The sequence below is a fragment of the Panthera leo genome, chromosome E3 (genome assembly GCF_018350215.1).
Source record: "Panthera leo isolate Ple1 chromosome E3, P.leo_Ple1_pat1.1, whole genome shotgun sequence".
Classification (NCBI taxonomy): domain Eukaryota; kingdom Metazoa; phylum Chordata; class Mammalia; order Carnivora; family Felidae; genus Panthera; species Panthera leo.
Window position 1 is genome coordinate 25,753,580 of NC_056694.1, and position 226,970 is coordinate 25,980,549.

Below are 226,970 nucleotides of genomic sequence, written 5' to 3' on the forward strand. Positions count from 1 at the left end.
CAATCCCACCTGGCCTCAACATGTATTTTCATACATACAGGTGCCACATGCCTATGATCCATGACTTATTTATATGCTTAAGGTCCTTGAACCTCCTCTGCTCCGAGAACTCTCTCCCTACGTTCCCCATCTCCCCTCTTTTAGGAGGGCCATTAGCAAGAAGCAGCCAAGCGGTTTCTAATAAAGCAAATATGCATGCAGCAATTCCACTTCTAGGTTTACAGCCAACAGAAATGAATGCACATGCCCACAAAAAGACTTATACAAGAACATTCATATAACTTTATGAACAATAGCCAAAACTGGAAACAACCCAAATAACCATCAACAAAAGAAAGGATAAACAAGCTGTGGTACATCCATTCAATGGAACACATTTTGGCAATAAAAGGGAACAAACTATTGGTTCATGCATAACATGGATTAATCTCAAAAACCCTATGGTGAAGAAAGAAGCCAAACACAGAAGTGTACATGCTGTATATGATTTCATTTATATGAAATTCTCTTAAAATGCAAAACAGGGCTCCTGGGTGGCTCAGTCCATTAAGTGTCCAACCCTTGATTTTGACTCACATCATGATCCCAGGGTCCTGGGATTGAGCCTCACATTGGGCTCTGCGCTGAGCATGGAGCCTGCTTAAGCTTCTCTCTCTCCCTCTGCTCCTATCTCCCACCTGCACTCTCTCTCTCTCTAAAAAATAAAAAATTTAAATTAAAAAAAATTTTAATGAATAAAATGAACAGGTGTAGCTGATGCCATCTTTCCCTCTCCCCCTTTTTTGCTTTGAAAACAGATATGATGCCTGGAGCAGGGAAGCTTTCTTTTGAACATGAGGCAATACACAGTTAGAAAAAGCCAAGGGAACTCTGAGAAACCAGTCCTGACATTGCTGAGGTGCTAAGTCAAGGTCAACAGCTAGCTGCCTACATCCAGGCTTCTTCTTCCATGACATAAACAACCCCCTGTTTATTTAGACCACTGTAAGTCAGGTTCTAAATTCCTTGTAGCCAAAAGCATCCCTAACTACCCATCACCAATGACTTCCAGGAGAAGTAAGTGAAATAATCTTTATGAAATAAAAAAACCATGTATCAGACAACATTCATGTTCAGTACATACAAGCTCTCTCCTCCCAAACCTCCTTGCAGAAATCTGGACTGCTTAAAGTGAAAATAGTATAATGAGTTAAGGTGGATTTGTTTTTTTCCCTAATTAGTGAACAGGTTAATATAGGCATGTGTGATAGCCAGAATAATGGGGTCCGGGCCATGATGTCCACATCCTACTCCCCAGAATCTGCAAATACATTTCATGGCAAGGGAGGATTAAAACTGCAATTGTGGGGGGATACCTGGGTGGCTCAGTCAGTTAAGCATCCAATTCTTGATTTCAGCTCAAGTAATGTTCTCTCAGTGTTCCTGAAATCAAGCCCTGTGACAGGCTCTGCACTGACAGAGAGGAGCCTGCTTGGGATTCTCTCTCTCCCTCTATCTCTGTTCCTCCCCTGCTCATGTTTTCTCTCTCTCAAAATAAACAAACACTAAAAAAAAAAAAAAAAAAAGAAGACTGCAGGGATGCCTGGGTGGCTCAGTCGGTTGGGCATCTGATTTTGGTTCAGGTCATGATTTCACAGTGGGTGAGTTCAAGCCCTGTGTCGGATTCTGTGCTGACAGCTCAGAGCCTATAGCCTGCTTCAGATTCTCTGTCTCCCTCTCTGCCCCTCCTCTGCTTGTGCTCTCTCTCAAAAATAAATAAATAAACATTAAAAAAAAAAAAAAAAAAAAGACTGCAGATGGGATTAAGTTTGCTAAACAGCTGACCCTGAAATGGGGAGATTATCCTGGATTATCTGGGTGGGCCAACCTTAATCACAATGGTCTTTAAGCATAAAAGAGGGAGGCAAAAAGCATGAGTGTCAGAGGGATGCAATGTAACCGAGTCAACTGGCACCAATTGTCTGAAGATGCAGGAGCCATGAGCTAAGGAATGGCTCTAGAATCTCTAGACACTGAAAAAGCAAAGGAAACAAATTCTCTCCTAGAGTCTCCACAAGGAACACAGCCCGGCTGCCACCTTAATTTTAGCTCAGTGAGACCCACTTCATACTTCTGACCTCCAGAACTGTAAGATAATAACTTTGTGTTGTTTTTTTTATTTTTTTAATGTTTATTTATTTTTGAGAGAGACAGAGCATGAGCAGGGGAAGGGCAGAGAGAGAGGGAGACACAGAATCAGAAGCAGGCTCCAGCCTCTGAGCTGTCAGCACAGAGCCCGAAGTGGGGCTTGAACCCAGGAACCATGAGATCATAAGCTAACCCGAAGTCGGACCCTTAACCCACTGAGCCAACCTAGGCGGCCCCTAACTTTGCATTGTTTTATGCCACTACATTTGTTCTCATGTGTTACAGCAGCCATAGGAAACTAAGGCAGTGAGATTTGGAGGCTGAAGTAAGCAAAACAACCAAGGTCTTCTCTCAGGAGGATGAAAGAAATTCAAACGTTCTAGCCAGATAAACATGCCAAATCTCGATTTGGCTGGTGGTGTACACACATGTAAACATATGTAAATTTTGTTTACCATGTATTATACATCAACTAAAAACTCAAAAAGACAGTGAATGACATAAGCATACTTTTCCAGAAAAATCCCCCTAAATCCAGCAACTGAGTCAGCAGGCTGGAAGGGGGCAGAGTACAATTTACAGAGGAATGGCCAAGTCCCACGATCAGGTGGTAGGGACTTGAGGCAGAAGCCAGCTCAATCAAGAATTTTCCACCCTCTGACTGCCCTCTCTTGCCTGACACACCTGTCAGTCTTGCTTTCATACCACCTTTGACATCATCTTTCCACAAGCATGTTGCCACCCTTACCTAGGAGGATCCTCCAACTCTGTTTGCCCAGTAAAATCTTTATTGGCAACTGTTGTCCTAGTGCAATTAACAGTGTGACCAGGTTAGGATGATAAATCGTACAGCCACCTACCTTAAACAAATTGTTGAAAAAGTGTCATCTGGGGAGAACAAACCCAGGGGAAGAAATCACTGCCCCTATTATACCCCGTCGCAATGCTTCTGAGTTATGGCAAAATAAAGAGGAACAAGAAACCTCACTCACTGTTTGGGTCTGACCATGCTTATACCTTCTGTCCTACTGACCACACCAGCCTCAACATCACAAGGATGAGCTCAGAAGAGGCGAAGATATGGATCTATAAAACCTCACTCACGTCCTGCCCCTGGCCCAAACCAAAATGCCCACTCCATCCTCCCTGGGCAAAAGCCATGTGCTTAAAAGCATCACGTGGGACCCATTCAAGGTAATTAACAACCTGTTAGATGTCATAAACCAGTCCCACTCCCCGGATCTTTCTCCAACCTTGGGACTTAGATGAAAGGCAGACAAATTTGGTTTCCACTTATCTTTGGGCTGAACTTTTTTTTCTTGAACTGACTAAATGACATCCTGCCTTCTCAGGATCAGAAAACACAGTCTATTTTGTGTTCAATGACTCTGGAGTCCCTGTGAAAGTCACCTTGCAGGAGTGGTCTGGCAAATTCAGCCCAGTGAGGGCTGGCTTCCTAGTAGTGTGAGGATGATTACACTCTGGTCTGTGCCTCAGACACTTCCTGAGGCTAGAGACACACAACAGTGCCATTAAGCTCACCTGACAGCCAGCATCAACAACCAAACATGTGGGTGGATGAGTCTTCAGATGATTCTAGTCCCCAGCTGTGAAGTCTTCCAGCTGATAACACAGTCATCCTAGAACAGGGACAATCCATCCCACTGTGCCTGTCTGAAGTTCTGACCTGCAGAAACTGTAAGAGATAATAAGTAACATTATTATTTAAACCACCATATTCTACAGTAATTTGTTACATAGCCATTTATAACAAACACAGAAAGAACCTGAATCTTGCCATCTCGTGTAGCGTGCAGACATAAAATCCTATGGAAGGACAGGGATTGGTACTTTTTGAGGCATATAACCACCTCTGGACCAATCACTGAGTCCAGGAGAAAGCTACACTCTGACTGGCCCACCTGGCCAAAATGGGACACCATGATAGACAACTCCACTTGCAAAGCAAGTAGGAGGAGAGGGGTCCTCTCAAGGAAATGATGCTGACAGACAAAAGCAATGTCAAATCCAATGACCTCATTGCTTATCTCTTTTCCACTCCTGCCTTTTCTGCTCCTGTTAACTATAGTGATGTCTTCTGCTGATCACAAAACTGTTAGCCCATTCTTATTAAAGATATCTCTACTGATGATTCCCATAGATAACTGTGCTAGGGCCATGGATGCCAATGCCATTGTCAAGGTCAGTCTCTCATTGAAGCTGGAACTCTCAACCCACTGATGCCTTGAGCTGTATTTTTACCTTTTTATGGTCATATTATTGTATTCTTTGTCTTAGGAATCAAGTGTTATTCTGAACTGAACTATACCATCAAACCACTAAATTTCGGTTCCAGTTACTGTGTTGGAATCCAGCACATGCTCCTCAGTGATCCTTTTACTTAAAGAAGTGATTCTCAACCTTGGATGCATATTAAAATTACCTGAGGAGCTTTTCAAAATAATACAAATGTCCAGGCCTCACTCCAAGCCAATTATATTAGATTCCTAAGGGGAGAGACTGAGCATTTGTATTTATTAATGCTCCTACAGAAGATTCCAGAGTTACAGCCATGGCTAAGACCACTGACTTAGAGTGAATCAATCATATTCCCCAAAGGTTGGCAGCCCCACTCTCACGGCCACCACAGCTCCCTCCCTGTCCTCACCAATAGTAAGTTTTATCAGTTCTACCTTCTAAACCTCTCTAGTACCTGTCCTTTTCAGTCCAGGTTCATCAGCACAAGCCACCATCATCACTTGCCTGGACCACTCTGAAAACTTACTTAGCTTTCCCCCTTTTCTGCCTCTTCCAATTCTGCCTCTTTGCCATGCTTCTCCACACAACAGCCAGAGTGACCCTTTTAAAACATAAATCCGGCAATGTCATTCCCTTGCTTAGAAACCATCAACGACTTTCAACTAGACTTAAAATGCAAACTCTTTATCATGACCTTCATGGGTATAGTCCCTGCTCCCCTCTCTAGCCTCACCTCCTGACATTCCCCCTGATCACTAACTTCCAATCATCTTAGAACAGCCCCACCCAATAGAACTTTCTGTGATAAAGTAAATTTTCTATATTTGCACTATCCAACATGGGACCCCATAGCCACGTGTGGCCATTAAGCACTTCAAAAGTGGATAGTGTAAGTAAAGAACCAAATGTTTTAGTAATTTTCATTCATTTAAATTTAAATAGCCACATGTGGTTAGCAGGTACCATACTGGACAGTGCAGTACCTGGATTTCAAGCAGGGCAAATTCTTTACCTCATCAGGGTTTTAAACAACAATTCTCTCTGCTTGGAGCTGGACATGAGAGAGGAGTGATTCTCCAAAGGAAAACCTGAGAGAGATATTCCCACACTAAGGGATGGTGTAGAGGTAAAAGCAACAGGTGTCCACCTCAATGAGGGAGAAATCAGGGCTGACTCTAAAAAAAAAATAGGGAATGGTAAGGGGACAGCCCAAAATGCTGTGTTCAAGTTATAGCAGTGCTCAAATGTGAATGTGCTACAACATACTGTGGAAAAGAAAGTTGCAGACAAATATATACAGTGAGCCCACTGACATAAATTCAGAAATCCACCAATTAAACAATACATTTACAGCTACAAACATATTAGGCAAAACCAAAGAAAAGCAACAGAATGATAAACACAAAATTCACAATAGTGGTGACTTCTGAGGGAAGAGAGGAGACAGAATCAGGGGAAAAACAGGGCATTCCACCCTGGGCACAGGTATGGTGTTCGTTGCTGCAGGGAATTTTAAAATAAAACAAGTAAAAAATCAATTGGTCTGTTTTTTACTTTCACCAAGCTCCAGAAATTCTAAACAATTTCAGTGATAAAATACTCTTCCCCTAACTAAAAAAGCTTTTGTTGGTTTAAGTGCTAAAAATTGCTGCAATGACTCGATATACAGATATGTGCACATATATACATAGGTAAACTTCAAATTTTCACATTTTATTGCTTATCCTTTGTGCCAGTTATCAATTTTTTGTCTATGAACTCCAAATTTATCCTTCTCTTACCTGCTATGAGATACTGAAGCTGGACCCTGTGAATATTTTTCCTTTGCCAGCTGGCATAATATTAGGTTATGCCAGTAGAGGACACTAGAGGGATACTGCAAAGGGGAGGTGCTTCTGTTACTGGTTCCAAAGTTTTCCTTGCTCCTAGTGCATGGCAGCCAGCAGGTGGCTTCCCAGGGAGTTTCAGGAGCACCCCAGTGAGAGGATTCGGTGAGTTTTGCCAACATCCCAATGGACTGTTTTCTACTCACCAGCCCTGGCCTTCAGAACTTCAGTGAACTTTGTCACTGTCCCACAAGGTCCAAATCCCTGCCTTGGGGAGTCAGCATGTTACAATTTGTTCCTTCCTTTGTGTGGTAAGCAAAATCCTAAAGTGGCCTCCAGGCAGCCCCCGCCCCGCACCTCCCTGCGATCCCCAGTATACGTGCCCTATGTAATTCCTAACATTGCGAATATGATGAATGCTAATCCTGTGATTAGATTATGTTTTATGGCATAGTTGACTTTAAGGGAGATTATCTGGGTGAAACTGACCTAATCACGTAAGTCCTTTAAGTCTGGGTCTAGAGGTGAGAGGAAAAAATAAGGAGTCAAAGCACAGAAGGATTTGACTTGCCGCTGCTGGCTAGAAGATGGAGGGGACCCCATGGTAAGGAATGTGGGTGGCAGGCAGGCAGGCAGATTAGGGTGGCCCCCAGATGACAGCTAGCAGGAAACGAAGACCTCAGTCCTACAACTGCGAGGAAATTAACTCTGACAAAAACAAGTATGATCTTGGAAGTGAACATTCCTCTACAGCCTGCATTCAAGAACTCAGTCTGGCTGACACCTTGATTTCAGTCTTGAATTTCCCTTACCTTGCCATACCTATAGAACTGTGAGCTAAGAAATAAGTGGGTTTTTTTTTTAATTCTTTAATGTGGTAAAATACCATAATATGAAATTTACCATTTTAATTAAGTGTACAGTTCAGTGGCATTAAGTACATTCACATTGTTGGACAACCATTACATCCCAAACTGAAACTCCATCCCCATTAAATAATAAATCCCCATGCCTACCCCTTCAAAGCTGCTGGCAACCAGTATTCTACTTTCTTGTCTCTATGAATTTGACTACTCTAGGTACCATACAAGCGTGGGCACACGGTATTTGTCCTGTGACTGGCTTATTTCATTCAACACGTTTTCAAGGTTTATCTACATTGTACGATGTGTCAGAATTTTCTTCCTTCTTAAGGCTGAAGAACAGTCCATTACATAGATACACCACATTTTGTTTATTCCTTCATCCACTGATGTATACTTGATTTGTATCCACCTTTTGGTTATTGTGTATGCTACTGCTGTGAACCCAGGTGTACAAATAACTCTTCAAGTCCCTATTTTCAATTATTTTGGGTGTATACTCAGAATTTCTGGATCATACGTAACTCTACATTTAATTTTTTGAGGAACCACCATGCTGTCTTCCATAACAGCTAAATAGGTATTGTTTTAAACTGCTAACTTTGTGCTAACGTGTTACTCAGCAATTGAAAACCGATATACTTGAGTACTCTCTTTCAACCCTAGAGATAATAACTGCTTCCTACACGTGCTAGTCCCATACTTTCTTTACCTCTCTTTGTAGCTAATCCCCTCTACTAGTTAATAATTCTTTATAAAATTTTCCCTATTCAAATTACTAGTGTGGTGTGTGTCTCCTGAGTGGCCCCTGACAGACTCTTTAAGAAACAGTGTGTTCCATACGGAAGGTAATTTGGAGAACCAGTTTCACAACAGCCTCTGACAGTCACAGCAGATTCAGCGATATCCTTTCATTTTCAGGTGTAAGTTATGAATCTGAATTTGTTTGGGTTTGTTTGGGGTGCAATTCATACCTCTAACCTCCATGATATTGTGTATTCCTGTTTTTAAATAACATATTGGAAATAAATGATAGCACAGTGATCTAAAGAAAAAGACAGAGAGGGATGCCTATGTGGCTCAGTGGGTTAAGCATCTGACTTTGGCTCAGGTCATGATCTCGTTCGGGAGTTTGAGCCCTGTGTCAGGCTCTGTGCTGACAGCTCAGCTTGGAATCTGTCTTGGATTCTGTGTCTCCCTCTCTCTTTGCCCATCCCCTGTTTGTACTCTCTGTCTCTGTCTCTCTCTCTGTCTCTCTCTCTCTCTCAAAAATAAATAAACATTAAAAAAAAAGTTAAAGAAAAAGAGAGAAAATTTGAGTCTCATCAACTCTGTCCTTCAATTTGACCACTTGGGAGTTTTTGTGTTTAAAATCTAAAACACCAAAAAGGTATGAACTATAGATGTAATTTTTTTTTGGTGGTTCCGAATTTTGATTCATATATTGTTAAATTTGAATACTATGTTTAAAATAGAATTTCACATTTCCCTTAAATTATTTATTTTAAATCTAAGTATGGATCAAGAAAATAGTGATTATTACTGAATATTAAATCTTTACTGAAAACAGTTTTGTTCTATAAAGAAAGAGGGTATATTAAAAAACAAATCTAGCCAGGGCACACGGGTGGCTCAGTCGGTTAAGTGTACAACTTCAGCTCAGGGCATGATTGCATGGTTTGTGAGTTCAAGCTCTGTGTCAGGCTCTAGGCTGACAGCTCAGAGTCTGGCACCTGCTTCAGATTCTGTGTGTGTGTGTGTGTGTGTGTGTGTGTGTGTGTGTGTGTCTGACTGCTCATGTTCTGTCTCTCAAAAATAAACAAATATTTTTAAATGTTTTTAATTTAAAAAATAAATAAATAAAAATAATCTAGCCCAATTATGAAACACTAGGTATACCACTGGGGGACTATCCCCAGTAATGGTAGCATTAGATTTGTATTCACTGTATAGTTACAAATATTACTTTGTCTTTATTCAATATATTAAAATAATTTAAAGTCAAATAGCAGAAAGAACTACAGGATAGGTCTAATTCAACTTTCTAAATTCCTTTCCCTAATCTTGTGCTCCCTAAATTTATTTCCTTCAACCTTTCTGTACAGACTCTTCGTTTCAAGCTTTGCTCTTAAGACAAAATAGCAATATTAAGGTTTTAAGTTTCCCAAACTTTCCTCTTCTTGGCTGCTTATGTTTTTTTTTTTTACATATTATTACTTTGTTGAATATGTTTGCCTGTATATCCATAACTTTTTCCTTCTTCAAACTGGCTCTAAGTCATTTACTACTCACTCCTACCCAATTCTTAAGTAGCTATGTCATATGAATGAAAACCCCTCTTCAGTAAGCAATCACCATATGAGATCTCTCCAGTATCTGCCCTTGGAATCCTTACTTTGTCTTGCTTAAGTGTTGAGCCTTCCTGTTGGAGTTTGATGTTGTACTTGATGTTTCAGACTATTCCTTGTTTTCTAGCAGCCTCACTTATTAAGACTGGCTTCAGCTTATATTCTCCTAGGTCTGCAGCAAACAGCCTATTTCATGTACCCCTATTTCTTTTTTTTTTAATATGAAATTTATTGTCAAATTGGTTTCCATACAACACCCAATGCTCATCCCAACAGGTACCCTCCTCAATACCCACCCCCCAGCCCCCATCAACCCTCAGTTTGTTCTCAGTTTTTAAGAGTCTCTTACGGTTTGGCTCCCTCCCTCTCTAACTTTTTTTTTTTTTCTCCTTCCCCTCCCCCATGGTCTTCTGTTAAGTTTCTCAGGATCCACATAAGAGTGAAAACATATGGTATCTGTCTTTCTCTGTATGACTTATTTCACTTAGCATAACACTCTCCAGTTCCATCCACGTTGCTACAAAAGTTGGCTGCTTATTTTAAAATAAAATGATGGCAGGGGCGTCTGGGTGGCTCAGTCGGTTGAGCGTCTGACTCCAGCACAGGTCATGATCTCGCACTCTGTGAGTTCTAGCCCCGTACTGGGCTCTGTGCTGACAGCTCAGAGCCTGGAACCTGCTTCGGATTCTGTGTCTCCCTCTCTCTCTGCCCCTCCCCGGCTCATGCTCTGTCTCTCTCTCTCTCTGTCAAAAATAAATAAACATTAAAAAAATTTTTTCTAAATAAAATAAAATGATGGAAGGGCACCTGGGTGACTCAGTTAAGTGGCAACTCTTGATTTCAGCTCCGGTCATGACCTCATGGCTCTTGGGATCAAGCCCCATAGTGGACTGTGTGCTGTCAGCATGGATCCTACTGGAGATTCTCTCTCTCCCTCTCTCCCTCTCTCTCTCTCTCTCTCTCTCTCTCTCTCTCCCCCTCCCCTGCTCACATACTCACACTCTCTCTCTCAAAATAAATGGATAAACTTTTTTTAAAAAGGCAGATTATCCTTAAAAAATAATAAATAGTAAAAAAATAAAATAAATGGAAGCACTGAATTCCTCCAAAGAGAAAGAGATGAGGAAAGTAGGCACCTTTTTTTTTAAAGTAATCTCTACACCCAAGGTGGGGATCAAACTTACAACCCCGAGATCAAGAGTTGCATGCTCTACCAACTGAGCCATCCAGGTGGCTTTATACAGTTTCTGGCCTTTATACAGTTTGCCTTTATACAGTTTCTGGCCATGGTCCCTTTGAGCCAGGGGCTTGATCCTCCCAGATCTGTCCTCCAGGAACTCTTTTGGTCTCTGAAGACCCAGCTGTCTGTCAACCTCATGTCCTATCAGGCCATGAAGCCCAGAGCAAACACACAGAGGCACCAATTCCCAAACCAAGTGCCCACATATTGACTGGCTACCATAGCAACGAGAGCTGAGCCACATTAGCCCCTGAGCCACCTCGTCTGCAAGTCCCATTGAACCCCACAGCAAGGAGGGTTATCGATTCTCTCCCTGCATAACTCTCTCCTTCCTGCCACTGCTGAATACTTACTCACAGCAATACTGAGCAGAAAAAGGCCCCCAGATCACCCATGCCCCCCATTCATAACTAAGGGAACACATCAGAATCAGCCTGGAGGCTCTTTAGAAGTGCCTGACACACTGTACCAGAATCCCCAGGGCTGAGGGCTGCATTCATGTATCTCAAAGATGGTGATCCTCATGCACAACCTCAGTTAAGAACCACTGCTGTACAGAGCATGCACAGAGTTTACAGAAGGAAATACCAATGGATTTCAGACACAAGATGTTAACCTCACCCAGAGACAAAGACCTCACAAAGTGAACCTATATTTTTTACCCATCAGATTAAGATCTATCCAAATATCAAAAGTTTGATCATCTTAAGACAAAGAGCTAATCCCCCTAGTTTATAAAGTGTTTCTACAAATGAATAATGAAAAGACCAATAATCTAATCTAGTAATAAAAAGACAAAGAAGATGAACAGATAATTGACAGAAAGGAAAATATTTCATTCATAATAAAAAAATCTAATGAAATAACCCATCCAAAGGTACCAAAAGTGTGGTAATGCACTGATAAAGTCATAGATGAATAGGTGGTAAGAAGGCAAATTGGTACACCCCATGTAGGCAGTACCTATGAAAATTACAAGCACTTTTCATCTTTGAGTCATTAATTCTACTCCTATGAATTTAACCAACTGATATAATTGCATACGTGTGAAAAGATTTAAGTACAGGGTTACTCACATGCAGCATTGTCTGTAGCAGCAAAAGATCAGGAGACCAGTTAAATCAATTATAGTACAGCCATACAGTGAAATACTCTGCTAGACAACCATTTAAATAAAAGAAGTGAGATCAATGAAACAATCCCAAGACACCTTATTAAATGAAAACAAATTGGGGCACCTGGGTGGCTCAGTCAGTTAAGCGTCCGACTTCAGCTCAGGTCATGATCTCACAGTCCATGAGTTCGAGCCCCACGTCGGGCTCTGTGCTGACAGCTCAGAGCCTGGAGCCTGTTTCAGATTCTGTGTCTCCCTCTCTCTCTGCCCCTCCCCTGTTCATGCTCTGTCTCTCTCTGTCTCAAAAATAAATAAACGTTAAAAAATAAATAAATAAATAAATGAAAACAAATTATAAGGTTAAAACAGTATGTGATTAATAACAAAATTATTTTCAGTAATGGTCACTTAATAATCACTAATAATCATTATTTCCTTATAGTTTAGATTTAAAACAATTAACTATTTTTAAAGAATAAATTTCTATTTTAAAAATATTCAAATTCCATACATACACATATAGCATATGTATACTTGTATAATACAGATAACCCTGAAAGATAACTTGTATTATACAGACAACACACACACATACACAAACTGATTCCAGGGCAGAGGATCTGAATAGACATTTTCCTAAAGATACACAGATGGCCAACAGGTACATGAAAAGGTATTCAGCATCATTTATCATCAGGGAGTGCAGATCAAAACCATAGTGACTTATCACCCCACACCTGTTAGATCGCTATCACCAAAAAAAAGTAAAATAAAATAACAAGTGTTGGCAAGAATGTGGAGGAAAGGGAACCCTGGTGCACTATTGGTGGGAATGTAAATTGGTGCAGCCACTATGGAAACAGTATAGAATTTCCTCAAAAAATTAAAAATAGAACAACCATATGATGCAGCAATTCCATTTCTGGGCATTTATTGAACAGAAACAAAAACAATAATTTGAAGATATCTGCACCCTATGTTCATTGCACCATTATTTACAATAGCCAGGATATGGAAACCACCTAAGTGTTCATCAACAGATGAATGAAAAAAGAAAATGGGGTGTGTGTATATACAATGGAATGTTATTTGCCCATAAAAAAAGGAGGAAGTCTTGCCGTTTGTAATGACCTGAATGGAACTTGAAGGCATTGTGCTAAAGAAATAAATCAGAGAAAGACAAATATCCTATGATCTCACTTATATGTGGAATCTACAAATCCAAGATCATAGATACAGAGAACAGATTGGTGGTTGCTGGTGGGGGCAAAATGGGCAAAGGGAGTTAAAAGGTACAAACTTACAGTTACAAAATAAGTAAGTCATGGGGATGTCATGTACAACATGGTGACTATAGTTAATAACACTGTATTGCATATTTAAACTTTTTTTTTTTTAACGTTTATTTATTTTTGAGACAGAGAGACAGAGCATGAATGGGGGAGGGTCAGAGAGAGGGAGACACAGAATCTGAAACAGGCTCAGAGCCCGATGCAGGGCTTGAACTCACGGGACACGAGATCATGACCTGAGCCAAAGTTGGCCACTTAACCGACTGAGCCACCCAGGCACCCCTGTATTGCATATCTAAAAGTTGCTAAGAGACTAGATCTTAAAAGTTCTCATCACAAGAATAATGATTTTTTTTTTACTATGTATGGTGACAGATGTTAACTATACTTATGGTAGTGATAATCTCACAATATATACAAATACGTAATTATTATATTTGTACACCTGAAACTGATACAATGCTATATGTCAATTATAAGTAAATTTAAAAAAGAAAACAGAAGAATTACAAGCAAACCAGGAAAAAAACATAAGTGCTTACCTCCAAGCAAGATGATTAGTTTGCAGATTGTAAAGTAAGTGGTGTGGCTGTAACAAAGAAATCTATTTCCCCAAGCAAGGATACAAAGAGGATGGAGATGCTGGGGATCGAACCCAGGACCTCATGCATGCTAAGCATGCGCTCTACCACTGAGCTACATCCCCACCTGCTGCCAGCACTGCTTTGCTACACTGCTTTCATGAAAGAAAACAGAAATTTGCTCCCTTAAAAGAAAACTACTGGTTACAGTGATAGCCAGGAGAGTTTCTTTTTTTTTTTTTTTTTTGGGGGGGGGGGGAGTGGGGAGTGGGTAATGCAGAGAGTGTATATGGGAGGTAGGAGTTAGAAATGAAAGTAATTTACTTTTCTTTCTATGCTTTTTGTATACTTGAGTATTTTATCATGCAGGCATTACCTACTTAAAGCAAAAAAAGATGTAAAATAAAATAAAAAAGAAAATAAAGGTTACACAAAACCACTTTTCTGCAAAAATGCCCTCACTTTATAGATGGAAAACTGAGGCCAAATAAGAGAAGGGTCTCTCCTATCCACAAATCCTCCAGCTCCCCCAAAAGTGGGACCACCTCCCTCTGAGCCCCAGAATCCTTTGTTCTTTTCAGGGTTAGAGACTCCATGCCTTGTTGCCATCATTTCCAAGCTTCATCCAACCCTCTACCCTCAGTACCCACCTCAGGGCATCCATAATTTTTGTTAATCCTTTCATCCTGCAAACAAAGTTTGTTGAGGATTGACCATGGCCCAGACATGATAAGCTTCAAGGTCAAGGTCCCTCCTGACCTTGTAGATAGGACTGTGCTGTACAGGCTATGCATTAACACAATTTCAGGAAATGTCATCCACATAAACTGTTATTTAACTGGTACCCCTTAGATTTGTGTCATGCAAATCTAACTATACCCAGTGGCCTTGCCCATATGTCCAATAGTCCAGTGGAGAAAATAAATTAATAAAAATAATATGTATATATATTTCTTTTCATTGGAATCAGGGCAATGAAAGAAAAGAACCAGGAGTTACAAGAAAGAACAAAAGGAAGGACCTATTTTGAGTTTCACATCAGCCATTATGAGAAAGTGATATTTAAGCCAAGAAATTGTATTAGTTAGGAATTTCTTTAGTTGCTAGTAATAGAGACACAACTTAGTAGCTTTAACAAAAGTTTCCAATTTGTCTTATTCCATGAGAAGCCAGAAGGCTAACAGCCTAAAACTAATTTGGCAGCTCCATCAGTTCAGGGGCCCAGCCTCCTTCTGTCTTTCTGCTTTACATTCCTTAATATGCGGCTTCCATTCTCCTCCGGGTCCAAATGGTTGCCAGACCTCCAGCCACCACATTGGCATCATAAACAACAGGACAGGGCAAGGACATTAGACAAATAAGGGAACACACCCCCACCCATTTAAGGAGATGAATCTTCTACTTCCATCTCATTGGCCAGAAGCTGGTCCCATGAACACACCATGCTGCAAGAAAGGCTGGAAACTGGAGTCTCTAAAGCATCACCCAGAGTTGTTATTAAAAAGGGCAAATTGTTTTGGGGAGGCAATAAGCAGTTTCTCCCATGGACTGGGAGAATAACAGGAGTTAACTATGTGAAAGAGTTGGTGAGGGGGTGCCCGGGTAGCTCAGTCGGCTGAGTGACTGACTTTGGCTCAGGTCATGACCTTGCAGTTTGTGAGTTCAAGCCCCGAGTTGGGCTCTGTGCTGACAGCTCAGAGCCTGGAGCCTGCTTCAGATTGTGTCTCCCTCTCTCTCTGCCCCTCCCCCACACATGTGTGGGTGTGTTCTCTCTCTGTCTCAGAAATAAATAAACATTAGAAAAAAATTTTTTTAATAAAAGAGTTGGTGAGGGCAAGTTACAGGCATAGGAAACACAAGTACAAAGTCTCCAAAAAGAAAAGGAAGTTGGTGTTCTCAGAACTGAAAGGAGGCCAGGATAGCCAGAGCACACTGAGTAGGAGGAGGAGATGAGGAACCAAAATAAGGCGTAGGAAAAGGACTCAGCCCCTTATGCAGAGCAGCAAACCCAGGTGTCTACCACCAACAGTGGGCAAAGCCTTGGAATCACACACCCACGTTCATATTCTAACTTCACTTCTTCCTCACTGAGAGCCCTCGGGTAAGTCCTTTAACTTGTCTGGGCCTGTTTCCTTACTTGTAAAACAAGAATTATACGAAAACAATCTATAGATGTAGTGTGTGGATTAAATGAGATAATTATGTAAGGAAGCTAGCACAGCACCTAACACATATTTAGCACACATTATTATTTATTAATTATGTCTTTGACCAAAAAGACTCACATAATTGTGACATAGTTAATAGTCAGGGTTGTATCCCCAGCTTTGAACAAATCACCTGGCATATAGTTACTGCTCAAAAAATGGTAGCTTTTCCTATTGTGACCATTGCCAAGAACGGTCACAAGGATAGCTCGTCAGAATTTCTTCCAGGCTCTTTCTTGACTCCTCATCCCATGCCAGCCAACTACAGACCTATCCAATCTTCAGATTACCTACCTTAATGACAAACTAGAAATAAGGGGATGGGGATGGGGGAATGCCATCCCAGGGAGCTAACAGACCCCATAGGTGACTGGTTCGAGTCCCAATCTCTCTGCTTTGCTCAGGTTCTAAGAGTAAATAAGCTCAGCCTCAATGCAGAAATGCTTACTGCATTGAACTTTAATAAAACCCACACTTGGACTCCAGGAAATACTGCCATTTATATCCCCATTGATTTTCTAAGCCTATTTTATTATTCTCCTTCCCGGTGAGGGTGGTATATATTTTTGGGCTATATTCCTTTCATAAATAAGTAAATATGTAGGTAAATACTAATAAGAGCTAACAGTTATTAAGTGCTTGGTCCCATGCCAGGGATGGTGCTGCAGGGCTCTGCCTTTGTTATTTTATTCCCCCATCACAACAACCCAATGAGGCTGGCACTCCAATGGCTCCCATTCTATGGAGGAGCAGACTGAGATTCCAGAGCTGAAGCCACTTCCCCCCAAAAGGAGCAGGGAGATGCTATAGAAACAGTCTGGAAGTTCCTCAAAAAGTTACCCATGGAGTTGCCATATGACCCACCAATGCCACTCATAGGTATATACCCAAGAGAAATGAAGACATGTCTATCTAAATAAAAGATGCACAAATGTTCATTGCAGCACTAGTCATGATAGTCCAAAAAAGTGGGATAAATCCAAATGTCCATCAATGGACGAATGGACAGACAGAAGGTTATTTATGCACTCAAGGAAATATTTTTCGGCCATAAAAAGTAACGAGAGACTAAAACACGCTACAACATGGATGAATCCTAAAAACATTAAGTGATAGAAGCCAGACACAAAACGTCACATATTGTATGATTCCACTGATATATCCAGATTGGTCAAATCCACAGAGACAGAAGCAGACTGGCAGTTGCCAGAGGCTGGTGGACAGAAGGAAATCAGGAGTGGAAATGGAAAATGGAAACAGGGTTTCTTTGGAGGATGATAAAAACATTCAGGAATAAGATAGTGATGATAGTTATACAAATACACTTAAACCCACTGAATTGTACACTTTTATGCTGTGAATTTTATGGTAAATGAATTATACCTCAATTTTTACTGAAAAAGAGGCAGAGCAGAGATTTAACCTTATCTGATCCAAAACCTGGATTACTGCATTCTGAGCAGCCCACGTGGACATGAACCCAAACTCCACTTCGGTTTCTAAGAGCCCTCCTTCCTTCAGTCCCCACAGGCCAAGCTTCTCAGGTCAATGCCAGGCCGGACAGGGAAACGCTAAGTGCCTAAACTAAGGCAAAGGTTTGAAAACGCCAATAGTCTTTCATTTCTGCTAAACCCCCCCCTCTGCGCATGGGGCTGGCCTCCTCCCAGGCCTGGGACCCAGAGCACGGGGTAGAGGAGCTGCATTAATCGAAGCTTTATGGCATGTGGGAGCCAGTGGGGCTGAGGTAATCTCAGTGGTCAGCGTTAATCACAATTGCCCAAGTGAGGCCCATTTACCCATTAATACCAACGAGCCAGTTCCAGAAGGAAGGGGCAAGATGGCTGACATAAATGAATCTTCTGTTTATTCAACAACTACAGTGGCCCGAACACCCAGACTACATCTTCACTGATATAAAATATTTTGTATTTCTGCAAGTGTTCCCAATACTCTCACACACACACACACACACACACACACACACACACACACACACACACGTCTGAAGGAGACCCCAAGCAAAGAACATAGCCTGGCACAAAGGGCAGGGATTTTAAAGTTTGAGAACCCTGGGTTCAGATCTTGATTCTGACACTTAGGGGCAGAGTGACCTTAAGTGAGTCATGTCATGTCCCTAAGCCTTAGTTCCCTATCTGTCAAATGTAGCTAATACTTCTACCTCGTTCATGGTTATACCGAGAACTAGGAGATGCTAAATCTAAATGTTCCAGCTTGCAATGGGCTCAGCTCATGGTAGGACTTGGTCATTTTACACATCATTTCCCCCAAGACAAAGAAGTTTGGGGAGGGGACAGTGGCCATGTGACCAGATTCTCTAATTTCAGTGCATCTAAGATGCTTGTTTAAAATGCAAGCATCGGTGCGCCTGGGTGGCTCAGTCAGTTGAGCGTCTGACTTTGGCTCAGGTCACGATCTCACAGTCTGTGAGTTTGAGCCCTGCGACGGGCTCTGTGCTGACAGCTTAGAGCGTGGAGCCTGCTTCGGATTCTGCATCTCCCTCTCTCTCTGCCCCTCCCCCACTCGTGCTCTGTCTCTCTGTCAAAACTAAATAAAACATTTAAAAAAAAATTTTTTTTTAATGCAAGAAACCCCAGGGGTGCCTGGGTGGCTCAACTGGTTAAGTGTCCGACTTCAGCTCAGGTCATGATCTTGCCATTCGTGAGTTCAAGCCCCACATTGGGCTCTGTGCTGACAGCTCAGATCCTGGAGCTTGCTTCAGATTCTGTGTCTCCAACTCTCTCTGCCCCTCCCCTGCTTACACTCTGTCTCTCTCTCAAAAAATAAAAATAAAACATTAAAAAAAGGTTTTAACAGGGGCGTCTGGGTGGCTCAGTCAGTTGAGCGTCCGACTTCGGCTCAGGTCATGATCTCACAGTTGGTGACTTTGAGCCTCACATCAGGCTCTGTGCTAACAGCTCAGAGCCTGGAACTTGCTTTGGATTCTGTGTCTCCCTCTCTCTCTGCCCCTCCCCTGCTCACACCCTGTGTGTGTGTGTCTCTCTCTCTCAAAAATAAATATTTAAAAAAAGGACAAAAAGAAAAAAATGTTTTAACAAAATGCAAGTATCCCCAGCCCCAGGGTTTCTGACTAGGGAGCGGTGGGGCTGAAGGTGTTGCATCTTTTAATAACCAACTCAAGGTTATTAAAGGTTATAACTTTCAGATAATGGAGGTATCTGGCTGGCTCAGTTGAAAGAACAGGCAAACAACTCTTGATCTCAGGGTCAGGAGTTCAAGTCCCACCCACACTGGGCGTAAAGATGACTTAAATAAATAACCTTTTTTAAAAAGAGAAATAAGGGTGCCTGGCTGGCTCAGTTGAAAGCGTGTTTGACTCTTGATCTTGGGGTCATGAGTTCGAGCCCACACTGAATGTAGAGATTATTATAAATAAATAAATTTTAAAAAAGAAATCAGGGGCGCCTGGGTGGCTCAGTCGGTTAAGCGTCCGACTTCGGCTCAGGTCACGATCTCGCGGTCCGCGAGTTCGAGCCCCGTGTCGGGCTCTGGGCTGATGGCTCAGAGCCTGGAGCCTGTTTCCGATTCTGTGTCTCCCTCTCTCTCTGACCCTCCCCCGTTCATGCTCTGTCTCTCTCTGTCTCAAAAATAAATAAACTTAAAAAAAAAAAAAAAAGAAATCAGATGCCATTTTGTTTTCTAAAAAAAAAAAAACTTTCAGATAATGGTTCTCATCCCTGGTTACACACTGGAAAGGTTGGGCTTCTTTGTTTCAATGCCTGGATCCCACCCCTACAGATTTTGACATGTTGGAACCCTTGTGTTACAGGGACATTGGTATTTTTTAAAGTTTCCAGATGATTCTAATATGCAGCCAGGGCTGAGAACCCCTGCCAGAAGCCAATGCTTCTCAGAGTGTGGTCCAGGGACGCATAGCATCAGCAGCACTGGAAACTTTTTAAAAATGCAAATTCTCTATCTTTCCCCAGGCTACTGATTATGAAACTCTGGAAGTGGGACCCAGCACGCAGTGGTTTGATAGCCCTGGGGGGGGGGGGGGGGGGGGGGGGGGGGGGGGGGCGAGGGGGAGATTCTGATGCACACTCAGGTATAAGAACCCCCACTACAAGGCATGCTATCCCTTAAACTGCATGATGATAAGAATCACTTGAGGTGTGCTTATCACTCACACAGATTCCGAGAGGCTGGAATGGGGCCTGGGTATGTGCATTTTTTAACAAATACGCCCTTACTCTCCTGCTCAAACTACCAGAGGCTCTCAGGGAAATCCAAAATCCTCTCCTCACGCCGCCCCTTCTGAGCCTCAGGCAAGTCAGGGCAACTCTGGTTTAAAGAAACAGCCACTTAGGTAACTAAAATCCCCCCACCCTCGCCCTCACGCCTATCAGCACCATGTCTTCAGTCTCGTGGTTTTCTTTAAACTGTTACAGAGGCTGCACCCAGTTTCTCTGAAGGGCTTCTCTGGCAAATGCCACAGCCCTCCCATCCCGGGGGGCACATTCGGGACCCCCAGCACACACCTGACCCCGAAGACAGCCCTGAGCACTATAAATACTACGTCTTCTCCATATACACACCTATGAGAAAGTTTACTTTATAAATTGGGCACACTGAGAGATTAACAAAACTATAATAAAATGGAACAATTATAATAATACCCTGTAACAAAAGTTGTGGGAATGAGGCCTCTCTCTCAATCCTCTACTCACCCTTCTCGTGACGACGTGAAGTGATGAAATGCTCGCGCGATGAGGCGAAGTGAGGTGAGTGACGCAGGCGCTGTGACGTAGGTGCCCTGACGTAAGTGCCGTGACGTAGCGCTAGGCGCCTATTGACCTTCTGCGGATTCGTCATAAGGAGGATCATCTGCTTCCCGACTGCCTTTGATCCCCGGGGAACTGAAACTGTGGAAAGCGAAGCCGCAGATAAGGGAAGAGGACTACAATAATTACTACTGCACCCAAACCACTATTATCTCTGCCTCCTGTTTATTTACAAATAACCTCAATCAGGGTATATTAAAATATATCTACATACTGCATCTACATATACACACCGCATGCACATACATACACATATACAAATACCCGACCACTTCCTGGAAACCAGCTCTGCCCCTGTCCTACACACATTCACACCTCTGTCTACCCATCTGCATACTCAATTATCAGAAGCTTTGCTCTTTCCAGCCACCCTAGAGCTTGAGATCTTTGCTGAGATGCTGGAAGCCACCATCAGTGGGGAACAGACATCTACGGTCTTCTACCCAACAGCAACCCCCTTTTTCCCTGCCAACAACTCCTCACTTTTGCACAGGGATCAAGTGGCCAAACACTCAAGAAAGGTGCCCCATCTCCAGGAGATACTTCTAAGCTAAGGGGTCACACTTTCAGTCCCAGTAGCTCCCTTTTTTTTTTTTTTTTTTTTAGTTTTAGTTTTAGTTTTTTTGAGAGAGAAAGCACAAGTGCGAGCAGGGGAGAGGCAGAGTGAGAGGGAGAGAGAATCCCAAGCAGGGATTCTCAGGGTTCAAACTCACGAACCCACCGTGAGTTCATGACCTGAGCTGAAATCAAGAGATGGACACTTAAGTGACTCAGCCAGCCAGGGACTCCAGCTCCTTTTTTTTTTTTTTTTTTTTAACGTTTTTATTTTTGAGACAGAGAGAGACAAAGCATGAACGGGGGAGGGTCAGAGAGAGGGAGACACAGAATCCGAAACAGGCTCCAGGCTCCGAGCTGTCAGCACAGAGCCCGACGCGGGGCCTGAACCCACGGACCGCGAGATCATGACCCCAGCCGAAGTCGGCCGCTTAACCGACTAAGCCACCCAGGCGCCCCTCCAGCTCCTTTTTTATAATAAAAATGTTTGTAATCCCCCCATTACTCTTCCTAAAGGGAAATTCAACACATTGGTTTTTTTGTACATATTTTTTTTTTGTTAAATCAATGTAATGACCTGATTGTAATATAAAGAAAAAATAATAAAAGAATATGTATAATAGAAATAATAGGCATTTTAATATATAAATGTTTAGACACCATGACACAAAAAACATAAGAATGAAGCAGCCAGATACTTACAGCTAGACTTAACTAGAAAAGCAACAGCCATGTAAACACGCACAGGCATTGGACCCTGTTGATGGTCCCTTAAACACCACTAGCAGGTTGCCACCAGTGATGTGTGTCCCTGAAATAGACAAGGAGCAACTCTTGTCAACATTCTCAACAAAACAAAGTACAGACTTCCTTTGTTACAGTCTATAGCTGCATCCCTGGAAAAGTTGGTCTATATTAAAATCCTCAAAGCAAGTTGTGTTTATATGAAAGTGGAATTCGGTTCTTGGCTCAGATGATTATAATGAATGTCTAGTAGAGATAATCATCACTGGAGGAACTGAGCTGTACATTGCAGGATATGTAACATTGACCGCCAACACTCTAAATGCCCCTGGCACCCTTTGATCGTTGTGACAACAAAAATGTCCTCATATATTTCCAAAGTCACCCTCTGTGATCGGTTCCATTCCTGTGGAAAACTGCAGGTTCAGACAAGGAGATGACCCTCTTGCTCCCTTCCTCCCACCCTTTCTGTTTTGAAAGCTGTTGTATTAGGACATGATGCTTGGAGCTTTGGCAGTCATTTTGAGACTATGCAGTAAAGACTGAGACTTCACAGAGGTACCACCCTAGTGCCTAGCAATCATTGAGTCACTTCCCCAACTCTCTGCCTACCCACAGACTTCAATTATATAAATTAATCAAATGCCCTTATTGTTTAAGCCTTATTATTTTAATCTTTTTTCACTTGCAGTGGAACTTATGTTTACTGAGAGAGGTAGGACCAAAGGCACCAGTGTGGGTGGGTAGAACAAATTTAAAAGATCCAGGCCTCAGGGCGCCTGGGTGGCTCAGTCAGTTGAGCATCGACTTTGGCTCAGGTCATGATCTTGCAATCTGTGAGTTCAAGCCCCAAGCTGGGCTCTGCGCTGACAGCTCAGGGCCTGGAGCCTGCTTCAGATTCTTCAGATTCTGTCTCCCTCTCTCTCTGCCCCTCCCCAGCTTGCACTCTGTCTCTCTGTCTCTCAAAAATAATGATGATAATAATATTAATAATAATAATAATAATAATAATAATAATAAAGATCCAGGCCATAATATGATTTGATTCTTAGAGATTTAAATACTCTCAGCAAAAACAAACACATAAACAAACAAACAAAACTGATTCCTATTTATAAGATGAATAAGTTCCAGGGATGTAATGTACAGCATGGTGGCTATAATTACCTATATTGTATATTTGAAAGTTGCTAAGAAAGTAGATTTTCAAACTTCTCACCACACCAAAAAAAACTGTAACTATGTGAGGTGATTGACCTCATTATGGTCCAACCTTATTATATTATATGGACCAACCTTATTATGTAATCATTTTGTAATATATACATATAGCAAATCATTACATTGTATATCTTAAACTTGCAAAATGTTATATGTCAATTGTGTCTCAATAAATTTGTGGGTTGTAGGGGAATGTGTGGAGGGAGGAGTGTGGTGAGTTCCCCAAAATTTTTTTTAAAAGTTAAATCTTGAGAAATTCCTCTTGAGAAAAAAATTTGAATTTTGCTTTTTCTTTTTTTAATGTTTATTTATTTTTGAGAGAGAGAGACAGAGTGTGAGCGAGCAGGGGAGGGGCAGAGAGAGAGGGAGACACAGAATCCAAAGTAGGTCCAGGCTCTGAGCTGTCAGCACAGAGCCCAACTCAGGACTTGAACTCACGAGCTCACATAACCTGAGCTGAAGTCAGATGCTTAACTGACTGAGCCACCCAGGTAAACCTAGATTTTGGCTGTGGGAATAGATTCAACAAGACAGCAAATGTTGATAACCCTTGAAGCTGGGCAGTGAATATACTACCTACATATAGACTTTATATAATTGTGAAAATTATACTTTAAAAGTGGAAATAAATAAAAATTTTAAAGATTCATTGTTTATTTTTTTTATTTTATCTTATTTTTAATGTTTATCTATTGGGGGGGGGGGGGGGCAGGGAGAGAGGGAGACATAGAATCTGAAGCAGGCTCCAGGCTCTTAGTTGTCAGCACAGAGCCTGATGCAGGGCCCAAACCCATGAATCAAGAGATCATGACCTCAGCCAAAGTCAGACACTTAACTGACTGAGCCACTCAGGCGACCCAGTTCATTGTGTTTTTTGTTTTTTTTAATAAAAAATTTGGTTCACTTCTCTCCTGAAGCCAGGCTATAGTCTTATTTTGTTTTTTTTAGAAGAATTGGAGACTATCTAAGAGGGTGAATGGTCAGAATCTGTATTCCACAATGGGTCCCTGTAGTTTTTATCATCCCAGGGGTACAAATTAGGAAAGCTGAGAGACATTATAGCGCAGTGGCTGAGCCCAGTGTCTTTAACATCCTAAAGTTCAGGCTCTGCTATTTATCACTTGTGCCACCTTAAGCAAGTTACTAACCTCTCTCAGCCTTGACCCCTGCTGTAAAGTGGGTTTAGCAAGAATGCCCACCCCTTGGATGGTTGTGAGACACGAATGAAATAACAGACATACTTGAGAAACAGTAGCTGCTGGGGTTATTATTTTATCTTTATTTCTAGTCTAAAGCCTGGATTTTCAGCCTTCCCTTGCCCAACTAGGGAAATGACCAGGTGTTCCCAAACTTTTTATTTTTTTTTACATTTATTCATTTTTGAGAGAGAGAGACAGAGCACAAGCAGGGGAGGGGCAGAGAGAGAGGGAGACACAGAATCTGAAGCAGGCTCCAGGCTCTGAGCTGTCAGCACAGAGCCCTACGCGGGGCTCAAACTCAAAAACCACAAGATCATGACCTGAGCCAAAGTCGGCACTTAACCGACTGAGCCACCCAGATGCCCCTAAGGGTTTGCAAACTTTTACCTTGAGTATATTTCTGAGCCCCACCCTACCTCTATTCTGACCTTAGCTACTCTCCCCTCCCCATTCCAACCCAGTATTAATATATAATGCACAGTTTTAACATGCCAAGGACTGAGCTTGCTCTTTACTGAATTTAATCCATGATTTTATTAGACCCGTTTCACTGAGGAGGAAATTGATCCTTAGAGAGGTTAAGATCATACAGCTAGGAAATGGGCTCTGAGGCCAGGTGTACCTGATTCCCCAAAGGTACAGTCATTTTACAAGTTCTCATGGTGGCTCAGTCAGTTAAGAATTTAACTCTTGATTTTGGCTCAGGTCTTAACAGTTGGTGAGATCAAGTCCCACACAGGGCTCTGTGCTGACAGCATGGAGCCTCCTTGGGATTCTCTCTCTCCCTCTTTCTCTGCCCTCCCCTTGCTTGCTCAAGTTCTACATCTCAAAATAAATAATTTTTTAAAGTGCACCCCGGGGTCCGTGGGTGGCTCAGTCAGTTAAGTGTCCAACTTGGGCTCAGGTCATGATCTCCCAGTTCATGGGTTCAAGTCCTGCATCAGGCTCTGTGCTGACAGCTGGGAGCCTGGAGTCTCCTTCAGATTCTGTGTGTGTGTGTGTATGTGTGTGTGTGTCTGCCCCTCCCCTGCTCACACTCTCTCTCTATCAAAAATAAATAAACATTATAAAAAGTTTTCCCAACACAGGTATTGAAGGGTCAAAATAAGATATCACCCCCAAGACTAGTCCACATTTGATCTCTACACACAGGTACCGCCTCATTATTTATTCCCATTTTACAGATAGGAAAACTAAGTCCCAAGGTCTACCCCAGCAGCAAAGACCACCTTTCTGACTCCACCACTAACTCAATCTGTGTCCCAAGCCTGGGGAAGAAGGTGGGGTGGCACAGTGGGCCAGAACTGGTCCAGAGATCAGAAAGTACAGTTCTGGCATGACTCAGCTGTGTGATGTTGAATTGCTCACTTCCCCTCTCTGAGCCCCTAGTTCCTCATCCCAGTCGCAAACTCTCCATCTGTGATCATCTCATCAGCCCCTGGTGGTAAACCCCCACTCTAACAGTCTGAGTCCCGGTTCCCCATTCCTCACCCTCACCTTCAGAGAGTGGAGACACAAAGGGCTATAAAACACAAAGAAGTCTGCTCTTTGGAGCCAAAAGTTGCTGTCCTTTCAAGGACAAAGAGAAACGGACCTGCCATTAACCGCTTACTGAACTCGCCCGAGCTGGGTGAGGAGCCATGACTGCGGGAGGCACTGCCACCCTGTGGCCACTGGGCTCCACAGCAGGCCACCTCCAGGGGCTTGCAAGGGTAAGTCCGCCATCAGCTCAGAGGCTGTGACGTTCAAAAGGAGGGGAGGAAGGCACAGTTGGGCTTTGGTGGGTGTCAAAAACCAAGGAGCCCTAGGGGAGAGAGAGGGCAACATGGCAACTGGGAAGCACAAAGGCTGTTCCCTCACTTGGAATGCTTTTCCCCAGATACAGACATTGCTCCCTGTCTCAAGCTCTCCAAGTCTGGCTCACATGTGCCCTTCTCTTACCTCCCTATTTAAAATACAATCTTGGAGCGCCTGGGTGGCTCAGTCCGTTAAGCGTCCAACTTCAGCTCAGGTCATGATCTCATGGTTCATGAGTTCAAGCCCCACATAGGGCTCTGTGCTGATGGCTCAGAGCCTCGGGCCTGCTTCAGATTCTGTGGCTCCCCCTTTCTCCACCCCTTCCCTGCTCACAGTCGTGCTCTCTCTCTTTCTCTCTCTCTCAAAAATAAATAAACATTTTAAAAAAAATTTTTTAAATACAATGCAGGGGCACCAGAGTGGCTCAGTCAAACACCTGACTCTTGATTTCCACTCAGGTCATGATCTCATTATTCATGAGATCAAGCCCCATGTGAGGCTTTGCACTGACAGCAGATCCTGCTTGGGATTCTCTCTCTCCCTCTCTCTCAAAATAAATAAACAAAATGTAATACCTGCAACTCCATCCCCTTGTACTCCATATTTTCCCCAAAGTACTCTTCTCTATCTGAAGGTCTACATGTCTTACTACCTTAGTATCTTAGACCATTGCCTCTCCCCTGACTACAATGTTAGTCTTTTTTTTTTTTTTAATGTTTATTTATTATTGAGAGAGAGAGAGAAGGAGAGAGAGACAGAGCATGAGTGGGGAAGGAGCAGAGAGAGAGGGAGACACAGAATCCGAAGCAGGCTCCAGGCTCTGAGCTGTCAACACAGAGCCCGATGAAGGCTCGAACCCACAAACAGTGAGATCATGACCTGAGCCAAAGTTGGATGCTTAACGAACTGAGCCACCCAGGTGCCCCTACAATGTCAGTCTTAACAGGACAGTAATTTTTGTCTGTCCTACTCACTGCTATATCCCCAGCACCTAGGATATTGCCTGGCCCATATCCCATTTATGTATTAAGTGAATGGGTGAATGAATGGACTGGTTCATTGCCTTGGGCATGTGCTTAAGGGTCTCTGAGCCTCAGTTTCTTCAACTGTAAAAAAAGGGTAAGAAACAACCCCTTCGTGGGGCGGCTGGGTGGCTCAGTCGGTTAAGTGTCTGACTTCACCTCAGGTCATGATCTCACACTCCATGAGTTCAAGCCCCGCGTTGGGCTCTGTGCTGACAGCTCAGAGCCTGGAGCCTGCTTCAGATTCTGTGTCTCCCCCTCACTCTGCCCCTCCCCTGCTCATGTTCTGTCTCTCTCTGTCTCAAAAATAAAAAAATTTTTAAAAATTAAAAAAAAAAGAAAAGAAACAACCCTTTCGTTATCTTCCTCTCAGGGCTGCAGTGAAGAACAAATTAGTTCTTATTCGGTGGCTTCTGCAGTAGGGTGAATAGTGTCCCTCAAAAATTCACATCCACTTAGAACCTCAGAATGAGATCTTCTTTGGAAATATGGCCTTTGTAGATGCAATTAGTTATATGAGGTCACAGTGGATTAGGACGGGCTCTAAATTCAATAAGTGGTGTCCTGGGGCGCCTGGGTGGCTCAGTCGGTTGGGCGGCCGACTTCGGCTCAGGTCATGATCTCACAGTTCGTGAGTTCAAGCCCTGCATCAGGCTCTGTGCTGACAGCTCAGAGCCTGGAGCCTGCTTCAGAGTCTGTGTCTCCCTCTCTCTCTGCCCCTCCCCTGCTCATGCTCTGTCTCTCTCTGTCTCAAAAATAAATAAAAACATTAAAAATAATAATAAGTGGTGTCCTTACATGATGAGGAAAGGACACAGAGAGACACACAGGCACAGAGAAGAAGGCCATGTGAAAACGGAGCAGAGGTTGGAATTACAACACCAAGAGCTAAGGAGCACCTTGGGGCCACCAGAAACTGGAAGAGACGAGGAAGAATTGTTCCCTTTATTTTTTTTTTTTGTTTTATTTAAAAGGCTTTAAGTTTATTCATTTATTTTGAGAGAGAGAGCATGCGCAGAGAAGGGGCAGAGAGAGATGGAGAGAGAATCCCAAGCAGGCTCTGCACTGTCAGTGCAGAGCCCAACACAGGGCTCGATTTCACAAACTGTGAAATCATGACCTAAGCCGAAACCAAAAGTCAGATGCTCTACCGACTGAGCCACCCAGGAGCCCCAGGACCCTTCCCTTTAGAGGGAGCACAGCTTTGCTGACACCTTGATTTTGGATCTCTAACCTCCAGAACTGTGAGACAATAAATTTCTGCTGTTTTAAATTTTTTTTTAACGTTTATTTATTTTTGAGACAGAGAGAGACACAGCATGAACGGGGGAGGGTCAGAGAGAGACGGAGACACAGAATCTGAAACAGGCTCCAGGCTCTGAGCTGTCAGCACAGAGCCCGACGCGGGGCTCGAACTCACGGACCGCAAGATCATGACCTGAGCCGAAGTCGGCCGCCCAACCGACTGAGCCACCCAGGCACCCCAAATTTTTGCTGTTTTAAGCCACCTAGTTCATGACACTTTGTTACAGCAGTCACAGGAAATTTGTACAGGTTACTATTTAAAACACCAGAATTACACACATATCCTGTTCACAGCACTGGTCAGCATAGACCCCCTATGACAGTATTTCTCACCACACTCCAGCCACCCTTTCCTGCTTTCTGTTTCCCAAACACATGAAAATCATGCCCACCTCAGGCCCTTTGCACTTGCTGTTTCTACTATGTGAACCTCACTTCCTTCTCATCTTCCACCTGTGGCTCCTTGTCATGTTTCAGGTCTCTGCTCACAGAGACCTTCTCTGACCACTTTATCCATTCCTATCATCTCATTTTACTTTATTTTCTTCATAGCACTGATCAATCTCAAGTCATCTCAATTATTTTATTTGCTTGCTTATTTTTTGTCTGTAAAGAAGGTAAGCTCCCTGGGATCAAGAACCCCTCCCATCTATGCTGCTGCATCTCCAATGCCTAGAATAGTGGCTGGCAAGTAAGAAGTGCCTGTTGTATCAGTGAGTCTTACAGGTAATAATATTTATAAGCATTATTATTACCCCTATTTTAGAGATGAGAAAACTGAGACACAGAGAAGTTCTGTAACTTGTCCGAGGTCACAGACCTATGTATTAGCTTCCTAGGGCTGCCATAACAGAGCATCACAAACTGGGTGATTTAAACAACAGAAGTTCATTGTCTCACTGTTCTGGGGCCTGGAAATCCAAGATCAAAGTGTCGTCAGGAATTATGTCTTCTAAAGGCTGTGAGAGACCAGTATGTTCCAGGGCTCTCTCCTTTGCTTATAGATGGCTCTCTTTTCTCAGTATCTCTTCATATTGTCTTCCCTCTGTGCTTGTCTGTGTACAAATTTCTCCTTTTATAAGGACACCAGTCATATTGGATTAGGGCCCACCCTAATGACCTCACTCAATTTGATTACCTCTATAAAGACCTTATCTTCAAATAGGTCACATTCTGAGCTCCTGGGGGTTAGGACTTCAACATAGGAATTTGGGGGGAGGGGAGGACACATTTCAACCCCCAAGAAGCTAGTATGTAGCAGAGGCAGGATTCAAACCCACATCCATCTGACATGACATCACTGAAACAGAGATTGAGGTGACCATAGTGCACTATGACATTGGTGACCTCTATTGGGCTTCTCCTCCTGATATCACACCCTTGTGCAGTGTCCTCCCACTCTGAATTGACCTGACCACATGACTTGCTTCAGCCAATGGGACATTAGCAAGTATGAAGCTCCTAGAGGCTTACATTAAGACTTGTTCTTGGGGCGCCTGGGTGGATCAGTCACTTAAGCCTCTGATTCTCGTGAGATCGAGCCCTGCATCAAGCCTGCTTAAGATTCTGTCTCTCTCTCTCTCTCTCTCTCAAAAAAAAATACATGTTAAAAAAAAAAGTGTGTTTTTGTTGTGTCTCAGACCCCAGAGATCCATGGGTCTCGGGGGAGCCCTGAGTAGTGCAGGGCTGTCAATCCATAAAGCTGTTACGGGTACTCTGACTTCTCCCACTCGATCTACCTACTCATTTATAACAAAGCCCAAAGCCTGGGACATGCCAAAGATACTGTCAAAATAAAATTAAAGAAAAAAAGAGATGTCAGGCCAAAGCCAAATGCAACAGGACAAAGAGAGACATCTCCCCAAGTGGGGATTGCAGGAAATGCCTCCCGAGAGAAAGGAGTTCTCTGAATGAGAACCTGAGAGGTAGACAACAGTCCGGATCTAGACCAGGGTTGCAAACTCAGTGCCTCCTGGGGCAGGCAGGGGATGGACATGGGGAGGCACGCTGCATGGGGACCAGGACAGCCACCGCTCAGCTACAACTCCGGGCTCTGCAGAAGGTGGGGTCTTGGCTCCCAGAGGGGAAACATCCCCACCAGGGGACACAGCAAATATCCCATTAAATTTCAAACTGCAGCTGCCATCTGGTCTCTCTGGGCTCCTCCTGGCTCAAGATGAGCAGGCAAAGAAAGAAGCCACTGTCCTGGCAGGAAGAATGGCCTTGATCAGTGGGAGAAGACAGGGCTGCCTTCCCACAAAGGGGTCAGAAAGACGATTCACTCTCAGATGATTCCACCTGGGCATCTCTTGCCTGCTTCTGGCAGTGTCTTAGCTTGACTGTACCAAAGTACCATAGAGTGGGTGGCTGATAAGCAACAGAAATATATTTCTCACAGTTCTGGAGCCTGGAAGTCCAAGATTCGGGCGCCAGCGAGATCAGGTTCTAGGTGAAGGTCCTCTTCCATATTGCAAACTGCCAACTTCTCCTTGTGTCCTCACTTGGTGTAAAGAGGGAGCTCTCTGGGATCCCCTTTAGAAGGACATCAAGACTGCTTAACTTTAATGATCTAATCAACTCCCAAAGACCCCCCCCCCCCCACACACACACACACCTCCAAATACTATCACTGTGGGGGTTAGGATTTCAACGTACGAATTGGAGTGGGGGTAGGGGACACAAACATTCAGCCCATTGCACTTGGGAAGGGTCAACTGCATTAGCCACAGCCTTGAGTAGTGCAAGGAGACCAGGTGTTCAAGAGTCTTGAGGATGAAGATCTTGGTCAGTCCCAGGTAAACCACTGAGGCAGGCAGGCAATAAAACCAAGGGCAAGGGGTCAGAGCCAATGGCCAAGAAAGAATTTTTAAAGACAGCTTTGGTGCAAAAAGGTGATTTTATGAAAGCACGAGGACAGAACCCATGGGCAGAAAGTGGTGCCCGGGCACCATGAGGACAGACTGGTTGTATACTATGGAGCTGGGGAGCAGTAAAGTCCAGGGGAAGTTTCCAGTGAGATTTTCATATGCTAAAGAAGACTCCCAGGGTACTGGAGGCCTAGCTCTTGTCAAGCTAGGGTTGTTTGCCCTCTAGCAAAGCATTAGCATTAAGACACTAGGAAGTTCCTGGAGAAACATTTTACTCTGCTGGCCTCAAGTATCTATCAGTGGGCTGCAGGTTGTAAGGAAATTTAATTTTATCTGCCATTTCCTTCTGCCTTTGTTTCCCACATCAAATGGTATCAGAATTGAGTTGAATTGTAAGATGCCCAGCTGATGTCAGAGAGTTGCTTGGTCTGGGGAGAAAACATACACTATAAACGCACTCGTAATTGTTAAAGCAGATGTGATATACTCTCTTACCCTTTTCACCTATTTCACCTAAGAACATATTCCTTCTCCTAACATGGGAGGTTCTCCCATGTATTAGGGCACTCTTCCATGAAACTGGAGTCTGGGTTGTATCCTGGTTTCCTTATCAGGGCTGGGATTTGGGAGTAGGGACTCTTTTGACACAGTGGGTGGTTGAGGCTAAGAGTCCCTCTAGCTGCTGTGGTGCCTGAGTAGGTGCACGTGTGCGTGGGATCCAAGGAATTTAACAAAAATCCCCTACCCCTGGACAAGCAGAGCAAGACTAACTCCATTTTGTGCTACAGCCACCATCTCATGTATAACCCCCCCATGACCTGCTTATTGCTTAAGACACTCCCCCACCCTAGTCAAGCCGCTGAGTACACCCTTATTGGAAACCGGCTCAAATAGGAATGCGGAACCCCTAACCGCCAAAGAATGTAAACCCCGCCTTTTGCCCGCCAAACTTGCGCCAATTCTGACCAGAATGATAGGCTAGTTCAAACAGTTACTATAGGGTAAATTGTAATTCAATTGGCCACCTGCGTGTGGACTGACATGACTATGCAACTTTCTGTGTGTGTTACAATCTCATTGGCCACTGGCCCCTATAAAACTGCTACCCCTCTTAACCTAGGGGTCCAAGTCCCTGCTCCACTGTGTCGGGTATACTTGGGCCCAAGCTCGAGCTTGCAAATAAACCCTCGTGCGTTTGCATAGGTATGGGCTGCGTGGTGGTCTCTCGGATGGATTCGAAATCGGGGGCATTACAGTGTGGGGCACTCCCCAGCCCTGGGGGAATATGGCAAGGAAGGGCAGTCCCCTGTACGGTGCTGGGGGGGTAGGGTGCAAAAGCACCTTTTCAGGTCTCCTGGTGTATTCGTGGAGATTTCTCTCTTGGCTAAAGAAAAGTGATCTCCACTTTCTTTTTTTTTTACGTTTATTTATTCTTGACAGACAGAGCATGAGGGGGGGAGGGGCAGAGAGAGGTAGACACAGAATCTGTCATGCTGTTGGCACAGAGCCTGACTCAGGGCTCAAACCCACGAACCATGAGATCAGGACCTGACCCAAAGTCAGACACTTAGCTGACTGAGCCATCTAGGCGCCCTCCTCTCACTTTCCTTTCTATCGGCCATAAACTTTGTTCTTGCTAAATCAATCCCACCTTCCTTATTCGTTGGCCTTTGGTAAAAAGAAGTGCTGGGTGAAGGGAACTGGTGTCCGAACTGCCTTTCTACCCCACATTGAAGCTGGCTGACTGCGTGGACACTGGGTGCATCTATCCACCTTCTTCCAGAAGGGAGGAGGCTGGGAGTGATGTGGGAAACAAAGAAGGAAATGGCAGATAGAATTAAATTTCCTTATAACCTGCAGCCCACTGACAGATACTTGAGGTCGGCAGAGTAAAATGTTTCTCCAGGAACTTCCTAGTGTCTTAATGCTAATGCTTTGCTAGAGGGCAAACATCCCTAGCTTGACAAGAGCTAGGCCTCCAGTACCCTGGGAGTCTTCTTTAGCATATGAAAATCTCACTGGAAACTTCCCCTGGACTTTACTGCCCCCCAGCTCCATAGTATACAGCCAGTCTCTCCTCACGGTGCCCGGGCAGCCCTTCCTGCCCACGGGTCCTATCCCTGTGCTTTAACAAGATCACCTTTTTGCACCAAAGACATCTTCAAGAATTCTTTCTTGGCCATCCCCGCGAACCCCACCCCCAAAAACTTCATCACCATTTACCTGGAGACAGTTCAGATTCCACAGATTAAGGTCTCAGTCCCACGAGACTGCCCCTCCACCCACCTCCACTTCAGACGCCAAGTCTGCTTATAACCTGAGCTTCTGACCTACCAGCAACGGATGGGAGATTCCAGTGACTCTCTCCTTGTGCTCAGTTAATTTGCTACAGCAGCTCGTAGAACTCAGAGAAACATTGTACTTACTAAATCACCACTTTATTATAAAAGGGTATAGCTCAGGAATAGCCAGATGGAAGAGATTCATAGAGCAAGGTGTGGGGAAGGGGTGCAGAGCTCTCTTGCCCTTTCCAGGCGTACCACTCTCCCCACACCTGCACATCTTCACCAACTTGGAAGTTCTCCAAAGCCTCTCTTTTTGGGTTTACAAAGGCTTTGTTACACAGTCACGATCAATTCAATCATTGGCCCTCCGTGATTAATTCAACCTCCAGCCCCTCCCCACTCCCCGGCCTCCAGGCAACCAGCCCCCATCCTTAGGTGCGGTCCAAAGGCACCTCATTAACATAACAAAAGACACCTGGCTGCTTTCATCACAGGAAATTCCAAGAGTTTTAGGAGCTCTGTGCCAGGAACAGGGATGAAGTCCAAATATATATTTTTATTGTAAGTCATAATACCACAGCTTGTACTTGAATAAAAAAAATAATAACCTCTGGAAGCAAACGGAAAAAAGGAAGAGCAGTGTTTACTTGTGAAGGAGATTACCTGAATTGATGGCAGCAGGGACAGAGGACAGAGCCGCCACAGACAGGGAGACTGAGCTCAAAACGAGATGAGGTTGTGAGAGGGGCTCGGGTGATGCCTGCAGGGCCCCCACCAAGCTTGGTCACCAGTGCAGAGTAAGGTCTCCCAGAAGAAAGAGATGCATTTTCCTCTCCCAAAGCACCTGGCTGCATCCACCAGGGGGAATACCTGTCTTCACCCATGCAAAAATTCTGCAGCCCCTGAAGGCAGAGACTTTACACTGGGTATCTCTTTACATGGCTGTTTTTGAACCAGGTGAATATTTATCCACCAAAAGTAAATAAATAAATCTAAAATACAACAGTAACTGGGGTGCCTCAGTGGTTCAGTCGGTTAAGCATCTGATTCTTGATTTCAGTTTGTGAGTTCGAGCCCCGAGTTGGGTTCTGTGCTGACAGCTCAGACCCTGGAACCTGCTTCAGATTCTGTGTCTCCCCCTCTCTCTGCCCCTCCCCCACTATTTCTCTCTCTCTCTCTCTCTCTCTCTCTCTCTCTCTCTCCTCTCTTTCTTTCTCTCTCTCTCTCAAAAATAAACATTTAAAAAATTCCACACTTTTAAACTACTTCTCATAAAATTTAATTTGCAAAACTCGTTTTATGAAAATGTTGTCAAGAGATAACAAGTATCGGCGAGGATGTGGACAAAATAGAACACTTGTGCATTGTTGGTAGTGATGTACATTGGTGCAGCCACTATTAAAAAAAAAAAAAAACAATAAGGAAGAGGTTCCTCAAAAAGTTAAACATAGAACTAAATATGATCCAGCAATCCCACTTCTGAGTATACAAATGAAGGAAATGAAAACAGAATCTTTGAGAGATATCTACCTTCCCATATTCACTGCAGCATTATTTGCAATCACCAAGACAAGGAAACACTCCTAAGTGTCTGCTGACAGAAGAATGGATAAAGAAAACGTGGAATGCATATACAATAGAATATTATTTAGCCGCCAAAATAGGAAATCCTGCCTTTTGCAACAACATGGATGACATTGGAGGGCATTATGCAAAGTAAAATAAGACATACACAGAAAGACAAATACTGTTTGATCTCACACGATATATGTGGAATCTAAAAAAACCCAAACCCCTAGAATCAGAGTAGAGTAGCAGTTGCCAGGGCCTGGAAGAAGGGGGAAATGGGGAGACGTTGATCAAAAGGCACAAACTTCCAGTTATAAGATGAATGCATTCTGAAGATCTAAGGTATAGCACGGTGACTATCATTAATAATATAATATTGTATACTTCAAAGTTAAGAGAGTAGATCTTAAATGTTCTCACCATAACAACCACGACAAAAATGGTAATTATGTGAGATAAAGGATGTGGTAAACATTTTGCAGTATATACATGTATGAAATCATCACTTTGTACACCTTAAACATGCACAGTGTTACATTTTAATGCTATCTCAATAAAGGGGAAAAAACACATTGTCAAGTTAATTGTCTGTCTAGGCTGGTAATTGAATATGGTGCAGTCACTGAAGTGTTTTCAAATAACATTCAACCATGTGCCATGATGTTCAGAACATAGTGTAAATTTTTAAGACTAGAACTCAAAACCATTCATAAATTATTTCAAGTATAGACATATAATATAGATAAAATAGTGTGTGTATAATAGAAAAAAATATTGAGCCTTTCTGAGTGGCAGGATGGTGTTGAATTTGCTTCATTTAAAATTTATAATATTTTCTGGATTTTCTATAAAAAGCATATAGTTGTTTTGAAATAGAGGAGCTGTTGTACTATAAGCTATATTAAAAATAAAATAAATGGAAGGAAGTGAAGGGGTCAGGGGTCTTGGTCTTCCCAGGACCTCCTCGGTCCCTGTGCAGCCATGTTGGTCTTCCCTGTCAGGCGAGATAGACTGTTGACCAGGTGAGATTTGCTAAAATCTAGACACATCAGCTCCCTGTTCTCTCTCTAACTGCAGAGGAGTCAGTCCCCAGTCCATCTGTGCCATGGACTGAATGTTTGTGTCCCCCCCAAATCCATGTGTTGAAGCCCTACCCCAAAACGTGATGGTATTAGAAGGTGGGTCCTTTGGGAGGTGATTAGATGAACTCATGAGGGTGGGGTGCCAAGATGAGATTAGAGCCCTTATAAGAAGAGGGTGACACACCAGAGATCCCTCTCTCTGCCAGGTGAGGACACAGCAGGAAGGCAGCTGTCTACAAGCCAGGAAGAGACACCTCACCAGGAACCTCACAGAACCCATCCTGATCTTGGACCTGCAACCTCAGAACTATGAGAAATAAATGTCTGTGGTTCATAAGCTACTCAGTCTGTGGCATTTTGTTATAGGAGCCCATGTGGACTAAGACAACCTCCCTCCTAACAGCCAGAGTAGAAATTGCAGAACATGAATTAGATGGTGTCACTCAGCTGAAACCACTAGGGGGCCCCACTGCCCTCAGCACAGACCTATACCCCTCCCATAGTGTCCAGCCCTTTCTACCCTTCTGGCATCCTCTAGGGTCACCACCTTATCTGTTCCAGCCACCTTGGGCTTCTTTCGGCTCCTCAAATGCTATCTAGGCCTTTGTCCATGTGGTTCCCTACACCCACAATGCCATTTTCCTGATCTTTCACCCAGCTAGATGCTGACCCCAGTTAGCCTCCAGGGATCAGCTTCGGTGTCACTGCCTCTGTAAACTTGCTCTGACTTCCCAAGTCAGAGAGAAGAATCTTCCTCTGAGCACCTGGGCCCATGCTACCTCTCTGAGCAGGTACTAAATCTCTTATAATTATCTATTCATGGTAGAATGAGCCAGAATCCCCAAAAAAGAGATAACACTCTCAAAATAGGGCAATGTGGAAAATGTAGCTGAGCTGGGCTGGCTGTCCAGGTGGCTCACTGACACAGCTGTTGGCTACAAGCTCATCAGGGGCTGTCAACCACAGCACCTCAATTCTCCAACATGTGGCCTCTCCATGTGATTTGTGGCTCTCAAAGCATGATGGTGGGGTTCCAAACGAGTGTCCCAAGCACATGAAAGCGGAAGTTTCATGTCCCTAAAAGTCCAGCCTTAAAAGTTACACAGCATTATTTCCACCACATTCCACTGGTCAAACAAAATTCAAGGCTGGCCCTGATTCAAGGGGTGGGGAAATAGATTTCACCTCTTGATGGGTGGAATAGCTGGAATTTAGAGCTTATCTTTTTTTAAATTTTAATTGAAATGCATCTGACATACAACATTGTGTAAATACAAGGTGTACAACATGTTAATCTGACATGTTAATATATTGTAATATGATTGCCATTGTGATGATAATTAGCGCTTCCCTCATATGGTGTAATTATCATTTTTTTCAGTGTTGGCATAACTGAGTTCTAGTCTCTTTGCAAGTTTGCTGATTATAATGCAATACTGTTTTCTTTTTTTTTTTTTTCTTTTTAAATGTTTTTATTTATTTTTGAGACAGAGAGAGACAGAGCATGAGCAGGGAAGGGGCAGAGAGAGAGGGAGACACAGAATCGGAAGCAGGCTCCAGGCTCTGAGCCATCAGCACAGAGCCCGATGCGGGGCTTGAACTCACAGACTGTGAGATCATGACCTGAGCCGAAGTCGGACACTCAACCGACTGAGCCACCCAGGTGCCCCAATGCAATACTGTTTTCTATGTTCACTATATTGTATGTTAGATTTCTAGGAAGGGGGTGCCTGGGTGGCGCAGACGTTTGAGTGTCCAACTTTGGCTCACGTCACGCTCTCACGGTCTGTGGGTTTGAGCCCCTTGCCAGGCCCTGTACTGAGAGCTCGGAGCGTGGAGCCTCCTTCAAATTCTGTGTCTCCCTCTCTCTCTGACCCTCCCCCACTCGTGTTCTGTCTCTCTCTCTCTCTCTCAAAAATAAATTAACATTAAAAAAATAAAATAGGGGCACCTGGGTGGCTCAGTCGGTTAAGCGTCGGACTTCGGCTCAGGTCACCATCTTGCGGTATGTGAGTTCGAGCCCCGCGTCGGGCTCTGTGCTGACTGCTCAGAGCCTGGAGCCTGTTTCAGCTTCTGTGCCTCCCTCTCTCTCTGACCCTCCCCCGTTCATGCTCTATCTCTCTCTGTCTCAAAAATAAATAAACGTTAAAAAAAAAAAAACTTAAAAAAAAAAATAAAATAAAGGTTCTAGGACTTATATACTACTCATTGTAAGTCTGTACCTTTACACATCACCTGTCCTATCCTGCCCATGGTAACCACCTGGTAATGACTATTTTACTCTTTGTTTTTTGTGAGTTTGGCTTTTTAGATTCCACATATAAATGATAGCATACAGTATTGTCTTTCTCTGTCTGACTTACCTAGCTTAGCATAATATCCTTAAGGTCTTTAATTCACTGCAGGGGTTTGTTTACAGAAGGGTTAGTAACAAAGACATAGTTTAGGGGAGCCATCTATATAGGACAGTGTAGTCACCGGGGGTTAGTGGCACCTGAGGTGTCACCACCCCAGGTCTGAAGGGTCACGAGGAAGAAGCAGTTACCAGAACCCAAAAAAATAAAGATTTGTGTAGAAATGACTGCCTCACAAAAAGATTGACTTTCAGCGGAGGACCACAGCCAGCCCAAGGCACAGCAAGGGAGCCAAATGAATAAACACTTTGATCTCAGTCTCCTCTCTCTCTCTCCAGTTTTCTGCCAGGGCTTCCCTTGGCCAAACCCAACTAGAAGCCAGAAGACAAGGAGCCCACTGAGGCAATCCACACAGCTCAGCTTCCTGGCTCAAAGAGCAGGGAGGAGAGTGGATCTGGGAGGACAGACAGAAAAAAGCACATATGGGGTGCCTGCATGGCTCAGTGTGTTAAGTATCCAACTTCAGCTCAGGTCATGATCTCATGGTTTGTGAGTTCAAGTCCTGCATCGGGCTCTATGCTGACAGCCCAGAAGCTGGATCCTGCTTCGGATTCTGTGTCTCCATCTCTCTCTGCCGCTCCCACACTCACATTCTGTGTCCCCCTGTCTCTCTCTCTCAAAAATGAATAAACATAAAAAAAAAGAAGAAGAAGAAAAAGAAGAAGCAAGAAGCACATATGTCCACCTTCTCTACCAGACTGGAAACTCCTGGAAGACTGGCACCATTTGATCAGTTAGGAGGGACCAGACTATGCTGTGGAAACAAGCCTCAATACTCAGTTGAATAAAAGAGCAAAGTTTATTTCTTGTTCATACAAATGTACCTCCTGGGTGTCTGCTCACTGTGGTTACCAAAGCACACAGAACCTCAGAAGGGTCCCGAGGCTGGCAGAGCAACCACCCTCTGCATGATGTCGAGAAAAGAAACCACTGGAAAGTCTTGAACCAGCCATGAAATCTTTTTCCTGGAAGTGACACCAATCATTCCCTCCACAACTCACTGATCAGTAGAGGTCACTGGACCTTCCTACCCACAAAGAGCCTGATGGTGCAACCCTACCACATGTCCAGAAGGCAACAAGCTGGGAATTTGGGGTCAAAAGCACTAACATCCTGTTTTCAGTTACATTCCTGGCACTTAGCACAGTGCTTTGGTAAGGTTTGTTGACTGACTAAATGACTATGGTAGCAGGTGCATTCTCCTGTTGGCCACAGAGAATAGAAGGGTGAGAGTAACCCACAAGTTTACTTGCCCACCAAAGTGATCTTCAGATAGAGAAAGTATAACAGTAAAACTATTACAAGAAAATGGGTAAATATCCATTGTTTACTTTTTCACTCAACATGCATATAATGAGTACCTACCATATGCCTGGAAGTTTCCAGACTCCCATATATTCTAGGATTTGAGTAGGAAAGATCTCTGTATCACTCAAGATTCTTGTTTGTAAGCAAGATCTGATTAATTAAGTAGTAAAGGTGTTTGGCTAAAAGATATTGGGGAACTTCTGGAATCATCTATACCCAATGAGGCCACAAAAGGAGAAGCTGGAGTCTCCCAGGGCAGAGCTACTGGGGAGGTGACAGGACACAGGAAGCCCCACCCTTGGCCTTTTCTAGTTGTCTCCTACAAGGCAGTTGCCCTGGCTGGTGACGGACACATTTCCTCTGCCCAGTCCTTTTCTGTCTCCTCCCCCAGCTCCTGGTTTCTTCCCTTGCCCTGACTCGCTTTGCCATCTCTGCCTGCTTCCCCCATTACATAACTGTCCCCTGTCCGAGGGGCCCTTATGTAACCCATGTCACCTCAGGCTTCCATCCCCACCTCAGCCTCGCCTGTCTGGTACAATCTTTCACAGTTGGCTGAACCAAGCCCTCAGCAAGCATGTGGGGCTGGGGAAAAGAAGGAGGGAGGAGGAGGAGAAGGAATTCCTCATCCCCACAGTGGGACTAGACGAAACTTGACTGGCAGGAATGAGCTCTGGAGGAAACTCTTTCTGCACACAAAGCCTTGGTGCCTGGACTGTTGTCAGAGGACTCAGCCTGGTTTCTATGCTTCATCTTCCACTTTGGCAAAATGTCTGCACCCCCAAGTTTACTGCAGCACCATCCACAATAGCCAAGACATAAAAACAACATAAGTGTCCACTGACAGATGAATGGACAAAGAAAATGTGGTGTATATATACAACGGAATATTATTCAGCCTGAAAAAAGAGGAATCCTGCCATTCCCGACAATGTGGATGAACCTGGAGGACATTATGCTAAGTGAAATAAACCAGACACAGAAGGACAAAAACTGTATGATCTCACTTACAGGATGAATCTAAAAATACCGAACTCCCTAGGAGTGGAGAGTAGATTGGTGGTTGCCAGGGGCTGGAGGGTGGGGGGCAATGGGGAGATGTTGGTCAAAGGGAAACTTTCGGTTACAAGAGTAATAAATTCTGAGCATGGCCAGGTCATGCTGACTATAGTTAATGATACTGTATTGTGTGCTTGAAATTTGCTAAGAGAATAGGTCTCAAGTGTTTTGACCACCGAAAAATAAAAAACAAAACAAAACTATGCAAAGTAATGGATATGCTAATTATATTGATTGTGGTAATCACTTCATAATGCAGACATATGTCAAATGATCATGTTGTACACCTTGAACATTACAATTTTATTTGCCAATTATACCTCAATAAAGCTAGAAGAATAATTTTAAAATAAAATGGGGATATTGTCACAAGGATCAGAAAAGTTTCTATATAGAGATATATAGTGTTTAGAATAGGGTCTGGCTATAGAGCTGTTTGCTATTCTTTTTGGAGAGATGGTTCTAGATAAGTGGGCCTTGATTGGTGGTTCTCAGACTTAATGGCCTCAGAACCCCTTTACCCTCTTAAAATTGACAGAAGACTTCAAAGAGCTTTTTTAAGGTGGGTTATACCTACCAGTATTTACTGTATTTTAAATTAAAACTTATATTTTTAAAACAGTTATTCATTCATCTAAAAATAAGCTCATTACATGTTAACATAAAATCTTTTTATGAAAAGTAACTGTATTTTCCAAAATAAGAAACTCTTAGTAAGCAGCATAGTGATATTTTACATTTTTGAAAATCTCTGTAATGTCTGACTTAATAAAAGGCAGCTGGGTGCCACATCTATGACTGCATTTAAGCCAGTCGAGGTATCACATGTCTTGAAGCCACTGGAAAATTCCACTGGATGCTTGTGAGAGAATGACAGTGAAAAAGACAAATAAGATGTTAGTACTATTATGGAAACAGTTTTGATCTTGTAGATCCCCTGAGAGCTTCCCTGGGCCACACCTTGAGAACTACCTGGTAGGTGGAGGAGATGGAGAGAGCAGAGACAAATGGGAATATTTTCATGTTTTCACCCAATTTGTATTCACCAAGGAATACTGAGGAAAAGTCACTAGAGATCAGATTTGCTCTCTTGACCCAAATCTCCTTCAGTCTTTTAAACTAAAACAGCACCACCAGACCAGTACTGGGCACTGCCTCTGTCCAGGCAGGATTCAAAGCCATTGACACACATTGTTACTGCTCACTCAACTCTAATGGGTGCAGGCTGTTATGATCACCGCCCCCCACCCCCGCACAGATGTGGAAACCAACCAAGGCACACAGACTGAGTGACTTTTTCCAAGGTTGCACAGCATTCCAGAGATTCCATGTCCAGTATTTCTGATTCAGGAATTCCTGCTCTTAGATACAGGGTTCAAGAGTCTCCCTCCACCTGGCTTAACAATTGTTCAAGTGGACGCCGAAGTCTTCATACAGATCCCTGGGCGTCATCCCCGGTGGTTCTAGCTTAATTGGGAAGGTCCCAGGCACCCATTTTGCTTAAGGACTCAGATGATTCTAAAGGGTAGCCAGGATCGAGAACAATTGCGCTAAGGCCTTGCTACCCAAACCACCAGGGAGGGTTTTAGAATGAAGAATCCTCCCACACACCAGCCTCCAGCAAGACTCTCTGAAGAGAAATTTGCTTTTGACAAGAGCCCCAGGTGATTTGCATTCACGTCACAACATGCATTTAGCCTGGGCTAAAGGAACGTGAGCTGAGATTTCTGCCAGAGATGAGAAGGCAGGATGGGGTAGTGGTTAGAGCCCAGGCTCTGTGACAGGTGCAGCTGTCCTTCTGTCCACAACCCACCCCCACCTCCCATGGCTTCTTTCTTAACCTAGGAACCCACACTACTCCGAGCTTGATAGCTGAGTAAGGACAAATGCTCCTAAAGTTTCTGAGACCTTCACTGCGAAGGTTCATAGAAGCCTGTAAAGAAATAATCTAGGGGCACCCAGGTGGTTCAATCGATTGAGCATCCAACTTCAATCAGGGCATAATCTCGCAGTTTATGAGTTCAAGTCCCATATCGGGTTCATCACTGTCAGCACAGAACCTGCCTGGGATCCTCTGTCCCCCATTCTCTCTGCCCCTCTGCCGCTTTCACTCTCTCAAAAATAAACATTAAAAAAAGAAAGAAAGAAAGAACCTAGGACTGCAACAATTCAAACAATTCTTTGTTGTATTTTAATTCCTTGCATTTTATTATTATATTTTTGTTCCAGTTTTATTGCAATATAATTGACATGCAGCACTGTGTATGTTTAAGTTGTACAGCATAATGACTTAGCTTACATACCTTTTGAAATGATGACCACAATAAGTTTAGTTAAGATCTTATATAAGACCATCTTATACAAATACAAGGGGAAAAAAGAAAAAAATTTTTTCTTTGTGATGAGGATTCTTAGGATCTCCTCTCTTAGCAACTTTCAAATATACCGTTCAGCTGTGTTTAGTGTAGTCATCATGTTGTACATTGCCTCTCCAATTCTTATTTATAACTGGAAATTTGTACCTTTTGACCACTTTTAGCCTATTACTCCTCCCCCACTCCCTGCCTCTCATAACCACAAATTTGATCTCTTTTTCTATGTGGTTTTGTTTTGTTTTGGTTTTGGCTTTTGGTTTGTTTTGTTTTCCTTTTTCTTTAAGTTTATTTATTTTTGAGAGAGAGAGAGAGAGAGAGAGAGAGAGCACCTGTGAGCAGGGGAGGAGCAGAAAGAGAGGGAAAGAGAGAATCCCAAGCAGACTCCATGCTGAAACCACTGAGATCATGACCTGGGCTGAAACTGAGTGGGACACTGAAAGACTGAGCCACCCAGGCACCCCTCTTTGTTTGTTTAAGATTCCACATATAAGTGAGATCATACAGCAACTTTCGGTTCTTTGTTTTATACAGATGTGGGAACTTGAGTTTGCCTTTAGGAGCAAACAATTCCTTTGTTTTGGGTACATGGCAAGGCACCTTCTAGCAGTGAAATGGTGAAGCAGAAATCTTTTCTTGACAGAAGAGAGCTGCTTTTGTGGAAATGAAGTTGCTTCAGGAGAAACTAAAGGGTGGGGGGCACCTGTATCCCATCCAGCCCTGGGATTGGGGTTTGATCCCTCTGAGGCACAGTGGTGACATTCAGAAGCTTGGAAGCCCCTTTCCTGGGTAGCTAGCTGAGACTCTCAACATGCACGGCTCCCTACCTGGAAGAGACACACCTGAGACAGACATTGAAGTTCCGGTCTCAACCACCTTTCCCTCACCATCCTTCTTTACTGAGTCTCCATGTGCCTGGTGCTTGGTTCCCAAGTCTCCCTTGCATCAGGAGAGGCTAGGTAACCTGTTCTGGCCAATGAAATGTAAAAGGAAGTCTACAGCTGGGAAGAGAGGGGGAGAGGAGATAGTTCTGGTAATGATTTCCCTCCTGGGTAACAGGGAGGTCATGAGGGGAGCTCTCTTCCCTGAACACCTTCTGTCCTCCATTTGGGGACCATCAAATGAAGACCTGATGCTTGATGCTGTGGCAACCATCTTGTGACCATGAGGTGCCAAGTTCAGAATGGTAGAGTAGACGGCAGGAAAGAGCTGGGCCTTTGCTGACATTGTTGAACCATGAATCAACAGTGAGATCACCCACATCTCAACTTATCATGTGATAACAAAAATCTCTATTGTTTAGGCCATCTTTTGTCCTGTTACTTGAATATTTCCTAACTGACAGCTTTGGGGGCATTGGGATATTATCACCATGGCAGCCTCACAGGGGACTACAGGGGTTATCATGAGACTACTCTAAGCTGTCTTATGGACCACAGACAAGGAAAGACCTGGGGGAGCCAATACAGGAAAAGAAGAAAAGGTGGCTACCACATGGTGATTGCAGCTAGCACTCTGATTTGTGAACTTCTCTGATGTACCCTGTTGGGGACTCTGGAAGTAACTGATGTGCCCTTTGCAAGAGTGACTGAATCTTCCAGTAATGAGTGGCATAAGTTATAGACCAAAGACATTAAAAGCAGTGTGGTGATCAACTAGTGATGTATGTCACAGGCACAAAATAATAGAATGATAGCAATGGTGTGTCCACATTTGTTTTTTCCTAGCCACTCACTCCAAAGATGTCAATGCCCAGAGATGTCGATGGCCTGAGTGTCCCCCATTCCCACTCCAGAGGGAAAGTCAAGTGCTGGAGTCTCTGAGCCCTTTCCTGAGCTTCCTTTCAACCTTGCCCAGCAAGGACTCCCGTGACTCCATTAATTAGGAAGCCTTCCCACAACACTATGTGCTAACCACCTCTCTCCCACTCTGCTGATAGCAGGACCCACCTCATGTCTATCTATGAACCATAACAGAATGAGGCACAGTGCCTGGCACTTAGAAGGCACCCAAGGAAAGTGTTAGTGACACCATCAGTGTTCAATATTTAGGCAGTCACTTGCCTGAGGCTATTATAGAAGTATTGAAATTTCATCCTACCAGGCACCTGAATCCCCATCATTTAAATTCATTCATCCTTAGACTTGCACTGATATTTCTGGAAACTTCATCTGCAAGACAGTGGGGTAGAGTGGAAAGAGCATGGGTGGCTAGGCTTTCATCCTGCCTCTGCCACTTACCAGCTGTGAGAACTTGGAGAAGTCACTCAACTTTTCAAGCCTCGGTTTTGTCACAGCAAGATACAGACACCCACCTCAGAAGGTACCGTGGTTAAAGCAACATGACCTGTGGAAGTGGGCTTTGGCAACTCCAGAGCCCTGAGCAGCACATTCATCTGGGAGTTGATCTACTTTGCAGAGAAAAGAGGATCCTGACAGGATTGAATACAGAATAGACATACTCTAACAGGAGAAACAAGGCTGGAATTTACCTATTCATGTAGTCAACAAATACCTGATGAGCCATGCCCTGTACTGGGCAAGGAAAACAAGGATGAACAGCAGACATGGCTCCTATTCTCGTTAAGCTTAGAGCTACACTGTCCTTACAATAGCCACTACCCACCTGAGGCTACTTAAATTTAATTTTTTAAATTTAATTTTAAATTTAATTTAATTAAAAACTGCCATTTCATTTCCACAGCCATACTAATAAAATATAAAATGCTCAACAGACACATGTGGCTAGTGGCTACCATAGCTGACAGTGCAGATATAGGACACTTCCATCCTTGTAGAAAGTTCTTATTGGGACAGCACTGAGATATAATCTAGCTGGGGAGACAGACACTAAACAAAGAGCCACACAGACACCTAATGACACACTGTGACATTTGTCAGTGGGAATCCAGGGGCAATGCTCTTGTCACTTTTCAGTTGAGGAATAGAGCCAAGGAAGCCTCTGTTCTTCGTTTGCCCGAAGGGGACTGAACATTTGAGAACCTGACACAGCTCCCTATACCTCCTAGAGCTGTTCTCTTCAAGGCTAGAGACTGAAGGAGCCTTCAGGGACATGAAGCTCATCTCTGAAGATGTCTGACCTTGCAGCAAATTACACCAGTTTAGCCAATGGATAAAAGAAACAACCCGGGTTGAACTCCCAGCTCTAACAACTGTATGACCGTGAACTGGTAATTAACCCTGCTGGGCCTCAGTGTCTACATCTGTTACACAGGGTGAATAATAATATCTGGTCTAGAGGGTTACTGGGAAGCTTAAATATTTTAAAGAACGTTAAGTACTTAGAACAGCGCCTGGTGCACAGTAGCACTCATACCTTATCATAATGATGATGATGATTATCCATGACTCTTTGAACAAGGGGTGGGGGTGGGAGGAAGTATGCACCTGCCACTCAAAAGCTTCCGTTATTTTCACTCTTTGCTTCCCAAAGTATCATCACCCAAAGCTAAACTAATCATCCCAGTGAAACTCCATCTGTAAAATAAGTCAGAAAAGGAAATATAACCATATATATATCAAGATGCCAAACTCTACATGGATCACTTTACATGTATTATGTGTTTAATCTTCACAACAACCCCATTAGGCATGTACTGCTAAAGTTATCTCCATTTTGCATTTTGCAAGAAATTGGGGCTTAGAAAGGTGAACTTGCCCACGTTTACACCGGAAAAGATCTCGGTGTCAGTTCCACTAATAACCACCAGGTGGCGGTGCCTATCCACTTTCCAATTACGCAGTCCGGCTGGAACGCAGAAGAGGGGTCTTCCCGTAAGTATTTAAAGATCGCCTGCTGTGTGCCAGGCATTGTTCTAGGTGCTGAGGATACGTAGGCAAATAAAACAAGAAAATTGTTTTGCCGTTCCCTTCCATTTTTCCTTAAAAATAATAAAAGGTATTCGCGGAGATGTGTAGTTGTCCTGACCAGGAGAAAATAGGCTTGTCTGTGCAAGAAGTGAGAGACCACAGGCTCTTGGGAAAGTGATGAAAATATCTGAAAGGTCTGTGGTCTTCAAAGATCAGAGCATACACCTACCCCCAGAAGGGAGTGTTATTCTACAACCCACCTTCCTGCCTCTCTATCCCCACCCCACTGCAGAGAGGTAGGGAGCAGGGGTCATCTCCCTGCAGTGTCTTGTAGGACCCGGATGGGGTGGAGGAAGGTGGTCTCATTCTCAGAAACAAGAATGGACCGTTCTCAAAGTCTGGGTTGGGAGAGGGGGTGCTTGAAAGTCTGTAAGTCACCCAGGGAACCAACCCCTTGGGTGTGCTGGACTGCAGCTCCCCAGGCCCCATCTGAGCAATTCTGATCTCCCTACAGCCAGGTGGACTAGGAGCCAGACTCAAGTGCCCAGGGACGCTGCTGCCTAGGACCCCTCCTTCAAGCTGGTGCTGGGGCCGTCCTGTGGGCGTGCATCCCGGCTGTGCCCTGAGAGTCTGCGGAGAGCAAGGCCAGTGGCCCCAGGCGGTTGAGTGTGTGCCGTGGGTGTACATGGATGTGTGCAGCGTTCATGGTGGGGATCCGGCGTAAGGACCTACGTGAGGGGTGCGCAGTGTGAACGTGTATGTTTGGGGTAGCCAAGGACACAAGGGTTGAGCAGTGTGTGCATAGGGACAAAGACACTTTGGGGCGGTTGGGAGGGCGGGGGAGGCAGTGGAGAGAGCCCAGGCGGGAGAAGGCTGCGTTTCGACCAGCTAGAGGAGACCAAGCCGCGCCTGTGTGCCTAGTTGTATACTTGGGGACGTGCGCGCGAGGATCCTCTCTTGCGTCCAGGACCGGGTGTTTGTATACTGTGGGGAAGTTACTGTTTGTGAACCCACGTTGGAGAGTGTCCTGAGCGGAGGAAATCCCCCGCACTAGGACACTCGTGGGATTACCCCTCTGTGTATGTGTTCCTGCAAATGAATCAACTTGGGTATAGGTCCGGTGCGTCTGGACTGCCTATGTGCTTATGGGCGTGGATGTGGGGGACGTGTCCCCAAATTTGGGACCTTGGAAGGGGGTCGTCTCAGCGCTCCGGGCAAGGAGCTAGGGGCTTGCAACGGGTGGAGAGGATGGAGAGGCGCCGCGCAATTGGCGCGGGGTTCCGTGAGGAAGAGCCTGTGGAGCAGGGGCAAGGGGCGGAGCAGGGTGCCCCGGGGGCGGGGCCGGCCAGGGGGCGGGGCCGCCGCGGCTGCAGCGGCAAGCGCGGGGCCAGGGGGCGCCTCGCGAGGCATCGGCTCGCGAGGGCTATGCAGTGAGACAGGACCGGCGGGCGGGCGGGCGCGCGCGGGGCGGGGGCCGCAGCCGCGCTGCAGAGATGTGACTTGAGGCCAAGAACCAGCAGGAGCGTCGGCGCTGCGTGGCCGCGGGGGTCGGTGAGTGCAAGCCGCGCCGATGGGGTGGAGGGAGCTTGGACGACCCCAGAAACTTTTCCCGCCGTGGGCTTGGGAGGATTGGGAGTCTGCTTCTTGTGCCCTTCTGAGCGGCCCTGGGGGTTAGTCTGCTGGGGGAGATGGGGGTCGACATTGGGGGGGTACCACAGTGCCGCGGGAGAAGAGCCGTAGAGGGCGGGGCGGGGGGAGGGGAGGCCTGGAAACCTTTATGTGGGGGGGGGGGGGGAGGGTGCTGTGTACCCGGACCAGGTGGAGATCCAAGTCTCTGAGGAGGGTCTGGGGGCGACCACAGGTAAAGGGCAGCTGGGAGTAGTGTAAAGGAGTCCAGCCGTACCCGAGTAACTCGTCGTGTGAGGGGAGCCGCGGGCAGGTCCGGGGGCCGCGTGGTCAGCGTGGGGGCTGACCACAGACAGGGCAGACGAAGCTGGGGGCATAAGGACCCGGCTTTGGGGGTGAGCTGCCGCACCTGCTGCAGGGGTTGGGGGCCAGGCTCGCAGCCGACAGTGCCTGCGCACTACGGGACAAGGGGGGAACACTGCGGGGGAAGAGAGGCAGAGCCGAGACCTGGGGCCGAGGGACAAATGAGGGGCGGCTGCATACAATGGCGAGGGGTTGGCGTTTCTGTTCAGACCCGGCTGGGGCTTAGGACGAGCCCTGTGCTGTGGTGCGTTCGCTGTCCTAGGGGATGTGCCCAGCCCCGCACATCCCGGGATCCCTACCGCTCGCACCCGCCTGGGCCCGGGGGAGCGAGTTAAGGCAGGCTGGGAGCGGAGCGCCGACCTTGCCACCGAGGACGGCCCAGCGCAGCTCGCGAGTTCGTTCCGTGGCCCTTGCTCTGTCACACACAGGCCTGGCCAATCTCCCCCTCCCAACTCGTCCCCGGTTCGCTAAGGGGGCGGCTCCTTGGAGCGCGGACAAAGGCCCCTGGAGTGTGGCGGGCAGCGGCGTCCCTGTCTGGGGCCCCGGCCCACGCGCCACACTGGCTGCCCAACTGCGCCAGGATTGGGGGGGGAGGGGGGCACTTGAGCAGCGCCCAGGAGGAACTGGGGGTCCTCGAAAAGACAAGAGAAGTGAGGGAAAAGTGAAGGAAGGGACCTGGCACAAAAGCCACGGAACTTCAGCCAAGGAACCTTGATTCAGAAGTTTCTTCGGTGGGGTGGGGGGCTTGCGGAGCATTCAGACTTCGAGTTAAGCTGCATGCAAATAGCATGTAAATAGAATGCAAATCATCATCTGTTGGTTGGGAGCACTCCACGAGGCCAGTTTTGTAACTAGGCTGTGGAGTGAAGGGTTTTCTATCTGTTCCTGCTCTAAGTCTGAAAAGGGGTCAGCTGAGTTGAGAAAGAGAAAAATGGAAGGGGAAAGAAGTCGCCATTTGGGGCAGGCAAGCAGCCTTGTTATTGTTAGAAAGGGCTCAAAATCTTTATTGCTTAATTTGTTCTTTTAGTAAATGTACCACCTACAGAACTGGGTCTGGGGCAGTACAGTGTAGAAAATGGACAAGCCCCCGCTCTCCGGGCACCGGCCAGGTGGGTGAACAAACACTAAATAAGTAAATGAATAGCAAGTAGATATAACTTCTAATTGGGATAAGAGCTGCCAGGAAAATAAAACAGGAGGATGTCAAATAAAGTGACTAGTGTTGATGTATGTATGGAAGACCATTCTTGGAAGTGATATTTTTGTGGAGCCTGGCAAGATCTCCCACAGTGGGAGATCTTGGGGGACCACTGTGCAGGCAGAGGGCACTGCAAGTGCAAAGGCTTGGAGGTGGGAATGAGCTTAGAACTGAACAAAGGCCATTGTGGCTGGAGCTCGGAAGCAGATGTGGAGGGGGTGGGTGGGAGAAGGAATGGTACAGACCAGCCAGACCGCAATCTTTTGGGCCATGGAAAGGAGTTTAGGTTTTATTCTCCTTGGGCCAGTGAACCCTTGGAGGGTTTTGAGTGGGAACCAAGGGATGTTAATTTTTAAAACTCCCCTGACCTCAACATGGAAGTGGAAAGCAACTCCCCTTTCGTTCTGCCTCTGGGGATGTTGAGGTGCGGGGAGCCTCTGAGGGTCTCCATACAGCCTGTGGGGACTGCCTTGATCCTGGCCTGCCCTGTGAGCCCACTTGAGGAGCTGCTCAGGTTTTAAAATTCACTCCCCACTTTGAGGTAGTTCTTGCCCATCCCCACCCAGAGCCCTTGGCCCCATAAGCACTTCACGCTGAGCTTCCTGGGGGTTCTGAGTTAGTCACATTTTCTTCTCGGAATTACTGCCCAAGAGGAACCATCCACCCCGGAATGGGCAGCCAGGGATGCAATTTGCATTTAAATGATTGCTTTTATTTACAGGATTGGAGCTGCTTTGCATATTCATGGATCACGGAGCTTGTGTTCTGGCAACCCTGTTTACTAACCTAGGAGGCTTATTAAATTCAAGGGCCCCCAAATAGGCTGGTGGTCTGGGCAGCGTTGGGAATGAAGATTATGAGATGGTGTAACTTGGAAAAGATATCAGATGGTGGGATTGTGGGTCTGGGAAAGAGTTTAATGTCAGGAAACCTTGTAACAGTTTAATCTTACAGAGCAGGAAATGCACCAGCACCATCAGCTCTAACAGGAGTTGGCTGGGACACGGTGTCATGCTGGGGTGTGTGGAGAGACTGGCTTCACAGCCTCATCCTGGCCTTCTGCCAGACGTGGGGTGAGGGCTCAAATCAGAGGTGCAGTGGAAAGCCTTGGGTCAGGAGTTCGGAGAAATGGGTTTTCGTCCATTTGGAGAAATGGCCTATGAATTCCAGTAAGCCTCTGGCCAAGCTGCCTCACTTCTCTACCTCCATTTTCTCAACAGGAAAGACAATGGAATCATGATTGTCTTTTTAATAAGACAATTATTTTGTGCCCAACCCTTTGCTGAGTATTTCTCGTGTACTTTTCACACCAGCTTTGTGAAGGCAGCCGCTATCTTTGTTTTACAGAGGAAGAGACTGAGAGTCAGAGAGGTTAAGTAATGCCCCATGTCACATAGTTATGTCTGGCTTCACTCCCACTGCGGTCTTCCACTCTGGATGAGATTGACGGGTAGGTAAATTCTGTGCCAGGCATTCATCCACGTACCGAACTACTAACTATGCCCGGGAGTGGGACAGCCCCCTCCCCGCCTGCTCAGTTTTGTTTTCTTTTTTTTTTTCTTTCCCTTCCATGCTCTAGCATCTCCCCGCATCTTTAAAGAAGATAGGTTTAAGATGCCTCTGATCTGCTGGGCACTGGAAGGGGCCTCAAGGTGGAGGATAAGTGGTCTCCTTAGAGCCCTGCTGGTAGTAGCTGAAGAGAGGCTGGTCAGAATGTGTGTTCAGAGTGGTTTTATACATCTTGTATCTCTTTTCATATGGGTAGTGGGCAGATGAGGACACTAGTTTCCCAAGGGAATGGCCAGTGTCTGGTCCCTGGATGTCCTCCCTCTGACTTCTTGACAGAGAGACTGAGCTTCAGGGCACCCAGGCTGGCCTGGGTTTCCCATGGGAAAACCACCTTCACAGGGAGGCTTCCACTTAGAGCACCTGCTTTGGGTATCAGGTGAGTTTAGAGGTTCTTAGGGTAGACTACTACCAAAGATATCTCCCCTTCTACTCAGGGTTCTCTTTGCTTGGCATGATGGGGAAGGCTGGAAACCAGTGGTGGATAAACACTTGGGTGAACCCCCTTCTTCCCCCATCTCCATGGCAACTGCTCCTCCTGGAAAAGCAGTCAGGAAAGTTCATAACCTCAGTTGAGGGAATATTTACCAACCATTTCTATTTATTTAACAGACAGCATACCCTGTGTCAACTACTGTCCTAAAACTTACTATTTTAATCTTCACAACCACATATTGGGTACTGTTAATGCCCCTATTTTGCACATGAGGAAAACTGAGGCAAGATAGGTTCAATCAGCCACCCAGGGTCACCAGGTACCAGCAAGTGGCAAGGGCAGGACTTGAAACCAGAAGACCTCACTCAGCAGTTCACCCTGCTTGATGGGGATCGGGGCTGGGAGAACCAGCCCTGAATGTGGCCTTCAGGCAGGCAGCGCTGTCCTTTCTCACGCAAGGAAACTTGCCTGCATTCTTTCCAGCCTTTACAGGCCCCAGCTCGTGGAGAGATGGAGAAATGGAGCGTGTTCCTCCACCACCTGCCGGAGGCTTCTGGCCCCTCTGCAGGTGGGGGTGGTGGACAGAGAGAGACACAGAAAGAGAGAGAGAGAGAGAGAGAGAGAGAGAGAGAGTGTGTGACACAGAGAGAGAGATAGTGTATTTAAGGGCCTCTGAATGAGTCACATTTCTGGGAGCCCGGCTGGCAGCAAAGGTAATTAGTATGTGAGCCGAGGCTTGTGCAGTCGCTCACATTTGTTCATTACTCCTTTTGAGGAGCTGCACGCCTCCATCCCATGGGTCTGTTGCCATATATTCATCCCGTCCCAATCAGCCTTGCCTGCGGCTGACTTGAAACCTCTAATCTGGCATTGTTCAGTTTGGGATTCCTGTAGCACTGCTCTTTTCCTGGGGTGGGGATGCAGAGTGGGGGGGGTGGGGGTGGGGGGAGGAAGCACTAAGTGGCTGATGCAGCTGGATGGGGTGCATCCTGACGTGGGTGCCTCCCGCTTGCTCTCTGGCAGGGTTGGTGAGGCAGAATGTACTGGGGCCGTGGGTCCTGGCTTACCCTGCTGCATGTATGTCTGAGCTTCTCAGCCCTCCATGTGCCCAGTCATCTGAACACACTTGGAGCTTGCTGCGGGGGCTTGTTGAAACACAGGGGGCTAGGCCCACCCTCTGCGATTCTGCATTTCTAGCGAGCTCCCAGGCGACACTGCTGCTGTTGGCAGTCTGAGGATGAAACTTTGACTTAACCCTCTCAGACCGTCAGTTCTTTCCTCTGTAAGACAGCAATAAGAACATCTGCCCTACTGGGGTCACATGATGGTTTGAGACCATATACTTAAAAAAATTTTTTTAATGTTAATTTATTTTTGAGAGAGACAGAATGCAAGCAGGGGAGGGACAGAGAGAGAGGGAGACACAGAATCCAAAGCAGGCTCCAGGCTCTGAGCTGTCAGCACAGAGCCCGACACGGGGCTCAAACCCATGAACCGTGAGATCATGATCTGAGCCAAAGTCGGACACTTAACCGACTCAGCCACCCAGGCGCCCCTGTTTGAGACCATATTTATCCATTCATCCATATTTATCCAGCAGCTGGGTTGTGAGCCCTGCCCATGTGCCAAGTACTAGAGTCTGTGCAGAACAAGACAAACAAGGGCTTGGACATGGGAGAGGGGGGAAACAGACCAAAAGGGTAACAAAATATTTGGAAATTATGGCACATGCTACAAAGATGAAAATCAAAAGTACTGGCATAGAGCTTCAGGGAGGCAGGAAGGACCTAATTTAGACAGACTGACCAGCAAAGGGCTCACTCACCAGGTGACATTTCTAGAGCCCTGGTCTGTCATAAGAAGCCCAAGTAACAATAGTACAATTGTTTGCCTCCTGGCTCCACCACTTTCTAGCTGTGTGACCTCGAACAAGCCAGCTGAACTCCATGTTTTATTTCCTGTAAAATGGAAATAGTAATAGTACTTGCCTCATAATGTCACTGTGCAGATTATAAGTCATTACTATATGTGAAGTTCATAAAAGTGTGCCTACAGTGTTGCAAGCACTAAGAGAGTTAGTTACTGTCACTGTCACTATGGCAAAACAGAAAACTCTGGAGGGCAATTCTGAATCCCCCAGAAATCCTACATGAGCCAGACTCTGCTTCATTCTGAGGCAGTGTGTAGCCGTCCAGATCATCCTAGACATTGTTCTGTAGAGTGGGGTGGCTGTCCCCTCATGGGCATCCTTGACAATAAGAATAATCCCACTTGAGACAGCTGGATCCCACTAAAACGCCTGGCTGCCATTGGTTGCATCCACATGCCTAGATGTTGGGGAGGGAGGACGTCCTGGAAGAAGGGGGCCACATGATGTGGGAGGAATAATAGAACTTCTTTGTTGGCAAGTAACACAAACCCAGCTCAAACTGGCTTAATACAAAAAGGGAAGTTAATTGGCTGGATGAATAGGGGCCGGACCATGAGTCTGACTGCCAGCCTCTGGCGTGCATCCTCACCCCTAATTTGCTTGAGTGGGATGCTGGGATGCATTTAAGAAGCATCTCTTGCCATGGGGCACCTGGCTGGCTCAGTCAGTCGAGCGACCTGAGAATCTGAGCCTGCTTCAGATTCTGTCTCCCTCTCTCTCTGCCCCTCCCCCACTCATGCTCTGTCTCTGTCTCAGAAATAAATAAACATTAAAAAAAAAAAAAAAAAAGAAGCATCTCTTGCCAGATGCCTTCTGTTCTGGGCCTGCCTTCTCTCATCTATAGGCAAAGGTGACGATCCATATAGCACCAGGCTCCTCATCCAGTGTCATCAATAATTTATCCCAGTCAATGGCTTCACGGCCAAGGCAGGATCAGTGCTGCTCACGGGATCCCATAAAAGAGCAGAAAGAGAGAGAGAGAAGTCGATACTGCATTTACTTAAGGAAGCCCCAGGGATGAGCTGGAGGTGGCTGGAGGTGGCTGGTTACAGCCTCACTCATGTGCAGCCAAGGTGGTAGGTCCAGCCTGAGCCCCCTGGAAATGACCAAGAGAGCAGAGCTGTGTAGGCCATGGCTTTCTGAAGGCCAGGCTCCCTCCAAAAGCAAGAGCTGGTGCCAGTGGGGTAGAGGATAGGGTCCTGGTGAATAAGTCTGTCGTTCATTCAACATTTACTAAGCATCTATTTTGTGCCAGCACTGTGTGCTGGTGCTTCAGTCTACACCAGTGGTGTTCATCCAGCGATCTTGCATCCCCACCCCCATGGGACATTTGGCAATGTCAAAAGATTTTGGGGTTGTCACAGTTTGGGGAGTGGGTGTGCCACGGACACCCATCTCGTGGATAGAAGCCAAGGGTACTGCTGAACATCCCACAATGCACAGGACGGCCCTCACAGCAAAGAATGGTCGGCCCAGAATGTCAGTGACCCCAAAGTTGAGAAACCCTGGTCTACTGTGATGACCTAGACAGTGTCTGTGTCCTCCTGCATCTTGAAGTGGAGAAAGGCAGGGAAAAGAGGAAAAAGAATGAGAGAAACAAAGTAAACAGGCAAGAAAAAAAAAATCCAGAGATGATTAGAGCAAAGAAAGAAATAGACAGGCTCTGGTGAAGAGGGATGGGGCTGTGACCTTGGCCAAGGTCTCAGAGGGTGACATGGTCAGGGAGTTGGGGGGGGTGCAGTTTTACACTCAAGGGGTCAAGAGTGTTTAAGCAGAAGGACCAGGAGGGGCAAGATGGGACTTGGGTTAAGCCCATTTGCCATGGCTGCTGTGGGGAGTCCAGAAAGAGTACCAAGAGGAATCCTGCAAGCACCTGGGGAGGGAGGGATGGAGGTGCAGTGAGGATGGGTTCCCTGGTGACCTTTGGGGGAGGTGTGAGGGCAGAGGGAGAGGGGTATCCCAGGAAGATAGTTCATATTGGATATGGTATGTTTGAAATGAGGGCATGCTTCTAGGAGCTTGGGCGAGTATCCTAACCCCTTGGAGACCCTGTTTTGTCACCAGGGTAAGGACTGGATGTGCCTAGTGCCTGGCTTCGAGTGAGTCATGGGTAAATATTAGCCGTTACCATTGAGAGACTGAAAGGAGGCAGTACATACCATTCTCAGCACAGTGCTGGGTTCATGGCTGTCTCTTTAAAGTTTTGCTTTCATTCCCTTATTTTTGAAGAGGTCAGACACAGCACAGAATATAAAAATCAAAGAATACAAAAGAGTATACAGAGAGAGTGAATCTCTCTCTCACGCTCTTCTCCAACCACTAGCAATGATGATTCATGATTGTTCACTGTGCCAGACCAAGGCGGCAGATGGGAGCTGAAATCCGGGTCGTGCACCCCACCCCCACCCCAGGGGCTGTGCTGTCTGGAGAAAGGGGTGCCTTTTTCTGACCTGTCAGAGGTAACTTATGGGCTAGCAGGTTTGAAATGAGGTGGGTCTTAAAGAAGTCAGGAAAGTGGGAATCTGACAGTGAACTGGTCTTTTTCTCCCTCCAAACATCTCCTCCATCCTCAATATTCTGGAACATTTCTGGTGTCAGAGAGAAAGATGAGAACCCACCAGGTGCTTGCCTTCCTCCTGCTCTTCGTAATTGCCTCCGGGGCTTCTGAGAACTCAAGCACGTCCCGGGGCTGCGGATTGGATCTCCTCCCTCAGTACGTGTCCCTTTGCGACCTGGACACCATCTGGGGCATCGTGGTGGAGGCGGTGGCCGGGGCAGGCGCCCTGATCACGCTGCTCCTGATGCTCATCCTGCTGGTGCGGCTGCCATTTATCAAGGACAAAGAGAAGAAGGACCCCGTGGGCCTCCACTTCCTCTTCCTCCTGGGGACCCTGGGCCTCTTCGGGCTGACGTTCGCCTTCATCATCCGGGAGGACGAGACTATCTGCTCGGTCCGCAGGTTCCTCTGGGGCGTCCTCTTCGCGCTCTGCTTCTCCTGCCTGCTGAGCCAGGCGTGGCGTGTGCGGAGGCTGGTGCGCCACGGCAAGAGCCCATCCGGCTGGCAGCTGGTGGGCGTGGCGCTGTGCCTGATGCTCGTGCAGGTCATCATCGCCATCGAGTGGCTGGTGCTGACCGTGCTGCGCGACGCGAAGCCGGCCTGCGCTTACGAGCCCATGGACTTTGTAATGGCCCTCATCTACGACATGGTACTGCTTGTGGCGGCCCTGGGGCTGGCCCTCTTCACGCTGTGCGGCAAGTTCAAGAAGTGGAAGCAGAACGGGGCCTGCATTCTGGTCACGGCCTTCCTCTCTGTGCTCATCTGGGTGGCCTGGATGACCATGTACCTCTTTGGCAACGCGGAGCTGCGGCAGGGAGACGCCTGGGGCGACCCCACCTTGGCCATCACACTGGTGGCCAGCGGCTGGGTCTTCGTCATCTTCCATGCCATCCCTGAAATCCACTGCACCATTCTGCCGGCCCCGCAGGAGAACACGCCCAACTACTTCGACACGTCGCAGCCGAGGATGCGGGAGACGGCGTTTGAGGAGGATGTGCAGCTGCCGCGGACCTACATGGAGAACAAGGCCTTCTCCATGGATGAACACAACGCAGGTAACGTGATCGCCACCCCACCCCCTGGCGCGGGGTGGCCTCTGGGGCCATCTGCCCCAGAAGGACTCCCTTCTTTCTCTCCAGTGGGGATGGGTGATCCGGGCGGGGGAGGGCAGTGTCCTGGCAGATGGGAGCCCACAAACATTGGCTCCTGTGCTAAATAAAACTGGCCCAGAGATGGGTTTTTATTTAGCGTGTTTTCTTATCAATTGCCAACTTATTTAAATATAAAACCCAGGTTTCTCACCTCTTTTGGAAAGTCAGCTCTGGCAATGCTGGGTCGACATTCCCACCTGGCAACAATTGCCTGGAGCCGATGGACGGTGTGTGCAGGAAGGCCCGACCTCTCAGGAGTTGTGGCTGCTCCTTTCTTTTGTTTGTTTGTTTTTAATTCCAGTGTAGTTAACATGGCAGTGTTATATTAGTCTCAGGGGCACAATACAGTGATTCAACAGCTCCGAATAATTGCTCCGTGCTCATCAGGACAAGTGTACTCTTAATCCCCTTCAACTATTCTACCCACCCTCCCACCTCCACCCACCTCCCCTCTGGTTTGTTCTCTACAGTTAAGAGTCTGTTTTTGTTTTTCCGTTTGTTTTGTTTCTTAAATTCTACATAAGAGTGAAATCATACAGTATTGCATTGACTTAGCATTCTACTCTCTGGATCCACCCATGTTGTTGCAAATGGCAAGATTTCGTTCTTTTTTATGGCTGAGTAATATTCCATTGTATACATACCACGTGTTCTTTATACATTCATCTGTTGAGGGACACTTGGGCTGCCACTGTGGAAGACAGTATGGAGGTTCCTCAAAAAATTAAAAATAGAATTACCCTATGATCCGGTAATTGCACTCTTGGCTATTTACCAAAAGAATATGAAAACACTAGTTGGAAGGGATATATGCACCCCTATGTTTATGCAATATTATTTACAATACTTAAATTATGCAAGCAGTCCAAGTAGCTGTTCCTTTACATGGGGATCCACTTTGTGTTTACCACACTCCCCACCATTCCCTGTTGCCCCTACCCCAGCCACTATAACATATTAACATTAATTCTCTGGCTACCTGGAAGTGTTTTGAGTTTGTAGTCCAAGTGCTAGATGGATGCAGGGGATATTGGGAGCAACGCTTGTGTCTCCTTCCCACTTTCATCATCACGAATGTATGAATTGCGCCCTGGAGTCAGATGTCTGGATTCAAATCCTGCCTTTGTACTTCCTCGATGTGTGGCTTTAAGCAAATTGCTTTACCTCTCTGAACCTGTTTTTCTCATCTGTAAAATACAGACAATGAGAGAATGTACCTCTCGAGTTGTGAAAAGTAACATACTGAGCGTCACATGCTGAGGGTCTCCCCCAGGACCTGGCATGCTGGATGTGTATCTTGCTTGGGTTCCCCTGAAAGCAGAGCCCAAGACTTGGGTACAGCTGGCTTACCCAGGAAGTGTTCCCTGCAAGGGAGAGGGACGGAAAACGAGACCAAGAAGGCAGAAATGCCCAAACAAGTAGACCAATATGTTGGTTACTGCTGTGGGCAGTTGGGACTCGGTCCTGCCAGGGATGCATGTAGAACGAGCCTCAGACTTCATCTTTGAAATCTGGAGCCTGTAGCATCTGCCACCAGTTCCTCCATCACTCACCCTCATGTGTGTCCTCGGTCTCCTACTCTCATTGTCACATCTCCCACTACTCTGGCTACATGAGTTCCATTGGCTTCTGAGGCACAAAAGCAGAGATTTAGTGGGCACTAGAGGTAGAGGCTGTCTGGGTACCCAGGACTGTCCACACTGCTGTGGCGGGATTCAGAGGTGGGCCTAGAGGATGTGATGCAGGCACTCAGAGCCCCTATAGATGCTTCAGAAGTATTTCTTAGAGTCATTACTTCAAGTGAGTCGGCTAAGTTCCCAGCACTGGAAATTAAATAAAATTGCCTTTTCTCAGTTACCTGAAGATTTATCAGGGGTACAATAATAATAATGACAGCATTAATAGTAGTAGCAGCAGCAGCAGTAGTAATTATTACCTAGTATAGTCATTGTTTATTGAGCATTTACTATGTGCCAGGCACTATTCTAAGGCCTTAATCTCTGTTTTCTCTTTAGGCCTCACCTCCACCCACTGAGATAGGTCCTATTACTATCTCCATCTTATAGATGAATTAAGTGGAGACTCTGAGAGGTTCAGTGACTTGCCCAAGGACATACAGCTGGGAGATGGCCCATTCCAGATGGTCACGGTCCCCTTTTCAGTGATGCTCACCCAGGTACCTGGGCAATGTTCACCAGCCAGTCGTATTGCAGAGTCTACTTTTCTGGGTTGAGTGCTAAAGGCAGCCTGCCTGTCCCCTGCAGGCAGGGGGAAGCACATCGAACCATCAGGTCCTCCAAGGCCACCCAGTGCCCTCCTCCCCACCTGGATGCGCCCAGCTTCATCTGTACCCCCGACTCCTGGCCAGACCCACTGGAGGGAGGACCCACCTGTGGACAGGGCTGGAAACCCTGGTGTGGTATTTATCAGAGCTGTTTCATTCTTCCTAGAAAGCCTCAGGCCAGCAAGCCCATGTTTGTCAAAGGATTTAGCAGGAGTGTCAGCTCTGGTGGCACTGGTTCACCATGTTACCAGGAAAAGATAGGAGTCAGGATGGGGATCATCACTGGGAGCCCAGAGGGCCCTCCAGGGAATGTGATGAGCAGAGGTCAGGAGCCTGGCTAATTCGTGGGGTCCTGGTGGAGCCACCTCTTCCCTGGCTCCTCCTGGAACAGGATCCTCTTTATATGAGACCCATAGACTCCCCTTGGACCTCAAAGGTAGTAAGAACTCCTGAAATGGATGTACATTTTTGTACATTCATTGGGGAATTTTTGTCTGTCACTTTGTCAGATTCTCAAAGCTGTCTGCGAACCCCAGATGGTTAAGACTCAGTGTTGTTGAACCTGATGGTCTAGTTTACTTGTAATAAAACAGAGATGCTAGAACTACCCAAGCATTGGGGTCTTCAAAAGTAAGAACGTTTAACCTTAGTAGGTGTTTACCATGGACCAGGTACCATTCTGAGCATTTTAGTGGCTAATCTCATCTAATCCCTACAATAACCCACTGAGGTCCATTTTGCAGATAGGACACTGACGCACAGAAAGGCTACACATCTTGCCTAAGAGGCAGAGCCAGGGTTTGAGTCCACACATGCTGGATCCAGAGGCCACATGCTTGATTAGTCTACCATAGAATTACTCATCTCTCAGGGCACCTGTGTGGCTCAGTTAAGCATCCAACTCTTGAGTTCGGCTCAGGTCATGATCTCACAGTCATGAAATCAAGCCCTGCATCAGGCTCTGTGCTGAGCGTGGAGCCTGATTAAGATTCTCTCTCTCTTTCCCTCTGCCTGTCCCCCATTCATGCTCGCTCTCTCAAAACAAACAAATCAGTATCTAAAAAAAAAGAATACTCCTCTCTTCTCGAAGCACTTGAGTGGCCCTTATCCTACTGATGTGCCTGGACAACTTTGTGCCTTGAGGATACAGGGTTTATCAATCCCCCATTTTATAGAGCAGAAAACTGATGTCCAGGAATATCGGGCAACTTGTTCAAGCTCACGCTATAAGAGCAGGGAAGAGGGGGGATGTTGGTTCTCTACTACATGCATCTTTTCTTGTGAAAATGCAGCCAGTACTTCATATGTACATAAGATCCAGGGACAAAGGTATCTGGGACCCAGGTCGGTACCAATCGTATCAGGCCTGGCACATTGGTGATGAGGGGTCTAGGGGTACGTCACACCCTCCTCTATTTCACGCTCTGACACATTCCCAAGCCAAGTGAGTTGTCTTTCTGTCCCCTCTTTCTTTTCCAAAACAAAATAGCTTTATTATTCCTTTTTGATGACAAAAACCAACAATAATCATGTAGAAGTTTCAGCAAGTAAAAATAACAAAAATTGTTCAGAATCCCATTGCCCAAAGGGAGCTGCTGCTGACTGCTCCCATCTTGCCAGACATCTCTCAGTGAACACACACAGTCTCTCTCCCTCCCTCCCTCTCTTCCTCCCACTCGCTTTCACACACACACACACACACACACACACACACACACACACACGAGACAATCCCATAGAGCGGTTCTTAACCTAGCTGTACGTTAGAATCACTTGGGCAGCTCAAAAAAATTACCAGGGCCTGCCCCCTTGTTCTGATTGGATAAGTCTGTTTGGGCTTAGGTTTTCTGAGCTCTCCAAGTGACTCACAGATGTAGCCACCAATGTACGCAGTGTTCTGCAGTGTGCTTGCTTAAATCAGCATTGTCTCGTGGACAGAGGCCCTTCCAGGCCAGTGACTGCGGAGCATAGTATCCTTTTCATGATGCCGAGCTTCCCATTAGGCACAATCGTTTACTTTTCTCATCCTCTGCTGATGCATATTCATTCCACTTGTTTCTGGCTTTCCGTATAAGTAATGCTGCAGTGAACATTCACCTCTGGGCCCATGATCAATTAACTTAAAAAAAATTCCTAGACATGCATAAAAGAGTCTGCACCTCTAAATCTCCATATATGCAGCCAAATGGCCCCCCAGAAGTTAAACTCATTTACTGTCTTCCCCCTCCCCCGGCTTAATAACTCATGAGAGCCCCATTCCTGTTTCCCCACTTCTTCCCCAACCTTGGATGTTGTCAGACTTAGTTTTAATAGCCCTGTTTTGGATCATCCCAAATGTGTGTCCACCAGAATTCACCTGGGACCAATGGGACCAGGCAGGGTGAGCCCCGGGCAAAGTTCACATAGACTAAATTGGAGTCCTGGCTAGGATTGCCTTTGTTCTAGAAACGCTTGCTTTGCTGGCTGGGGAACATCTGGGTATGCTTCCTTGTCACTGTGAGAACAGCTGTTGTCTTTAGTGCTGACCTCAGCCAGCTTGTATTTTAGGGAACCAGGCCCCACAAAGGGCCTTGCCTAGGAGCTACAGTTGGCCCTGTTTCTTTTGCATTTTAGCCAGCCAGCCTTTTGGGCTCTCTTTCCTTGCAGGTCAAGTCCCAGTGCCCTCAGCTTCTGAATTTCCTTCCCCAAAATGAGACCCTAGGTAGATACCACTTCATCAGCCTCTCGCTTATTAATAAGTATCAACAAGGCATGAGGTATGTGATAAAAGATTAAAATGTACTGAAGGATGTAGCACCTCAGATCACATCTGGGAAAGCGTTAACAAGGCATATTAAATGTTCACCTTTCAAAGGAGCAGTAAAGAAAAGTGTTCTTTCTTTTGGGGGATTTGGGCTCTCAGATCTCATTAGGATGAAGGGCTATTTAAACCCTGACTCTTAGCTTCCTGATGGAAGGCCCTGAAATCAGCTTTCAGGGGAGGGCCAATCTAGCCTCACTTTCAGAGTCTGGGTAAGAGAAGGCCGGCATTCAAACTGTAAACTTAGATTCCTATGGGGACACTCTTATGGATGAGCCCTGCTTGTCTTTCACAGCTGACCCAGGTCAGAGTGGGGTGTTAGTTGGGACACTTGACATTGCAAGCAATAAAAAATGTGATTTGAACTGGCTTCAGCAAAAACAAAACAAAATAACAACAGCAAGACACTAATGTACTGGGAATCAGGCTTCAGGAATCATTAGATCATGGAGACGTGAGTGATGACTACAGTTGGTCTTTCTCCATGTCTTGGCCCTGTTAGCATGATGACAGCCCCAAACTCTGGGCTTGCACAGAGTCCCAGTGGAAAAGAGGACCATTTCCCAGGATGCTTGAGCAAAAATCCCAGAGTTAACTTTGATTGGAACTTATTGGGCAGGTTGAAGTCACATGCCAACCTCAGGCCAGGGTAGAAGGCAGTCGTAGCCAACACTCAGAATGTGGGAGGGATGTTTACCAGAGGAGAACCACAAATAACTACTACAGAGAGGAGCCCTTGGGCTGAGGCACCCCACAGATGGCCAGTAGAGTCGAGCCTTTGTTTCTTGGAGGAAATGTGTTGGGGCCAGATTCTCCCACCGCAGCTGGCCGGTTCTCTGCATTATCAGGAGAGCGGTGCTGTTTGGTGTTCCCTCTCTTCCAGCAGGTATTGGCTAGGAGTTGAGACTAGTAAGAGTCCTCTGATGCCACTCCCTGGCTCCCCCTTCTCTACTTCCTGGGTAAGGTATCTCCGTGCTCAGCTCACGCATAATGAGCTGCTTGAAGGCGCAGAGGGAGACGTTAAAGCAAACACTGGCGTACCTATGTCTGGGAACATTTGTTCACCCTACCTCAGTTTCTTCGGTCCAGCTTGGGCTGAGCTGTCACTTAAGTTTAAGTTGCTTCTGGGGCCCCTGCGTGGCTCAGTCAGTTGAGTATCTGACTCTTGGTTTCCGCTCAGGTCGTGATACCAAAGTCGTGGGATCCAGCCCCATGTCAGGCTCTGCGCTGAGCATCGAGCCTGCTTAAGATTCTCTGTCTCTCTCTTCCTCTGCCCCTCTCCCTAGCTTGAGTTCTTTCTTTCTTTCCCTCTCTCTCTCTTAAAAAAAAAAGTTGCTTCCAGGTAACTGAATGTGATGGTTAAAAACAGTATTTGGAGCCAGTATGGTGTTAAGAACACAGATTCTCAGGGTGCCTGGGGGGCTTAGTCAGTTAAGCATCCGACTTTTTTTTTTTTAAGTTTATTTATTTTGAGGGATAGAGCAGGGGAGGAGCACAGAGAGAGAGGGAGAGAATTTCAAGCAGGCTCTGTGCTGTCAGTGCAGTGCCCAACATGGGGCTTCATCCCTCAAACCATGAGATCATGACTTGAGCTAAAACCAAGAGCTGGACACTTAACCAACCAAGCTACCCAGGTGCCCCAACCTGGAAATGAGTGTCTGACTCTTGGTTGCTCTGTTTGGGATTCTCTCTCTCTGTCTTCCTCTCTCTGCCCCTCCCCTCTTCACATGTCTCTGTCTCTCTCAAAAATAAATAAATGAACTTAAACAAACAAAAACCAAAAAAGATTCCCTGCCTGGGTTTGAATGCTCGTGTAGCCTCTTTCCAACAGTGGGACCTTGGGCTAGTAACTTAATTTCTCTGTGCCCCATGTAAGGTGGACATAATGAAAGCACCTATCATGCTATGAAAATTAAATGAGTTAATATATAAAGTACTTTACACAGTGCCTGGCTCCTAGCTGGCAGTCTATGATGGTTCACTATGTTGCTAAGGTGATTTTGGTCCCTGCCTCAAGTAATGTGTAAAAACCCCAAGTTCTCGCGCTACTTTTCAGGCAGACAAGTGACTCCCTTCAGGGAAGACTCTGAAGTGAGGCTTTTCTTAGCAAAGCAAGATTAGTGCCTTCAAGGAGAATGAAAATTATGACAATGCCATGTTGCTGCTGAGATGGACTTTTGTTTTTATAGTGCCTCTACCTTCTTCATTAGTTTTTAATAGATTGTTTTTCAGAGCAGTTGTAGTTTCACAGAAAAATTGAGCAGGAACTACAGGGAGTTCCCGCATGCCCCTATTATCAATAGCCTGCATTAGTGGTACGTTTGTTGCAGTTGATAAATCAATATTGATACATTACTATTAACTGAAGTCCACCATTTACATTTTAGAGCTCACTCTTTTGTTTGTGCAGTTCTATAGATTTGGACAAACGGGTAATCTCATCTATGTACCATTATAGTGTCAGATAGAATTGTTTCCCAGCCCTAAAAATGCCTTGTGCTCCACCTGTTCCTCACTGCACACTGCACCCCCCCCCCAACCCCTCTGACGCCCCTGGCAATCATTAGTCTTCCCACTCTCTCTATAGTTTTGCCTTTAGCAGAATATCTGAGTTGGAATCACAACAGTATGCAGCTTTTACTGACTGGCTTCTTCAACTTAGCCTTATGCATTTGTCCCTTCCATGTTTCTTTGTGTAACTGGGGCTTTCTTTACAAAAAAAGGAAAATTAGATCTCTACAAGCACAAAGCAAATAAGAAACACCATTTACCCACCTTTCTTAGGTTAAAAAGTGCTGACATATTCTGCCCTCTCTGCTACCACTCTCCCTTTTTTCCTGATTAGAAATACCCCACCCTGGTCCTTGGGAGTCCCTCTGTTCTCTCCCCCGTCACTTTCCCATGAAGATGACCTCTACTGTGTACTCAGTGTCCACATTCTTAGGGTTGTCCGCCTGTGTGTATCTAGAAACAGTGAACAGGGTTGAGCGGTGTGGTATTGAACTTGACATGAATGACGTTTTGTGGGGAGAGAGGAAACCCTTGAGGGATGCAGAGGTGCTTCCTTATCACCCATGGGCTGCAGAGGCTGGGGGTGGGGGGGGCTCTGGTAGAGGCTCAAAACCCTGCCCCCCACCCCAGCAGCCTGGCCCTGGATTCTACAAACTTCCCAACCCCACTGAGATGGGTCATGCTCCAAGAGAGCCAGAGAACAAAGCCCCTTTGTGACTTTTGTTTTGAATCTGGCTTGTGACAATGGGGAGGAGTAGGGAGGGGGGTGGGGGATGTGTGCTGGGAGCACGGTGTTGATGCAGGGGAAGAAAACAAAATTGTGGGGCTTTTTTTTTTCCTTTTTTTCTTTTTTTTTTTTTGGTGTTGTGTTGCGGCTTCCCGCCTCCCCTCAGCTCTCCGAACAGCGGGATTTCGCAATGGCAGCTTGGGAAACAGACCCAGCGCTCCGTTTAGAAGCAATGTATATCAGCCGACTGAGATGGCCGTTGTGCTCAATGGAGGGACCGTAAGTATCAAGAGGTGATGTTTTGGCCAGAAGCCTAAAGAGCAGTCAGTGTTGGGGGGCAGTTTCACTGGGACACACCGCTCTGTGGGGGCTGCTTACGGGCCCTGCAAAAACACTGGCTCAAGTTGACGCCCCTTGCGGCTAGAATGCATGCAATGCTTCCATTGTTCTTTCCCTCTCTATCCCCTTTCTCCACGCACGGAAGACCCACCTATACTTAGTTAACTTAGTCTGTGGATTCATTTGAAAACATCCCTATTTCTTGGGGCTCTTGTACCCAATGAATTCTCTGGCTTTCATTATGCACAAGGTACCTCTCCCTCCCTGGGAGGTGACTTTTAGGAAAAGCCCAGAGTTGTGAAACCCTGACAGATTTTGCTGACATCCAACCTAGTGTAACCACCCCCCCCCCCCCCCCCACCCGCTGCAGGCCCCTGTCTCTGCCCCAGCTGGGCACCGGATTCCCCCACCTCTACTCCTTAAAAGATGTCTTCAGAAATTGGAGTGATTATCATTTCTATCCTGCGAGCACAAAAATAGGTTTTACTATCTGATGCCAAACAGACCTTCAGCAGAATTGTCATTGTTTACATCTTGCCTCCGTAGAATTACATCATTTTGTTTCTCCAGCAATCCAAAGACACACTGTCATTCCCACATTTAATTTCCAAACATAGCTACATGCTTCTTTCAGAAACAATGCATACCAGTTTACACATGTAAATTGGACTTCCATTCTTTATATCATGTGCCAATTCCATAACTCAAACTGAGCTTTTTTTTTTTTCCTTTTTTTTTTTTTTTTTTTTTTTTTTTAAACGTAAGTCAGGGATGGTCTTTGATCTCTGGAGGGAATTCGGGTTTTCCTGGCCTTTTGAATGGTATGCGAGGCATTGGTTTGCACTGGTTTGGAACAGGCTCAAAGACAAATAGACTCACAGATTTGCTTTCTGAAAACCCCTTGCCATCCACTGGGCTGTTTTATTATTGGGTGCCAAGAAAAGCCTGACTCAAAAGCATTTGGCCTGTGTGTTTTAATAAATATGGTTAGAAAATGGCCCCATCAGTCACTCTTAAGCCCTCCTGGTCTCTTCAAGACCAGTGTCTATAAATACACCCTGGACTTAGAAAGTGAAGGGGGTTTCTGGGTAAGGAAACATCCATTTGGGGTGCGTGATTATAGAAAAAAGGACATGACTTCCCAAGAACAGCGCAATATAACACACAGTGCTTGCTGCTTTTCTTGGGAATTACTCAGCCCATCAGGAGAAAGCAAGGGGACTTCTCTTTGGCACATTGTTAACACATTGGTTTTTGATGTTGACTTTGCAAAGCACAGAGTTCTTAGCTGTGTTATCCTTGTTTCCAGATCCCAACTGCTCCGCCAAGTTACACTGGAAGACACCTCTGGTGAAAGACTTAAGTTCCAGAGAATAAGAATCTCTCTTACCGATTTTATTCCCTGGCTGTGTCTTTCTTGAGGGAGAAATCAGTAACAGTAGCCAAACAAGGCTGCCTGACAGCCAGGAGATCTAGAAATCCTGCACAAGGGGATTTCGTGTAAATGTGAACACTGCTGAACTGAAAAGCTAACACTGACTGCCCTCTCGCCCCCTGCCACACACACACACAAACACGTAATACCAAACCAACCTCAATCCCTGCAAACTAAAGCAAAGCTAATTGCAAATAGTATTAGGCTCACTCGAAAATGTGGCTGGGCAGACTGTTTCATCCTCTGGGGGTAGAACAGAACCAGATTCACAGCCAGTGGGCCAGGCTGGTGTGGGTTGGTTGTGGAGGTCCCCCACACCATTGCCCTCCCCAGCGAGTAGACCCCAGGTGGCCTCTTGGAGATGACTGTTGCGTTGAGAGGACTAATGGGGACTGTTCCATCAGCTTGCCTGTTTGCACGTTTCACGGGGTCAGGAGCAGTTAAGGAGCTGTGGGTGTGATTCCAAGGTGAGTCCCAACCGAATCACGGGGTGAGCTTTCCAACCAGTGGTGGTGGAGGGATCCTGGCATGTGCCAATACAGAGAAGGCTATCTGGGAATTGAAGTGACCATCACATTTAGAAAGTGGTGACCCACCACCGTGCCCTCTGTGGGCCTCCTGCTCCAGGTTAACGGCCGGAAAACAAGCCCGCCTCCCTGCTTGGTGGAGTCATAGCAGTATTCTGGCTTGGGGCAGCAGTTTCTTTTGCCCCCTCCGCCCGAGCCCTTTCCCAGGCTTTTATTCCCATGTTCATTTCAAAAACTTAGATGGACCATCAGCTTCCAGCCCCCTGGGCTGGCAGGCCAGAAGGCAGGTGCCACAGCAGATTTTCTGTGATGATGTCGCGTAGCAGGGCCTCCCCGGGGAGAGAGGACACGCTGCTGCCTAGCACGCAGCGAGTTCTCCGATCTCATGTGTTGATGGAGTGCAAGTTCCAGGGGGGGTGGAGCACTCGAGGGGCTCTTGCTGTCTTGGAGGGTATGTGGGGCATTTTTGACTTGTTTTTCTGTAAGTTCCATGAAAATGATTCTCTTCAAAGCCCATTGTTTCTGTCATGGTTTCCATCCGTCCTAAGCAAGTCATTCCTTTGTTATTTGGCATTTCGAACATCTCGGCCATTAAAAAGCCCCATGTTCTCTGCACTGTTTGGCCAGCATAATCACTAGCAGTGATTCGAAGCAAAGAATTTTAACCTGATGGCATGAAATGTATAAGTGAGGGTGAGCCCTTTGGCATCTACGCTAATGACTCTGTTGCTTTTTCTATAAAACAACCCATAAGCCTTTAACCTTTATAAAGAAAATGAAAAAGGTTAGTGTTTGGTGGGGGGAGGGGGGGGACTGACCTCTTCATAAGCCAATATGTCTGAGCTGTTTTAATAAACCTGATTTTTCTCAAGGCCCTAGTCTCTGCTGTGTCCCGTCCTCGTCACAGTCCCCTCCCCCCCACAACCTTGCAGAGCAGCGGGGTAAACAAGGCCAATTTGGCGGTCCCAATGCGGTCAACTTCGAGTTTTCCTTCCAGCCAGCGTACTTCCTTGAGTTGCCATGCATGGGGAAGAAAAAGCATGGCAGCAGAATGCCACCTGTACCTGACCTTTGGGAAACAGCCCCACCCCGGCCCACAGCATGTGCTTGCTTCTAGAGAATCAGATTCCAGTCCTCTCTCAGAGGAGCATCATTGGTGGACTGGAAACCTGAAGTACTGGGGAGGGGAGGGAGGGAAAGAAGCTAGGACCTGGGGTGGGGATGGGGGCGGTTGCATGCAGTCCCAGGATTCTGAGAATACAGAAATCTCCAAACACCTCGGTCCAGTCCAGTGAAAAACGACAGCATTACACATTCTCGTGCCAGGAAATGGTTGCTTACCCCCGCTCTCTGGAGTCCTTTGGAGCTCTCTGATCCCATCAGTGATTCCGTCTGCAAGAGCCCCCCCTCCCTTGCAGAAGGGAGCAATTCACCTGAGCGTTTCCCCTCTCAGTTCTTGGTCCGGGCATAGAAGGTGAGCATGGTATAAATGGGAAAAAAGGGAAAGTAATGTTTCACCAACATAAAAATGGAACCAGCTTCGAGCCACAGGAAACCTCACTTGATGAGACCTTTCTCCCCCCTTTCTTTTTAAATCTATGATATGTTATCGTGCTTCTGGGTTTTGTCTTATTTTGGCTTTAAGGTTGAGAGTGGCTGGATGCCCTCTCAATGGGGCAGAGGGGGGGAGTGAGGGCAGAGAGCAGAGAATGGGTATTTTTCTAATGACTCCACCTGAAGGGTACAAAGAGACCTCTTCGCCAAGAGACTGTGGCCACCAGCTGCCCCCACGGAGCAAAGTTTAAATACGAAATCAAATAGCACCTCTGTTTAAGATCTATTTATGTAAACAACACTTGTTGAGGGAACATAACCTGGAAGGACAGCATCTGTGATCAAAATACCTAACTGTAAGCACAAATCTTTCTGTGTCCGGTTATTAAAATCACTTTGGGACTATAATAGCCACTCTCGTCCCCCCTTTTAATAGAAAATGGTCATTCTATCCTGGATTTCTCCACTGGATATGTAGGGTGGGGAGTGAGGGAATCAGCGCAGAGAACTGACAAACTGGGAAGTTCTGGGGATCCAGTGCTTTGAGTACAGATTGTGTCAGGGCCCACTGAACAAGTGTAAACTCGGGGTGATCTAGGTTGGCCAATGCTGAGTTAAACCCAAACTGAAAGGGAGCGTTGTGGCTTTTATAATCCAATGATGCAATGATTATACCAGCTTACAGGAGTTCTCAGCAGGTGCTTTTTATTAATTGATAAAGAGCTAAGGCTCATTTTTGATAGATAATATATATTTATTAAATGTATTAATGTGTGTTTTATAATGTACCTTTATCCTCCCCTGGCTGACTGTTGCATACTTATTAAAAAAAAAATCGTTAAAGAAATTTCAAGACAATCAATGTGTACCATAAATGACTGTATATAAATATTACAAATTTAAAGGTTGTAAAGCATGGGCAGATAGGTTTTATTTTCAAAATGCTGTTCTTAACACAAAAATAAAGGCTTTACTATTTACTTAAAGATGTGTGGTAGCTTGTCAAAACACTCGGTAGAACTACTAGGCTTTCTTTCGGATCTGCCTGGAGGCTAACTCTGTGGCATTTTGAACGGGGGAATCCTGGATAACAGCAAACCCCAGAACAAATGAGGGTAATAAGTTAGCTTACCCATCGAATGAGGAACTTTTCTATAATATTCTGGGGACCTGACAACAATCCTCCTTTGTTACTGTTGTCTGGGTTTAAGTGTCTCACCTTGTTGGATCTACAGTCAGAGTTAAGAGTCAGTCTCCTTTGGAAATGATCGCAGGCAGTATGTCTTTTTTATGAAATGAGTAACTTAAAACCAGATCAACTTAAAACCCACTGCAGAGGTTTGGGACTTAAATTTAAATAGTGATTTTTGCAAAGGCAGCCCAGAGTGGGAAACTGGTAACTAAAGCACGTCAACATCTCTTGGAAGCCAGAGTTCGTTGTACATTTTAGTGGTGGCTGGTGCAGAAGAATACACCTGAAACACTGAAGAAATAATATGGATACAAGAATAAAATTTTGAGATACTGTAGAAAGTTAAGATCAGTACTGTCTTAGGATAAACGATACGCACTAAAACATGTGTGCCACAAATGCTATCTTCTGCAGAAAAGATTCTGTATTCACATGTACCAAAAGTAGTCATTAAGAAAGTTAACAGAGAGGAAGCATAATTCGTACATTTTCCTCACAGAGGGTCACTGAAGCTCCGAAGGGAAAAGATCCCACCAGTGGCTAAATAAGGTGGTGGAGTCTTAGCTCAGGCCTCCTCCTCTTTCTCCATTTTGCATTTCACTGCAAAGAAATGAAAGAGAAAGTCAGGATCGATTTGCATATCTAGACAGACTTGTCATTTTGAAAACAGCAAATTTTGATGTGTAGAGTCAATGACACCAAAGCCCAATGAGCACCTGCTATGGTTCTGGCGCCACGGGAAGGACACAGGGCCATTGTGCTCCAGGGACAGAACCTGAAGTTTCAAAACCATGCAATGTTGATGGCCATTCTTTCTTTCCCCAGTTTTAATGTAAAAGAATTGACATGCACTACTGTATCAGTTGAAGGCATACAGCACGATGGTTTGATTTACGTAGATTGTGAAATGGTTACCACAATAGATTCAGCTAACATTGATCTTCTATAGGTACAATAAAAAGAAAAGCGGAAAAAAAACCTCTTGTGATAGAATTCTTGGGATCTACTCCTAATGACACAGCAGTGTTAGCTATAGTCATCACGTGTACGTTATCTCCCTAGTTCTGATTTATCCTGTAACTGGAGGTTTGTATTGTCCCTGGTAACCACAAGTCTGATCTCTTTTCCTGTGAGTTTGGTTTGTTTTTTGTTTGTTTGGTTGTTTGGTTGGGCTTTTTTAGATTCCACATATAAATGAGATCATACAGTATTTGTCGTTCTCTACCTGACTTACGTCACTTAGTGTAATACCTTCAAAGTCCATCACAACCATTCTTAATTTAGTTCAGCAGAAGGTCAAAAGGGTGCTTTGCAGGTCAGGGGAACTGAAGAAAGGAAGTTTTACTGAAGATGATGACAGATTCCAGGCTCTTGACTCAGCCCAATCTGTCACCACTCACCTTGCTCCCCCCACCCGCCCAAAATTAAAAACTCAGGATTACACTGGGGTGAATACAAGGTCAGAAAAGAATCTTTTCACGGTCTGGAAAAGAATGTGATATGGGGGATTTCCTGCATTGGCCAAACAGGAAAGTTCACAGAACACAGGATGGCACTACTTGTCCCAGGAGGTACAAGCCCCTCCCCTGGAAAAATAGGGAAACTCAGTCCCCTGGGGGTTGGGGGGTGGGGGTGGGGAAGGAGATGGAATCCTTTCAGAAAGACCCTCTCATTTTTAATAAGTCTTTGCTTCTAAAGGTCCAAGTGCTTGTCCTGGACATTAGTGCCTGAAGGTTCTTCTGAACAAGGTTGTGGGCTCTGGTTACACGTGGAGAGCAGTGTCCTAGCAGAAAGGGTGTTGGGGCTTGTTACCATGTAAGGCGGATGTTTTGATCCAGCCAGGCCCACGCATGGAGTGAGGTGTGGACACCATCACGTGCAACACAGTTACTTCCTGTTGGAAGTGGGGCAAACGCTTTCGTCAGCCCAGGCTAGCCCAGCAGTCTTCAAGCTGGAGCTACACAAAGACTTTCTAAGGGTACTTGGTCATGGTTTATTCAAAGAAAGTCAACCTCTAAATCTGCAGCTTCCAACCGTGGACTTGCAGTTGTGGGATTTATACCGACCCCCTCTCCTACCTCTCCCCGTCCTGGCATTGCCTAGTGTGTACAAAATCCCCAGGTGTCAAACAAGGAGGCAATTTGTCCAACGGAGTCTCCTTTCTATGCTTAATAACTACCAAGAATTATAATGTATTTATTTGGCTTTGTGAGCTACTAATGATCGTATTAATAACTCCAACCAGAAAAAGTATTTTTAATACTTGGAACCTGTGGTCACTGGAAAATTCAAAGAAATGTTTTCAATGTGTACATCTTTTTTGTTCTCTATATATGGAAGATCTATGGGTAACCACCATGAACACCCCATGTGCAACTAGACCCTACTGATGACAATGATCCTGCATAGCCAAGGATGCTCTACACCCCTGAAGGTGCTCTCCCAGTATCCTGCTGACCCATGATGTGATCCGGATGTGAATGTTTAGCAACTGAGTGGGGATGGCAGAGTCCTGACTTGTAGTATTTGCTGATTTCCATAGTTGATTTTAAGCTACCAGCCTGACCAGGCACAGTACATGGCTGATCTGGGTCTCTACAAGTAGGTATACAGGGAAACCTCAGGAGCAAGATGGTACTCTAGGTGTGATTGGGGGGGACTAGCAATGTTTGCAACACTGGCAACCTGTTAGAAATACAAGCCGACAGCTCCACCCCAGACCTATAGAATCAGAAACAGTGGAGCCCAGCAATCTGGGTTTTTAACAAGCTCCCAGGTGATGCTGATGGATACAAGTTAAAGTTTGACCCACTGTTGGTGGTTCTCTACCCTGACTATGTCTAAGAATCATCCCCGGGCCCCTTCAGAAGCCTGTGAGTGCCTGGGTCTCACCCCAGACATTCTGATGTAGTTGGTCTGAGGCACCAGTATTTATTCAAAGTTCCAATATGTTGCTACTGTTCACCAGGGTTGAGAAACCCAAACTGCGGTTGGAATGCCTTTAAAAAAACATGACCATAAAGATCCTGACAGCAGTTTAGAAAAATCAAGAATTCCCCTCTTTGTCTCAAAATTTAAGCAGGTTAAATGACTTCTCTAGCCTATAACTGGCAGACAGATGCTAGAGGCTACTAATAGCCACACAGAGAAGGAAGGATTGGCTTCTGTGAAGAATTCCCAGCCCTTGGATTTTCTGTAGTTTCTCAGACCTGCCTGAAGTTAGAATTCATCTGCTCACCTTTGTCCCAGTATCTTTTTTTTTTTAAGTTTATTTATTTATTTTGAGAGAAAGAGAGGCAAAGGGAGAGAACCCCAAGCAGGGTCTGCACGGTAAACACAGAGCCTGATGTGGGCCTCGAACTCACAAACCGTGAGTTCAATCAAGAGTTGGATACTTAACCAACTGGGACACCCAGGTGTCCCAGCAGTATCTTTTCTGCTTTTTCAAGGTTTTTTTTTTTTGTTGTTGTTGTTGTTGTTTTTTTTAGAAAGAGAGCATGAGTAGGAGAGGGGCGGAGAGGGGCAGAGAGGGAAAGAGACAGGGGATTCGAAGCAGGCTCTGTGCTGATAGCAGCAAGCCTGACGCAGGGCTTGAACCCAAGAACTGGGAGATCATGACCTGGGCCGAAGGCAGACACTCAACCAAATGAGCCACCCAGCTGCCCCTACTTTTGTCCCAGTATCTTAACCAATTCCTGTCCATGCCTTGATAACCTCTCTTAGCCAGCCCACACTTTGACTTTGCCTGGGAAAAAGCCGTGTTAGCTCTTTCAGATTATTACACAAAAATCTTCAGAGTAGAGAGCAGAAAGGGATGCTAGGACCACTCTTCCAAACTGAAGAATCAAAAAAATACTTTCTAGAGTTGATGGACTGGAAACAAAGGTGGACATGGAGCCTCATGATGGAACCATCTGGGGAGCTTTGAATATTGTCAATGCCCAGCCCTGCCCTAGCCAATCAGGTCAGAGTCTCTGCAGGTGGGGACTGTCCATTAGTGCAACCACATAGGAAAAGTGGCATTATCAAGTAAAACTGAGTATGCACGTGCCCTGCAATGCAGGGATTCTGCTCCTAGATCCACTGCCTGGAGAAACCCTTGCACACATGTTCTGAGTGACTGAATAAAGATGTTCATGATAGCAGAAAGCTGCAAACAACCCAAATGTCCATCAACAGCTGACTGGATAAATAAATAGTGGTCTACGTGAACGGTGAGTGTACGGCAATGAACATGAATAAACCACGGGTACACCTGTCGGCTTGGAATAGCTTATCGATGTTGAAGGAAGGGCATAAGGCACAGTGTGATACATGTAGTGTGATTCTATTTACAGCAAATCTAAATACTGAGGAGCGCCTATAAAGATAAGAACTCTAAAGAAAGGCAAGATAACAATGAGCATAAAAGTTAGGGTGAGCGGCTTCCCTGGGTGTGGAGGAGCTTTAAAGGTGTTGACAGTATTCTATTTTCTTAACTGGGATGGTAGTTACATGAGTGTCTGCTTCATAGGTATATATGTACTCTATAGTCACTATTGTTTGTATACCCCCCATTGTATTGTTTGTACGCCCCAAAACAAGTAAAAAGAAATAAAGATGGTAGTATATTACTTGAAATTACAAAGTCAACTCGTAAAGGAACAGAAAAGAACAACTTAACTGTTTGGGGAGGGTATAGATGGGGTGTAAGTGAGCTAACCCCCATCTGTCGTAGCAGGAAATCAGTAGATAATGTCAAAAACCATATCTATCGTATCTAAAATCATAACCGTCCAGAGAAACAGCCCAGAGTTCAAAGTTATTGCCATAGCAGAGGGTGCCACAAAGATGCTCATTCCGTCCTTCTGTTCATCCTGTACAGCAGTCCCCCACCACCGTGTCCTCGGGGAACACGTTCCAAGAGCTCCAGTGGATGCCCAAAGCCACAGATAAGGTGGGGGGGACTACTGTATATCTTTTTAACCGTGGGAACAATGTACAAGGATTACTTTGCTAAAAATTAAGAAACAGATTCAAGTCTCCCCCTTAGTGGTTTTCCTCCTCATCTTGGCAGGACAGAGCCTTGCACAGGTGGGACCACAGGTAGGTAAAAGGAGGGAGGTAGGGAGGAGCAGCAGGGGAGAAGCAGGTAGTGATGACTAAATAAAGGAACCTGGCTTCCATTTTAGTTTTAGAGACATCATCATGGTTGGCCTCCAACACCAATGGACAGATGCTTCCACACCTCTGCACCGTCCTTGTCCCCCTTAGCAGGCTGGTGTGCAGCCAGTTCCGGAAGGGCTAGAGAGTGGAAAATCCCAGAGAGATGCGCCAGCCCTTCAGCTTCAATTAAAGGCAGTGTGACAAGAAAGGCCCTGCATACTAATAAGAGTTGCTTATGGTTTCCTCCTCTTGGTCACCCTCCTTCTTGTTCCATTTAGTGACAAGGCCGAGAACTCCAGACAGTTGGGAGAAGCTGCCCAAGGCTTGAGACGTAGGAAATTCGGGACCACGGGGTAGTCGGGATGTGGCCTCAGCATAAAGGATCATCTGGGGCAGATCCCTGGGCTACTCCAGACCTTTAGAATCAGATCTCCAAGAGCGAGGCCTGGGAATCAGCATCCCCCATCTCTGTGCCTTGAGTGATCCTTTTGATGTGACAAGTTTGGGAAAGAGTACTGCATCACTCAGCCAGCACGCGGTGCCTGTCTCCTGGGGGCCCAGGTGTGAGACGGTGCTGGGAGGAGCAAACAAGACAAGGCCTGCAGAGTGCTGAGCACTGAGTCTGATCCAGAGTTAGGCACCCAGTGAGTACTGCTTGCTATTATTTTCAGGGCATGCTCTTTGATCTCAAGGAGCTCATGGTCAAGAGGGGGAAACAGAAAAATAAACAGGAGCTTGTAAGAACCAAGAGATGTGCACACACTGTAGAGAGAAGTTGCTTCAATGATATGTTCATCCATCATACAGTTATCGACTCAAAACAGTACTGCATGTTGAGTTACAAAGAGGAGGCTGGTTCACAATCTCAAGTCACCAATATACTTAAGAAACCTTAAAGTTTAATTTGTTATCCAATGAGCACCCACTTTCCAGGATTCCAGGTAAATAATAAAAGCAAACACTTCTGTGGCACAGACTGGGCCCTTCACACACAGGAAGCGATGGGGAGGTGAGTGTTGTGATTTTGCCCAGTCTGACAGACAAGGAGATAGGGGCGCACACAGGTTATAGCTTGTCCGTGGTCACACCATGGCTGTCTGGCTCCTGCATTCATGCTCTTAACCCCTGCAGGGTCATGGTCTCTCTCGTGGGAGATGAAGATTTCTGTACTCAAAGATACCACAACGAAGTATGCAGACAATGGTGTTCACTACCACATCATTTACCACAAAAACGGTTTGGGAACAATCTAAAGGCCCAACAACCGGGGAATGATTCAGTATCTGATTTCTTTTTAAGTTTTATTTATTTATTTTTAGAGACAGAGAGAGCAGGGGAGGGGCAGAGAGAGAGAGGGAGAGAGAGAGAATCCTAAGCAGGCTCCCTACTGTCAGTGCAGATGCAAGGCTCGATCGTACCATGAGATCATGACCTGAGCTGAAATCAAGAGGTGTGCGCTCTGGGAATGCAAGCTGGTGCAGCCACTCTGGAAAACAGTATGGAGGTTCTTCAAAAAACTAAAAATAGAACTACCCTACAACCCAGCAATTGCACTAGTAGGCATTTATCCATGGGATACAGGTGTGCTGTTTCCAAGGCATGCACCCCCATGCACCCCCATGTTTATAGCAGCACTATCAACAATAGCCAAAGTATGGAAAGAGCCCAAATGTCCACTGATGGATGAATGGATAAAGAAGATGTGGTATATAATATATACAATGGAGTATTACTCGGCGATCAAAAAGAATGAAATCTTGCCATCTGCAACTACGTGGATGGAACTGGAGGGAATTATGCTAAGTGAAATTAGTCAGAGAGGGGCGCCTGGGTGGCGCAGTTGGTTAAGCGTCCGACTTCAGCCAGGTCACGATCTCGCGGTCTGTGAGTTCGAGCCCTGCGTCAGGCTCTGGGCTGATGGCTCGGAGCCTGGAGCCTGTTTCCGATTCTGTGTCTCCCTCTCTCTCTGCCCCTTCCCCGTTCATGCTCTGTCTCTCTCTGTCCCAAAAATAAATAAAAAACGTTGAAAAAAAAAATTAAAAATAAAATAAAAATAAAAGAAATTAGTCAGAGAAAGACAAAAATCATATGATTTCACTCATATGAGGACTTTATGAGACAAAACAGATGAACATAAGGGAAGGGAAACAAAAATAATATAAAAACAGGGAGGGGGACAAAACAGAAGAGACTCATAAATATGGAGAACAAACTGAGGGTTATGGGAGGGGGTGTGGGCTAAGTGGGTAAGGGTCACTAAGGAATCTACTCCTGAAATCACTGTTGCACTATACGCTAATTTGGATGTAAATTTTAAAAAATAAAAAAATAAATAAAAAATAAATAAAAAATAAAAAACTGAGTCACCCAGGCTCCCTGCTATCTGATAATTTATAAACTTGGTAAAACATACAAAACCATTAAAAATGTGATGCTTTTGCAATGTTTGAAGGAACAGGTAGAAACCTCAAGGGGAAAATACAGTGGGGCACATTTGCTATAAATTTTGATGAGGCAAATTTGAAATTGCTCAATACCAAAAGCTAACAATGTCTCCAAGGGGAACACTAAAGCTCTGTCTGTTGGTGCTGGAAGTCGACCACAATGATGTTTCTAAAGGTAAGGTGGAAACCAGGTTCTTTCATTCACCATCTCTGCCCCTTTTTTCCCTCCTATCTTTCTGTAAAAAAGTATTTTGGAAGAACAAATGACTCTTGTTTTACATCTATTCCTGATTGAGGCCTTCCACAGTACATCCTTAAATGTGACTGCCTTTTACAAAATCCAATCATGTCCATTACCGCAACTAAGTTATGGCCCAGCATCTTGACCATGTTTAAAAACAAAAAAACAACTACACGTAAAATGATTAAGAGGAAATGGGTGAATTTTTGTTTTCCCAAATGTCTACAATACACATGTATTGCTATCCAATTGGGAAAAACTTTCTTTCTAGAAGAATTATAAGAAAATATACCAGACAGGGGCGCCCGGGTGGCTCAGTCAGTTAGGCTTCTGACTTCAGCTCAGGTCATGATTTCATGGTTTGTGAGTTCGAGCCTTGCGTCGGGCTCTGTGCTAACAGCTCAGAGCCTGGAGCCTGCTTTGGATTCTGTGTTTCCCTCTCTGTTTGCCCCTATCCTGCTTGCACTCTGTCTCTCTCTCTCTCAAAAATAAATAAACATTGAAAAAAGAAAAACAGACAGAAGAATAAGAAGGACTATCAAGAGAATGAATGCCTATATAATATTAGTGCAATCAGAGTTAAAAGATTGGGAAAGGTAGGAAGGAAAAAATTGGGGTCAAATGGCCAACAGGAAGTTAGCTGCAGGAGTCCAGGAGATGCAACCCTCCCCAGTATGGCTAGACCCAGCACTGGGAGACCCTGAGAGATCCACCTGAAGGTGAAGTTGCCCTCATAGAGGTGACCATTCCAAAAATATTAATGAAATGGGCACTAGGAAGTTTCTGACTGGAGAAATGCTAGAAAAATAATGCTTCCCCTTCAGTTTGCTTGAATGTAGAAGGGTAGACTTTGAAGTCAAGCAGACCCAGTCTCCAAATCCTGGCTCTGCCATTTAAGAGCTGGGTGACCTCCACCTCCAGCCTAATTTGCTCATTTGAACTGAAAGTATAATCATCTCAACCTCACAAAGTCCTTATTAATGTACAGGCACCTGGCCGGCTCAGTCAGTGTGACTCTTGATCTCAGGGTTATGAGTTCAAGCCCCACATTGGGTATAGAGATTACTTAAAAATAAAATATTTTTTAAAAATTTAAAAAATAAAGGATATAATGTATTTAAAGTGCCGGGTGCAAGGATTGACGCGTATGTAGTGGATACTCAACTAATGTGACTTCTTTTCCCCTACGTGGACTGTAGAAATATAAGCTAAAATGCTGCTAGAGAGTTCACTTAGCATTTAAAAAAATTCATATGGGGCTCCTGGGTGGCTCAGTCAGTTGAGTGTCCGACTTCGGCTCAGGTCATGATCTCACAGTTTGTGAGTTCGAGCCCCTCGTCGGGCTCTGTGCTGACAGCTCAGAGCCTGGAGCCTGCTTCGGATTCTGTCTCCCTCTCTCTCTGCCCCTCCCCCACTTGTGCTCCGTCTTTCTGTGTCTATCAAAAATAAATAAAATGTAAAAAAGAATTTTTTTAAAATTCATACCATCTCACTCATCTGCAAGGTATTTCTCTTGCAAGCTCACTATCAAAGAGAGTTAAGAACTTGAAAGTAAGCAGAAGCCAGTGTAGATGTTCAGAAACTCTGTTGTTTCAGTCATAGGAGAGCCTCTGCAACCTCTCTCAGAACAATGTGTGCTCGTTCATTCTTTAAGCCTCATTCTGGCAAATTGAGCTATCAGATATCCCAAGAGTATAACTGAGTTTAGGAACGCAGTGGTGTGTCCCAATGGCTGATAATTACATTAAAAAGTGTACAACATCATTAGTCATCACGGAAATTAAAGGCATGATGAGAGAGCTAATGCACAGTCACCAGCATGGTTAAAATGAAAGAGATTCACCATACCAAGTGTTAGCAAGGATGCAAGGAAGTGGAACAGTCCTGTTTCATGAGTGTGAATGGGAAAATGGTGCAACCACTTTAGAAAATGATTTGGCAGTATCCTCTAAAATTAAATATTATATATACTCCCGGACCCATCAACTCCACTCCTGGACAGTCTGCCAACTGAAGTGAGTATTTAAAGCCAGAAAACACATACAGGGATGTTCATAAAAGCGGCATTTTTCATAATAGCCCAAAACTGGACACAACCCAAGTGTTCATCAGTAAAGCAAATGGATATAGAAATTGTAATCATATTCATATGAAAGAATACTACGCATCAGTGAAAAAGCAAACCACTATTACCCTCAACAATCTGGCTGAATCTTCCAGACATAATGTTCAGCAAAAGAAGCCAGGCACAAAGAAGTTCATACTGTGTTTTCTATTTATACAAAGTTTGAGAATAAGCAAAACTATTTTATGGTTTTAGGAGTCAAAATAGAGTTTGCCTTGGGATTTGGGGCTACTGACTGGTTGCGGGCACGAAAGAGCCTGCAGAGGTGCTCGGGCATGTTCTTAACTTGATCTGGGTAGCGGTTATGTGGGACATACATATGTCGAAGTTTGGTTAGGACCAGGGGTGCCTGGGTGGCTCAGTTGGTTAAGAGTCTGACTTCGGCTCAGGTCATGATTTCAATACTTGTGAGTTCAAGCTCTGTGAAGTTTACTTTAGTAACTGAGTTTACTTTAGTAACACTGTTTAGAAGTCAGCAATATGCCTTAATTATTGCACATTCAAGACTGTCAGATTCTCCCCGATGCCTTATGGCTTCCAGGGCTCAACTTTCCTTAAAATAATGCAGGCCAACATCTGACTCTCAAGAAAAGAAGGTTATCAGACTACTGACATTTACCTCAGTTGTCTGTGCTGACAACTCAGAGCCTGGAGCCTGCTTCAGGTTCTGTGTCTCCGCTCTCTATGCCCTGCCCCTCCCTTGCTTGTGGTCTCTCTCAAAAATAAATAAACATTAAAAAAAAATTTAAAGAATTTCACGTAGGACCAGTGTAGCCTACTGCATGTAAGTTTCACCTCAACAACAAATAAACTAAACTAAACTAAACTAAACTAAAATTAAATTAAATTAAATTAAAATAGGAAAATAGGTCTCTGAGGACCTTTTAATTCAGATCCAGGGCCAGAAGTCTTAGGTGCCTCAGCAGTCCCTAAGGGCCCCATACACTTGCAAAAGAATATTAACAATATCACATAATTAATCAAGAAACTTGCATTAACTGAATGCTAGACATTATGTTCATTTATCATCTCATTCAATCCACCCAAGCCACTCTGGGAAGTAGATGTGATCATTATTTCCCTTTTACTGATGAGGAAACCAAGGCTTAGAGACACTAAGCTACCTAAGATCACAGAGCTGAGTAACTGGCCATGCCAAGATTCTAAGCCTGGTCTATCTGAGTTCAAAACCCATGGTCTAAACCATCAAGTCATAGCACTAAAAAGTAAGAAATGAGGTCCCTGATCCCGACCCAGAATAATCCGATGGAGCTTATAGTCATGCCCCATACTTTCCAATTAGGAAGGCAAGGCATGTATAATATATATTACCAAGACTTTATTTCTCTTCTGTCTTCCTGGAGTGAATTTTATTTTGGTGACGTGGGGCTCAATCTCATGAACCATGTGATCATGACCTGAGCGAAATCAAGAGTTGGACACTTAACTGACTGAGCCACCCAGGCACTCCTGGACTGAATTTTAAAATGAGATTATTTTTTGGGGCTCCTGGGTGGCTCAGTCAGTTAAGTGTCCGACTTCAGCTCGGATCATGATCTCATGGCTCATGGGTTCGAGCCTTGCGTCGGGCTCTGTGCTGACAGCTTGGAGCCTGGAGCCTGCTTCGGATTCTGTGTCTCCCTTTCTCTCTGCCCCTCCCCCACTGGTGCTCTGTCTCTGTCTCTCAAAAATGAATAAATGTTTAAAACAATGATATTATTTTTCCATTATAAAAAAACATAGCCATTATGGAAAATTGGAAGAACACAGAAAACATGTGGAAAAATCAATAAAAAATAGCTCCATGTACCCCCAGTGGAGGAACAAATGATGGAAGGTTTTTTTTCTAACAAGAAATAAGTGTTGACATTCGAGGGGTAAATGTCAGTAGTCTGATAACCTTCTTTTCTTGAGAGTCAGATGTTGGCCTGCATTATTTTAAGGAAAGTTGAGCCCTGGAAGCCATAAGGCATCGGGGAGAATCTGACAGTCTTGAATGTGCAATAATTAAGGCATATTGCTGACTTCTAAACAGTGTTACTAAAGTAAACTCAGTGAAGTCTCCTTGAAGGCGGTATTTTAAATGGGAACATTTGGTGCTAAAAGTGACAACATTGGTTATATTGAGACAGAAACATGGGGATTATCAAATTCTGACCCTGGAAAGGATCTTGGTTTCTGGAAAGGGAGACATTTAATAAAAGACTCATTTTTTTATAAGTGAAGAAAGCTGAGGCCCCCAAGGGAAGGAAGCCACCAAGGCAAAAACAGTGACAGGGCCATTGGAACAGAGCTTAGTTGCTCAGAGCATACCTTCTGGAAGCAAAATCTTACCATCATTTACCAACTGGGTGACCTTGAGCAAGTCTCCTAACTCCTTTGAAGCCTCAGCTCCCTCAGAGATAGTGAGACCTTCCTCTTGGTGGCATGAAGGATGAAATGAGATGATTCATTGCCCGGCACACAGTAGGTCAGTAGGTGCTCAATAACATTCTTCCTTCCTTCCTTCCTCTTCTTTCCATCTTTCTTTTCTTTTTCTTTTCTTTTCTTTTCCTTTTCTCTTCTCTTTTCTTTTCTTTTTCTTTCTTTCAGATTTTATTTTTAAGTAATCTCCACACCTAACTCACAATCCCGAGATTAAGAGTTGCATGTCTTCCTGACTGAATCAGCCAGGCACCTCTCAATAAATTTTTTTTTCATGTTTATTAATTTATTTTGAGAGAGAGAGAGACAGGGTGTGTGAGCTGGGGAGGGGCAGAGAGAGAGAGAGAGAGAGAGAGAGAGAGAGAGACAGAGACAGAATCCCAAGCAGGCTCCGCACTGACAGTGTGCCCCAATATGGGGCTCAAACCCACGAACCATGAGATCATGACCTGAGCTGAAATTGAGTTGGATGCTTAACTGCCTGAGTCACCCGGGTGCCCCTAAAATTATTTCTTAATCATACAAGTAACACAGTGTCTGTAGAAAAACTGGAAAATATGCTATTTTTAAGCAAATATTTAAATGATTTTCTTTAAATCATTTTTTCTAAAAATCAAATTTTATGTGCTATTCAGATGTTTATATATCTATGAGCATTTTCTTTCCACATCTCAATTCACGAGGCTAAGTCCATTTCACAGTTAACTGAATTGCATCAAGACTGGAGTTCCAACAATTTAAACAGCCACCGTCTGCTAGGTTGTCCTTCAAAATTCAGTGTCTTCAAAAGCCTAGTGAGTCATGGGTGTGAATGAACAGACAAACCCCATCAGCCGTGTCTTGTGACTTTTTTATTTATCTCTACATTCTCAGCTGCTGCTGCCAAGACTGAACCTTTAGAAATATCCCAAGCATTTTGAATGAGCCTGGGTATAAACAGTTCTCATCCAGTTCAGACTGGCAGAGGCTCTATATATTAAATGTTGCCTTTAAGTGAAAAGGAAACAAATCCCCCAGTTTATTTTTAAACAGTTCCTTTACAAGAGTAACAATTTAATAACTAATCAAGAAATCATTTCAATCTGTACTGAGGGACTGGGGCAATATTCACTCATTATCTTAGTGCTTGATCCAGAGCCCAGGGCAGGCTGGGTTCAAGTCAAGAAACTCCAAGGACTAAGAAACCAAACTTATCAAACATTAAGAGGAGGGGTTGGGATTCTGTTTCTCTCCTTCTCTCTGCCCCTCCTTTGCTCATGTTCTCTCTCTCTCTTTTTTCTCTCTCGAAAATAAATAAACTTAAAACAAATTTTTTTTTTAAAAAGGGGCGCCTGGGTGGCTCAGTTAGTGAAGCATCCAACTCTTGGTTTCAGCTCAGGTCATGGTCTCACAGTTCGTGAGTTTGAGCCCCACATTGGGCTCTGTGCTGACAGTGCGGGGCCTGCTTGGGATTGTCTCTCTCCCTTTCTCTGCTCCTCCCTTGCTCATGCTCTCTCTCTCAAAAATAATTAAATAGGGGCACCTGAGCGGCTCAGTTGTTTAAGCGTCTGACTTCAGCTCAGGTCATGGTGAGTTGGAGCCCCATGTCAGGCTCTGTGCTGACAGCTCAGAGCCTGGAGCCTGTTTCAGATTCTGTGTCTCCCTCTCTCTCTGCCCTCCCCCACTTACGCTCTCTCTCTCTTTCAGAAATAAAACAAATAAATATTTAAAAAATAAATAAACTTTAAAATTTTTTTTGAAGAAAAGAAAAGAGGAGGGCTTGGGAATTAAAAACACAAGAGTTTCAACAACAAGGTTCTTCTTAATAAGAAGTCCCCTGGTATACTGAAAAGAAAATGTGAATGTTTCCAACCACAGACAGTGAGAAACATATTTACCTCCAAACAAAATTGCATTTTAGAAAGGATCATTCATATCACCTACGTCATTCTTACCCCCAAAATGTCTCCTAAATGCATCCACTTCTGTCCATTCCCACTGCCAACAGGTCATCTATTCTGCTCTCCACCTGCAGCCACATTCATCTTTTTAGAAAGCCTATCTGATGCTGCCACTGCTCAGTTAAAACCTTTTAAAGGCTCCCTGCTGTCCTCAGGATCAAGTCCACAGTCTTTAACTGCTCTCTCTTGGCTCCACGGTCACCCTGCATCCTGCTTGTGCCACACAGGCCTTTTTTCAGTCCCCCTTCCAGACTCAGGGTCTTTGCTTAGGTACTTTTCTCATCCTAGAAAGCCCTTCCTGCCATTCACATCTAGTTAATTCCTAGCTCACTTCTGATCTCAGCCTAAGGGAACCTATTCAAATTCCCCTGCTGATCTCTCATGGCACCCTGAACTTCTTAGAAGCACTGATCACAATTTGTAATCAAGTAGTTATGTGATTACTGGAACAGTGTCTACTTCACCCCTAGACTTTGAGTTTCTAGTAGAGCAAGGTATTGGCTTATAGTCTCCATTGAATACCCCAACACCTGGAACTAACCAGTCCCACACCCAGAGCAGAAGCTCGATCAATCTTTGTTGACCTAATTAATGAATCCTACTCTAGCTTCCTTTTGTAAGTCCCAACCACCCCCTCTCTCAGCCACTAGGTTGTTGAAAGGACACACATCTTTCCTGGGAAAAGAACACCCAGACTTTAGTATCAGAGAGGTAAGTGTTTGCATTTGAGCCCCAGCACTTACTTATCAGTACCACCTAGGCCCAGTCATTAATCCTCTTGAAGCTTCTGTTTCCTTGCCTATAACATTGGGCTCCCCATGGATCTCACTACACAGGTAATCTTGACATTTAAATATATTAACTGAGATCGCATATAAAAATCCACCAGAAGAATGACCAACACACAACGGACGCAACAAGCACATAATAAATGGTGGTTCGTATTGTGACTCAAACTACTGTGTGCTTGGTTTCCTACCTTAAGTCCCTTTAGCCCCTGCTGCTGCCACAACATAATCCAAAGCAGCAAAATATGTTGGGGGCCTCCTGCTTTCCTTCTGGCATTCCTGTGTCAGCATCTACTGTGTGTTTGTCGATGCTAGACCTAAATCGTAAACAGGCCAGACACAGCCATTGCTCCCTCAGAGCTAATCTATGCTTTAATGAAAAGATAAGGGTTTTCAATATGTAAACAATATCTTCCATAGCTACACAAATGGAATTAAACCATCTCACAGCCATTGCTAAGAAACGATTCTAAGAAACTAACCTTAAATACATACAAAGATTTAGGAACGAAGACATCTATTTGGTGCATGATATTAAAACACTGTTCTTGGGGTGCCTGGGTGGCTCAGTCGGTTGGGCGTCCGACTTTGGCTCAGGTCATGATCTCACGGTCCGTGAGTTCAAGCCCCGTGTCGGGCTTTGTGCTGACAGCTCAGAGCCTGGAGCCTGTTTCAGATTCAGTGTCTCCCTCTCTCTGACCCTCCCCCCTTCATGCTCTGTCTCTCTCTGTCTCAAAAATAAATATACGTTAAAAAATTTTTTTTAATTAAAAAAAAACTGTTCTTTGGTCAATGTGAGAAATAGTTAATGTCTACTCATTTTTTTAAATATATTCTTTAAAAAAATTTTTTTTATTTTTTAAAGTAATCCCTATACCCAACATGGGGCTCAGACTCACAACCCCGAGATCAAGAGTAGTGTGCTCCATCAGCTGGGCCAGACAGGAGTCACTAATGTCCACTTATTATGACTGCAATTCCCAGGCTGATAAGAAAGACCTGAATGCCAGCCCACCATCTCCATTTCTGCTACCTGTTGCAACTTCTAATATAGCTAGCAACAGTAACAACAATGATGAAAATAAGAATGATGATTATTATAAGTACTATTTATTGGGTCGTGTGTGCTAGACTATACATTCCTTTAATCTTTAAAACAGCTCTATTTTTTTTAAAGTTTATTTATTTTCGGGGGGGGGGTAGAGAGAGAGGGAGAGAGAGAATCCCAAGCAGGCTCCAAGCTGTCAGCTTAGAGCCCGATGCAGGATTCGATCTCACAAACCGTGAGATCATGACCTGAGCCGAAACCAACAGTCAGACACTTAACCACCGAGCCACCCAGGCGCCCTTCAAAACAGCTCTATTATTATTACTATCTGCATGTGTCAGATGAGAACACTGTGGCTCAGAAAGATTAGTGACTTTTCTAAGCTGCAAATGTGGGATTTGACTCTTTTTTGTGACCATTCTACTACTTTTAGGGAAATCACCTCAAAGTTTGAGTTAAAAGATTAATGTTTTCAGTATGTAAAAATATCTTTAATAGCTTCACAAATAAAATTAAACTCTCTTAGGAACGAAGGCAGCCATGGAGGCAATATTTATAATGATGAAGTTCAGAAAGAAGTGTCTGATAGGAAGATAACTAAATTATGTACTACGCATATGTAAAATGAGTTTATAATATAGAAGGATGTTTACAATGTAGAGTTAGGGACACATGAAAATAATTGTTATGGGTGATGATTTCATTGACATAAAATTAAAGCTAGAGTTGCATTTTCAAAAACATTGGCAATTAAGACAACAATTGGAAATTCAAAGATCCAAGAATTGCCAAAACAATCTTGAAATAAAGAAGGTTGGAGGATTCAAATTTCCTGAATTAAAACTTATTATACAGTTATAGTAATTGAGACTTTGTGGTACTAGCATAAGGATAGACATATATAAAATGGAATTAAAAGTCCAGAGATAAACCCTTACATTCATGTTCAACTGATTTGTAACAAGGGTGCCAACATCATTTCACTAGGGAAAGAGGAGTCTCTTCAACAGATGTTGCTGGATGCCTGGATATCCACATGCAAAAGAATGGAGTAAGACTCTTACCTTATGCCATATACAAAAATTAACTCAGGTCACCTGGGTGGCTCAGTCGGTTAAGCATCCAACTGTTGATTTTGGCTCAGGTCATGATCTTACTGTTTGTGAGATTGAGCCCTGTGTGAGGCTCTTCTGTGCTGACCGAGGAGCCTGCATGGGATTCTCTCTCTCTATGTCTCTCTGCCCTTCCTCTGCTTGTGCAAGCTCATGTGCTCTCTGTCTCCCTCTTAAAATAAATAAAGTTAAAAAAAAAATAACTCAAAATAGGTCAAAGACTTAAATGAAAGCACTTGAATCATACAACTCTTAGAAAAAAAATAAATCTTCATGACCTTGGATTAGGCAATGGTTTCTTAGATAGGATACCAAGAACACAAGCGACAATTGAAAAAATAAATTGGACATCACCAAAATTAAAAACTCTTGCGCGTCAAGACACCAAGAAAGTGAAAAGACAGCCCACAAAACTGCAAATTATATATCTGATAAGAAACTTGTGTCTAGAATATACAAGGAACTCTCATAACTCAACAACAAAATGATAGTCCAATTAAAAAAGGCAAAGGATCTGAATAGACATTCCTCCAAAGAAGATATACAAATGGCCAGTAAGCACATGAAAAGATGCTCAACCTCATTAGGCATCAGGGAAGCATAAATCAAACCACAATGGGATACCACTTCACACCCACCAGGATGGCTATAATCCAACAGACAGATAATAACAAGTGTTAGCAAGGATGGGCAGAAATTGGAACTCTCCTTCACTGCTGGTGGGAATGTAAAATGGTTTAGCCACTCTGAAAACAGTTTTGCAGTTCCTCAAACAGTTGAACCTAGAGTTACCATATGACCCAGCAATTCCACTCCTATGTACACACCCAAGAGGATTGAAAATACATCTTCACACAAAACTGGTACATGAACGTTCGTGGAAGCATTATAGAAAATAGCCAAAAATAACTGAACATCCATCAACAGGTGACTAGATGGATGAGATGTGATATGTCCACACCATGGGATATATTCAGTCATGTTATGAGCTGAATTGTGTCCCCCCCTCAAATTCACATGCTAAAATCCTAATCCTCTCAAGTGACTGTATTGGAGATAGGGCCTTTAAGGAAGCAATTAAGGTTAATGAGGTCTTAAGGGTGGAGCCCTAATCCCATAGAACTGGCACCCTCATAAGAAGAGGAAGAGATACCAGAGCTCTCCCTCCCCTGCTTGAGGATCTTAGCTAGAAGGCAGCTTCTGGAAGCCTGGAGAAGAGCTCTCACTGGAACCTGACCATGTTTGCACTCTGACCTCAGACTTCTGGCCTCCAGCACTGTGGGAAAATAAATGTCTGTCGCTTACACCAGCTAGTCTGTGGTGTGTTGTGATGTCAGCCTAAGCTGACTGATACAAGCCATAAAAGGAAATGAAGTATACATAAATGCTACGACATGGATGGACCTTGAAAGCATTGTCCTAAGTGAAACAAACCAGTCACAAAGACAACTCCATAGAGACAGAAAGGAGACTAGTGATTGTCTGGGGCTGGGAGGAATGGGGGTCTTGGGGAGTTATGGGTAAGGGGAATAGGGTTTCTTTGCGAGGTGATGAAAATATGCTAAAACTGATGGCAGTCATGGTTGCAAATTTTGTGAATATACTAAAAGCCACTGATTTGTATGCTTTGAATTGTATGACATATGAAATATATATCAATAAAGCTGTTTAAAAAAATAAAGCTATTTCAGTAGTGGTCATCTCTGGGTGGTGAGACCTACAATGACCAACTTTTTTTGTTCAATTTTTCCACAAAGGGCAATTATTACTTCTTTTTGCAATTATTCCTTTTATAATCAGTTAAGAAGAAAGTTACTTTAAAAAATTTGCTAAAACAAAGACCAACAGTATTCTTCTTTTCTACAAAGCTGATAAAACTTCACACCTCTGCAAGAGTTGGATACACTGTAATGACAACTCCCCCTGGACCAGGCTTCTCAGTGTTTAATGTTCTTTCGCATACATTATCTCATGTGAGATTCACAGCCTCTGTGTTGTAAACAAGGCAGATGCCTGTTTTCTTTCTGAATATATTTATATCTTGCTTTCTCCCTAAAAGGAATTGAGATAATTCACAAAAAAATATAGTAATAAAAGTGGAAGGAAAAAAAAGAAAAAGAAAGAAAACCAAGTCTGAAGAGAAACAGATACGCTTAACCAGAAGAGCCAATAAGCTGTTATACAAGAGCTTTGAAATGAACTCTGAGGTTCCTGGCAGACAAGGTAAACAGGGAAAGTTAGGGAAGAAGCAAACTATTTCCTCAAGGGAAGCAACATTTTTCCTGGCACTATCTGCTGGATAACTTTTCTCATACGAGGATTTTTTTAAATGTTTACTTATTTGAGAGAGAAAGCGAGGAAGCAGGGGAGGGGCAGAGAGAGAGAGAGAAGGAGATAGAGAATCCCAAGCAGGCTCTGAGCTGTCAGTGTAGAGCCCATCTTGGGGCTGGATTCCATGAACTGTGAGATTGTAACCTGAACCAAAATCAAGAGTCGGACACTTAACCAAATGAACCAACTAGGCACTTCTGATGGTTTATTTTTGTAGAAGGATTTAATGGAGTTTGACTGAAACTTTTTTACAGAAGATGCAAAAGTACATTTAATATGGCTATTTCCTAGAGCTACCTTGGTTTTGTAGGCCAAAGATATACCACTTTGGCAAATTCAGGTTAAATCTAAGATCAGAGGACCCAAGTTTGTCTGCTCTAAGCCAGTGTCTTCCATACTCACAAACTGCCACCTACAATAAATACAACTTAGGGGCACCTGGGTGGCTCAGTCAGTTGAGCATCTGACTCTTGGTTTCTGCCAAGGTCATGATCTCAGGGTCATGGGATCAAGGTGCTGAGCCTGGAACCTGCTTGGAATTCTCTCTCTCTCTCCCTCTGCCCCTCTCCCCCACTTGCATGCTCTCTCTTTCTCTCTCTAAAAGAAAAAAAAAAGTTAAAGAAATACAATTTACATGGGGCACCTGGCTGGCTCAGTTGGAAGAGCACGCAACTCTTGATCTCAAGGTCATGAGTTCAAGCCCCATGTTAGGAGTAGAGATTACTTAAATAAATAAATGTTTAAAAAAAGGGAGGGGGGGATGCAATTTACATCATTTTTACAGTACACAAAACTTTCACTGATGAAAGATAAGATATAGGAAGAGCATTTCTCTTACTATAAGCAATACACACTAATATCTTCTAGGTCTACTCTTTTGTTTTTTAAATGCAGGTGGGAACCCACTAATTGATTTCACCATCCACAGTGGGAAAATGGCTCCAACATGCTTCAAAAATTGTTTGGTTTACAGTAGTCACTGATCATTACTGAGCACCTAATGTGTATGAGGCATTGAACTAAGCATGTTATATGGATTGTCTCATACAGGTCTCTCAAGGATCCAGTGAGGGGAGTCCTTCTATTATTTCCATTGTACAGATGAAGAAACTAAAGCATAGAGAGGCTCAATAACTTGCTCAAGGTCACACAGCCAGTGACAATCCACAGGTAGGCCTTAGGTCAAGTCTTTTAACTCAAATAACCTCTCAGTTGGACTTTTAAAGGGGTGTTCATCTCATTTTACAGTTAAAAGATGGAAGATGAGAAAGGGTAAGTGCCTTGCTCAAAGACACACAGTTAGGAAGCTTCCAAGCAGGTTTGAAGGTAGATTTGGGGACTCCAAAGCCCGGACTTTTTCTGCTATCATTAGCTGCTCTCTCTGAACAGCTTCAGCGGTCACTTTGAAACCTCTTAAGAGACAAGTCTTTAGATGACATGAAAAGCAAATGAGGGCAACTCCAATGCGCATGGTAACAGGAGGACATTACACAGGACTCAGTTTCTGCTGCCTCCCTCCTACTCGGATGGGACAAAATAAGGCACCTTTCAAACGTTTTTCTATATACCAGAGTATCATCGGTGACAGTCTTGCTGGGTAACTTTTTCTGATCTCTTGATGCTTTTCTGCATTTTCATCATGAGAATGTATTACTTCGATAAAGGGACAATTTTTAAATCTGTGTAAAAGGAATCAGCCTGCCCTTCTTGACAGCTACCTTCCAGAGCTCTTTACCTTGAAAATTTTCCATGTCCTGGACTAATGAGAGTTGAATCTGGAAATTGGCAAGACACTTCAGCTACTCAGATCCTAAATTTAGATCCTAAGGCGAATACCATGAGTCAACAGGGCTGGACTGGTGCTCACAGAGTGGAGTGGGACAATTAGGTGGGTGGGACCACTGCCCTTTAAACCAGGCTAACAGGCGTAAAGGGACATGAGCTTCTTGCCCTTGGCAGTTTAATCAGAGGTTGGATCCTGATGGATTTTGTATGAAACCAAACACCAAGAGATTTCTCCTGAGCATTTTAACTCCATAAATAACATCTGTACATTGCAGCATAATGAGGTGGGGAAGAGGAAGGACTCTGGAATCAAGCTGCCTGGCTCTGCTACTTCTTTGCTTTTGAGGCTCTGGGTACATTGTTCAACCTCTCTGTGCCCCAGTTTCTTCATCTATAAAATGGACACCACAGTAGTACCTGCTTCACAGGGCTGCTCTGAAGACTGAGTCACTGCTAGGGAAGCACATGGAACAGTGCTTGCCTCATAGTAAGCACACAGTCGATAACCTTTGCTATTATTCTAGAAAACATAAATAATCAAAAAAGGAAAATAATCACCTGCATTTCTATTTTAGAAAAAAACTAAAACAGGCAGTAATCAATCAACCCATCAATCACCAGCATTACTACCACTTAGAAATAATCACTATATAGTGGCACCTAGCTGGCTCAGGTGATGAAGCATGTGACTCTTGATCTCAGCATTGTGAGTTTGAGCCCCACGTTGGGTGTAGAGATTAGTAAAAAAAATAAATAAAGTTTTTAAAAAAGAAATAATCACTAGTAGCATTTTGGGGTTATATTCTAGTAGACTTTTCTTTTTGTGTAAGCATTATGTCTCCCGTTTGTTTGTGTGTTTGTTTGCTTAGAAACAGCTCCATTTACTTGTCCTTGGAGTGTTCACTACGTTAGATAATTTGGGAGGGGGATTATGAAACACAGATCCATTCATTAATCAACAAATATTTCTTGAGCATCTACCATGTGCTGTGTGTTGTTCTAGATGCTGGGGGTACAGCAGTGAACAAAACAGGAAGGAAAAAGAAAGCCTCTGCTACTACAGAGTTTACACTGCGTGGTTACATGGACAATAAACAAAATAAATCTTTAAAATCCTGGGTGATTCAAAGGAATTAAACACTTGAAAAAATTATTAGTGGCTAAGTTATGTGTATCATATAGTCAAAGAAAATTTAAAATTTTTTTATTTTTAATTTGTAAAAGTATTTTAATGTTTATGTATTTTTGAGAGGGAAAGAGACAGAGTATAAGCAGGGGAGGGGCACATTGGGAGAGAGGGAGACACAGAATCTGAAGCAGGCTCCAGACTCCGAGCTATCAGCACAGAGCCCAACGTGGGGTTTGAACTCACAAGCAGTGAGATCATGACCTGAGCTGAAGTTGGATGCTCAACCAACTGAGCCACCCAGGAGCCCCCTCCTCTTAAGATTTTTTAAAGGAACCACTTTGGCTATACCATTTTACATTCCTACCAACAGTGCATGAGGATGCCAATTCTCTACATCCTCACAAACACTTATTATCTTCTGGGGGGCTTTTTGATAGTATTCATCCTATTGGGTGTAAAGTGGTCCGTGCCTTCAATTAAGTTTTTTTTTGTAGCAGCTTTATTGAAACATAATTCACATACCATACAAGCCACCCATTTAAAGCGCATGAAAACTCAATAGTTCAGTATCGTCACAGATGTGTGGAGTCATCACCACAATCGATTTTATACTTCCTCACCCCAAAAATGAAACCCCGTACCCTTTAGCTATTGCCCTCCATTCCCCCAGCTCTAGGCAACCCCTGATCTACTTTCTGTCTCTGCAGATTTGCCTATTCTGGACATTTCATATAAATGAAATCATATAATATGTGGTCTCTTTGGTGTCTGGCTATTTGCACTTTGCATTAACGCTTTCAAGGTTTGTCCATGTTGGGGCAGGCATACATCCTTCAATCCTTTTCAAGGTGTAGACTTCAATTCTGTATTGGGCTCTTTTTGAGCTTTTGGACACCATGAATTCCAGACCTCTCCCTCAGCCTACCAGTCCGTGGACTGGCTGAAAGGAAGGCTGTGAGAACAGCAAGGCAGTATGAAATTGTGGAAAGTTCTAAATTTCCTCAGCTCTGCCACTTATTGGCCTGTGTGACCAAAGGTGAGTGACTTAACCTTTGGTACAGTTTCCTCCCCTGAAAGATAGGGTAATAACAGTATGTATTAATAGAATTTGTCATGAAGATTAATCAGAAATAATATATGTAAGGTGCCCAGCACATAGTAGGCCTTCAATAAATTGAGCTCTCATGAGGACCATGGATCTTTGCAGACAGCCAAGGTTTGGCAGTTAAGGACACAGGCAACACTACCCTCCAGGCCGGGATACCACACAGCAGGAGCAACTTCCCATTGCCTTCCCTTCATTAGCTCCAACTTTCATTCAGAGTCACCCCTGGGTGTGACAGACCCAAATATGGTGATAGGAAAGGCCCTCAGTCTAGGGTATATGCTTCCCATTCTTCTAATATATGATGGAACAAAAATCTCCTTTAAACATCCCTGCTCCTTCCCCACAATCTCTCCTAAATGGCCAAATACGCAATCCACCCTTTCCTCTAACCCACCTCAACATCTAAACCTCCCCAGTTACTCTCTGGCCCTCAGCTATCCCACACTACTCTCCCCAACAAAAGCCTAGAATGTTCACCATCTTTTTGTTCTTGCCCTCAGTGTTGAGACCAACCCCCCAAGCCCATCAATCACCACCAAGACAACCACAAGTTTTCCAAGGTCTACATTTGCTCTGCAATAGGCCTCTTGCCCAGGGGGCAGGCGATTCTATGGCAACACCAGTTGGAATTCTTGTTTAGAGAGATTTCCTGGTTTACTCTTTCCATTTTTCAAAGGAGAAAGCAAAGTCCATCTACTTGGTAAATTGCACAGATGGGCCAGGAATTCAGATTCCCTGAATTTTAATCCAAATGAAATTGCATTAGTGAGAAGAGCCTCAAAAGGAAGACTTTGAATCCAAAACCTATCACTGTTGCTGGGACCTTGCAGCTTGTCCACCACGATATTAGGATTTTGCTGATGCGGTTACAACACATTCTCTACTAAGAATAGATCCGTGTAATCACTTTCTCTGGCCTCTAGCCTGATGTATCCTTATAAATTTCTCCCAGGGGTTGCTAATCTGCAGCCAGGATTGAGAACCACTGCTATCAGTAAATTACTTGGAATAAAAATTTTAGGGGTGCCTGGGTGGATCAGTCGGGTAAGCGTTCAGCTTTGGCTCATGTCATGATCTCAAGGTTCATGAATTTGGGCCCCACGTTGGGCTCTGTGCTGACAGCTCAGAACCTGGAGCCTGCCTCTGATTCTGTGTCTCCCTCAATCTCTGTCCCTCCCCCGCTCACGCTCGCCCTCTTTCTCTCTCTCAAAAATAAATAAAAATACATTTAAAAAATTTTATACATATTTCTTGACAGTTTAAAAAAATATTACTAAAACCAGCCACCAGGTATTCACTTTGGACTAGGGGTCTATTTAATAGCATACAATGGTATTTAATCTTACTTAATCCTCACGGGAGCCCTCTGCAACAGGCCCTAATTGTCCCCGTTATAACAGAGGAGCAAACTGTGCCTTGAGAGGACGAGCAACTTGCCCCTGACCTCATTGATGAAGAGGGCAGGACCCCGGTTCTGTCAGACCCCAAAGCCAATATCCTTTTTTTTTTTTTTAAATATCTATTCATTGATTTTGAGAGACAGAAAGAGAGCAAGTAGGGGAGGGGCAGAGAGAGAGGAGAGAGAGAATTCCAAGCTGGGTCTGTGCTCTCAGCGCAGAGTCTGATGCAGGGCTCGAACCCATGAACCATGTGATCATGACCTGAGCCAAAATCAAGAGTTGTATGCTTGACCAACTGAGCCATCTAGATGTTCCCCTCCACCAAAGCAATATTCTTAGTAACAACATGTATTACCCACGTATTACTAATCATTTATTGATCTTCTTATTATGAGCCAAGCACTATTCCAGTTCATTTAATCTTCCCAAAACTCTATGGGGTTGTTGCTAATATCAGTATTTCCACTTTATTGCTGTGCCAACTGAGTCAGTGACAGAGATTATGCAACTGCACAAGGTTATACAGTTGATAAATGGGAAACTTAATCCAATCTGGTTCTGAGAGATCTCCAGAAGTTGGTAGATTTATCCAAATCCTACAAAAGCACTCTGCATCTATATAACTTCAAAGAAGAATACTGAACAATCAGATGAAGGAATGAAGCTAAGGAGGTTGGAAGCATCCATTTACATAAACTTAAATTTGGGATCTTGAACTTGTGGGGCAAAGCACTTTAATTTTTATTTACTTATTTATTTTTTAGAGATACTGCAAGTGGGGGAGAGGGGCAGAGGTAGAGAGAAAGAATCTCAAGCAGGCTCCATACTCAGTACAGAGCCCAGTGCAGACCCCGATGCAGGGCTCCATCCCATGACCTTGGACTGTGACCTCAGCCAAAATCAAGAGTCAGATGCTCAATCACTCAATCGACAGAGCCACCCAGGTGCCCCATGGCACCCAGAGCATTTCAAAAAAAAGAAACCCTCTTTGATTTACTTTTTAATTTCAGCAGAACAGTAGGGGATCTTTGAGCATTTCAAAAGAAGGCAGTCCTAGCTATGCAGACGTGTGCACATTTTTAATGAAAAAATATGTACGAAAGTTGATGTCATCCAAACATCTCCACCCACGGGTGAGTCTTAAATTAGAACCGATGAAAGTAATATCGAGGCATGAAGTCCCTAGATTTCTTTTAATCAAATTTTTATTTCTTTTGCAGGTTCAAATGGAGAAGGAATAAAGTTTGAGGAGATATGAGAGAAAAAATTAAGATGTAAGTGACACCTTAGAGTTACTGATATATTTCTTCTTAAAGAGTAAGCATATTATCAAAGCAATGACTTCATTTAGAATTACTCTCAAGGCAATAATCATTCTCATTTTACAAGCAGGGAAAATGAAACACCAAGATCACATCACCCATCAACAGTTCCAAAGCGGGTTGGTGGCATTAAGTGCAAATGGAAGCAACAATTTTGGATGACAACATGACAATCGCTGTCTAAACGTAGTACATGCAAGTCCTTTGAACCAGCAATTTAATTCCTAGGACTTTATCCTATAGAAATACTTCTATGAGTAAGCAAGGACAAATCTACAAAAATATCTATGGAAGCATTGTTCACAATATAGGCTGAATATTCATTTATAGGGATTGTTTTTTTTAAAAGCATGGTACAGACTGATTACCATTTTTATGGATCCACAAAAAAATAATGAGATAGATCTATATATATTGGCACGTGTGATACTGTGATTTATAATAAGAAATATATATTTGCCTTTGTCCCCACTTCTGGCATACAGCTCCTAAAAACCCTTGGAATTTCCCAAGTGAAGAAAAGCTAAAGGTGTCATTTGTTATGTTGATAAAGTGACTTTTGGATCCAAGTTAGGATGGGGGCTGGTTGCCGGGGAAAACCAACCATGTGATTAGAGGGTTAGAAACTTTCCGTCCCACCGCCCAGGCCTCCAGGGTGGGGTGGGGGGCTGGAGGTTGAATCTGGCACCATTGGCCAATGATTAAATCAATCATGCCTATGTAATGAAGCCTCCATAAAAACCCAAAGGACAGGGTTCAGAGACTTCCAGATGGGGATACCAGAACAATTCCCCGTGCCTTCATGCCAGGCCCTAAGCCCCACGAGGACAGAAGCCTCTCTGTTCAGGACCTCTCTCTCTCTCCCTTTTATCTCTCCATCTGGCTGCTGATTCGTATCCTTTAATGTAACCTCTGTAATAAACCAGTAATCTAGTGGGTAGTTTCCTGAGTTCTGTGAGCTGCACCAGCAAATTAATTGAACCCAAGGAGGGGGTTGTGGGAAGCTCCCGACAGCAGCCAGTCAGTCAGAAGAGCAGGTAACAACCTGGATTTGGGATTGTCTGCGGTGGGGACAGTCCTGTGGGTCTGAGCCCTTAACCTGTGAGAACGGATGCTACCTCTGGGTAGACAAGTATCAGAATTGAGTTGAATTCTCCAACCTAGCTGGTGTCAGAGAATTATTTGATGATGTAGAAAAACCCCTCGCTACACAATGAAATTTTTATTAAAACTTTTAGCATGAAAAGATGTCTATGATATACTGCCAAGTGAAAGAAAAAGCACATTGCACTACAGCATTTATAATATGTTTCCATGTTTATAAATATATATGTGCATATATTTATATGTAGATAGATGAAGAAACCCTATGGGTAGACACCCTCAATAGTAACTGCCTCTGGAAAATAAGCCATTGATTATTTTAACATATATCATTGTTAGGTGATCAATTATGTTTATTAGTTACAAAGGGCTACAGCTAATGCCAGAACCCACCTCCTGAGTCACAGGCTCGTGTTCTCTGTACCCGGGTATCCTCTTTGGTGGCGAAGCCCTTCCCTGCTCCTCATCTATGGATGGGCAGGATATTTGGAAGGAGGGAGAAAAGAACATCCTCATCCCTATCCACTTACCCCTGGCTTCCTAAAACATGCTGACAGATCCTGCAGCCTCTGGACAAGGGACTCAGCATCCCCTCTCTCCACACCTCCCTATCCAGTGGCCTGTGGCTATTTCAGTGTTAGCGGGCAGGGTGGGAGGCATGGCCAGATGCTGCCCACTGCCCACCCTGGGGGTCCTGGTACCCTGTTGGGAAGCTCTGCACTGGGCCAACATGCCCAGTTAAGGTAACTGGACAACATGGCATGAAATGGCCCTAGGATCCCCGACATCAGGCAGATCTGGGTTCAAATCCCTGGTTGGGCCCTACTGGCAGTGTGGCCTTGTGTGAGTCATGTTCTCCCAGCCCTGGTTTCCTCATCTGTACAATGGAGATAATGTCCTCTGTGTGGCAGAGCAGGTGTGAGGACTACATGGCAACAAAAGGTGCTTAGCGTGGTGCCTGGCACATGGTATGTGCCCAATAAACTACAGCTACTACTTAGTTTCAGACATTCTCTGCTCTAAAACTAAGTTCCAGGGGTATCCTAAGGTCATAAGCATGTGGTGTGGCCAAGATGAGATGCTTAAGACTGTCCTTAAAACCCAATCCTAATATAGTTAAGGTTTGTCATTACAATCTAAACTTAAAATACTAGATTAAAAGTCAGAAAAAAAAAAATAACTTATCTGGTCCCTACCCACCTCCCACCCCTCTCAGGCTTTGTTTTTTCCCTAGTGCCCTCTTTTTTTTTTTTTTTTTTTTTTTTTTAATGTTTGTTTTTCAGAGGCGGGGAGGGCAGAGAAAGAGGGCGACAGAGGATCCGAAGTGGGCTCTGCACTGACAGCAAGCAATGAGGGACTCAAACTCACAAACTGCAAGATCATGACCTGAGCCAAAGTCAGACGCTCAAAGGACTGAGCCACCCAAGTGCCCTTCCCAGTGTCCTCTTAATGAAAGGAAAACTTCAGTTCCAGGAATAAGTGTGCTTCTAAGAACCTTCTTAATCTTAAAGACACAATAAACAATATAATGATCCTATTTCCTTCATTGTTGTGGCTTCTAGGAAGCTCAGAACCATAGTTCTATTTATTTAGGAACATTTTTGAGGTTATTATTCACATTGCATAATGTATGAGGGAAGGGCCCAGTGTTTCCTGAACAAATAGCTTGTCTTTTTTCTTATAGACACTATGAACTATTTAACAGATCCTATTTTCCTCTTTGCTTTGTCTCTAAGAAATCTCTAGGAAGTATAGGACTTAGAGTATTTTGTTTACTGCATTTTGTGGCTTAACTTTTTCTCTCCTTTTAATTTTTCCCCAACCCAATTACCACATTTGGTAACACCATACCTAAAAATGTTATATTACAAGTTTCTGTAAGCTACTGAAAATGGCTCTTGGAATGAGGTAGGGAATAAACAGGTAAGCAAAGAAAAGTAAATAATCTGTTTCCTTTGACAAGTCAACGTCCTCCAACATTTTCTTTAAAATATCAACAAGAAGTGATAAAGTCATTTAAAGAATACTTAGATGGGGCACCTGGGTGGCTCAGTTGGTTAAGCGTCCGACTTCAGTTCAGGTCATGCTCTCACAATTTGTGAGTTCAAGCCCCGCATCGGGCTCTGTGCTGACGGTTCAAAGCCTGGAGTCTGTTTGCGATTCATGTCTCCCTCTCTCTCTGCCCCTCCCCCACTCATACTCTGACTCTCTCTCAAAATAAATAAACATAAGAAAAAAATTAAAGAATACTTACATATATATAAAGAATACACACACAAATATAATCTGATGTTTCATACACATATATGTAAATATATGTAAATACACCCCCCAAAACACACACACACACACACACACACACACACACACACACACACACACACACTGTAACCTGATGTTATAGGAACAATTTCTATGGCTTCTTTCTTCCTACATCCTAGATTTCCAAATAAAATATCACCATTCAACTACAAAGCACATTTGAAAACAATTACTGAGTATATACAAAGCTAAAAATACACTATTAATTGAGAAGGGATTTTTGACCACATCTCAAAAATGACTTAGGCATCTTGTTTGGAATTATATTGGCTGCAATTCTTGTCACACACATTTAAAAATAATTCCTGCAACTGTCCCAGTGGATAGAGACTTAAGGATAACTTCACACCATTTCTGTCCTAGAAGAAAATCCTGTTTGGGAGGGCCTCTGCCTCAGTGTAACATGAGATGAGCTATATATGACCACAACTCTACCCTGACAGCGGACACTATTCTCCCTCAGACCTCCTGTCTGCATCAAGGTTGCTCCAAGAAATGAACTTGGCAAAATTTATTCATACTATAAATACCAGAACATAATATGGATAATATGGCATGCACTCAAAAAATATATTACATATGTTTATTGGATTTGTACATAGATCAGTTTGTGCATTTTTTAGATAAAGTTGAAGAACTGTTTTTATTTGCAGTCATTCCATTTTTTTTCTTTACTGCAAGTCTAAAGGAGAGCTAGCATGTGTCTAACATAAATTGCTTCATCAGAGGTCTTGGGGTCTAATGATAGTGTCACCTTGGTTGGGGGGATTTATTATCCAAACTGCCACACTACCCTAATTCATAAGGTTTAAAACAGGAAGTAACTCTATACTGCTTGAGTGTAAGGAATGATTCAGCTTGGGGAGTCTGGGTGGCTCAGTCGGTTAAGCGTCAGACTTCGTCTTGGGTCATGATCTCATGGCTCGTTGGTTCGAGTCCCACATCCGGCTCTGTGCTGATAGCTTGGAGTCTGGAGCCTGCTTCAGATTCTGTGTCTCCCTCTCTCTCTGCCCCTTCCCTACTTGCACTCTGTCTCTCTCTCTCTCAAAAAAAAAAAAAAACAAAAACAAAACATTAAAAAAAAATTAAAACAAACAAAAAGAAACGATTCCACTCAGGGACACCTGGAGGAAACAAGGAGTTCTACTTCCCCTGGTGAGCAGTCTGTGTGCTGCTCCTAGCAATTCAGCCCTGACTTAGAGGCTTCAGTCAACACAAACAGCAGGAACCCAAAGCCCAGAAAGTCCAGGTCATGAGAAATAAGATAAGCAGGATGTCACGTTCAGGAGGATTCCTGAGGGAATTTGGCTCTGACAGTAGAATCCAAGGGAGCATCTTAACTCTCTGTGTCTTCCCTCAGATATGTGTTAGAAAAGTGGACAGAAAAAGGGAACGCTTGGGCCCCGGCCCTAGGCCCTCCTTTGGCAGTGTGCCCTTGGACAAGTCTCTCAACTTTCTTGGGCGTCTACTAATTCGTTTGTAAAATGAAGCCCAGAGCTCTGTCCACCCTGTATGTGTAGACTGCATGCTCTATGCCAGGCTCTGTGCTAGGCTGGAGGCACCATGAGTAAGAGAAAGAGTCCCCTCCAGGGAACCCTATGGCACTTAGAGTCTAGTGGAGTAAACCAACAGAATTGTTTAAAAGCACACAGACATTTTAATTATACTAAAATTGTGACAGTAACCAGCCTTTATGGGAATGATGTGCCAGCACTTATTCTAAAAATCAAGTCCTGTAACATTTTAACAGCCATATGAGACAGGTACTGTCATTAGTCCCATTTTGTACATGGGAAAACTGAGGCTTAAGGAAGTTAACTAGATCAGGATCACACAGAGAAAAGTAAAAGGACTCTCTGAACAGGTCTGGCCAATTCCAAAAGCCAGTCCTTTACCCATTGCACTGTACTGACTTCCTTCTTAGCTAACCACAGTTCTGGAGACAGCGTTTAGAACTGGCTTTTTTTTTTTTTTTTACCTAAGCGCCATTTCACAGTCTAATTGTAAGTGGAAAATTTACCCATGAATTCCCACTGGAGCATTTACTGAACCCCATCTTGCCTGGAAAGGACTGCTCCTTCTGGAGCCCTGGAAAGGCCACAAGGGACACAAGCAGCAGGTGGCTGAGATGCGCGGGTGGTGGTGATGCTAATGCTTTCACTCTGCCCCTCCACAGCTGGCTGGGTTACACACATCAAATCCCGTCTGCTCTCCCTGCTACACAGCAAGCTAAATCAATCTGTCAACCAACAGCAAATCAACTCAAAAGAATAAGAAACAACAGAACTAAATAGGCACGCTGCACTTTCCTTGACCTTTAAACTGATTACAGCCTTGATTGTCTTCCAATTTTGAAGTGAAATGAAACGGCAGTTGTGCACAGAAGAGAGGCCTGGGCTGGTCCTGCCAGTTTACAGCTCAAGCTGCTTCTTAGCAAGGGTTAAATGGTAGCAAGTCTTTAAAACCGCCAATTTGATGAGCTCTTACTCTGCACCAGGCACTGTCTGTATGCTGGCTCATTTAAGCCTCAGGACTCTACCCATTCATTCATTTATTCACTCACTCATTCAACCAATACTTATTTGGTACTCACTTTATGCCAGGTGCTGTACTACGTTAGGTCTTTGTCCTCATGAAGCTTATACTTTAACAAGGAAGACAGGTAACTGCCAAGTAAACAAATAACAGATGGACTTCTCTTGCCCGGGGCTCAGGGCATGCAGGCTTAGAGGACTCCACATTTTTAAATTATTACTTTAGAGAGAGACAGAGAGAGAGCAAGCTGAGGAGAGGGGGCAGAGGGAGGGGGGAGAGAGAGAGAGAGAGAGAGAGAGAGAGAGAGAGAGAGAGAGAGAATCTCAAGGCAGGTTCCACTGTAGGTGCTGAGCCCGATGTGGGGCTTGATCCCACAACCCTGGGATCATGACCTGAGTGGAAATCAAGAGTCGGACACCCAACCAACTAAGCCACCCAGGTGCCCTGAGGACTCCCCATTAAAATTTTTTTAACGTTTATTTAATTTTGAGAGAGAGTCACAAAGCAGGAGTTGGGGAGGAGCAGAGAGAGAGGGAGACACAGAATCTGAAGCGGGCTGCAGGCTCTGAGCTGTCAGCACAGAGCCCGATGTGGGGCTTGAACCCACAAACCGTGACATCATGACCTGAGCCTAAGTTGGCTGCTTAACCAACTGAGCCACTCAGGCGCCCCGAGGTCTCCCCATTTTAAAGAGAACACGAAACAACTGCAGATCCAGTGCCTCCTTAGAGTATCAACTCTGGCTGACCATTAGAACTGGGAAACTTAGCATTAACATGCACGCCTGGGGGCTCATCCCAAAACCATCGGATGAGAACCTGTGGAGGTGAGGCACTGGAATTTTTTTAACTGATAATTTTGAAATAATTTTGAATTTACAGAAAAGTGGCTATCATCATCCAAAGAACCCCCAGGCTCACCAGTTGTGTATACTTTGCCATACTTATATTACCATTTTCTCTCTATGTATGCATACATATACATGCATGTTACACATTCTTTTTTTTCTGAATCATTTGAGGTTAAGCTACATACCATATCCACTGATCGTTAAAGTCTTCAGCATGTATCTTAAGAATGAAGAGGCTTCTTACATAGCCCAAGAACATTGTTCAAAATGAGGAACTTTGATAGTGCCATGTATTTATTTATATAAAGACTATATTCAAAGTTTGCTAATTGTCTCAATAATGTCTTTCATAGAATTTTTTCCCATACAGGAGCCAATCTAAGATCATGTGCTGTGTTTAGCTGTCATGCCTCCTTGTTCCTTCCTTGGCCTTTCTTGACACTGGCATTTTTTAAGAATCTGAATCAGTTATTCTGGTGTGTGTCCTTCCTTTTAGGTTTGTCCGATGTTTCCCCATGATTAGATTCAAGTTATGCATTTTGACAGGGATAGTGCATAAGCATATATGTCGTGGGTCCTTGGTACATCATACCAGGAGGCACGTTATATTAGCTTGTCCCAATATTGGTGATATTAATTCTCAACACTTGGTGAAGGTGGGTCTGCCAGGTTTCTCTAATGCCACGTTAGCATTTTCCCCTTTGTTTAATGACTAATTTGCAGAGGGATATTTTGGAATTCTAAATACCATATTCCTCATCAAACTTTCACACAATGGTTTTAGCAAGTACTGATGATTTTTGCCTGAGATAATTATTTACTAATATGGTTACAAGATGGTGACTTTTTAATTTCATTAGACTTTCTTGTTTTTAAGTTTATTTATTTATTTTGAGGGGGGGGGTACAGAGAGAGGGAGAGAGAGAATCCCAAGCAGGCTCTGTGATGTCAGCACAGAGCCTGATGTGGAGCTTGAACTCACCAATTGTGAGATCATGACCTACACTGAAGTGGGATGCTTAACCAACTGAGCCACCCATGCGCCCCTAATTTCATTAAACTTTCTCTGTGTATTAGTTGGTATTCTAATGTAAGGAAAAGCTTCCTCATCTCCCTCATTTGTCAAGGAGTTATAATTCATTACTGTCCTATTAATTTTGACACTTAACTGTCCCAGATTTGCTCAGTGAGACTCCCATCAAGCTATAGCCTATATTCTTCTCCCATGTCCCCATCTTTATTTTCTGGCATAAGATGTTCTAGGCTGATCTACTTTCCTTGCCCCAGGCTTGTGATCAGCCATTTTTCCAAGAAACTTTTTTTTTAAGTTTATTTATTTTGAGAGACAGAGAAAGCACCAGCAGGGGAGGGGCAGAGAGAGACGGAGAGAGAGAGAATCCCGAGCAGGCTCTCCACTGTCAGTCTCGGGGCTCAAACTCACAAACTGTGAGATCGTGACCTGAGCCGAAACCAAGGGTCTGACACTTAATCGACCGAGCCACCTAGGCATCCCCATTTCTCCAAGAAACTTAATTCTGTTTAGAGTAAAGTGTACTTAGAAACCAATATCTGGACACTAAGAATGCTCATTACTTCTAGGATTTTCTGTCAATGGCACTGGTATTTTTAGAAAGCTCCCAAGGTGATTCAAACGCGCAGCCAGTATTGAGAACCATTGTCTATGAAGAAGGCACCCAACCACCACCTAAGTAGATGGCTCTGGGAAGGGAAGGGAGAGAAGATATTTAGGAGCTGTGGAGTAGTGGACCAATGCAGTATATCTCAAAGCATGGGTAAAGACACATTAGTGGGCCATATAATTCATTTAGTTGGTCATGTCTAGCATTAAAAAAAATAAAAATAAAAAACAAAACCTCAATAGAACAGGAGGGCATGTACTAGATTATAATATAAAGCTATTTCTTACTGAGTCACAGTCCAAAAAGATTGAGAATTGCTGGTCTAAAAAGTGCTGGGCTTTTTTTCTCCTCTGCTAGATAAGAGTGGGTGCTTCCCCCAAGCCAAACCCTAATCCAGGGAAGGGAAGAGCCAAGAGAACACCTCAAAAAGGTTGAGGGTGGGGTGCCTGGGTGGCTCAGTCGGTTAAGCGTCTCACATCAGCTCAGGTCAGGATCTTGTGGTTCATGAGTTTGAGCTCTGCATCAGACTCTGTGCTGACAGCTCAGAGCCTTGAGCCTGCTTCGGATTCTGTGACTCCCTCTCTCTTCCCCTCTCCTGCCCACACTCTGTCTTTCTCTCACTCTCTCAAAAATAAATAAAATATTATTATTTTTTTTTTAATTGAGGGTATCTCAGTATTTACTTGAACATTTGCTTTAAGGGCAGATTGACATACAGATCATCCCCCTTGCCTGTCTGAGAAGGTTCAGTGTGACCTGGGTAGACACACTGGGGCAGAGAGAAGGAGGACCATGGAGAGGTCTGCATGTCCACCCATGAGAGTGAGTCAGGTGGACACTGGGAGGCAACTTGAACTATCTTCCTGATGCCTCAACCAAGAGGGCTGCCCACTAGGTAAGGAGATCCCCAACAGCAAAAGGCTGGGAGTGGACTGGCAGAGGTGAGATCTGGGGTGGTGGTGGAAGAGGCAGAGACGGATCCAGATCCCCACAGGGGTGTTCTGCCACCTGTTGTTTCCCCCCAGGAAGAACGCATATGAAATACAGGAGTCAGAGAGGCAGCATGGAGATGCCTGCCCAAAGGACACAAATGGTAGCCTTAGCCGGAGAAGCAGTGGCAGCCAAAAGAGGATCACAACAGACAGTGATCTGTATCTCCCTCCTTCCCACCTGTCCCACTAGAGGAGAAAGGGATTCTGACAAGAAAAGTGTGGAAGTGTGAAAGATCTAATAGTTCTTTCCCCTACTCCCACCCCCACTGATGAAGGGCGGAGGGGGGTGGGTAAGATTTAAATGGGATGTGAGATTGAAATTTAAACTAGACTGGGCTTTCTGAAATTACAGCATACAGAAAAGACATGGAATCCACCCAATATGCCATGAAGGGACTGGAAAGACAGATTCAAGAAGGCAGGATTGAAGACAGTTTCTGGGGAGAAGAGAAAGCTTTTGTTTAGACCCCACCATGTTGAGAGTGTTCAATAAATACTATTTCAAGGAGGCCTGGAAGATGAGAAGCAGCTGAGGATGGGTTACCTGGCAGAAAAAAAAAAAAGAAAGAAAGTACAGTGTCCTCTGGGTGAGGGAGGTATTGGCATATGGAAAGGACGGAAAAGTCTGGAGGGACTATAGCCTAGTGACAGGGGACAGGCTGGATGGGGAGTTGAGTTGAGAGGACTCAAAATATGGATGGCCTGTAGCCTGCTGAGGTGAGTAGGGTTATTTTTTCATAAATGGTAAAGTATTATGTATTTATTTAAAAGGTTCCAGGGCGCCTGGGTGGCTCAGTCGGTTGAGCAGCCAACTTCAGCTCGGGTCATGATCTCGCGGTCCGTGAGTTCGAGCCCCGCGTCGGGCTCTGTGCTGACAGCTCGGGGCCTGGAGCCTGTTTCAGATTCTGTGTCTCCCTCTCTCTGACCCTCCCCTGTTCATGCTCTGTCTCTCCCTGTCTCAAAAATAAATAAAACGTTAAAAAAAAATTAAAAAAAAAAAAATAAAAGGTTCCAGGGGCGTCTAGATGGCTCAGTCAATTGAGCATCTGACTCTTGATTTTGGCTCAGATCGTGATCACAGGGTCATGGGATTGAGCCCCACATTCAGCTCCATGGTGAGCATGGAGCCTGCTTGGGATTCTTTCTCTCTCACTATCCCTCCCTCTGCCTCTCTCCCTAGCTCATGCTCTCTCTCTCTCTGTCTAAAATAAAAAAAATTTTTTTTAAAGATTCCAACAGTGCACCTCTCCCTACCTCGTACAAATCCTAAAGGTATCATGTATCATTAATGTATTCTTCCAGGCTGTTTAGACGTCTCCGTGTTTCCATGTATATATTTTTAATATATGGATGAAAACTTACGGTTCTGCTATTTTTTCCACTTGATTATATATCACAAATCTCCTTCCATATTGTTGGTTGAATAAATGATACTAAATCCATACCATGCACCTGTTAAACTTCATGATGCTGCTCTTAATTGTTGACCAGAATGATGTTCTGAATATGTTCAGTGACAGATTGTAACGATGTAAAATCCTATTTTTAACAAAATATCTATAGACACTCATTTGTACCTGTTTGTACCAGAAAAAGTACAGCAGGATATACACCAAAATATTAACAGTGGTGGGATTTCTGTTTTTTTCCCTTTTTTGGCTGTTGTTTTTCTTTTTTACTTTCTTTAAAATAAAAAATATATATATAATGTATAATAAAAAATAAAAAAATATTTTGATAAAAATACATTAAGTCAATTCTAGACCCACATGGGGCTTGCACTCAACCTCAACCGAGATTAAGAGTCGCAGACTTTACTGACTGGGCCAGCCAGGTGCCCCTTGGTTGTTGTTTTTCTAATTTTCCTATCATAAATAAATAGTAAATTAAAGTTTTATAACAAAAAATGTGGAAAGTAAATAGGACGAAATGGTGCTGCTATTCTTTGTTCTTTGTGTGTGTGTGTGTGTGTGTGCGTGCGCACAAATGTGTGTGTTTGTGTTTAATTTCTCACAAAAGGGGAGAGAACAAGCATAAAGCATCATTTCAGTTCAGACACACAATCAACAACTTAAAAAAAAAAAACCACCCGTCACACTGATGGACACTGTATTTCCAAAATGAGGGGTTATCCTTGATGTCTTATAGCTTGAACAAAAAAGACATGCAGACACAAGATGACCCTGAATTTGTCCCTGAGTGAGGCAAATAGCCATATAAATTATATCACATCACCTCTGGCATTCTAGAGCAGAATCTTAATATGCAGCCACTTCCCCCCCACACAGACTGAGTTCCCTGCAGACACAAGGACCCCGTAAGAACCCAGAGGGCTTCTTTCTGAGCCTGGGCTAAGACTCAGGCTTTTCCTAAATAAACTAAGACTGTGAATCAAACAACTAACCTTTCTGTTCTTGTTTGGCCCAGAAAATCTTGACTCGCTGGTGAATGTGGTTGTCTTCACGCAGTTTCTTCTGCCACTGACGCAATTCTTGAATCTCAGGATCACACCGAACCTGGAAAATGCCCACAAAGCTTTAGTTTCTTTCCTACAACTTCTATACATTAGCTTGTTAACTCTGCATGGAAAATCCTTTACAAACCAACTGGATATGCTTTAGGTTCTAAGTGAATCAGTGTTTTAAAGGATTTATCTAAACTCCTACAGCTTATGTAGTATTTGAGTGTAAATAACGTTGTGTGAAGATTTGCTATACTAATGGTAGGTTGAGAACATTCTAGATCTGTGCTCTTCAGCAGAAATACAAAGTAGCCTCATGTGAAATTTTACATTTCTTTGCAGTTCCATTTTAAAAAGTAAAAATAAGTTAGTGAGATTATTTTTAAGAACATATTTTATTTTGGGGCATCTGGGTGGCTCAGGTTAAGTGTCCAACTCTTGATTTCAGCTCAGGTCATAATCTCACCATTCATGGGTTCGAGCCCCATGTTGGGCTCTGCGCTGACAGTGGCAGAGCCTGCTTGGGATTCTCTCTCCCTCTCTCTCTGCCTCTCCCCGACTCGCACTCCCTGTCTCTCCCAAAATAAATAAACTTAAAAAAATAATATATTTTATTTAACCTCAAAGATCTAAAATATTATTTCAACATGTAATCAATACAAAAATTATTTATGAAATATTTTACTCTCCGTTTTCCATACAGTCTTCAACATCTAGTGTGTATTTTACAGTGACATCACAGCCCAATGTGGGCTAAACACATTCCAAGTGCTCAATAATCACACACAACTAGTGGCCAGTATATCGGTTCTAGAGGAATCACAGTCAATGTATTAGTTTAATACCAATTGACTAAGCGTCTACTGCATACTGGGCTTTGTGCTATACCTTGGCAATAAACAGATTACTGATGATAATTTTAATTAAGTTTTAATTTTATTATTCTGTAGCTCATATTTATTGAGCACTTAGGTCCCAGGCATTGTTTAAGTCTTTTACAAGATGTAACCATCAAAACAACCCAATGAGGCAAGAATGATTATGCCCATTTTACGGATGAGGAAACTCAATTGAAGCAGCTTGCTGAGTCACAGATCTAGGAAATGGTTTTGAGATTTCCAGCTGCTCTTGAGGGGCTGAGAATCTAGTAGGAGACATAGAGTACAGGAATAAGATCACCAAGGTGTGGTAAGAATAAGGATATCAGTGAGTACAAGGGAATACAGAAGGGGAACTGAGCTCAGCCTGGAGCAGTCAGGAAACAGGTCATGGAGGAGATGACTCCTGGAGTGAGTTTTGAAGCATAAACTAGAGTTAGTCATGGAGAGAGAGTGGGTAGAGTGTCATGGTGGTCCAGTTCTGCCTTACTGTGATCATGTCACAAAGCCAGGGCCCACCCTCCTGCTTTTTCAAACAAACACTGGATCTTGAAACTTCCTGCTCTGGTCATTGGGATATAGGCTTCCTGGATGAGTTTCCAAAGGGTCCTGTTGTCCTCTAGAAGCCTCACATGGCTTTTTATAACTAGGAACCTTAGAGAGCAATGTTGGGGTCAGGATGATCTCAGTCCCTTCCCTTCCAGAAAGATCCTTGGTTCTTTATGCAGACTGATCCCATGCACATCAGAGAGCTACTCACCAAGAGGCATTTGGAGAAATGGCCTTAACAAACTCAAGAAAAATAAAGTCCTTCCTATTACTTCATTTCTCAGAGCATGGGGTGCCTTAGTTATCTTAAGAAAACTACTCAAGTGATTTTTTTTCCCAAGATAAAAAAGACTGTTTTCTTCTGAACTTCTAAATGGCAGCTACTCTTGTTTAAAGAAAAAGAAAATATACAAATTATCTATAAATGTGTATTTAAAAAAAAATTTTTTTTTAACGTTTATTTATTTTTGAGACAGAGAGAGACAGAGCATGAACGGGGGAGGGTCAGAGAGAGGGAGACACAGAATCCGAAACAGGCTCCAGGCTCTGAGCTGTCAGCACAGAGCCCGACGCGGGGCTCGAACTCACAGACCACGAGATCATGACCTGAGCCGAAGTCGGCCGCTTAACTGACTGAGCCACCCAGGCGCCCCTCCCCAAATCTTTTAAATTACAAACCAATGTTTTTAGTGTTTCCTAAAGTCTTATGTTCAAAAGATTAGGTACCTTCAACATCTCTGTTCTGTAGGCTAAGCAAACTCAAACCCTCATGGGTAGCTAAAAAGGAGGTTATCCACATCTTTTCCAGGAACTTCTGTTTATCTGGATCCAAGCACGCAGAAACCCCCACATTTCTGCACCATGACAACTAATACGCATAATGCTAATAAAGATGAAAGATCTTCTGAACCACTAAAAAAAGGTTAACACTAATTATAATCAGCAAGTTGACTACATTTTATTGTAGTCAAATTCTTTCTGTATAACTGATGTATTTGTATAGTTTGGAAGAAGTCATAGAGTGTGGGTTCCTCTAGGAAGGAAGTAAAATGGGGGAGGGAGCTTTAGCTTTTTACTCCATATTTTTCTGGATTGGATTGTTGGGGATGTTTACAAAGAGCATATATTGTTTTAGAAATACAAGTGTTTAAATTTTAAATTAACAGGCTGCTGAGAGGCAAACAAGAGTTCTTTAACTTAAGAATCACTGATGAATTTCCCCGACAATCCCCTGAACTCTCAATTACCTTAATATTTAACAAACAGAAACACCATTTCCTTCATCATTCCAGAAGGCTACAGATGTTCTCAGGATTCTGCTGACCAGTTTAGGGTGATTTTCCTCTGTCTGGCCAGAGACCCTTGATGTTTTTCTTGATTCCCTTCATTTGGAAAGCAAGGACTGCTATTTACTAAAGTGGAGCATGGCAGCCTTGTTAGTTAACTTCTCATTACCAGGAAAGCCTGGATCCCCAGAGAAGGCTTTTGTGAGCCCTGGGGAAAGCATGCACCCATTGAACAGGGCTAATCCGGTCATTATAGTCATGATTACGGAATCAATTTAAACGGCAGTGGCTGTGCCAATCAGCAAATACCGTAGAGTGCAGTGTAATGTTTAACACATCAACAGTTTCATTGATTTTAAAAAAAGAAGTCTCCTTTACGAGTGGCTTCCTACTTTTACTTGTTTAAATTACCACATGGAGTCCATCTGCTCTTCCAAGATACGCACACCGAGTAATACACACATTATTGTGTACTTGACTTTGGGTAAGCCAAGAAAGAAAACTCCATTAAGTGGATGTGAATTTTTTAAAAAAATGCCCGTGAACCAATCAAATTCTCCTAATTATCTATTACTCTGATGAAAGCCAAAACAGGACACCATATTGGTTAAGAAATCCAACTCTCTATCGGAAAGACTGAAGTTGAATCTCAGCTCTGCAAATGACAAGCTGAGGAACCTATGAGCAAGTTACTTAAACTGTCTGAGCCTCGATTTCCTCTCCTGTAAAATGGAGAAAGTATACATATTTCCTTCATTGCACTGGTGTGAAAACAAGATGAGATATTGTCTGGTCCATAGTAAGCCCTCCCTGTTTTAGCAATTTCTTACATCAACTAATAAAGTAGTAAGAATAATCTGAGTTCAGCTCTGGGGTTGCATCCTACAACCGCTGGTAGGACACGGAGCCAACTGGCTGAAGAGCCAGTGATTCATAAAATTGGAAGTGAGGTCTCTTCCCAAGGGCTTACAGTTTATTGAATACATAAGTGATCTTACAATTATATAACTGTAGGTATTACTCAACCAGCAGAGAGATATCAGGGCCGTAGGATGGTGACTGCAGCCAGGCAAGAAGAGAGGGGCCCTATGGCTGGGACTTGGAAATTACCCTTCATACTTCTGAATTCCTCTTAGCTCAGTTGTTTTCTTTGCTTCTTGGCAAAACAGACAATAACATAGCAACGCCTATTTTCTCTGGAGGATTCCTTGGGGTTTTTCTAGTTGCTTTGGAGGAAGAAACTTTCAGTATAGTACAGTTCCTGGAAAGATGCTGGAGAAACAACACAACGGTCAGCACTTCAGTCGTGCTGGCAAGAGTCAGCCTCCAACTGGGTGTGAGACACCTCAGAAGGTCCTTACCACATCCTTGCCATGACTTGATGTACTAACGATAATACTGAAGGATTTTATACCCGGGAAAAGTGGATTTCAACAAGAAGGAAATATATATTTGCAAATTCTCTTGCAAATACCTAATGAAATATTCACAGTTCCCAACTCTCTCATACGTTCCAATTTCTCTCTGCAGGTAAGCTTCATTTCCTTATTTCTTCTTTATTTCTTCTCAGATCTTTGGCAAAACGAAACAAAAGTTGGTTTCTCATTCTGGTAGTTATGAGTGTTCCATATTGTTTTTAGGAACAAATTATAAAAACCTGTAGATATAACATATTGCCTGGTATTGTGGAAGTGTCCCAGACATTCATCCGTACTAAGATAGTATGCCTCTTAGAAGTTGCTGGGGGCTTTCAGGGAGGAGCAGAAATGTGTTCTAGAGAAATATATACTTTTTTAATTTTTTAAGAGAGAGAGTGTGCAAGCAGGGGAGGGGGCAGAGGAAGAAAGAGAGAGACAGAGAGAGAGAGAGAGAGAGAGAGAGAGAGAGAGAATCTTAAGCAGGTTCCACACTAAGTGTGGAGCCTGATGTGGAGCTCAATCCCACAACCCGGGGATCTTGACCAGAGCCAAAATCAAGAGTTGGACACTCAACCTACTGAGCCAACCAGGCGCTCCTAGAAAAATATTTTTTAAACAGTGGGTTCAGCACTTTAGCGAGTAGTAAATTCACTTTAGTGGGTTGTGAATAACATTTTAAAAAGTCTAATCCAATAGAAAATACCAGATATTCTCTTATCATTAAGGACCCACTTTATCTCTGAAAATGTTTTTTTCTTTCAAAGTCTATTTTATCTGATGTTAAGAATGCAAGATCACTTTCCTTTTGGTTGGTATTTGTGCCGTATATTCTGGGTCTTTCAACTATTCTGGGTCATTTTGTGTTACCTGTACCTCTAGCATAGAGGCAGATTTCTTTTTAATCCAATCTGAAAAATCAGAGTTTATTCTATTTACACTTATTGTGATCAGTAATATTTTATTAATCTAATTCACCAAATATTTTTATTTATCATGCTTTTACATTTTTTTTTCCTTTCCTGCTTTCTATTGCATTGGATTTTCTTTTTTTTTTCTTTTAAGATTTTATTTTTTTAAGTAATCTCTACACCTAACATGGGGCTGGAACCTACAAACCCGAGATCAAGAGCCACATACTCTACCACTGAGCCAGCCAGGCACCCCTGAATTAGATTTTTGTATTCCATTTTTCCCCTTCCACTGATTTGTTAGTTCATATTATATATTTTTTGAATATGTCATTATAATGTAATAAGCAACTTAAAGTAAAAAATGAGTCTGTCCAACCTCCCCTGAAGCACTTACGGGACTTTAGAAGACTTTAACGTCCCACTCTCATCTCTCATGACTGTTGTCCAGTATTTTAGTTTCCCCTCATTTATTCCCCCACTGGTGTGTGTATATGTGTGTGTTGTGTGTATATATGTATACATATGTGTATATATGTATATATGCACATGCAGCATATGTACATAAGTGTACGTATGTGTGTGTGTGTATATATATATATATATATATATATATATATATATATATATATAAAATAGTCAATGTCTATTTAGATGTAGCAGCTTCCTCATTCACTATTGTTTCTTGCATTCTGCTCCCACTCCTTCCTTGTGGATTCAATTTCCTTCTAACTCAAGTACATCATTTAGTAGTTCCTCCAGTAAGAGATGTGTTTGAAAATGTATTTAGCCATTGCTCTTGAATGATAATTTAGTAAATTGATTAATAATAAGTTGATTAATAAAATGATAATTTAGTAAATAATAAATCTATTATTAAATAATTTAATATAATTCTCTGTTGAATGTTACTTTCCCATAGGATTAGAACACACTTCACCGTTTTCTGGCATGTGCTACTGCTGATCAGTAATTTTTTTTTAAGTTTATTTATTTATTTTGAGAGAGACATAGTGTGAGCAGGGGAGGGGCAGAGAAAGAAGGAGAGAAAGAGAATCCCAAGCAGACTTCATGCTGTTAGCACAGAGCCAATGCAGGGCTCAGACTCACAAAATCATGAGATCCACACCTGAACTGAAACCAATAGTCGAATGCTTAACCAACTCCTGCTGATCAGTAATCTTTTAATTGTTTTTTAATGTTTATTCGTTTTTTGAGAGAAAGAGAGACAGAGCATAAGTGGGAGTGGGGCAGAGAGAGAGAGGGAGACACAGAATCCAAAGCAGGCTCCAGGCTCTGAGCTGTCAGCACAGGGCTTGAACTCATGAACCACGAAATCACGACCTGACTGAAGTTGGACGCTTAACTGACTGAGCCACCCAGGCGCCCCTGATCAGTAATCTTGATCAGTCTCATTGTTCTTCCTTTGTAGGCAATCCTTCTTTCAAAACAGTTTTAAGACTTCCTCCTTGCTTGTGGCATTCCAGTTTCACCAGGTAGCATTTTGCTGTGATTCTGTCCTCATGTATCTAGTTCGGGATTCGTGTTTCTTCAGCTTTGGGATATTCTCACCCAAAGAGCTCTATCAACACTGCCTCTCACCCACTCATTCTGTTGTCACCCTCTGCAATTTCTATTAGACTTATGTTTGACCTTCTTGTCTCAACTGCTTTCCCCAATTTCCCACTGTATTTCCCTGCTGCCTTCTTTCTCCCAGATCTCTCTCTGAATAGTAATTACTCCTCCAGCTGTGTCTGCCTACTATTTAATGCACACCCAAAATATGGTCCATGGATCAGCACCATTGGCATTACTTGAGCTCATTAGACCTGCAAATTCATGGGTTCCACCTAAGACCTATGAAGTCAGAACTGAATAGAGAGGGGCCAGGAATCTATGTTTAACAAACTCTCCAGGTGATTCTGAAGCTTACTGGAGTTTGAGAAGCATGGCTTTAGCCTGTTTGCTAAATTGTTTTCTTTTTTTTTTTAAACTTTTTTTAATGTTTATTTATTTATGAGAGACAGAGAGTGTGTGTGAGTGGGGAAGGGGCAGACAGAGGTGGGGACAGAGGATCTGAAGCAGGCTCCGCACTGTCAGCACAGAGCCCAATGTGGAGCTCGAACCCATGAAACGTGAAATCATGACCTGAGCCAAAGTTGGATGCTCAACCAACTGAGCCACCTAGGTGTCCCTAAATTGTTTTCATTTCTAGAGGTTGTACTTAGTTCTTTTTCAAATCTGATCCTTTTTTTTCTTACTCCCCTATTTAGCAAGGCTTATATTCTTTAAAAAAATTTTTTAGTATATTTCTATAATCATCTTAAACGTACTTATTTCACAGCCTCAAATTGCCACCCTTGAGGCCTTGGATTCTCCAGTTGGTTGTACTTACTGGCTGCCCCCCCTTCCCCCGCCTCCATTCCTTGTTGGTTTATTTTTTATTATAAGCTCATAGTCACTGAGGGCCCTAGTTCCATTTCCAGGTCTGAGGTCATGTTTTTTATGCAGGAGTCAATACAGGTTTTTTTAAACATCAGATAGTAAATATTATTTTTTAATTTTTTTAATGTTTATTCATTTTTGAGAGAGAGAGATAGAGAGAGCCAGTGGGGGAGGAAGAGAGAGGGAGACACAGAATCTGAATCAGGCTCCCGGCTCTGAGCTGTCAGCACAGGGCCCAACACAGGGCTCACAAACCGTGAGATCATGACTTGAGCTGAAGTCAGACACTTAACCACTGAGCCACTCAGGCGCCCCAATATTTTTGGCTTTATGGGCCATATAGTGTCTGTCCCAATGACTCTGTCATTATAGCACAAAAACAATCATACCCAATATGTATTTTTAAAAATGGGCATGGCTGCGTTCTAGTAAACTTTATTTAAAGAGTGGTCCAGGGGCACCTGGGTGGCTCAGTCGGTTGAGCGTCCGACTTCGGCTCAGGTCACGATCTTGCGGTCCGTGAGTTCGAGCCCCGCGTCGGGCTCTGGGCTGATGGCTCAGAGCCTGGAGCCTGCTTCCGATTCTGTGTCTCCCTCTCTCTCTGACCCTCCCCCGTTCATGCTCTGTCTCTCTCTGTCTCAAAAATGAATAAACTTAAAAAAAAATTTTTTTTTTAATTTAAAGAGTGGTCCAGAGTTGGTCCACAGGCTATAGTTTGTCAGCCCCTGCTCTTATCCTTAAGTGGGCATTAGAATTGTAGCCCCCAGGGGTGCCTGGGTGGCTCAGTTGGTTGAACATCCAATCATCTTTGGCTTAGGTCATGATCTCACAGCAGTCTGGAGCCTGCTTTGGATTCTGTGTCTCCCTCTCTCTGCCCCTCCCCCGCTTGCACTCCACCTCTCTGTCTCTCAAAAATAAACATAAAAAAAAAAAAGAATTGTAGCCCCAAGCTTCCCTTGGTTACCCTTCCATTTTTCTGTATGTATTGCACACACATTATTCCTTTAAGACAATTCTCTAAATTTACCTGATGATATTGAGATCACTTAGGGCACTTGTTAAAAGTGGAATCTCATGGGGGCTCCTGGGTGGCTCAGTCGGTTAAGCATCTGACTCTTGATTTCAGCTCAGGTCATGATCTCACAGTTCATGAGTTTGAGCCCTGTGTCAGAGGCTTGGGATTCTCTCTCTGTGCACCTCCCCCGCCCCAATAAATAAACATGAAAAAAACCAGAATCTCAGGCTCTTGCCTTGTAGGCTCTGATTCATTGCATGTGAGGTGGAACCAACATGTATATTTAGCAAGAACCCCCGGTGATTCTAATGATCTGAAGAGTTTGAAACTGCTCTAACCAAAGAATATGTGAAGAATGAACTTAATGTTGAGACTGACATCTGCTTTAAGACCCGCAGATTTTTATCTCAGTTCTTACACAATGCCACGTTGATTATTCAAATTCTTAAAATCAGAGTCAAGAAGGACTGCTCAGGCTATTAGTGTGTGGTCAGGAGACAGGATCTGTATGACTCATGAACAGCAACTGCTTTTTGGTGGGGTAGTCTTTTCAGTGCAATTCTAGAAAGGCCTTCTCCTAGGAAGCCACACCTATTTTTTATACTAAAGTTCCTTGAACAATAATATCATATTGCAGTATATACTTGGAAAAAGCGGAATTTCCCCCAACAGCTCGGGGATGACAGTTGAGATAAAGTTCATCCAACCTTCCTTGGTACTTGTTTACCCAAATAATCAGGGAATTATTAAGTTGCAAAAGTATTTAAGGGATTCGATGAACTTTCCAATGATTTATGAATTACAGCCAAGTGAATGATGTCAAAGACCATGTTATTGCACAATGCTTTGATCTTCTTCTTACCATTGATACCCGTAACTGACATTTATATAGTTATGGCTGCCCAGATGTATCTCATGTGCAGTCAAGGTTGAGAGCCACTGCTCAAAATTGTGGACACTTCACCCCTCCACCAGTGGCTCTCAAAGTGGGGTCCTTAAACTAGCAGCTTCAACATCTCTTGAGAGCTAGTTTGAAATGTAAGTGCTCAGGCCCTGTTGCAATCCTACTGACTCTGATACTCTGGAGTTGAGGCCCAGCAATCTGTGTGTTTAGAAGGCTTTCCAGATCATTCTGATGTAGACTACTGTATGAGAACTGTTGCATTGTTCCCCTAGTGAATCCCAGCTCCCTGGATCCCTGCCTCTTGGAAAACTGTACCACTCTTCTCATTAAGCAGGGGAGTCTAGCCCCCTCTTTCTTTTCTTTTTTTTTTTAATTTTTTTTAACATTTATTTATTTTTGAGAGACAGAGAGAGACAGAGCACGAGTGGGGGAGGGGCAGAGAGCGAGAAGGAGACAAAGAATCTGAAGCAGGCTCCAGGCTCTGAGCTGTCAGCACAGAGCCTGATGCAGGGCTTGAACCCATGAACCGTGAGATCATGACCTGAGCCGAAGTTGGATGCTCAACCGACTGAGCCGCCCAGGTGCCCCTATCCCCCCTCTTTCGAATCTAGGTGAGCCTCATGACTTGCTTTGACCAATAGAAGGTAACTGAAGAGCTGCTGTGCAAGTTTCAGAGTCTGGGCCTCAAGAAGGCTTGAAGCTTCCATTTCTAGAATGTTCTTTCCATAATGTAAGGAAACTGGTCTGGCCCACTGGAGGATGACAGGCCATGTGGAAGAGAACTGAAGAGCCCCAGACATGTGCCTGGGACCTTCCAGCCCAGCCCAGGAGGTCATCTAGGCCAAGAATACCACAGAGCTGCTGGAGAGGTCCATCATGGCCAAAGGGTGCATGCTGAAAGTGGTACAGATGAGGTTGGAGCGCCAGACTCAGAGCCCCAGTGGGGAGCCATGTGGGGACATCCCACACACAGTTGAAGGTCCTGAATGCAGCATTCACCATTAAATGCACCAACCGAATGCAGCCACGTGAGTGAGTAGAGGAGAAATCAGCAGAAGAACTACCCAGTTAACCCAGAGGACTGTGAACAAGAATCAATTGCTGTGGTTTAAGTCACTAAGATTGAGCAGCAGGAGGGCTTATATTACAGCTGTACAATTTACCCACATACTTTGCCTTGAAGGGAAATTGATTAGCCCTTTAAAGAGAAACACTCTGGAAAAGTTGTAATTTTGGCCAGTACTAACCACCAGGCAGAGTATTGGGTGCATCAGATGCAACTAATACATAGGGCTGGCTTCACGGGCACCCTGTACAGTCACACAGGCCCTGTGCTTAGAAGGGCCTTACATTGTTTTCACACCCTTGTTGTCACCATCTAGAAATTCTTAAAACTTTGAACCAAGGGCCCTGTGTTTTTATTTTACACTAGGCCCTGCAGATTATGAATCCAGTCCCACCAATACGTAGTTCCATCATTTATTCATCACAACACCCCCAGAATTTGGCTTATCAGTTTTCACCACGTATTTGGTATGCGTTGCAACTCAGCAAATAAAGAGGGGGGCAGGAGTTGCAGACTGTCTGGCCACAGACATAGCATGGCATAGCATTTTCTGAGCATATTAAGGAAAATCCACTTGCAGAAATAACCCAGAATATATTTAAACAACGACAGGACGAGGCAGGGGGAAGGGGAAGAGACTGGCCTGGGAAGCTAGGCCCCAAGCAGGCTAAACTCACTATTAATAGTGCTGTGGCCTATTTTGGCCTGCCTGGTGGCCCTGAAAATTTCCCTGAGAACTGGGCTTGGGAAATGACAGTGGAAATCAGGTGCCTTCATTCTGGGGTATCACTGGAACCATGCTGGGCACAGACAGAGGTCTTTCTGACAAGCTAAAGGACATTTTGCAAAACAGGATTTTCTTTGACAGGGAATTAAACAAAAAATTAAGGTTGGGGCACCTGGGTGGCTCAGTCAGTTAAGCATCTGACTTCGGCTCAGGTCATGATCTCATGGTTCGTGGGTTCAAGCCCTGCATCGGGCTCTGTACTGATGGCGTGGAGCCTGGAAACTTCTGTGTGTTTCTCTCTCTCTCTCTCTGCCCCCCCCTGCTTGTGCTCTCAGTCTCTCTCTCAAAAATAAAAAAATAAATAAACTGGAAAAAACATTAAGGCAAACTATCAGGAAATGATCAGGAATATTAGGGAAGAAAATGCATTGATGAGATCAAGTCAATAAGGAACTAACAGGAAACCCTAAACATGTGTTAGGCACTATGCTAAGCACTTAACATACACCATTTCATTTATACCCTCACATATAACTCTGTGAAGGCAGCACTATTATTATCCCCATTTTACAGGAAAGAAAACTGAGGCTTGGGAAAATGTGACCTTATTAAAGGTCACAGGGTTGATGAGCCAGGATTCAAACCCACATCATGGCACTCCAACTACTCAGGCTGTCCCCTACAGCTCTTCCTCTCAAACTTTCGTATGCAAAGAGTCACCTGGGAATCTTGTTAAGATACAGATTCTGATTCTAGAGGCATGGGGTGGGGCCTAGATTCTGCACTGCCAACCATTTGTCACGTGACGATGACCCCACTGGTCCTCAGACCCCAATTTGAGTAGCAGGGATGTGGATATTACAATAGTTTTCCTGCTTCTACTTCTAACCTCCTACAATTTGGTTTCTCTACAGCGGCCTGCATTATTGTGTTCGTTTCCCCTGCTGCATAGTAAGTGACCTCCCAAAATTTGGCAGCTCACAATGTCAATGAACAGTTATCTCACACAGCTTCTGAGGCTCAGGAATCCAGGTGAGGCTCAGCTGGGTGGTTCTGGCTCAAGGTCTCTCACAAGGTTACAACTAGGATGTTAGCTGGGCCTGTAGTCACCTGAAGGTTTGGTGGGGCTGGAGGAGCTGCTTCTAAGATGGTTCATTCATGTAGCTATTGGGTGGAGGTCTCAGTTCTTGTATGTGGGTGTCTCTATAGAGCTGCTTGTGACATGGCAGCTGGCTTCTCCCAGAGTGAATGATCCAAGACAGAGAGAGAGAGAGAGAGAGAGAGACAGAGAGAGAGAGAGAGAGAGATACCAAGGCTGCAGTGTCATTTATAACCTAATCTTGGAAGTGGCATGCCATTCTTTCTGCCATATTCTATTGGTTACACATATCAACCCTGGTATAGTTGTGGGAGGGGATGCTTCAGAAATGAGAATACCAGGAGGTGGGGATCACAGGGGAGTCATTGTGGATGCTGGCCTGATGGAAACTAAGTGAGAGAATGCCTCTCTTCTCAGCTTCATTGATGTTGGTCTTGGCCATGTGACTTGCTTAGGCTACTGGAATGAGTGGGGAAGTGGCACGTCCCAGACTAGGCCTTAAGACTTGTGTGTGTTTTTCCTCACCCCTTTGAGAGCTTTTGATCTCTGATGTAAAAAGAACATGGCCTTGGCAGCTGCTGATCTCAGAAGAATGACAGACCCTGGACAAAACCACATAGAACCCAACAGCCTAGAGCCAAGCGTAGCCAAACACAATTTGGAACAGCTGAAATCTGGCTGATCTGCTGGCATGTGAGTAGGAAATAAATGTATGTTGTGAGCCACTGAGTTTTGGGGTGGTTTGTTAAGCAGCATTATTGTGACAATAGCTAGCTGACACACTTCTTGACATTATATTATGTATTTATTTTTATCTGTATAGTCTATGGCAAGAATGCCAGTTCCATGAGGGCAGGGACTTGGTCTTATTCCCTGCAGTACTCCCAGCATCTAGACCAACGCCTGCCTGCCCCATAGCAGGTACTCAATAAACACTAGTGAGTGAATATCAGTGAATGAATTGATCTAATTGTAGAGCATGCCTGCTTAACCTTTATGCTATTAGACTGCCTTCGAGTTAGCCTAGAAAATTGCCAAGTATTAGAAAAAGAATTGTCTTGAATAGGAGTTCTAGGCAGCATACCCTTTACAAAGAAAATGGGACACACACCAAGTTGTCGGCCACTGTCTCTGTGCCAGACGCCATCCCTCTTCACCTGGGCTACCCAGGTCACCCCGGACTTCACCCAGAAGCGGACCCTGGAGTCACCCAGAAACCACAGCCACCCTCTGCCTGAGAATGGAAGCGCTGCTTTAAATGACACTGGCTCACCTGGTTGGGTGGCTGTCCCCAGAGGAAAGCCAGAGAGATGGCTAATGACGCACACAAAGAGAGGAAATCACCCCCCACCCCTGCCCTGAACAGCTGCACCGGGAGACACCCCCCCTCTGGAAAGGAGGAAGAGGAAGTCAAGAAAGCTGTAAAGCTGACTAACAATCTGGGGAAGGCAACAGTCACAAAAAAGCAGAAGGAAAAAGGCTGGCCCTTAAGTCACTAATTGTTGGGCTGGCTGATGAAATATAAATCAACACCCACTCCTCAGGTTTTCCTCAGGTCCTGCCACTTCAGGGCTCACTTTGGGTTGGGAATATCTTGAATGCGAAACTGGCCAAATTCGTACCTTCCAACTACATGAACAGTGTGTTTTCCTTCAAATACAAATGCTCAGCGGGCACCTGGGTGACTCAATCAGTTGAGCATCTGACTTTGGGTCAGGTCATGACCTCACAGGTTCATAAGTTCGAGGCCCACATCAGGCTCACTGCTGTAAGTGCAGAGCCCTCTTCAGATCTTTTGTTCTCTTTTCTCTCTGCCCCACATCTGCTTGTACTCTCTCTCTCAAAAATTAACATTAAAAACCCCCACAAATACAAATGCTCAGAATAGATCTACGTGTGCTAATGTGGAAAGCTATCCTCAATGCTAAAAGAAAGGCAGGACTCAGGATGTAGAGTGTGTGCCCATATTTATAAAAAACACAATAAATATACATAAATGTTCACATGTACAAAAGAAAAACACTAAAAAGACACACACCAAATTGTTAACAGTGGTTTTATCTGGGAAACAGGTTTAGAGTAGGACAAGAATGGAGAGCTCCACATTTAACTTTAAAGTACTTGTTATAAAAAATAAAAAAATAAAAAAAATAAAGTACTTGTTATATATAAACTATAAGGTACCGCCTGGGTGGCTCAGTCGGTTAAGTGTCCAACTTCAGCTCAGGTCACAATCTCACAGTTCACAAGTTCAAGCTCTGCGTTGGGCTCTGTGCTGACAGCTCAGAGCCCAGAGTCTGCTTCAGATTCTGTGTCTCCCTCTCTCTCTGTCCCTCCCCACTCTGTCCCTCCCTTGCTCGCACTCTGGCTCTTTCTCTCAAAAACAAACAAAAAAAAATTTAAATTAAAAAAAAGTACTTGTTATGGACTGAATGTGTTCTCCTCAAATTGTAGCCCCCAACATGATGAGATTAGGGAGTGGTAATTGGGATTAGATGAAGTCACCAGGATAGGATCCTCATGACGGGATTAGCACTCTTATAAGAGGAAATCAGAGAATTTTTTCTTTCTGTCTCTCTCTCTCTCTGCCATAAGTGGACACAGCAAGAAGACAGCCATCTGCAAGCCAGGAAGAAGTTTCTCACCAGACACTGAATATGCCGGCACCTTGATCTTGAGGCTCCCACCCTTCAGAACTGTGAGAAATAAATGTCTGTTGCTTAAGTTCCCCAATCTGTGGCATCCTGTTATACAGCAGCCCAAGCTAAGACATTATTTCTATATGGGTTTTGTTTACCATGAAAATCTTCCATTTTATAATAAAAATATCAATGGAAGACTTTTTTCATACAAAGATGGCCATCCATTTCCATACCCAAACTGACATGCTCCTCCTTGCAATATGTTCTGAGTTGGTCAGATGTGGTTGTAAAAGGACCTCTTGTTTCATATGACGTTTGCCAGGGACAAGGAGGCCTCTCCTCCCTTGCTCTGAGGTGAGGACTCTTATTGAATCCTTGATGCCATGCCTCTGCTTGCCTTGTCCTTTTAGTTACATCAGTGTTTACTTTCCACAAATTAGTGCTGACTTAACCCATCCGGCAGAAGATCGTGGTCTACAGCCATGCCCAGATCTGCCCACATCACCACCGCCTCGGGAATGGGTGTGTTTATCCCACTTCTCGTCTCCATCTGCTCCTTGGCGTTCCAGCTACTCTCATACCTCAAGCAATCTTCTAATAGCACACATAAAATTGACAGAGAAAGACTACTCTCTCCATCTGCTCTTGAAAACCTCTCTGATGTGTTTAGGAAACAAAACCTCAAATAGGGTACTTTTCAAATAGGGAAGACACTGATAGATAATTACACCCATAGTGATACCATTCATTTCTGCAGCTAGAATTCACAGGACACTTTCTTGTGTGGTGCCACTGAAAAACATTTTGATCTTTATGCTAACGTGATGAGCTGGGCAGCTACTATCAGTCTCAAAGAGAAAGAAATTGAGATTCCGAGGATAGTGATTTGCACTGGATCATCTAGTAGATAGGTAGCAAAGTGGATTCCAATTCACTGGTGGGTCTTAAATCTGGCTATACATTAGTGTCACGTCAGGGGTCTTTTAAAAACTGCCTATCTCTTATTCTCACCCTGGCCAGTTGAACAAAAATCTCAGGGGAATGAGGCCTTGGGTATTAGAATTTAAAAAGAAAATCTTTCCAAGGATGACCTTGATATACAGTGAGGCTTGAAACCATTGCAATCCATAGGTAATAGATAAGCCAGTCTTTTGTTAAACTCACATGTGCTAATTCATCACCAGGATTAAGAGCTCTCTCTTATTGGGGTGCTATATTGGGGTGCTATACCATTCAACAGTAAAAAGGAAGAGACTACTGATCTCCACAACTACATGGAGGAACCTGATGCATCAGGTCCAGTGAAGGAAGCCAGATGCAAAGGCTATATTTTTTATGATTCCATTTATCTGACATTCTGGAAAAGGCAAAACCAGAGGGGCAGAAAACAGATCAGTGAGCATCCAAGGCTGGTGGTAGGGACAGGGGTTAACTACAGAGGGACAGCCTGAGAGAATTTTGGGAGATGATATAAATGTTTCTATGCCTTGATTACGGGAGTAGTTACACTATATGCAGTTGTCAAGACTGAAAGACTATACACAACAAAGGGTAAATTTTACTGTATGTAATACATATCTTGAGAAACTTGATTAAAAAACACGTATACACAAAATGAGATTTACTACACATCCACTAAAATGGCTAAAACTAAAAAAGACTGACCATACTAAGTACTGGTAAGGACATAGAACAATGGGAACTCTCATACATTTCTAGTAAGAATGCAAAAAAAAAATAATAATAAAAATAAAAGAGAGAGATGGGATTCTGAGGACAGTCAGACCTGGGCTTAAACTCTGGCCTTACCACTTATCTCTGTGTGATGTTGGGCAAGTCACTTAGGGTTTCTAGGCCTTGGTTGGTTCATCTACACATGAGATAAAAGTAGTACCTACCTGCCGACTTTATAGGATCAGCGTAAAGCATAAAGGAAATAATGCTTGTAAAACACTTAATCCAATGCCTGGCACATAGCAAAAGAAGCAATAACACTAGATTTTGCTATTCTTCTTCTTTTTTTTTAAATTAATTTATATATTTTGAGAGAGAGAGAGAGAGTGTATTTGCACATGCACACAAGCATGCAAGCTGGGGAGGGGTGGAGAGAGAGGGAAAGAGAGAATCCCAAGCAGGCTCCATGCTGTCACTGCAGAGCTCAACATGGGGCTCAATCCCATGAACCCTGAGATCATGACCTGAGCTGAAACCAAGAGTCGGATGCTCAACCGAATGAGCCACCCAGGTGTCCCTAGATTTTTGCTATTCTTAACATTATTATCATTCTTCTTATTATTGCTTCCTCTGAGCTCATCAAGAGGTGGATGATGTTTCTAAAGCACCCAGCACTGTTCTTGGCAAGTCGAAGGTCCTCAATACACATCTGTCAAATGAGAGAGTGAACATATGGAGCCACACGTCAATGGAGGGAATAGACCTCTATTTGAGTGGAACCGGCAGAAGGGATACCCACAGCCATCCTTGGGGGCACTCCACTTCACATGCTAGAGTTCTAATATCGGGATCCCCACCTAAAACCAAGACCTCCAGAACGTTGACAAGTACAGAAGTTTTACTCTACTTTGTCAGCTCGTATACATGACCTAGATCTCCCTAATAGCTTATAAACATTCTCCATGTGTTAGAAAATGCTCACAACCAATTTCACTCTGGGGGAGGTTCACAAATACCTGCAATACAGCCTAAAGGAAAGGGCATTTGGGGATCTTCTGGTTGGGAAGGTAAGGTGATAGTGAAACTGAAAAATAGACTGAAAATGTATTCATGGGCCAGCAAACACCAAGAAGATTCCTTAAGAAGATAAATCTGTCTATGTGGAGTTCCCACTAGAGGAACCGTGGGCAGAGATTTCTTATCAAATCACAAAGGTCGTGACCAACCCTCTGAGGCTATCAAGAGATGGCTGTGCACCATCAAGAGGAAAGCTGAGGGTAATCTGATGCAACGCCCATTTTTAGCATTCCTTTTGCACAATACAATGTCTGACTTTTGCCAGGGAAGTCTGCCCACCTGTCAGGAGATATCAGCACTCAGGACAGAAATTCCGAATGAAGACAATCTTTTCTGTCCAATACTCAGATGAATTAAACACACCCCATTAGCTTTCAGCTGGTGCTCTCCTTTCAAGCCTGTTTGGGGGACCGTAATTTCCCCTCGCACACTTCATTTCTTCACCTTACGAGGCTTGGTGCAGAGGTGGTTCACAAAGTCCAATGCTAAAATGAATACACTTTTCTCAAGAGTGATCTCTTGGGGATTAACAAGCACAGCTGTTGAGTTCAAGGATCCTGGTACAAAAGTACCTTCCCACAAAAGTCCGTGTGTAAGTGCCTGTGTCAATCCCAGAGAAGGGCTTTTAAAATGGAACAGAACAGTTTGTCCTTCTTTGTTTTCAAATGCCTTCATTAGAGAGATAGTTTAAGGGATTCAGTTATTCACTGAAATATTTATTATGTACCTAGTATGTGCCAGACAGTGTTCTAGGGGCTGGGGATACAGGATGAACAAGTCAAGCAACCTCTACCCTTACGGAGCTCACATTCCGGTCAGGATGACAGGCAAGAGACAAACAAGTGAATATTCAGTATGATGTCAGGTGATTGGTAAGTGGTAGGCAGAAAACAAAGCATAGTAAGAAGCTGGAGAGTGATGAGGGGGTGCCATTTTGGAAAGGGTGACCAGAACAGATATTCAAGAAGAATCCTGAATGAAGCAAGAGAAGGTACTGTGATTGAGAGTTGCCAAGTGCAAAGAATAAACAGCAAGTGCAAAGGCCTTGAGATGGGAGCATGCATGGTGTCCCTGATGAACTATATAAGAAGGCCACCTGCTGGTTTTTTAAACAGATGCCCTGGGGTGCCTGGTTAGCTTACTCAGTAGAGCATGCAACTCTTGATCTAAGGAAGATGGAACCAGTAATAATAACAGCAACAACATCAGCTAATATTTACTGTGGATTTACTATGTGCCTGGCACTGTGCCAAGGCCCAAATGTGGACTAACCATCCGATTCAATCTTCACAGGTGGGAACTATTATTATTCCTATTTTATGAACAGGAAATTGTGGTTCAGAAGTTAAATAACCCACCCAAAGTTATCAATAACCTGACATACAGATTCAAACAGATCTGTCTGCTGCTAGAGCCCATATTATTAACAACTGGCCATGGAGCATGTTTTACACATAATAAAACAAGTCTTTCCACTCACCCACAACATTTAAGAACAAGAAAGTTAAGGCTAATGATGAGAACTTCAAGTTCTCATTTTGGGGGGGTGGGGGTCACGCCTACCAGCCCAGCCAGCTGCCAGAAGTGGATGAAATTTTCTCCTCCCCTAAGTGCAGAGCTTCAACTTGGAATTTCTGATGTCTGCATAAAAATATGGGAGGAACTACAAAACTTTTTCTTTGTATTCTTTGAAGGGCCTTTTCATAGTTGCTTGGCTTTTATCCTGCACTGTTCTCCTCATCCATTTTCTACCTAACTTTAAGAGAAAGGAGTGGTTTTTCAGGGGGAAAATATCAACTTCAATCAAGTCAAACACAGTTGAACACCCATCTCTTTCTTTTCTTCTTATTGTGGTAAAATACACATAACATAAAATTTACCACCTTAACCATTTTTTCATTTTTTTTAACTTTATTATTTTGAGAGAGACAGAGTGAGTGGGGGAGGGACAGAGAGCAAGAATCCCAAGCAGGCTCCATGCTGCCAGCACAGAGCTCAACACAGGGCTTGAACTCACAAAACTGTGAGATAATAACCTGAGCCGAAACCAAGAGACTGATACTTATCCAACTGAACCACCCAGGCGCCCACCACCTTAACCATTTTTAAATGTACTATGCAGTAGTATTAAGTACATTAAGTAACTGTTGTGCAACCATCACCACCATCCATCCCAAGACCCTTCACATCTTCTAAATCTGAAAGTCTGTACCCACTGAACACTCCCATATTTACCCTCTCCCCAGCCCCACAACCACACTTATACTTTCTGTCTTTATGATTCTTACTATTCTAAGCTCCTCCTATAACGTGGAATCATACAGAATTTGTCTTTTTTGTGACTGGCTTATTTCACTTAGCCTTAGGTCTTCAAGGTTCACCCACGTTGTAGCACATTACAGATTTCTTTCCTTTTTAAGGCTGAACAATATTACATTTCATATGTATAGCACATTTTGCTTATCCGTTTGTCTATTGATGGACACTTGAGTTGCTTCCACGATTTAGGTATTGCAAATAATGCTAGGAACATGGGTGTACAAATATCTATTCGAGACCCCACTTTCAGTTCTTTTGGAACACACACCACTTTTTATTTAGAATCTTCAGAATGCTCTAAAGAGAGAAATGCCGGGGCGCCTGGGTGGCTCAGTCGGTTAAGCGTCCGACTTCAGCTCAGGTCATGATCTCACGGTCTGTGAGTTCGAGCCCCGCGTCAGGCTCTGTGCTGACAGCTCAGAGCCTGGAGCTTGTTTCAGATTCTGTGTCTCCCTCTCTCTCTGACCTTCCCCCATTCATGCTCTGTCTCTCTCTGTCTCAAAAATGAATAAACGTTAAAAAAAAATTAAAAAAAAAATAAAGAGGGAAATGCCAATATTTCTCCCCTGCCTTTTAAACTGTTGGCTGATCCAATGGGTTTTTCTCTAGTGAAGTCTAACACATGTGCTGTGAAAGGCTTTCTTTGTTCATGAAATCAAAGAGTTCTCCAAATGACTTGTGGTCTGTTATTTCTTGTTAATTAAGACTGTAACAGGAGAGCTATAGGCAAAATAATCAAACTTCCTTGCAACCCAAAAAAATCATTTGAGCCTAGTTCTTTTCTACACATAGACACAAGTGTGTGTAAACGTGCACGCACACAAAGACACACACACACACAGAGCCCTAAAGAGGCTGAGGAATAATAGTTTAATGATGCCAAATTTGAAAAGAGGAAAAGGGATCATGGTTAAATGTAGGGTTCCAAGTCTTTATTTAAATAATGTTTTTACGGGTACTTGGGTGGCTCAGTCGGTTAAGCGACTGCCTCTTGGTTTCAGCTCAGGTCATTATCTCATGGTTCATGAGTTCGAGCCTGGCCCTTAGTTGGGATTCTCTCTCTCTCCCTCTCTTTGCCCCTCTCCTGCTCACGCTCTCACTCTCTCAAAATAAACATTAAAAAAGAATCATTTATACATGTTTTTATTCCACTGTAAAAATAACATATAATTTTGTTTCTATCTATAAAAACAATAGATAATTTGAAAAATAAAAAAAAAGTAGAGGGCAAAAACGTCACCCTCATCCCACCTCTGAACAACTACAATATTTTTTATATATTTGTTTCTTGTGCATTATCTACATGCACTTGTTTTAACATAATTATAAACAATATATATATACATATATATATATATATATAAGACATTTTATTATTCCTTCACTTAATATACTATGGCAATCTCCATCTTGTCACTATGCTCTGTTTATTATTTTTAGTGTCGGCATAATATTGCATTGAGTAAATGCCCAGTCTTTACTTTATAATTACTACATTATTGAGTATTGATTATTTTACATTTTACTTAATCTAAAAGATGTCATACACTTTCATGAAGAAAATTCTGATCCTGTATCATAACTTTGGTTCTGGTAGAGCTTTACTTATTCAGCCTCCAGCTACCAGAATAGGCCAAGAGATATCTAGATATAACAAGTGGCTGCTCAATCATCACTTTTCAGGCTTCATGAAGCCTCAGAGATCTGCTGTACTGGTTGCAAATGGTGTTCCCTAGACAGAGTTGTGCAGTGTACAACCCACACAACTGGTCACACTGCCTTTACCTGTTCATACCCTCTTGCACAGTCCATGCAACTTCAACTTCCCTCGACATACTTTATGGTCCCAATCTCTTACTCTTCCTCTCTTCACTCTCCCATCTAGACCTACAGCAGGGCATATTTGTCTATATTGCTGGTGCATGTAAATATATCTACAGGCTAGTCTCCAGCCTCTCTAGAGAATAATATAGAAATAATTGTCAAAACTCTGAAAAAAGGTGCTTACTTTTTGAGCCATCAATTCTACTTCTAGCAATTAATCTCATAGAGAAAATCAGATAAGGGTGCAGACATATGAACAAGGATGTTTTCATAATATATGTTACATAGTAGAGAAAACTAGAATGTCCAGCTATGGTTAAATAAATTATGTATTATAGAGCCATTATAATTTGTGAAACTGACTTTTGTGTGCTGACAAAGAAGGATATTCCCAATATAATCATTAAGGGGAAAAAGCAGGCACAAAACAGTGATTATCATCATAATTTTGTTTTAAAAACTTCCTAATGAACAGGAAAAATTCTAAATTCTAAAAATTCTAAAATTCTAAAGGGATTCTGAATTTTTAAAAACTTATATGTATTATCCTTTTTTCCACAATGGAAATCTATTACTTAAGCAATAAAAATAATATATGTGCCTAAGAAAATTTTGCTCCTTGGGGTAGGCTTCCCCTTCCCAACTACGGGCAAGCCGATATGGGCCCCAGTCTTTCCCTGGGACAAAGTGACATAATTTCTCTGTACGAGTGAACCCAGGTTTCTATTTTGTGTCCATATCCTCTTTAATGTGCAACTAATCAAGAGTCTAGAACTTTTTATCTTGAAAATTATCATTGTCAGGACTCCTACTGTGACAGAAACCCCTCTGGAAGAGACTCATTTGTACAGCTGAATCCAGATGTTCCACAGCCTTAAAGGCTCAGCTCCCTCCTGTCTCTCATCTCTCTTGCCTCTGCAGTCACTTCTCCATCGGGTTCTTCACACAGTGGCAAGATGTTTGCGGACAGCTGGGCCTCCCAGAGACCCCCATGCAAAGCAAGCTGCTGCACTGTGTGAACAACTGTAAGACTCCCAGAATGGAGTTTCACTAGGTGTGAGTGGCCTGATTTAGGTCTTGCCCATCAGGAACTAATCCCTGTAGCCAGAGGGATACAATATTCTAGTGTCCAAGCCGACACAGACCCACCTGTGCGGTGAGGGGGCGGGGGAGTGTCCGACTTTAAACATGCGCTCTTCGTTTACAGCAAGCTATTTCTTCATGGGGGCACCTCATCCACCCCAGGTCATTGCACAACAGACAAAAGTATAAATGCACAGATTCTCATTGTTCTCTGCAGGTGGAGATCAGGATCTCCAATTTTTTTTTTTCCTGCAAAGCCACAAAGGCGCTGCTGGAGCAACCTTGCTCTGTATTGTTCATCAAATGAACAAAAATGGTAATGATTAGTAGTCTTTGTGATTGTCAGTTGTCACAGTGCCTAGAGGGGAAGTTGATCCTGGGAAGAGGGAAGACTGTGTGCCACACTGGAGTCTAGGCGGAGTTAGACAAAATAAAATAAACAAATGGGCAGAAGGCATAAAACACCTGGAGCTTATTTAGACAGAACCAATATTCAATGGTTTTATCTGGTCTCTCTGTCCTAAATCATTAAGGAAATTTCAATCCTTATGGCCCATCAGAACTTCCTTTGAACTTCACAGGAGAGCAGAGTTTTCTCTATTAATTGTTACCTATTCTATCTAGTATTTCATAAGCAGAAGAACCATTGATGTGGCAGCTTATGACCAATCACACTTCAGAAAGGAGAGTGTCCAGGGGCGCCTGGGTGGCTCAGTCGGTTAAGCGGCCGACTTCAGCTCAGGTCACGATCTCGCGGTCCATGAGTTCGAGCCCCGCGTCGGGCTCTGGGCTGATGGCTCAGAGCCTGGAGCCTACTTCTGATTCGTGTCTCCCTCTCTCTCTGACCTTCCCCCGTTCATGCTCTGTCTCTCTCTGTCTCAAAAATAAATAAAACGTTAAAAAAAAAATTAAAAAAAAAAAAAGAAAGAAAGGAGAGTGTCCAGAGGACCAGATTTCATTCACAGTATCCAAATGGATTTAAAAAATTCAGTTTGCACGTTGAAACAATCTAGACTAACCATTACTCTAGTGTTCTGAAAGAAGGAATAAGAGCATGTCTCCTTTTACAGATGTGTTTAATATCTAGTAATAACTACCAGGAATCTATTTATATGGCTAATTATAAAGTCACAGCTACCATGAATAGCTCAGTACACATAGCTTTTCATACCATGTGACATTTCTTTTAATGTGGTTGGTTAAAATATATTTTTATGATATGTCCAGCTAGTTTTATGATAAGTGAGGATGTCAGATTTCTGGATTTTAAAACTTCCTGCCAAGAATATTATTCAATCTTAAAAAGGAAGGAAGTTCTGGGGCGTGTGGGTGGCTCAGTCAGTTAGTTAAGCGTCGACTTCGGCTCAGGTCATGATTTCTCAGTTTGTGAGTTCGAGCCCTGCGTCCTGCTCTGTGCTGACAGCTTGGAGCCTGGAGTCTGCTTTGGATTTTATGTCTCCCTCTCTCTCTACCCCTCCCTTGCTCATGCTCTCTCTAAAATAAATAAACACTAAAAAATTTTTTAATAAAAAAAGGAAGGAAGTTCTGACACATGCTACAATATACATGAATATTAAGGACATTATGCGAAGTGGAATAAGCCAGTCATGACAAAGACTATATGATTCTACTTATATGAGTTATCTAGGTAGTCAAATCCTAGAGACAGAAAGTAGGAGGGTGGTTGTCAGGGGCTGGGGGAAGGAGGGAATAGGGAGGAGTTATTGTTTAGTGGGCACAGAGTTTCAGTTTAGAATGATGAAAAAAGTTCTGGAGATGGATGGTGGTAACGGCTGTACAACAATGTGAATGTGCTTAATGTCACTGAACTCTACAACTAAAAATGGTTAAAATGGTAAATTTCTTTTTTATAGTTTTAAAAAATTTATTTGTTTGTTCTTAGAGAGAGAGTGAGCATGAGTGGGGGATAGGGGCAGAAGGAAAGAGAGAGAAAAAGAGAGAGAGAATCTTAAGCAGGCTCCACGCTGAGTGGGGAGCCTGATGCAGGGCTCAATCTCATGACCCTGGGATCATGACTTGAGCCAAAATCAAGAGTAGGAACAGTTAACCAACTCAAGTCACCCAGGCACCCCAAAATGGTAAATTTCATGTTATGTATATTTTAGCATATGAAAAAATTTTGTGGGAGACTATATTTTTCCTTCATGGTGTTTAAGAAAGTACAAGTAAAGGTTTTCATTAATTGCAAAACCTTCATGGTAAGTGCAGTGAAACTACATGCGAGTGTGTAAGGAAAGAGAGTTTGTACAATTGCCAGCTATGAGGTAACACTTCACGAATTCCTGAAAATCCCTTTTTCTGGTCATAGGATACCTCACTGTTATTCACAAATCCAGGCCCCAAATCAAGAACCTGTGTCAGAAGAACACATGGTTAAAAGGAATAAAGTGCCTTGCTTTGTATTTTTCCCCATAATATTCATGTGTTTATTATTTTTTTAAGTTTATTTATTTGTTTTGAGAGAGAGAGAGAGTGAGCAGGGCAGGGTCAGAAAGACAGGGAGAGAGAGAATCTCAAGCCGGCTCCAGACTGTCAGCACAGAGCCAGATATGGGGCTCAAATCCATGAACCATGAGACCATGACCTCAGCTGAAACCAAGAGGTAGATGCTTAACCGACTGAATCACCTAGGCTCCCCTCATTTGTTTCCTTATATAGAATTCACATAACATAAAATTCACCCTTCTAAAGTTTACAATTCAGTGCTTTTTATTCACAAAGCTGTACAACCATCCCCACTAATTCCAGAACATTCTATCACCCAAAACAATGCCATTAGCAGTCACTCCCAATGCTTCTCTTCCTCCAGTCCCTGACCACCACTAATCTGGTGTCTTTTTAAAATTTTTTTCTTAATCTTTATTATTTATTTTTGAGAGAAAGAGAGAGAGAGAGAGAGAGAGAGAGAGAGCAAGGGAGGGGCTGAGAGAGAGGGAGACACAGAATCCGAAGCAGGCTCCAGGCTCTGAGCTGTCAACACAGAGCCTGACACGGGACTCGAACTCATGGACTGCAAGATCATGGCCTGAGCCAAATGGGACGCTTAACAGACTGAACCACCCAGGTGCCCCTAATCTGGTTTCTGTGTAGGGGTTTACCTATTCCGGATATTTTACTTAAATGGACTATGTGGCCTATTGTGTCTGGCTCCTTTTGCTTAGCATAAAGCTTTCAAGGTTCACCCATTTTGTAGCAGGTAACAGTACTTCACTCCTTTTGATGGCTGAGTAACACTCCATTACATGGATGTACCACACTTTATGTATCCATTCATCAGTTGGTGGACATTTGGATTATTTTCCACATTTCGGCTACTGTGAATAATGCTTCTGTGAACCTTCATGTACAAGTGTTTGGACAGATGCTTTTGGTTACCTTAAATATATATCTAGGAGTGGGAATCCAGAGTCATGGAGTGGTGGCTCAATTTTTAGATTTTTGAGGAACTGCCAAACTGCTTTCCAAAGTGGCAGCACCATCTTCCATTCTCACCAGCACTGCGTGAGCCCTTCCAAGATCTCTACACTCTCACCAACATTTGTTGTCTTTTGGATCCTAGCCATACTGGTGGGTGTGAGGTGGTATCTCACTGTGGTTTTGCTTTACATTTCCTACATCTTTTCATGGGTTTGCATATAGTCTTTGAAGCAGTGTGTATTTGAATCCTTTGCCAGTTTTGTAATTGTGTTATTTGTCGGGTTGTGAGAATTCTTTATATATTCGAGATATTGAGCCCTTATTTGATACAAGATTTGCAAATATTTTCTCCCATTCTGTGAATTGACTTTTTTATTCACTTGATGGTGTTCTTAGGAGCCAAAAGTTTTCCATTTTGATGAAGTCTGATGTGCTTTTCTTCTCTTGTTGCTTGTGCTTTTTGTTACGTAAACTGTTGTTTAATCCAAAGTCATGAAAATTTACACCTATGTTTTCAGAGTTTTACCGTTTTTGCATTTTAATTTAGGTCTGATTAATTTTGGATTAATTTTTGTATATTGTACGAGGTGGGAGTCTATCTTGATTTTTTGCATGTGGATATTCAGGTGTTCCATCACTGTTTGTTGAAAAGACTATTCTTTCCCCCATTGAATGGTCTTGGCACTCTTGTTAAAAATCAATTGACCATAAATTTAAGGGGTTATTTCTGGACTCTCAGTTCTATTCTATTGATCTATGCCTGTCCTTATGCCACTAGCATTTGGTTACTGTAGCTTTATAGTAAGTTTTCCACACTTGATCTTAGCCAAAAGGCCGAGAAGCGATATATAGTAAGTTTTCCAATAGAGAAGTGTGAGTCCTCCAACTTTGTTCTTTTTCAAGACTGTTTTGGCTATTTGGGGTCTCTTATATTTTCATATGAAACTTAGGATCTGCTTGTTAATTTCTGTTAAAAAAAAAAAAAGGCAGTTGGGATTTTGATAGAGATTGCATTGAACCTGCAGATCAAATTGTACCGCCTCTTTACAACATCAGGTCCTCCAATCAATGGACACAGGCTGTATTTTCTTTTGTTTGGGTCTTTTTAAATTTCTTTGCAGTTTCCAGCATAAGTCTTGCAGTGCTTTTGTTAAATTTATTCCTAAGTATTTTATTCTTTTTGATGCTATTACAAATGGGATTGTTCTGTTAATTTCATTTTCAGTTTGTTCATTGGTAAGTATGTACAAATACACTTGATTTTTGTATATTGATTTAGTATCCTGCAACCTTGCTGGACTTGTTTATTAGTTCTTTTGTGTGTGTGTGTGTGTGTGTGTGTGTGTGTGTGTGAATTAGTTAGGAATTTCTGTATGGAAGATCATGTCTGTACAGAGAATAGAGATAGTTTTACTTCCTCCTTTCCAATCCGATGCCTTTTATTTCTTTTCTTGCCTAATTTCCTTAGCGCTATGTTGAACTAAAGTAGAGAGGATATCTTTGTCTTGTTCCCAATTTTAGGGGGAAAACACCCAGTCCTTTCTCCCTAAATATGTTAGCTGTGGAGTTTTGTGACCACCCTTTATGAAGTTATTGAGTGTTTTTATCATAATGTAATATAATCATGTTTATTAATTATAAATTAATGGTTAATTTATTAATTATAAATAACAAAATCATTGGATTTTGTGTTCTGCATCCATTGACATGAAAACATGGTTTAAATAAATTTGAAATTAATGAAAATTATACTATAGCCTGTTTGTAAAAACTGTTCAGTGTGTATATAAGGCTACGGTCTCTCAAATTTTTCCCAGCTACTCCAAGTTATCCACTGTTGTCAGATTGCTCTGTTTCCCTTTAGATATTTTCCTATCCTTTGTGTGTGTGTGTGTGTGTGTGTGTGTGTGTGTGTGTGTGTAGTTGTCAAAAATATACAGTACATTTTAAAAAATTTTTTAATGATTATTCAGTTTTGAGAGAACAGGGGAAGAGCAGTGAGAGAGAGGGGGACACAGAATCTGAAGCAGGCTTCAGGCTCTGAGCTGTCAGCCCAGAGCCCTACACAGGGCTTGAACTCACAAACCACAAGATCATGACCTGAGCTGAAGGTAGATGCTTAAATGACTGAGCCACGCAAGCGCCCCATAAAAATATACAGTATGTTTTAATAAAATTGGTATTTTACACACACACACACACACACACACACACACACACACACACACACACAATTTCCTCCCCTTGGGATATCATCTTGGTCCCAGCAGACAATCCAGTGTTCCATCTTTCTTTTAAGGCTGAGACCAAGTCCTTCCTTTTTTGTGGAAGCTTCCAAGGTCATCCCATATATCAGACCTCTTTTCCTTCTGGCAACAACTTAGGATCTTCCCCCCTCACTTGGTGACCTTTAGTAATATATTTTTAGCACAGGAGATGTTTGGGTTTGAACAACCTGAACTCTCACACAGTATAAACTGACCTGTAAACATCTATAGTACTGGGAGGTACTATATCACTAGTGTGATGATGGTACTATAGCCACGGTTAAATTTTGGGCCACTTTGACATCTTTTTATATGGCAGTGTTCGTTGGTGTGATAAGCTGAATTCAGCTGTCTTAAGGACTACAGACAGTCTCCAACTTACGATTACACTTTATGATGGCATGAAAGCCATATGCCTTCAGTAGAAACTGTACTTCGAATTTTGAATTTTGATCATTTCCCGGGTGAGTGATATGCTATACAATATTCTCATGAGGCAGCAAACCACAGCTCCCAGTCAGTCATGTGATCACCAGGGTCAATAACCAATACACTGAGGATAATTCTGCACCCAAACAACTATTCTATTTTTCATTTTTGGTACAGTATTCAATAAGTTACATGATATATTCAACAATTTATTATAAAATAGGTTTTGTGGGGGATGATTTTGCCCAACTGTTGGCTAATGTAAGTGTTCTGAGAACATTTATAGGTTAGGCTAAGCTAAGCTAAGCTATGATGTCCAGTGGGTTAAGTATATTAAATGCATTTTCAACTTACACTAGGTTTATCAGGATGTAACTCCATGATAAGTAGAGGAAGATCTCTATGTTTCTCATGCTGTGTCCATAACATAGGCCCCCTGTGTGTGAAAGTCTTTTTACTGCATGGGAGAATCAGGGACAGAACATCCCCTTTTACTGTTAACATAGTGATTACAATTCAGGCTTCTGAGTATGATTTGAAGAAAGGGCTTTGCTGTTTTAAAGAAACAAAATCTGCAAATCACTATTTTATTGCATTTGGCTCTTACTGTCTCATTAAAAGGATCAGAAAATGGAAAAGTAAAACTGCTAATGCTAGTGTAACAAGTTCAAGTCTCACAAATGAAATATACTGACGGCAAAGGTGGAACTCAAAAAGCATGTGGAAGCCAGGAATCTTTCACCTTGGTTGGACATCACTGGACTTAAACTAACCTGCTGATGGTCAATTACAGAAGGACAAAGACCATATCTATAAAATATGTAGGAAATGCTGAAAACCTACGTAGTTAAAAATTATATCTAAATCGTGACATATCACAGAGGGTTTTATTACTGGCTTTTAACTCTTTGGGAACAAGTTTGCTCCTTATAATGTGCAAATCTATTATTTAACCTTCACACTTGACTTTGAGCCCTGTGTTCACTGGACAATATTGCCTGAAACAGTAAGCTGCTTATAATAAAGAACAGTCCCATTTAACATTTAACAAATATTTTGCTTATTGATTTATTAATTGTATCTCATTAGAATTCATCTAATTTCTTCCTGGACAACCATTTGCGAGCATGTTCACCTCAGGCTACTTCTCCTACAGCAGCTCTGAGGAGAGCGTCAACATGGAGATGTTTGGCCTCCGTGTAAGTCCACTGAGACCTTTCTCTGTGGCAATGTTTACCACCTCTGAAATCAAATCTAAACTAGTTCCATTGATGTTTAACACTCAGACTTGGGTAGAGACACGCTTTTACCTAGAATAGGAGCTTATGTTTATTGGAAGCTTCTTAACATTGATGTGTGGCCAAAAAATTGGGGAGAATGTATACTTTTTAGCACAAGATACACAGGCCACTCTCATATGTATATTTGGTAAGAATTTTTCAAAGTACATCCTCCGGAAGGGCCACATGACAATATGGATCAGGAGCTTTAGAAAAGAACTTACCTTTTGACCCAGAAATTCCACTTCTAGAATTTGTCCTACATAAACAACCAGACAATTGTGCAAAGATGGCTGCACAAAGATATGTATGACAGCATTTATTATAATAATGATAAACTGGAGATAACCAATAGGAAAATGGCTACAAAAGACAAGTCTCAAAAGAAAAGGTTACTTCTAGCATATGATAAGTGTCTATATGTTATTCTGTCTTCTAAGATTTTTCAAATTTTATATTTTTCATTTATTTATTTAAAAAACTTTTAAGGGGCGGCTGGGTGGCTCAGTCGGTTGAGTGTCCGACTTCGGCTCAGGTCATGATCTCGCAGTTCGTGAGTTCGAGCCCTGCGTTGGGTTCTGTGCTGACAGCTCAGAGCCTGGAGCCTGCTTCTGATTCTGTGTCTCCCTCTCTCTCTGCCCCTTCCCTGCTCATACTCTGTCTCTCTCTGTCTCTCAAAAATGAATACATGTTGAAAAAAATTTAAAAAAATTTTAAGTACCGTTTAGTTATCATAACAGTGTTATATTAGTTTCAGGTGTACAATATAGTGACATGACAGTTCCATACATGACTCAGTGCTCATCAAGATAAGTGTACTCTTAGTCCCCTTTACCTGTTTCACCCATCAAGATTTTTAAGGTTTGGAAAGTTTTACAGCAAAATGCCAACAATGATTATTTTGGGGTAACAGTTTCAGCAATTCAACTATTTTTTTTTTTGCTCTAATTGAATTATCTGAATTTTCTTTTTCTAAAACGAACATGTATTGCTCTCTGTATGTAAATAATATTATTTTTTAGGTAATACAGGCTAGTCGATCCAACATTAAAAGGCTGTCGAGGACTTTTCATGATAATTGCAAAAGAAGCTTTGGTAAAAATACTAAACCACTCTTTGAGATGTATTTTACAGAGAATCCTATTTCTGAGGTTTGGATGTTAGCTATAATACCCTCTGTTTCAAATTCATCTAACAGTTTTCCCATGGGCACTCTGCATCACAAAAATTCCCCACCAGGCCAAACGCCATAATTGCACAAGACTCTTACCAGATAGGCTCTCCAGAAGGACTGAATGATCAGTGCTGCCTCTCCTTCTGTCAGCAGGAGGGAGAGTGGCATTGCCGGGCGTGGGCTGAAAAGCAATAAAATGGTCATATGCCCCTGAGAATCCATCCTTCAGTCTCAGCAAGGCCTTTGACAACATAATGGCCTCTCTGATTAAGTGCCTCATCCATTTCCATTCTTAGAAAGCAACAATGCCATTTTTGATAGAAAAGTTTAAGCTGGGTTAGCGTGTTTTGTTTTAAAATCGAAGATGGATTTTGTATTGTTTTGCTTTTAACCAGCAAAATCTTAAATCACTATTAACCTGCTCTGCTTTGAAAGGCTCAGGTTGCTTAAAGCTGCATGTTACTCCTAAAGGTGCCACATACATAAAGCTGTGTAGACATAAAACAAGAGACACAGCAAGGGCGACTTTTAAATACTGCCTTATGACTGACACTTAATAAAGGGCTCTTTTTCCAACTTCCTATGGAAGGGAAATGAAAACAAAATATTGGCATTTATCTCTGATAAATTATGTGCACATTACAATTTAATGTGGCTTAAATTCAAGCATATTTTTTTTAAAGAATGTTTTATTTATTTAAAACATTTTTAAAAATTTTTATTTACTTTTTGAGAGAGAGAGAGAGAGAGAGAGAGAGAGAGCAAGCATGAGTGGAGGAGGGGCAGAGAGAGAGGGAGACAGAATCCGAAGCAGGCTCCAGGCTCTGAGCTGTCAGCACAGTGTCCGACGCAGGGCTCGAACTCACGGACTGTGAGATCATGACCTGAGCTGAAGTCGGATGCTCAACCAACTGAGCCACCCAGGCACCCCAAGCATATTTTTAAGTTAAGTTCTGCTACTACATCTTAATAGGCAATAAAATATGTCAAGTGCTGGGTCAGTTGATAACTGTTTGCTCTTTTTGGATTGTGCAGATAGTGATGGGATTTTTGATCACAGATACTACATTTAAAAATCATGGCTAAATGCTCTTTTCTTTTCCCTAAAAGTTTCATAGAGATACTAACTCCTGACAAGATCTTATGAGTATGACTTAATTCTGGTTCCTTATGTTTCTCTAAAGCACAGCTACCGCTGAAAAGCCAAGTTAAGTCTTTTTAGATATAGTACAAACAAATGAACTTCTGGAAGTATGTGGGTCATAGAGGCTGATCTCAAGGCAAGAACCCTGAAAATGACTTTGCAAGTAAGGGGTTCTTAAATGCCCTGGCCTCAGAGCTCTCCCTAATAACCATCATTTGAATTTATACTAACTCCCATTGTGTAGAGAGGTTGACTAAGCTACCCAAGGTCATACAGCTTGTAGGTGGCCTAGTAGGGATCTGAGCCCAAACCCATCTGATCCCAAAGCCCGGGCTGCCCTCACAATGCTCTGCTAACACCAGACCTTAACTGAGCAAACACTCACAGATGCCCAGCTTGGCACAGAATGCAAAGCTAAGTGGCAATAATGCGTGATTCTCCAGGATGTGTGGTTTTATTTCCCCCTAAACTCTGACTTAAAAACAACAACAACAACCCACCCTTCATACAGTGTATTTGTTTGAATGAACATGTGTGCTTTTGAATTATTCCAGAATCGAAGAAATCAAAGCCAGGAAGAACCGTGGGGGTATTAAGACCATTTCTAGGGAGCACAGTGTTGTTGCCAGGTTCTGGGTCTTGGGCTGGGCAGGACCTTTCGAAGAGACCAAGTCAAGGACAGTCTTCTACTTCTTTGGAGAGATAATTACACCCTCAAAATGACAGAAACCTTTCCCTAACGTCCTGTTTCCAGTTTCACTTGCATGATGTGGTGGCTTTTTTTATTTTTTATTTTTTTTGGTTCTGTTTTTGTTTTTCACTTCTTACCTAATATCTGGCTTTCTGGGCTGCAATGGAGCATTCATATTTTGCTGGAGGCTTGCCACCGGAGACACATCGGCTCCCTGCTTTCCACATCAAATGTCTCTACTCATCCACTGTCCTTATTCTTTAAGTCTCAGTTGTGTGACACCAACAAATCACATCCCTGAAGCAATTCTCCTTCACTAGTTAAAAATCAATGGCTTCTAGAGAGACCTTGGGGTTTCTAAGGAGACCTTGGTGTGTTGGCAATGGATTTATGAGACTAATATTATCATGCATTAATACTAGCTGATATTTACTGAGAGCTTTCTGGACTTCCTTCCTATCAGCCTGGCTCCTTGTGCTCCAGCCACGGTGGCCCTTTTCATCTCTTCAAAAGTGGCCTTCCACCCATGGTCTTTGCAGACCCTGCCTTTCCTCTGCCTCCAATATCCTCCTATCTGCAGCCGTATAGCTGTGCAGGTTGCTGCTTAAGGACACCCAGCAGATGGGCCAGAGGGCACTGAAACCCAGCCCATGCTCTGCCCGCTAAGCCATGCTCATGGCCTGGGGTCACATCTGCCCTGGGGTAGGAGTACCTTTTCCTAACTTGCTCAAAATCTAAGGTTGGGGGTGAGAGGGCTGACACTCCTCCTGGTTCACTCTTAACTCTTTCTTCTGATCTCCATTCCAGTGTTATGGAAAGGTGTTTTTTGTTTAGGTTAGGACCCAGTGGAGCTCTGTGTAATTTTCCTTCCTAGTCCTTGGCCTAATTCAGAGATAGAAATCCGTGTGGTTGTCTAATTAATGCCCTAATCCTCAGCCGGACTGCAGGCTCCAGGAGGGCAGAGACCAGGCCCGTGTCTGCGCCTCTTGGCAGTCCCAGCACTTAGGAATTATTCCAGAACCAGAGAAGTCAAAGCCAGGGAGAACTGACATTTCTAGTGGGTAGTTGATAAATGTTTGTGGAAGGAGCTCTCTGCCTGGCACAGTGTCCTAAGCACTTTCCATACATTATTTCATTAAATCCTCACAATCTTAGTAAGGATAATAAATAAAAGTAATATTAGCTGTGGTTATCCTTCTTTTAGAACAAAGAAACTGAGGCACAGAGGTGTGAAGTGACTCATTCAAGGTCACAGACCATTTCCTGCTGAGAATCTTTTGGCCCAGGAAGCACAGGGAGTGGCCTAAAAGGGGAAGAGAAGACAGCTCAGAAGGTCACTGATGTGGAATTCAGGGTCTCGCAGCTGTGCGTGTTTAATAGAAGAAAACAAGGTCATTTGCCTAGAAGAAAAAACTGGGGAGGGAGAAAAAAGCCGTAATCATAGAAGATGCCCTCTTCATTAATTCTTACAGTAATAACTTGGCAGGTATTCATTTGTCTGATGCTCCACAGGGAAATCCGATGTCAGGACAGCAGAACAAAGTGGAGTTTGTCACTTGTATCGGAGGGGAGATTTGATGGCGCCTTTCTGTTCGGCTGCAATTTCCCTGCCTTAAGTATGTTTTTCTCTACTGATGTCATGAAATCCTCAAAGTAACAGTATTCCTGCTTTGGAATAGCAGTAGGAAAGGAGACCTGCAAATCTGGGGACAACAGGCTGGGCCAGCCCAACAAAGGGCTTTCACCAGTAATGAAACCTCGAACCGCTTTGCATGACAATGAATCTCCAAAAAGCAAAATGAGATTTCTAATAGGCCTTTAAGCAGTAATATGAGGCCACCTTTAGTGACATCCTTGCTTTCATGGCTAAATAATGGGGTGCTGTCTAGTTCCCAAACCAAGAATAAGTATGAGAGAGCCAAATGAAAAGGACTTAATCTTCTGAGTGTAGTCCCTGGGAATTATCAATCATTTCAGCAGGCCAGCGTGAAGGGATAGAAGCCATGTCAGGCCCTTTTCTCTCTTTTGGAATCAGTGCAACTGGCTTCAGGTCAAATAAAAATAGAGATCGAGTAGAGGCAGCTTCTCATCATTGGGGAACTGGGAAGGGGGAGGAGGTCCCATGTCAATCACAGGAGAAGGCGGGCAGGCTCCCTCCTCAAGGGCTTACATGGGACATAACCCAGAGCAGACAGGTTTGCATGTTTCAACGGGCAAAACAGTACCACTGAGTATGTTTCCAAGACTTGTCTTACTGGTAATGCTCATTTGTCATGTCTTTTTCCTTTTTTCTTAAATGTGAATCAAATATATTTGAACATAGGAATCGATGCTATAATTCTGAGAAAGAACAAGCATTTATTTTTCTGATTCTGTGTGTATGCATAAACACACACACAATTCTTTCCCCCTTTTTGGGTGCTAAGTAAAAGATTTGCAGGACCTAAAAGAGATGCAGCACGATTTCAAAATATACAAGGGACTCTGGAAAGTTCATCTTTGTTAATTTCTACATCCAGTTCTAAAACAAGAGGGACCATCCCAAAGTGGCACTTCAACAAAATAAAGCAGAAAGCAGAAAAGCTTGCTTTATATTGAAACTTGAATCTTGGAATCCAAATTCTATCCACTTTTCATTAGTTAAGAGACTAAGTTGTTTTCTTGGAACACGAAAGCACAACCCTGATGCCAAGCCATTTACAAAATGACACAGGCCCTAAATCAATCATCATTTATAAAGCCTTTCTAGGGCCTAAGTATTTAATAACAACTACCCATCCTATCCAGCAAAAGAGATTATCCAGTCCCTGCCCGGCCTTAACTGGTTTCCCAAACATTCTGTGTTAGAGGCATCATCAGTCTTGAGTAATAAATTTCAAATATTTGGAAGAAGTACAACAAAGGTTATCTGGAATGACGCACCTAGATATATGGTGACCAGCCATTAGGATGGAATCTCATAGGATTTTCTGTGATGTCAGGAACAACTCTGAAAATCAGTAGGGTAGAGCCAGCTGCATTACTCTCTAGCGGCCTTAAAGTGCATTCAGAAACCATGGTTACTAGGATGTGATCTGGCTTCTGCCCCCTCACTAATCACCCTGAGAGACCGACAAGCAGGTATTATCCTGGCATCAAGCTGAATCACTCTCCTAAGTTAAACACAGAATCGACTCCCATCTTACCAGCCCCATCACTGGACGTTGCATATGGGTCTAGCCAACAGAGCTCACCTAAGAATGAGACAAGGCCAGGTGCCCACCCTGTAAAGTATAACTGTGTTGAAAGTCAGGGTTGTGATACTTGATGCGTTTTGATAAACGGGTCCAGGTTTCCGTGTTGTTTAGTCTCTTTGTAATGGATTACATGTTTTCTTTAACGTGACTCAACGAAAACCTGAGGGAGACCTGCCTCCTTCCCAATCTCCCTTTTCCCCCTCCAGAGAGTGAGCCTGAGCAAGGGTGGGTGTATCAGAAGAGCAGACCACCTCCCTCTTCACGGCTTCCAAATCTCTGGCAGGGGATCTTAACTTCGTTTGTGTCATGGATCCCTTTTTACACTAGCAGTTTGGATTTCTTTTCTAAATAATATATATTTAAAAAAAAATTTTTTTTTAACGTTTATTTATTTTTGGGACAGAGAGAGACAGAGCATGAACAGGGGAGGGGCAGAGAGAGAGGAAGACACAGAATCGGAAGCAGGCTCCAGGCTCTGAGCCATCAGCCCAGAGCATGACGCGGGGCTCGAACTCACGGACCGCGAGATCGTGACCTGAGCTGAAGTCGGACGCTTAACCGACTGAGCCACCCAGGTGCCCCTATATATTTTTTTTAATTTGAGAGAGAGAGAGGGAGAGAGTACACAAGTGGCGGGGGCGAGGGGGCAGGCAGAGGGAGGTGCAAGAATCTCAAGCAGGCTCCAAACTCTGACATAGGGCTCACTCCAACGACCCTGGGATCATGACCTGAGCTGAAACCAAGAGTCAGACACTCAAGTTACTGAGCCATCCAGGCACATCGCCCCCCGCCCCCCCCAATAATACTTTTTTAAAATATGAAAGCAAAGCAAACCAACTATACTGGAATACAGTTTTCAAAATACTAAAAAAAAAAAAGACCAAAAACAGGTGGTGGGTCGCCTGGGTGGCTCAGTCAGTTAAGTGTCCAACTCTTGATTTTGGCTCAGGTCATGATCTTGCAGTTCCTGAGTTCCAGCCCCTAATGGGCTCTGCACTGATGGCATGGAGCCTGCTTGGGATTCTCTCTCTCAGCCCCTTCCCTGCTTATGTGTGTGCATGTGCTCTCTCTCTCTCAAAATAAATAAAGAACAAAACAAAACCAGGAGGTGACATAGTAACATATGTGTTTCTAGAGTATGCAGTAAATAGGAAGAGCTAATGGCATGTCAATTAACTGCTGTAATTTAGAAGAAGTGACATGTGTAAACGATATTTCAAGACCATTGCAACTACTGTATCGGGATGTGAAAAAATCTGATCACTATTAGTGACCAAGACACAGGTACCATGGACTCTTCTGAAGCTCGTTGCCCATGCTCATAATTAAAAGTGAGGCTAAATTTCAGTTAGAGGCTAATGAAAATAGAGAGGCAATGTGTCCACCTTCCAAGTTCAGGGAACCCCGAGTCATTGACAGCATGGCTGGAGCTAGGGAAAGGGGAGAAGATGAGGTTTACATCCAGGATGAGACTGAGAACTAAAGATTTAAAACTAAACAGGATGAATTCAAACAGTGAAATGAGACCATCTAAAAACAGAGAGTGACCAGGAAGTTAGGGAATTCGGCCAAAAAGTTATTTAAATGGCTGCCTCCCAGACAGAAGGGAGACCCACCGTGATACAGTGGGTCAGTTACTGGGGAAAAAAATAAAAAGAAAGCTTCATATTTTTACTCCCCAAAACTTGGGATTTATCCATAAAGCCGTTAAATTTTCAAAACAGAACTCTAATTTCTGCCACTCCATTTCAGTAACTGGCTCCTCATTCAGCCAGTTGCTCAGGCCTGAAATCTCCAAGCCATGTTTGACTTCTCTCTCACCACACATTCAATCCATCAACAAGTCTTGGTTCCAACATCAAAATATCCCAAATACAGCCTCTTCTTGCCTCCTGAACTCTGAGTTGCCATTATCTCCTGCCTACAGTAGCCTCCCCACTGACCACTTGCATTGTTAAAGGTGACTAAAGTCAACTTCCCTGCTAGCCACCAGAGTAATCTTATTTATTTATTTTTAAATGTGTATTTATTTATTTATTTTGGGAGGGAGGGGCAGAGAGAGAGAGAGAGAGAGAGAGAGAGAGAGAGAATCCCAAGCAGGCTCCACGCTGTCAGCACAGAGCTGGACCTGGGCTGGATCTCACAAACCATGAGATCATGACCTGAGCAGAAATCAAGAGTCGGACCTTAACCCCAAATGAACAACCCAAGTGCCCCCATAGTGATCTTTTGTAAAAGATAAATCAGATTCCCTCGATCTTCTCCTAAAAACCCTCCAATAGTTTTCTATCACACTCAGAGGAAAAAAGTTAATCTTTACCATGGTACCCAAAGGCCCACCCAAGCTGGGCACAGCCTAGCCCACTGTTCTGGCTTCACTGTCTACCCGGCTTTGGCCTCCCTCATCTCCTCGTCTCACTAGCCATGTCTGTTCCCTATCTCAAGGGCCTTCAGAGTGGCTGTTCTCTCCACCTGGAACACTCCTCCTTCTGATCTTTGTAAGGTTGGCTTACAGACCCCTGTGCAAATGTTTCCTGTTTAAAGAAGTGCACCTTCCCTGGCTTCTCTAAACACCGGCAGCTCTCACCCCAGCCCTGGGATGCTCTATCCACTTACGCTGCTTCATTTTTCCTCAGAGCACTTGGGTCTTCTTTGCATTATGCAATATGCTTATCTGTTAGCTTAGTTATTGATTGTCTTTATACTAAAATGTAAACCCTATGGGGGCCAAGACTTTCTCTTGTTCTCCACTCTATCTACGGTACCAAGAAAAGTACCTGGAAAAGAGTAGGCATTCAGTAGGTGTTTTTGAATGAATGCCTATTATTATAGATAAGAAAACAGAGAACTTTCTTTAATGTCAGGATTTATCAGTGGCGGAGCAGATACTTGGTCTTTCTCTTGCTTGGTTATTCTGCCCTCCACGTTTCATACTACTAAAGTAGTGACTGCCATTCTCCTCAGATTAAGGACACAATAAAAGCGATCATTCTTTGGAGACCTCCTATGAGCCCTCTGCAATGGATGTCTTTAATTTTCATCTGCTCAACAGACCCTGCCCCTTCTTGTGGTATCTATCAGCCCTCAAGATTTTGCTTTGACACCTCCACCTCCCTGTGTTGGGGGGTGGGGAATGTGGGTCACAGCACCTCACCCTCCAGTAACCGAGGGGTGTACCTGACAGCCAAGCTTAGCGAAATAGATGCGGTTTCCCTAGAATGTGAATCTTGAGTGGACTGGCAGAGACTATAGTATTCTTCCCGGCACTGTTGTCTAGAAAACATGGGTCTATGATTCCTGGATCACTACACCTGCTTTCTAAGGCCAGGTCCTCGCCTTTTCCTTCACGTTTGTGAGTTATCCTTTTTTTCTTTCAGTATATACCCTTTTCCTTAAGTAGCCTTTAAATTTCTGTTGCTTGTGACAATTTCTCTGACACCATCTTAGACCTCATGGCAACCCTGCAATGTCATCCCCAAGTAACAGGAGAGAGGAGCATGGCTGGCGAACGGATTATTTCCAGGTTGCCCGACTGTGGCAGGCTATATAACACTTCCCCGAGATGTCCTCATTCAATCCCCAGACTCTTGAAAGGATACGTCCCCTTATATGGCAAAAGGGACTTTGTAGAAGGAAAGGATTTTGAGATTATCCCAGATTATCTAGGTGGGCCAATGATATAGTCCCAAGGATCTTTGTGACAGGGATGCAGCCGCAGATGACACCATAGGAGTAGCTGTGATGATGGACACCAGAGGTCAGAGTGAGGCAAAGAAGGGGCCATGGGCCCTCCAGAGTACAGGCGGCCTCCAGAAACCAGAGAAGGCGAGAAAACAAATTCTCCTCTAGAGGCTCTGGAAGGAATTGGTTTTACACTTCTAGCCCCGAGAACTGTAAGAGACGACACCTGTGTTGTTTTGAGCCATCAGTTTTGTAGTAATTTATTAAGCAGCTATGGGAAACTAATACCCCAACTAATAAATGGCAGAGCTCAGGCTGGAACCCGTGCTGCCTCGAACAGGCTCTCTGGGCTTGTTACCAAAGAGTCACCTAGAAACAACAGGAAGAAAGGAAGGAAGCAGGACTGTGTGCCGCAGAGAAAAGGGCTACCCACATGCCAAACCTCCAGCGAGAAAGAAGCACATAGTGGATTTACGCATCCCAGCGTGTCCTGAATTCAGGAAACAGCTCTCCTTCCTTCCTATTTGAAGACAAATGCTAATATAAAGAGCAAAGTTGATTTATTATCCTCATGAGGCTCCTAGCCTCTGAAGTTACCCATCTATAAGACAAAATAAAATTAAAAGATTTTTTTCCTTTCAACAGGACACGACAGCAAATTTACTGCCATGCCACCTTTTAATTATGATCCTTAGTGCAACATGCATGCTGTTTCCTGTGCCATTTAGAAGGCACGAACATTTTCCTTCAGATTATTAACCTTCTTGCAAACAGACCATCATACGAATGGCTGGTGCTTGTCCTCAAATGGCACGGTGACACTTTTGTTTTCACCTCAGCTTTTGATCATAAGATACCTTTCATCGACATGAAAGTATTGTAGTTTTTTTTTTCCTTTTTTTTGTCCACGGGCTGAAATTTGCTGAAAAGACATTTCACCCAAAGCAAGCTTTTCTAAAACACAATCTTTGTTTCATTGAAGGTCTCAGCTTTAATGATGTCTTTCATGAGCCTTCTCCCCTGAGACATGGGACCAGATAGGCAGCAGGGCACTTTTGTTCCTTGTGCTTGTGTAGTGATTTCTTTTTGCAAATGCATCTGACCAATTCCTTTTGGTCAAAATAAAAGTGAAACTTTTCTTGTTCTCAATATGATAGCAAATAATTTCCTTGTTTCCGATTGGCTGGTTGAGTCACGACTCTATAACAAAAAAGAGGATGATGCCAGATTCATAAATAGGAGGAAAGGCATCAGAAGATATGATGTAACCCACCGCTGTTGAAAGGTAGGGAAGAAAACACCCTCATTAAGCTCTCATGAGAGCATGTAGCACATTGTGTTATTGGTCTCAGTTATTACTCTTCTCCCTGGAAAAAAAGAATTGTATATCTCTGCTCTGCCATATGCCTTGCAGTCTCTGCCGGGGGTGGTGTCAACCTCCCTATAGCACTGCTATTTGGCTTGGCCATGGACTTGTATCGGCCAATGAAACGTGAGCAGAAGTAAGGTTTGCCACTGCGTAGATGGGCCATTGCCCTTCTCTCTCTGTCATGAGAGGGAGGGAGGGGGCTGTTCCTTCAGCCTGGGTCCCAGAATGAAAAGGGACATGGAGCTGAGCCAAAAGTGATATGCAGCTAACATAAAAAAGGGGGAAGAAGAAACATTTGACATTGTAAGGCACTGAGATTTGAGGGTTGTTTAGTAACAGAACCTAGACAAAGCTAAGTTGGAATACTGGAGGCTAGTTGGGGCAATACCATGTCAGAGCACGTATCAGGACTCTTTCATTTGCAAGTAATAGAAACCTACCTCAGGGCACCTGGGTGACACAGTCAGTTAAGTGTCCAACTCTTGATTTCGGCTTAGGTCGTGATCTCATGGTTCGTGGGTTCTAGCCCTGCATCAGGCTCTTCACTGACAGCAGAGAGTCTGCTTGGGATTCTCTCTCTCTCTCTCTCTCTCTCTCTCTCTGCCCCTACCCCACTTGTGCGTGCTCTCTCTCAAACATAATAAAATAAGATAGATAAAACTTAAAAAGAAAGAAACCTAACTCAAATGGGCTTAAGCAAAAAAAATAATTAAAAAAAAAAAAAAAGGATTAACTAAGAGGGAAGGGATAGAGTCAGCTTTAGGCATGGCCAGATAGAGAGGCCCAAAACAATGCCACAGAAACTCAGGCTCCGGCCACCTCTCAGTTCCACTATTATCTCGGGCACAACCTCTTTAGGTGCTTGCCCTCAGCAGCTCAAGGCTTATGACTTCAAAGCTCCAAGTCTAGAGGAAAAGAGAGAGTCTAAAGTAAGTCTAAAGGAAAAGAGCTTCCTGGTTGCTTCCTAAAAAAAAATCTTGGGGTTATCAGTAATTCAAACAATTTGGGAGCAACTATAGTAGTCAGGGGGATTCAACGGTCTGACTGGCCAGGCCTGGGTCACATCCCCAACCCAGAGCCAGAGGGGGAATCAGCTCACTGTCCACATGGACTGAGAACAGGACAAACATGATCCTCTCTGTGTCACATGGAGTTCTGTACCCAGAGGAGGAGGAGGAAATCAGTGCAGGGTGGGGAAAAACAGAAATATCTACCACAGGAAGCAAGAAATGGAATAAAAAGAAGTAGAATAGAGGTGCCTGGGTGGCTCAGTCGGTTAAGTGTCTGACTCTTGATTTCGGCTCAGGTCACGATCTCATGGTTTGTGAGATCGAGCCACGCATCAGGCTCTGCTAATAGCACAGAGCCTGCTTGGGATTCCCTCTCTCTCACTTTCTTTTTGCCCCTCCCCACTCTCTCTCTATGTCTCTCAAATAAACTTTAAAAAATTTTTTTTAAAAGTAGAATAAATAACCTTTAGTTTTGTAATTGTTTTTAATTCTTAAAGTAACTCTGTAGACAATATGAAAGCTACAAAATAATTTAGAAGACAAAATAAAAGCCGTGTTCCTGACTTTGGAGTGAAACATCCTTTTGAAAGATTTTTACGTGTAGAGTTATTTAATTCTATGATTATCCTTGATTTTAAACATTTCCTTTTCACTGTATAGTTTATTTAACAAATATGTTTATTTTCTTTGTGATAAATCTTAGTTATCTTTATAAACCTAAGAAAAAATATTTTTTAATGTTTATTTATTTATTTTGAGGCGGGCAGGGGCAGAGAGAGGAGAGAAAGAGAATCTTAAGCAGGCTTTGTGCGGTCAGCACAGATCCTGACATGGGGCTCGAACCCATGAACTGTGACATCATGATCTGAGCTGAAACCAAGAGTCAGACGCTTAACTGTCTGAGCCACACAGGTTTCCCATACCTAAGAAAAAAATTTAAGGGTTGTCAATGTCTATATAAAATAGCTACAAAAAATGCAGTTACTTGGAAAAAAAGTTATGGAAAAGAAATGGGTAACTGAGAACGCATGGACAGAGTGAAGAGTATGCTAAATTATGGGGAACCTGTAGGAGAAGGGCCTGTCATTTATGTGAAAAGCGATCGGCAGCCATCCATGACAAATGATCCCAACCTACCAGCTGTGATCTGACAATATAATGACATCACGCAACAAAGACAGCTGGGCTTGGTAGAATTTGTCTTACCAAGAACGTTAAAATAAAGCCGAACTCACATTTTAGATGGTTCCCCTGGCTGGTAGATAGGATTCTCTGAGGCAATAAATGCTAACACACACATAATATAAAGAGGAGTTGTATCTTCTACCACAGCTGTACTCTGAAATCAGCCCATAAGATGAAAATCACATCTAGTCAAAATTTCCCCTTCACGGCATCCTTCAATCAATGTCACATAGCCAGTGTTCTCCCTGTCTTAGCACCGATCACTCTAAGTAGCAGGTGATCTAAGAGGTAGGTTCTTAAAGGCATGGACTCAGGAGCCAGGTTGACTGGGTTCAATCCTGTCTTGTTGTTTGCTAGCTTCTGACTGGGCAGGTAAGTCATCTCTGCGCCTCAGTTTTTTCTCTGAAATATGGCTGTCACTGGGACAGCCAGTACTCGTGGAATATCCAGTGTCCCTTATGGATCTCAGCCTCCCTTGCAGTTGGTTTGGAGTCAGGCTCTGTCAGGAGACGGGAGAAGGTTAAGAACATTCTAGGCTGAGAAGGTTAAGAACTAAAATGCCTCCTCCACTCTTTTCTTCCTTTGCTTTAGTGACCTCAAAAATCATTATGTTCCAGATAGCTATAAATAAAAGGGCTGTCTAAACTGTGTCAGTCTTTTTATGAACAAGAAGTAAACTGTTACTGAGTATTTCAGTATTGTTTATGATTGCAACTCGGCCTAAAATAGCCTGACTACTACAACGGGGACAACAACATTTCCTACTCTGTAGGGTTGTCATACAAGTTAAATTAGGTTAATATTTATCAACTGTTCAGAATAGTACCCGAGTACATACTATATAAATGCTTGGTTGGCAGGTAGTTATGTGGGTAGGCAGACATACAAACAGAAGCATGTAGTTGTCTTATGAGCTGCCCATGTTATGAAGGGCACATAACACTGGGAACAACTAAGGAAAGAGCTGAGTCATGTGCCCTATTTATGCTTTTGCCTATAGAGTGGAATGGCAAGGGGAACAGCTTGGTTTTTTAAAAATCTTATTTCTCTCTCTTTTCCCCAAAGGCATGTCATTGAACTAGTATAAATTAAGTACATGCATTTTGTAATCCAACTATACACAAAAACTATCCATGAAGACAGGTACCATGTTTCTCTGTGTTATATTTCCATGGTACAAAGTATCCAATAAACAGTAGCCAACCAGCTTATGAATATGTCTGGGCTCTATAATTTTAGAGGACATTTGAGCATTCAATAAACATCAGCTAAATAAATGAACAAATAAATAACTACTTTTAAATAGCTGGAACATACCTATTCATAAACATATCAGTACTAGAAAAATGGTATCCCCTTAATGGTTGGCACTAGAATTCCTCTTAGGTAAGAAACTAGCTTTGTTTACTTGAAAGACCATTTTACAGATGGAAAATCTGAGGCTGAGAGCAGTTAAGTCATCTTCATCCAGAGTCACACAACTGGAAATGGTGAAACTTGGTTTGGAAGGCAGAGTTGTGAATCCAGAGTCCAAGTTCTTCTTTTTTTTTTTTAATTTTTTTTTAACGTTTATTTATTTTTGAGACAGAGAGAGACAGAGCATGAACGGGGGAGGGTCAGAGAAAGGGAGACACAGAATCCGAAACAGGCTCCGGGCTCTGAGCCGTCAGCACAGAGCCCGACGCGGGGCTCGAACTCACAGACTGAGAGATCATGACCCGAGCTGAAGTCGGATGCTCAACCGACTGAGCCACCCAGGCGCCCCCAGAGTCCAAGTTCTAACTCCTACACTTCCACTCCCGCCACTTCTTTGTCCTCTAGGATATTCCTACACCACCCTTGACAGCTCCAGGATTTGACGTGCTGTCATCTTCCCCAACCCATCCCCCACCGGCCTTTTCAGATACTTCATTATTCATACTGATGACACCTCCAACACCATGGCCTCCAATCCACGTGACTCCATGACTCCCATCTTCCCTTATGTCCATCACTCAATAGAATGGTCACATCTTAGAATGGGCTTCAGATTCCCTGAAGACTCTCATATCTCAATTTTCCAAATTTCTGCTCTGGTCGTAACCTTATCCATCCTTCCATCTTTCTCACTCACGCTCATTTAATTGTTTTTAGCTCTTATGCAAAACTAGGATTTGAGAACGTTCTTGGTATCTAGAACAGGGCTCAGCAAACTATAGCCCATGGGCCAAATGTGGCCCATCACCTTTGTGTAAGTAAAGTTGTCCTAGAATCTAAGCCATGTCTGTTTATTCACATACTGTCTATGACTGCTTTCCTGCTACAATGGTGGAGTTGAAGTAATTGGATCAGCAATTTGCAGGCCATATACAGCCTGCAAAGCCTAAAAGATTTATCATGTTCTACAAAAAAAGTATTTATTGTAAGAAAAAGTACTAGTAGAACCATGTTCTTTAGGGCAAGCCCAAGGCTCTGATCATGTTAATCTCCTTTCATTGTTGCTGGGGAGAAGTGGGTTTGGCATCAGAGGAGAATGTGAAGGGAGAATGAGGCTGAGGTAAGGGAACTGGTTGGTGAGTCATGTGCATTCAGAGTCAGGTCTCAGGAAGGGTGACCAAGGCCTCTCCAGCACTAGGCTTTTCACATGTCCCACACCTGCTACTCTTGCCTTGCCCCAGGGCCATTTTCCTTCCATGCCATTTGAGTTTCTCAGCATGATCATATGAAAACTCAGTCTCTTCCACTGTCTGTCACTCCAGCAAACTCCAGTGGAGAACAGCCCTCAACCCTCCCGGCTGACAGCCAGTCAATAAATACCTCCTTGCCCATGGCTCATCCATCATTCAAGTGGTCATGAGGAGCTTTGAAAAATCTCATTGTTTCTTTTCCTTTTAATTTTTTATTATGGAAAATTTCAAAGATATAAAAAAGTAGACAGGAAAACAAAAATGAACCCACGTCACCATCAGCCAGCTTCAATTCTACTGTTCTGCATGTCAGTTATACAGTGTAACTCCCCGCTCCCAACCCTCCCAGAGACACCATACCATTTCACATTTCATTCATAAATATTTTAGCATGTTTCTCTAAAAAGCAGTAACTTTTTTATCGTGACTATGAAATGATTATCATACCTTAAATAAAAGAATAATTCTTTACATCATCAACTATTCAAAAAAATTTTTTTTAATATTTTGTTTTTTATATTTGAAAGAGAGACAGAAGGAGCATGAGCAATGGAGGGTCAGAGAGATGGAGACAGAATCTGAAGCAGGCTCCAGGCTTTGAGCTGTCAGCACAGAGCCCAATGCAGGGCTCAAACCCATAAACAGTGAGATCATGACCTGAGCCGAAGTTGGACACTTAACCGACTGAGCCACCCAGGTGCCCCTATATCATTAACTATTTATTAAGTATTCAAATTTCCAATTGCCTCCTAATTTTTCTTTTTAGTTTTCCTTTGAATCATGATCCAAATAAAATCTACCTATTGAAATTTCAAAAACCACATGAACCCCACTTTAGTGTCTCCAAGTTTGGTATGTTTCTCACTTCTAAAGTGAACACATAATGTAGTATTTCTTTCTCTTTCTGAAAATTGGTGGTTAAATTGTTAACATAATTCAAAAAATATGGTAGTTTTTGGAAAAAAAAAAAGTAAGATATTATTCTTAGAAAAGTTAATGATGCTTCCCCTTTATTTAAGATCCCCTAGGTCCAGTCTAGACTTTCCACTTAATATTAGCTTTGCTAGTCTTCAGCCCTGATTTTACCCAACCATCTGCTTTCTCCACCCCCTTTCCAGGGTTGCAGAGGGTTGCTGGTGATAATCACATAAGCAGGCTGTTTACATGCACCACAAATTCGGGCCATCAGCTGGGCCATCCCTATTTATCCCTAGTTGATTCCCTACCAATTTCACCACAGCAGCTGCTGCACACCCCCTTCCCTCCCCCACAAGCCTCCAGAACCTGCCTGGGTCTCCCTCACAGCAGATGCCTCTACACCTAAATGAACAATCAGAATGACAGGACCCACCATGAACTTGGTCAGTTTTTCCGCTTCACCCCAAATTTCCTCTTATTTGTAGTTCTGGTCTCAGAAGAAGACATACATCTTCTTATACCTAATATATGTGTATATATGCACATAGAAGTCTCTGAAAAGAAGTTCACTAAAATGTCAACAATGGTTACATCTGAGAGGCAGGCTCTTAGGTGATTTGTACCTTTTCCTTCATACTTTTACTTTTTTCTCTGAGCATGTATCATTTTCGCAAAACCCATAATACCATTTCAAAATGTCAGTGATCCCCAAGAAAATGTAGGTGATCCCTACCAGTGAGGGACTTCCAATTTTCCCATATTCTCCATTACTCTTTGAGGTAGGCAGAAAAATGGCACCTAAACATGAAAGAATCATAATTCCTATAACCTATGTTATGTTACAACAGCAAAAAGGACTGTGCAGATGTGATTAAATTAAAGACCTTGAGATGGGGAGAATATTCTCAGTCATCTGGGTGAGCCAATGTAACCTAAGAGTCAAAGAGGGAGGGAAAAAGAGAGTCAGAGAAATGTGACTAAGGAGACAGGATCAGAGATATGCAACATTGCTGGCTCTGAAGATGGAGGAAGTCACCACCAGCCAATATAGGCAGCATCTAGAAGCTGCAAAAGGCAAGAAAATGTGTTCTCCCCTAGAGAGACAACACATTTTCCTCCATGAAAGAATGCAGCCCTGCCAACACCTTGATTTTAGCCCAGGGACACCCATGTCAGGCTTTTGACTTCCAAACTGTACAATAATAACTTTTGCATTGGTTAAAAACTTTGTGGTAATTTGTTATAGCAGCAAGAGAAAACTAATATACCCCTACTCCCTCCCCACTGAACAACTCAACATAACCTAAGTGGAAACAATGATTTGCTTTGCAGACAAGACAAGGCATGGTCACCATTGCCAACCACATGAATTAGAGTAAGTGCCTCCTTCATTGAACCCTTGGACCAACTCTGGGACACTCCAAAGTTCAGCTGTAGCTGTACATTTGACATGGGGATCTTGATTCCAAAATCAGTGTTTCTCTCCAGACTCCACTTCTGAGCTTCAGACCGATATTTCCAATATGGACGCCTCAATCTCAATGTGCCCAAGACAGAAATCCTCATCTTTACCCTTGAGCCTGATTTTCCAGCCACGTCTCTTTGCTTCTATCATGGGCTTCCATTCGCCCAGCAAATCTCCCCTTTTCAGGCACATTTCTTCACCCCCAAACTCATCATCCTGTGCCATCCATCCACTGGACCTATCACAGGGTCCTCCTTTCCATTCCTGTTGTCCCAGTTCAAGATCTTAGGGCTGGAACCAGGTGGTCTGCTGCACTCTTGGGAGTTATCCTGCCAAAGCAGCTCGCTCACAGTATGCCTCTGCTCCAAAATCTTTTAATACTCTCTCGTGTTTATGGAATAATGCCCAAACTTGATGGTTTTACATTAAACCAAAATCCATCCCCTGACTCCCTTCCAGCCTTATCTCCTATCCCCTCCCTATATGTCGGCATGCTCTATGAGTCAGCTATGTTGGTTTCCTGTGCTTGGACCAAGTCCTGCCTTCTCCCACCTTCCTGCCTTTGGCCATGAGTACCCTTTTCGGCTGTATGTCTCGTCTAAAGTCCACGGTGTCCTCTGATGGCAACAGTGGCCACTAGGAAGGCACATGTTGCTCCAGACTGGGCCTGTTCACGATTTCATGTGTAGGTGCATCATTTCACTGCATCTTCATGATCATCAATCACATTTCACTAACGAGGAGATACAGGCCTAGAGAGTGACCTGCAGGGGTGCTTTTAAAATATGTCCGCGTGTGGTTTGACACTCCTTCTTTCAAAAGGTGGAGCCTAATCACACTCCCCTTGCATGTGGTACATGAGCTAGACTTAGTGACTCACTTCTAATGAACAGAATGTGGTGGAAGGTGCAGGTGTTTGGCTTCCCAAGTTGGGTCACAAGAGGCACTGCAGCTTCCTTCTTGGTCTCGAGTCTCTCACCCTGGAAGAGGCCAGTTACCATGTGGTGAGGACACTCGAGCAGCCCATGGAAAAGTCCGTGTGGAGAAAAACGGAGGCCTTCAGCCTGTGGGTGGGTGTGGCACCGTGTGGTACCGTGTGGGTAAGCCAACTTGAAAGTGGCTCCTGTAGGCTCAGTCACGTCTTCAGAAGACTACAGCCCCCACGACGTCTTGACTGTAGCCTATGAGACACCTTGAAACAGAACCACCCAGCTGAGCAGCATGCACCTCAATTCCTGATCCACAGAAACTGTAAGAATTTAACAAGTGTTTACTGTTCCAGGCCACTAAGTGCTGGGGTAATTTGTTACACGGTAAGAGAAGCTAAAACACTTACCCGGGGTCATACGACTAGTAAGCTGGTAGAGGAGACATTTGAACACTGGTTTGTCTGTCTCCAGAGCTCATGTTCTTAACCTCAGCCCAGAAGTGCTGGAAGTGCTAGTTTATATTTTGCTTCCTTTAGAAAACTTTGACAAAGTCTACCCTCAAAATTCATCTTCCTCCAATCTGTACCCTTAAGCCCTACTCAAAATGCCCATTTATTTTGCCCCCAACAATCCCCATATTTGCCCAAGACCAACCTTACTTCGTTTGCAACTTCCGGCTCCTTTCAGTTTTGGGACCTACATCTTAGTGTTGGCACTAAGATTAAATGAGATAATATGTGTAAAAGTGCTTTGCAGAGGAATGGCGAAATTATACTATTTACTACTTCAAGTATACTCTTTATTAATAGTATAACATAATTATATTATTTATTTGAACACAGTATTTCTTCTGCTCTATGGATGAGGTCTCAACCCTGGGTATATATTAGAATCGCCCAGGAAGCTATTAAAAAACAAACAAACAAACAAACAAACAAACAAACCAATACATGGACTATACCCTGAATTAAGAGGTCTGATTTAATAGGTCTTGGGGAAGCCAGGCAACAAAACTCCCCAAATGACTTTAACGTGCAGCCAGGGTAGAAAACCACTGGATTAGGTCAGAGGTTCTCAACCAGAGGCTATTTTGTTGTCTCCCTGCCCACTTGATCCCTCATGCCCCTGATATTTGCTAGTGTCTGGAGATATTCTTGATGGTGATGGCTTTAGGGAGGTGCTATTGGCATCTAGTAGGTGGAGGCCAGAGAAGCTGCTGAACATTCCACAATGCACAGGCCAGCCCCACATCAGAGAATTATCTGGTGCTAAATGTCGATAGTGCTAAGGTTCAAAAAACCTGGATTAGATATTGTTTCCAGCTCCTGCGCTCATTCTCTTTAAGAACATTGGTTCTTACTTATCTCTCTGACTCTTCTGGTATCTTTGAGAAGGATACAAGACCTGAGTCCTTCCCTCTCAAGACCAAATGTGGGCACCAACCAGCTTGGCTGCTGCCCCAACTGGGCTGGCTCCAGGCCTGTCAGGAGGGTCTGTGAATGGTCTTGTGCTTCCCCATTTCCCTTCAGTGCTTTAGCCTCTGTATTAGAACACTTGCTACAGAAACTATACTTAGTTGTAAATATGTCTCTCTTACTCCCAAAGCCAGAGCCCATATTTTATTCATCTCTATTTATTCCACAATACCAGGCTCTGTGCATTGCACTTGGTAGGTGTTCAATAAAATACTTATTGCATCAAAGTAGATTAATATAATTTAAAGTTTTATCACACTTCTTGGCATCTCTTTGAAAGGTTACAGAAATAGAGGATACAAATGCCAGTTAGGAGAGAGCTCTTGTATTTCTGTTCTTGTGGAGTTAAAGTCAAATGGTCAGTTTTGCTCTTTCTTAGTGTATTTATATGAGTTGCCAGAGGAAGTGAGCAACCATTTTAAATTAAGATTTATTTAAAAAAAAATTTTAATGTTTATTTTTGACAGAGAGAGAGAGACAGAATGCGAGCGGGGGGGGGGGGGGGGGGGGGTCGGGCAGAGAAAGAAGGAGACACAGACTCTGACGCAGGCTCCAGCCTCTGAGCTGTCAGCACAGACCCTGATGCGAGGTTCGAGTCCACGAACCGTGAGATCATGACCTGAGCCAAAGTCAGACACTTAACCGACTGAGCCACCCAAGCACCCCAGAAGATATTTTTATAATAAATAACTAGGGATTTGAGAGGACTCTTATTTAGAGAAGTTCTCATATCTTTAAGATTCTTTTTCATTGGTTATCAGAAGTGAGAAAATGCTTCATTTTCAAGGCAAAGCAATAACTTGGAGAATGATACTGAAAAAACCTTGTCTTAGAAAAATATATGCAAACTCTTCCACTTATTAATCATTTATACTCAATACATTATGGGCCTTCCATTTTCATAGTGGGCAAAATTAGGCACAGGTTTGGAAGCTAATTAAAAAAACACGGTTTTCCAAGATCATTCATTCTCCTTTCAATGTTTTGCTAGTCTCAGATTTTTATTTTTATTTTAATGTTTATTTACTTTTGAAGAAGACAGACAGCACAAGTGGGGGAGGGGCAGAGCGAGAGGGAGAGAGAATCTGAAGCAGGCTCTGGGCTCTGAGCTGTCAGCACAGAGTCCAACATGGGGCTGGAACCTACAAGCCGTGAGATCATGACCAGAGCCTAAGTCAGATGCTTAACCAACCAAGCCACCCAGGCGCCCCTGATTTTTAAAAAACTGATAACGGGTGCCCCGCTGGCTCAGTTGGTACAGCATATGACTCTTGATTTCAGGGTTGTGAGTTTGAGTCCTTTGTTGGGTGCAGAGAGTACTTTTTCTTAAATAAAAAAAAAAATTTTTTTTTTTACATTTATTTATTTTTGAGAGACAGAGAGAGACAGCGTGAGCAGGGGAGGAGCAGAGAGAGAGGGAGACAGAATCAGAAGCAGGCTCCAGGCTCCAAGCTGTCAGCACTGAGCCAAAGCGGGGCTCAAACTCACAGACTGAGATCATGACCTGAGCCGAAGTCGGACGCTTTGACTGACTGAGCCACCCAGGCGCCCCCAGAGAGTACTTAAAAAAAATCTTTTAAAACCCTGGTAAAATCTGGGGTATATTTAATTCTCCAAATTAAGAAAGTCAGTCAAGAGTCTATTCAACTTGGCATTCTCAAGAAGGGCATATCTAAACAAACAAACAAAAAAAGTGATATTCGAAGGCTAAAGGTCTAATTTAAGGTCTTTCATTCTGTTTAATATGTTTTACAGGCCTTGCTTAATTTTCTAATGCCCTGGTTTCCTTACATTGTTTTCACAAAGGGCTGGCATGAAAACATTTCAAAGCAACAAGTTAAATATACATCATTTTCTCTAAATTGACCTTTCTTCCACCTATGATCTAAAATAGTGGACCACTGCTTAAATGTCATCTTTCAGGTGAGATCCTTCCTGACCACCTTATGCAAAATTAAGCCCCTTCGATATTCTGCATTCCCCCTCTCTGCTTTCTTTTTCCCTATAGCACTTACTTGTTCATTGTCTGTCATCCCCCACTAGGATATAAATTCCATAAAGGCAAGGAAGGTGCTTTACCTCCAGCACCTAGAATGATGTTTGGTGCATTGTAGTACTCAATAAATACTTATTGTATGAATGAGTGAATTATGCAAATCTAGAGATGAAATATACTATAACACCATCAAAGGCAGGAATTAGGTGTGATTGAATCAACAGGGCTAGATCTCAAAAGCATGTATTTGAGAGCAAACAAAAGCAAGTTGCAAAATAATGCATGCATTTCCTCATCTGCAAAATAGGGCTGGTAATGGCATTGTTATCAGGATCAAGTTAGTTCATTAGTGTTAAATGCTGAGAACAATGATATAAGCACTCAATAAATGTTATTTGCCATTATCATCATTACATTGATGAGAAATCACTCACAGCAAATAGTACTACTAATTTTATATGATATAATCTAATTTTACATGGTTAACCAACCTTAAGAGCTCTGGAAGGACTATAGACTAAACTGATTACTTTTGTGAGGAGAGAAGAACTCATATGATGGTCAAGGAGAATTTTAAATTTATCTGTCATGTTCTAATATTTTAAATGTAGAATAGATTAGTCCTATTTCTTGAGACATAATAACCTTGAGGGGGGCAGGGAAGAAGGGAGGAAGAGAGGAAGAGAGAAAGAGTGAGGAGAGAGAATGGAGAGATGAATTACTTAGGATAAGAATTTTTTAACTTTTCTGATTTATTTCTGAAGTGCTTCTAGAATAATCACCACAGATAGGATGCTCTTAGCCTGGACTGAAAATAGCTAGAGACAAGAACCACGAATAAAACTGACCTGGAGTCCTGGATGGATTACGTGAGTTAGTTGGATTGGAGAAAACTATCATTAACACAATCTTAAAATAGGAATAAATTATTTGAGGCCTTGTGTTGGTACTTACTGATGCTTCAGCCACTGCTCCACAAATGGAATGGAGAAGAATTCCGTGAAAGACTCCCCTATCCTCTTTGGATTTTGACTGGTAACGATGCCATATTTTGATTGACAAGAAAACAATAAGCAAAAATTCAAGTCAATTGTTGCTATTCTGCTTGCAAATGAACACTATTGAATCCTCAGGGTCATTGAATATTCAAACACATGCAAAACTTACTTGTATAACCACTCAGTCAGAAAATCACAGGCAATGAATTTGGTTCTTTTTCTCTAAAGAGAAAAAAGAGAAGAGAGAATTAAATTATACTCTTTGTCCACATGTCTGAGTAGGACAAAGGAAGAGAGGTTAATTGATTTTTTGGGTTAGATGAAATATGCATGAGTCTTTTATGAGGTTTATAAGTACATCAACAAACAGTAGCTTGGGGTGATGTAAAGAATTCTGAAGACTTTTCTCCAGTCATCTTTATTTTTTTGTTATTGTTTTTAATTTTTTTAATGTTTATTTGTTTTTGAGAGAGAGACAGAGTGCAAGCAGGGGAAGGGCAGAGAGAGAGAGGCACAGAATCTGAAACAGGCTCCAGGCTCTAAGCTGTCAGCACAGAGCCTGACGTGGCATTGGAACCCATGAACTGTGAGATCGTGCCTGAGCTGAAGTCAGAAGCTTAACCAACTGAGCCACCTAGGCACCCCTCTCCAGTCATCTTTGGATTAGCACATTTTCTGATAGCAGGGACTAATAAAAGACAGTGCACATAGTAGGAGGCTTACTACATGCTTTTGGAATTGTCACAGAAGGATTTTATTTAAATCTGGAACTTGATTCTGAGTAACTGTACTTACTGCTTTCTCCCAGTCCACTCGAACCCTCACAACAGCACTACTTCGGGTCTGGGTACCATCTTGCAATGTGGAAGCCAAGCATGCAGGTGCCATTGGCCAGTGTGGCTGACCCTGCCAGTTGTCCACCCAACAGTGGCTCCAGGTCTACACTTCTCCCACCCGGTTCTGTGCCTCAGGAGGCTGATTTTATGGTTCACTTCCACCAGGCTCCCTTACTCACTAGGTGGGTCCAGCCAGTGGGAGGTACCAGCAGGAGATCCGAGACAGGGAGGATAGACAGGGTGTAGTGGATTGAACTGTGTGTCCTCCTCGACCCAAATTCATACGTTTAACTCCTAACTCCCAGAACTTCAGAATGTGACTGTATTTGGAAATAGGATCATTACAAATATAATTAGTTGTGTCCAGCCACTCCTGAAGGGCACAGCAACTCCAAAGAAAATGAATAAATTTGGGGTAATATAGCAAGTAAGAAGGGAGATGCTATTGGCTAAACCATCAATGGCAGATTTCTAATGACATTGTACTAGACCCTAGATCCTGCTATACCCAAATTCCAAAGCCCAAATTCCCTGGACCTTTCAGGTACATGAGCCACTATATTCATTTTTTTTTTAATGCTTATTTATTTTTTCAGAGAGAGAGAGAGAGAGAGAATGAGCGAGCATAAGTGGGGGAGGGGAAGAGAGAGAGGGAGACAGAATCCTAAGCAGGCTCCAAGCTCTGAGCTGTCAGTACACAGCCTGATGCAGGGCTCAAACTCACAGACTGTGAGATCATTACCTGAGCCAAAGTCAGGCGCTTAACTGACTGAGCCACTCAGGCATCCCTAGTCTCTGTTTGATTAAGCCAGTTTGTATTGGGTTGTTTATTGCTTACAACAGGAAAAGTTTTAACTCCTATTCCTTTTTTTCTCCAATCAGCTAACCCCCACTTGTCCTTATAGATGCCTCCAGGAAGACTTTCTGACCATTCTCACCCTCCTCAGCTTTAACTCCCCAGCCCCCCACCCCCAGTTCCTCATTTGCCACTCTGTCATAGCACCTCAGACATAACCATAACATAATACTTGCCCACATGTCTATCTTCCCCACTTAACTATAAACTTCTTGAGGACAAGGCACATGTCTCTTTTCTTTATATTCTTAGTGCTTAATTGAGTGCCTTGCATGGAGTAGGTGATCAATGGGTGATAAGTAAATGAATGAATGAATTCACCATTCAACTCTCAAACATCAAAGCAAGAAAGAGCTTATTTACAAGAATTCTGACATCTTTTTTTAAAAGTTTATTTATTTATTTTAAGAGTGCATGCAAACGGGAGAGGGGCAGAGAGAGACGGAGAAAAAAGAGAATCCCAAGCAGGCTCGGCACTGTTAGTTCAGAGTCTGATGTGGGGCTTGATCTCACAAACGGCGAGATCATGACCTGAGCTGAAGTCAGACGCTTAACCTACTGAGCCACCCAGGCGCCCCAAGAATTCTGATATTTAAAACTAGCAACTGCTTGGGGCGCCTGGGTGGCTCAGTCAGTTGAACGTCCAACTTCGGCTCAAGTCATGATCTCAGCGTTCGTGGGTTTGAGCTCCACATCAGGTTCTATGCTGACCGTTCAGAGCCTGGGGCCTGTTTCAGATTCTGTGTCTCCCTCTTTCTCTGCCCCTCCCCTGATCACACTTTGTCTCTGTCTCAAAAATAAATAAACATTAAAAAAAAAACCCAACTAGGGATTGCTAATATAATTCTGGATAGTTTCTCTTCATTTTCTTCTCCTAATATTTTATCATGAAAATGTTTCTTCTTTTTTTTCTTTTTTTCCCCCGTTCACTTCAAAATAGCCAACTCAGCTTTATAATCTTAGATAAGGTCGAAAAAAAAAACTGCTGTGAAATTGATTCTCACCAAAAAGGAAAGTGCTGCTTAAAATTTTTTACTGAAAGCTTTACTATAGCCATTAGTCCATAAAACAGAGCAGTTCCCGAGTTGCTGGAGATTGTTTGCAGTCTTCTACCTCCTTGCTGATAGCCTTTTATTAAAAAATTGAAACACTGCTGGCCAGGGTAATAAAATTAAATGTACTGGAGCATGTAACAGGGTTTTCTAAGTCTGCCTTGCAACAGTAGGGTTGCCTTCAAAAAGCCATCTTTAACCCAACTAAGAAAATACTTGTACAACAATGCAAATATGTATCTAGCATGGATTGCCGTATAATTTAAACAATTCAGCAATTGTAAGATGGCAGTGTCTCTTTTTTTCCCGTCCATAAAAGATGCATTGTTCCCTTGGCATTTACTGCAGTGTTTGGTGGTAAAGATTCCTTCTACCAAGGGAATGCAGTTTGACTTACTCTATTAAACAGACTTTTAAAATAGCCCAGTGGTCTGATGTATGAAGGTCATGCAGACAGATTTAATCACTTTTGATGCAAAGAAATAAAATGGAAGAAATTGTGTTTTCCTTCTGATCTGAGCAAGTGTGGACGTGCCGTGCATACTCAGACACGTGGAACAGTGAGGATATTGTTCAGCTGTTGTTTAGTTTAAAAATTATCTGCCAGGGAGCTGAAAGAGAGAAGGGAGAGCAAATGAAAAGTTGTGGTGAGTGAAGAGATAAGAGAGGAAGTAATAGAAAAATTAAAGAGTGAGATTAAGAAAGTGTGGGCACCCAGGGTTTACGTAATGCGGACAAACATACTGAGTTCATGATTGTTAAAGGGTGAGTATGTGCAAGTTTCGGCAAGCAGAGGAAACAGTTAAGACAACCTCAAACAAGGTTAAAAAGCAATTTTTTTTTTTAAATTTTTTTAACGTTTATTTATTTTTGATACAGAGAGAGACAGAGCATGAACGGGGGAGGGGCAGAGAGAGAGGGAGACACAGAATCGGAAACAGGCTCCAGGCTCTGAGCCATCAGCCCAGAGCCTGAGGCGGGGCTCGAACTCACGGACTGCGAGATCGTGACCTGAGCTGAAGCTGGACGCCCAACCGACTGAGCCACCCAGGCGCCCCTAAAAAGCAATTTTTAAAAATCCAGAATTAAAAGGAAAAAGACTAAATGACAAAGGATAAGACATCATCATGTCATCATGAGTTTGCAACTTACTTTAAAATGCACCCAAAAAACAAGGTAGATGGATAGACGGATGGACTGATGGATTGGTGGACAGATATGCAACCAAGCCAATAAAGCAAAATGGTAACTGTAGAATCTAGGTGGTAAATATGTGGATGTTCCCTCTGAAATTCTTTCACTGTTCTATATTGCTGGAAAAATTTTGTAATAAAATTCGGGGGTGGAAAACATCATCATAAAAGACTGAAACCCCAAAGAGAGAAAAGGCAGAAATTGGAGTTCAACCCAGACAGTACCTTGCCCCGATGTTCATGTTGGGTACGGCCATAAGAAGCAGACTAGAAGTGCAGAGACTAGAAAGAGAAACTACTTGCATTGGAAAGTCACTGAATCTGCATCCGGTAATGAACGTAATTCCACCCCAGAAAGGTCAAAAGCACATGCTGTGAGGTTAGTGCACTGAAGTGTGGCTTGCTATGGCATTGTGTTTGTTGAGATTCTTTGGGTTTGCAAGGTTTAGAAATCTGTTCGGGTTACCTTGGTTCCTGGGTATTTTTTACAAATCAGTTTAGGATAGATTTTGCCGCAGCAAACAACCCCTAAATCTGAGAAGCTTATATCAACAATGGCTTTTTTTTTTCACTCATGTTACATGAACATTTCAATCAGCTATAGCTCCCTGCTCCACGTTGCCTTTACTCTGGGATTCAGGCTGACGAGCTTCTCTCTAAAATAGCGCTAGTTATCACATTAAGTGAAAACGACATGGTGAACAATGCTTTGACTCTTAGAGTGTGTATTTGGAAATGACATATGTCATGTTCACACATTGCTTTGACCAAAGCAGTCACATGGTCAAGCCTCCCTTAGAGAGAGGCCACAAATATTTTTTAACATGAGTATAGTCTCGCACACGGGGTTAGTGTAAAGGCAGAAGGTGTGGAAGGAAAATGGGAATTCCTCTGATTGGAGGCAGGTCTCAGGGAGAAGTGGACCAGGGTCCATGGCTGTTCAGGGCGCAGGTCTGGCTAATCACAGTAGCCTCATCTACTTATAGCTTTGTGGCTCAACAACAGTTCTGGTTCTCAATCTACGTGGGACTCAGCCCTGTGGCATCGCTACTCCCCAGAAGGAAGAATCTGATTGGATTGGTAAGATACTACTCAGAATGGGCCATCCTGTTGGGCAGAGCAATTGTACCAGATTATTTCATAGCCACTTGGCATTCTCAAGTGGCTGCCCATAGGGTGTGACACTTATTCTTGGCTCAATCGCTTGTAGCCAGGGTAATGGGGACATGGACAAAGCAGGGACAGAGGGCTGAAGTTAAGGCTGTCGGTGTGGCATGCACTTAGAATGTCATAGCCTCCTTTCCCTCATAGCTATTCTCTACAGTAAACTTCCAGATGCCTGAGAACCAGCCCCCAAGACAAAAGTGATAACTGATGCTAGAAACGAGCACTCACTTGGACTACAGCCAGATGCCAAAATACTTATCACAGCAAACTTCAAACAGAAGTTACATTTTCCCCGACTGCATTAGAATTTCATTAAAGAAAAATAATACTTCTCAAAAGAACTTAAAAATACACACTCATGGGGCACCTGGGTGGCTCGGTTGGTTAAGTGTCTGACTTCGGCTCAGGTCATGATCTCACAGTTTGTGGGTTCAAGCCCTGTATCGGGCCCTGTGCTGACAGCTCAGAGCCTGGAGCCTGCTTCGGATTCTGTGTCTTCCTCTCTCTCTGCCCCTCCCCAGCTCACGCTCTCTCTCTGTCTCTCAAAAATGAATAAATGTTAAAAAAATTTTTAAAAAATACACTCATAACACAAAGTATAGACCAAGACTTTCAGCACGGGCCACGTGCTCATTTCTAAAAGTGTTCTGAAATAAAAGGAGTAACGCTAAAATAATTCTACCACACCTTTCCTGTGACAAATCTATTTTTTCCACTCCTTAGAAAAGTTTTTCAAACAAAAGTGGATGGTATTTCTAATTCCCTTATTGGTCAAGGCCAGGAAACAGAGTTTCTTCCTTCACTGACCAGAGCCCTTGTACTTTTTAAAAGATATTTGGGTATTTTATTAAAAAAATAAAAGACTACAATAAATGACTGTAAGATAGCACAGGACTCTAAGAAGAAATAGATTTGTTTTACTGAATTATTCATAGTAGCAAATTTTAGTGTCATGAGATCATCAAATGACTTATCAGGAGTTAGAAATAGTTTCCTGATACTAACTTTTGTTTACAATAGTCTTCATTGTAATGGAATTTGATGAGCAACCAAAGCAAAAGGGAAAATTTTATGCCGTGTGGGATAGGATAGGAAAAGAGGCAGAAAGTCTTATCACCTCTATCCAGACCCTGCATTTAATCCATATTTAAAGCTGAGATAAGATTTATTTTCAGGCATCATTTTAGTCATGCAGAAAACTCCTGATTTCTTTCTAAATTACGCACAGTGCATTGTTCCGGTTTAGTCCTGTTCAGTAAACATTTACTGAGGACCTACTATGTGCCAAGCCTGTGTTAAACATAAGAGATAAAGAAATGAGTAAGCTATGGCTGCACTGTGGTTATTAATTCAACATCCAGCAGCCAACCTCCGGCTGGAGGTTGCTGTGATGAGTATGGAGGATTAAGTCCATCTCCAGCTCCAGGTATGAATCCCGATTAGGCAGTCCAGATAAGCCCACCCCACCTGCCACCTAGACCTAAACCTGGTCCACATTTATCCTGGCCCGAGGGATTTGCTGAATGGAGAATGGGTGCATAATCAATTTCAGACTGATAAGGTATGAGGGGAGATGTGCTGGGGCTTCTGGGAAATCATTTCCTTTCCTTTTCTTTTCTTTTTAATGTTTATTTTGAGACAGAGAGAGACAGAGTGAGAGTGGGGGAGGGGAAAAGAGAGAGGGAGACACAGAATCCAAAGCAGGCTCCAGGCTCTGGAGCTGTCAGCACAGAGCCCGATGCAGGGATTAAACCCACAAACTGCGAGATCATGACCTGAACCGAAGTCAGACGCTCAACTGACTGAGCCACCCAGGTGCCCCAGGTTGCTGTAGTTGCGGGGGCAAAGCCTAGGCCAGTGGCAGTATCTGTTTGGCCACTCTGAGGGAAGCCAGCCTGAGGATAAAACCAACTTTGCAAGAGGCCACCCAGAGAGGCAGAAGAGAACCAAGTCTCTGGTTTTATCATTGAGTTCTCAATCAAACCCATTCTGAAATCTTCCTTCTTTACCTCAGAACCTTTTAGTTTCCTGAACCAAAGAATCCCCTTCATTATTTAAGACAGTTTCCTGCTGTTCGCAGCACAATGAGTCCTAGCCAAGATAGCTGCCCAGTATCCTTTCTGCCTTCTTTGGTAACAGCACCTTGAGTTCCTTTTGGGGATCTGTCTTTCCCCAATTCTAAAGCTATGTGCACTGGGTTAGGGATCCTTCACTTTGCCCAACAGCCCACTGCCCACTAAATTCCCCTAGTTCCATGGATTGATTCCAAAGTAGGTCATTGACCTGAGTCAGTTCAATTAGAAACTCAGGAAGAGACTTTCTCTTTCTAAGGCATGAGACATAGGCTAGTGTCACAAGGCAGGGACCATTTGAGGGTGGAGCCATGCCAGAGGAAACTGAATCAAGAGATGGAGAGGGAACCAAATCGTGAAGACATCATCTGGGTCCCCAGATCAAGCTGTGGAAGATCTCCCCATGGGAGAGGACATATATAAACAAACAAACAAACAATCTTTTTCACTGAAGTCAGTTCAAATGGGGTTTTCTGTCATGTGAGGGACTGGCCCCCAGAGTTAACTAGCAGATACGGGAATAGCAAGTTCTGCATACTTAACACATCCAGCTGGAACAAACTCTTTGAGTTCATCATACTTTTTACTGCTGACAATATAAACTTTTATTAAAAATTGCTTATAGCAAAAATTATTAATTTAATTATTAACCAAAATATTTTCAGAGCTGCATTGGAAAGAAATCCCAAGTGAAGTTTATAATAGCCACTAAGCCAGCGCTGTTCAGTATATCTGTCCAGTTATGTTCTTATTAAGTTCTCGCCTCTCATGTTCCAATTAAGCTAATCCAAAGGCAGGGCTAGATGTCAGTGGATCACCAAGAACATGGAGCCAAATGTAATGTCTAATCTTAAGATGATATTTACATGTCTCAAACTTAATTTGCCACTAGAATACAACCCAATTCATGACAGAATAGGAATGGTATTATGGCCTTTTAATCAATGTTCAGTCTAAGAAAAATGCTGAAGTTCTATCTTAACAATTGCATAGTTGATTTTCTTTTCACCTCTTCCAAATCACATAGACTCTGGGCTGCCCAGGGATCCCAGGGAAGGCAGCTATAAATATAAATAGAAGATCAGGAAGGTCAATGTCAACAAAGATGCAGCAAGGAACAGGCAAGTCTTCATGAAAATTCTACAAAGACCTGTCTTGGTATAAAAATTATTTGCAACCTAACTTCACAGTTATGCCTCCAAGAGATCAAGGGGTCTCTTGCACTCCCTTCAAGGCCTGCTCTCTGCTCAGAGAAGATGGAAAAATTGATCAGGACCTATGCAAAAGGAAGCTTCTGGCAGAGGCTCTGACAATCAGGGCTTTCTTAATCCATCTCACTATCCCCGTCTGAAACTGGGTTTATTCTTTCTTCACTTTCAACCTGGACCCATGTCTCCTCCCTCTGTTTTCTCACTTGCTGCCAGCTGCCTCTCTTCCTGAATCCCTCAAGCACAATCTTGAAAGACAATGGCTACCCCCTACTGAACACTCACCTTGTGCTAAGTGCCATACACAGAACATCTTAATCCTCCCAAAAACCCTGGTGAGGTGGGTACTATGGTTATCACCCTCCCCATTTAACAAATAAGAAAACTGAGACCCTTAGAGTTTTAGAGTTTAAGGAAACTTCTCAGATGCCCAGAGCTAGCAAAACTTGGAGGAGGGAGGGCACCTGGGTGGCTCAGTCAGTTAAGCATCCGACTTTGGCTCAGGTCATGATTTCACAGTCTGTGAGTTCGAGCCCTGTGTTGGGCTCTGTGCTGGCAGCTCAGAGCCTGGAGCCTGCTTCAGATTCTGTGTCTCTCTCTCTCTCTTTGCCCCTTCCCCGCTCACACTCGGGTCTCTCTCTCTCTCTCTTTCTCTCAAAAGATGAATAAATGTTAAAAAAACATTTTTTTTTAAAGTTGGAGGAGGGGATTCAAGCCCACCCTTTTGATTCCAGCAACCCTACCTTACCTTTCCTTACTGTATTCTCAGAGCCCTCCACATGTCTGAGTTTAACCTCCCACTACTCTTTAACTCCCCACATGGCCAGTCTCAACCCACCTCTTCCTTACATACTGCCCTCATTCTTAGTTTTCCATTCCGGGCCTAAGGAACATTTTTCCAATTCAATTTTGTTCTTATTTTATTGCTACTTTTCACTGTAGCTGTGCCAGTCACTGAGCTGAACACATTATCTTATTTAAACTCTCTTAATATGAATATTATCATTATATGTAATAATGATATGTATATCATTACGTATATTATAATAATATATATATTATCATTACTATTTCTATTTCACAGAGGAGTACACTGAGGCTTAGAAGGTTAAAATTACAAGGTCCCAGTGCTAGCCAGGTCCAAAGTCACCTACCTAGAAAGAGGTAGAACTGGGCTCTCAATTCAGGTAAGCATAGCTCCAAACTCTATGCTTAATCATTAAGCTTCCCTTACACTGCCTCCCACATAACAACAGCAGCAGCTACTACTACAAAAATCTGGGTGTTTTTAGGATTTCAGAACAAGAGTTGGTAAACTTTCTTAAATGGCCAGGTATACATATCAGGCTTGTGTTACAACTATTCAACTTGGCTACAGTGAAAGAGTGCAAAAGTGCACTTTTAGTGCAAAAGTGGCCATAGACAAAAATGTAAAGGAGTGGGTGTGGCTGTGTTCCAATAAAATTTCAGTTACAAAAAGAGGTAGCTGGCCCTACAGGCCATAATTTGCAGACCTCTGCTTTAGAACATTATCAATCACTGATAGATGCTTTTTCATGCAGAAGCATGGAAAAATCCATAGTACTTGATTTCTGACCCAGAAATCTGATTTCAAGAAAGCTCGTTTTCACCCATTTCCTGGACAGCCCTTTTATTATTCTAAGGGATTAACAGTTTAAACATCTTTTGGCTCTGGAAGTAGTTTATGACTTGGGTTTTCTTGTTCCTAAAAAGTAGCAGGAGAAATGCAGCTCTCTAAACAACCAAGAGGGCCAAAAGAATCAATTGAACCTTATTTTCACTTTTTAAAAAAGGGTTTCCAATCCTTTAGACATTAATTCTCAAGAGTATTTTGGGATACCTTGCAGTCTTTCTTTCTTTTTCGGTCACTATGGCTGTGATTCTAGCAGCTTCTTCAGCATTGGAGGGCCCTTAATAGTGCATTCTCAGGTTCTGAGCTCACCATATTATTTCCAAGGGTTATGTTTAGATTTTTACAAATATATATTACTTTTTAAATGCGCTAGTATTTTTAGAACGATGAGGAAAATCCATCCTTGGCCATCTGTAATACCCAGAAATTAGTAACAAGGATACCACCTTCCATTTATTCAAGCAACAACTGGTCACTCAGCAGGGACCATGGGGAATAACATTCCTTTTACAGACTCGCTATTTTCTAGGCATCATGTTAATCATGTTAACAACAGTTAATATGCATTGAATGTTGTCACTCTGCCAGGCACTCTTCTAAATTTTACTTAGCTCATTTATCCTCATGACAACTACGTATTATTAGGTTACTATTCTTATTATTCCCATTTTACAGATTAGGAAACAGGGGCACAGAAAGGTTAAATACCTTGTCCAAAGTCACTTACTAGTAGATGGTCAGAGTCAGAATTTGAACTCAGTTGGACTCCAGAACTTGCTCTTTCACACATTACCTCATTTAACCCTGTCCATAAGCCCACCAGTGGTTTACAAATCAGGGGAGGAGGGAGTTGCAGACAAGTAACTTCCCTGAAGTCACTAGGCTAGAGCCAGAAGTCAAACCTGCCACCTGCTGCCAAATCCATACTATTTCTAATACAGTATATGAGGTGAATTGCAAAAAGGGCCACCATTCTTCACCCCTTCCTGGATCCACAACCTTTGCAGTGTAGTTTTAAAGCTCTTCCCATCAAGAGGTGGAGTCTATTTTCTTACTCTCTGAATCTGAGCTGGCCTTGTGACTTGCTTTGGCCAAGGTAAGGCCGTAAAAGTAGCAATGTGCCAGTTCCAAACCTCATCAGGCTCAAGAGGCCTTGAGAACTTCTACTTGAACCCTCGCACCCCTGCCCAGCTACAATGTGAACTCTCCAGGGTTAATTTGATGGAAGCTGAGTGACCAAGTTGAACAGAGGTGATACATCCCAGCTAAGGCCTTCCTAGACCCAGCCTGCCCACAGACACAAGAATGGCCCCAACCAAGGCCAGAAGAACCTCCCAGCTGAGCCCAGCCCAATTGCTCTCTTGCAGGAGAATGAACTAAATAAACTGTTGTTTTATGCCACTAATTTTTGAGGTAGTGTGTTATGTAGCAAAAAATCAACAGATGCCATGTATAATAAATGAAATGCAATTTATAGCCAAATGCTCTCCCTATTTAGCAGACAGTCAAGACTGCTACGACAGCCCCCTGGCATAGAGCCATGCCCCTGAAAGCAAGAGGACAAAGCTTCAGAGCAGAAAAGGAAAATCCTGTCACAAAGCCACTGCCCTTTATTTTATAAGGCAACCATGGGGTCACCCTCAGGTCAGAGCCTGTTGACTTTCTTTCTAAAGCCTTGTCTTTTGAGGATGACTTTGATTTTTAGAAACAAAAGCAACTCCTAGCCAAGTTTGGGAATGAAGTGATCAATGCTGCCATTGTTAAAAAGAAGAAAGAAAAGAAGCATGACTATCAAGTTATAATAAGATTTTCTTGTATGGTTTACAAACTGGATCGGACAGCAATTCCAAGAGCCTCAGAGCGAAGTATTTTCAACACTAACAGCCTTATTGGCATTCAGCAGTCCCCTCCTTATCCACAGAGGATAGGTTCCAAGACCTCAGTGGATGCCTGAAACTGCCGTGAGTACCAAACCCTGCATGTAGTATGTTTTCCCCGTATATACATACCTATGACAAACTTAATTTATAAATTAGGCACAATAAGACAACAACAATTTCAACAATGTTTTTTTAAGTTTATTTATTTATTTTGAGAGAGACAGAGAGAGCAAGCTGGGGAGGGAGGGGGCAGAGACAGAGAGGTGGGGGGAGAGAGAGAGAATCCCAAGCAGGCTCTCGCTGTCAGCACAAAACCTGATGCGGGGCTTGAACTCACGAACCATGAGATAATGACCTGAGCCAAAACCAAGAATCAGACGCTTAACTGACTGAGCCACCCAGGCGCCCCCATGGGTACTTCTTGAACCTCTGTTTCCTTATCCATAAAAGAGGAACAATAAAACCACCCATTCAAAGGGTTACTGTAAGTAACAATGCGATCACAATGTGAAATAATGCCTGGCATATGGAAAGTACTCTACAAATGATTGCCATCAATCACCATTGATTAATCACTTAGAAGGTAACTGTTGGGTAATGGTAGATGATTAAGAAATAGCTCTTAACTTAGAGCCGTATGTCATATTTAGGTACTAACTTCCAAAATGTGAAATTGGGATCTGCTATCTGGACCCACTTAAATGCTGTGACATTCAATCAAATGTAATAAGATCAGGTAAAAACCCAGTTTCCTCTACTGAAAATCTATCCAAGCAATAAAGATGAAGTACTGATACACGTAAAACACAGATGAACCTCACAAACACTGTACTAAATGAAATAAGCCAGATGTAAAAGACCATATTATGTGATTCTAGTTATTTGAAATGTTCAGAAAAGGTAAATCTATGGAGATAAAAAGTAGATTCGCTGCTGCTTGGGGGTAGGGGTGGAAATGAAGAGTAACCAGAAATAGCCACTAGAGATTGGGGTGGGGAGAGGTTATGGAAATGTTCTAAAATTAGATTGTGGCGATGGCTGCACAACTCTAAATGTGGTTCAGTTAAAATGAGTGGACTTTTTAAAATCCTTTTTTTAGAGGCACCCAGGTGGCTCAATCAGTCGAGCATCTGACTCTTGATTTTGGCTCAGGTCATGATCTTGCGGTTGTGGGATTGAGCCCTGCATCGGGCTCTGCACTGACAGCATGGAGCCTGCTTGGGATTCTCTCTCCCTCCTCTCTGCCCCTCTCCCCTACTTTCACTTGCTCCCCTATCTCCATTTAACATACAAACACAGGTGGGGTCTTTTTTTCATGGTTTTAATATATATTGATTTTTCCAGGAAAGCAACCACCACATATACCGAGGGAAAAGTGTACTTTGTTCTATTCAGAACCTAAGAGTTTCTCACCATTTCAGAAAAATCCGAACACCATGGGCAATATCACTTACAGTATCTGAATGACTGATACATCGTGTGTGATGCAGTCTGCCTTTTTGCAGCTATCATATTCATGGTGATTCTTTTTTTTTTTTAATGTTTTTATTTATTTTTGAGACAGGGAGAGACAGAGCACGAGCAGGGGAGGGGCAGAGAGAGAGGGAGACACAGAATCAGAAGCAGGCTCCAGGCTCTGAGCTGTCAGCACAGAGCCCAACGCGGGGCTCGAACTCACGAACTGTGAGATCATGACCTGAGCTGAGGTCGGACACTCGACCGACTGAGCCACCCAGGAGCCCCTGATTCTATGTATATGTATGAGCAAGTCACTACTCATATCTTCTAGTATAGTTTTACCTGAGATTTTAAAAAATTAAAAAATATTACATATGTTGTAAATGGTTTCCATTTTCTTTCTCCTTTATGCTATAGTCTGCTATAGTATAAACAGCCACTATATATATGTGTGTGTGTGTGTGTGTGTGTATATACATATATATGTGTGTATACGTATACACACACACACACACACATATATATATGTTTGAAGTTATTGCACAGATAGATGCAATAGATTATTAGCTAATGAGCACCTAATGAATCATGCATGGTAGGTCCATGCCCCTTATGCCCCTTTGCAATGTGACTTTGCTAATTTTTCTAGAAGGAGTCTATTTCTCACCTACTTATGGGTTGCCATGTGAGTTGCTGGCTTTGTGAATTGCTTTGACCAATGGAACGTGGTAGAAGGGTTGCTGTTGGAGTTCCAGAGCCCCAGCCTCACATTTCTGCCTTTGCCCTCTTGGAAATGTCCTGAAACCACCAGGCTGTAAAGAAGCAGGGCTGGCCTGCTACAGGATAAGAGCCATGAGGAGGAGAACTGAAGTGCCTAGCCAACACCAGCACTGAGGCCCCAGCCATGTGCCTGACACCAGCTTGGACCTCCCAGCCCTTCCCAGTCACCTGCTGAAAGCAGTCACATGAGTGAGTCGAGGTGAGACCAAGAGAAGAACATTCAGCCCACAGAAATATTAAATCAATGTGTTAAGACGTGCAGTTTCCAGGTAGTTTGTTATAAACAACACACACAGCAGGGGCACCCAGGTGGCTCAGCTGGTTAAGCATCTGACTCTTGATCTTGGCTCAGGTCATGATCTCATGGTTTGTGAGTTTGAGCCCCACATCTGGCTCTGCAATAAGACTGCGGAGCCTTATTGGGATTCTCTCTCTTCTTCTCTCTCTCTCTGCCCCCTCCCAGTTCACATGCACTCTCTCTCTCTCTTTCTCTCAAAATTATCTAAGCATTTCAAGATATGAAAAGGCTCTTTACAATGTGACAAGGGGGCACAGGGCCCAACAACACAGAGAACATTGTGCTGATGAGTTCCCACTGCTCCTAAAATAAAACCCACACTTTTTACTGGCTTATATGATGTGGCCACTGTAGAGCGGCCATCTTACCTCCCACCTCATTGGTTTGCTCTGCTCCCCCCATACTGGCTTCCTTTTTGTCCCTGGAAGAGGTGACTGAATTTGGCAGTACTGGGTCATTAAGAAAGCTTAAGAAGAGTTGTGCTGGAGGATTTCAGGGTCAAAGCACCACAAGTAAAAGAGAGAACAAATGGTGTAAAAAGATGGAGGTGAGGTGTGTCACTGTTACTCAATGTGTCAGTGAAAATGGAAAAGAAAGAAAATCACCTAAATTGGGGGCAAGGGCCCATTTATTTATAACATTTTTTATAATTACCAAAGTAATTGACACTTATTTTCAATTTTTCAAATATTATTGAAATACTGAAATATAAGAGAGAAAAGCCCTCTAAATTTGCATCCCCCCCCCCCCCCCCCCCCCCCCCCCGCTTATGTGTGATTTTCACTTATTGGCTGACAGGTTTAGATACTATCATTTACCTTTGGCTTGGTCTATGTACTGTGCACGTCAGTATATACACAGGAAATGCCTGTGCAATATCTATTGTCAATTCAGATATAATTCCACCAACTATTTGTACCAAGTAATCATTTCCCACTCTTTATCTTTCACAGAGTATGTTTGTTTAACACAATATAAAATACTGCTAGCAGCCAGCTAATTTCACAGCAACACTAAAAGGTCCATAGACTTTCTTAATAGATGGTCACTTTAGTGTCCTACAGTTGTCACCTACATCTTCTCTATGACCTTTTTACATGTAGTTGAAAACAATGATCTGGGAAAAGAATGAATAAATTTATTCCACTTGCTAAGAACATCTTAGGACATGCACAGGGTCTTTATCTAATCCTAAGGCTGAGATAATTATTGCAAATCATTCACTTAAGGTTTAGTCTCCCAGTTGTAATCTCTTCCAAAAAATCAGGACTAGAGAAATAAAGCTGAATTTTACTCTGAGCACTTAAAAGATTAAAATATGAGAGCATCTGGGTGGCTCAGTTGTTTGGGCATCCGACTCTGGATTTAGGCTCAGATCATGGTCTCATGGTTCATGGGACTGAGCCCCACGTTGGGCTCTACGCTGACAGTGCAGAGCCTGCTTTGTATTCTCTTTCTCCGTCTCTCTCTCTCTGCCCCTCCCCCACTCCTGTGTGTGTGCGTGCACATGTGCATGCTCTCTCTCTCAAAATAAATATTTAAAAAAACAAAAGATGATAATATCCAATGATGAACAAACTGTTTGATTAGGATCTTTATGAAAGTCACCAGAGTTCAATTTATAATATTTAAAATGACACGTATAAAGGAATTGAATTATGAATTAATCAAAATCAAAATCATCAAACTTACACAGCTTGTGTGCGACAGAGTCAGACTGGAAGCAAAGTCTGCCTGATTCTGGAGGCTGGGTTCTGAAGCACTGGATGAGGTACCATAGACTTCCTCTTTTGTGTTTGTGTGTGTGTGTGTGTGTGTGTGTGTGTGTGTGTGTGTGTTTAATTGGCCAGGTGCTCTATGACATAGTAATTAGGTATCACTGATGCTTGTCTCTTTCTCTCTCTCTCTCTGCTTTATTCCCTCCAGTTTTTCTTGGAGTGTCACAGTACTCACGGGGCCAATCTAAATAAACGATCCTGCCCCACGATGTCTACATGAGGGCTCTGTCTGTGTGACTGACTGCCCCAGATCTGCCTCATTTCTTACTGCTCTTCTCCACAGCTTCCAGACCCATCTTTCATATCAGAATCTGGCCTGTGCTTTTGGCAAGCCACTGGACTGACACCAGTGTGGTCTGGGGGTCAAACTCCTAGCCTCAGGAAGCAGACTGCTTGGCTTGAATCTTGGCTCTACCACATACTGGTTGTTCCCTTGAGCTTGTTGGTTAACCTTGGTGCTGCATAGTCCTCATCTATAAGATAAGGGCACATACGTTGGGGTGCCTGGGTGGGTCAGTTGGTTGAGCGTCCGACTTCGGCTCAGGTCATGATCTCCAGTCTGTGAGTTCAAGCCCTGCATCGGGCTCTGTACTGACAGCTCAGAGCGTGAAGCCTGCTTTGGATTCTGGGTCTCCCTCTCTCTCTGCTCCTCCCCTGCTCAAGCTCTGTCTCTCTGTCTCTCAAAAATAAATAAACATTAAAAAAAAAAAAGAGCACCCACATTGGAGGGCTGCTGGGAAGATGAAACTTTCTTCAGACAAAATGCTTAGAACAATGTCTGGCACAAAGCAAAGGCCCTAAAGCGCTAGAAACTACTATTCTTCAATTCCAGCTTCTTGCTCATCCCCCTGGCTCTCCATTGGCTAGGAGGTCCCTTCAATTTCAGAGGAGGGGCTCCTTATTCAGCTCTAGCGCTAGGGGCAGCCTCCCTACAGTCTACCTTCCTCCAGAGGCAGTAAATCCAGACACTGCAGCTACAGTTAGTAAATTACTTCTGGAATGTAATAGCTAGGGCAAACTGACAAGTGCTCCCATAACTTAACCGCTATCTTAAAAGTTGGCTCTCACTTTTGAGGAACCGTATTAATTCATTCATCCGACAAATATTTAGTGAGTCCCTACCACGTACCAGGCACTGCTGGAGCTACATCATAGAACAAAACGGAAAATAATGAAAGCGAGGGAACATAACTATAAGCCAGCATTTTAAGGGCAAAATACAAATCAGCAATTATTTCTTGAGCGACCTAATATGAACACTGTTTCAAGATATAATTTGAATGGCTCCAATAAACAATGAATTACGCTGCTGTTTAAGAGTCATTTGGATGCAAGTTCAGTTGTGGGTGACAGATAAGAATGCTTCAGTTATGTAATTTTGGCTGGAGGCTGGTTATCATTCAGTTTAGCATCTATTCCCACTGACAGGATGTGAGGAACAGCTGAATTGAGAAAATGCAAATCTGTTGTGCAGATCTGGATAAGAGGAGCTCCATTTGGGTCTGACAAATGCTGATGTAATTTTCAAGGCTTCAAAAATAACCCACAAAAGGCTACATGACCAGGGGGTGAAAAAAGAGGGAATCACATTTAATTAACAAATTCCAAGTCAGGAAATGAAAGAAGTTAATGGTAATTCACCCATCTTGCATATTTGTAGCACTCAAGTTACTTGAGCTTCTGGGAAGAGCCTGAGGGCAGGCAGGGAGGAAACTGAGGCTCACAGATCCCCTAGGTTTCCCACTGCAAGGAAGTGGCTGAGCAGGATTTTGGACTCCAGTGTGTCTGGCTGCCTTTAAAGTTGATCAATTTTCGCAAGCTAACAGTTTTAAGAACTCACATTTTCTACATTCCCTGATCGTTCATTACAACATTTAAACTTTAATGCTCCATTCAAGCACCCTGCAGCATTTGATGTTTAGACTAGTTTCACTTAGTCCCAGAGGCAGCTCATCTGCAGGATGTCGAAGATGAAATATGAGTTGGCATGAGGATGCCTCATTAATCTCTAATACAAACAAATTTTTCTGATTCTTTAAAAGCATTTTATCATTGCTTAGAGGCTGGAAACTGTTTCTAGCCCCCTCATTACAAAACTATTTATGGACAGACATTAGATATAGAACCCTCAATGTAAAATCTTAATTACTGCCCTTTTAGCTGATTTTTGTGTGCTCTGAAGGGGTATAAATTAGAAGGATAACAGCTGAAGAAATTAGAGTAAAGTCTGCACGATTCAATAGAGCTGTGCCAAGTCTAGATGTGCATTCACAGCACCTAGATCCCTTCTTGTTTTTTCTCCACGTCCATTCTTATTTCAGAGGCTCAAATAAGAACAGAAACAAAGGGTAGGGAAAAAAGAAACTCCAGCTACTGAAGGCTTTACTGCTCATTTGTGGTTTTCTTGAGGACAGGGCCATATCTGGTCCTCTCTATGTCCCTCCCTAGGGTCTGGCCCCGTAATCAGCACATAGTAGGGCTAAACAAATATTTGTTGAATAGAACTTAATTTGGGTGACCTAATCTGTTTGCAGATACTCCTTACACATATTCAAACAAAGGTTATTCCACTGTGCTCATTTCATTGTTTAATCATTGTGATCCACCCTTTGTTCAATCTAATAAAAGGCACAGCACACTTAATATACTTTGGCCAACAGCAAGATTAAAAAGAAAAATCCCTGAAATGTGACTTGCGAGACTGTGTGGTCTCCCTCATTTAGCAGCAGGACCTGAGGCCAGACAGACAAAGCCACCTGACAATGGCAGGGTCAGGCCAAGGCTCTGCTCTCTGGCCCCTGGCCTCACTACCAATCCACATGGCTGCACCTTGCACCTGTTAACACCACATTGAGGAGGGGAAAGTCAGTTATGAATAGGGGACAAAAATTAAGTCCTCAGGAGAAGCCAAATGAGCAAATTAACAAATGCAGGAAGTGGAAGCAGTTCAGATTTTATAACCTGTGGCAAGTAACAATCTGTTCTTCACACAACAGATATGGATTTAAAAATCAGTGTTTCCTAGAGCTATTTAGAGGACAGTCTCCAACTCTCATTGTTTGGGAGGGATGAAATTAGGACTATCTGGGGTATGGGTGTCTCCTCAGTATATAAAAGCACTATCCAGGCAGTATCCACTTCTCAGAGAGAGGCTCTGTGCTGAAGGGCGACCAAACAGTTTAAACCATTAACTGCGAATGCTCTCAAGATCCTGGGATGTGTCAAACTGATTGGGGTTTGCACTGTAGTTACTGCCAATCTATTAAGTATCATTTTGAATCATTTAGCCTGGATTTGAATCCCAACTCTGCCATTCATCCTTGATCATCATTCTAAATGTCCTTATTCTCCTGTTGCCTCATCTACAAAATGCAGACGGCACTAATAGGAATCTCACAAGGCTGTTGCTAGGGATGCATGAAATCATGGATGGTAAAGCACTAAGCAAAGTACTTGGTCAATATTAAATATTGTGGCTATTTTATATTCTTCATGTGGGCCATGCCCAATTCTAGTATTCAAAACTGTGCAGGGAACACACACGTCCAAAGTATCCTGTCAGCTGTAGAAAAGTGGGAGCCTCCATAAGGGTGTTTACAGGAAGGTGTGCAGGACTGGGACTCCATTTACACACATAACTGGCTGCAGTGTGACAATGACTACTGCTTACGGAGCACTCACTATGTGCCAAGCCTCTCCTGAAGCAAGCTACACGCACGGTGCTGGACACGAAGTGGAGTAGCGAGAGGCCAGAGGTGGGAAGGCCAATCCAGAGTCAGATAAAACTTAAGGAGAGCTTTAATCTGCACACAAACACAGTCAAAGGGAGTGAAAGATCCGACAGACCTGGTAGATGCCAATTACCCAGGAGAAAGGCAGGCAGGGAGGCCAAGAAGGTAGAAAAGCTCTCCGGAGCAGATGGCAGTGCGTGTGTGTGTGCACAACTAGATGTCACGGCTGGAGTGGAGTGAGTGACCAAAACACAGCCTTCCCTCCCAAAGGGATTGTTTTGAGAACAACCACTTGACGGTACTGAGATAATGAGGTACCATCTGATAAAAAGAAATTACTGAGCATTCAGAAATAAAGAAACCCCACAAAGCAACTAACCTCAAAACATTTTTCTTTCTTTGCTTGGTGAAGCAGGCTAGCCATTCCAGGAAGCAGAACTGGAAAGATGAATGTTTCCAAATATTCCTTGGGGGAACCTAAACCAAACAAAAAAAATCCCACTGAAAATCCCAAATGGCCCAAATGAATCTGGGAGAAACGTTTGCTTCTGAACCAAAAAAAAAGATACCATCCATGAAATAGCATGACCTTAATGCTACATTTTACTCCAGACTGCTGAGTTGGTCTGTATTCTTGAAGAAACTTAAAATATCTTTGAGCCTCTGCAGACTGGCCAAGGATGGAGATGGGGTCTTGCACAGGGCCAGGGCCACAGGCACAGACAGTAAGGAGGCCAGTGTGGCTGGAGGGAAAGCAAGGCAAGTGTGGTGGCGATGAGGCCAGAGAGGAACAGGATGGGGGTACGACGTCTAGGGCCTTATGGCCATAGTAATGGTGGTGGTGGTTGTCAAGGCCCGAAGCACACCAGCAGAGACAACAGAACAGAGCGATAGGAGAGGTCTGGCACGAGGGAGGGCCAGAGGAACTGGGCCCAGGGAGATGGAGAAAGTTTAGATCTCTGGCTCCAGGCCACAATGCAGGGCAGCATGATATTTTCTTCCACTTCTTACATTTCCCTCTCTTTGATTTTAATGTAAAATCAAAGTATGCTTGGCTGTTAGTTATCGTCTTTATTATATTTTAACATTCAAGATAAATCAGTGGGATAAAAGATATTTGTCTTAAAAATAAAAATTAGTGGTGCCTGCATGGCTCATTCAGTTAAGTGTCTGACTTCAGCTGAGAGATCATGATCTTACGGTTTGTGAGCTCGAGCCCTGCGTTGGGCTCTCTGCTGTCAGCAGAGCCTGCTTCAGATCTTCTGTCCTTCTCTCTCTCTGCCCCTCCCCTACTCACTTTCTCTCTCTCTCAAAGATAAAAAAACATTAAAAAAAAATAGGGGCGCCTGGGTGGCTCAGTCAGTTGAACGTCAGACTTCAGCTCAGGTCATGATCTCACAGTTTGTAGGTTCGAGTCCCATGTTGGGCTCTGTGCTGACAGCTCAGAGAAGCCTGCTTCATATTCTGTGTCTCATCCTCTCTCTGCCCCTCCCCGACTCATGCTCTGCCTCTCTCTCTCTTAAAAATAAATAAACATTGAAAAAAATTAAAAAATAAAATTAAGGGGCGCCTGGGTGGCTCAGTCGGTTAAGAGTCCGACTTCGGCTCAGGTCATGATCTCACGGTCCGTGAGTTCGAGCCCCGCGTCGGGCTCTGTGCTGAAGGCTCAGAGCCTGGAGCCCGTTTCAGATTGTGTCTCCCTCTCTCTGCCCCTCCCCTGTTCATGCTCTGTCTCTCTCTGTCTCAAAAATAAAAAAACGTTAAAAAAATTAAAATTAAAATTGAAATTAAAATTAAAACAAGAGCATATTCTTTCATACTTATGTGGTCACCTTGAGGTCTGTCCACCCCATCCCCATCCTGTGGTTTTGCAATGTTACAAGCCCCAAATTACAAAAGACAATATTTTACTTTCTTACTTACATGTTTTTGGATGGATTTTTTCCAACTTAACTTGAGGACAGGGTACATGTGAGTCCGTGGTCAAATGAGGAGTTGAATAAAGGTGCTCTGTATTGAAGCCATGGAAAATCGTTTCCTCCAATGGTGAAACCTGATGGCGGGTGGTATTGGGGAGGGAATCAATTCATAAAATTGTTTAAATAACTGTATTTTCTTTATAACCTAACAAAGGATAAAACTCTGTATTAACTTCAGGTTCAAGGGGCATAATGAGCACAAATCTCTGTTCCTCCTCCCTTCTGAGACACCTAAAATGACAATCAAGGAATAAAGCCCTCATAGAGAAAAGAGGACAACCAGAGGATGAAAGATTTGCAAGCATTTCTAAAACAAACGGGTGAAGCCTGTCATCAAATTAAGAAAGAGAAGGAATGGCAGCCCACGATCCACAAGAGGAAATTGCCCCGGAGGATGGGGGTCCCTCGTCCCATCAGAACTCCAAAAGGCTTCAATGATTTGGAGGCTCCCTGCCTGCTAACCCCGAAGAAAAGTCTTCCAGTAGACAATCACTCCCCAAGGGCTCGCAGTTTTTCCACTGGTAGAAGAGACTCATCCAGAAGACAAACCCACATGCACAATAGCAGGGAAAATCACACCAAAGAAAAATCCACTCAGACCTCCATTTTAAATTTTGAATAAATAATCCAAGTTCTCCCACACAGATAAAACACATCAATAGCACGAGACAAAGATCAAGACCCACAAAGAACTGACTCTGGAAGAAGCACATACAATTTAGGGAAGAGAACTGTAGTTGGTATCTGCAGAGCAATTTGAGAAAGCATTGCATCCCTAAAGCGAGAAGAGGATGCTATGAACAAGGAACAATCACAGACCAGGAAATTTCTTAGACACAAGAATCTCTAATAGTGGCAGCTGCGATAATGTACTAGAAGTGTAGAGACTCAGGTTTGGTCCCATCTCTGTGACCCTGCTCAAGTCGCTGAATGTCTCAGAACCTTGCTCTTTTATTTTAAACTCCATTAAGTCCTGTTTTACTCCAAGTATACTGCCTGAGGGCCCCCCTTCCTAGCTGCCTTGTCCTTGGCCCTCTTAGTACAGTCGTTATTTTGCTCATGCTGGCATACTTAGGAAACGTGCTCTATCACCTGCTGTCCCCAACACGGACATGTGTTGACTCCTTTGTGAAGACCTTTCTCATCCAGGATCTCATTTGAACCCCACAGAGGTCCTACGAATTAGTCGAGGATCATCTGTTCCATTTAAAAGATATGAAAACTGAGGCTCAGAGAGATTATATGAATGATGCCCTTTAAGTCACACCATTAGGAGTAGAGTTAGTATTGGCCACCATTTCTGGTTTTAACTCCAGTGCCTTCCCTCTCCCACCTCCCTAGCTCATGACACTGACATTCGCCAGCCATTGGCATTGTTCTCACGTAAGAACCTTTTATTTGGGTTGGGGCCTGTGTGATACTCACAGTAATCATACCTTCTGGTTTGACTTTACATCCCTCTGGAAAGGGAGGCAGCTCAGCTTCATACTCTAAAGAGTGGGAAAAAAAAAATCCTCAATTCCACACTTCATTGCAGTTTGCGGTGCGATTTCCCTTCCTCTGAATAAAACATTCTTAAATTTTATTTTCCTTGATGATGTATAGAAATGAAAACAACTGGCTATTACAGGTTAGTAATTATCGTGAGCCACCTTATTTAAAATGGGTAAAAGAAGACTGTTCTCTTGCATGACAGAGTCAGGCTTTATGGAAGAGGTTGAGGTTCTTTTGCTGAGAGGGTACAACTTTAGATTTTGCCCCCAAGTTATGGTAACTACCAGGAATGAAAGAAGGAAGAGAATGGAGGGAAGCTAAGGGAAGACACGGATAGCTACAGAGGGGAGGGGAGGGCAGAATAGAAGTGACAGAGAGATGGGCTGTCCTTTGCAGTCATGAGGATGAACATGAAGATGGCCCGGTTGGGGTATGCATTTGGAAGAACAATCCCATAAAGACCTTGCTCCTCAAAGTACACTCAAGAACGAGCAGCACTGGGCATCCCTGGGAAGTTAGAATTGCAACACCTCAAGCCCACCCCAGATCTGCTGAATTTGAACCTGCATTTTAACAAGATACCAGCTGACTTGTGCACACAAGTGGTAGCTCTGCTGTAAACTCCAGTAGTTTCCTATCCTGGCTGCACACTAGCATCACTGGGAAGGGGAGCTTTTTGAAAATACTAAAGTCTGGGCCTAACTCCAGAAATTCTGATTCAATGGGTCTAGGGCAGAAATGCTCATGGGCTACATTAGTTACATGCCTAAAAGAAAGAGTGGTAAAAATATTTCTGGAAAAGTCAATGTTTTAAAGGCAAATGCATAATCACTTTGTAGCGAGGAGGAAAAAACAGTTTCTGGGCAAGATGGTATTGATGGAATATAACTGAATTGGACACATGCTTTCTTCTACCACCTGGTTACTTGTCAGTAAAACATCTCTTGAATTTTTTTTTAAAACTCCTAGGTATCAGGCTGTGATGAGTATGTTACGCTGCAGGAGCAATTTTGATTTCCAATACTAGCTATATTAGTTTTCTACTGCTGTGTAACAAACTACCACAAACTTAGCAACTTAAAACAACACAAATTTATTATTTCACAGTTCCTGTGGGTCAGCAGTCCAGGTATGGGTTAGTCTCATCAGGGTGAAATCAAGGTGTTGGCCACGGCTGTGATGTCATCTGAGGGTTGGGTCTTCTTCTAAGATCATTGGTTGTTGGCAGTTCTGTTTCTTGTGGTTGTAGGTCTAACGTCCCCATTTTCTTTTTGTTGGTGGGACTCCCGGCTCCTAGAGACCACCTTCGAGTTCTCGCCACGGACAGTTCACACATGGTTAGTTGCTACTTCGAGATGAGCAGGAGTCTCTTCTGCTTTAATGTCTTTGACTTGTTTTAAGGGCTCATCTGATTAGGTCCAGCCCACCTACCATGATCTTCCTAATTTAAAGTCAACTGATGACGAACTGTAATTACATCTGGAAAATCTCTTGACAGCAATGCCTAGATTTGTGTTGGATTGAATAACTGGGAGGTGTGTGCAACTGGGGAGTGGGAATCCTTGGATCTTAGAATTCTGCTTACCGTAACAGCTCGGGTTCTACCACTTTGTTTTTCCTCTCAAGCAAGTAAATTCACTCTTCTTCCCCAAACAGTTTGAGAAACACGAACATGGTATGAAAACTATTTATTTAGATTTAAGATATATACATTTAGAACTCTGATTACAAAGGCAATACATGCTATTGTGAGAAAATTCCAAAGAATACAGACCTGTCTTATGTAGGGAGTGTAAGTCACATCTGATCCCATCACAACCATAATAACCACTGTATTTACTAACATATGTATATAATATGCAAATACATTTATTTACATTAGATCTCCTACACCAGGTCAGACCATCCAAGTATAGAACCTCATAGCACAGTCCTTTTTCTTCTTCATTTATATCAGCTTTATCCTTATTTGAAGTTTGTAAAAATTAATGACTATCTCTTCTAATAGACTATGTATTTTGTGAGGGAAATTGTCTGGGTCTGCTTATGCTCAGTATCATATTCCCAAAGAATACTTGCTGAATGAATGAATGAACAAAATAAAGAGTATAGCAAGTTACTTTTGACCCTTTATCTATTAATTTGTTCATATTTATTGACGGCCCGCTATGTGCCAGGAACCATTCTAGATGTTGAATGTGTGACACCTTTCAACGTTGTTATATACAGGATATGCCACAATTATTTAACCAGTGTACTCTTAGTGGGTGTTCAGGTTTTTTACAACGCTTCATTATTACAAACAATGCTGCCATGAGCATCATTATATATACATCATAAATTGGAAGGGAGATATTTTTGTAGGATTAATTCTTAGAAGTGGAATTGTTCTGTTAAAGAAAAAAAATAATTTAAAATTTGGGCCCAAATGCCAAATGTTCCTACAAAAAGTTTACAACAATTTATACTCCTAATAGTAAGACTCTCTGTTTCTCTGGGTTATTACCAATCCTATATTTAAAATGATATTTTGCTTTTATCTGCATTTCATTGTCATTTATTTTTATTTTTTCTATTTAGATTTTTTCTAAGAAGACTTCTTAGGAATTCACTTAAAGTTGATGGAAAAAATGCAGATTTTTTCATCATACAACCACAAAAGATAAACAGTTGAAATGATTATGTAGAAGCATGGGAAAATACATTATCTTCAGGACAATCTGATGTGTTTGTGATTTCAAGTCTGTAATATTTAAGAGAATCTGGCATATTTGAGAACTTGTCACTTTTGCCTTGTGATTTCAATTTAAAATATATAATTGATTACAGACTGATGCTTTTTTCCACTGAAAGCCACGAGTTTGTATAAATTTGATTAAGTTTGTAAAGAGTATTGAACTCATTAAAACAACTTGATTCACCATGGTTTGACTCAATTTATTTTTTGAAATAATTTTTAATTAAAAATATTTTTGTGTGTTTATTTATTTACTTTGAGAGAGAGAGAGAGAGACAGAGCAAGCAGGGGAGGGGCATAGAGACAGGGAGAGAGAATACCAAGCAGGCTCTGAGCTATCAGCATGAAGCCTGATATGGGGATTGGGCTCACAAACCATGAGTCAGATGCTCAACTGACTAGTCACCCAGGTGCCCCCAAAACATTTTTAATGTTTATTTTTGAGAGAGAGAGAAAAAGAACATGCACATGCACGTGAGAGAGCATGAGCCGGGGAGGGGCAGAGAGAGACAAAGACACAGAATCTGAAGCAGGCTCCAGGCCCTGAGGTGTTAGCAGAGATAGATGCGGGGCTTGAACTCACAAAACTGTGAGATCATGACCTGAGCAGAAACCAAGAGTTGGATGCTTAACCGACTGAGCCACCCAGGTGCCCAGGAATAATTTCTTGTGGCTAAAAATACACAGGACAGGACAGTAGTACTGTGCTTTGTACCTCACTTGGAGAGCTTATTTAAAATGGAGAGCTTGGGAACTTACCCCCAAGAAGTCCCACCTCATTAGGTCCAGTACAGAGCACAGGAATCTGCATTTTAATAAGTAATCTAGATTTGATGCAGGTGCTCCCAGTCTACACTTTGAAGCATGCTGTATGTTGCCTAAGGGTTTGGACTTGAGTGACACACACATCGGAGTTCAAGCCTGGTTCTGCCACTTGCTTCAGGCAAGTTTCCTAAACTCTATCTGCTTCAGTTTCCTCGTATGTACAACAGGCAAAACCCTGAGTTCTTGTGAGGTTTAAATGAGAGGAAAAGCATCTAGCACAGTGCCTGGCACATAAAAAGCAGCTCAATAAATGTTGCCATTAGGATGACTTGAACAAATGGTAGGTGATGAAACAAACAAACAAACAAACAAAAGATTATTAAAGGGCTTAGGTATTAAGGTAAAGAGTTTGTTTATCATGAAAGCTATGAAAATCATTGCAGGTCATGGCATAACGTAATCAGATTTGAATTTTAAAGACATTCCTGTGGAAGATGGTCTGGACGGTGGCCTTCTGCAAATAAAAAGCTACAGCAGCAATCCAAATAGCAAGTGGTAAGGGCCTGATCTAAAGCAGCGCCATGAGAATCAAGGATGAGGAGATGGGGGTTACAAATGTTAAGCAGGTAGAATTTGTAGGGACTGGGGATCATGGAAAGCAAATGGGAAGCATGTTAAGATGAATCTCTGATTTCTGGACTGGGTAGCTGAGTGAATGATGGTAACACTCATTGAGATGGAAAGTTGTTGGTGTCTAGAATAGTGCCTAGAGTCATTACTGGCCCAGCATTTAAAACAGTTCCCAACATGGGTAGATATGTTGACAATATATGAGAATAATTTCATTGGAACCATGACATAAGTAGGAGCTAGTCTGCGCTGGGTTAAGAGAATAGGAATGAAAGTGGTATGAACAAGGGCAGTGTCTTCTTTCCAGAAGCTTGGATGAGAGAAGAAAATGGGAAGACAAGGGCTAGAACATAATAGGGGCTAAGGGAGAAGTTTTTCCTTAAGATGACAGACTAAAGGATGTTTGCAAGCAAAAGCCAGTAAAGAAGTTAGATGTAGGAGGAGAGGGGGTGACAGAGCAGGATCCTGGGATTGCAAGAGGATGGTACCAAAGCACAGATGTAGGCGGAGCTGTGAATAGCAGGGTAAACACTTCTTCCATGCATGCAGATGCAATTATGTTTATTGGTAATATGGAAGTTGGAGGATCCCCTTCCTGCTTCTGATTGCCTTACTATTCTCAGTGAATGCCTCCTACATTTACTAAGTGGTATCACACAATGTTTGAGGAGGGCAGTAGAAACTTGGGACTAGCAGATGGGGGCTGTTGATTGACAGGCACTGTGAGAGCCTCTTGGTGTCATTTTTCTCCAGCTGTACGCAGCTGCTGCGCTAGGGTTACAAGCAGGCATTCAGAGCTGGTCCATACCGGTATCCGGGAGTTGGGATGGAGGAACTCGATTTTACAATAGCTTTAAGGATTGAGGCCAGAGAGGGTTTGGAGTGATGAACCAATGGCAATGAGGATGCTGATGAGAGTAGTAACAGCAATATCAAAATAGAAGATGGGAAACTCGCGATACTTTGACTCAGTCTTCCTTAAAACTATAGTTAAAAATCATGTCACAAGTAAGATTTAACTAGAAGTCTTGGCAGTGAAGGAACTTTATTTATCAATAATACAAGTGCCTTTGAGAATACAAAGGTCAGAGGTAGTCGTCACTGTTAAGATGAGACAGAAAATTAAAGAACATTTACAAGTAAGTTGTCAACTTATATACACACACACACACACACACACACAGCAGCAGCAGCAGCATAGGACAGTCTTAAGTCAGATATTTACCTGTTCTGTATTTCATTTTCTTGAAACTGAGTTTCTGACGGGTCTGATTGCTGTGATAATTAGCTTAAAAATTTTTTTTAACGTTTGTTTATTTTTGAAGGAGAGACAGAGTGTGAGCAGAGGAGGGGCAGAGAGAGAGACACACACACAGAATCGGAAGCAGGTTCCAGGCTCTAGCTATCAGCACAGAGCCCAACGCAGGGCTCAAACTCACAAACTGCAAGATCATGACCTAAGCCGAAGTCAAATGCTTAACTGACAGAGCCACCCAGGTGCCCCAATAATTTGCTTTTTAAATGGAGATATACTAATAGAATGTAATACTTAACCTCAAACATAGAATTACCACAAAGTCTGTTTTTCATGTTTGTCGTGAGACACTAAATCTTACTATCTCTTATAGAAAATTGCATGTTAGAATGTTTAAGAAATTGGGTTTATTCACCTGGGTTGTAATAATCATCACAGCACCTGAGTATATAATTCACCACCTTTGACCTCATTAACTTCTTCAAAAAAAATTTTTTTTTTAATTTACTTTTGAGATAGAGACAGAGCACGAGCAGAAGAGGGGCAGAGAGAGAGGGAGACAACGAATCTGAAAGAAGCTCCAGGTTCTGAGCTGTCAGCATAGAGCCCAGCGTGGGGTTCAAACTCATGAACTGTGAGATCGTGACCTGAGCCAAAGCTGGACGCTTAACCAACTGAGCCACCCAGGCACACCAGACCTCATTAACTTTTGGATGTAACTCTGTCACTTTGTGAGCGGCATCAGTTCACTTGCTTTTTAGAGAGCACCAAAACCTTTTGTCTTTGCTTTCTCCCTACAGGGCTGTTTGACCAAAATAAATCCCATGATTCTAAAACACAGTGCAAACCATGTTTCTTTGTTAACAACAACAAACATTTATTGAGCACTTTCTAAATGCCAGACACTGTGCTAAGCATCTTCACATACATTTTCTTATTCAGTCTTCACAACAGCCCTGTGAGGTAGGTAAGCAGTTTCCCTAACAACATACGACTAATAAACTGTATTATGAAGAGCTGTTTGGTTTGGAGAAGTCAAAATATCTTTCACTTTCCTGGGGAAAAGAGAGCCACAACTACCTTCAAATAAGAGTGGATTCTTTATGGTAGAGTGAGATCAACTTGGGCCATGGCACCAAGGGGGCAAGGATCAAAGGATCAAATTATAAGGAGGACTGGGGCGCCTGGGTGGCTTGGTCGGTTAAGCGTCCGACTTCGGCTCAGGTCATGATCTCATGGTCCGTGAGTTCGAGCCCTGCGTCGGGCTCTGTGCTGACAGCTCAGAGCCTGGAGCCTGCTTCCGATTCTGTGTCTCCCTCTCTCTCTGACCCTCCCGCATTCATGCTCTGTCTCTGTCTCAAAAATAAATAAACGTTAAAAAAAAAAATTATAAGGAGGACATTCAAGATGAAATAGATTTTTCTAAATATAATGTAATGCTGGAGAAGGAATTCAAACACTGGATTCAGGTGAAACAGACAGCTGCTGAGGTATCGATCAACTGTGTCCACTAACTATTCTCTTTCTCCTCTGTATTTTTCCACTTGTTTCACCTCCTTGCTCTCTCTCCTTCTATCTGATCCCATATACTGATGCATGCACTCTTTTTTCCATTCAACATTTACTGGCTTGCACTGTCCAATATAGTAGCCACTAGCCACAAGTGGCTATCTAACTTTGTTAAACTTAAAATAAAAAAACTGAGTACTAAAGTTACACTAACTACATTTCAAGTGCTCAGTAACCATGTTAGTAGCTACCACATATTTTTTTTATTGAGATGTAACTCATATATAACATTAAATTAGTTTCAGGTGTACAACATGATGAATCAGTAGGGCCACCATATTGAAAAGTTCTACTGGGCAATGCTGTTTCACACAGCTGAGGTAGTGACAGTAGCCACAGGAATGAAAAATCTTGAGTTCTTGACCTTGAGGAGCTTACAACCTACAGGAGAAAAAGACCCACCCAATATTATTTTTTCAAGAGCTAACAATGAGCTCTTGTTGGAAATCGGGCAGTTTGCTAAGCACTTTCTAGGACTGTTTAGCTGCAACGCTCCTAATACCATAAAATAGGTGTCATCATTATGCTCATTTTACAGAGAGGGCAGTAACTTGCTCAACATGTGAAGAGTATTGTAAGGCCTCATGACCAAGCCTATGTGTAGGGCCACAAAAGAAGTTGGGCTAACCTCTATTTGAGGATTTTAAGGAAGATTAGAAATGGGAGAAGGATTAAAACCCAAGTCTGTATAGACCACGCTTACCCAACCTGTGGGCTACAGACTACATCAGAATTACTTAGGATGCTCGTTACAAGCACAGATTTCCTGCATCTGATTAAGAGATCTGGGGGCAGGGGCTGGGAACCTACGTTTTAATCGAGCTCGCCTTCTCCGCCCCAAGATTCTTTCCTATTCGTTAAATGAGGTTTGAGAGCAACAGTCCCCACCACGGGGTCCCCTTGTTCCGCTTTCCCCTGTCTTCCCTGCCTTTAATCTGACTACGGATCAAGGTTGGAGACTGTGCTGCGTAATCTCGGACAAACCTCTCGGTGCCTCAGTTTCCCCATGCGTGAAATGGAAAGCCCGGCGGGCCTGCGGCGCGGCTGCTAGAAAGCCATTCAAAGTAAGCGCCCAGAAAACGCGGCCCCAGCCTGACGAGTCCCGCCCCTCTCTGCCGGCCCGGACTGCCTACCCTCGCAGATCTGCTCCCACAGGTTCTTGCCCAGCGGCTCCGCACCCTGTCCGGGCGAGACGGGTAGCTCGGGGGATACGGGGGACACGGTGGGCACTGGCGTCCGGGTAGCATCCGACAACTCTGTAGAGCCAGCCGGTTCCTCGCGAGGACCGGTGCGACTACTCACCCGCCCCGGGGCCGCCATGGCCACGGTTTCCAAGGCAACCGCCCTCCCAGCAGGGCTGCGACCCGGAAGGACCCAGAATTCACGGGGGCGAGCCAGAGACTCGAGATTAACTTCCGGGTCGCGGCGGAGCTGGCTTTCACGTGGAGGCGGGGAAGATTGGCCTGAGGGTGAGTGCTGAGGGGCGGCCCAGGCGGGGAGGCGCGGGGTCTGGAGATTGGGCTTGGGGACTTGCGGGGCAAACTAAGGGAAAAGCGGGCGACTTGCGCCCCAAATCCACACCACCAACCACCAGCGCTCGCTCCGGCCTGAGGCCGCCGCCTTCTGGAAGTTCTCCCGCCTTGGAGTGGGGCCAGGATCGCGGGTAATCCCTCCGCGCGTGTGTATGCGCGCGGAAGCTTTGGCGCTGCGGAGCCTTAGAGGGTCCGTTTCGCCTCCCGGCTCCCTTGCTTCCCGCTAGTGAACCTGCCGTGGTGGTGGGGTGTTGGTTTCATTGTGCAGAGCACAGGCTCTGCGGGCTGGGTTCGAATCTTTTTTTTGCCACTTGCTGGCTTTAGGACCTAGGACTGGTAAATTGAAGTCTCGAAGCCTCAGCAAGTCTGTGCGATGGGGCCTTCACACCGGTCCTCAGGAGGCTACCGCGAGATTTTAAAAGCGCTTTTGGAGAAAGTGCTGGTTTTTACTGGAGACACTGTAAGGAACATCCTCTTCCCTTAGAGTGAATACATCTGGACTCGCTGGGTTGAAGAGGAAGATATTCAGTGCTAAAGAGGAGGGAAGCTTAAGGGGATTAAATTGACCACAGCCCCCCTTTGCCTTCTTTGTTCTAAACAGGTCTCTTGACTATTCCCCCACCTGAGGCGCTCTCCGCTCTCTTGACTCCACCCTCTCTAGGTTTGCACCGACTTCTCTTCCTTTGCGGGTCCCTCTTCCTCTGCCCTCCTGTTTCCCTAAGGTGTTGTCTTAGGCTCGTTGTATTTGAGGCTTAGTTATCATCCATACATTTCTAAATTTTTCTTATCTATGTCAGCCCCATCACCCCTGAGCCTCAGACCCACATATCCACCTGTTCACTGGACAGTCTCCTTTTGGATATCTCAAGGCATCTATGCAAACCAGCCTGTCTCCTGCAGCCCCTAATCACCCTCCTTCAGTTCCTTTTTCTTAGGATTTAACACCACCGTCCTGTAGTTGCCCAAGCTGGAAACTTCTGTACTAGAAACTTTACTGACAACTGATGGGTCAGATTAGATTAACTCCATTGCCCTGACCTCACCACTAACCTTGATGTTATCACTTGTGTCTTCATTATCACACATCTTTTCCTCCTACACCTTCTTGAGAGCAGGTTTTTTTTTTTTTTTTTTTAACAGTTTTTAAGTGTTTGTTTTTGTTTTTTGTTTTTTTACTTCTGAGAGAGTGCGCGAGTGCGCACAAGCGGACGAGGACAGAGAGAGGGAGACACAGAATCCTAAGCAGGCTCCAGACTCTGAGCTGTCCACACAGAGCCTGATGCAGGGCTTGAACCCACAAACTGTGAAATCATGACCTGAGCCAAAGTCAGATGCTTAACCGACTGAGCCGCCCAGACACCCCTATAGCAGGTGTTTTATCTTGTTCATCTCTGTATCTCTGGCATTCATTTTTTCCGGTGAGTATTGAACACCTGCTATGTGCCAGGTACAGAACTAGGCTCTGGGAATAGAGCAGAAAACAGGATAGGAATGAATGAGAGGGTTCCCTTGACTTTCCAGGTGCTCCTGGCATGAGTTACAAATGAATTTGAGTCATGGTTTGGTCCTGGCCTGGCTCCTTGAAGCTGCTAATGGTGAGTCAAGTCCAGTCTGCACCCGCAGGGTTCTGAGTCTGGAGAGCTTCAGGATGGAGAGCCTTTTGAACTATGCCTCCCACTGTCCAAACCTGGGGGATATTTTGTTTCTGGATTCCCTGGGTGTCTCCATGTCACCTAGTTCAGGGAGCAATAGGAACTGGGGTGTGATGAGTGACAGAAGTAGCCTAGCTGGAAGCTGAAGTGTACTTGAGGGCCCTCGCACAGTTGCCTACATGACATTTCCCCAAAAAAGCTGGACATTGTAGGTTGCTCTGTGTCATCTCCAATTGTTACATATTGGTAATTTGAAAATTTAAAAACATTGAAGCAGGCAAGGTGTGGCCCCCACACCTTCTCCCCCTGGCAGCCTTTGATCTGGTTCGGTCCCTGATGATGGATAGGGAAACTGAGGCCCGGATAAGCCAACACTATGTGGCAAGAGAGTGTCAGTCACCATTTGAACCCAGGTCTTGTCTGTCCTAGCTGGGACTCCTTCCATATCTTGCTCCTGCTCATACTACTAGCCACATGGGAAGGTAATTAGGAGGGTAAGTCATCCAGCGTGCAGGTGGGGGAAGTTAATTTCCACACACAAAGGAAAAGCTACTTAGGTGAACCAAGGTAAGGAGTTAATTGTGCCACAGTTACTGCCTCTGGTGGGAATTGGCAGGAAGAGTTCACCTCAGGATTTCTGTCCCCTTCAGAAATTGTCTCTCTGATTTGACTGCAATTATATCCTCCCTGGCTGGCACAGGGTAGGCAGTAAATTTGTTGGAATGGGTGACTAGGCTCAGAGATCTGAGAAGGGGGGTTAGGAAAAGGAATCAACAGTGTACCACTTTGCATGGATCACTTCTTCCTTTGAGAAGGAAGTGTTATTTACCCCCATTTTCTAGATGGGGAAATTAATGTTCGGGGAGGCTAGATGATTAGCTTAAGGTGAGGGAGCAGTTTCAATTTGAACTTGGGCCTGTCTAAATTTAAACTCCATTCTACTTCTTTGATCACATTTTTCCATCCCTTAACATTTCAGACTAGCCACTCAGAAACATGGCTTTTGGGGCACCTGGGTGGCTCAGTCGGTTGGGTGTCCGACTTTGGCTCTTGTCATGATCTCACGGTCCGTGGGTTCGGGCCCTGCATTGGGCTCTGTGCTGACAGCTCGGAGCCTGGAGCCTGCTTCAGATTCTGTGTCTCCCTCTCTCTGACCCGCCCCCCCTTTCATGCTCTGTCTCAAAAATAAACATTAAAAAAAAAAGAAACGTGGCTTTTGGTACTACCTAACTGAATTGTACACGGGGATTTGGTAGGGGATAACGTGTACCATTTCTTTTTTCAGGAATGATCACTAAAACCCACAAAGGAGACTTGGGCCTTGGGCTCCCAGAGAAAAAGAAGAAGAAGAAGAAGGTGGTCAAAGAACTAGAGACTCAATACTCAGTTTTAAACAGTGACAGTTATTTCACTGAGATCTGTCCCACAAAAGCCACATCCCCCTCAAAGAGTGTGGTGCTGGGACAGGCATCTGAGATGCCTCTAGTGAAGAAAAAGAAGAAAAAGAAGGGACATAGCACCCTCAGTGAACAGCACTTAGAACCTGAGACCACATTACGTGCCGGACGGACAGAGAAGTTGCCGAGCCCCAGGAAGCAGGCTCTTGGTTCATCTGAGTTCCAAGGTGGGGAGAAGAAAAAGAAGAGGAAGTCCTTATGGCCTCCGGCCATGTCCCCTGGCTCGAGAATGAAGACCTTCCCGGACCCCAGACAGGGCGAGGAGGTGACCAGCATCGGCAAGAAGCCCAAAAAACACAAGAAGGAGAAAAAGGCCCAGGAGGCTGCAGCCTTTTCAGCCAAGGACCCTTGGTTCTGTGAGTCTGGGGATTCTCTGTATGCTTGCTCGGTGGGGAAGGATGGAGAGGAGCAGACAGCCTCAGGGCGGAAACGGAAGCAGGAGAGCCCCAGGGAGCACAATGTGAAGATGAAGAAGAAAAAGAAAATCCACCAGAAGGGAGACACCTCCCTAGGGCACCTTGAGCTCTCCAAGTCCATTGAGGGCATCCCCAGGAAAGGAAGTAAGAAGCCAGTCAAAGTTGAGGCTCCAGAATACATCCCAATAGAACATAACCCCAAGTCCCTTGCAAAAAAGAAAATGAAGGCCAAGAAAAAGGCAGAGCAGCCAGGCATTGAGGAGCCAGCTCTGAGGAGGAATAAAAAGAAGAAGGAGAAAGAGAGCAGAGTAGCAGGAGAGCCTTGTAAAGAGGTAAGCTTTTCTTCAGAAGTAGACTCTGCTTGGGTGAATAAGGGTGGAAGTGGGGAGTGTGTGTGTGCATTCATACACAGGCACTCCCCCTTGTAGCTGCCAGAACCCTGATTGAACTGACTTCAGCCAGAAAAGGGTATTTGTTGAGATATGTAACTGGGAAGGTTAAAAGCTATTTAGTTTCAGGTATGGCTGGATCCAGGTACTCATGCTCTATTCTCAGTAATAAAGGTATCCCTTGCTATTGAAACTTTACCCAACTTCTCACTATCTTCACTTAGGGTCTGAATAGATATAAATTTTTCAGGTGAATCACTCTCTTTCTGAACTCTTGCCACTTGCTGTCCAAAACTCAGGAACCAAATAGTTTGAGATAACATGGTGTCCAAGCCTATCTGAGTTTATTTTCTGTGCTCCGTTTACATGATTTAGAGATCAAATAGGTTTGGATTGCGGGAGATGCCTTCGTGGCTTTCCCCAGCTCTGGGCTTTGTATTTTTTTCTTCTAGTGGGTTTTAGTCACAGACAGGCACCTCCCACCTCCTACCCATAGCAAGACAGTCTCAGCAGTTCCAGGATTTCATCCTAGTAGTTAGGCTACCCCCAAAGGGAGAACTGTAGCCCCTCTGAAACGATTATAAGAAAATTCTCAGGGCTGCTGTCACATGCCTCAGGTGATCACCCAAGCTGGAAGCCCTGATCTGAAGCTGGGGGGAGGGAACTAGGGTATTAGTCCCACTGAACCCCACTGTTGGAGGTTGGGGGGGAAGACAATTCCTGGGAGGAAAACCCAATCCTAATTACCCGGAGGAAGAGAATAGTTGATGGTCTGGCGAAGACAACAGAGATACGTTGTCTCCATCCTGACAGGCTTCCTTGAGTGGGGGAGAGAAGGGAGGAGATGAGCCAGAGCACTTGGACTCCACAGGTCCACATCTGCCTCTATTTGTGTCAGGACCACAGCTTCATTCCTGTTTTTGGAATGAGTGGATGTGCAGGGGGAAATGAGATGGTATGTGTCCTACTCCAAGCAGATGTCTGGCCTGTTGGGGTAGCCAAGGCTGATGTTGAACACTTACTGTGTGCCTGGCGGTAGGCTAACGCTCCCCATGTATTAACCCGTTTAATCCTCACATCAGTCTGGTGAAATGGCTGCTGTCGTTATCCTCATTTAACAGACAAGGATACTAAGGGAGGAGTTAAATACCTTGATCAGGATCATCTACCTGTCAGGGTGGGCTTGCAGCCCAGTCTGGCTTTGGAACTGGAGGTTTCATCCTTTCTCAGAAGCTGCCCTGTAACTTCCCATAGATGGTAGAGCCATTAGAGCCCAAGAAGTGACTGTCTTCTATTAGAACAAGCCCTGAGTTCTCTTCCCAGTTCTGCACCGACCAGCTAGGTAAGCTCAGACCAGCCACTGCCCTGTGGTCCTCAAGTAAGAATGATGGCTAACGTGTATGGAGTTGTTACTGAAGGATGGCCCTGGCACTGGAGGGGGCTCCATTAATACCAACTGAAGGATGAGCCCCCTGGAGCAAGGTCATCAGGAAGTGTCTGGGCACCCTCAGCTCAGCTTGATAGGGTTGAGGAGGGCAGGGGTGGCCTCCTTTTCAGGGCCTACAAAAGGCAGTTCTGGTTTCTGGATTTTTCCCAGTTTTGTCCTAGTCCATTAGACTTATTTCACTGGTCTCTTTCATTCAGAAGCTCTTGGGGCCAAGAGGAACCCCAGAGGCTGGGAGCCCAACCCCCATCAGAATCCCTTCTTTCCAGAGTTCAGTGAAAGGAGGTTGGTCCCCTCTGTTTAACATCTCCTGCTGTGGGGGCTCTGCTGCCTTGGACAGCCCTCTGAGTCGGAAATGCACACATCTTCAGGGTCTGGATGGGTGATGTGAGTAAACAGAGCCTTCCAGGGATCATCACATGTGATGCTGGGTGCCGCGCAGAGCACATTTAAAGTAAGGCTGCGAAAAGATGGCAGTTGTCATGACCAAAGGATCAGGGAAAGTGGCCTGGGGTCTCACTTTTAGAGGGTCCCATGGGAGCTAAGGTCAGTGAGCAAGTTTGACACATGCAAACATGCCCAGGGCAGGCCCAATGAGGACACCACATGGGAGCTGAGTTGTGTGAGGGCTGTTGGCTGTGGGTCATGCAGAGGGAGCAACAGTGCAGAGGCCCTGGAAGGAGCAGAGACTGGGGTAGTAGAAGCTGGGAGTTTGGGAGGGGCCAAGGAATAGAGACCATAGAGGCCACAGGAGTCTAGATTTTTGTGTAAATAGGATAAGAGCCCCTGGAGGGTTTTGGGGAGTAGTGGGGTGATGTGATCTGATTTTTAAAATTTTTATTTTTTTAATTGAGATATAATTGACATATAACATGGTGCAAGTTTAAGGTGTATATATGATATGATCCGGTTGAGTTTTTTTTTTAAGATTTTATTTTATTTACCTTTTTCTTTTTTTAAGTTTATTTATTTATTTTGAGAGAGAGAGAGAGAGAGAGTGAGGACCCCAAGCAGGCTCTGCACTGACTTTGCAGAGCCTGACTTGGGGCTCCAACTCATGAACCACGAGATCATGACCTGAGCTGAAATCAGGAGTCAGATGTTCAACCAACTGAGCCACCAGGCCCTGAGATTTTATTTTAAGTAATTTTTGTACCCAATGTAAGGCTTGAACCTTCAACTGCGAGATCAAGAGTTGTAATGCTCTACTGACTGAGCCAGCCAGGTGCCCCTCCAGTTGAGTTTTTAAAGCTCACCCTAGTTGTTGTGCATAATGGAGCAGGGTTGGGGTGGAAGGGGGTGAGGAAGCAGGAGTTAGAGACTGTTGTGTTGTCCAGGTAGGAGGGAAGGCAATGACTAGGACTGGAGTGGGGGTGGGCACTGGAGGAGAGAACTGGATTTAGGTTTGCTTGGCAGGGTCCCCGCCCTGCCCACCCTCACCCCAATCAGGGCCCCAGGCTTACCTGTCCCCTGCCAGTCTGTCCCTCCACCCCCATCAGCAGGGCCCTTGGCCTCTCTCTTGCTGGTGTGGTGCCATGGGAGATAAGATGATGTCTGTGGCAGGAAAGGTGTGCCAAGCCTTAGTCAGGAGACCTGTGTCAGTTCTGTCCCTGAGCTGTGGGGGTTACTTCATGATGGTCCTGTCACCTCTCTGAATCTTAGTTTCTTCATATGTTAGGTCAGTGCCGTTGTCTTGAGGGGAGAATCAGAAATGTGGAAGACAGGATGTCAGAAGTTCTGTTGGTGGCAGGGGTTGAGGTGGTGCTGCAGTCTTGGGACTTCTCTGGATTATCATTGTCTCATCCTGCTGGGCTGCTGGGGCAGAGGCCATCGTATGCTTGACTCTTCCTCCCTTTGCCCTTTTGTGCAGGAGCCTGACACAGACTTAGAGGTGGTGTTGGAAAAGAAAGGCAACATGGATGAGGCGCACATAGACCAGGTACGGTCCAGGTCCTCATCCCGCTCCCAGATGTCTTGCCACCCACCAGGCACACATTTGTCTCCTCCTGGGCAACAAGATCCTGGTCCCAGAGGTGTCAAGGAACCCAAAAGCCACCAGCCAGCTCTGGAACACCTCAAGTGGCAGGGAACTTGTGGCCTTCCCCACTTGATGCTGGCAGACCCTTTCACTACCACAGCTTTGGCTGAGGGGCTATCTGATCATTGAGAATCTCAGGCTGAGTGTTTCCCTTATAATTGCTGCAGGAGAGACAGGAGTATGACTCCAGGAACTGCAGCCAGGGCAGGGAACATGTGCTCAGCCAGGCCCATGCATTGCCACCTCCTGTCCTCAATTCAGAAGCACTTAGAGAAGTTATTCTGTTGTGGCTCAGCTTCTGCTTCTGGCGTGCCTGGATCTGTAGGTAGATGTATCCTATAAAGGAGCATGACTTTCTGGAATTGGGGTCTTTGTATGATCCTGGACCAAATGAGGCCAGGCAGGACAGTGGTAACAGCAGAGGCTTGGCTTTGGACCATTACTAACATCCTTGGGCAGTCACTGACCTTACTGACCCTCTCATGTAGGTGGCTGTGAAGACCAGACGCAGTCATGTTTGTGAGGCAATCAGCAGGGGCCTGTCTTATATCTGCTTAATAAGGGGCACCCGTTACCCTGACCACATCCTCACGCTTTGTCAGCAAGTAACTGCTGGAGAGAAGCAACAGGGTGTGATGCAGGGATGACCCCTGTCTCGTGGCCCTTCTACTCCAGGAGAGAAAGAAACCAGTGACTACTAGGAAGTGAGCTGAGTATGTGGGAGCCTAGAAGATGTCACAGAATTTCCAAACCTAATGCCTTTGGAGTGCTAAGGAACTCTCCCTGGAGGCAGGGGCATCGGAAGTAGGACCATGCCGATCAGTAAGGGGATGCTGACAGAGCCCAGTCCACGGCATGGCACAAAGCACAAACCCTTAGAAATGGGAGCTCCCCAGCCTTTTGCAGGTCATAGTCATGCGGCTCCCCAGGGTCAGGGCTAACTGTAATGAGGACTGAGAGGACAGAGGCGGGGGGGCCCTGCCTCTCTGGGCTCTGGGCCCCTTCCCTCAGTTCCTTTCGCAGGTATCCTCCCCGGCTCAGGATGCAGCAAGCTGCTAGAACTCTGAGAGTCCTCATGCCCATGTACTTCTTACGGGAGATGCCCACCAGCAGCCCCTTTGCTGCTGACTTGTGCCTACTGTTTACAATTTTTAAGGAAACTTTTAACCGTTATGGGTGACAGATTACCTCAACGTAAGTGAAGCTTTCTGTTTTACCTCTGCCTTTTTGCCCTGTAAATGCTGAAAGTTCACTATGTTAAAACATTGCAACCTAAAAAAAAAAAATGCGACCTGAAATCCTATCACCTAATAATGGTCACTCACTGTTAACCCTTTGTTACTATATTTTTCTAGATTTTTCCTTTGTAACTATGTGTAATTTTAAAGCACTGTCTAATCATGCTACGTTATGTAGACCATTCTCTTAATTTTTATCATTTAACTGATGAATTGAATTTCATTTTGTCTTAGGCACATCTGTATCACTCTGCATCTGGAGCATGGCTCCACTATAGGAATATGTTATCATTTTTTCTGTCATTTTTACAGTTGTCACTTTGTTTTATATAGTTTTCAACTTACATAAGTGGTCACTTTGTCTCGCAGCCTGTGGCAGATTAGAAGGGAGGAGGAAAGGGCACAAATTGGGTCAAAGTTATACCTGAACCCTTATGAGGGAGAAGGAGACCCTGGATGCTTTTTTTCCTAATTGAAGTACAGCTGACATACCGTATTATATTTCAGGTGTACAGCCTAGTGATTCAACAATTACATCCTTTAATCTATGCTCACCACAATAAGTGTAGCTACCATCTGTCACCTATATGAAGGTATTACAAGATTACTGACTGTATTCCCTATGCTGTACTGTACATCCCTGTGACTTACTTACGCGTTTGTACTTCCTAATCTCCTTTATCTGTTTCGCCCAGCCTCCTATACCCCTCTATTCTGGCAACCACTAGTTGTCTGTTTTTATGAGTCATTTGTTTTGTTTTGTTTTGTTTTCCAGATTGCACATGTAAGTGAAATTATATGGTATTTGTCTTTTTTCTGTCTCAATTATTTCACTTAGCATAATACCCTGTAGGTCCATCCACATTGTCGCAAACTGGCAAGATTTCATTCTTTTTCACTGTTGAGTAATATTCCATTGTGTGTGTGTGTGTGTGTGTGTGTGTGTGTGTGTGCGCGCGCGCGCGCGTGCGCACGCACGTGCATGTTTGTGCACGCACACACACACCACAACTTTTTCCATTCATTTATCAGTGAACACATAGGATGCATCCATATCTTGACAATTGTAAATAATGCTGGGATAAACATAGGGGTGCATATATCTTTTCAAATTAAGTGTTTTCCTTTTCTTTGGGTGAATACCCAGAAGTGGAATTACTGGCTTGTGTCGTATTTCTATTTTTAATTTTTTGAGGAAATTCCATACTATTTTTTTATACTGGTTGCACCACTTTGCATTCCCACCAACAGTGCACAAGGGTTCCCTTTTCTCTGCATCCTCACCAACACTTGTTACCTCCAGTCTCTGATACTAGCCATTCTGACTGGCTTGACATACCTTGTTATGATTTTGATGTGCATTTTCCTGATGATGTTGAACATCTGTTCATGTTTTGGCCATTTGTATGTCTTTGTAAAAATGTCTATTCAGGTCCTCTGCCCATTTTCTAGTTGATTTTTAAGTTTATATATTTTGAGAGAGACAGCATGCCCATGCAAGCAGGGAAGGGGCAGAGAGAGAGAGAGAGAGAGAGAGAGGGAGAGGAAGAATCCCAAGCAGGTTCCCCATTATCGGCACACAGCCCAACTTGGAGCTTGATCTCATGAACTGCAGGATCATGACCTGAGCTGAAACCAAGAATCAAACGCTTAACCAACTGAGCCACCCAGGCGCCCCATGTATGAGTTCTTCATATATTTTGGATATAAAGCCCTTATCGAATATAGTATTTGCAGATATGTTTATCCTTGCAAATTAGTTGATCCTTGAACAACATGGGTTTGAATTGCACGAGTACATGAATACACGAATTTTTTCAATACAGTGCTGTAAATGTACTTTTTCCTTTGATTTTCTTAATTACATCTTTAGCTTTATTGTAAGATTATAGTATGTAATACATAAAACATACAGAATCTGTGTTAATCAGCTGTTTATATTACTGGTAAAACTTCCAGTCAACAGTAGGCTACTAACAGTTAAATTTTGGGGGCGTCAGAATTTATATGTGGATTTTCAATTGTGCAGGGGGCCAGTGCCCCAATCCCCACTTGTTCAAGGGTCAGCTATATCTTCTCCCATTTAGTAGGTTGCCTTTTTGTTAGTTTGTTGTAGTTCTAATTGTTTTTATTGCCCTTGCCTAAGGATACAGATCCAGAAAAATATTACCAAGAATTTTTTGCCTTTGTTTTCTTTTAGGGGTCCTATGGTTTCAGGTTTCACATTTAAGTCTTTAATCTATTTTGAATTTATCTTTGTGTATGGTCTGAGAAAGTGGTCCAGTTCATTCTTCTGCATGTAGCTGTCCAGTTTTCCCAACACCATTTATTAAAGAGACTGTCTTTCCCACATTGTTAGATCCTTGGATGCTTTGTCATAGATTAATTGACCTATAAGTTATTTCTGGCTTCTCTTCCATTGATCTCTGGTTTTGTGCCAATACTATGCTATTTTGATTACTGCTACTTTGTAGTATAGTTTGATATATGGGATTGTGCTACCTCCAGCTTTGTTTTTCTCTCTCAGGGTTACTTTGGCTATTCAGCATCTTTTGTGATTCCATATGAATTTTAGGATTGTTCATTCCAGTTCTGTGAAACATGCTATTGGTTTTTTGATAGGGATTGCATTGAATCTGTAGATTGCTTTGGATAATACGGACATTTTAACAATGTTAATTCTTCCAATCCATGAGCATGGTATATCCTTCCATTTATTTATGTCATCTTCAAGTTTCTGTCATCCATGTCTTAAAATTTTCAGAGTATAGCTCTTTCACCTCCTTAAATTTATTCCTAGGTGTTTTATTATTTTCGATGCAGTTGTAACTGGGAGTGTTTTCTTAATTTTTCTTTTCAGTAGTTTGTTTTTAGTGTATAGAAATGGAACAGATTCCTGTATATTGTTTTTATATCCTGCAACTTTTACTGAATTCATTTATTAGTTGTAATAGTTTTTTGGTGGAGTCTTTAGGGTTTTCTATATAGATTATCATGTCATCTGCAAGTAGTGGCAGTTTCATTTGTTCCATTCCAGTTTGGATCACTTTTGTTTCTTTTTCTTGTCTATGGGCCCGAGACTTCAGTACTGTGTTGAATAAAAGTGATGAGAGTAGACATCCTTGTTTTGTTTCTAATCTTAGAGGAAAAACTTGAAGCTTTTCACCATTGAGTATGATGTTAACTATGTGGCCTTTATCATGTTGAGGTATGTTCCCTCTGTATCGACTTTATTGACATTTGTTACCATGAATTGATGTTGAATTTTATCAAATGCTTTTTCTGCATGTATTGAGATGAGTATGATTTTTATTCTTCATTTTGTTAATATGGTATATCAAGGATGGATATTAAACCATCCTTGCATCCCTGAGATAAATCCTGCTTGATCATGGTGAATGATTCTCTTAATGTATTGTTGAATTCAGTTTGCTGACATTTTGTTGAGGACTTTTGATCTGTTTGTCAGGGATATTGGTCCTGGAAGCTTTTATATCAAACAGCAGGGTCATTAGTATGCTGATGGTGGCCTTGAGCCATGCTAGCAGCATTGCATAAGATGTACCTGCTGTGTACCAGGCACTCTATTAGGTTCTTAACATTCTGCACCCAACAATTTAATGTTGGGCAGGGAGGTTCTCCGACACCAGCAATTCTTGGACACCAGCTGGGTGTCCTACAATTCAACTCCAATCTGACACAATATATATGGAGATAGTGTCACATCCCACAGGTTAGGGACTCAGTCTCACCAGGCTACTACCACCCCTCGGCAGCCTGCTATAGATGGGAGGTTCTGATAACTCCCTCCTTGGGTTCTATTAATTTGCTAGAGCAGTTCACAGAACTCCGAATCATTTCACTTACTAGACTGTTGGTTTATAATAAAAGGATACAAATCAAGAAAAGCCAGATGGTAGTGATACATATGGCAAGGTATGGGGAAATGGCACTAAAATTTCATGCCCTCTCCAAGTATACCACTCTTTACAAATCTCCATGTTTTCCACCAACCCAGAAGCTTTCTGAACATCTTGCTCTTTTGGGAGGTTTATGGAGGCTTCATTACATAGGTGCAATTGATTAAATCATTGACCATTTGGTAATTGATTCAGCTTCCAGGCCCTCTTCCCTCCCTGGAGTTGGGAGGGGGGACTGCAAGTTCCAACCCCCTATGGTCATGGGGTTGGTTCACCTGACAACCAGCCCCCATCCTCAGGTGCTTTTCTTCGTTAGTTCTCCTCATTTACATAGCATAAGACACCTTGATTGCTCTCCTCACTTTGGAAATCCCAAGGGGTTTAGGAGTTCTCTGCAGAAACTAGGATGACAACCAAATATATATTTATTATACATCATAGCACAATTCTGTTTCTGCCATTTATCCTCCAAGGTAGCTGATATTTCTATTTGCAGATGAATGAATCTAAGTACAAAAAGGTTAAATGACTTATCTGAGTGCTAAGTTTCATACTAGCCTTTGCCTCACTCCAGTGTTCTTTCTAGAAAACAATGCTATCCCGAAAGTTAACTACTGTATCTTCTGTATAGGAAGGCAGGGCTTCAGGCAGTGTGCTTTGGGGAAGTTTCCACCCACTATGGCTGTTACAGACAAAAATGTTCTGCTGAAGGTGGATAAGGCTCAGTTTATAGGAAAGTTCATTCTTAAAGAATGGCAAAAAAAAAAGAATAAATGAGGCTGCCCATTTTAGGTCAAGGGATTGCAGCCTTGGGATGCTTAGAAGATTGTTCCCGACAAATGCCTGCCCCAATTTGCAGCAGAGGAAAGCTCCTCTCCCTCTTGCCACCGTCCTGTCCTCCTGCCCTATCTCTGTGCTCTGTTTTAAGCTCAAAGGAAAACTTCTGTGTCCCATTTCCCTCTTTTCTTTGCTCTCCCTTGCTCAGGTGAGGCGAAAGGCCTTGCAAGAAGAGATTGATCGTGAGTCGGGCAAAACGGAAGCTTCTGAACCAAGGAAGTGGACAGTAAGTTCAATGCTTTGGCTCTGCTGGGTGACATACCCCGGCATCCTGACTCCTCCTTCCTCGCCTTGTGGCATGAGCAGCAGAGTGATGGGAGACAAGACCATGGGAGTCCAGGCCCCAGAGGCTGTCCCAGTCTGCCGTTGGGCTCTCTTGACTGCAAAGCTTGTCTTGAGCTAACTTTCCTCCTTCTGAAGGGGTGCTTGCCTACCTCCTAGAGAGCTGGCCAAGCCAGAGAAGCATCCTGAACCTTTGTCTCCAGCTCTGGATGGATGGGATGTCCCACACATTGGTCTCTGAGGGCATGTGATAAGCGCTTTCCAGCAGTGGATAGTGACCTCAGAAGGCTTCTTGGACCAGGGTAGGTGGCAGAGGCAAGAGCTATGTTGTGGCAGGCCTCTCTCAGGACTGCCTTCAAGGTCCAGTTGGAATGGGAGATTCCAAACCAGGCCTGAGGAGATGGGACAGGAGGGAGTACTGCGCGAGGACACGAAGTCAGGCTGAAGCAGGGTGAGAGGGGCTGTGGGCAGGACTACACCAGGCCAACCTCGACTGCTGTGGCCGGAAGCTTGTACGGAGACTCTAGGTGCAGTGAGAGCTCCTGGAGGGCATGTGTGTAGGGGAAGTGGGGAGCTGGTTAGGAGGCTCGGCCTGCAGGCCTGAGGACTGGGATGGTGGCAGAGGACAGAGAGAAGAGACAGCTTCACAATCCAACAAGACTTGCTAATAGTTAATTGGATTGGGGAGAGGGAAAGAAGGATCTAGATGACAAGGAAGGCTTGCTTTCCTGCCCTGTCTTAAGCCTTCACAGTTTAACACAGGAAAGAACAATTAATTTGGATCCAAAGACCTGAGTTCAATTTCTGGCTCTGCCACTTTCTCGTTGTGAGACTCTAGGGAAGCAACTTCCCCTTTTGGAGCCTCGGTTTCCACATCTGTAAAATGGGACTTGTACTCTCGCCCAGTGGGATATGGAGAGGGCCTTTGTTATGTATCTTCCCTCTGGGTGTCTCTACTCTTTCCATCCTCTTGAGCTGAGCAGAGCTGATAGAACATCCTTATTGAGTTGAGGAAGGCAAGAAACAGGGCAGCTAGTGGCCCCAGAGGCGGTACCTAGAAGGACCTGATGGGGATCCTAGGGCACAGGGGCTGGCATCTGCTGGGGACACTTTAGGTGGCATTGCCTCCCAGGACCTGGGGACACTTGACAGGTGAGGCCTGTGGTGAGGATTCCAGACTGGCTGTAGGCCCCTGTGGGAGGGCCCCTTTGAGTGGGTCAGCAGCCCTTGGAAGAGCTAGTTTCCTCAGACCCAGTGCAGGGCTGTCAGAGGTGGTTTCTCATTCTAGAAATTGTAGGCCTGGGAAGCTGTTAATTATGCCTCCATCTGGGCCGCTATGAAACTGGAAGAATTCATCACTGATTCACTCAGGGCAAGTGTAACAACGATTGGTTTTTAGTATTCTCCCAAAACTGATCTAGAAGTAAGTGCTAGGCTGGCATTTGTCTTGCAAGTGGAAAGTTCCCAGGCAGCATGGAGGTCAGCAGTCGGGGTGGGGTGGGAAGAATGACCAGTTATTGAGAACTTAAAGCATGCCAAGCATTGTGCTCTGGGTTGCTGGTGTAAAAACCTGATTTGATCATTAGTTAAAGCCCTGTGAGAGGTGTATTACAGTTCTGTATTGTAGATGAGGATATTGAGGCTCAGAGAGGTTAGGTGATTTGAACAGAGTCAGCCAGGGCGGGCTTGATCCCTGGGTCTGTGTGACTTCAAAGTCATAATTTTCTTGAGCTGGGTTTCTTGCTGTCTCACAGGTGTGAGAAGGAAAGGGGTCTTTTCTTCTGCAGCCGCTCTTAGGAGCTGTCTTGCATTTTCTTGAACATGGGTGACTCATGTATAGGTGGTAGAGTACTCTGGACATGAATTGGGACCCCCTTAGTCCTGGACTAGCTCAGCCTCTGGCTTGGCTGTGTGACCCTTTACCCCCCTGGGCCTCCACCCCCCACTATAAAGCGCAGTGCTCGTGGGAAGCAATGTGCGTTTCAGATTCCCACTTGCTCTCCTCTTCCCTCCAACTGACAGCAACCTGAGGGCAGAGTGGCCAGCTGGGAGGTGAAGTGGTTGGAGGTGAGGTGAGGTGTGCCATACTCTTTGCCATGAGTTAGGGGAGGAATGAAGCAAATAGGCAGCTCCGTGTTTAAAGGTGGGCCCTGGTGTTGGCCAGACCCGAGATGGAATTCTGGCAGGGTCATTGATTAGGCTTGTGCCCCCAGTTAGTCTTCATACCTTCATTTCCTTAGCAGTAAAATGAAAATAAATACAGTATTCCTTACACGGCTCTTGTTAGAATGAAAAATATAGTCTGTTGATGTGCTTGTGAGCACTGTGCCACAGTGAGCATTTAATCAGCTGGATCCTCCTTGTTGAGGCTGGGCTTGGGGAAAGGATGGGGCTTTGGAAACCAGGAAAATGACCACCTTTTTCTTTTAACACAGGGAACTCAGTTTGGCCAGTGGGATACTGCTGGTTTTGAAAACGAGGAACAGAAACTGAAATTTCTCAAACTTATGGGTGGCTTTAAAAATGTGTCACCTTCATTCAGCCGCCCCCCTAACATGACCGGAAGGCCCAACATGGCTCTCAACAAGAAGGCGGCCGACACTCTGCGGCAGAACCTCCAGCAGGACTACGACCGGGCCATGAGCTGGAAGTACAGCCGTGGCGCTGGCCTTGGCTTCTCCACCACCCCAGACAAAATCTTTTATATTGACAGAAATGCTTCCAAGTCCATCAAATTTGAAGATTAAACTCTACTGTCTTGTCCTTCAAAACAGCCAGAATTGCTTTTATTATTCAGTTGTGCAAATGAAAGCCATTTTACAGTTGTCTTGAGTCAAACCTCTGCAGAGATTAAGGAAAACTTTGCCCATGTGCTTGGATGAACTGAGGTCAGGGAAGCTCATGTTTCAGAAGTCAAGAGAACATGTGAGTGGCTCACACTTCCTATTTTCTGTATTAAGCATTCCATCCCTGTTTGAAGACATCAGCATATATAAATAATACCTAAGTGTCTTGAGTGCTTAATATGTACCACGTACATACTAATGTGTTGCCCCTGCATTAATGTATTTAATCTTAATAATTATGAAATAGGTGCTATTATCCCCATCTTATAGATGAGGAAACTGAGGTTCAGGGATGAAGTAATAAAATTGCCCAGGTTCACCCAACCAGTAAGTGCCAAGTGTTGTACTTTGTACCCCAAGCCCTCTGTCACTATTCACTACTCTGAATGTCCCCCTCTAAGGAACTTTACCAGGAATACTCACTGGAGATTGAAATCTCTTTTGATTGAAGAAACAGAAGTTTTATTAGATGTCTAAATCCCAAACAGGAAGTAGAATTAATGATAAACAGGGAAGAGCAAACTCATTTTCTTTTCCCATCTTGGAGGAGCTACTGGCAAAGGGGGGTCTGAATTGTCACCAAGCAGATGTGACTGAGCTTCGTCTGCTGTTAGGAAATGTGTTTCTAAACCAGTTTTGCCTTTTCTGACTTCCTGCTTTCCATCCTCAGTGCTGAGCTTGGATTTAGTCTTGATGCTCTTAACTGAATTCTGAAAAAGGCATTTTTAGAGAGACTGTTAGTCTTTGTGAACCAATGACAAATTCCCAGGGATCTGTTTATTATATTCTTTGCAACCATGAGGAACAGAATCCTAGGTGACTTATGTGGCAGAGGTGTCAGGATGTGTGGAGGATGACACAGGAAGTTGCCTCCTCATGATCACATTTCCATGCCTAGACTCTATAGGCAGCCCCACAGAGCTCCAGGTACAATGACCTGAACGATACGACCACCTTCTTTCCATTCACCTAGCATTTTGCATCGCAACATACAGTTTATGAGTGGGACATTTTCAATCACTTGACGCCTATAGTCATCCCAGCTCAGCAGCCCAACTAAACAGCCAGGATATTTAGTCTCTCACTTGGCAGGAAGTCCTTATGTAGGGAATTGATGCATCAGCTCAACAAAGAAACATTCTTCTCCTCTCTGCTCCATCCATCCTGTTGGCTTCATCAAGCTGGTGGAAGAAGGGCTGGACCAATTTTAAGTTGGATATCAAGACAGTAGAACATTCCAGAGGAAGAAGAAAAACCTTATGACTCAAGGAAACTTCCAGAAGACCTTTCATCATAACGCATTGCCCAGCAGTGGGTCATATGCTTATTTCTGAGCCAGCCCCTGGCATGTGGACGAAGATGCACTCCAGGCAGGTCAGAAAGGAAGAGTGAAGAGCAGATGCTGGTGAGACAAACGTGGGGTCGACTACTGTCCCACTGGGTGGGTAGAGGTGAGGCAGGCCTGCCCTGACTAATAAACACTGGCTAGGTCGAGAGTCCTACAGTTCTATGCTAGTAATGTCTCAGGTGGGCACATCAGCCAGAAGGTGAATTGGGCCTTTGACGGATTCAACTTTGAGATACATAATGGGAGAGGCCATCTAATTGCCTAGAAGGTAAGGTTCTGCAATTGAGTTAGCTCCTTCAGAGAGTCTTGTCCTTTCACAGGGGAATAAATCTCTCCTGGCCTTGATCAACACTACAGGAATTTACTCCCTATACTGTCTGCTTTAATTGTTTTTACCTTGCTGAGAGATCACACTACAGTTAGGGCCTGCCTTGGCTTATCAGGGAAGATTGTGCTCAGCCATCTCTTGGGTGATTCTGGAGACTGGCTGATTGATTGTCCACTGTCTTGTCCTCATAGTGATAGTTCTCATTAGTATGTGATGGTCAGACCTTTCTCCTCCTGCCATTTAGTATTAATAATCTGTGTTTATTAGGATTTGACTTTCAAACTCAGTGTATCCCCATTGGCTGAAGAGATCTGCTGGCTGAGGGGAAGGTTTAGTATAGTCTGTTCCTAAAGCAGGGTCTAGCCAGAGAAGGTTGAACAGCCAAGATAGCAAGATGGGCAGTGTCCTCAGAATGGACTTAATCTTACCTCTGCTGCTCTTACCGGTGCAGATCATTGTCAAGGTAGCAGGTCTCTGTCCTGCAGCAGTCTGCAGTCCCAGGAGGATTTACTCTCTGAGTGTCCTGGGTTAACTGGGCTTCTCTCCTTTGTAAATTAAACAACATCGGCTTGTGCCACTCTTCCCCTTTTCCCTATGTCCAGTACCCTCAATCTGTCTGCAAGGGTTTTTGTGGTTTTTTTTGTTTTTGTGTTTGGTTTGGTGTGATTTCCCTTGTTCATGATGTCTCCACTGAAACAAGACGGTTTGGGGATTTTTATTCAGAACCAGGGCAGGAGAGATCGGACATATATAGCACAGCCAAGGTCTTGGTTGAATATTTAATAGCCCTGTTCTCAAACTTGTTGGCTGTTTGTCCCTCAGGGATTTCTCAACTGACCAACTTTCCATGACAGGGTCCTTCCCTCCATACAGTTGCCCTTCCTTATCCAGCTGTCTCTGAAACCTCATGATTCTTAACCACTGTATTCCTTGGAGTGATTCCTGCTGTTTCTGCCTTAGCCCACTGGACTCTGCCCTGAGACTTCCTTTCCATAACTAGAGTGGCCCATCAAAAGTATTTGCTAGATAGACAGCATTCTCTAAAAGAAATTGTGTATTCAACTTTACAAACATAGAATTAGGTTTGTGGTTGGCAGAATAATGAGCCTCCATTCTCCCCCTGGACAAGATGACCCCTCCATTGTCACCCTGGGACAAGATGACCTTGTCTCAGTCACCAGAACCTGTGACTATGTTAGGACACGAAAGGGAGTTTGGGTAACAGATGGAATTAAGGTTGCTAATCAACTGACCTTAAAATAAGATTATCCTGGATTATCTGAGTGAGCCCAGTCTAATCACAGGAGTCCTTAACTGTAGAAGAGGGAGGCAGAAATGTCAAAGAAACTTGTAAGAAAAACTTGGTTGCTGGTTTTAAGGTGGAGACAAGGGCCATGAGCCGAAGAATGCAGGTGGCCTCTAAAAGCTGGAAAAAGCAAGAGAACAGATTGTCCCCCAGAGCCTCCAGAAGGAACAAAGCCCTGCTTTGAGGGTAAGCCCCCTGAGACCTGTTGGTCTTAGGATCAATAGATAATCAAGGTGATAAAATTGTGTTGTTGGAAGCCACTAAGTTTGTGATAATTTGTTAAGGCAGCAATAGAAAAGTAATCTAGGTCTCATACAGAACTTTTCCTCATTTTTAAAATCGTATTTCCTAGAATATTTAGAATTTTATTGTTTCATTATCCTTTGTGATAACAGTAGACTTCATCCCCTGTAGGCTATGGTTTTCAGAGTCTGGCTAATTGATTCAGTAATGGGCTGAGGAAAACCACAAAAGGTCACAGAAGATCTAAGCTTTGGTCTGGGACAGGTGTGACAGATGGTTCAGAAGCTCCTTTGGTGTAATGCGTATTCAACCTAATATGAAAGTCCAAATTCATATCAATATAAGAACATTACTCAGGCTTGGGAACAAATGCTGTCTGATGTGTAACCTCAGAGTAGAAGGAAATGACTTAAAGCGGGTAATTTGTGAATTTGCCAGTTGTGTTTCATTTAAATAGTATCTAGTAAAAGTGGCATATGAAATAATTTTAATGGAAATAATTTTGTGAAATAAAGATCAGTTGATAATATTTGAGCAGTACCACCATGTTTTTTTAATTTCTTTATGTTTTGTTCAGTAAAGGGGAGCAAAAGGGTATCTGCTGTTCTTTGTTGGAGGCTGTTTTCTCAGGCTGGGGACAGGGGTGAGGAGGAAGTTCACTATTAAATAGGCCAGAAAATCCATAGCACATTCTTGGTCCTAAGTGTTCAGTAAAAATATGAGTTTATATATTTTTTAATGTTTATTTGAGAGAGGGAGCAAGCAGGGGAGGGGCAGAGAGAAAGGGAGAGAGAGAATCCCAAGCAAGCTCTGCACTGTCAGTGCAGAGTCCAGCTTGGGGCTGGATCTCCTGAGCTGAAATCAAGAAAGAGTCGGACGCTCAGCCAACTAATAATTTTTAATTTTTTAAAATTATTGTAACCACTAATACTGAGATTTTGTGAACCTGTAATCCTGCATTTCACAGGGTAGAGATGAGATGTGATTTATGTCCAGTGAATATCTTCCAGAAGTACAAAAGTTTGGGGCACTTTAATCCACAATTTGGATAAGATGGATGCATTTTCCTGAGCACAGGCTGTGAATCACCACCAATCAATATTAATGCTTTTAGTGATTCGGAATAAAATGTCAGTGGAAGCTCATCAGTAGTAGTACAGACTCAGATTCCAGATTCCAAAAATCTGGTGGTAAAAAAGTAGAATCACATGCAGTTTAGAATTATGGCTGCAAAGCAAACGGGGTAATATGTTTAGACAAGTTTTCTTCTGGATGAAGAGAGTCAGAAGTAATTAAATGAACAATCATGAACATAAATGTTCCTTTGGGAGGTTTATTCAGTTAAAATATAGTTTCTGCTGAAGCCACAGAGGGAATTGCAGATTTGACCTCACTTTCTCCTTTAACCCACCAATGTGTTTTTTTAAATTTATTTTTAATTGAAGTATAGTTGACATGCAATATATTAGTTTCATGTGTGCAGTGTAGTCATTTGACGTTTATATGCATTAAAAAATGCTCCCCACGAAAAGTGTAATTACTGTCTGTCACCATGCAAAGTTATTACAGTAGTATTGACTATATTCCCTGTGCTGTACTTACATCCCTGTGATTGATTTATTTTATAGCTGGAAGTTTGTACCTCTTAATCCCCTTTGCCCGTTTCACTCTTCTTCTCACTCCCCTCCCGTCTGGCAACCACCAGGTTTTTCTTTGTATCTATGAGTCTGTTTCTGTTCTTTGTTCATTTGTTTTGGTTTTTAGATTCCACATACAAGTGAAATTACATGATATTTGTCTTTTTCCAACTTATTTCATTTGGCATAATACCATATATGTCTATCTGTGTTGTTGCAAATGTCAGGATTTCATTTTTTTTTTATGGCTGAGTAACATTGTGGGTGTGTGTGTGTTTATGCACCAAATCATCTTTATCAGTGGACACGTAGAATGCATCCATATCTTCTGTTGTAAATAATGGTGGGGTAAACATAGGGGTGCATGTGTCTTTTTGAATCTGTGTTTTTGGTTTTTAGGGGGTAAACTCCCAGAAGTGGATCTTGTGGTATTTCTGTTTTTAACTTTTTGAGAAACCTCCACACTGTTTTCCATAGTGGCTGCACCAATTTATATTCCCACCAACAGTGCATGGAGGTTCCCTTTTCCGCACATCCTTGCCAACACTTGTTACTTCTTGTCTTTTTGATTTTAGTCAGTCTGACAAGATGTGAAGAGACGTCTCATTGTGATTTTGATTTTCATTTCCCCAGTGATTTGTGATATTGAACGTCTTTTCATGTATCTATTGGCCATCTGTATGTCTTTTTTTATTTAAAAAAATTTTTTTAACATTTATTTATTTATGAGAGGCAGAGAGAAACAGAGCACAAGTGGGGGAGGGGCAGAGAGAGGAGGAGACACAGAATCTGAAGCAGGCTCCAGACTCTGAGCTGTCAGCACAGATCCCAACGTGGGGCTCGAACCCACAAACCATGAGATCATGACCTGAGCCAAAGTCGGATGCTTAATGCACTGAGCCACCCAGGTGCCCCAATCCATCTGTATGTCTTTTTTGGGAAACCGTTCTTTTCAGGTTCTCTGCATTAAAAATCCCACTTTTAATTGGATTATTTGAGGGTTTTTTGTGTTAACAAGTTGTATGAGTTTTTTGATATATTTTGGATATTACCCCCTTATTAAATATGTTATTTACAAATATCTTCTCCCATTCAGTAGGTTACCTTTTTGTTTTGTTGATAATTTCCTTTGCTTATTTATTTATTTATTTTTTGAGGGAGGGTGAGAGCATGAGCAGAGTAGGGGCAGAAAGAGGGAGACAGAGGATCCAAAGCAGGCTCCATGCTGTGAGCGCAAAGCCTGATGTGGGGCTTGAACTCATGACCATGAGATCATAACCTAAGCCAAAATCAAGAGTCAGCCACTTAACCGACAGAGCCAGCCAGGCGCTCCATTAATTTCCTTTGCTTTTTAGTTTGTTTTAGTCCTAGTTACTTATTTTTGCTTATGTTGCCCTTGCCTGAGGAGATAGTTCCAGAAAAATATTGCTAAGACCATTGTCCAACAAACAGTTTGCTGCTGTTTTCCTTCAGGAGTTCTATGGTTTCAGGTCTTACATTTAAGTCTAATCCATTTTAAGTTTATTTTTGTATGTGGTGTAAGAAAATGGTACAGATTCTTCTGATGTAGCTAATTTTCTCAACACCATTCAAGTTTTTTAAGTAATCTCTACATCCATTGTGGGGCTCAAACTCACGACCCTGAGATCAAGAGTTACTTGCTCCTTCAACTGAGTCAGCCAGGCAACCCCAACACATATTATATACATATTAAAGAGACTGTCTTCCCCCATTGTTAGATCCTTGGATCCTTTGTCCTAGATTAATTGACCATAGAGGTGTGGGTTTATTTCTGGACTCTCTGTTCCTGTTGATCTGTGTGTCTAAAGTTTTTGTGACAGTACTGTTCTGTTTTGATTACCATTGCTTTGTAGTATAGTTTGAAATCCGGGATTGTGCTACTTCCAGCTTTGTTTTTCTGTCCCAAGTTTGCTAGGGCTATTTGGGGTCTTTTGTGGGTCCACACAAATTTTAGGGTAATTTCTTCTAGTTCTGTGGAAAAGCTGTTGGTATTTTGATAGGATTGCATTGAACCTGTAGATTGCTTGGGGCAGTATGGACAGTTTAATAGTATTCTTCCAGACTATGAGTGTGGTATGTCTTTCCATTTATTTACATCATTTTCAGTTTCTTTTATCAGTGTCCTATAAATCAGTAGAGTTTTCACCTTCTTGGTTAAATGTATTTCTGGGTTATTTATTTTTTTGTTTATAAGTTCCAATATAGTGTTATGCTGGATAACATAGTGTTATATTAGTTCAGGTGTACACTGTACTGATTCAGTAATTCTCTACTCAGTGCTCACCTGTACTCTTAATCCCCTTCACCTGTTTCTACCCATCCCCCTCCCTCCTCTCTGATAACTATCAGTTCTCTATAGTTAAGAGTCTGTTTCTTAGTTTGTCTTTTTTTTTTCTGTGTTCATTTGTTTCTTAAATTCCACATCTGAGTGAAAGCCTATGGTATTTTTCTCTGACTTTACTTCACTTGGCATTATACTCTCTAGATCCATCCATGTTGTTGCAAATGGCAAAATTTTCTTCCTTTTTGTGGCTTAATAATATTCCAGCCTGTGTGTGTATGTGTGTGTCACATCTTTATCCCTTCATCTTTTGATGGACACTTGGGCTGCTTACATTCAAAGTAATTATTGATAGGTATGTCCTTATTGCCATTTTGTTACTTGTTTTATGGTTGTTTTGTAGTTCTTCTCTGTTCCTTTCTTCTTTTGCTCTGTTTTCACTCTTTGCTGGCTTTCTTTAGTGATGTACTTGGATTCCTTTATTTTTGCAGGTCTGTTACTGGTTTTGATTTGTGGTTACCATTAGGTTTGTATATAACATCTTTTTTTTTTTTTAATTTTTAAAGTTTATTTATTTTGAGAGAGACAGAGACAGCGCAAGTTTGGGGAGGGGCAGAGTGAGAGAATCCCAAGCAGGCTCTGCACTGTCAGCACAGAGCCCAGGGTGGGGCTGGAACCTACGAACCAAGAGATCTTCACCTGAGCTGAAACCAAGAGTCAGCTGCTTAACCAGCTGAGCCACCCAGGTGCCCCCTTGTATATAACATGTTATGTTTACATCAGTCTATATTAAGTTGATGATCACTTAAGTTTGAATCCATTCTTTACTCTTCTCCCTTCCCACATTTAAAGTATATGGTGTCATATTTTACATCCTTCTATTTTGTGAATCGCTTGACTGATTTTTATAGATACACTTAATTTTACTACTTTTATCCTTGCTGCTTTTCTTATTCCTATTTATTTTCTTTCTACTCAGAGAGTCCCCTTTAACATTTCTTGTATGACTGGTTTAGTGATCATGAATTCCTTTGTTTGGGAAACTCTTTCTCTCTCCTTCTATTCTGAATACTAGCCTTGTTGGAAGGAGTATTTTGGGCTGCAGGTTTTTTCCTTTCAGCACTTTGAACAATATCATGCCACTCCCTCTGGCCTGCAGAATTTCTGCTGAAAAATCACCTCAAGGGGTTTCCCTTGTATATAACTGTTTGCTTGCCTGTTTTGTCTTGTAGCTTTTAAAATGCTGTCTTTATTACTACTTTTGGCATTTTAATTAATATGTGTCTTGGTGTGGACCTCCTTAGATTGATTTTGTTGGGGGCTCTGTGTGCCTCCTGGATCTGGATATTTGTTTCTGTCCCCAGATTTGGTAGGTTTATTTCTTCAGATAAATTTTCTGCACCTTTTTCTCTTTCTTCTCCTTCTGGAATTCCTGTAATGTGGATGTTATTATTCTGATGGTATTGCTGAGTTCCCCTAAGTCTATCTTCATTTTTGGTTGTTTTTTTCCTCTCTCTGTTCAGCTTGATTGTTTTCTATTACTCTGTCCTACAGGTCATTGATCCATTCTTCTTCCTCTAGTCCACTGTTTATTCCATCTACTATATTATGAATTTCACTTACTGAGTTCTTTATCTCAGATTGGTTCTTTTTATGTTTTCTATCTCTTTGTTAAGGGTCTCACTAAGGTCCTCCACTCTTTTCTCCAATCCTGTGAGTATCTTTATGACCATTACTTTAAATTCTTCATCAGGAATATATACTATTTTGTTCCATTTTGTTTAGCTCTCGTTATGATTTTGTCCTGTTCATTTGTGGTATATTCCTGTATCTCATTTTGTCTCTCTGTGCCTGTTTCTGGGTATTAGGAGAGTCAGCTACCTCTCCTGCTCTTGAAAGTTATGGTCTTAGGAAGAAGAGGTCCTGTGGTCCCTGCAGTGCAGTTTCCCCTGTTTACCAGGACTGTGTGCTTTAGGGGATGTCTGCTGTGTATGTTGTGAGTGCCCTTTTATAGTGGCTTCAGTCCGGTCATCTGCAATGATGCCTGTTGTGGGCAGGGTTTGGTCCCTGAGTTGTCAGTGGGCCAGTCTGGGGCCGCATCTGGCTTGAGTTGAGTCAGACCAGGTGTTTGCTAGAGATGCAGTAGCACCGAACTACTGGACGGTTTCCTTGTGTTGTCCCAAGAAGCTTCTGTTGGTGGTCAGGGCCTGCAGTCCAACCAAATATCTGTTCCCAGCCCATTGCTGGGACCATAGTCAGAGTGGTGTGTGTGGTTATCTTCTCCTTTCCCTGGGGCAGGAGTAATGCTGTTCCCTGTCTGGGCTGCATGCACATTGTCAGGCTTGTAACGCTCACTGCTTTGGATGGGCTCTGGCCAAAGGGTGCCCTGGAGGGAGCAGGTCCACAGGAGAATGTGGGGATGCACTTGGGAGGGGACCTGTGGCCACCCAAAATCCCTGCCGAGGCGTCTGGGTTGGAGAGGACAGATCCACAGAAGTGTGGGGATGGGGTGCATGTTGTTATCAAGCCAGCTGGAGAGTGTTGTACTCTGCTGGTTCCTGCAGCTGTCCCTGTATCTAGGCTGGGGGGTGGAGGAGGGAAATAGCATTCACCAGTTCCTTTGTTCTTGAAGGAGTCTCCCAAGAATCCCTGCCCTGCGCCTTCAGAACATGCTCTGAGGTTAGTAAACGAGTCTCCCTCCGTACACCCAGGTGTTTTTCAGACTGCTGCTTCTATGTTGTATCTCCACAGGGCTGTTTGTTGTGCTATTTAGTGGCAAGGAGTCAGTTGACTATTGTCCTCTCCCAGAGCTGAGCCCTCTGATATTTAAAGTTCAGACTGATTCTAAGAACTAGTGAAATTATGCTATTTTGATTTTCAAAGCTAAATGTTATGGGATTCATCTTCCCTGTATGGGCTCCTGTGCCTGGGGTGCCTGGTGTGAGGGTCTGTTTCTTGTCCCTGTCCGTATCTGGGGCATCCCTCCCTCGCATGAATGGTCTTGTGGTCCATTTAGTTTCCAACCAGGTCTCTACCTTTCCTGTCCTCTTCGGTGTGGACTCTAATCTACATTTAGCTGTGGAGAGTTTCTTCTGCCCTGTTCTATTTTTAAAGCATTTATAAACAGTGTTTTTAATTTATCTTCTTGCTAGGTCATTATTAGTTTATAGAAAGGCAGCAGATTTCTGTATATTGATTTTGTATCCTTCAGCTTTTACTGAATTCATTTATTAGAATGGTATTTTTGGTCTTTAGAATTTTCTATATAGAATAGTATGTCGTGTACAAATAGTGACGGTTCTACTTCTTGCTTACCAATTTGGATGTCTTTTATTTATTATATGATCATTATGGCTCAGATTTCTGTACTGTGTTGAGTAAACACGGTGAGAGCAGATGTCCTTGTCCTGTTCCTGATCTTAGAGGAAAAGCCTTCAGCTTTTCATTATTGGGTATGAGGTTAGCTGTGGGTTTGGGCTTTTATTACGTTGAAGCATATATACCCACTTTGTTGAGAGTTGTTACCATGAACAGGTGTTGAGTTTTGTCATATGTTTTTTCCTGTATTTATTGAGACCATGATTTTGAATCCTTCATTTTGTTAATGTGTATCATCACATTGATTTGCAGATACTGAACTATCCTTGTATCCCTGGAATAAATCCTTTTTGATCTTGGTGAGTAATCCTTTTAGTGTTTTGTTCAATTTGGTTTGCTAATATTTTGTTGAGGATTTTTGCATTGGTGTTAATTAGGGATAATTTTGGCCTATAATTATCTTTTTTTTTTTTTCCTGTAGTGTCTTCATCTGGTTTTGGTATCAGTAATGCTGGCCTCATAAAAAGAATTTGGCAGTTCCTCTTTAATTTTTTACAGTAATTGAAAAGGATAGGTATTAACTCTTTATATGTTTGGCTTCACCTGTGAGGCCATTAGATCCTGGACTTTTGTTTGTTGGGAGGTTTGGTTTGGTTTTTGTTTTTTTGAGAGAGTGAGAGAGCACAAGTGAGGGAGGGGCAGAGAGGGGGAGAGAGAGAATCCCAGACAGGCTCTGTGCTGTCAGCACGCTTAACCAGCTGAGCCACCCAGGAGCTTTTTGATTACTCACTCAATTTTATAACTAGTAATTATTTTGTTCAGATTGTCTATTCTTGATTTAGTTTTAGAAGACTGTACATTCCTAATAATTTGTCCATTTCTTCTAGCTTGTCCAGTTGGCATATAATTTTTTGTAGTAGTCTCATACAAAGGATTATTATATATTTCTGTGGTGTCAATTGTAACTTCTCTTTCATGTCTGATTTTATGTTTGAGTCCTCTTTTTCTCTTGATGGGACTATAAAGGTTTATCAATTTTTTCAAGAACCAGCACTTAATTTCATTGTTTTTTTTTTTTGTTTTTTTTTTGGTCTCTATTTCATTTGTTTCCACTCTGATCTTCATTATTTCATTCCTTCTAGTTAACTTTGGGATTGTTTGTTCTTTTTCTGGTTCCTTTAGGTCTAAGGTTAGATTGTGTTAGATTTTTCTTGTTTCTTGAGGTAGACCCTCGATCACTATAAATTTCCCTGTTCGAACTCCTTTTTGTGTGTCTCAAAGATTTTGGAACATTGTATTGTCATTTTTATTTGTCTCAAGGTATTTTTCAATTTCCTCTTTGGTGTCTTCATTGACCCATTTGTTGTTTAGTACCATGTTGTTTAGCGTCTGTGTATTTGTGGTTTTCTAATTTTTTCTTTTGATTGCTACCTGTCGTGATCTGAAGGGAGTGTTGTGGCCTGAAGTGAGTCTCTTGGCATCATACGGAGGGATCTTTTTTTTTTTTTAAATCATTATTTCAGTTACCCTATGTCTTTTGATTGGAGCATTTAGTCCATTGACATTTTTTTATTTTTTAGGGAGAGAGAGAGAGCTAGAGAGAGTGAGAATCTTAGGCTCCATGCTCAATGCAGAGCCTGACATAAGGCTCAATCCCACAACCCTGGGATCATGACTGAACTGAAATCAAGAGTCAGACACTCAGCCAACTGAGCCACCCAGGCACCCCTAGTCCACTTAAATTTAAAGTAATTACAGTGGGGTGCCTGGGTGGCTCAGTGGGTTGAGCTACTAGCAGACTTCGACTCAGGTCATGATCTCATGGTTCATGGGTTTGAGCCCCACGTCAGGCTCTGCCAACAGCCTGGAGCCTGCTTCAGATTTTGTGTCTTCCCCTCTCTTTCTGCCCTTCCCCAACTCACTCTCAAAAAGAAACATTAAGAAAAAAAAAATTAATTACTGGTAAGTACCTACATTTGCCCTTGAACAAGGGCCTGTTCTGACATGCTGTTGCTGACCCCCATGCAGTTGAAAATCCACATACAACTGCCCCCAAATTTAATAGCTGACTGTTGACCAGAAGCCTTGCTAGGGAACATAAACAGTTGATTAACACATATTTTGTATATGTATTACATACTGTATTCTTTAAGTTCGGGAAAAGAAAATATTAAGATCATAAGGAACAGAAAATATTTACAGTATTGTGTTTATTGAAAACCATGAACAGTTCAAACCCATGTTGTTTAAGGTCAGATGTACTTACTGCCTTTTTAATTGTTTTCTGGTTGTTCCTTTTCTGTTCTCTTGCTCTCTTGTGTTTGATAATTTTTAGTATTATGCTTGGATTCCTTTGTATTTTTTGTGTGTCTGTTACAGATTTATGGTGAGTATCATGAGGTTCTTACCTAACAATGTATTACAGTACTCTATTTTAAGTGTTTGGTCACTTAAGTTTGAACACATTCTAAAACATTACATTTTTACTGCCCTCCCCTTCCACATTTGATATATTTGGTTTCATATTTTACATCTTTTTATTTTGTGTATCCCTTAACTAATAATTATAGATATAATAGATTTTACTACTTTTGTCTTTTAACCCTATAAGTGATTGATTTTCTATCTTTACTGTGTGTTTACTTTGACCAGGGAAATATTTTATTTACTTATTTTCTTCTAGTTATGTCCTTTTATTTTTAAAAAAAATTTTTTTTAACGTTTGTTATTGAGAGGGAAACAGAGCATAAGCAGGGGAGGGGCAGAGAGAGGGAGACACAGAATCCGAAGGAGGCTCCAGGCTCCGAGCTGTCAGCACAGAGTCTGACTTGGGGCTCGAACTCAGACTGAGAGATCGTGACCTGAGCTGAAGTCAGTTGCCTAACGGACACAGAGCCACTCAGGCGCCCCTAGTTATGTCCTTTTAAACAAGTCCCTTTAACATAATCTTTTAAGGCTGATTTAGTGGTGATCAGCTCTAAGTTTTGTTTAGGAAACTCTTTATGTCTCTTTTATTCTGAATGATAGTCTTGATAGGTATTCTCAGCTGTAGGTTTTTTACTTTCAGTACTGTAAATAGATCATGCCATTCTTTTCTAGCCCACAGTTTCTGCTGAAAACTCAGTTGATAGCATTGTGCGGGTTTCCTTTGTATGTTATTAGTTGCTTTTCTCTTGCAGCTTTTAAGGGTTTTGTTTTTTTAATATTTCTTCATTTTTGAGATAGGGAGGGCAAGTGGGGGAGGGGCAGAGAGAGTAAATAATCCCAAGCAGTCTCCACACTGTCAGCACGGAGCCTGACATGGGGCTCGAATCCACAAACTGTGAGATCATGGCCTGAACTGAAATCAAGAGTTGGATGCCTAATCAACTCTATGCCCTGGTTTTCTTTAATTTTTGACATTGTAATTACAGTTGACCCTTGAACAATGCAGGGGTTAAGGGCACCAATTCCCTGTGCAGTTGAAAATCTGCATATAACTTTGACTCCCCCAAAACTGAACTAATAGCCTACTGTTGACCAGATGCCTTACTGACAACAAGGAGCTGATGAACACATTTTCTATGTCACATATATTACACACTGTATTCTTACAATAAAGCTAGAGAAAAAATTAATAAAATCAGAAAATATAGTACTGTATTATAAAGAATAAAAATATACATATAAGTAGATTTGTGTTGTACAGGAGCCATCTGTATGTGTCTTAGTGTGGATCTCTTTGGATTCATCTTGTTTAGGCCTCTCTGTGCTTCCTGGTCCTGAATGTCTTTTTCCTTCCCTAGTTTGTCAAAGTTATCACCTATTCTTCAGATAAGTTTTCTGTCCCTTTTTCTCTTCTCTCCTGTCCTAGGATGCTTGTAATGCAAATATTGTATGCTTGATGTTGTCCCAGAGGTCCTTTAATCTGTCATTTAAAGAAGATTTTTTGGGGGGCACCTGGGTGGCTCAGTTGGTTAAGCATCTGACTCTTCGGCTCAGGTCAGGATCTCACAGTTTGTGAGTTTGAGCCCCACATGGGGCTCTGTGCTG

At 43.3% G+C, this 226,970-nt stretch overlaps 3 protein-coding genes, 1 long non-coding RNA gene and 1 other non-coding gene across 15 annotated transcripts in view; 2 read left to right on the forward strand and 3 right to left on the reverse strand.

Annotated features, from left to right (window-relative positions):
• The window catches only part of LOC122209770, a 23,221-nt gene extending 19,403 nt beyond the window's left edge, over positions 1–3,818 (reverse strand). Inside the window, exon 1 of the long non-coding RNA XR_006197744.1 lies at positions 3,670–3,818. This is a non-coding gene — a long non-coding RNA (uncharacterized LOC122209770). The remainder of the gene's footprint in view (positions 1–3,669) is intronic.
• A 9,885-nt stretch (positions 3,819–13,703) lies between these two features.
• On the reverse strand, positions 13,704–13,775 carry TRNAA-AGC. Its single transcript has one exon. It is a non-coding gene; the product is annotated as a tRNA-Ala (tRNA).
• A 34,970-nt stretch (positions 13,776–48,745) lies between these two features.
• Positions 48,746–71,296, forward strand: GPRC5B (G protein-coupled receptor class C group 5 member B). 2 transcript variants are annotated; one of them, XM_042921117.1, is made up of 5 exons: positions 48,746–48,857; positions 51,841–51,943; positions 57,024–58,037; positions 66,622–66,734; positions 68,104–71,296. In XM_042921117.1, exons 2-5 carry the CDS (start codon positions 51,880–51,882, stop codon positions 68,146–68,148), a joined length of 1,236 nt encoding a protein of 411 aa, XP_042777051.1. In that variant the 5' UTR covers positions 48,746–48,857; positions 51,841–51,879; the 3' UTR covers positions 68,149–71,296. The 2 variants fall into 2 exon arrangements, with proteins under 2 accessions (XP_042777051.1, XP_042777052.1); XM_042921118.1 differs by lacking the exon at positions 51,841–51,943 and having other exon boundaries at positions 48,747–48,857.
• Positions 71,297–71,904: 608 nt separating this feature from the next.
• On the reverse strand, positions 71,905–195,761 carry IQCK (IQ motif containing K). Of its 6 annotated transcripts, none has more exons than XM_042921124.1 (9): positions 195,708–195,761; positions 187,392–187,445; positions 185,900–186,029; positions 184,356–184,453; positions 164,183–164,235; positions 163,970–164,047; positions 141,347–141,431; positions 109,692–109,803; positions 71,905–72,102 (listed from the first exon to the last, which is right to left on the reverse strand). In XM_042921124.1, the coding sequence occupies exons 1-9, from the start codon at positions 195,723–195,725 to the stop codon at positions 72,068–72,070; spliced, it is 663 nt and encodes a 220-aa protein (XP_042777058.1). In that variant the 5' UTR covers positions 195,726–195,761; the 3' UTR covers positions 71,905–72,067. The 6 variants fall into 6 exon arrangements, with proteins under 6 accessions (XP_042777058.1, XP_042777053.1, XP_042777055.1 ...); XM_042921119.1 differs by having other exon boundaries at positions 187,381–187,445; positions 195,539–195,749; XM_042921121.1 differs by having other exon boundaries at positions 195,539–195,743.
• A 71-nt stretch (positions 195,762–195,832) lies between these two features.
• On the forward strand, positions 195,833–212,780 carry KNOP1 (lysine rich nucleolar protein 1). 5 transcript variants are annotated; one of them, XM_042921111.1, is made up of 5 exons: positions 195,833–195,874; positions 198,875–199,794; positions 203,166–203,234; positions 209,477–209,554; positions 212,046–212,780. In XM_042921111.1, the coding sequence occupies exons 2-5, from the start codon at positions 198,877–198,879 to the stop codon at positions 212,355–212,357; spliced, it is 1,377 nt and encodes a 458-aa protein (XP_042777045.1). In that variant the 5' UTR covers positions 195,833–195,874; positions 198,875–198,876; the 3' UTR covers positions 212,358–212,780. The 5 variants fall into 5 exon arrangements, with proteins under 5 accessions (XP_042777045.1, XP_042777048.1, XP_042777047.1 ...); XM_042921112.1 differs by lacking the exon at positions 195,833–195,874 and adding an exon at positions 195,882–196,068; XM_042921114.1 differs by lacking the exon at positions 209,477–209,554.
• The last annotated feature ends 14,190 nt before the right edge of the window (positions 212,781–226,970 follow it).

What these genes read in the sequence shown, in the direction of transcription:
- GPRC5B (XM_042921117.1), top strand. Translation starts at nt 51,880, where the DNA reads ATGTCACATAGTTATGTCTGGCTTCACTCCCACTGCGGTCTTCCACTC. An exon ending in ACTCTGGATGAGATTGACGG is followed by an intron (nt 51,944 to 57,023) that starts GTAGGTAAATTC and finishes TTCTGGTGTCAG; the next exon opens with AGAGAAAGATGAGAACCCAC. An exon ending in TTGTGCTCAATGGAGGGACC is followed by an intron (nt 66,735 to 68,103) that starts GTAAGTATCAAG and finishes CCTTGTTTCCAG; the next exon opens with ATCCCAACTGCTCCGCCAAG.
- IQCK (XM_042921119.1), bottom strand. Translation starts at nt 195,725, where the DNA reads ATGGCGGCCCCGGGGCGGGTGAGTAGTCGCACCGGTCCTCGCGAGGAA. An exon ending in AACCAGAAGGTATGATTACT is followed by an intron (nt 186,030 to 187,380) that starts GTGAGTATCACA and finishes ACCCGCCATCAG; the next exon opens with GTTTCACCATTGGAGGAAAC. An exon ending in CTGACTGAGTGGTTATACAA is followed by an intron (nt 164,048 to 164,182) that starts GTAAGTTTTGCA and finishes CATCGTTACCAG; the next exon opens with TCAAAATCCAAAGAGGATAG.
- KNOP1 (XM_042921111.1), top strand. Translation starts at nt 198,877, where the DNA reads ATGATCACTAAAACCCACAAAGGAGACTTGGGCCTTGGGCTCCCAGAG. An exon ending in CAGGAGAGCCTTGTAAAGAG is followed by an intron (nt 199,795 to 203,165) that starts GTAAGCTTTTCT and finishes CCTTTTGTGCAG; the next exon opens with GAGCCTGACACAGACTTAGA. An exon ending in CTGAACCAAGGAAGTGGACA is followed by an intron (nt 209,555 to 212,045) that starts GTAAGTTCAATG and finishes CTTTTAACACAG; the next exon opens with GGAACTCAGTTTGGCCAGTG.